Below are 288358 nucleotides of genomic sequence, written 5' to 3'. Positions count from 1 at the left end.
AACCATTGTGATACTATGACAGCTTTGAATGATGTATTTGGTATGGGATGATGACTTTTTAAAGTACGTTTGAGGTAGATGACACTACTGAAATGAGCAGAGAATTTTTTTAGGTTTTGAAATTATTGCAGAAAGCTACGACATTTTTTAGATTTGGCTGAGGTTTTATGATGTTATTATTACGATGACAATGTGTATTATGCTGTTGAGGTATGTTTATGATCAATAAGCTGATGCTATATGAGGAATTTGATTATGCTATGAATTTATTATGATGAAATATTGAAGTGTCGACGAATATGTATATAGGTAATAAGGTAAAGAATAATGAGTAGTGGTTAGGCACTCTGATTTGAGAAAAAGGATGTTGGAAACCAAAAATCGTACTTTAAGAGTTATGAAATATGTGTAAATGCACGAATGACACTGTTATATTTATAGGATTTTATTTCTACACATTTCTACTGTAATTTCTCGACTTGTGAAATTTTATTTGTATCAAACTGTCACTGTAGCGGAAACTTCTGTTGTAAATTTCGGTAAGAAAGTTAAGTGACCTCGACGTAATGCGTCGTTGACGCGCAGCTGTGCGTCGCCTGGAGAAAAAGCCATTAGGCGGAGAAAAAAGAGGCCATTAACCTCGATATTCACAGTTCTTTTTAGAAAGCATCGCAAATACGACACGCTCAAACTTGGAAACATGATTACACTGTAGAGTTATGATATTTACTGAAATGAAATGATGAGAAACATTTCACGTTTTTGTCTTGCTAGTTGAAAGATTGTTTACTGCATTATGAAATGCCATATGGCTACTGAATGACGTTTCACACCTTGCTTTGCCTATTTTGTTTAATATCCAGATTCTAGCTGCACTGCACCATTGGTTAAAATAAAATTTTATAGATGTACTAATATAAATATTTTACGCCTACAGATTCAGTAAATAAGAACTTTATGATGTACTTAAAAAAAAGACCAAGGAGCACAAAAAGACATTTCCCTTCACAGGAATTGCATTCATGATTTTCTTTTCAAGTACTTGGTAATATCTTTTGTAGAATTAGTTGTGGTGCACCACTTTAATTACATAGACATTAAGATGTGAATAGACATTTCCCTTATCTGCATTGTTGTCTTTAGTGTAATATTTTTTCTGCTTGAACTTTGTCATGTTTAGGTATAAGCTATAGCATTTGCTGCTGCTGTTTGCCAAGCATAATGCTACTGAATTTCACTTTGTATTACTCTGTTAAGCCAGTTTTACTACTGATTTATTTTTCGTGTTGCTCCACATTGTCTCATATTAGTTGTAATATTGCAAGTGCTTTGCTAATTTATATATACTGCTGCTTGCTTTGTCAATTTGCATTTTTTTCATTGCTGTTTGTATTACTTGTTTTGTGCTGCTGCATTGCCTCATCCCTAAGTTTATGCATTTGAGCTCAGTAGATTTAAGTTAGCTTAGGAGGGGGTAGGCTATATAAGAGAATGGGGTATGATGAATTGCAAGAAATGCATTGGGAAGTTATACGAAAAAAGTTTGTAAAAGAAAAGGTACTGTACAATGAAGAATAATTATTTTAAAAGAGGATGAATAGAATACAGAAAGCAGGCTTAGATAGGACTTTTTGGGAATAATGATGAACGAAGGGAGATCTCCATGCAAAATACTGCAGTAAAACAAACCCTGTCCTTTCCTTTTGTGTTATCCCTCTACGTGTTTGTGTACCCTTGTGTATTTGTGTTATCCCTGTCTTTATGTGTTTCGTTAATAAGATTTATGTTGTATAATATTTCTAGTACTAAGCTACATTCACTATGATTAGGAATACTGTTATCCTCAAATACAATTTGCATTTATGATATGTTATTTTCTTTGTAAAGATGTTTAGACATTATTTATTCTGTTCTGTTTTAATGCTCATGTGTGAAATTAATGTTTTGAAAACTATTCTCATTATTTTATATATTTACTTATGTCATAATTCCTGTAACACTGATGTATATGTCGATTTCTATTCTTTTGTAAAGCCTGTATTAGTACAAATGTTACCTGTATTATTATGCTTTCATGATGTTTTCTGTATCTCTGTAATTGTATTCTCATGTTATAAAATTGTAATGGACACCAGTTCATCAAATTAAGTAACTTGTAAGCATACATTTCACTGCACACATTTCTGTTGGTCATAGTATATGCACAATATGTGAATAAAAAGAGGACTGTTAGTGCTTGCACGTGTGTTGATAATTCAGCAAGGGACTGGTTAACAGCATTGCTGGTTCTAAGGACATTCCAAAAAGTTTTGTGAGTACACAAGTGGTGGTTTATGGACTTGCTATATTGTCTGCAAGACTCTTCAATGGTGATTGTGCACCTGCACAGTCACAGCAGATGGCTGCTGGCCATCTCTACAAGGACTACAGTGGGTCTACATCTTTGATGACTCACCATTACCATTATTTCTACATGGACTGCAGTGGGTCTGCACCTCTGGTGGCCCACCAATACCGTATTCTCTAACAAGACTACAGTGGTCTGCTCTGTGATGACCTTCCTACCAATATTCTTCAAAACTTCGACTGACTCTGCTGTGGGTTTGCTCTATTGTGGCCCATTACCTGTCTGCATGTCAAGAGTCAGCACTGTCTTTCCGTTGGAAGGAAAACACTACTTCTTCAAGACTGCATGGAAATCCACTACTTCCATGTGCATTTTCTTTTACTGCTCAGACCTCGAGGAAAAAAAAAAACAAACTCTGCAATTTTACTGTGATGAATGATCAGGATTGTCTTTATGGACTGTGAGAAAATTTTAGCTTTTGACCAACATTATATCGATAAGTCTGTACATTTGATTTTTTGTTATTGAAATTATGAAAATTTTTTTCAAATCTGTATTGGCCGCTGCCCAAAACAATTTGTAAAATTTTTTGTGGGGAGCATGAGGGCTATGTAAGTAGGTTGTTTAGGTTTTTATATTGGTAACGCCACATAGCGCTCTGTATGAAAATCACTGGCTGTGCTGTGTGCAGTCTGTGGCTGGGTGGCATTGTTGTAATATTCGCTACTGTAGTGTTGGGCTGTTGGCTGTTAACAGCGCATAGCGTTGCGCAGTGGGAGGTGAGCCGCCAGCAGTGGTGGATGTGGGGAAGCGAGATGTCGGATTTTTGAGAGCGGATGATCTGGACGTGTGTCCATCAGAAACAGTACATTTGTAAGACTCGATGTCATGAACTGCGATATATATTATGACTTTTGAACACCATTAAGGTAAATACATTGTTTGTTCTCTATCAAAATCTTTCATTTGCTAACTATGCCTATCAGTAGTTAGTGCATTCAGTAGTTAGAATCTTTTATTTAACTGGCAGAAGTGGCACTCGCTGTATTGCAGTGGTTCGAGTAACGAAGATTTTTGTAAGGTAAGTGATTTGTGAAAGGTATAGGTTAATGTAAGTTAGGGTCATTGTTTTTTAGGGATTTTTGAAAGTCAGACTGCGTTGCGCTAAAAATATTGTGTGTCAGTTTAGTGTTGATAAGAACAGGTAAAGAGCGACATGTCTGAGTATGTTCAGTTTTGCTCAGCTGTTTGAGAATCAAATAATGTAAGAGGTTTATCTGCATAGTAATTCATAAATTTTTCTAAGGGGACGTTTTACTTTACCCATTCGAATCCCCTTCCTATGGCGATATGATCGTAACGCTGAACTAGCACATTCCCCATTATGATAATACAGCTTCACTGAAAGCTCCTTTTCAGGTAACGTCAACATGCTGCGACTGCTGGCGCATCTAATTGTCTCTCTCATTACAGCTCTTTTTATACACGACTGCCATGCGCAGTCACTGACGTTTTGCTGTCCAGCGCTATCTGTCGGACGTTTTGTGAACTTTGTTTTTTTTTTTTTTGGTTCTAATAAATCCCCATGTCATTCAAAGCCTGTGTGTCTATTTTTACCTCTCTATGTACATTACTCCGTGGTTTATTAAGTTTTCAAATTTGAACTGACTTTTTCATCACGCGGTATATTCGTGATGTCCTAAAACGTGTAAATAACTTACAAATAACGACTTCTGTCGAATAATTGAATCAGTGATTCACTATCTTCATAAGCAAAAAAAGTGAACTGGTGCAAGAGAGTTGCAGTGATGACATAAGACTTTATACGCGCCTCTATAGCCGAGGTCGAGAAGTCACGCCTTGGTGCTGGCGCGCGAATGGTAGGTAAGCCAGCGCGGATCCTGGTGGTGGATGAGATTTTCACTGCAAGGTGACGGGAAGTGGTGTCCTAGAGTTTCTGATCACTAGCCGTTGCACCAGTGTCCTGGATTACTTCCCATGCCTCTCCCGGTGTCTCATTACGTGTGGGAATGTGATTGTGATGCGTCCGTTGGACACTAAACAGGTGTCCTCTGCAGTTACTTACACTCTATAAGTGTACACACGACACTACTCTCAGTTAGGTGCGAGGAAAGGGGCCAATGTGCGCGGGGGAAGCTCCGACAGGAGCTGCACACATTCCACGGAATATCGCGGCCAACGTCGCTGTACGATATTGAAGTTTACTTGAGTTTATAAAACATCCACACAAAGTTTAGCTTATCTTTATCTCCTTTCCGTATGATTTAATTTGCACGGTGGCTCTTCCACGCTGTTGTGGGTTTAGAACGCGCGAGTCAAAATGCAGGATATTTCAAAATGAATGTACACGTTTTCATGCACCTTAGCATTTATTATATTCAACTTACAGTTATAAATAATACATCAAATGAAAGATCAACTCAATTTTCGACGGTGTTGAGCCACAATCATGCAACATGTTTTGAAAGAGCAATGAACCGTTTGACTTTGTATACAGGGTCAAATGACGGTTTACTGTTTCAAAAAAAAAAATCAGTTTTGTTTGTAGATCTGTGGGCAAAGGGAAGAGCATGGGACGACTAACAGCGACTGAAGAACGTGTTCAACAAGTGAGAGTCTTTCACGCGAGCCCCAAGAAATCAGTTCCGAAGAATAACAGTGAATTAGCAATTCCAGTGACGTCCGTGCGAAGACTTAAGGAGACGCTTATAGCTTCGCCCCTATCGTCTGCGGTTGTTACAAGCTCTAAAGCCGGCAGACTGCGGTCACGTTCCAACTTTGTAAACGAAATGTTGCTGCACGACGCTAAAGAATTTGTGGATCGTGTCGCCTTCAGTGAAGAATCAACATTTCATCTAAGTGGAAGTGTGAATGCACATAATGTCCGCATCTGGAGGTTGGTAAATCTCCACGAGATGGTATAATTGCAACAAGACTCCCCTAAATGGAATGTTTTTTTCGGGCCATATCCGGGTGGAATGCTTAGGGTCCGTTCTTTTCCAGTAAAACAACTGGAACTAGCGTCTCTTATCTCAGAAAAAATGTGCGTTAGAACTTTGATTCTTTCCTCAGCTTGTGGGGCGGCGGGTGGAATTATGTCAATTTTATGTTGTTTATATAAATGTTAGGTTTGTAGAATGTAAAACCATTTCCTATTATTTAGAATGTTATTTGTGCTGTCTTTCGCCGTTCTCAACACTGGCTCTCTAACTACAATATTGGCAACCAGAAAGTGATTAGCAAAACGTGAAGCCTGTAATTAGAATTCCTAGTGCCCACTTCATCTGAGAATACACTTATGGTTACAGCTTATAGCTCTGATGAATTAGGAGATTGTCTGGGATTTATAATCAAAAACGGTCGTGAAAAAACGTTCTGTATTCTGAAAGTCCCAGATGAAAACAAAAGAATCCACACAATCTAACTAACAGAGCAGTTCAGAGTCTAATGCGCTAATGCAACTATAAACGTCCAAATTCAATGTTTAAATGAATGCTCACCATAATTTGATGATTAGGTTCATCAAACGCCACGCTAAATAATGGTAGAATGTTTGTCCCGCGGCGGCACGTGAAAATACGACAATACGCAAACTGATGATCGATAGTTAAAGTCATCCCAGAATTAACACTTCACTCGAAAATTATTTCATGGTTACGCGTATCCCGAGTAACTTAATACGGCATCCGAGGCTGTTTGTAGCAATGATACCGACGCGACGCGACTCCCGACACAGATGGCGTGCTATTCAGAGTCTGGAGAGAACTGGGGCCTTGCTTCCTCGCGCAGCGTTCTTATATATAAAGCCGCGGTGCGGACGGCTGAGGGAACGCCTGATCAAATCGGCTCTCCCGACTAGCCGCTGGGCTAGTAATGCACCACATTAAGTTACCGAATAAGTCATAGCTTCTTTTGCTGATGGCCGATGAAGCTCTTAATTTAAATGTGCATTCAGCACACAGGTAAGTAATCATAATAAAAGTCTGACGTGGCTAAGTTAAATATTTTGGGCGAGAGAATTAATTTAATTAAACTGCACGCAGTAGACGAGCTCTGAACTTGCCCTTTTTAGATATGCAATCGCTATAGTTTTATAGTTATTTAAATGAAACTTCTCACATTTTTATGATTATAGCGGATCTCTATTCTACTTAAATATAAACAACCTAGCCTTATTTATTAGCCTACTTAATCTATCTTGCTTCCTTAATTTTTAAGACAAAAACCAGAAAATTATGAATTTCAGCTAAAATCTTAATTTGTGAGATCCAAAGTATTGTTTCTATTAAATTATTATTGAAAAGGAATCTAAGTATAAATTTTTAAATCTCTAGCTCTTTTCTGTTGCGCCAATGATTTTTACAGAAAAATGTCCAAATTTCGAAAATGGTTAAAGTTATTAAACTGCTATTCAACACATATTAATTTAGTATTACTCCTGACATGCTAGAAACATTGTAGGTTATTTACTTGACTTTTAATGTATTGCGCAACATTTATGAAGTCAGAGCTAGTTACTGCAGACTGGCTGGCACACAATGGAAAGACTGATGTGCATTTATTACGGCGTGATTAGGCTGCTTCCCTACATCACTCTCTACTTAAATTTTTTGTTTTTGAATGTTAATGAACGAAAAAAAATTTAATTACGAAAAGGGAAGCAAGAGTACAGCTTAAATCCCTATGAAAATTTAAAATTGAAATGTAAACTGATTACCTACCTCAATTATTTAAATTACAGGCATGTTGACTGCCTCTTACACAATATTATCCCTCAAAATCTAAGCAAAATCAATGAAACACTTTGGCATACATATTGCCTTAGACAAACAAACACATAGAATATGTAAAATTATGAAAGTCTTAAATCCATTAAATACATTTTTACATACACAAATTCAAAGAAAATAACAGTTATTCAAGATACATAAACAGATGATTATATCTTTGCAGTCTTTTCTAAACCTGAAAGAAAATTTCACAAATAATTTTTACACACATGGTTATAACCGCTTTGGCTGGCGTTCTACACTTCCATTCACAAGGGTAGAGGAGGGGAAGTTGCTATGGTGTGCGTCCTTCACGTTCATTCTAAATTACATGGGGAAAGGGGAGGGTTCACTGTGAGTTGTATCCAAGCCACTCCACATTTTCACGCAGCTACCATGCTGCCATTATCTGGTTTGTCCTGTAGAACAAACAAAAGGAGTGCCTCAGACTCTGTTCACTTAACATCTAAGGGTGGGTCACAATGAAATGGGGATATACATTTTATCTTCCAATATGTTACTGGAACAAAGTTAACAGAACCTTTTTAATTTTACTCTCACGGATACTTGATTGTCATAAAATCAGTAAACAAATGGCTCAAAACGCCGTTAGTCACGTACTAGAGAAAATTTTATGCTCAAGGCATACAATCATAAATCCTATTTAATTTGAATTTATTATTTCTGGGCCGGAACACTGAACCAATGCTCGGTACATTCCTGACAAATCTGTATTTTATTCACTTAGCTGACTCATCTCTGATTACCTTATTCTTAGAGATAATATGAGTATATTTGATTAGTGGTTGTTTTCTCAGCTTCTTTGTACATGAGAGTAACTTTTGGTAATAGTACAGTTCTGAGTGTTCAAAACACACTACGTTTAGTTGACTACTAAATCTACTTATTGGTCCTCTGCTGCCGTGTCAGTTCCACATCTGCAATTATGTACTTACATACTCGAAGTGTATTTGTGCTGAGCTATAAATAGTGTTTCACGTCTGTCATTATGTTACTCAATTATGTTGCTAGTTTATGTTCTTATTTAACACTCTATTAACATTTAAAGCATAGGATAGCACATTTATTTCATATCCATAGTGTATTGCAGCTGATCAGTTTGCTCACGTGGCAATCCATTTCCACTCGATCGGACGCTGAAACCACAGGTAGTCTCTCTCGACCTACCACTAAAGTGCATCAAGTAATTATGGACGAGCGTAATGCTAAATTCCTAAAACCTATAGGACACCATGAGCTGCTTTGTCTCATCTAACATAAGGGTACCTATGGTCGCATTCACGCCTCCAACTCATAACCTCAATACGTGTAGGTGTGTCCTGTCACACACTACACCAAATAACGGCCAGCTCCAACCTTATAAATACTTCAGGGACGTGTCCTTCACGTCTCAACCACAAACACTACTCAATTCTATTATACTGCCATTCCTTGCTACACAAGGTGAGTCCATTCTTACAACTTATCTGCATAATTTTCCATAACACTAAGCAATCTCTTTTGCTATTAATTATTTAGCTCTACAGCATATAATATGTTTCACTGTCACTTCAGATCCTGCTTGAACACGAATTCATACATCTTTTTAAATTACTGTTGGTGGACCATTTCCAATAAAACAACACTTTGTAGTTATTATATTACCAGGGTTTTATACATAATTGTTACTCAAATACATTTATATCTTAATTACATCATACTTCTCTGTTTTTTTGTTCACAGTTAGGTTTGTCACAGTAGGTATTTTATTTTCACTAATCGGTGGATAGAATGGTTACAGAACTCATGGCTTGTTAGCCATGACAGAAAATTTTCATATTGGAAAGAAGGGGTCAAAATTTTTGTAGATAGGGAAGATGAGGAGTGAGTGAGATCTGAAATGGGAAAGAAGATCTCACACAGCAAGGACTGCACAGCTGCCACACTGTGTAGAGGTTACAGAACAACCTCCTCGCTATAGAATTCATTAGTTTCAGAAAATTTTCGTGTTGGAAAGAAGGGGTCGAAATTTTTGTGGATAGGAAAGATGAAGAATGAGTGAGATCTGAAAAGGAAAGAAGATCTCACACAGCTGTGACTGCACAGCTGCCATACTGTGTAGAGGTTACAGAACAACCTCCTCCCTACAGCATTCATTCCTAACCCTTGACCACGCCACTAGGATCTGAAAATACTTTATGATGCCTTTTTAGAACCTGTCTCAGTTCTTCCTTCTGATTAGCTGCAATTTTATCGATTTCCTGCAATTTAGTTTCTATTTTGTCCAAAATATTTGCTTCTTCTTCTTCTGTGTTTAGCTTACTTGTACTAAGATTAACACCTTCGTCCCAATATCTCCTATTTTTCAGAACTCGGAGAGGCAGCTCCCAAGTTTCATCATTAGTTACTACATGTTTCTCAATAAAAGGTACCATAATTACTCTGGTTATTGGCAAGACCATTTTTAACTGGCTTCTTTCAAAGTCAACAACACTCTGATATTTTGACAAGAAATCTATGCCAATTAAAACCTCAATATTGAGACTGTTTACAATTAAGCAAGGATGATCAATTAAACTACCATTAACGTTAAAGGGCAGCAAAGCTTCTTGCTTTACCGTTTTTGACACCTTGCCAGTAGCACCAATTATTCTTAGTCCTGACACCCTCATTACTGTAAGCTTGTCTTTACCAGGTAATGCATCAAAGAAGGACTGAGATATCGCACTCACCTCACTTCCACTGTCTAAGAGACAACATACATTGATACCCAACATATTCACTATTATTATAGGGTGGCTTATTCTAGGTTGTACAGGTGGTTTCTCAAACTCATCCAATAGTTCCTTTTGGATTTGTCTCCAACTAAAGTGATCGACATCTGTCTTCATAACATTTAGGTCAAAGTGTGTAGGGGTTCCCTGAATTACATTTTCAGCTGCCTTTTCCAGTCGGTGTATTAATTTCAAATCGAAACACCGCACGACTTCATTACATTTAGTTTGCTGAACATGACCCAAATTACTGTAGTCTGAGCGATTCTGCGCCTCCAGACCGGGCATAACACTAGTTACAGCTAAACCACTTTCACCATTATCGCTGGGTTCCTTCTCAAGTGACAACTGGTCACAGCTACTGGGTTCATCGACCCCGACAGGCTACCCTCTACATTCTCACTTATCTCCTGTCCTAAATCTATTAGTACATTATCAACATCCTGCAGAGGCACTTTAGATAAGAGCACATCATCCTCATCGTAAATATAAGCATGAATTTCTTCTGCTTCTTCACCTGACAATTCAGTATTTTGTAGCTCCTCCCTATCGCTACACTGCTGCGCCCTCTCTTTCTATTCCCACTTAGAAAGCGTCTCTAACACGGTATCTATCAAATACTGTGAGTGATCTAATATTTCTGCTGTATTCTTAGACGCTACCGACTCTTCATCCACATGTTCAGTCTGAGTAGTCTGATCTGTCTTACCAATTCCCGTAACTACTGGCTTAGGAAAAGTAACCGCCTGGTGAGCGCCAGTGTCCTCATAGACGGGAACTAGTTTTCCTGCCCCGGCCTACTACTTTTTCCTTTATTTTCATTACAGTTAACTGGCATAGCATCGCTTTCCGTACTGTTGTTTACATGCATAATTTTGTTTGGAACAAAATTATTATCATTTGGATGCCATTGTTGGTTCTGATAATTATTTCTCCAATGCCTACCTCTCTTAGGATGGCGAACACCAACTGTTCTGATGTTTACGTTGCCATTCTGCTCGTTCTTAAAATTACTACTATTGTTATTAGCATTTCTCTTATTACGTGCTTGCTCCTCATTGGCAGCAACACGTTCTACACGTTCCAGATACTCAATGAAATGATCCAGATTGTCTCTAAGGGCAGATATAATTCTTGTTTGCCAATACCATGGCAGTTTGGCTTCAAGACCTAATATTCTCATTTCAGGTTTTAGCTTTTCGCCCAAATGTGACAAACATGAGATCCGTGACCTAGCAAACTCTTTAATAGATTCCTTGCCTGCATTGAAGCGTTTTTCACTCCAACATTCTCTCAAAACTTCATTTTGCTTATTGCTAGACCAATACCCATTAATGGAAGCTGTTTTAAACTCCGCTAATGTTTTACACTTCAACATAACATCAGCTGACCAACGCATGGCGTCACCTGCTAAATGGCTTCTAATAAATGAGATTTTCTCTCGTTCGGAATAATTTGGTGGAATCACATCTTCAAAATCGTTCCAGAAATCAAGCGGGTGGATATTTTTATCTGGATCGAACCGCAGGAACTGCCGACACCCGATAAAAGCGGCGTTTGCAGCTACAACTTGTTGTATACTACCATTACCAGAAGTTACTGAAGCTACTTTACTCTCAATGTTAGCAATGTTAGTACTGATATTTTCTACACTCATTTCAATATTATCTACTCTTTGCACAATATGAGTAGTATCAGTTTTGATTGCATCTACTTCTGCTTGACATATGTTTACTTTTATATTAACATCTTTAAACCTATCTGAGCACAGTTCAGATTCCGCCTAGATCTTTTCTGTTAACTTGTGCTCCAGCTTGGCATCTTCCATTTGGAAGTCTCAGCAACTTCGGATTTTACTGTTTTATACATTTCAGAAAATTGGTGAGCAACCTTTTTCTTAATATCCTCATGATTGTAATCAATTTTATAATTCAAATTGTCCAGATCCTCCTTCAACTTATTGCAACCAGCCTTGAAGGTATCGTCCATTACCTCCAATCGTTTATTAAAATTTTTTTGGCTGGCCAGAATCTCAGACTTTAATTCAGCATTACTGTTTTTTACCTGTTCACTTATTTCAGACTTTAAATCAGCTGTCATTCTAGCATTACTGGCTGACATTTTTGCATTACTGGCAGCTATTGCTTGTAATATAACATTTAAATCAATAGCCCCAGCATCTTTGGGTTGCTCACTAGCTGGCTTTTTATCACACTCAGGTGACGAAAAACTAGCTCTAACACCAGAATCATCAAAACTAAACGAAACTTCTGATTGATTAGTCATATCTAACTTTTCCTTCTTCAACTCTACCATCTCTGTTGACTGATTCATTTTTAATTCAACAGAGAAACTATCACCCAATAAATTAACAATTTCTGCTTTCTGCTTTACTACAGGGGTCTCTATTATTGAATCATTGCTCCTTCCCACACTACTGTCAGAAGACAATACTTCACATTTCACTTTAACATTACTGTTTTCATGCATATTTACACTTGAACCGTTGTCTGGATTTACAGTTCCTTCAACAGACATAGGTTCTGATTTAAGTTTAACCTCAGTTTCTTTTGGCGGTTCCATCGCCGACAGTCTTTAGTGTAGGTTAGTAAAATTTTTAACAGCTTTTCACTTAACTTAGTTCCTTCTGCACGACGTATGGCGTTGCCGGCGTGGTGTAACAGCTCGTTGAATTGCAGACGGCACTCTGACGGCTGTTGTGTGTTTGCGCGGCCCGCAACTGCAGGCGCGGCTCCGGCTGCTCCGGTGGACGACTGCGGTGAGGCGAAACTGGCTTCTCGCGATGCCGGCAGCGCCGCTAGACTCAGTGCCAGCTCCGTCAATCCAGATACGTCGTTAATCCAATTGCGTCGTCCACATACACACGTAACACTTTCACTGTTCTATTACTCAGTTGCGTGTCGCATTTCACTCGCGAATCCCAATATTTAAAAATCACTTTCACTTTTACTCAGTTTTTCCCGGCCGATGCACCATATGTGGGGCGGCGGGTGGAATTATGTCAATTTTATGTTGTTTATATAAATGTTAGGTTTGTAGAATGTTAAACCGTTTCGTATTATTTAGAACGTTATTTATGCTGTCTTTCGCCGTCCTCAACACTGGCTCTCTAACTACAATATTAGCAACCAGAAAGTGATTAGCAAAACGTGAAGCCTGTAGTTAGAATTCCTAGTGCCCACTTCATCTGAGAATACACTTATGGTTACAGCTTATAGCTCTGATGAATTAGGAGATTGTCTGGGATTTATAATCAAAAACGGTCGTGAAAAAACGTTCTGTATTCTGAAAGTCCCAGGTGAAAACAAAAGAATCCACACAATCTAACTAACAGAGCAGTTCAGAGTCTAATGCGCTAATGAAACTATAAATGTCCAAATTCAATGTTTAAATGAATGCTCACCATAATTTGATGATTAGGTTCATCAAACGCCACGCTAAATAATGGTAGAATGTTTGTCCCGCGGTGGCACGTGAAAATACGACAATACGCAAACTGAAGATCGATAATTAAAGTCATCCCAGAATTAACACTTCACTCGAAAATGATTTCATGGTTACGCGTATCCCGAGTAACTTAATACGGCATCGGAGGCTGTTTGTAGCAATGATACCAACCCGACGCGACTCCCGACACAGATGGCGTGCTATTCAGAGTCTGGAGAGAACTGGGGCCTTGCTTCCGCGCGCAGCGTTCTTATATATAAAGCTGCGGTGCGGACGGCTAAGAGAACGCCTGATCAAATCGGCTCTCCCGACTAGCCGCTGGGCTAGTAATGCACCACATTAAGTTACCGAATAAGTCTTAGCTTCTTTTGCTGATGGCCGACGAAGCTCTTAATTTAAATGTGAATTCAGCACACAGGTAAGCAATCATAATAAAAGTTTGACGTGGCTAAGTTAAATATTTTGGGCGAGAGAATTAATTTAATTAAACTACACGCAGTAGACGAGCTCTGAACTTGCCCTTTTTAGATACGCAATCGCTATAGTTTTATAGTTATTTAAATGAAACTTCTCACATTTTTATGATTATAGCGGATCTCCATTCTACTTAAATATAAACATCCTAGCCTTATTTATTAGCCTACTTAATCTATCTTGCTTCCTTAATTTTTAAGACAAAAACCAGAAAATTATGAATTTCAACTAAAATCTTAATTTGTGAGATCCAAAGTACTGTTTCTATCAAATTATTGTTGAAAAGGAATCTAAGTATAAATTTTTAAATTTCTAGCTCTTTTCTGTTGCGCCAATGATTTTTACAGAAAAACGTCCAAATTTCGAAAATGGTTAAAGTTATTAATCTGCTATTCAACACATATTAATTTAGTATTACTCCTGACATGCTAGAAACATTTTACGTTATTTACTTGATTTTTAAAGTATTGCGCAACATTTATGACGTCAGAGCTAGTTACTGCAGACTGGCTGGCACACAATGGAAAGACTGATGTGCATTTATTACGGCGTGAGTAGGCTACTTCCCCACAAGCTGGAAGAAGCTTAACCACAGACCTTTATTCATCAGGATTGTGGTGCGCCACCTCAGTGGCATACTCAGTACGCGATTGTTTATAAATAATGTTTTACCTGACAGCTGGATTGGCCGCCAAGAGCCAAGTGACAGAATTTGTTTTGGTTGGCCGGCCACCACGTTCACACACGATCTGTGCCATGCCACTTTACCTCTGTGGGTTTATGCAGTATCAAGTGTATGTGCCTCCGCTACTAGCTAATCTACCCCAACATTGTTGCAACAGTTACTCCAAAGACACTGACCAAGGTTTGGGAAGAACTCGCCTGTCGACTTGATGCGTGACGAATGGTGTTCGTACTGAACGTTACTGACAAAAACTGTTTGAGTTGATCTTTGATTTGATGCATCATTTATAAGTGTATTTTGAATGTAATAAATGTTACAAAGAATTAATATCCATACATTTATTTTGAAATACCATATATCTGACAGTGAGATTTCCCATAGTATCGGGTCAATTACGAAACAAATTTAGATTAAGTGGGTTACTCTCCAGATTTAAAATTTAAATTAGCTGCCTAGCAAGAAGTGTGTATTATCTTGAAGGGGAAGAGGAAACGATATGAGACTTTATAGGTTTAGAGAGCACTTGACGTTATATCGGTGTTCATAATATCAAGTCAAATTTCCAACAAAATTGGCAGTGTGACCACACCTTTCAGTATGACGTTGCATCCCTCCCGGCCTCACTCGGCTGGAAGTGTGTCATGAAGATGTTGAGTCCTCTCGTGAGGGAAGCTGACCCACAACAGGTGTAAACGGTCTTGTGCTGGATACTGGCATTACGATTGAGTTGACAGCCAACCTGACAGCACAAATGTCTTATGGGGGCAGATTTGGGGCTCTTGCTGGCCACGGCAGTACCTCAACAACGCACAGACATCTCCTGCAGACACGTGCCACGTGTGGACGGATATTGCCCTTTTAAAAAAATGGACTACGATACTGCCAACTGTCATGTGAGATTTGAGGTTTGGGCCAAACCTATCGAAGTCGGAAAGTGCGAGATGAAGTGTCGCGGCTTGGAGCACTTTCAAAATGAGTCAGTTGGCTACACTCATAAATCAGTTTATTGACACAATCAGTTCATATTCACAAATGTATGTTCTGCGATCCGTTAGCGATTCAAATAAAATAAGAAAAGTCTTACTTGAAAATGAAGGAATGACTTCTTTGACAAATCTCTGCCTGAGACCGCCTACTTAACATCTATCTTGCAAACGAAATAGACTATCATATTAGACATCAACAGTACGCAGAAAACCAAAGTCGCATCTCACGAGCAGTACAAGGAGTTCGAGCCTCACTGTCCAAGGCCAGAGCATCGGGTCGCGATGGGCGGTGGTCCCGGGGCGGCAGGGTGGTGCTGGCGACCTTCTACGATGGTTGGAACTTAAATAGTGGTGACTATTTATTCACAACCGATACAAAGGAGTTACATGTATGCACCTATTACCGTCCTTCAAAGTAGTCACCAGCGTTGTGTAGAACCCGGTGCCAACGATGTGAAAGGCGTAGTATACCGGTAGCAGAACCTGTTCTGTTGGGGTACGAATGGAACGGTCTACTGCCTGTCGAATGTCTGGAACAATTCAGAAGTGAATGCCACGAAGCGGTTCCTTCATATTAAAATTAAAAAAAAAAAGAAAAAACATAAAAAAGAGAGAGAGGTTCAAATGGCTCTAAGCACTATGGAACTTAACATCTGAGGTCATCAATCCCCTAGACTTAGAACTACTTAAACTTAACCAATCTAAGGACATTCATGCCCGAGGCAGGATTCGAACCTGCACCGTAGCAGCAGCGCGGTTCGGGACTGAAGTGCCTAGAACCACTCGGCCATATCGGCCGGCACTTCATCTTCGGAATCAAATCAAAGTCACAAGGACTGAAGTCCGAGGAGTACGGTGGATGGTACACTACTTCCCAGTCCCATCGACCGAACAGAGCATCCACAGCTTGGGCTGTATGCGCCCGCTCATTGTCGTGCAAAATGACGGGTGGGCTGCATGGAAAGTGTCGTCGCTTCTTTCGCAAAGCTGGTCGCAGGTGATGCTACAAAAACGAACAGTAATACTGTGCATTGGCGGCCTGACGTGGAGGAATGTAATGCGTTAGGATAACACCATCACAGTCGTACACGAAAATCACCATAACTTTAGACCGCTCCATTCACACCATCAACAGAATAGGCTCTGCTAACGGTATACTACGCCTTCCACATCGCTGGCAACGGGTTCTACGAAACGCTGGTGACTACTTTGAATGACAGTAATAGGTGCAAACAGGTAACATTTTGTATCGGTTGTGAATAAATAGTAGCCACTATCTAAATTCCACCATTCGTATATCTGCTGGCGGAGACGGAACTGCCTGCTACTCGCCGAGCAAGGGCAGCTACATCCGTGTGGCAGATGACTACCAGGTAGCCATTGGTCTAGCGATGTGGCCTGGGACTGGCTAAGGATGCAGAAAAAGGTCCGTATATGTGACGACCTATACTGCTCTTCCGAGCGCCCTCGGAACTAGTCTGTTTCCTGCAGGTCAGGCGAAGTTATGCTTACTCGGCCGGTGCGCCTGCAGAGCTAGAGCGATAACTCGCTTAGCGGTGTTGCGTTGCGGGTTAGCAGTGCTGCAAGAGACAGCGGGAACACGTCACGTGATCCTGGTTGTCGGGTGGACGAGGAAGAACAGGGCTGAGTGGTTGGTTTAAAGAGGGGAGAAGGGGCCAATGAAGAACAGGGCTTAGGACTGTCATGGAAGAGAAGAAGTTAGTTTGCATTTCTGTGGGGACGAACACACTGAAGTCGTTTCTTCAATTTTCTGAGGATCGCATAATACACTTCATTGTTGATCGTTGGACCGTGAGGGAGAACTTCAAACAGAATAACCCCTTCAGAGTCCCAGAAGACGGTCGCCGGTTCGAAACCGCTAACGGCGCTATTTGCACAAACAAATAACACTGAAAAAAGTGGCTGGTTGCTGTTTTCTCTGTAAGAGTAAATCTATATTTTGTACACAGCCACGGGCTCAGAATATCAGTTTACGACAAAACGCCGCTGTCACCATTATTTTACCGGCTCAGAGTGAGGCTTTGAACTTTTTGGTAGGAGGAGAGGTCGTGTGGCTCCACTACATGGATTGCCGCATTGTGTCCGGTTCGAAGAGACTAGCCAATGTCTCATCGTCTGTGACGATGGTCGAGAAAAAGGGTATGTACAGCACTGTCACCTGTTGGAACTTCATTAAACTGTAGGGGCTGAAGCAGGAATATTCCACGATATTACACAACAAATTCTGCGGCTTTCAACCGAAACTGCCCGAGAAAAGAAATGTCTGGCATTACGTACCGAAAGCCCCTCGTACGTGGCATCTCCAATGATTACGACGCTGTTCATGCTACTTATGTACGACGGTTGGAACATTAATAGCGGCAACTATTTATTTACAGCTCGTACAAAATAGATATGTGTTTCAAAGTCTTACTGACCTTCAAAGTAGTCACCAGCATTGTGTATAATCCGTTGCCAGCGACGTGGAAGTCGTAGGACACTCTTAGCAGTGCTAGTTGTGTTGACAGTTCGAGCGGCGCGGTCTATTGCCCGACGAATTTGTAGCAGTTCTGAAGCGAATGCCGCGAAGTGTCTCCTTCAGTTCAGAAACCGAGTTGAACTTACGAGAGATTAAGTCATGGGAGAGCAATAGGTGGCGTAGCACTTAGCAGTCCCATCTGTCAAACAACTCAGTAACAGCTTGGACTGTACGTGCTTTAGCAATGTCCTGCAAAATGAAGGTCAGGTCTTACAGAAAGTGTCTTCACTTCTGTCTCTAAGCTGGTCGTAGGTTGTGTTCCAAAAATGAACAGCGTAGAGACAGAAGTGGTGACACTTTCTGTAGGACCTGACCATCATTTTGTAGGACAATGCTCAAGCACGCACAGTGCAAGCTTTTATTGATTTGTTCGACAGATGGGGCTGCGCCGGCCGAAGTGGCCGTGCGGTTAAAGGCGCTGCAGTCTGGAACCGCAAGACCGCTACGGTCGCAGGTTCGAATCCTGCCTCGGGCATGGATGTTTGTGATGTCCTTAGGTTAGTTAGGTTTAACTAGTTCTAAGTTCTAGGGGACTAATGACCTCAGCAGTTGAGTCCCATAGAGCTCAGAGCCATTTTTTAGATGGGGCTGCTAAGTGTTGTACTACCTACTTCAATCCCCTGACTTAAGCCCTCATGAGTTCAACTCGATTTCTAAACTGAAGGAAACACTTCATTGCAATCGCTTCAGAACTGCTACAAATTCGTCGGGCAATAGACCACGCCGCTCGAACTGTCAACACAACTAGCACTGCTAAGAGTGTCCTACGACTTCCAGGTCACTGGCAACGGGTTATACACAATGCTGGTGAGTATTTTGAAGATCAGTAAAACATTGAAACACGTGTCTATTTTGTACGAGCTGTAAATATATATTTTCCCCCTATTAAAGCACCAACCCTCGTAGCCTACGAGAGCTGGTAACAACACTAAACACGAAAAACGCTACTGCACTCTGGTGTCCGCTATACCTGCTGCCGAGAATTCAAGCGGGGATCGTTTACTTAACTGCCGATAGTGTGTAGCTGTACGAAGTTACTTTGACACCGGACAGTGTCTTCTCGGTGCTTTACTTTCTCCGTCAAGTAATGTAAATCGAAACTGCGAATCCAAACACTTGACTTTGGAAGGTAATGATATTTCAATTGATCTCTCTCTCTCTCTCTCTCTCTCTCTCTCTCTCTCTCTCTCTCTGCCGGCCGTTGTGGCCAAGGACAAGCGGTTCTAGGCGCTTCAGTCCGGAACCGCGCTGCTGCTACGGTCGCCGGTTCGAAACCTGCCTCGGACATGGATGTGTGTGATCTCCTTAGGTTAGTTAGGTTTAAGTAGTTCTAAGTCTATGGGATTGATGACCTCAGATGTTAAGTCCCATACTGCTCAGAACCATTTGAACCATCTCTCTCTCTCTCTCTCTCTCTCTCTCTCTCTCACCGTACCTAAACGTCTAATCCAATCTCGTGAGAGAAACGGGGAAAAGCTGGTAGTAAGTTCAAGTAATTACTGCAATGTCTGCATGGTGGCACAGTTTAAACTCCGTAACTTGCAAAAAGAGACCTACGTGGTTCCAAATTCCTAAGCCATAGATAATTTTAAATTTACAAACATGATGTTTTACATTGAATATCATTGTGTGACCCGAAAATCACTCCGACAATAAACCAAGCAGTAATCACATGTCGCACTTACTTACTCTCACACCTGTCTTCCTGAATTCCCTCTCACCATTCGCTGAGACCCCCATCAAGTTACTAAGACAATAAAAAATTTTAGACTAACTCTGGACGACAGCAAACTAACTTGGCGAGCCCACTCTTTTGTTACCCCATAAAGATATCGAAATAGATGAACTTCTAAAATCACAAACAACTGCGACATGATGATTAAATCCACCGTGCGTCACTTCTACACAAGACTTATTCGACTCCCCTTACCTAGTACAGATTGGTTCTCGTAACCCACGAAATTTCATCACTACTTACGGGTCCTCGTATGCAAAATACTCCGCCTCGACTTTCTTTACCGATCTGACATCTCGCAAACCCATTCTCTGCTGGATGATTAAATTACCATTACTTTTCCATTCTTATAACACCTCTGTAAATATTACACATCTTCTAGATCAGTTGGAAACTTGATATTGAAAATTCCGAGCCTAGTGGTGTACGTGTAAAAAAACATTTTGAGGATTAAGCTTGTCTCCATTGCTTAATATATCTGTTTATTCAAACGTCATTTCGGCTACTGCCATTATCACATCTCCAATTAAGATAAAAGCAACGTGGGAATGACAGGTGTTTCTTATATCAGGAGTGAGCCGTGCCGGCTGGTATCGATTGATCGATCGGGTCGGCATGGTGTGATCTCTGGGCTCGGCCGTTTGACGTGGTTTTTGGCGGCGACGGGCGTGGGGCGCTAGAGACGGACTGCCGGAGAGCCACGGGGCGCTGGGAAATCTGGTGGTGCGTGGTTGAGCAGACCGGAGCGCGACGCAGAGGTTGTGGTGTGTTTGACACGTTTGCAAGACCGAACCCGGCTTGTAGTGTGGGAACTGGACTCGTCCACATTACCCGAATCGAGTCGTGCGGCCCTGATTTGGATCTGTAAAGGATCCCTCTTCTGCTACTTGAATTAGCCCAGGTCTATGTGACGTCACCTGTTTTGAAAATCTGTCATGCAGGGGTGTATCTGTTTGTACTGTATTTTAAAAAATATTGTAATATCCATGATTGGTTAAACTTTATCTCATTATTGTAGTCTCCTTTTGCGGGTTTTACTGTGTACAGAATTTAATTAACTTGCGAATCACTTAATGCCTGTTTAAAGATTAATGTTGTTGTCTGAATGGGGCGCTTTCCTGGGCTTGTAAGGATTCTTTGCTAACTTACCTTATCACAAAAATTTTAAAGATAAAATTTTATTTGGCTCTGAGCACTATGGGACTTAACATCTATGGTCCTCAGTCGCCTATAACTTAGAGCTACCTAAACCTAACTAACCTAAGGACAGCACACAACACCCAGTCATCACGAGGCAGAGAAAATCCCTGACCCCGTCGGGAACCCGGGCGTGGGAAGCGAGAACGCTACCGCACGACCACGAGCTGCGGACAAAAATTTTATTTCCTAAAGAAAAGTTTAATAAAAGTTGAAACGTCCCCTTAGAAAATCTATGTAAGTAGGCTGTTTAGGTTTTTATATTGGTAAGGCCAATATAAAAACCTAAACAGCCTACTTACAAAACGTTGTTGTTATGAACTGTGAATGTTGCTTATGTGGCTCGGCCCTCCCGCTGAACAGCAATTGCCTGATTAGGGTGGATTGACCACCACAAGGGGCATTACAAGTAATGTAACAATTTCTTTCCTCGGAAAACTTCGGTTGAAAAAATGCAGAATTTGTTCTGGGGTATCGTGGAATATTACCGTTTCCTCCTCTACAGTTTTACGAAGTACCGATATGTGGCGGCGCTATACAAATGCCTCAAAATGGCGTCTGTAACGGAGGTACGTTAGAAGCAGAGTGCTGTCATTCAGTTTCTTTTCGGTGAAAACCAGAGCAACGCAGATATTCATTCGCTCTTGAAGAATGTCTACGGAGACCTTGCCAGTGAACAAGAGCACGGTGCGTCGTTGGGCGAGGCACCTGTCACCATCACAAAAAAGTCACGCAGACCTGTCCGATCATCCGCGTTCCGGTTGCCCGTACACACCTGTGACTCCTGCAATATTGGAACATGAGGACACTCATTAGAGGTGATCGACGGATCACAATCAAACGCCTAGCTGCACAAATTGACATCTGTGTAGGTAGTGCTGACGCATTCGTCCACCTGCTGGGGTATTCAAACGTGTGTGCCTGGTGGGTTCCTTTCCGCCTAACAGAAAATCATAGAGAGCAACGAGGGACGATCTGTGCGGAATTCCTAGCGCGTTACGAGGCTGCTAATGAAAATTTTTTGTCAAGCATAGTCACAAACGATGAAACATTTGGTCATCACTCTGAACCGGGAACAAAACGCCTCATATGTGGCTGCACCCGGCGGAGGTTCGAGTCCTACCTCGGGCATGGGTGAGTGTGTTTGTCCTTAGGATGATTTAGGTAAACTTAGGGACTGAGGACCTTACCAGTTAAGTCCCATAAGATTACACACACATTTTGAACAAAACGCCTCCATGGAGTGTCGCACATGACCTCCTTCCGAAGAAAATGTGTAAAGCCGCACACACAGTTTCTAAAGTCGTACCGACGGTGTTTGAAGTTCTCCCTCATGGTGCAACGATAAATCCTGCAGGAAATTGAAAACTGACTTCAGCTTGGTCGTTGCCACAAAGACGCCAGCGAACTTCACCTTCTCCAAAACAACGCAAGGCTTCACACGAGTCTCCGCATCCATAGAGGAACTCATAAAACTTCATTGGACTCTTCTTCCTCATCCACCCTAGACCCCCGATGTCACACCTTCCGACTTCCATCTGTTTGACGCAATTATATATGCGTTCCGTTGGTTACAGTACGTGGATCATGGGGAGGTTATTGCAGCAAGATGCTGGCTCCGACGTTGATCAGTAGAGTGGTACCATGCGGGCATATGTGCCTTTCCAGTATGATCACGTAAGGCAGTGGCACTGAACGGAGACAATGTTGAAAAATTGGATTTTTTAGCGAAAGGAGTGGCTAATAATGTGGTGTATTTGAATCTTGAATAAAACCAACTTGCTTTCAGAAAAAAAATGCATTACCTCCTGAACGAAAAGCCAAACAGATAAATGTTTAATATGTTTGTCAAACCTGCTAGCACTAAATTGCTTTTCTAGAGATTAGTTACCACACAACATAAATGTATTGCACATTATCGAATGAAAATAACGAAAGTAGGCAAATTTGTTGGTTCGCTCCCGTCTATGACCTGCAAAAGAACCTGAACTCTTTCACATCCTACGAACTTCCTGGAATTTGTATAAAACGGAACAAAAACCAGCCGCAGAGTAAATAGTGGCTGAATATGGTCCACAACAATTGAGTGCAGTGTGCAGTCCTCATAATTTCTTGAATTCTGCAACACTTCGGCGTGTTGACTATTTTGACGTTAGTGCTGATTACTGACTCTTACGAAATTATTCTGAGAGGGAAAGTTATCAAGCTACTGGATTTGTCAAGGGAGATGTAACAAGTGTTCAGAATTGACAGCTATTCCTTCTTGATTCGCATTCAGTGAGTAAGTCTCATCGTTTTTGCAAATGTCGCTCTTGGAATATATGTGCTCCTGTCATCGCAAAAAAGGTCAAGCTCCAGCATTAAGCTTTATTCATTACAAATCCTTGTTCGTTAGTAATAATCGAAACACAGTTATTCCCTAAAAGCATTCTGAATTCGACCAGCGTATTAGGCAGACACATGCGTTGCCCGTGTGAACAAAAAGCGGTAACGGAAGGCAGGTGAGTCGCTAGCTAGCTGTCACAGCCGTGTGATGAGGCGGACGGGGGCGGCGACTTCGTGAGGGGCGGAGCTTGTCAGGTATGGGGGCGGGTAGGGTGGCGGGGAGACAAAGGAACGTCAAGGGGCGCGCGTCCTCCCCTCGCGGAGTCAGTCCTCCCTAATGAAGATGAGTGGCACAATTACGGCAGCGCGAGGGAACCGCCCGTCCTCGGAAGAATGCTAACTGCAGTACACTGCGGACGCAAGGACTTTGTTACTGGCGCAAGTGAGCGGCGCGGGCAGGATGTCGTCATCCTGTCTAAGTTCAGCGCTTATTCCTTACTTTATTTACTAAGGTGAAAGTACCATCGTAGGTCTGCAAATGAGGCTGTTTCTCTTCATGAAGCGTAATTTGTCATACTTGTGAATTTTTATTGTGTCAGTACGACTGTATAACTCTAGCTCCAAACTAAAGGGAACTTAACTTACTTCGTGACGACGTTCGAGCTGATTAGCAAAATATGAGCTGTCAGGTGGCGAAAACAGTTCTCTGGAATTTACCTTGAGAACGTTACAGTTGCAGGTTTATCCGTATAAAAATGGTTCAAATGGCTCTGTGCACTATGCGACTTAACTTCTGAGGTCCTCAGTCGCCTAGAACTTAGAACTAATTAAACCTAACTAAGGACATCACACACATCCATGCCCGAGGCAGGATTCGAACCTGCGACCGTAGCATTATGCGTATATATATCAGACATACGCTACTGGCAATTAAAATTGCTACACCAAGAAGAAATGTAGATGATAAACGGGTATTCATTGGACAAATATATTATACTAGAACTGACATGTGATTACGTTTTCACGCAATTTGGGTGCATAGATCCTGAGAACTCAGTACCCTGAGCAACCAACTCTGGCCGTAATAACGGCCTTGATACGCCTGGGCATTGAGTCAGAGCTTGGATGGCGAGTACAGGTACAGCTGCCCATGCATCTTCAACACGATACCACAGTTTATCAGGAGTAGTGACTGGCGTATTGTGACGAGCCATTTTCTCGGCCACCATTGACCAGACGTTTTCAGTTGGTGAGAGATCTGGAGAATGTGCTGGCCAGGGCAGCAGTCGAACATTTTCTGTATCCAGAAAGGCCCGTACAGGACCTGCAACATGCGGTTGTGCATTATCCTGCTGAAATGTAGGGTTTCGCAGGGATCGAATGAAGGGTAGAGCTACGGATCATAACACATCTGAAATGTAACGTCCACTGTTCAAAGTGCCGTCAATGAGAACAAGAGGTTACCGAGACGTGAGTGATACGCCAGTATGGCGATGACGAATATACGCTTCCAATGTGCGTTCACCGCGATGTGGCTAAACACGGATGCGACCATCATGATGCTGTAAATAGAACCTGAATTCATCCGAAAAAATGATGTTTTGCCATTCGTGCACCCAGGTCCGTCGTTGAGTACACCATCGCAGGCGCTCCTGTCTCCGAGCTGATAGTCCATGCTGCTGCAAACGTCGTAGAACTGTTCGTGCAGATGGTTGTTCTCTTGCAAACGTCCCCATCTGTTGCCTCAGGGATCGAGACATGGTTGCACGATCCGTAACAGCCATGCGGATAAGATGCCTGTCATCTCGACTGCTAGTGATTCGAGGCCGTTGGGATCCAACACCGCGTTCCATATTACCCTCCTGAACCCACCGATTCCATGTTCTGCTAACAGTCATTGGAATGTCGACCAACGCGAGCAGCAGTGTCGCAATACGATAAACCGCAATCGCGTTAGGCTACAATCCGACCTTTATCAAAGTCGGAAACGTGATGGTACGCATTTCTTCTCCTCACACGAGGCATCACAACAACGTTTCACCAGGCAACGCCGGTGAACTCCTGTTTTTGTATGAGAAATCGGTTGGAAACATTCCTCATGTCAGCACGTTGTAGGTGTCGCCACCGGCGCCAAGCTTGTGTGAATGCTCTGAAAAGCTAATCATTTGCATATCACAGCATCTTCTTTCTGTCGGTTAAATTTCGCGTATGTAGCAAATCATCTTCGTGGTGTAATAATTTTAATGGCCAGTAGTGTACATGGTATGTCTAAAAAGTTTCGTGAATGGTGTCATATCTGAACAGCAGTCGGTGCATTTGTCCGTGCATGCGCGGCGGTCTTCAGAGACTTGAGTAGAATCGATACACGCATGCATTGCATGTGACTTTCTGTGTAAATAGACTGCGGCCATTTGGAAATAGCGTGAGACGAAGTGTCACAGCGCAATGGAGCAACGTGTAAACGTCAAGTGCTGCTACAAATTGTGGAAGACTGAAACATGGAATGTGTACAGGAGGAAAATCGTAAACTTAAAATGTGTTTACGAATTGTTTAAACGCTTTCGTAAAGGGAAGGAAGCAACTGAGGATGAGCCATGTTCAAGTCGGCCACCGTCAAGCAGAGACGCAGAAAAGAACGAGTAAGTGCGACAAATGCTGGCACAAGGTCAGCGATGGTTCAAAAAGGTTGAAATGGCTCTGAGCACTATTGGACCTAACTTCTGAGGTCATCATTCCCCTAGAACGTAGAACTACTTAAACCTAACTAACCTAAGGACGTCACACACATAATTCCCGAGGCAGGATTCGAACCTGCGATCGTAGCGGTCACGCAAATCCAGACTGTAGCGCCTAGAACCGCTCGGCCACTCTGGAAGGCATCAGCGAGGGGCGTGATTGATTTCGGAGAAACTGCGGATTGGCAACAACACTGTGCACACCATCGTACGCGATGGTTTGGGTAGGAGGAAGATCTGCTCCCGATTGGTATCGCATAAGCTCACAGTCGAGTCGAAAGCAAAACGGTCGTAAACTTCTGGTGATTTCATTTCCATGTGTGACCAGGATCCATTGCTCCTGAATACCATCAGCACGGGAGATGAGACCTGGTGCTACAGTTTGGATCCGGAATCAAAACGGCAATCGATGTCATGGTGTTCACCGTTTTACCTGCGACCAAAACATGCCGTCGGCAAAAATCCAAGGTGCAAACACTGTTGATCGCCTTCTTCGACAACAACGGCGTCATCCGCAAGGAATTTGTTCCTGCAGGTCAAACCATTAATGCTGCATTTTAACAGTCCGTTTTGAACGGTTTGCTACAACGTATCCGGCGGGTTCGGCCAGAGTTGCGTAGGACTGGAAAATGGATGCTGCTCCATGACGACGCCCCTGCACATTGCGCGATCCATGCCTAAGGTGTACATTCGACACTAAACAAACTGTACTCCTCATTGTGCATTGGTGCACAGGTGTGACACTGCTAGTTATGTAAGCCCATCCACCATGACAAGGTCATATCACATCAGATGGGAAAAATCGGTTTTCAGTTGCCCTGACGCCAAAAAACGCATAAAAAGCATAAATCACATCGTTTTTTAATTTTCTGAGGCCAAAAACCGAATAAAAAGCACGAATCAAAATAAAATAGGATTATTAATTTCCGTGTGACTGGGCGAAATATATTCAATATGCTGTCCACCGTTTTCTGCAACAAGATGAAATCGAGAAACAGCATGCTCCACAACCGATCGAAGTATTCCCGGGGTCACGTTCAGAATGTGTTGTGCAATGCGTGCCTTCAATGCAGCTAAGTTTTGCAATCGGAACTCTGAACACAACATTTTTCAGATAGCCCCCCAGCCAGAAGTCACACGGATTAAGATCAGGTGATCGGGATGGCCAGGCTGCAGGGAAACGTTGGCTGATAATTCTAGCCTTTCCGAAATGGCGCTTCAGCAGCTGCTTAACTGGATCTGCAGTGAGCGTAAGTGCACCATCTTGGATAAGAATGGTCCCATCCACACATCCACGCTGTTGGACACATAGAATGACGCGGTTGCGCAAAAGACACTCATAGCGCTTACCAGTGACGGCACAGTTAACAGGACCGGAAGCACCTGTCTCTTCGAAAAAATGTGGCCCAATGATAAATGACACCCCCACCACATAGTGACCTTTTCAGGATGAAGTGGTACTGGGTGATTTGCGTGTGGATTTTCCGCTGGCCATATTCGACAAGTCTGTGTATCGACATATCCTGTCACACGGAAGTGGGCTTCATCTGTCCACAAAATCTTCCACCGCCAAACATTGTCCACTTCCATGCGAGCAAGAAATTCTGAAGCAAAGGTCTCTTTTGTTGACAGGTCAACAACAAGCAACTCGTGCACGTGGGTAATTTCGGATGGATACAAAGAAGGGTGTTTCGTAGGATTTTACGCACCGTGCTCACAGGTATGCCCAGTGTTTGGGCAATTCTCCATGCACTACACGTTTGCACACCAGCACTCGTCTCCTCCTGCATTTATGTGGTCATTGCTTCCACTGACGTTGAGGCAATTCGTTTCCTCCCTCTACCTGGTTGCACACCAAAAGAACCCGCCTTTTCGAAATTCAAAATCATTTTCTCCAGATCCACAGCAGTCATCTGACCAACGCCTGTTTTCAAACACTTCAGCGTCCGGAACTTCTGCAGAGCGATGTGTGGTCAGTCATTATTCTTGTAATACGCCCTTACAAGCAGAGCGCGATCCTGCATTGAGACGGTCATGGCGAACATCGCAGACGCGAAAGGAGGAGAAGCCTTTTTTTTTCTTTATTGAATATGGGGTGGGCTGACAGCACCATTGGCGCGGGTCTTCAGCCAAGAGGCTGTACATAACAGGGAGACATTCAAAACAACATAAAGGCAGATATATAAAAGGGGAAACATAACAGAAGATAGCATAAAAATGTGGTGACTGTAAAAATCGTGATAAAAATCTAAAAGGAGTACACAAAAAGCCATACACTGTGACAATTACAAGAAACACAAGGCAAAGTACGGCCAGAGAATAAAATTTGCGATGGGCGATGTAGCACGTAAGAATCACAGACAGCAACACTATGTACAGTCCAGCACATGATGAAAATCACAGCTCTTGACATCACTGGAGAACAGCACCAAACCAACACTGATGTAGCTCATCCACGAACAAACTGAGAGGATTTTCCTGGGGTACGGAAACGAGGAAGAAGGGAAGAAAGGGTTACGGGCGGTGCTAGAGGCACGGAGAGTCGGGGTGTGGGCGGGAAGCACCCCAAAGGGGGCCAGGCAGGAAAGAATGAGGGAGCTAAACAGCTGAGCGGGGGTGCAGAGACTCAAGGGGGGAAGCAGGGAAACCGCTCTGGAGGAAAGAAGGGAGAGGGAAAGGGGTTTCCTGGAGAGTTGGCGGGGGAAACAAGGGCAGGCTATAGTTGGTAGGAAGGGTAGATGTCATTTCAGACTTCCTCATCCAGGAGAGGGATTTGACACAAATTGCCCTGATGAATGAGATGGAGGGTGTGCAGGTAGGGAGAGGGATGGATACAGCATTACAGGTTTGGCATTTGGCAGGAGGTGGAAAGGAAGGATGGCAGGTGGTGTGGGGAAACAAGCCTGTAGACAGAGTGGATATATTGGAAGAAAAGGAGGAGGTGGGGGAGGGGATGACATACAGGAGTTGTGTGGGGACCGAAGGCAGATACAGAAGGCAAGGTGGAGCACATGGCATTACAGAGGATGGGACGGATGAGGGATTTGTAGGTGCGGAGGATGGTGGAAGGATGCAATCCCCGTGTCTGGCCAGACAGGAGTTTCAGGAGGCAAGGGCAAGAATGGGCTTTCTGCTAGATGGTCAGGAGATGAAGGGTTCAGGTGAGGTGACGGTCGAGGGTGAGGCCAAGGTATCACAGGATGGGGTAAGCTGGATGGGACAACTATAAATGGTTAGGTAGAAATCCTGGAGATGGAAGGAGTGGGTGGTGCGACCTATGATGATTGCCTGGGGTTTGGAGGGGTTGATACGAAGGAACCACTTGCTGCATGAAGTAGTGAACTGGTCAAAGTGGGTCTAGAGGGTGCATTGGGACCATTGAATGGTAGGATAGAGAGACAAGAAGGCGGTGTCATCAGCATATTGGAGTAGGTGGTCAGGTGAGGGTGGCTTGGACAAATCTGCAGTGTATAGGAGATAGAGGAGAGGGAAGATGATGGCGCCCTGGGAGACGCTAGCAGTGGGATAAAAGATACAGCAGTTGGTATTGTGGAGGGTGATATAGAAAAGATGGCGTGAGAGGAAGGAAGCGACCAGACGGACAAAACTGATCGGCAATGCGTAAGTTTGGGGTTTAAAGAGGAGTCTGGGATGCCATACATACTTGTAGGCCTTTTTGGAGGTCGAGGGAAACAAAAATGGCAGAGCGACAGAAGTTAAGTTGGAGGGAGAGAAGGTGGATGAGGTTAAGGAGTTGGTTTTCAATGCAGAAGGAAGGTCGGAAGCCATATTAGGTAAGAGGGTGGAGGTGGTGTTCAATAAGATGGTGATGGATAAGATAGAAGAGGTTGGATTCAAAGACCTTACAGAAGATAGAGGTGAGGCAGATGGGACGACAGGAAGAGGCAACAGAAGGGGGTTTGTTAGGTTTGACAATAAAGGGACATGATAAGTCTTCCACAGGTCAGAGTAGAAGCTGGTGTAGGATGACGTTGTATAAATTGGCATGAAGAATCAGGAAGGAGAAGGGGCATCCACTGGTGACACTGTCATGACCAGGGGCCATGTTGCATTTTGACCAGAGGATAAGTTTAATGTCTTGTGCTGATTGGAGTGTTTGGCAGAGGGGGGAAATTGCCCCAAGTACTGGAGACTGGGAGCAAATGGAGTGACCAAGGCATCGGTGTGTTCGATGATGGTGTGGAAAAGGGAATATTCAAAGTGAGGGTCATCAGGTATGGAGAAAACTTCAGAAAGGTGGGAAGCAAAGTAGTTGGCCTTACTGAGGTTGCTGCGAAGGGGGCAGTCGTTACGGAGAAGGTGGTAATGGGAACTAGTAGGGCTATGGAAGGCTGTCTCGTACTTGGAGGAGTTTATAGGTAGGGAGACGTTGAGTCATGTACAGGTCTGGCGCCAGTGAAACCGTTTCTTTGCTGTAATGTGGTTCCAAATGTGTCGCTGTATTTGCTGGTGGCATTGGAGTGTATCCCTGTCGTTAGTGTGCAGGAAGGAATGATAGAGGCGTTGGGATTCGTGGAGGAGGAGGACAGCCTGCAGAGGGAGAGTGGGATGATGGAGTGGATGGTTTTAGTAGAAACATGGGCCTCCACATGGGCCAAGAAAGGATGAGGTGTGGATGATGTCATCATGTTGGTGATGGGTAAGAGGGTGGCTTTCGACCTGGGTGACGATGGATTCCTGGTAGGCATCCCAGTTGGCGTAATGGTAGTCAAGGACTACCTTGGGAGGAGGTGTCGGGCAGGTAGCTGGAAGTGGGTGGTGAGGAAACGTTATGGTGAGAAGAACAGGGAGGTGCTCGCCACCTGTGGAGTCAATGATGTCGACAGGAATATGCACAAGGAGGTTGGCAGAGGCAATGAAATATCAGGTGTGGTGTTGCTTTTGGGACAGATGTTCTGGGGAAGGGGAACAAGATCACCACCAAAGGGCGGCAGGTGAGCAGCAATGGATGTTGATGTCGGCAGCAACCACATAGATGGAGAAGGTGTGCTCAACATGGGATATGAAGTCATAGGGAATAGGAGCAGTGGAGTGGACATAGATGGTGCCACAGGTGACAGTGAGGGAAAGGAAGGAGTCACTGAGGATGAGGTGTTCAGTGGGCTCACTGAGGAAGTTTTCTGGCCAGACAGGGATGTGCATAAGGTGGCATATGGCAACTCCATCGGTTCAGTGGAGGATATAGGGAGAGGTGTGGATAGTATGGTGTGGCTGGAGAAAGGTTTCTTTCACAAGAAGGTGCTGACCCAGTATTGGGAGAGAGTGTGCCTAAGGAGGTATTTGTTAGTCCAGGTGTGGATGTTTCGGAAGATAATGCTACATGCATGCCACACCATGACAAGAAGAGAGGAGCAGTGGAAGGAGAGGAGAAGAAGGCTTACACGAGGGTGTCAAGGTGGGTGAGGATGAAGTGGACCTGGTTGTGGGAGTAAGTGGCAAAGGTGTTGATGTGAAAGATGGAGCAGGTGGCGATGGATATCTGTTGTAGGATGTTGGGGTGCTGCAAAGGGTGAATGTTTTGGAGGACTATGGTTAGGAAATGGATGATGTCTTCAGCTGTGGGTGGCAGATGGAGATAATTGTTCATGGGGGAGGTCGATGGGACAGTTGGGGACAGTAAGCTTGCGCGTCGCAGGAGAGGTTCTAGCCTCACACTTGTGGGAGTAGGTAGGATTTGGTCCACTGCAGGTGTTACAGGAAGGAGGTGTGGCGAGGTTGGGGCATTTTTGAGAAAATGGGAAGCCTTGCTGTTGGGACAGGTGAGGAGGGGTGGGTCATTACAGTTGAAGGTCAGGTGATCATTATACATGAGGCAGCACTGGCAGTGATAGGATTGGGGAGGGGATCTGGAGGATTCAACAGGGTGGTGGTAGTGAAAAGTCATGGTACCTTGGGTGAGGAGGTGGTCAAAGGAGGGGACAGACTCTGAGAAGACCCACATGACATATGTGGGACCAGATGCATTATGGATACCGTGGGCAGAGCAGATTTCAAGGTCAGGTTGTGAGTTCAGTTCAGCCAGCACCTCATCCTCGGTGATCATCAGGCTGACTTTGGTGATCACAGCTGTGTAGGTTGGGGGCGATGGGGAGGCTGGGGCTGGCGAGGAGAGGAAGAGGAGAGGACACATGGGGGTCAAACATGATGTGCAGAAGTTTGCGGAGGAGGTCCACATGGAAGGATTGAGAGAGGGAGACTTGATGAGGTATGAGTCCCTGTGGGGAATCAGTTGGGAGATGAGAGGACCTGGAAGATACATCTGCATCTCTAAGATGAGGATACAGGTATCAAGGAACTTAAGATCTGCAGTTGGCAGGACAAAGGTGTGGAGAGTTGGGGCTGCGGTGCGGGTGACAGGAGGTGAGGTGGTGTCCATGGAGATGGCAGTGGGATGGGAGGGGTCAGTGACTTTTTGTGGGAAGAGGTGGGAGCTGAGTCAGAATTGATGTGCTTCTGGGATTTTTTGGAGAGAGGAGGCCGGGATTAGGGGAGAGGGATGGGGAGAAGAGGTAGGTGGTGGGCGGAAGATCCTGTAGGCTTGGTGGAGGTGCTGGGAAGTGCAGTCATTTCTGTAGTGGCAATTGTGGCTCTGTGTGACATGATGCAGGTCGGAGAGGCAGATGATGAAGTGATGGGGTGTGAGAGGGGGGAAGCTGACCATCTGAGGGCTTGCAGTAGAGGTGCCAGTAGAGGCATATGACAGTGAAGGTGGGAAGGCTCATGAAGGACGGACGGCGACAGACGGGCACCAGGCGGCGGCGGAAAGCACCAGGCGGCGGCGAGCTCTGGGCAGCAGCTGACAGACAGGCAGGCAGGCAGGCAGGAAAGCAGGCAGCGGGCTCTTCCAAAGCGTAGATTGCACTCTGAGTGTGACTTACAATTGAGGGGATCCAACCCTCAAGATTTCCGAAGAAAAGCCGTGTACCCTGCATGATTGTACAAAACTCAATGGGTCGTGAGCATGAGAGCTATTTTCATTTACGTATTCTGACACATATAGCGCCATCTATTGATCAATTTTCACACTGTTTTTGTTTTTCTTCTACCATACGTTTTCCCCCTTCTCCGATAATATTCAGTTGCAATTTTACGTCATTCTGACCAGTGATGCTATTTCTACTGCATTTTCAATGGTCAAATTTAATTATAATCGTCCTGTATCTCTTTATTTACAACGTCCTTTCGGCAGCTGTCGTCATCCGATGACAATGTAGAGCTGGTAAAGCAAGTTTCAGTGGTAGTATCAACAAAAGCCTGCGTCTAATCGGTACATCAGATTTTATTGACAGTGTCACAGAACTTTGTTTTACAAGTTCTACGTTTTGAGCTGATGAATTCAGTAGCCGAAACTGCATCATACAGTAAATAAAGACATGTATTAGACGGTTTTATTCACAAAGTATTGTCATTTAAGGTATGTACATACTTACGTTCAGACTGCTGCAGGAATGTCAGTCTTTTCAAAGTATTTCCATTTCAATTCATTGATAATGGAATTTTCCTTTCACTGAGTGTAAATATTTCAGTTATAACGGAAAACAAAATTTGTATGTAACTTCACAGTTTTAAAGCTACTCTTCATCCGAAATGAAATCTCGTAAGAAGTCATGCTGTTCTTATTGCAGCTATCACTACCATGACAGTTTCTGTACAATGCTACAAAGTTTGGATGCAAAATTGAGTGCAGGAAAAAATTACATTTACGTCATATGTAACTTTTCAGAACTCAGACGAACAGAAGGAATGAAAAACAAAGCAGAAACTTTTGACACAAGCACCTTACATTCCGATAAACTGTGATGTAATTCTACTGAACTCTCTCCTTTTTTCCAGTAGTGAGATATCAACTGCCACGATTCGATTTACTCTTAATGCGTTCTTTTAGAAGGAAACTCTTTTGTAAAGTGTAAGATGCTGTTTTACGTAAAAAAAGATTTTCTCACTTCAAACATTATGAATCACCTCGAAGGGAACGATCTATTGATACGTAATCAACATGGTTTCAGAAAATATCGTTCTTGTGCAACGCAGCTAGCTCTTTATTCGCACGAAGTAATGGCCGCTATCGACAGGGGATCTCAAGTTGATTCCGTATTTCTAGATTTCCGGAAAGCTTTTAACACCGTTCCTCACAAGTGACTTCTAATCAAGCTGCGGGCCTGTGGGGTATCGTCTCAGTTGTGCTACTGGATTCGTGATATCCTGTCAGGAAGGTCGCAGTTCCTAGTAATAGACGGCAAATCATCGAGTAAAACTGAAGTGATATCAGGTATTCCCCAGGGAAGCGTCCTGGGACCTCTGCTGTTCCTGATCTATATAAATGACCTGGGTGACAATCTAAGCAGTTCTCTTAGGTTGTTCGCAGATGATGCTTTACCGTCCAGTAAGGTCATCCGAAGACTAGTATCAGTTGCAAAGCGATTTATAAAAGATTGCTGTATGTTGTGGCAGGTGGCAGTTGACGCTAAATAACGAAAAGTGTGAGGTGATCCACATGAGTTCCAAAAGAAATCCGTTGGAATTCGATTACTCGATAAATAGTACAATTCTCAAGGCTGTCAATTCGACTAAGTACCTGGGTGTTAAAAGTACGAACAACTTCACTTGGAAAGACCACATAGATAATATTGTGGGGAAGGCGACCCAAAGGTTTTGTTTCATTGGCAGCACACTTAGAAGATGCAACAAGTCCACTAAAGAGACAGCTTACACTACACTCCTTCGTCCTCTGTTAGAATATTGCTGCGCGGTGTGGGATCCTTACCAGGTGGGATTGACGGAGAGCATCGAAAGGGTGCAAAAAAGGGCAGCTCGTTTTGTATTATCACGTAATAGGGGAGAGAGTGTGGCAGATATGATACGCGAGTTGGAATGGAAGTCATTAAAGCCAAGACGTTTTTGGTCGCGGCGAGATCTATTTACGAAATTTCAGTCACCAACTTTTTCTTCCGAATGCGGAAAATATTTTGTTGAGCATAACCTACATAGGTAGGAATGATCATCAAAATAAAATAATAGAAATCCAGCACGCTGTTCGGGAGTGGAATGGTAGAGAGATAGTATGATTGTGGTTCGATGAACCCTCTGCCAAGCACTTAAATACGAATTGCGGAGTATTCATGTAGATGTAGATGTAGATAGAAGGTAGCATACACTTTTGGCCGCTGCACGAAGTTGCTTGAAATTATCAACCCCTTTCCACAGCGATTTTTTGCATGTATTTATTTCAATAGTTTTTTTGCGTGTGGTGGGCAACGACCTTGCCGCAATGGATACACCGGTTCCCATGAGATCACCATAGTTAATCGCTGTTGGGCGTGGCCGGCACATGGATGGGTGACCATCCAGCCGCCATGGGTTGTTGCCATTTTAGGGGGTGCACTCAGCCTCGTGATGCCAATTGAGGAGCTACTCGACTGACTAGTAGCGGCTTCGGTCAAGAATACCATCATGACAACCGGGAGAGCGGTGTGCTGACCCCACGCCCCTCCTATCCGCATCCTCCTCTGACGATCACACGGCGGTCGGATGGTCCCGGTAGGCCATTCGTAGCCTGAAGATGGAGTGCTTTCTGCGTGTGGTTCAAATTTTCTTTGTTAGTGTCTCTTTTAAAAAATTATTGTCAGTTTTCCTAACATCCATTTTAAGTCCGAACGACCTCCAATTCGCAGTGACATGATGGGTTTTGTGAGCATAGTTTCCTTGAACTAATCCTGCTAAGCTTGATGTGAGAAAAATACTTATCTTAATTCTGATACTACTTCACAAAAGCAATTGATGTATTTCAGTCGGAGAACGTGGTCAAAACGCCTAACTAGTTATACCTAATATATCTGTTTTAATAATTATTAATTAATTGAAACATTAATAAAGATACATCGATAAATCTCGTAACACTTTGTCCAGACAAAACCAAATTTTGGTACCGTAACCCTCTGATGGACCGGAATCGTTTAATATACATCACAATACCTTTGCTTGATTTTAGTTCCTTTTTTTTTTAGTGAAATATGTCATATACCTATAATATATTTTTGGTTTTGTAATGTTTGTGAATATAACCAACCTCTCTAGAAAGAAGTGTGCCATTTTTTCTTTAGGTTTGCATGTTCGAAAAATACTAATCTGAGTCAGCGCTACTGACTCCTTTCCTAATCCAACTAACATGAAAACCTAATCTGACAACTGATGTCAAATACGTAGGTTACTAAAAGGAGCATGAGAAGATGCTGGCGTCTGTGTGACTACTTATACTTGCCTGAGACGTTCCCCACCTGTCATTAGAAGTGATTTCCAGCAGTAATTCCATTGTGAACGTAAGCAGAGTAGAGACGAATACAGTCACGCTCGCAATTAACCCCTTTTGATAGACTTTGGGTAGATAACTTGATACTACTATGAAGAGATTAAGGAACAAGCGAGTCAGTTCTTGTTGAATTTACAGTTTTTCATTCATATGAGGTAATGCTCGAATGGCCAAGTTTCGCACTCTAGCCGCACACCTCTTCCGGCGATAAGGTCCATGTGCCTCGTGGGAATAACAGAGCTCTCCTGACGTACAGAGCAGAGCCTGTTCAAAAGGGCGGTGAATTTACAAGCACATTAGGGATTTATCACGGTTTGTTCCCCGGGGTATGCACCGGGGAATACATTTCACTCATTAACGGTCTCTTACAAATACTATCGCACCAGTCCAGAAGAGACAACTCAGAAATTTGCAATCGTTTCCGCCCCCAAGTGACATACTGGCGCTAGCCGAGAGTTAATAGCCTGCTGACTAAGGAAGGAGGTACGACCCCTACACACTTAACGACGCCATGTGTGTTACTAAAACAATGGCAAGAGTAAGACATTTCTGAGAAATAAAAGGGATGGTAAGGGGAGAAAGGAGCATTTGGTGAGAACTCACAGGCTAAAGCCAAAAATAAAAGTTTCACAGTCCGCTAGTACACTCCAAGACAAAAAGCAACTCACCATGAAGGAATTATCCGAATATGATGGATATCGTTGCATGTGGTGCACATGTACAAACAAACAAATGATTACAATTTCAGGAAAAACAGGATGATATGTTCAAGAGAAAGAGTATCACAAATTGAACCAGTCAGTAACGCGTTGGTGCAGTTCTCGCACTTATGCAAGCAATTATTGATATACAAGAGAGTGATGGTCTGGGGTGACATTTCCTTTCGAAGCAGGACCCCTTTTCTTGTCATCCGCGGTACCCTTACAGCACAGCGGTGCGTCTTATACTTTTTACACTATGTTTTGTTGCCCTTCATAGCAAGCCATCTTGCGCTTACATTTCGGCAAGATAACGCCCGCCCATACATGGTGTAAGTTCCTGCTTCAAGTCTTCGAGCTTACCATACCCTACTTTTGCCAGCGAAGTCGACGGATCTGTCGTCAATTGAAAACGTTTGGAGCATGACGGGATGAGTCCTCAACCAATTCTGGACTTTGACGACCTAATGCGCCAATTGGAGAGAATTTTGCACGATATCTCTCAGGAGATATCAAGCAACTCTATCAATCAATGCCAAGCCGAATAACTGCTTGCATAAAGGCCAAATGCGGACCAGTGCTTTACTGACTTCCTGAGTTTGTGAAGGCATTTCTCTTGAAGAAATCATCCAATTTTTCTGAAATTGTGATTTTATATTTGTCTGTATATGCGTATCAGATCAGCAGATTTCCGTCCCATTCGGATAACTTCTTTCCCATCCGTCGTCGTATTTAAGGTATATGTGGGATAGGTCTTTCTGAGACACATAAGACGAGAATAGGCATACCTTGTGTAATTTTTTTTTTCTCTTGTGATAGGTCTACAATAAGCACGAGTCCTGGTTACCTGACACTTGTTTCCGCCGGAACTGTTTTTGGTGAGATGTCAGAGTTGGAGAAAAAAAAGTAGAGAGGACATTCTGTTCCAGAGAGCGGTGGGGAACAGCAACTTTCTTGTTCTGAGATCAATGGAGAGAACCTGGTGTACGGTCGAGATCTGAGGCGGCACCAAGAATGGTGAGTATTCTGGCTGCAGTGTTAGGACTTAACTGAGATCGGCGCTGTGTGAAGTTTAAGTACCATGCGACCAAATGAGAATCGTTTCACAACCGTAGTCATGATTATTCATTTTTTCATTTCAGTTCTTTCACAACGTTTATTACAGCGAATCTTGAATTACCATAACATGCTCGTTACTTTCCCGGTGCATATATTACATCTGATGGACGTCTTAACTTTCTTTTATAGCATGGGTAACACAGTTGTTTCTGAAAATCAACTCAGTCACGGTCTGGAAGTAACGCTCTTTTTACACTGTTTCCCAGTAACTTCGGGACCCACCAAATCTCTCAGGAGATATCAAGCAACTCTATCAATCAATGCCAAGCCGAATAACTGCTTGCATAAAGGCCAAATGCGGACCAGTGCTTTACTGACTTCCTGAGTTTGTGAAGGCATTTCTCTTGAAGAAATCATCCAATTTTTCTGAAATTGTGATTTTATATTTGTCTGTATATGCGTATCAGATCAGCAGATTTCCGTCCCATTTGGATAACTTCTTTCCCATCCGTCGTCGTATTTAAGGTATATGTGGGATAGGTCTTTCTGAGACACATAAGACGAGAATAGGCATACCTTGTGTAATTTTTTTTTTCTCTTGTGATAGGTCTACAATAAGCACGAGTCCTGGTTAACTGACACTTGTTTCCGCCGGAACTGTTTTTGGTGAGATGTCAGAGTTGGAGAAAAAAAAGTAGAGAGGACATTCTGTTCCAGTGAGTGGTGGGGAACAGCAACTTTCTTGTTCTGAGATCAATGGAGAGAACCTGGTGTACGGTCGAGATCTGAGGCGGCACCAAGAATGGTGAGTATTCTGGCTGCAGTGTTAGGACTTAACTGAGATCGGCGCTGTGTGAAGTTTAAGTACCATGCGACCAAATGAGAATCGTTTCACAACCGTAGTCATGATTATTCATTTTTTCATTTCAGTTTTTTCACAACGTTTATTACAGCGAATCTTGAATTACCATAACATGCTCGTTACTTTCCCGGTGCATATATTACATCTGATGGACGTCTTAACTTTCCTTTATAGCATGGGTAACACAGTTGTTTCTGAAAATCAACTCAGTCACGGTCTGGAAGTAACGCTCTTTTTACACTGTTTCCCAGTAACTTCGGGACCCACCAAATTTATATTACTTCGAACTGAGGCTGTTTAATGTTTCATGTATTTCTTTTTATTATCGAACGAAGACGTTCTCTATGCTTACCTTTTATCATGTGTGTAGGGGACGGATGACCTAGCTGTTTGCCGGCCGCGGTGGTCTTGCGGTTCTACGAGCTGCAGTCTGGAACCGCGGGACTGCTACGGTCGCAGGTTCGAATCCTGCCTCGGGCATGGATGTGTGTGATGTCCTTAGGTTAGTTAGGTTTAAGTAGTTCTGAGTTCTAGGGGACTGATGACCTAAGATGTTAAGTCCCATAGTGCTCAGAGCCATTTGAACCATTTTGAACCTAGCTGTTTGGTACTCTCTCTCCAATCAACCAACCATGTGAGTAGATCTTTGTAAAAAAAAGTGTAGTAATCGAATTTTCCTCATATTATTTCCCTCGACAGTTACTCCCATGTTACTTGTGTACAGATTATACAAGTCCGTCAGCCGTACTTACATGTAAGGGACATTTTTCTGATGACATTTCCGTAATGCAATTCATCGTTTAAGTAACAGATAGTTTACGATCATCTTACAGGCCATAAGATATATTCGTTTGTTTTGCATTAATCATTGATGCACAAGCGCCTGTCGACCCTTGTCTTGAATCATTAGTAGTTTCTAACAGCAACAGCTTAGATCCTGGCCATGCAGTAATAGATAACGTTTCATTCAGATCACCCCGCCGAAGTGTTATCACTTACACAGTCCTCCCACAATACGAGAAGACCTCTTTCGTTTGGCTCACCCTGCTACGATGCTTAGTTTCTCCCCACATATTCGTTATTAATAGTAGACTTCATTCAATTTTTGTAGATAAACCACTGATGATTCTGGAAATTTAGCATGTCGTACCTAGCTAAAAAGAAGATAAAATTGTGTTTGTCTAAGACGGAACCTGTCTAAAACAGATTTTTTTAATTGTCTGTTTGTAGCCCTTCCATCCTCATCAGTATCTCCAGTCATTTCAGGGAATATAATCATTATAAACAGAGGTGTACGCGAACATAACCAGCAGTTTTTGAGGGATTCCAAATGTGGACAAAATCCAATGAATTTTCAAAATAATGTGTCTGGAGCATAGCTTCAGCACAGGCTGGTATTTCTGTTCTGTTGGCTGATGACACATGAGTGGTGGGATGATCTAGAAGCATGGACTGCCGATGAATGCCATCGCATTGTGAGGAGCGATGAACTACGGTCTTCACTACCCCCGATGAACATCTTCGATGAGTACGGTGGTGCCCTGAGAAGAGGTCCCGTACTTCCAGTGTTATTCCCAGCGTCATAGTGTGAGGAGCTGTCAGGTTTCACTTCACATCACGAGTCAGAGAATTCTAATGTCACAGCCGTACATCACAGACGTCCTGCACCTTCATGTGTTACTTCTCATGCAACAGTATCAGGGTGCCACTTTTCAGTAGGACACTGCTCGTCCACTGATTTCCACAGCGTTAAAGTAGTCCCACATATGAATTACGACGTATTTTATGAGTCAAATTAAGTTTCATAAAACTTTGAGCTATTCTGATAGCTAATATGTGCAAAATTAATTGCATCTAAATGGCATTCAGAGTCCCTCACTCCCATTTTTGACTGCATGCACATATTTATGATAATTTTTTTGACTTAACTGGGTTGAAAATGTGAGAAGGGGCCGGAAGGGAAAGAGTCTTTATAAACTGTGTAATTGAGGTTTTCTCGTAGCCAACAAGATCATCATATCCGTATGCTATAAAACATACACTGATAAGCAAAAAAATTATGACCACGGCAGACCGCGACGTTGGATACCGCCTCATGGAGCTGCGATCACGTGATGTGGTAACAAAAGTATGTAAGCGGAGCAGACAAGGACAGCGGATCACGCTAGAAAAGATATGGGCTGCAAATGGGGAGATCGACTGAGATAAGCGACTTTAATAAGAGGTAGATTATTATTACGCAAAGGATGTGAACGAATATCTCGAAAACTGCGAAGCTGGTCGAATGTTCACGTGCTATAGTCGTGAGTATTTACGGAGTCGCAGAACTACCTCTAGGCGGTAAATGGGTGGACGCCCGCGACTCTTCACAGAATGTCAAATTCGGAAGCTTGTCTACTCTGTAAAATAGGATAAATGGTGATCTGCGGCATGTCTGCCGAAAGAGCACTGTGCTGGTGCTCGCACAAGTGTTTCGGAGTGCACATTGTTGAACATGGACATTCGCAGCAGCCCACCCGTACGTGTTCATAAGTGGACCCAGTGACATTATCACTTACGATTGCAGTGGGCACAGTACCATCGGGATTCGAACGTCGATCAAAGGAAACGTGTCGGCTCTGCGGGTGAATCACGTTTTTTCTACTCTAGGACGATGGTCGTCTCCGTCATCGAGGTGAACGGCGGCTCGAAACGTGCGACGCACCACGGACGCAGACTGGTGGGAGCAGTATCCTGCTATGGAAGACATTCTCCTGAGCTTGCATGGTACCTGTCGTAGTAATCAAAGACACGCTGACAGCTGCAGACCACCTGCGTCCCTTCGTGCTTGATGCCTTCCCCGACGGCGATATCATCTATTACCAGTATAATTGTCCGTGCCTCGGTACCAGAAACGTGCTATTGTGGTTTTAGGAGCATCATAGCGACCAAATTCGCCTGACTAAATTCCTGGGTCGCTATCGGGTTCCATCACTGTTTACACAATTCCGTGGCCCGTTATTTACTCTAATTCTATGACCTGTTCGTAGACATACCTCCACGAACCTACCAACAAACTGTCGGATCCTTGATACGCAGAACAAGTGATGTATTTCGTTCCAGAGACGGACAAACATGCTATTAAAAAGGTGGTCATAATATTTTGGTTCATCAATGTATGTAGGACCAGCGCAGATGAGAATTCCATCCGAGTAACAGCATCCAGGATATCAGAAAGCAATTACAGAAGTTGTGGGCAGGCTTGCGTCAGGAAACGTCTTTACGACGACATTGCCAACAGAATTAGTGCATGCATGATGAGATGCATGTCGTAGCGTCAACTGGGCTCATTTTTCCCAGTTGTTTGTAAATTTTACTCGACTTTGTAATCACTGAAATAACGTCACATACTTTCTCAACCCATTAGCTTCGTTCATGCTCATCTTGTGGGTGCTTCAGTCTTTTATCTGTGTGTATCGCCAAATCAGTTTAAATTCCCTAAAAGACAAAGGCTGGTTCTGGATGTAAATCTCCTTGTTTTTAGACCATTATTTCCCGTTCTTCTAGTATCTTCCATCAGTCAACAACCATATAATATGCATATTAAGTTAATACTTTAGCTGGGGGAGTTGATTAAAGAATTACGTAAACAGACTGTTACTGATGGCTCTCGATCTTCCACCACAATCGAGTACATCAACAAGAGGTGGCAAATATGAAGTAGGCAAGGAGGTGAAAACGTGGGTTCTACTATGCCAAGACTACTTGGTAGCTACAACAGTAAAGCACAATTAATTAGCAGGAGTACAAATGAGAAAGTATTTATTACTTAACTTTGCTGTAGTCCATGATCAGTTGGTTTGCAATTGTACAAGACTTGACTAGACTAAGCTTCTGTAGAATGACATAATTTATAAGTCACAAATCTTGCAGTGAAGAATTAATCTCTCGTATTCTTGAATATAGAATCGAGTGCATTTGAAGACTAATTTAGAATGGAGCTACAAAGACGTGATGGCAGCAATGACTGAGCTGCAGACGATGACTAACATCGGCGCTGGCTGACCACTGAGCGCGGCTAAGAAATGTAGAGTGGTAAAACTGCACTAGTCTCCTGCTACACATGAAGTGGCCTAGCGGCGCCTCGCGGCGAGCATAAGTACTGCGACTGGTTTTATACTCTTTGGCTAACACAGCCGTTCTTCTGCTCTGTTTATCGAGAGAATCACACCCGGCGGATCGATTTCCCAGGCGGCGGTGTAAACGTATGGCTGACGACATCAGAGGTACAACTTTAAAAACAGAACTACCTCGATTAAGATCATGAGACATTGGAGAGTAATGCGCAGAGGATACTGATATCCTGGGGTAGGAGGCTCAGTCTAAGGGGACGTATGGTAAGTAGCTTACGGAGAGCGTTCTGCAGGTAGGGATTGCCACAAGTGCGCTACAGTGGACCTCGGAGTGCAGCGCAGGGGGACGTGCCTCAGCACAGACTGCAGACCTCTGGTGCGGACAGATTGGGTGAGGGCGTCTGCCGAAGCGTGGTTAAGGGCTGACGGCCGGCGCGGCTACGCCCTGCTAGTACGTCAGCAGGCAGCAGGCAGCAGCTGGGGGCGCAATCCGCCGCAGAAACTCGCCTCGCGCAGTGGCGGAGCGCGCCGCGGTGCGTCGTGTTTCGAGTGCGCTGCCTGTTTGCGCTGAAGGCCGGCGAATACCTGCCGCCGCCCTGCCCTGCCCACCGCCCAAATTAATTAGCGGTCGGCAGGCGCGGCTCTATCGGAGCGGTGATCCAGCGGCCACTGCCGCTCGCCGCAACCTCTCCCATGGACGGCCGCCGATGTAATATGCGCCCAGGCCTGCATTCCCCGAGGGCTGAAGTTCTGCTGAGTACCCTTGTCGAAAACCTGTTATCCGTAAACGAGACTTCATACAGACCATCCAAAAGCATGTTCAACCCGCAGTACCTACGTGTACGTACGCACTATGGAAACCACTGTGAAGAGGCGCGTGATACTTAGTAAGTTGCGACGTGTCTGCATCTTTTCCCATTAAGAGTATTGAGTGCGTAAAGAATTATCCCTCAAATGTTTCTGTGCGCTCTGTAAGTAGTCTATTGTTGTCTTCACAGTACCCACGCAAGTGATACCTAGGGGACTGTAAGATATCTCCAGATACTTTACTTAATACTGGTTCCTCAAACATCATAATTGGGGCTTCGCGGGATACTTGTATCTGTCTTCAAGTTTTTCAACATTTCTTCTGCGCACGTCCTTGAGTGTAACAATGCTGTGACCACTTTCGCCGTCCCTTTCCATATGCATCCAGTATCCCCTGTTAAGCCTATTGAGGAATATACTATGAAGATTCGCACACGTGATTTTTAAGCAACCTATTTTCTAGATTGGCTCGGCGGGAGGGGACCAAACAGTGAGGTCGTCGGTCCCACCGGATTAGAAAAGGATGAGGAAGGAAATCGGCCGTGCCCTTTCAAAGGGACCATCCGGGTATTTGCCACAAGCGATTTAGGGAAATCACGGGAACCCTAAATCAGGACGGCCGATGCGAGTTTGAGCCATCGTTCCCTCGAATTCGAGTCCAGCGTGTTAACCACTGCGCCACCTCGCTCGGTCTACATTTTAGACTGAGTGCAATTTTCCTGTATTTTGCTAATGAAAGAAGTCTTCCACCTGTGTCACCAAGACTGAGCCTGTCTGCTCGTTCCATTTATCATCCCTATAAATCCCTACACCCAGGTATTAGTGTGTGTTGGCTCATTACAGTTCTGACTCGCTGATATTGCAGTAATAGGTTTCATTTTTCTTTGTTCTGAGAAGTGCACAATAGTGTAGTTCTGAACACTTTAAATCAATTTCCCTTCTTCGCACCGTTTTAAATACCGGGTGATCAAAAAGTCAGTATAAATTTGAAAACTTAATAAATCACGGAATAATGTAGATAGAGAGGTAAAAATTGACACGTATGCTCGGAATGACATGGGGTTTTATAAGAACAAAAAAAAAAACACCCCATATTGCTAGACGCGTGAAAGATCTCTTGCGCGCGTCGTTTGGTGATGATCGTGTGCTCAGCTGCAACTTTCGTCATGCTTGGCCTCCCAGGTCCCCAGACCTCAGTCCGTGCGATTATTGGCTTCAGGGTTACCTGAAGTCGCAAGTGTATCGTGATCGACCGACATCTCCAGGGATGCTCAAAGACAACATCCGACGCCAATGCCTCACCATAACTTCGGACATGCTTTATAGTGCAGTTCACAACATTATTCCTCGACTACAGCTATTGTTGAGGAATGATGGTGGACATATTGAGCATTTCCTGTAAAGAACATCATATTTGCTCTGTCTTACTTTATTATGCTAATTATTGCTATTCTGATCAGATGAAGCGCCATATGTCGGACACTTTTTTAACGTTTGTATTTTTTTGGTTCTAATAAAACCCCATGTCATTCCAAGTATGTGTGTCAATTTTTACCTCTCTATCTACGTTATTCCGTGATTTATTCAGTTTTCAAATTTATACTGACTATTTGATCACCCGGTATTATCAAGAACTATCTGGAGATTTCTACAGTTTTGTAGGTGGTAGTGCAATTAAGATAACTCCATAATAGGCAAGAACTATTAGATTACTACTAATATTGACTGTCACATTCTTAACGTACATCATGAACAACGAAGATACCAACACACTTCCCTGTGGCATGCATGAGAACCAGGGGTTGTCTGGTTTTCCACCTGACTGATTTGACCGATACGGGTTCAGGAGCCAGTGGCAATAAACTGTAACGCAACGTAATTTAATAAATTGTGATCATTTATGGGGCTCTGAGCACCGTATCCTGATTCGGTTTCAATTAACCTTCTATTACTTCTACACATAGGCAAGGGATTCAATAACTATGAAATAAAAGTCATTGAGGAAAATATGTATAAAATGTATTCCACACTCGACATATTATGCTTTGAACGGATTAAACAGACACTGGTAACAGTTTGTGTTGAACTAGTACGTAGATGATCAAGTTTATAACAGCAACTAGTGCTTGACAAGGTTATTAGATGAGGGGGATAGGAGTTTGATTACGACGATTCACTACCACTGTTATTAAATCACGAAGTAAAATGGCAGGTGTACGGCCCTTGCAAGGCCTGATGATAATAGCAAGTTCAGATAAGCTTGTTACTGGGACAGAGCGACCGATAGAGGGTCCGCCGCTTCCATAGTAATTAATATCTTATTGCACCTATCCGTCCCTCTCGTAATACCGCCGCAATGTGTTTCTTACCATAAACAGCGGTGGTCAGCGTTAAACCATAGCAACGTGCTCCAGGTAGGCGTGAATTTCTACAACACACGAGATCCGTTAGCCTAGAGACAGCAATGGAGCCTTTCAGAGCGAAAATCTTCCAAATACGGACGTTCAGCATAGAAATAATCGGACCACATCTTACAGAAAAAAAAAAAACACTAGAAAGGGTGAAGGCGAACTATATAAAGAAAGCAATACGAGTTTCGAAAAGAACACGATCCAGACTTGTGTACTTGCTGGTGAGGGAAACCTTCCTCATTGAAGACCTACGGACAAACCTGACGCTACCCAATAGCAGCACTTTGGAAAGTCTACTTGAAACTTTGAAGGAAAAAAGGGAAGACATACCTCCAGAATATTACAGCACAGGCGTCATGATCCACCGAACATGTTCGAAGGAAAACTTCGAAATGAGACACAAAGTCGCCAGAATGGCAGTCAGTGGTTCCAAATGTGTGTGTGTGTGAATTCCTAAGGGACCAAACTGCTTAAACTAACTTATGCTAAGAACAACACACACACCCATGCCATGGGGAGGACTCGAACCTCCGGCGGAAGGGGCCGCGTCAGTGGTTTCCACCACCTTATTTGCAACAACACGACATATTATGAACCAAACTAAATGTGTGAGTGTAGGCTGTGTCATCAAATATGCAAGCGTTACCATATAGAGCTCTTTACACGGTCAACAAGTGACCGTGCAAATCAAAATATGTAAAATTTCTAATTTCTTTTATTAGAATCATAGTGTTTTGGATTGGTACGGCTATTTGGTTCAAATGGCTCTGAGCACTATGCGACTTAACTTCTGAGGTCATCAGTCGCCTAGAACTTAGAACTAATTAAACCTAACTAACCTAAGGAGATCAGACACATCCATCCCCGAGGCAGGATTCGAACCTGCGACCGTAGCGGTCACGCGGTTCCAGACTGAAGCGCCTAGAACCGCTCGACCACACCGGCCGGCTGGCTGCAGTAAACTTATTATTAAGTCTCTGTCAGTTGCCTGTGCAGCCCTCTGTGTCTATTTGCGTCTGAGTCCGAAACTTTGTAGGCGAAAGTGTCTTAATCCCTGAACGACAATGTCTAAGCCAGAATGTATATACTGAATATCTGGCCAACGGTACAGTCTTATGATCTTTCTCAGGTGACAGTGGGGGATGCGTCTTAGTTACTGTGACTAGATCCCTGCGTATTGTCCTCGGCCGTGGTTGTTTGCGGCCTGGCGTCATCTTGGCGACTGTTCAACCGCCGGCACAAACCCTTGTTCCTCAGCTTTCCCTTGGCCATTGGTTCACCGTCCAGCCTGTAAAGGACACTGCCTCCTACGTCGCAAGAGAATGACTACCATTGCAGACCTCACTCTCCGTAGCTCTCGCTCAGCCCTGAAGGCACCTTGCCTTACTCTAAACATCGTAATAGTGCTTGTATAAACTCCGGTGACAATAAAAAAGAAAACGCACAGAGTTTTAGTTCTGTCACTGCAACCACTGTTATTTCCCTCAATAAAATTCCAAGTGCAGCTGGTGCATTTAATTGTCATTTTCATTCATATTTCTTCCATCACTGCTTACATGGATGAGATGTGGCTACTTCTGTCAATGACTGTCTGTTGAAAATAACACCCGCAGCTTTCAGGGTGCCAAGGATCAGAAGAAAATGTTGTGTCTCTCACGATCGATATCTTCAAGACCATTATGTTGGAGTTTAGAGGTAGTGGTAAGTTTCTATGGGACCAAATTTCTGAGATCATCGGTCCCTAGGTTTACACACTACTTAATCTAACTTAAACTAACTCACACTAAAGACAATACACATACCCAATGTCCGAGGGAGGACTTGAATCCCCGACGGGGAGTGCAAGGTGCCTAGACCGAGCGGCTGACCTGCGCTGCTCGAGTTTAGAACATTTTCTAGTATTCTACAACAAATAGATGTCCGCGAGAAGGAATAGCTGTTTCTTTTGGACCAATACTGCTGTTCTTTTCCTAGACAGTTGTGACCAGTGCGTTTTTCCCGTTACTGGGAAAATGATATACGGTGTCTTACGGTTAAAGAATGAGCTTACACAACTCCAAAATCTGTATAGGATTTAAGAGGAATTTCACCGCGCGCTTTTTAAATTATGGCGATATTAATTGCTTCTCAAAATTTAAACGTCATCGCTCGTGATAACCTGAAAGCAACGGGTAGTGGACCTCTTGTTCATAGTTACTTACAGAGTACCATCGATACAGTTCCTCAGTGTCACCTTATGCACGACATGCTTGCATACGGAATATCCGAAAGTATTTGCAACTCAACTACAGTTTATTTTCTGGAGAATAGAACTCAGAATGGGTAGTCATTGTTAAATGCGGAGATTGCGTCTGGCATGTCTCAAGGTAATAAGACAACGATTGGTGTTAATGACCTGGATGGTAGCATCTGTACTAAGCGAAGCTGTACGCAGACGACGCTATTCTCCATGTACATCTACATCAACATTCCACAAACCACCTTACGGTGTGTGGTGAAGGGTTACTTCGTATACCAGTACCACTCTCTACATTTCCTGTTCCGGTCACGAATGGTTTGCGGGAAGAGCGACTGCTGGCAAGCTTTCATGTGGGCTCGAAAATTTTTAATGTAATCTCCATGGTCTTTACGCGACATGTATTTTTAAAACTAATCTCCTCCCGAACAGGCCATGAAGGCCTAGCGGTACCTACCGGCCGCCGTGTCATCCTCAGCCCATAGGCGTCACTTTATGCACATATGGAGGGGCATGTGGTCAGCAGACCGCTCTCCCAGCCGTATGTCAGTTTCCGAGACAGGAGCCGCTACTTCTCAATCAAGTATTTCCCCAGTTTGCCTAGCAATGGCTGAGGACACCCCGCTTGCCAGCAGCGCTAGGTAGACCGGATGGTCCAAGTGCTAGACCAGACCGACAGCTCTTAACTTCGGTGATCTAACGGGAAACGGTGTTACAACTGCGTCAAGGCCGTTGGCGAGATATATTTTTGGCACAAAATAATTTATGGAATGCTTATTTTAAATGATGAGAAGTCTTTTGGTGCAAATGAAATCTTGTTGGACATTCTCTTGACAGTTTGAAATATGCCTTTGTCAAAACTGACAAGTTGCTACTGCCTTCTCAGCGCAAACTAACTGTCATTTTACGTTTCGCTTTAATACAGATTGCAGCTGTTCCTACTTCGTCGAACGCGTAAATATTTTATAGTCGATGTCCCCAACACATCTTTATGTTCCAGAAACACATTAATTAAAATTGTTACTTCTTAATTAGATCTCGTTCTGCATCGTGACCAACGACAAAGCAGTCCTCATGGGAGCGAAATAACTATTCCAGCGTTTCTTCTACTTTTGAGATGCATCCTAGAGATCTTTCTTTGTTAGGGTGTTTAATACTCTCCTCGATTCCTCTTGAACCCTCTCCACTGTCTCAAATCTGCAGCCTCTCAGCTCTTTTTTTTTAATCTCAGAGAAGGTTAAGAAATCACTTCAGGCGAGTGAGGTGGCTGGGTGACAACTCCCATCTTGCGTTCTCAGCGAGGTAGGCAGTATACGGTCATGCATGGTCATAATGGAGTACCCAATCATTCTCACGCTACCACTGTAGACATTCCAAAAGCATATCAACAGGAATTTGCTGCTACTATTGTCGCGAAAAGCTGAAGGACTTTTCCACTGCAACGATCGCTGAGTAGTTTCAGCCTCATAGCCACGATCCCTACTATCATCTCCAGTGATAACCTTAGAAAAAAGGATTGCATTAATGCCGCTAGCTATAACGCCTACGTGTTGCTCTTATAGGCATCCCTAGCATAAGATTAGAGTAACTACAGCACGTTTAAACATTCCGTCTTGTGGCGCTCCATATGTGAATGGTACGGGAGGGATCTCTAACAACTGGTACAACGGGAACTACTCTCCACCATGTACTTCGCAGTAATTTGCGATGTGGCTGCAGACAAATGTCAAGATGTTACTTCTGACCGTTTTGGAGCATTAGTAGCATCTATTTCGTTCCATTCCTTCTCTTGTTTGGTTCTTCAGAAAGAGTACGTTCACGCATATCATAACGTATTGCCAAGGTGTCCGTCTATAGTCTTACAGAATCTGATCCCTCTCGCATTTTTCATGCTTTGGTGCCAGTTCTTGACCGATCGTTTCTGCGGCGATTTTCCCAAGTTTAAATCAAAACTTTATACAGACACACTGCTCGTTCAGGTCACCGATGGCAAAACTCTTGAACACATTTACCCGTAACGATATAAGTTCAAAATTCAAAGTACAGAAACTTTTGTATATCAACTCGTATCTCTAAATTATTTACTCTCCATAAGGCAACGCCACCATCCTGACGTGTTGTCTTGCGACCACTTTCGATAGCGTGCCACCGTTAGTAACGTATTACGATATGCGGAGACCCTTGTATATGATCAGAGCCTATTGCATAGAAAGACAATAGACTTCAAACATTAATAAATTTAAACTATTTTTGTAGATAGATGACAATTCCGATACTGTGTGACTACGCGATCGGCCACAAGTCACAGTATTTAGTGACCCCTTTCAAGTATGTGGAGCTTACTGTCTGGAGTGATTTCTCATGGAACGACCACATGAACCCAGCCATAGGGGAAGCAGATGCTTGACTCATACGTTTCTTTCTTGAGCCATCAGTTTTGAGAGTGGTTTCATTTAGCCCGCAACATATTCTTTTCCTGTGCCAACCCCTTCATCTCAGAGTACCAATTGCAAACTACGTTCTCATTTATTTGTTGGCTGTATTCCAATCTTGGTCTTTCTCTGCATTTTTACCCTCTACAACTTCCTGTAGAACCATGGACTGTTAATCCGTGATGTCTTAACAGGTGTCCTATCATCCTGTCCATTCTCCTTGTCAGTGTTTCCCAAATATACCTTTCCCCGCCGACTTTGCGAATAACTTCCTCGTTACTTAATCAGTCCACCTAATTTCCGACGTTATTCTGTAGCAGTACATCTGAAATTTAACGATATTCTTCTGCTTTGGTTTTCCGGTAGTTCACGTTTCAGTACCATACGACGCCGTGCTGCAAACGTACGTTTTCAGAAATTTCTCCCTCAGATTAAGGCCTATGTTTGATTTCTCTCGGCCAGGAATGCCCTTATTCTCAGTGCTAGACAGCTTTTATGCCCTCCTTGCTCCTCCAATCATGGGTTATCTTACTGCCTAAACAGAATGATTCACGAACCTCATCTTTTATCCAACAATATTGCTGTTAAGTTTCTTACTGTTCTCATTCCTCCTACTTTTTATTACTTTCGCCTTTCTTCCACATTCTGTACTCATTAGACTGTTCATTCCATTCAGCAGATCATGTAACTGTTCTTCACTCTCCCTGACGGTAGTAACGTCATCAGCGAATCTTGCTATTGAGATTGTTTTACCTTGCATTTCGGTTCCATTTTTGAAACTTTCTTTTATCTCCGTCATTGCTTCTCCAACGTATAGACTGAACAGTAGGGGCAAAAGACTACATCACTGTCTCACACCCTTTTTATTCCAAACTATTCGATCTTGGTCTTCCCTTCCTATTGTTTGCTCTTGGTTCTTGTACATAACGTATATTACCCGTCTTTCCTTATAGTTTAACCCCGTTGTTCTGATAATTTCGAACATCTTGCAATATTCGAGACTGTCGAACGGATTTTGAGGGTCGACAAATTCTATGAACGTTTCTTGATTTTTCTTCGGTGTTGCTTCCATAATCAACCACAACGTGAGAATTGCCTCTCTGGCGCCTTTCATCTTTCCTAAAACTAAGCCCATCGTCATCTAAAACATCATCAGTGTTCTTTTCCATTTTCATGTATAGTCTTAGACAGTAAAACTGACCGCCGGCCGGCCGCCACAGAGACTAAGTCCGAGTCATTCACTTAAGGTGGCCAATAAAACTGACCGCCCCTGACAACTCTAAGTCCGGCCATATGCACAATCTGGCAACACTGTAAGATGCGGAAGTGTTAGGAGGAAGTGTTGCCTACTTCCGACACGTTGTCGAAGGATGTGAGCCCATGGTCTAGTGGCAACCGTCGTGCGTTCTACACTTATAGTCGCCTTTTCGCGTCCAACTGTTTTTTTTTTTTGTTTTTTTTTTTTTTTAACCACAGTCGGTCTAAAGTTATGAGTCTGACTGAACATCGAAGATAATTGGCTTAACATTCTACCCACCAGCAATAACAAGTATTCCAGAAACAATTCCGCAGGACAGCTCGTGGCTGCGCCGCGATCATAACAGCTTACGCTCGAGCGTTTCCTCGCGCTGCAGCGGCTACCGGCCACCGACCAGACGCCACCCGCCGCCGCTGTCAGTGTGTGTGTCAACTGTCATTTTAGAATTTGAAGTTCTAGTTATCATCTTGCAGTTAAGCACTGGATTTTGCATACTTGAAAATCATGACCAACAGTTAAGCATTGTAAAATTGAGTCGCAAGTGGAAATAGGTGTAACATCTGCAACAAAACGTTTACTTTGGGTATAACAGAGGAGTGAATGCAGAGGAGGCAGCTAGAAAGATTTGAATTGTGTGTGGAGCGAGTGCTTTTGGGAAAAATGACCTTGTTACCTCTGCCCACATATTCTCTATCTGGTTGATGTTCGGTGATCGTGGAACAAACGGCAACAGCTTTATCCTCTCTTGGCCCTGAAACCAATCTCGCATTGCTCTACTATGATGGATGGGTCTCTGCTCCTGTAAATACATTGTTATCTCGTTAGTTCATATATTTATATTTAAATAACGTATTTGTAATAATCAAATTGGATTATTATTTTCCACAGTGTTTAAGCATTCAATCCCTGTCATAGATAATTGATCTGGATTCAACAGACCGATTAAGAATGTGGTTCACCCAGTCTATCATATGATGAGAGTCGTAGTCGGATATCCAAATTAAGACTGACTGGCTGAATCCGATTAGGACGATCTTGTATCGAAATGAAATTACAGAAATCGGATAATTTGAACGTCTGTATTGCAACAATGCTGCGCACATAAATTCCTATGATGGAGTAACAGCTAGCAACTGTCTAAGAAAAAGTGAGAAATATGTCTACTAGCAGCAATGTGACGTAATTATAACCCATATTTATGTGATGGAAATACTGTATCGAACAATACACATCTATTTCAGTGGAGGGAAGGTACACCATATCGGATTTGCTGATGACATTATGACAATAACAATAATAATAAAAATCCCGTGTGGCCGATAGGGAAAACCCTCCCCCATGTGGGTGGTACCGAGGAAATCAAATACCTGGGATGAACCAAATACTAACACAATCCTGGACGGCTACTCAATCTGTTGAACCCAAAATCCAGACACATCTGAGTGAAAATCATCGCTACTCTGGTCACCGTCTGTTAGGTCAATGAGCTTGGCTGAAAATATTTGCTTCCAAAGGCTTCAACACCCTCTGGTCCTGTCTGGTCCCGGTATCACCCAGGCCAAACCAATGAAACACAGGAAAACATGAATTATGCAAGCAAAGATAACTTTACCCCAGGTGGTACACAACCTGGCCACCGATAGGCGGCAGTTGGATTTTCGCACTCTGGGGAGTCCAGGTTAGCACGGCAGAGAATATCGAAGATCTCTGGTAAATTTCCCTACGAGCAGAAAACATTCATTTAAAAACTAAACATCGATACATTGATCCAAACAAGAAACCTCAATAATCTCACAAAAGAAAACGACCGCCAAGAAATTCTCATCCTTGCTCTTCAAGAACCACGATTAATTGACAATTAAAACTTGCATTACAGAAACCATGGCATCTTCAAGAGCAAACTACAACAAAAGGTAGCGAAAGGCGTACCAATCTTCGGCACTGCATTTCTCGAACACAGATCTATCATCAACTCTGTCAAAGAAATCGCATCCATCAACAATCGACTTATGACTATGCTCATTCAGAGCCCCTATAAAAGATATACACTCGAAAATACTATGAGCAAAATTCACCAAGATGACGTGAAAATACTGATGGGAGACTTCAACTCTCTATTTGGGACAGAAAAAACCTGTAGAAAAATCATTGGTACAAATTCAACACACCGAAACGCTTAGAGTAACGGCACACATCTGACTGACATTTGCCAACAATTCAACCACAAAATAATGGCTTCCCACTTTAGGAAGTAGTCTGTTCCCAAGAAACATGTTTGGCTACCAGTTTATATGTTCAGACGTGCTAACAAAACTAACGGGGTTCCATTTAAAAAAAACGTAGGTTTGTGTTAAAAAACATACTTCCCTGCATTTTTTTCTGGTTCGTATTAACCAATTACACTAGCCCCTCTCCTCACGTTCGGTCTGTGGAATCAGTTCGTCAGTATTTGATGTGGTTTACGAAATATATCCAGCGGTAATGTTAGGTGACTCACCTTGTATACGTGAACCCGACTGACGTCGGGTGCTGAAGCTCCCACACATCCTTAAGGTGTAGATCACTTACTAACTTTTTAAACTGTGGCGAGTAGTTGAAATTGGGTTGTTGATCTTTCTGGTTTAAAACACAGTTAAAATCTCCACCTAGTATAAGAGAACACGGATTTTTCCTCAATAAATAAATCAGTTCATCTTGAGAAAACTTCGTACGATCCAATTTGTGGGAATTTCCTGATGGGGCGTAAAAGTTAAGCACTGTCACATCGAAAATTTTTATGCCTATGGCTCTTACTGATTCTAGTCGTTCGATTTCAGTCACCGGAATTCCTTCCCTTATAAGAATGGCTGTACCGATATTGGCTTCCGTAGAAACATTAACAATTTCAAAAAAGCCTGGGATCCGAAATTTCGTTATCTCAACTTCTTGTAGCAACGTGATATCTGTTCCAGACTGGTACAAGAATTCTTTTAGTGCTACCAATTTCAAGGGTGACTGTATTTTATTAATGTTAATAGTAGTGATGCTATAAGCTTGCATCACAGACATAGCAGAAGAAGCTATTTGGGATGAGGATCGGTATGATTATAGCAGCAACGTGCATCTCTACAAGTCACAATCTTTACAAGCTGTGTGCCCATTACATGTACTAACTTCCTAGAAAAATTTTCACTGCTTTGAAACAAAGAGCTTGAGAAGAAAAGTATCCTGAAATCCTGACAATGCATTGCTATAAGCCACTGTGGCCCTTCTCCTTCTCCTCTTCAGTGTTTGCCCTGATGACTTCATATTTAATATTCTTTTTCTTGATGTTTTTCAATACCTCTTCAGTTTTATTAAACCTACTATACAGATTACAATGTTTCTTCTGCCTCTGTAGAAAATATTGATGAAAGGTAATTTTTGGGGGGCTGAGAGAACGGCAGAGCAGCATCGGTAGTTCTGCCAGAGGTACAGAATCACATCTGTATGGCTCTGGCTGTGGGCTCATGCTGGCCGGCTCAGAGCATTGTGTAGACATGCGGACAGGTGGGCAAGGTTGGGAGTGAGCCGACAGTATTCACATGGGCACGGGTAAAGGGAAGGAGCTGGTCCATCCAGTGGGCTCGCCCGACGTCGCCCTACGCTGCGCAATGGTCATTGGCAAGATAGAGAAAGGAGAACAGCTTGGCACAGTCGCCATGACTGCAGTTTTCGTCCCTTGCGATGTGGAGGGAGTACAGGCACCTGTCACTGGGCCTCAGCGTTGTAAAACATGTTCGTCACTTTGGAAGAATACACTGACTGGAGGGAGGGAGAAGGGAGGGTTTGTAGTCTAGACTGGCTAATGACAGCTCAGAATAACATAATTTCTCTGCACCAGAGCAGTGGAAACTGGGCATGATTACATGTGGCATTTGTGATTTGTACTACACCAAAATCACGTCACACTCAATCAGCTTGATATAATATTGAAAAAATACACAGAATAAAATTTTAACTCAATATTTCTATTGGGGCTAGGCCCCTCTGACCTTTAAGAACGAACCTCCCCTGTAAACACGTACACACACACACACACACACACACACACACACACACTCACACACACACACGTACACGTACAAAAAGAGAGCCGTAAAGTAGGCTTACCATCGGTGTAAAAATTTTCTATAAGAAGGTAAAGTCGAATGGTGCCATCAGTTGTGGTATGGAGGAGCATGTGCTAAGCACGCTGCTCTCCAAGTCGTTTCAGATATCTCGATCTTCAAACTGCTGATAATAAATTTAGTAGCTTCTCAGTTGGCGTCATGAGAGTGAGTCCTCCGATCAAAGAAAAATATCTGGCAATACCAGGAATCGAACCTGAGTCCCCCACAAGGTAGTCAGCCGCGCTGACCACACAGTTACGGTGGACGAAATTTTATACAAGAAAGACACACTTGATCGGTCACTGTACTAATAAGGCATGTGGCAGACACTCTGCAAGAAGTCAAAATGGAGATCTGCTCCAAATATAGTCTGAAACATTGAAAAGCCCCATTCACCACTAAACAGCAATGTGCTAAGACCCCACAAGCCTTGTTGCTCTAGGTTGATTGCTGAAAACTCGTTCTTATGGCAGAAGAGTATACTTGAGCGTCCAGGTGACCTTTCGTGGCGGGATGGTACACAGAACATTCTGAGCAGGTGCATGCCTTCACCAGATTTCACAAACAGGTCCTTGATCATTGAATGGGCCTTCATATTTCTTTTCGGGGACACACTGTCGGAAAAATAAATCAAAAACAGCCCCAATTACACTGTTCAACAAAGTTTTTGCTCTTGGTTCAAAGACAAACGCCGAAACTGGAAATCTCCTGTCAAATATTCGCAATCGGTATCCCTTCTATCACGCTACAGTACACCTGGTACGTGCATGATAACAACTAGGATGCAGACTGGGGTTTCATCACAAACAGACTCTTCTACCCTTCAGGGAAGAGTATAAAAGTCTCAAAATAAGTTTGGTATGCAGGTGGAGCGTATATAGTCTTATACGACTGACGCACCATAAGCAGTCGTCGTCTGATGTAAAATGACGACTCAGTGGCCTCAGAACCGAGGCCAAGTACATGGCTTGTCCTTTGGGCCCCAGTAGTTAGTCTGTTCCCATCACAGTGTTCCAAGTACAAAATGTTTAGTAACAGGACCCTTACACCCAGTGTGCTTAATCCCGCCAAGACTGCAAAACGTCTCTACAAAAGGGGCAAGAACGTTGTTCACCACGAAATATGTCTGGTCCATTTAAATATATTTAGTGCTTTTGAACACTTTACCTTCAGGTCCTTAAGGTGGGACAACCAAGAAAGCTTACAACCAGTTACCACTAAGAATGTATATGGTTAGAAGGTCACACACAGACTTGTCAGCTCCAAAATTACAGCCTTTGTTCTCTGCCCATTCCGCTTGCTATGATTGGCGACTGCTTTAGCAAGGCTTTAGCTGGAACAAAAGACGGAGATAGATTGACAAATAATGTACATTCGACAGGATTTCTTAATGTAAAACGTGATACAGTGAACAACTATGACTAAAACATTCACATATAATGTTATAACTTCAGGGACACCTTTCTCATTTTGCAAAAATCCTGAGAGGGTGTTACGGATTCTATGTTTAAGAGAAAGGATGAATACTATAAAGATGGTAATATGTCCTCAGAAGTCCCTCTCGTGTTGTTGTGGAACTGTCCTAGGGTATTATCCTCCAAGTTTTATCATGTCTGCCCACTAAGGTCGAGGTCGTCCTATGTGTGGAGACTATAACCAAATACCCTTGGGGCGTCAGAGAGTGTAAAGCGATTGAGACCTCCAAACACGTCTCTTGTCTTTGCTAAAAGTCATAGATTCTCCAAATGGATCCAAAAGCTATTGATATTCCGCTGTAGCAGGAGAATGATCTTAGTTGTGAGTCTTTCTTCTTTCTCTGTCATTTGTCTGAGGTAGGAGTTCGTAACGGCTGGAGTTGGAGCGGCGTGTGCCCTCAATGTGTTACTGGCGTCGATATCATTATACAAATAATCGTCATATTTGTCACACAGGACCAAGATCGAGTACTCTTTCTGTACCAGATCATGTTAGCCTGTGGTTCTTAGTCCTGTGCATGTGTTTTGGGACACTGGTAAGTTTATTCCAGTAGAATCATTATTTTACCTCTCTTTTTCTGTCTGCTATGCAGCTGCATTTTCTTCTCTACAACATATTCAGCTGCCTTTGTTGATTCGGTTCTATACGCACCAACGTGTTTAGCCAGTGACTCAGATTTGCATGTGTGTGTGTGTGTGTGTGTGTGTGTGTGTGTGTGTGCAAGCGTATGTTGTGCTTTCATCCGCTATTTGGGTGGCTACATTTGTTTCCCATACATACTGCTTCATCGCTGAAGCCTGTTTCACAGAGCTGTACAGTTGGCTTACCTTAAATGATATTTCTGTCTGGGATTACTATATCCATTGCGTCAACTCACTTTACATAGTGTTTTATTTACTATGTAACAGCATGTTGCATAGTTCTTTGGGATATTTTAGACGATATGATGATGGTCGAAGTGCATAATGGGAAATGTTTAATACCAAGATGAAGCTGTTAGTGGATTAATCACATTTTAAGATAAAAATCATCTGCTCAAACCAGTAATGTCAACATTGTAATTATTAAGCGTTTTCCATATAATAAATTACAGCACATTTTTATCATGAACGAATATTGACCAATTTCTGGACCAAATTGTGTGATATAGGGATCAATTCACACACATGACTGGAGCAGTAGACGGAGTATTTCCTTTGTGGGCAGCCAGATTGGATCTACCACTTGACTCTTACTCCTTTTCAACCTATGGTAGCCTGTCCAAAATTTTGGCATTTATAACACCTCATTGGGTTATGTGCATACAGAGTCTGACAAAAGAAGTGACGCTTCCAGAAGGGAAGAAGGAAATTAAATGAAACTTCACTGGTTGAGATGACGTATGAGGTTATTTCGGTGATAAAAATTAGCAAAGAACTTGGCAACATGAGCTCACTTACCAGTATAAGGCTGCACGGCGTGTGGCCTGGATTCACGCACTGAATCATTAGGGAAGGGCGTCATAAGGAATTTTTATCTTTTCTTGGGTCAACCTGGCTCAAACCAATTCAATTGGTCCTTGATATCACTGTTACCAGCCCAGCACCCGACTAAATATGGTTTATAAAACGGATCTGTTGGTGGAACGGCTGATACATTCACATTACAAAAGATAAGGAGATGAAATATTAAATATGACACTGGAAGGTTAATCTGCGAATTTCTTCAAATGCATTGACAATATGGTATATACTTAAATAACAATAGTGACACAAAGAAGAAAGACCTATTGTAAATATACAGACATTGAGGACAGATTTCTTACCTCCAACACAGAAAAAAGTCCAGTAAATATGGGATCTAAAATACTGTGCATACCTTAAGAACTATGAGCACTTATTCATCTTCAATACTGCGAAACACATTGAAACGTCCCCTTAGAAAAATTATAAATGACTGTGCTGGTAAACAACTTAAGTTATTTGATTTTCAAACAGCTGAGCAGAACTGAACGTACTCAGACATTACTTTCTTTACTTATTATGATCATCACTAAACTGACACACAATATTTTTAGCGCAACGCAATCTGACTTTCAATAATCCCTACACAAGAATGGCCCTGACTGACATTAAACTATACCATTCACAAATCACTTACCTCACAAAAATCTTCGTTACTCGAACTACTGCAATACAGCGAGCGCCACTACTGCCAGCTAAATAAAAGATTCAAACTACTGAAGGCACTGACTACTGATAGGCATAGTTAGCAAATGAAAGATTTTGATAGAGATCAAACAATGTATTTACCTTAACAGTGTTCAAAAGTCATAATATATATATGTAGCAGTTCATGACATCCAGTCTTACAATTTTACTGTCTCTGATGGACACACGTCCAGATTGTCCGCTCTCAAAATTCCGCCATCTCTCTCCCCACATCCACCACTGCTGGCGGCTCCCCTCCAACTGCGCAACGCTATGCGCTGTTAACATTCAGCTACCCAACACTACAATAGCAAATTCCAACAATGCCACCCAGCCACAGACTGCACACAGCACAGCCAGTGATTTTCATACAGAGCGCTAGGTGGTGGTGGCGTTACCAATATAAGAAGCTAGACAGCCTTCTTACATAGCCCCCTTTGCTCCCCACAAAAAAATTTATTAATTGTTTTGGGCACTGGCCAATCCATATTTGTAAGAATTTTTTCACAATTACAATAACAAAGAAATCTAATGCACACATCTATTGATACAATGTTGTTCAAAAGCTAAAATTTTCTCACAGTCCATAAAGACAGTCCTGATCATTCATCACAGTAAAATTTCAGTGTTTTTCTCAAAGTCTGAGCAGTAAAAGAAAATGCACACAGAAGTAGTGGATTTCCATGCAGTCTTGAAGAAGTAGTGTTGTCCTTCCAACGGAAAGACAGTGCTGACTCTTGACACGCAGACAGGTAATGGGCCACAACAGAGCAAACCCACAGCAGAGTCAGTCGAAGTTTTGAAGAATACTGACTGGGAGGTAGGTCATCACAGAGCAGACCCACTGTAGTCCTGGTAGAGATTATGGTATTGTTGGGCCACCAGAGGTGCAGACCCACTGCAATCCTTGTAGAAATAATGGTACTGGTGAGTAAGCAAAGGTGTAGACCCACTGTAGTCCTTGTAGAAATAATGGTACTGGTGGGTCATCAAAGATGCAGACCCACTGTAGTCCTTGTAGAGATGGCCAGCAGCCATCTGTTGTCACTTTTTGGGTGCACAATCACCATTGAAGAGTCTTGCGGATAATATAGCGAGTCCATAACCACCACTTGTGCACTCACAAAGTTTTTGGAATTGTCCTTAGAACCAGCAATGCTGGTAACGAGTCCCTTGCTGAATTATTAACACACATGCAAGCACTAACAGTCGCAACTTCTCGCATACTGTGCATATATTATGACCAACAGAAACGTGTGCACTGAAATGAAACTTAATTTGAAGAATTGGTGTCTATACAATTATAAATTTACAACATAAGAATACAATTACATAGGTACAAAATACATCATTAAGGAACATAATAGTGCAGATAACATTTGTAGTAACACAGGTTTTACAAAAGATTAGAAATAAACATATACATCAGTGTTACAGGAATTAAGATACAAGTAAATAAGTAAAATAATGAGAATAGTTTTCGAAACATTAATTTCACGTATGAACATTGAAACAGAACAGAATTAATAATGTCTAAACATCTTTACAAAGTAAATAACATATTATTAATGCAAATTATATTTGAGGATAACAGTATTCCTCATCATAGTGAATGTAGCTCAGTATTAGAAAAATTCTACAACGTAAATCGTATCAGATATACACATAAAGACAGGAAGAACACAAATACACAAGGGTACACAAACATATAGCGGAATAATACAAAAGGAAAGGACATATGAAACATCCCCTTAGAAAAATTATAAATGACTGTGCTGGTAAACCCCTTACGTTATTTGATTTTCAAACAGCTGAGCAGAACTGAACGTACTCCGACATTACACTCTTTACTTATTATGATCATCACTAAATTGACACACAATATTTTTAGCGCAACGCAATCTGACTTTCAATAATCCCTACACAAGAATGGCCCTGACTAACATTAACCTATAGCTTTCACAAATCACTTACCTCACAAAAATCTTCGTTACTCGAACTACTGCAATACAGCGAGCGCCACTACTGCCAGGTAAATAAAAGATTCAAACTACTGAAGGCACTAACTACTGATAGGCATAGTTAGCAAATGAAAGATTTTGATAGAGAACAAACAATGTATTTACCTTAATAGTGTTCAAAAGTCATAATATATATATGTAGCAGTTCATGACATCCAGTCTTACAATTGTACTGTCTCTGATGGACACACGTCCAGATCGTCCGCTCTCAAAATTCCGCTATCTCTCTCCCCACATCCACCACTGCTGGCGGCTCACTTCCAACTGCGCAACGCTACGCGCTGTTAACATCCAGCTGCCCAACACTACAATAGCAAATTCCAACAATGCCACCCAGCCACACACTGCACACAGCACAGCCAGTGATTTTCATACAGAGCACTAGGTGGCGCTGGCGTTACCAATATAAGAACCTAAACAGCCTACTTACAACATCTCCTCTGCTGTAAGCTCTTTGCTTCCCAGTTTTGGGATGAGGTAGTCAGGATAAAAAAAAAAAAAAGGCAAATAAACTCCTCCCAAAATACGGAAAGCGAATAGCTTGCATAGTAGACATGTATTTCAAAGTATCGAAGATGAACAAGTACGCATAGCTCTTAGGGTAGCCACTTCACAGCTCATGTTATTTCGGTGTAAGGAACCTGTCCTCAAAGTCTCTAAACAGAATTTAGTTACATCCTGTACACAGAGTGGTGACAATCAGTTAAAGTTTGTAAGAATATTGCAGGGTATGTTGTGTTGAGAAATAATTGTTAAGAAAAAAATTCGATAATTTGGGCCGTTTCTGAGTTATTTAGCCTCGAAGATAGAAAGTCAGGCCGTTCTGCACGCAAACTCAAGCGACCCGCAGAAGACGGTGGCTCCAAATGTGCATAAAAATTGGACGTGGGACGGTAGTAAGGATCTAACCCGAGGCAGATGCTGAGCAAACTCTTGTCGTGTACGCTATGAGAACAACTGACGCTAATTGTATCTTACGGGCGACTTGAATTTGTGTGCACAACGGACTGAGAGCCTAACCAGACTGCTGATTAAGCTGGAAACGGCGCAACGTATCGGATTTTTTATTAACAACTATTTCTCAGCACAACCAGCCGTGTAGCACCATTGCAATCATTCAGACTGTTTCTGACTTCCTTGTATAAGCAAATAATAATACACGTTACTAAGATAAATAGCAGTTGTTCGAAGGTATATGTATTCGTGGGCGTCGTAGAGCGTTACTTGCACTGGCTGCACGTAAAGACATATTTGCAACTGTCTGTTTATGTGCGTTCTCTATTTATCTTGCGTTTTGTACACAGAAAATTGTGTGTGTTATTTAATACGTGTGAGTTTCTTCACAAGCAGACGACAAGAAAACCGAAAGTGTAAGTTATTTCCAGATTTAGCCAATAACTCTATATGAAGATATATCATTAACTAAAACTGGCACACGTTTTTAGAAATTTGAGTAAAGACAATAGAAAAATACAATACCTAACACATCGAAAACAACACTAATAAATAGCACAGCGCATGAAATTGGGAAACATTTCCGGAAGCACCAGTAAAAAAGATACCGTGGCTGGTATAGAAAAGTTGTTCCACAAACAAAACCATTGTTTTTACAGTGGGCGCTTTTGACAAACCGTTTCTGATGTATCAGATCATGTCTTTCGGTTGCTTAGCAGATTTGAAGATAGACGACATCCAAAATTAAGTTAGAATGGGGTAATAAAAACAACAATCGACAGACAGAAATTCTGCCTATTTTCTAGAAATAAGGATCGCTGATGCTTGTCTGCCGAGAGATATTTCCACATTTCAGAAACTTTTATATTACTATTGAAATCTGAAGGTATTTCGCCTGTGTCATACCTTACAAACTAGCTGGAAGATTTTTTTCATGGTTGGCTTTCGCAAGTACTTTTACAATTCAGGGGGAATATACTCTGCTTCTTGGGAATGTTTCAACTGTAAAATTCTCAGCTCCCAACTTATCTGCGTTCATTTCCTCTTCTCCTTCTGTGATACTGTCATCAAGTTTATTTCACTTGTGTAGATCATTTATATATTCCTTCTATACTTCAGCCTTCACTTCTTTTCATTATAGTGGCTTGCCACTTGATATCTAAGCTTTAATTTAGAGGCTGTGTATGGCTGTATACTTATAGCATACCATCTCAACGAACTGATGTTTAACAGATTGCATCTTTGGGTAGATGGTGTAGTTCCTGTTACCAGTGGGAGTTTCTCGAGCTCTCAAATGATTTTAGCCAGCTTTGAAGTCACGCTAACACTTTATGCATGGATGATGAAAAGTTGTAGAAAGAATCTTGTACATGTTTAACTGCAATAAATACGTTATTTATAGCACGTCATGGTCTATTCCCTGTAAAATTTTCTCTACAGTGATACACTTCTCCGGCAGAGAAACCAGCCGAGGTGTTGCGATATTAATGTGCCCAGTGAGCCAGTGGAATAGCTGGTAATGTCCGTAAGTGACGTGGGATCCATTGACGTCATATAAGCAACTAGGGTAGACCTCCTACGTTCCCGCTATAGCTTCCCTGCTATGACGAGTCTGGTAAATGTGGCACTGCAGTCACTTCCTACTAGTGGGCTCATTCTGTCTTACTAAAGTGTGTAGAAGTGTGAGTCTAGTCGTGACTTATTGTTAGCGCGGAAGAGTGGGACGTGATCTCCCTGCCGTAAAATAGCACTGACAAGGCGACATGATCGGCTGTCAGGATCAGAGAGCCCTTAACGAACCTCTTTTTTGTGAGACAGTCGAGGGTGTAAGACGAAAATTAAATGATGTGAAGTGAACGATGGCAAAAGTGTTCCATTTGAGGAGAAGTGATACGTCGAACAATTTTCTCGCTAAAATCCACGGTTCAGGCGGAAAACGTACATACTTTGTCCAGTTCAAACGAAATGCTTGTATTCTTATTTCTTCCACCTCCATCCTGAAAAAATACACGCTCTACGTCAAAAGAAAATCGGCTACAGAGCAACGTTATTATTATATTTCTTCGTCAAGAACAACGTACTAGTTCTGCATCCATTTGGTCATGGCAATTTGCGTTTATTGGCTGACAATGTTTTGTGTAGCTTATCACTGATTTCTGTAATTTATTTTAGTAATGAAGCACCATTTGGGGATTGCACTTTACCCTTACCTCATGTTTTATAGCACTAACGTTACAGACTTTGTAACACCTAGAATGTACGTATATATCAACGTAATTCTTAGATATTCCCAGAAAACGTACTGAATTTTAAAAACAATTTACAGCAGCCTTAGAAAACGTTTTATCTTTATAAATGTATGTATAAACGGTGACGACTGGACAGGGGCGAAGACTCACAAGTCGAGGCTACGGGCACACGGAGACGCCGAGTTTGGAGGTCCATCACAAAACTCACTGGCGAGTTTAAGGCGAGTATACGGGTATCATTTCTGATCTCTAGCGTCCATCTACAAAAAGTTTCGCTTGCCTGCTTGAGCCTTATTCTAGCAGTGTGTAGTCCGCAGCTCGTGGTCGTGCGGTAGCGTTCTCGCTCCCGCGCCTAGGTTCCCGGGTTCGATTCCCGGCGGGGTCAGGGATTTTCTCTGCCTCGTGATGATTGGGTGTTGTGTGCTGTCCTTAGGTTAGTTAGGTTTAAGTAGTTCTAAGATCTAGAAGATCTAGGGGACTGATGACCATAGATGTTAAGTCCCATAATGCTCAGAGCCTAGCGGGGTGTAGTACGTTCCCAAAAAATTCGGCTTACCCGTCCTTCGTCCTATCTGTGCTTGCCGTAACAAGAAGTTGAAGTGTCATTTACAGATGCTTGCACCATACAGGTATCCTGGCGTTTCGACCTAAATGACATTGTCTCTTGTTTGCTTTGAGCAGACAATTCCGGCTGTGTGTTTTCTATTGGGGGGGGGGGGGGGGCGTGGCTCTCTGTGACCAGAAAGAACTGCGTCCGTATACCGGCATCTTCCAGCAACATTACAAATTACAATGCAGTAAGTTTGCTTAGTTGAGCAGACGTTATTGATGTTGTGAAGGGTGGTCAGAAACAGTTTGAAAGATTGTAACGTTGTTGCAGAATAGGTTGCACTGAGAAATAATTGTTAAGAAAAAAAAATTGGATGCGTTGCGCCCTTTACGAGTTAATTAGCATTGCAATCAGGCAATTGCGTGCAAACACGAGCGGCCCGCCAGATACAATTAGTGTCGGTTTTGTCACTCCGTAGATGACAGCACACGAGACTGCTCAGATTTTGGCTCGAGTTCAATCCTTTCTACCAACCCATGTCGAATTTTTGTGTCACTCTCTTGTTCGGTTACAGGAAACCAAATGAAAAACACACTTGACGATACCATTTTGCACCTTGAATTTGCGCACGCCAAGCCCAATTAGATAAACTGAGCGCTAATTAACTCGGAAACTGCGCAACGTATTGAATTTTTTTCTTAACGATTATTTCCCACCAAAAACTACCTGGAAATCCCTTACAAGTTTTTCATACTGTTTCTGACCACCCTGTATGTTTACCTGGTTTAGTAGTGTTTGTCACTGCGTGTAGAAAGTGACAGAAGTAGGACGCAGGTAAATGTGTATGTAGTAGGGTAGCCTTATCACGGAATTTTTGAATGTTGTGTGTACTACATGGGGGACAGCACGTCCCGATGTACTTAAAAGTAATAAATATCTTACTGTGCCTCACAGTACGACTTTACCATTTTAACTTTTCACCAAGTTCAACGAACTTTCCGCCGTTGTTAATACGTTGTGATCGGAAAGTTGATTCGTTGCTCTGATAGACACGAAGATCAGCAGCCCATAAATCTTTATTTTCTAGGTAATAAAGACTAGTCAATGAACTATTCAATTTTTTGTACTATGATCAAGAGCTACTGGTTCATTTTCGATAGGGCCTTATTTTATCCATGCTAATTTAACAACCTCTAGGATAGTGAGGAAATAGAGGTCCTAAGCAAAAGAAATAGCTGGTGCCGAGCATGCTAATACATCACAAAACCTCCAATATTCACTTAACCTCACGGTGCCCACTCTGCGTCTTACGGTAGTCGGTGAAACAAATGTTCATCTTATGGTTACAGAGGACTGATAACGCTGAAGAGCCCCAGCTTAGGAATCTCATCCAGACCTGTATCCATCCAACGAGGGCTGAGGCGCTTCATCTGCCCGGCACGTGGCACGACCCACGAGGCTCGTGCAACTTATCCAGTGCTGCGGATGCGGTTAACTTTAGGCTTGTAATTTCCAAATATACAAATTGGTGTGCAGAGTGAATCTTTTCAACTGACAGCATCCCAAATGGAAGACGTTTTCGCAGCGGATCATTACGAGTGGGTCAAGCTACAAAGTTCAAGACATGGTTGTCGAGAAATAAATGTTTGCGGAGTAGAATTTGAGAACGTGTTGGATCGCAGTGGAGTAGATTCAGCAACAAGCACCTGTTAACTACTCGATGAAACATCGCCTTCGAAGAATGCGATATAAATAATACCAGTGGACCAGCAATTACAGCACTATAAACATGACGCGTCATGGCGTCAGCGTTTAGCTCTCTCACTGTTTTATAGAGTAACGGTCCACAGCTCGTGGTCGTGCGGTAGCGTTCTCGCTTCCCGCGCCCGGGTTCCCGGGTTCGATTCCCGGCGGGGTCAGGAATTTTCTCTGCCTCGTGATGAGTGGGTGTTGTGTGATGTACTTAGGTTAGTTAGGTTCAAGTAGTTCTAAGTTCTAGAGGACTGATGACCATAGCTGTTAAGTCCCATAGTGCTCAGAGCCATTTAAAGCATAGTGTAACGCATGGACGTAGACCAGCGGCCGTCACTATGTCCATTTGCTGTCAGCGTACGTTGTTGATATTAAGTACAATCTGTAAATAAAAACTAAGAATTCCTGCCTTTGGTTTGTTATATTCCAAAGTTGTCTACCACCTATGTAGTTCCGGTTCCAACACTTCAGTACTCGCTGGCGGTTATCGAACCAGCCGGAAGCGACCACAAATTAGGTGCCTCTGGTATTGTCAGAAAGGTGTTTCGTATACTTAAATCGATGATGCTTCATGACAAGGTTTCATACCGATAGTATCGCAGGTTAGTATCAGTTAGTTGGTTCTCACTTTCATGGTGTACTACTTTCCGCTCCCCATGTCTTTGTTCTGCCCTACGTTTCTCTTCAGCTACGAAGGGACATCAAGTACAAAGTTAGACACGTCGTCCCGCACTAAGACCATTACAGATCACGTGTGGTGCGTTGTCATGAGAGAGCAAGTGCTCCCGGTGCCCTGTAGGCGCCCTTTTGCTGCTGCACGGACAGAACGTGCATCACAATGTGTGAGGGAAATGGTGCAACAACTGGAAACGGAATTCCTAAACTTAAATATGTGGGGCAGTGCACTCCTTGTGGGAAAAACGTCTCTAAACGCCACACAGATTCACCTGTAAATACTGGCTGTAGGTGGACTGAATAAACAAAATGTGATGCCCCGACACAGTGAAACGACACCGGCAATTTGCCCAAGATGTGGGTGACGCCGATCCATTACACAGTCCAGATCTTGTGCTGTGCAATATCTATCTCTTCGAGAAGATTAAAGAATATGAGGGGGGGGGGGGGGAGGGGAGGGAGCGAGGAGACGGAGGGGCAAAGAGATTTTCCGACGATGAGGACGTTCGAACGGCAATTCTCAAATGGCTCCGCGTCCGAGGAGTGGACCTCTGTCGTCTAGGAATTCAATGACAGGTAGAACGTCCCGACTATTGTTTACAGGGACTGGGTATGTATGTTGAATAAGTGTCACGTCTCTTTGACACTACGAAGTGCAGTGCAGCATTCAGTACAAGGTATCTGGCCTGTAACAAGCTTTTTGAAATCGCCTCTCAAATGACTTCCGAATGTGAGAATTTAAACTACCATCAGAAATTTGTATAATCTACGTAACGTACACAGGTTGGTTTTTGGAAATTCCCGTTACAGACGTTACAATTCGTACCTTTCACTCATGCACTTCTGCTTGAAGAACGGAATTAGGCGCGAAGCAAAAAATGGTTCAAATGGCTCTGAGCACTATGGGACTTAACTTCTGTGGTCATCAGTCCCCTAGAACTTAGAACTACTTAAACCTAACTAACCTAAGGACACCACACACATCCATGCCCGAGGCAGGATTCGAACCTGCGACCGTAGCGGTCACGCGGCTCCAGACTGTAGCGCCTAGAACCACACGGCCACTCCGGCCGGCCGGCGCGAAGCAGTACAGTTATCTAGTAACAATTTAAAGAAAACACAATGAAAGATCCATTTACCTCTAAAACCCATTTTTTTGTATTAACAGTTCAACATTACATGTTTACATTGTTAGAAAACGAAAAAGATCCCAGCATACTGTACGTACAGAACAGTACTGATGCACGACAACAGTGGCTCCATGTGTGTACCACAAAAGTTGTTACGGACATTGGACCAACGAAGCATGTTCTGGTACACACTCTCTGTCCCACCTGGTCTCTTTCTAACATTTAGCGAAGCGGCCAGAACTCCAGACAGCACATCTTCCTCTGTCTCTACAGGAGTCTCGTAGATTAAACTTAGCATGCGACCCCACACGAAGTGCTACATAGGAGTTAATTCCGACGATCGTGACGGAAACGCCATTGCACCACGTAGGCGTGTCCATCTTTCACCATATCGTGCGGTGAGATGTCTCCGAACCGCTCGTGGGAAGAGGGGAGGTGCACCATGTCGCTGAAACCACATTTCCAGACGAAAATCCAGTGGCATAGCTTCCAAGAAGTACGTTTTGTAGGACGATCAAGTGTGCAGGACCAGTTAGCTTTAGTGGATCCAGTTATGGCCGTATCACATGACCGTCCAGAATACCTGCCAACACGTTAATACCAAACCAGTGTTGCAATCCATAAACATATGTGGCACAGCGGTTTTCGTCTGCCCAGACACGGCTATTTCGCGCATTCAGAGCACCGTCCCTAGTGGACTTTCACTCATCTGTGAACAGAACTCGACTGGGAAACAACGCAGGGCTGCAGGAACCACGTGTAGTAGGCAACGTGCTGTGGAAAATCGGCTGCACCCACTTCGTAAGTGGTACGGATGCAATTGTTGCTCACGCAGAATGTCGCAGACGATTCGGCGACTAACACCCATGGCACGTGCAATTCTTCGAGTACTCGTTGACGGCTTACTTTCAACGCATTGCAGTGCATCTTCTACAAATTTGGCGTGCAGCGTTGCCATGGAGCACCACAGTCCTGCCTCCTCACGGTCAAAGTACCTGTCTCTCGGAGTCGCTAGGTGAAACTTGTGTGTGATATCTTGCTATGTTGTGGAAAACATTCGAGATACAGCCTACTAGCAGCTCTCTCGTTACCTCGAGCTTCGCTGTGTACAAGGAGGATTTCTGCGTATTCCGAAAACGTGCACCGAACCATGTTTACTGTATCACAGACGCACAGACGTTGAATAGGTATCGAAGCAAGGCAGACGTTAAGAGACATGAGGTGACCGTCTGACGTAGCACACGTTATCCTGTGCACCATATTGTATACGAGGACAGTAAACTCTGAAACTTTAATCTTTCTCTCAGTAGACGTGGACGCGTTACACATTTGAACTGAAGCCGTCGTAGAACGGAAATATGTTTCTGGACGAGGGTTCCTATTCAAAATGTCATGTGCTCACTCCCCTATACAAGTCCTAGAAGTTTGTAATGGGAATTTCCCAACACCTTGCACAGCAGCTGCAGTCAACACTAGCACGCACAGTAGGAGCCCGGTGACATCTCACCAGCAGTTTACAACACTTGCGAGACGATATTTCCAGAGCCAAAACTTAGTTGGGCAGCGATGAAAATTCGCAGACGCCCGGCTCGCAAACACAAAAGGCTCGCAAGGCAACTTGGAGCGGAGCGGCGCGGCTCGGCGCGAAGCGCGAAGTCGTCAGTAGTTGGTTGCGGCTTTGGCCACCGCTACGGCGCCTCTCCCCGCAGCACTCGTTTGGTTGCTCGGTTAGCCGCTCGTCGATTATTAACGCGAACAGAGGCGGCGGCGAGGGCGCGCAATTTCGCCTCGAATCGGCGCCGGCGAAGGAGAACTTCCTTACCGGCTTTGAGGATGAGGCGGGCCACCGCAGTCAGGTGCCTGCGATGGAACACCTCTGCGCGAATCTACACTACTGTCCATTAAAATTGCTACACCACTAAGATGACGTGCTGTGATATACAAACGATTAGGTTTTCAGAGCATCCACACAAGGTTGGCGCCGGTGGCGACACCTACAACGTGCTGACATGTGAATAGTTTCCAACCGATTTCTCATACACAAACAGAAGTTGACCGGCGTTGCCAGGTGAAACGTTGTTGTGGTGCCTCGTGCAAGGAGGAGAAATGCGTACCATCACGTTTCCGACTTTGATAAAGATCGGATTGTAGCCTCTCGCGATTGCGGTTTATCGTATCGCGACATTGCTGCTCGCGTTGGTCGAGATCCAATGACTGTTAGCAGAATATGGAATCGGTGGGTTCAGGTGGGTAATACGGAACGCTCTGCTGCATCCCAACGGCCTTGTATCACTAGCAGTCGAGATGACAGGCATGGCTGTAACGGATCGTGCAGCCACGTCTCTATCCCTGAGTCAACAGATGGGTACGTTTGCAAGACAACAACCATCTGCACGAACAGTTCGACGACCTTTGCAGCAGCATGGACCATCAGCTCGCAGACCATGGCTGCGACTATCCTTGACACTGCATCACAGACAGGAGCGCCTGCGATGGTGTACTCAATGACGAACCTGGGTGCACGAATGGCAAAACGTCATTTTTCGGATGAATGCAGGTTCTGTTTACAGCATCATGATGGTCGCATTCGTGTTTGGCGACATCGCGGTGAACGCAGATTGGAAGCGTGTATTCGTCATCGCCATACTGGCGTATCACCTGGCATGATGGTATGGGGTGCCATTGGCTACACGTCTCGGTAACCTCTTGTTCACATTGACGCAATTTGAAGAGTAGACGTTACATTTCAGATGTGTTACGACCCGTGGCTCTACCATTTATTCGATCTCTGCAAAACCCTACATTTCAGCAGGATAATGCACGACCGCATGTTGCAGGCCCCGTACGGGCCTTTCTGGATACAGGAAATGTTCGACCGCTGTCCTGGCCAGCACATTCTCCAGATCTCTCACCAATTGAGAACGTCTGGTCAATGGTGACCGAGCAACTGGCTCGTCACAATACGCCAGTCACTACTCTTGATGAACTGTGGTATCGTTTTGTAGCTGCATGGGTATCTGTAAAACACCATCCAAGCTCTGTTTAACTCTATGCTCTGGCGTATCAAGGCCGTTATTAAGGCCAGATTTGATTGTTCTGGGTACTGATTTCTCAGGATCTATGCACCCAAATTGCGTGAAAATGTAATCACATGTCAGTTCAAGTATATGAATACCGGTTCATCATGTGCATTTCTTCTTGGTGTTGCAATTTCAATGGCCAGTAGTGTAGTATAGGTTATGAAGCACTTTCATTCCCGCCTCTCACCACTTTTTGGGGACACTGCTCCATTTAGCTGACACCCAATTGTAAATTCGTACTTATTTATTCCTTGAGGCGTCTCACACCAGTCACCGACTGACTTGGTAGGATGGCTTTCAGAAAAAATACGGATAGCAACACCAACGATGACTCAGCTGCGTGTCCGAAAACTGATCTAAGTCATATGCCAAACTTGTCTACACCTACAGTCCTCAAGCCAGCATACGGTATGTAGCAGAGGCTGCTACGTGTAAGTCGAGAAGGGATACAACAACTGCTGGAAATGTTCTAATTTTTCCTTCCTGCTCTTCCCACGAGTTACATCAACGAGGACAAGGTGTTTCAAAAGTGGTGATCAATATTACACTCGTGGAAAGGCAGCTTATAAAACCCACCTCGGAGCAATACTATAGTTTTCCTCTTGAGTCCGTGACTGTTACCAGGTAGGATTCTTAGGAGAACTGGAGAAGATACCAAAATAAGGCAGCGCATGGCATCAGGGTTTTGCTTAGAAGGAATGTAAGCGTCTCTGAGATACTGATTCATAGCCAGTGGCAGACCCTACAAAAGAGACTGTGAGCGACGTCTGGGCGCTATTCTGTCATTCTGCGCAACGGATTAATCTGAGATGTACCCTTTACTCTGTGGCTACTGCAAGATGCAATTTCCATCCCCACACTACTACAGAAGTCAGACAGACGCTCCTAACATTCTAAAGAGAAATGCCTGAAAAACTTCCAGCAATAAATATCTTCTAGAGTCGTCCGCTGTAAGGAAATGACACAAAAATTCACAAAATTTCTTACCTAACTAGTGGGTTACTTGGGTACTGGAGTAGTGCTAGTTAGTGTAAGAAAAACGTGAAACAAAAGAACATTATTATTATTTTTGCAAAAATTCTGAGAAATCACAATGGCACTTTTATTTATGAACTGAACAAGTTATTTCCGCGTTCTTTTCGGAATGTGAAGTTACCTCTTAAGGATAGGTTCCCGCTAATGAAATTTCTATACAAAGTTTAGGATAGTTATAGACTTGGCAGAATGGCTGAGAGCCACACCCACTGAACTTGAATAATTATCCGTTAGAATGTTGCTAGGTACGGTCGAGGCTGTCACGTTTGAAATGCAGTGAAGTGTACTGTTGTGGATGAAATATGGGGCTCACAAGAGCTGTAGCGCACAATACTGTAAGCTGCGATGACTGCTGTCTGCGCCGCTCGCTGCTGACAAATAAGATAACTCTCGTTCTATCTGGATTGACCTTCGCCAATCTAACTCTCACTACCCCTTGATGAATTCATGGGGTCCTATTCGCCCCTTGTCTAACTATTGGTGTGGTACACAGGTCAGGTAACCAGTCCACCATGATGTCACTCAAATATTCGCTCACAGGCGTTTAACTATAACTCTGTCTGTCCACACCGCACAATAAGTGTGGCGGCCAACACAGTGAACTATGCTTAATCTCAAGGACTCAATATAGAGTCGCACTCTGATTCGCTCTCGACAGAGGTACTCTCCCAGTGAAGTACTGAGGAGAGACTTGTACCTCGCTCTTTAAGTACACGCCGGCCGAAGTGGCCGTGCGGTTAAAGGCGCTGCAGTCTGGAACCGCAAGACCGCTATGGTCGCAGGTTCGAATCCTGCCTCGGGCATGGATGTTTGTGATGTTCTTAGGTTAGTTAGGTTTAACTAGTTCTAAGTTCTAGGGGACTAATGACCTCAGCAGTTGAGTCCCATAGTGCTCGGAGCCATTTGAATCATTTAAGTACACGTACGAGCGCACACACTCTCGTCATGTGTTCTCACTCCAAGAGCGACAACGGAACGGCCAATCTCCATGCCAGACGTGAAGAGGTATATCATTCGGTCTCTTCCATTACTCCTTCAGCTCAAGGCGTCAGGAATATCGTATGCCAATCAGCATTGCTCTTCTAAAACGGGAGAATGACGTTTCGTTTAAGGCGACCAATCCGTAAATCTGTAGCATCGGCGTTTGGCGTTTGCTCTCTCCCTGTAAAAACCTCTGAAACTGTGTGCTATGTTTGTAAAGAATGCGTAGGCTGGGCGCTCCCACACAATGTAGCCGAGTTTGTTTTTAAGCCGAACACGGGGTCGTCCTCCCTTTCACTCGGGCAAACGCTGTCTGCTCTATGGGCGGTCGCCGCCTGACGTAGATAGGTTGACTCGTCCTTCAAAGGGGCTGGCCTCCTGGCGTGCAGTTTGCCTCTCTCGAACTAAAAGCTTTTGTTACTGTCGTGTTTTGAATGTGTGTGTCTATGCCAGCCTCGAGTATTTCAATCTCGGTGCGCATTTGCGATTTACTTGTTATTTGCATATCGTTTACATAAATTCATACAACACTGACTTTATCTCATCGAGTTTGGGTTCGAATGAAGCGTCTTGATGTGCGGAATATGATTGTGACGGCGGAATATGTAAGCAATGAAGGTCACAAGACCACGACTTCTTACAAGGCTTTCAGCATAATGGAGAAGTTTAATGTCGAAAGTGAGAGGTCGTACATTCCTTGAAGAGCCAGTCGGTATACAGGGTGTTTCAGAAGTGATGGTCAATAATTCACACATGAAAAGTACAGGCCAAAAGTAGCTGAAAAGCTCCAATAAAAATTGGTCCACAAACCAACCCTTGTCGAAATAAAACACATTTCCTGTTGCAGTTCTCAGTCTCTAGGGACACATGCATCTCCAAACGTTAAAGTAGGTCTTAGAAATCTTGCCCATACGTCTGAATGCAACATTGCACTCGCTTCCGAAATGCAAATCCTCTCAGGCAGTCCTGGGGAATTCTATAAATTCTGGAAGCCTGCTTCAATTTGCAAGCGTAATTTCTCAAGGGAGTAAACCCTGTTAGCGTAGACCAGGCTTTTGACATGACTCCACACAGAAAAATTCATGGGATTTAAATTCTGAGACCTTAAAGGTCATGGCAACGACCTCCTCTACCTATCCAGCGTTGACCAAACGCCTGAGTGAAAAGCCGGCGCACTCGTACATGAAAATTTGCTGGGGCACCGTCATCCATGAACCAAATGTTCAGGCGTTGGTTCAGTGGAACACCGTCAAGCACATCTGGAAGTATAGTTCTTACAAACGGCATCTGCTGCTGTCCGGTTAGTCTTTGTTGTAGGAAGGTGTAATCCCTGACACAGTACTCGTTAGAGCCTGTGCTATGGTAAGTGAGCGGGATTCACCTTATGGGAAACGATTTTCGTATAGATATTGACCGCGTGTACCTAAATGGTGGCAAATCAGACTTACATCCACTCTCTAATAACAATGATCCGTCAAGTAAGTTCGAAATGCAATCACACGTCAGGATGGATCAAAAGCAAACCAGAAGATGCTACCAATGTGACAATAATATGGTCGGCAGCCTAATTAGGCATTAACTGAGTTTCTTCCCTGTACAAGTTGGTATGTATTCATACAAAACAAGTTGTAACACTACATAATATAGTAGAATTTTAGAACCAGAATATCTATTAAACTGATAGTTTCATGTTCTGTACTGATATGGAAAATCATGAATACATAACACTACACTATAAGGTTTACTACAAAACTTTATACTGTCTATTAATCTGATTAAAATCGGGCATAGGTTATCCTAGAAATTGTACTTTCATGCCACACACAAAATGTCAGTTTTGATAAAGATAAAACACTGATAAATTTTGACTTTTATATTGACTTTAACTTTTGTTGATCAAACAAATTTAGAACACTTCAGAATTCAAATGAATGCCAGGCGGGGACCCTGAAACTGTTATGATCGCTGTATTTAGAAGAATGATTACTGAATTTATTATTCATTCAAGATTTCCAGTATATAAGTTAATACTCTTTTCATCTTATTTACCGCTCATTTACATGCCTTTAAATCTGTCTCGGAACAATAAACTTCATTACAATATCAATACTAAAGTTATCTTTCGACTTCGTTAGACCTTCGCTATTCATTTACTGGATCATTAACAAAACATTTCCTTAAACACCATTCTAATATAGCTAGTTCTGCAAATAATTATTATTAACACAATTTTTAATTTTCATTTCGGGACACTCGGATTGCACAACGTTTGGAAAGGACCCTGTCTAGGTTAGTTGTGAGGATAATTAAAGGATGGAAAAGTTCTGGTAAAATTTAGGTTATTATTGCACCAAACAAACACAGTTCACTCTCTGATCCATACGAATACAGTACTAAAAGTTTCAACCTGCTAGTATCGATGTGGCGGTTGGCGGGCGGCAAGATGGCGAGGCACAGACCACACATACAACCACAGCTATGGCTCTTCACGTATCGGCACTTTAATTCTTCTTAGCGTAGCAATACTTTTCCGTTTAGTGCCTATGGAATTTTACCATGCTGTGTGGGCCTTGGAGCGGCATACCCGAGGCTCAGTGAAGCTATGTCTTCCAGGATAGCCTCCTCGCTCCAGAAGGTGTTGCTCAAACCAGTGCCAAACTCCAAGTACACCTGTGCCCGTTGTGCCGTGCAGTGCCCGCGCGCATTTTCCCGCGCTCGCTTGCCATTCACCTTTTACCCCTCCCTGACAGACCGGGTATTCATCCGAGGTTTGCATCCTACATATTCTAACACATCGCATACGTATGGACCAGACGCACAGTTACAATTTTAAACATCTTACAACAGTTTCAACATTTGTTACATTTCAATTCTATTAATGGATGTTCTGATTTCATTTCTTTTTGTTTCATGCCATTAACATAATGGCATGAAACAAAAAGAAATGAAATCAGAACATCAATTACATAAGTTTATCGTAAAATCAGATGAAAAGAATTACTTATATGTACAATAGCACACAGTCGTTGTTATTACAAAGTATAGTCCAATAACATATTCTCCGATCAGTCCTGCCCAAACATTCAACGAAAAACGCTGCTGGCGTCGCGATACGTGCGTTGTATTAGGATTGACATCTGCTCAAATGTGACAGTAATTTTAGTTAACAATACAGTCCCGGGTAAATGCAGCCTCATCCGGAACAGATCACTTCTTACAAACAGGGGATTCGGGCATAAATTCTCTGTAGGAGCGAAGTCTCCATTGTTGAGTGTTTGCACTCGCTGGAGACGCTATGAATAGAGTATTTGCCCATGTAAAATCCGCCACACACTGCTATGACTCAGGACACGCAGTTACGCAGCAGTCCCCCTTGTTGATGTACTCGGACGTTCGTGTACAATGCGTAACATCCATTCGTCATCATCGGGTGTTACGGATCTGGGTCGACCTTCTCGTGTGTGGTGTGCGAAACTCCGGGTTTCTCTAAGGCCCTGATGTAACCGGCTAAATGTACGCCTGTTGGGCTGCCTGCAGAGAGGAAAAGTTTCTTCATACAATCGAGCAGCCTCAAGATCACTGTCATTCGCTTTGCCATTGGAGGAGGAGGATATTAGTGTTTAACGTCCCGTCGACAACGAGGTCATTAGAGACGGAGCTCAAGCTCGGATGAGGGAAGGATGGGGAAGGAAATCGGCCGTGCCCTTTCAAAGGAACCATCCCGGCATTTGCCTGAAGCGATTTAGGGAAATCACGGAAAACCTAAATCAGGATGGCCGGAGACGGGATTGAACCGTCGTCCTCCCGAATGCGAGTCCAGTGTGCTAACCACTGCGCCACCTCGCTCGGTGCTTTGCCATGCATGAAGCTCATGTCAGTGTACTCTTCATTGGTGTGATCTCTGTCCGTGGTGGCTTCACGTTCGTAACTGACTATGGGACCGGTACAGCACAGTACACGGAGGCGGAAAGGAAAGTAGTCTATCCAAAATCTTGACTGTCGACGTAAGTACCGCGGTATCCGAGGGCGTTCACTGTTGGTCCCCAATTAATGCGATACGGCTGATTTGCTGACCCATGCTTTTTGGACATTCTTATCTGCTTTTGGCCTGTACTTTGCATGTGTGAATTATTGACCATCACTCGTAAAACTGACTCTTCATGGAACGTACGACCTCTGATTTTCGTCATTAAACTTCTCCGTTATGCTGAAAGCCTCTTTCGTAGTGTCTGCCAATGGCGATGAATCAGCATCTCCGAGACCCTTTTACTCTTTCTAAACAAACCAATGACTCTACGTGATGCCTTTCTTTGTATGTTCCGTAGTTCTCTTTTTGAACCTTACCTGGTAACAGTCGGAGAAAGAGGACGAATGTTAAAGTATTGCTCAGGTGATTTTGTAAGCTGCCTCCTTCCTGGGTGGGCTTCGCTAGCTCAGAATTCTTCAAAATGGTTCAAATTACTCTGAGCACTATGGGACTTAACATCTAAGGTCATTAGTCCCCTAGAACTTAGATCTACTTAAACCTAACGAGCCTAAGGACATCACACACATCCATGCCCGAGGCAGGATTTGAACATGCGACCGTAGCAGTCGCGCGGTTCCAAACTGAAGCGCCTAGAACCGCTCGGCCACAGCGGCAGGCCGAAATTCTTCCAATTATCTTACGACCAGTTTTATATTCCACTTTCAATGGGCCGGTACAAATACTCCTACATATTTTTCAGCAATCGTGTAGTAACTGAAGGCGTCTATGTGTCTAGGTATACGCAACACATTAAACATGCTGACGCTGAGACTGAAACTGCTGGTTCCGGCATCGAGCATAGATACTGTGCAGGCCTCCCTGCGTTTCATAGTATATTTCTGTAATTTGATTTAGAGTTTCTAGCATTTACCAGACAAAGGGTTAGACTACTTTCGCTCTCAGCACAATAATTAGACCTTGGAACTGTTGGCTCCCACTGTATCACTATTTCAGCAGTTCGAATAATTGTGCCCATGAATTCTCGGAGATTTGTTGGAGTAGCAGGCTTGTATTACATTACTTTCGCATACGTTACGATGTACAATGAAATTTGTCGGAAGAGGAACAAATAAGAGGGATACCATATACAGGGGATGGAGAGAAATATGGGAACACCATAAACACAACACATTATCATGCATAATACGATGTATGAGAAGCCTTTGCTTCCAGACCTCTCGAAATAGATCAATACAGGTGCTGTATGGCTTTCAGAGGAATGTTCTTCTTGCCAAATGTTTACAAGTTCGTAACTTTTTAGCCTTCTCATTAACTAGTATAACTTTTCAGCATTTTATAACCTTTCCTATAATTTGTGAGCATGCAACTTGCAACTTAGTGCAAACACACTACCCCGACTTACACTATTAGACTATATGGACCCATTCACAACGAATGCTGCATAACGCAACATCATTATTAATGCACAGTTTGTTACATTTCAGCAAAAACCTGGTGCAGAGGCTTTATGTTTCAGAGCTTCAACCGTTCTACAAGTTATTTGTTTTAAAATATAACTGTGTTGGTCTTTTATCTTTTACAGTCATGGTCTCCGTTAGAGATGCGCAATGTTCCCCGCCATGTTGATATGCAGCGCTTCATCTAGGTCTACTTAGTTTTACGTGAGCTCCCGAGGCCCACCGCACGGCGTCATGAAGACGAGGACCTCGCCGGAGCTTAAGTCTTGATGGTGCCTTAGTACCTACGTACCGCATTTTTAAAATGTGACTACGCCTATTCAGGCTGTTTTAGTTTTATTTCTGGACCATGCCCTCGTAGACATATTATAGAATCAGGTTTACCTTCTGAAGAAAGCTCAATTATTTGGGCTTAAATCTAGGTAAAGGTTGGTTTCACTACCGCAGTCGAGGCTGATAGTTTCTTATATATTAGATTATCGCGATTGCTGACTGGACTGCAATATTTGAAACTTCCCCTTTGAACAATTATACATGACTGTGCTTAAACTGACACACAATATTTTTAGCGCAACGCAATCTGACTTTCAAAAATCCCTACAAAAGAATGGCCCTGACTAACATTAAACTATACCTTTCACAAATCACTAAATCACTTACCTCACAATAATCTTCGTTTCTCCCACTACTGCAATACAGCAAGCGCCACTACAGCCAGCTAAATAAAAGATTCAAACTATGGAAGGCACTAACTACTGATAGGGATAGTTAGCAAATGAAAGATATTAATAGAGAACAAACAATGTATTTACCTTGATATCATCATATATAAATATAGCAATTCATGACAAATTTCAAAACTCCGCCATCTCTCTCCCCACATCCACCACTGCTGGCGGCTCACCTCCAACTGCGCAACGCTACGCGCGGTTCACAGCCAGCTGCCTAACACTACAATGGCGAGTATTACAACAATGCAAAGCAGCCACAGACTGCACACAGCACAGCCAGTGATTTTCATACAGAGGTGGCGTTACCAATAAAAAAACCAAAACAGCCTACTTACATATTGAAAGTCCTAACAATGTTTTACGCCTCCCCTGGGACTGCCAACATCGACATTGGATTTTTGATGACTGGAAACATATTGCCCAGTCGGACGAGAGTCATTCAAATTGTATCGAGCGGATGGACGTGTACGAGCATGGAGATAACCTCATGAATCCATGGACCCTGCATGTCAGCAGGGGACTGTTCAAGCTAGTGGAGGCTCTGTGATGGTGTGGTGCGAGTGCAGTTACAGTGATATGGGACCCCTGATACGTCTATATTCACCAAGACTGCGTTTTATTGGCTGAACACGAATAAAATGTAACAGATCTACTAAAGAGACTGCCTAGACTGTGGTTGTCCGTTCTCTTTTGGAGTACTGCTGTACGATCTGGGATGCTTACCAAATAGGATTGACAGAATACATCAATAAAGTTCAAAGAAGAGAAGCATGTGTTGGAATATCACGAAATAGGGAAGAGAGCGTCACTGACATGATACAGTGTTTGGGGTGGACATCATTAAAAGGAAGCCGTTTTTCGTTACGGCATATTCTTCTCACGAAGTTTCAGTACCAACTTCCTTCTCCGAAAGGGGAAAATATTTTATTGACGTCGACTTACATAGGGAGAAACGATCTCCATAGTAAAATAAGGGAAGTCAGAGCTCACACGGAAACATATAGCTCTTGGCTTTTTCCGCTCGCTGTTCGAGACTGGAATAATAAAGAATTACTTTGAAGGTAGTTCGATGAACCCTCTGGCGGGCCCTTAAGTGTTATTTGCAGAGTATCGATGTAGATTTATATGTAGATAGAAGCCGAGCAGGGTTGACTGGGTCATGGCTTGTCGTTCACATCCTTCTCATGGCCACTGAAATGCACTACTCACCGACTCATATCTCACTCATACTGTATTGACTCGATACATCTTTAGCGTCGATGGAATTCAGTTGGCAAAATCTGTTCCCCAGTGACAAATTCAGTGGCACAAATCTGATTTATACACACCTACATGTCAGAAATAGTATTGTTTTAATATACCTATTCATCAACTGTCAGAGTCTAACAGAAAGGAGAAGGTTCTGCTTCTAGGTAGTTCTTACGGTAGAGGTGTTGGCCAGCAGTTTCAGAAAGTGCTGAGGAGTGAGTACCAGGTCACCAGCATTGTGAAGTCTAGTGCAGGGTTGGCTCAGGTGACTGACAGCATATGGGAGTTATGTAGGAATTCTACGAAGGAGGATCAGCTAGTGATAGTGAATGAAGCAAGGAACAGTGTTGATAGGGACGAGGAATATGATGTAGGTGGTGACCTGGTGAAGGTAGCTACTCAAACTCGTGGCATTAATGTGCATTTCGTGCAACTGTTTCAGGGTCATGATCGGCCTCCTTTAAAGCGGCTGTTAGGTGCGTCAACATGGGGCAGGAGAGTGCAGTGATGGCAGAAGGCAAGGAGTTAGCATATTTCATCAAAATATAAGAAGCATTAGAGATAAAGTTAGCGAACTGCTTATAGATGTTGACTCTGAAATTATTGGTATGTCGGAGCACCACTTAAATAATTTGACAGTTCAGAGGCTTTCTTTAAAAGGATGCTGATTAGCTGGCTGTTTTTTAAGGAGTTCCTTGCAGCGTGGAGGAGTGGCTATGTATGTAGAAAACAGTATTCCATTTGAGTCCATGGACGTAACAGGGCACTGCACTGATCAGATATTTGTATGTTGTGCAGGGGCAGTTGAATTTAGTGGAACTAAACTTCTAATTGTTGTTGTTTATATGTCCCCTAACTCTGACTTCAGATCATTTCTCTTCAAGCTAGAGAGGGTTCTAGATTCACTTGGTTGGAAGTACCAGAAATTAGTTATATGTGGTGACTACAAAATAAATTTTGTGTATGATGGTGCAAGAAAAAGGGTGTTGGTAGATATCCTAAATTCATTTGATCTGATGCACACTTTTTTTTTTCAACTATGGAGCAGGGAAACAGTAGCACAACTGAAGACAATATTTTTATTCATTCTTCGTTACTAGATGGGTATTCTGTTAGTAAAAGGGTGAATGGCCTCTCAGACCATGATGCACAAATTTTAACAGTAAAAGGCTGTTGTACTAAGAAAAAATGTCACATGTATTCACAAACTATGTCGGAAAGTTAATCCAACAGCAATACAGAATTATTAAGCCTTGTCAAGGAACAAGGGCGGCAGGATGTTTATAGTGCCAATAACAAAGATGATAATTATAATGCTTTCCTTAACACATTTCTCATGATCTTTGAAAGTTGCTTTCCATTAGAACTTTCTAAACGGAGTACTGGCAGTAATTGGCAGCCTGGGTGGCTGACTAGTGGGATAAGGATATCATGTAGAACAAAGTGGGAATTACATCAAAATGTTAGAAGTAATCACAGTTGGTCTTCAGAAGCCTATTACAAACAGTATTGTATTTTATTATTATTTTGAGCTTTTCCTCATTACAGAGGCTTATCTCCAACATAATAATTTACTTGGAAATTACAATACAAACAATAAACGGTCTTAAACTATATTCTCAAAATATTTCTCCAGGTATTTCGATCTTGTGTGTCCTCTTCCTCTGCGCCCATTCTCCCCATTGTGTGCTATACATTTTGGAGCCAGGTGGTCATAGGTCGTCTTCTTCTTCTTCTTCTTCTTCTCCCCTCCGGTTCCCACTCCAGTATCAATTTTGGTATCTGGTTTTCTCCATTCGTCGTACATGCCCGTACCACTGTAATTTCTTCCTATCCATTACGTCATATATTCTTTCTTTTATTTCCATTCTCCTTATTACTTCGGTGTTCCTTATCTTATATTTCCTGAAGATTCTTGCCGATCTTCTCCAAAAGTCCATCTCTAGAGCTTGAAATTTTTTAATGTGCTTCATGTTAGTTGTCCAGGTCTCCGTTCCATACAGAACCACACGCTCTCATACGGATTTGTATATTAATTTTTTAGTTCTGCTCATTACATTCCTGCTCCATAAGACTGAATTAAGCATCCCAATGACCCTCCGTCCGCTACTAATTCTTTTATTGATTTCTGGCTCTGATTTTCCCTCGATTTCTAAAATGGATCCCAAATAACAGAAATGTTTATCTTTTTGATTTTCTTTCCTTCAATGTATAGCTCATCTGAATCATTAGTCAAGTACTCTGTTTTTTGGTAATTAATCTTCAAACCCCAAGTTTTGTATGCTACTGCTAGTTGATTGCACATATAGTTAGCATCCTCCCCATCTTTTGCTACAACTACTTGATCATCCGCAAATAATAAATGATGTAGGTAAACTCCATCTGTTATTTCTAATCCCATACTATTACATCTACGAGACCATGTTCTAAGGCTAATATCTACATAGATTTTAAATAATGATGGTGACATGGGACAGCCCTGTAAAAGGCCTTTGCTTGTTCTAAACTTTTGTGAACGTTTATTACCAACTTTCACTTGGCAAATGTTATCTTTATACATCTGTTGAATTATTTTAATCAAGGAAGGGTTTATGTTTGCCATATGTAGTGCTCTCCAAAGTAATTTTCTTGGAACAGTATCATACGCTTTTTCTAGATCTATGAAAATTAATCCTATATTTTTTTATTTTTCCCTATGTTTCTCCAAAATCTGTCGTAATGTGAAAATATGGTCTACACATGATCTCCCAGCCGTGAATCCACATTGTTCTCCTTGGGTTCTAAAATTTTTTTCCAGCTTGTTTACACTGGACTCGCATTCGGAAGGACGACGGTTCAATCCCGCGTCCGGCCATCCTGATTTAGGTTTTCTGTGATTTCCCTAAATCACTCCAGGCAAATGCCGGGATGGTTCCTCTGAAAGGGCACGGCCGACTTCCTTCCCCATCCTTCCCTAATCCGATGAGACCGATGACCACGCTGTCTGGTCTTCCCCAAACAAACCAACCAACCAGCTTGTTTTTAATTACTTTCGCAAAAATTCTCATTAATGTGTTTGTAACACAAATTCCTCGATAGTTTGAACAGATTTTGCGATCCCCTTTATTAAATATTGTATTAATGTAACCTAGCTTCGTCTCGTTGGGTATTGAATCTCCATCTATCATTTTGTTGAAGAGCTGTGTTATCAGTTTCACAATTTTGTCACCAACATATTTCAGACACTCCAGATTGATATTGTCTGGTCCCGGTGATTTACCGTTCTTTCCTGTTCTCAACGCCTGAAGTACTTCACTTTCTAAAATCTGGATCTCATCATCTTCATGTCCTTTATCTTCCCCTGTTCCTTCTCCTAGATATTCTTCTCTGTCCTCATTTAATAATTTTTGGAAATACTCTTCCCATTTCTTTTGTGTTATCAGTTGGAGATTAGTTTTGCGTTTTGTATCCTGTCGAAGCCCTTTCAATACTGACCATGCTTCTTTTGCTCTCCCAAATTCCAATTTGCTATTACCTTGACACATGTTCTTTCCCATGCTTCATTTTTTGCCATCCTTATTGTTTTTCATCACTTCATTCTTCTTTTCCTTGCATATTGATCTTGTTTCTTCTGATTTATCATTCAACCACTGAAGGAACGCATTTCGTTTTTCTCTGACGAGGACCTCTAGTTCCTCTGACCACCACTCTGCTGCACGGTTGTGGTTGCTATCTTTTTTACCCACCACCTCTGTTGCTGTGATTTTCACATTAGCTTTTATATAGTCATATATTTCCTCTGTACTTCCTTCAAATGATTCAATCAGTTTCCTTTCCATCCTGGCCGCAATGAGTGTTCTGATACTTTCGTCTTGTAGGCTGTCAATATTAAAATGTATTCGTTTTATTTAAGTTACTTGTATCACTCCTTGCATTCTTCCATGGCCAGAAAGACTTCATTTTAACTAGATAGTGGTCTGATCCACAATGGGCTCCTCTATAAGATCTGACGTCTACTGCTTTGAAACTACTTGTTTGCCTAATGATAATATATCTATTATAGAACGAAGTTCTTTGGTGTTCTGTTGCCAAGTATATTTACGAGTGTCCTTATGTTTGAAAAATGTGTTGGTAATTTTTAGATCAAATTGTTCACAAATTGCAATCAATCGTTCCCCATTGTCATTATATTCGTCCTCTCCATGTTTTCCTACTATTCTACAAGATTCTCTAATTCCTATCCCTCCATTCAAATCTCCCATGATAATCGGTTTCTTTCTTCTTGGGATTTTTTCAATAGTCTCCCTGAGGGTGTCCCAAAATGTATCTTTCTCCTTATCTTTTGTGTCGTTCGTGTGTGCATATACGCCAATAATCAACTTCCCTAGCAAATAATGTCATTTCAACAGTTATAATACGTTGATTGATGAATGTCCAATTTGTGATTGTTTCTTTCCATGATTTCTTTATCATAATGGAGACTCCTGCTTTGGCTCTTACTGCTTTTGATATCCTACTCCAGATATGTACATAATTATCCAGTTTTTCTTCTCCTTGGCCTTTCTTCTTTGTTTCAGAGAGTACGACAACATCCATGTTGAACATGTCAAGTTCTGCAGGTAGTAAATTTATTTTAGTGGAAATACCTTGCACATTCCAGCATCCAAACATAATTTTCCGTTTCTCATCGCCAGTTCGTCGTCCAAAGTTCCAATTTTTCCGAGGCATATTATTAGTTTTTTTAGCATTTTTATGTTTTTATGTGAGTGAGGAGCTGGCCCACTGCACAACCCCCAACCCGGAGGACCAGGAAATTTTTACTCAAGGTTTTCTTCCTTTAGCCTTTGATAAGTCAATATCACACTACAAGGAAGCAGTTGCTAGTTTTGGTCCTCCCCGGGTATTTTATTTCCCCGGTACCCAACATATCTGGTGAGCATTCCCCTATCCACCACCTGGGGATGCGCCCGATGGGAGACCAGCAAACTCCCACAGTATTGTGAAGTGCTTAAAAATGTTATTAGGAAGGCAAAGAGTATGTGGTATGCCAATAGAATAGCTAAACCACAGGATAAAATTAAAACCATATGGTCAACTGTAGGAAGTGTATGGTCAGCAGCACAAGGTCGATGATATAAAGACAGTCCGTAGTAAAAAAACTTCTGTTACTGATGAATCAAATATATGTACAGTATTTTACAATCATTTTCTAGCATTACTGGTGAATTAAATAATAATTTAATTTCTACAGGGAATCAATAACTTTCTTGGCAATGCCTTTCCAAGAGCGATATCTGAAATACTCCTCTGTGATAACAGAGAAGGGGGAGACTGAGTCAATAATTAAATTGCTGAAGACTAAGGACTCTCATGGTTATGATGGAGTGCGTAGCAGAATATTAAACTACAGTGCTGCACATGTTAGCCCTGTATTTAACTATATTTGTAATTTTACCTTTGGTAACGGTCAGTTTCCTGAACGATTAAAGCACTCAGTAGAAAAGCCTATTTATTAAAAGGGAGAAAGGGATAATGTAGATAATTTTAGACCTATTTCTATGCCATTAGTGTTTGCTAAATTTGTTGAAACGGCTGTGTAAGTAAGGATAATTGATCATTTAATATCACACGATTTGCTATGAAATGTACAGTTCGGCTTTAGAAGTCGTTTAACAACTGAAAATGCTATATTCTCTTTTCTCTGTTAGGTACTGGATGTGTTAAACAAAAGGTTTCGAACGCTAGGCATATTTTTTGATTTAACTAAGGCGTTTGATTGTGTTGATCACAAAGTCATGCTCCAAAAGTTGGACTACTATCGTATACAGGCAGCAGCTGACAATTGGTTCACCTCTTACTTCAGCAACAGAACAGCAAAAGGTCATTATTCACAATGTTGAGAATGGCTGTGATTTGGGATCTGGATTGGGTATGGTCTAGTGGGGGTGTGCCTCAGGGATCAGTGCTGTGGCCAATCCTGTTCCTTATTTATATAAATGATATGCTCTTTAGTACTGCGGGTAAAATATTTCTGTGTGCTGATGACACTAGCTTGGTAGTAAAGGTTGCTGTGTGCTCAGTTTGAAATGGTGCAGTTCATGACCTAAGTTCATGGCTTGTAGAAAATAAACTAACATTAAATCATAGTAATACTCAGTTTTTATAGTCTCTAACACAATTCAACAAAACCTGACGTTTTAATTTCACAGAATGGGCATATTTTCAATGAAACTGAACAGTTCAAATTTCTAAGTGTTCAGATAGATAGTAAAGTGTCGTGGAAAACCAAAGTTCAGGATCTTGTTCAAAGACTTAATGCTGCCATTTTAACTTTTTGAATGGTATCCCAAGTAAGTGATCGTTCGACACGAAAATTAGTCTGATTTTCTTATTTTCATTCGCTTATGTCGTATGGTATTATATTTTGGGTAACTCTTCCCATTCTAGAAGGATATTTTTAGCTCAGAAACAGGCGGTTCAGGCAATAAGTGGTGTAAGTTCACAAACCTCTTGTCGACCCCTGTCACGAGTCTGGGTATTTTGACACTGCCCTCGCAGTACATATATCGTTTACTGTCATTTCTTGTTAACAAGAATAAACAGCTTTCACTCAGTTAATACTCGGCAGAAATCAAACCTGCGTTTGGATCAAACTTCCTTAAATCTCATGCAGAAAGGCGTGCAGTATACTGCTGCATCCATTATCAATAACCTACCATTCCAATTCAAAAATTTTTGCAGTAATCCACGCGCTTTCAAATCGAAACTGAAGAAATTCCGCGTGGTTCACTCCTATTCTGTCGAGGAGTTCCTTGAAAAATTAAGCTGTTTCTGGTTTTAGTGTTGACTGTGTTTACTTGAACTTATGTAATGACTTTTCGGGTTCATAAATATTTTATTTTTGTCTGTTATTACTTTTATGTTGTAATTTCATGTACTGACACGTTCCATTATCTTGGAGATTTGCTCCTCAATTTGGTCCTACTGAATTTGACTTGTAAATAAAAAAATCAAGTACAGTCAGCTAATATATGGCATATTGCTCCACAACAGAATAATTTTAATGGGCATGATTAATATTTTGTTATTATTTGGAGCAAGATAAGTCAGCGCTGGACTGGTGTGTCAATCACTACAATATAGCGCACCACAATGCAACAGACCTCAGAACAGGGCAGACACAAAGGCGAGCACTGATGCGCTATCTAACAAGGTACTGTGGGGTAACACTAACTCCGCCGACAGAGCGCCGCTACAAAATCGGACATAGAGACAATGCGGCTCAGTGACCCACAAGCATTGTTGAAATTACCACGGCATCGCAAGGAGCACTGACGGTCCGTTAAACGGGGGCTCTTAATGCACTTGAAATAAAACTGTTTATAGTGCAATCACTACTGTTATCACTTGCGAAGTCGGAACAGACAGCATCGTTTCTACTATATGTGTATACTAGTGTGACTGTAACAACCCCGGGGGTACAAATGGCGGGAGGCCCTTAAACTGTTTTTTCACTTCTGGACCGTGCGCCCTGACCACGCCACGTACCTGATACTCCCGCGCCGGTCGTATTGATCTACTCCACATTGCTGCTGGCTTGCCTGAAATTATCTATCGAAATATGCAAGCGGGTTTAGCGGAGCCACTCAACGTCAAACACAACGCTGTCCTACGTCTGGAATGAACATCTATATTCTGAGACGATATGAAAATCACAGGTTGCACTGTTTACACTCTATAAGTGATAAGTGACTATGCCAATTAACTTATTGATTATTATCTGTGCACAATATCACTTGGACGAGCGTACGCATAACCGAACACGGCGCGGATGATTGTTAACGATGCGGAAGCCGAATGATCGAACGAAAGTTCTTACTCTCACCACGCATACACAGATTTCTTCTGGTACCAGTCCTCCTTCACACTAGTAATGATATAACACTGCTCATAAAGTTAAATTACAGATCACAGTTGACAGTCGTACGGGCGTGCGCGTAACCGTCGCGTCGCGGCTGATTGTTGATGCGGAAACGCAATGACCGAACGCACATTCTCACGCTCGCTATAACACACTGGCACTTGATTCCACTGTTTTATGGTAACTAATGTTTACTGATTCACATTAGTTAATTCTGAGAGACCGAACACGGCGCGGATGACTGATGCTGTGCGACACGCAACGAGAGGATACACAAATACGTTATCGGCGGCACTGCACATTTTTAATTACATCATTACGCACTTTACTCTGAATCACTTCATATTTCATCATCTTACTGTAATAGCGCTTGTAGCAACACTTGAACTTCCATAATAACAATGCGTCTCACAAGCAGAGCTACCCACAACACAACACTTCTATGTCCCATTCTCGACTCTGCACACGCGGCTGCCCGCAAAGATACTACGCAACCAAGCCAGCGATATGACAGTACGCTTACAACTAGTGACAGCTTATTTCTTTCTTTAGAGATAGCAGAGGTTAAAAATACCACTTCAGTTGTAAATTGCTTCATTTTGCACACGACCGGTTTCGGACTGTTATAAGCCCATCTTCAGGTGTCATAGCTGTGCTGTGGTCCCCGAGCGCCGCGTCTAACAGGGGCGGTGTGCTGCCTATTAGCGCAGCGACTCCCTGTTCTGCGCTCATAGGCAGCACACCGCCCCTGTTAGATGCGGCGCTCGGGGACCACAGCACAGCTACGACATCTGAAGATGGGATTATAATAGTCCGAAACCGGTAGTGTGAAAAATAAAGAAATTTACGACTGAAGCGGTCTTTTCAACCTCTGGTAAAATGCTTGGTTGCGGATGCTTTTCCAACAAGATTGATTGTCTTTCAAGACAGGTGAAATTTGTAGGATAGTTTCCATATTACAGTAACGCAACACGCTGTTTTTAATTTGTTTCATACATAATGGGAACAGATTACGTCTTACAGAAGAGCAGCGGGAAATATAGTTACCACCATAGCTTTTGGTTCTAAATTACGAAAAATAAAATTATAAAAAATCAAATGCACTCTGTCGATTGCAGTTCTAATACGATACCAAGAAAAACTAACACGGGTGCGTTGCTCGAAAATATGTACCTGTGGAAGGGTTAACAGACAAACAGACAAACGAATAAAAAAATAACAAAAACATTTGTTCGTGTTATATAATTACAAATAAACAATTTTCAGACTTTTCTCTTAACCTGCACTGTGAAATCTTGCTTCCTGTGAAATTTCATGATTCCTGCTCAAAGGGAAATACGCTGTAGGTTTTGATGAGTGGGATTGCGACTTTCAAAATGTGGCGTAAATGGCAGACTCTTTTGGCTCAAATGACTTGGGAGCTTAAATGTTGTACACCGAAAAAGGATCATGTACGTCAGTATGTGTACTTGATATGCCAACCTGTTGCAGAGAAAATGGGATCTTAACAGACGAACAGACAGGTAACAGACAGACAGATTGACAGAAAATTAAACTGGCCAGCTGCGAGTATGACTCGCGCACTGAGGCAAGAATGTAGGATGCTGGCACATCGTTAATCAGCGTGTTGTCGTTACACAGACTGTCCATCCATTCCGGGAATCGTGAATCTCTACTATTTTTGCCTGTTATCGACATTAATACTAGCAAGATATCGATCCCATGAATTCCAAGATTTTCGGGAACGTTTTTATGTCAATAACAGAGATATGACATAAAATTATGCGTGAGGCATGCTACCATTATCATAATAGTAATAAGCAGTTCTGTATTCAGGCTGACAGAATCGCATTAGTAAACCCCAAGCATCACACAAGGAATGACGTTATTACTCATATGACGCGTTTCGGAATTTATTCATCAGTAGATATCCAGTAGCGATTACTGCAGATATAAACGACGTTTCAGGTTGTATGTGAAATAAACATTCGCAGGTATTCTGCGAACTCTCGTTTTACTTGCAACTTGAAACGAAGTAATTACTCCACGTGGATTTGGCGTTTCACATATATCTTGACACGCCATATCTGCGTGCAGTAATCGCACCTGGATATCTCATAATGCTGCTACATATCAGAAGTAAAATCATTCCTTACCTGATGCTAGGATTTTGTCATTGCGTCCCAGTCATCCTGAAAGTAAACTACTGATTATCTCAATTTAAAGTTTGACAGCTGATAACAAGTGACAAAAGATGTTTTTTCGATTATCATAGCTACAGATTAACAGTTTTCGGACTGTTTTCTCTTGCTTGTACTCTGTAACCTTGCTTCTTGCTAAATTTCATGATTGCAGGCCAAAGGAAGTACGCTACAGTTTTTGATGAGTGAGGCTGAAAGTACTAACACATGTAACAAATGGCAGTGTCCTTTAATTGCATTGGCTTAGAGGAGTAGAATTTTTGCACCGCCAAGCGACCGAAGAGCGTAGCATGTGACATATGGGACATGAATTTGAACTTAATCGTGAGAAAAAAGTGTTCTGAAGAGTCGCACAAACAGACGGATAACAAGCTGTCCCATAAAGGTTCCGTTTTTGCAGATTAAAGTAGGTAATCCTAAAACGTATGAATGGCAAATAACAACAGAAGTCTCCTGACTAGGTTATGACACGTCGTCACGATATTATACTGAGCCTTCAAAGCAAATGTTTTTACCCCCTGAAAACAATCCACGTCATTACAAAGTGACGCAAGCACACATGGTGCTTGTTTTGCTTATCAAACTACGCCCCACATCACGTAATCTCCCTGCACGACAACCAATGACCCCGTCCTCTTTTCTCGGAGACGAAGAGGTGATTTTAAAAGGTAGGGCATTTCCTAAACAGGCAGAATGACGACTTTTAAAACCAAGGTCTCCACTAAGTCATTTGCTCTTGGCAAAAATGTGTGCAATTGGAAGATGAATATGTTGAGGAGAAACAACACCACCACCAAGTTTCACGCTCGTAGGTTGATTGTTTAGAGCTGATAATTAAAAGTGTATGTATATGCGGTTCCCTGACACGAGGCACCAACAACCGGGTATTACTGGAATTACATCAAAAGATGTGGATGTAGGACCCTTAGATTCCCGTGCTAATCGACCAGCCGTGGTTTAGAGTGGTGATGGTTTCTGAGAACCTACTGTGTGCGACCCGGGGTCTAGAGGCAGTTTGCAGAAAATGAGGCTATAGTGTCAGCGGGACGGCCGACAGCAGGTAGCCTGATGAAATTGACGCCGCGGGCGGCGCTGGTGTCGGCATCCTGCCCATAGCACTCTCGGCGCTCTCTCTCGTACAGGTAGCTCTAGCTGGCCTTGGCTCCACACCTGCAACAGGGTTGCGTACCAGATTACAGTCGAGGCTGCTGCCGTATACTGAAGTTTCTGCCAGGCCCATATCATTATAATCGATATGCGGTAGGATTCTGGAACATATATTGCTTTTGAACTTTATGAATTACCTCGAAAAGGACGATCTACTCACAGATAGTCAAAACGGATTTAGAAAACATCGTTCTTGTGAAAAACAACTAGTTCTTTACTCATGAGAAGTATTGACTGCTATTGACAAGGAATTTCAAATTGATTCCGTATTTCTAGATTTACGAAAGGCTTTTGACAATATACCACACAAACGGCTTGTAGTGAAATTGCATGATTATGTAATTTCGTCTCAGTTAACTGACTGGATTCGTGATTTCTTGTAAGTTTGGTCACAGCTCGTATTAATTGACGGAACGCATCGAGTAAAAAGAGAAGTGATTATCTGAGTTCCCCGAGGCAGTGTTATAGGTCCTCTGCTGTTTCTTGTCTATTTAAACGATTATGAGACAATCTGACCAGCCGTCTTAGACTGTTTGCAGATGATGCTGTAGTTTATCGTCTAGTAAAATTATCAGAAGATCAAAACAAATTGCGAAACGATTTAAAAAAGATTTGTATCCTACGAAAATTGGCAATGGACTTTAAATAATGAAAAGTGTGAGGTCATCCACATGAGTGCTAAAAGGAATACGTTAATCTTAGACTACACGATAAATCAGTCAAATCTAAAGGCCGTAAGTACAACTAAATACCTAATAATTACAATTACGTACATCTTAAATTGGAAAAAACACATTGAAATCTCATGGCGAAGGCAAACCAAAGACTCCGTTTTATTGGTAGAACGAATAGAAAATGTAACTGATCTTCTAAAGAGACTGCCTACACTAAGCTTGTCCGTCCTCTTAAGGTGTACTGCTGTGCTGTCTGGGATCCTTACCAGATAGGATTAACGGAGTACATCAAGAAAGTTCCAAAAAGAGCAGCACGCTTTGTATTATCGTGAAACAGGGCAGAGAGTGTCAGTGATATGATACAGGGTTTGGGGTGAACATCATTAAAGCAAAGGTGGTTTTCGTTGCTGCGGATTCTTGTCACGAAATTTCAGTCAGAAAATTTCTCTTCCGAATGCGAAAATATATTGTTGGCGCCGGTATGCTTGGGAAGAAACTATCATTATAATAAAATAAGGGGAAATAGAGATCGCACGGAAAGATACAGGTGTTCGTCTTTTTTTCCGCGCGCTCTTCGAGACTGGCTAACAGAATTATTGTGAAGGTGGTTCCTCGTGAACCGTCTGCCAGACACGTAAGTGTCATTTGCAGAGTACCCATACAGATGTAAATGTAGATATAGATTAGTTTTACATAGAAGTCAGTGCTGGCCATAGAAATAATGTCAACGCCAAGAATTAAAGACCGTTTCCAATCACGTAGTTGCCAGCGAGCGGTAACTCATCTCCTCAAACGTTGCTCATCGATAAACAAAATTGCAACTTACAATTGAGTAGGTCGACTAAATAACTATGTTGTCCAACGTTGCCTCATACAAATTAAAACTGTAGTGACCTAACTGTTAATTACACTCCCGAGGTTTATTAACGTCAATTGAATTTATCGCTTATAAAAAGTGCACTTCGTTGCGCCATTTACGGTCAGTACCAAATAGACAAATCTGTTGTGACAACTGCAGCGATCTGTGGTTGCATGCCGTTATCAATTACAGAATTTATTGTGAAACAGTGGATCACTTTGCATTGCATTCGAAGTTTAAATACGAAGCAACAATATATGTGTTGTTTCATAATTAGTTCAGCATAGCTTTTTTCAGTGTAAGTTATAACTTTTAGACCGATGGAACATTGAGAGGCAGGCTTTTAAGGAGGTTTGTTGTGAGTTTCTTTCCCAATGAGTCAGTGCTATGAGACTGGCCCTGCTGGACGCACCAGACGGCCCATCTGTTAGGTGGACGTTCCTTCCAGGAATATGGCAGCCAGACAGCCAAACGACCACAACTGTCTGTCACTGCCCACACTCACCACCAAAGTCCGTAAATCAGGCAAAGCAGCAAGAGGTTTCACAGTAGGGGCGTGTTTCTCCGTCCTCTGATCCTTCACGTCCTACTACAGTCACCATGGGGGTTTCTTTACGTTTCGTTGGCACCTCAGATTCTCTTTATCTTGCGTGTTGGTATTCCGGTTCAAAAATGGTTCAAATAGCTCTGAGCACTGTGGGACTTGACATCTGAGGTCGTCAGTCCCCTAGAACTTAGAACTACTTAAACCTAACCAACCTAAGGACATCACACACATCCATGCAGAACTACCTAAACCTAACTAACCTAAGGACATCACATGCACGAGGCAGGAATCGAACCTGCGACCGTAACGTCGCGCGGTTCCAGACTGAAGCGCCTAGAACCGCTCCGCCACACCGGCCGGAGGTATTCCGGATGTTAGGGTTTATTTATTGATTTTCACTTTTGACTTGTAGATCATTGTACTTATTTCGGTTTTCATATTGTCATTTTGTCGTTTGGAGATAGTGAGTAAAGCTGTGGACTTGAGAAAATGGACTGTCAAGTGGAGAAATCTGAACACTGCCGATATATTCTTCTGTTTGAGTTCAGCAGAAGGGTGACAGCAGCGGAGGCAGCCAGAAACGTTTGTGCTGTGCATGAGAAAAACGCCATTGGACATGAACGGCAAGAAAATGGTTTTCTCGTTTTAAGGAGAACTTTTTTGACATTAGTGAATCTCCACGTTACACTGACCTGCAGGGTCTGGCTAAATGGTTCAAATGGCTCTGAGCACTATGGGACTTAGCATCTGAGGTCATCAGTCCCCTAGAACTTAGAACTACTTAAAGCTAACTAACCTAAGGACATCACACAGAACCGTGCCCGAGGCAGGATTGAACCTGCGACCGTAGCGGTCGATCGGCTCCAGACTAGCGCCTAGAACCGTTCGGCCACTCCGGGCGGCCATGCAGGGTCTGATGGAGGCCGTTTAAACGCATTAATGCACAATGATTCATGTCAGTGTACTCGAGAACTGACAAATGTGATGAACTGTGATCATTCCACCATTGTGCGACAATTGCACGCAGTGGGGAATTTCAAAAACCGGGTTTTCCAGTCCCGCATGCCTAGGTCAAAATCAACCAAACCAGCGGGTCGACAAATGAGCATTTCTGTTTGCTCGTCATCAATGAACTCGTGAACAACACCGACTATAAGTTATCGAAAACAGCCACAAGTCGCACTTAGTAGTACTTATTTCCCGATTGCGCTCCTCGACTGAAGAATAAATCAAAAGTACGAAGAGCGACTAGTGTCTGTATTCAAATACTTATTTTGAACGATACCTTCCCCCGCAGGTAATGCCTGCTCTTGCTAACACCGACCATTCCTATCCTGTATCGTTATTGGTGACGAGAAATGGTGTCTTAGGGAAAAGAAAGAAATGGTTGAGTCCTGACAAAACAGAAATTCCCCATGCAGATACTTCCACGCGTCCACAAAAGAGATGCGTCTAGTGGAACAGTGACGCTGTAGTGTGCTATGAATTGCTTCCCCCAAGGTTTCACCATCACTGCTGACATTCATTGTCTGCAACTGAAACGTCTTGCAGACGCAATCCTAGAACAACGTCCAAGGTGAGTACATGAAGTGATGCTCCTCAGTAACGTCTGCCAGCTTTTTACTAGACTGACAAAAACACTACACGGAAACTGAGATGGAATTCATCCCACACCCACTTTAGTCACGTGATCCTGTACCAACATATTTTCATCTTTTCCCCTCTCTATAGAACAACTTCCTTTGCTAGCGAAAATGCGCTCAGAAAATGGAGTTCTTCTCCTGAAAACCATGTGATTTATACATCCGCGAAATCGAGAAGTTTCCCCAGCGGTGGCAGACTGTTGCAAATAGTGAAGTAGAATATACACTCCTGGAAATTGAAATAAGAACACCGTGAATTCATTGTCCCAGGAGGGGGAAACTTTATTGACACATTCCTGGGGTCAGATACATCACATGATCACACTGACAGAACCACAGGCACATAGACACAGGCAACAGAGCATGCACAATGTCGGCACTAGTACAGTGTATATCCACCTTTCGCAGCAATGCAGGCTGCTATTCTCCCATGGAGACGATCGTAGAGATGCTGGATGTAGTCCTGTGGAACGGCTTGCCATGCCATTTCCACCTGGCGCCTCAGTTGGACCAGCGTTCGTGCTGGACGTGCAGACCGCGTGAGACGACGCTTCATCCAGTCCCAAACATGCTCAATGGGGACAGATCCGGAGATCTTGCTGGCCAGGGTAGTTGACTTACACCTTCTAGAGCACGTTGGGTGGCACGGGATACATGCGGACGTGCATTGTCCTGTTGGAACAGCAAGTTCCCTTGCCGGTCTAGGAATGGTAGAACGATGGGTTCGATGACGGTTTGGATGTACCGTGCACTATTCAGTGTCCCCTCGACGATCACCAGTGGTGTACGGCCAGTGTAGGAGATCGCTCCCCACACCATGATGCCGGGTGTTGGCCCTGTGTGCCTCGGTCGTATGCAGTCCTGATTGTGGCGCTCACCTGCACGGCGCCAAACACGCATACGACCATCATTGGCACCAAGGCAGAAGCGACTCTCATCGCTGAAGACGACACGTCTCCATTCGTCCCTCCATTCACGCCTGTCGCGACACCACTGGAGGCGGGCTGCACGATGTTGGGGCGTGAGCGGAAGACGACCTAACGGTGTGCGGGACCGTAGCCCAGCTTCATGGAGACGGTTGCGAATGGTCCTCGCCGATACCCCAGGAGCAACAGTGTCCCTAATTTGCTGGGAAGTGGCGGTGCGGTCCCTACGGCACTGCGTAGGATCCTACGGTCTTGGCGTGCATCCGTGCGTCGCTGCGGTCCGGTCCCAGGTCGACGGGCACGTGCACCTTCCGCCGACCACTGGCGACAACATCGATGTACTGTTGAGACCTCACGCCCCACGTGTTGAGCAATTCGGCGGTACGTCCACCCGGCCTCCCGCATGCCCACTATACGCCCTCGCTCAAAGTCCGTCAACTGCACATACGGTTCACGTCCACGCTGTCGCGGCATGCTACCAGTGTTAAAGACTGCGATGGAGCTCCGTATGCCACGGCAAACTGGCTGACACTGACGGCGGCGGTGCACAAATGCTGCGCAGCTAGCGCCATTCGACGGCCAACACCGCGGTTCCTGGTGTGTCCGCTGTACCGTGCGTGTGATCATTGCTTGTACAGCCCTCTCGCAGTGTCCGGAGCAAGTATGGTGGGTCTGACACACCGGTGTCAATGTGTTCTTTTTTCCATTTCCAGGAGTGTATTATTCATGACTAAAGTCTTTGTTAGTGTATTTGTTGTGTTTATTAAACGTATCGAAGGACGCTGCGTACTTAGGCACCAACGTAACACTTCTTAGAAACTTCCGTTGTTCTTGTGTAAAGATCTCGTTTCCCAAGCTAATAGCAACACACACTTGTAAAAACTTGTCAGTTCTAAAACCATTCCCAACAAATGTTTACTTTGCCAACACCTTTCGAAATCTACAAATACCTTGTCCCGTTCATTTGCACATCTCCTCAGGCACATTCACGGTGTATTGGCTCCAGGAATTAAGGCGAAGCTGTAAAGAGACCCTGTGACTGAGGAAGTCGGGATGAGGGGTACACTTAGCATGGAAGGTCAAGGCCCCTATAATGTCACTCCTTAAACACAAAAACTACGAAATCAATAAATTAACAGTTTCTTAAGCAAGGCAGCAAATTACAGTTATGAAAAGTGACTTAACGAGGTGAGCCGCAGAGATTTCAATACTTAAAGGAACAATAAATTACAATCTAAAAGTGATTTTAAGAAATGTATCACAGATAATTTATTTTAAAAAAGGCAATAATTTGCAATATGAAAGTGATTTATGAAACGCACACCAGTTCGTTAAGAACCCAAGTAACACAAGCAACGCAAAGTCACAATTTAATACAATTCATTCCCAAGCAGTAAAAAAACCTTATTTAAAAAAAAATATACATGAAGCACGTTAAACGTTTGCCAAATGGGCAGTGATGCCAGGCTGCCCTGGGATAAAGGTGACTTAAAATGCCGGAAACAGCAAACCAGCCGTCCAAAGCAACACCTACACCCTGGGGCCCAACCGGGAGTCACTTCCCATTAAACGGCACGTCACAGCTTCTGTGCACCGAAGCGGAACGTGGAGCCCCTCCCACACACCCCAGCTCGCAGAAAACTGGAACACAAACAGACCGCAGAAAACACGGCAAACACCAAGCAAACATCAATTAACCTAAGTTAAGAGATCCATAAACAACAACATAAATGAAGAACCAATTGCTGTTTTACTAACATTGAGTAAGTGCACTCAAATAAATGCGCACGTATAAAACTATGTACAAATGTTTGCCTTTTACAGAATACGAGCCTTCGCTAACAACAGATTGAGTGCTTTCAAATTAAGCACGTATATAAAGGAACTAAGTACAAATGACTAGCTTTACAGAATACGAGTCTTTACTAATAACTGAGTACGTGCCTTCAATAGAAGTGACCCAAATTTTACAGCAATATACAAGGGACGTCGATTTGATGGCAATCAAAATACACTGCAAATCTCACACAGACAACACATAACTTCTGGATACTGTTCCAAAAACCCAAAATATAACACACACACCTTCGTGCTAATCAGCTTTCTAATAGCAATCGAACCAGCGCATTTTTAAAATAAATAGTAACTGCTGGTCTCTATGCGGTCACACACTCTGCCGGCTGCTCTTACTTCAAGAACACGTACAGTAGGGCAACCAAGCAACAAGTACACTCGCCGCAACGCAAATCGTTCAACGAAACGAAGGCACTAAAATCACTTACACCTTTGATGGAGAGCGTTGTTCGAGATGGTCTCCAGGGATGGGTCTCTCCGAGAAAACAGGCACCAAGGCAATGCAGCGAACAGTGCCTGGAGCTGACATCAGGCAGGTCTACCACAGACTCGCGATCGGCTTACGAGGTAGACCGCCGTGCCGCTGCTGCCCAAACACGCGTGTTTTCCTCTTTCGTCCACGCAAGCACGTCCTCTCGCCCAGTAGCAAGTCCAGCACAAACTGCCCCGAGAGCGAAACACGCGCGAGATCACAACAGGGGCAAAGATCCTAGTACAGCCAGGTAATCGATAGTGTTGCGCCAATGAGCTGGTGCGCCAGAAAAGGCGCACCATGGCTCAAACCCTTCAGCACATGCGGTGCCCTTGGGATGCTCACTCATAAAGTAGTTGCCCGGTGAGATGCTTCCTCCTGTCTTCCGCCTAGTTCATGCTGAAATACAATGTCTGCGGCCAACATTAAAATAATGCAACAATTCGAGATGAGAAACATGTACAATAATAAGTTCCACGAATTTGAAATTTGGTGGATCTTCGACCTTCTCATGATGGATTACTTACACACCAAGCGTTAAGCTATTCTGTTTTCCTTCCATTTACAAAAAAATTTACGATTTTAGGAACATCTCGCTTATTCATATTTATCGACGTTGGCTAAATAAATAAAGATAGATCTTTCGGACAGAAAGGGTTTTTCAGAATAATTTTTTTTTTTCTGCAGCGGAGTGTGCGCTGATTTGCATCTTCCTGTGGCATTAAAACTGTGTGCCACATCGGAACTCGAACTCAGGACCTATGCTTTTTGCGTGCAAGTGTTCTGCCGACAGAGCTATGCAAGCGCCACTCACGGCCCGCTGACACAGCTGTGCTTTCACCAGTTCCTCTTCTCTTGTCCTCCAAAATTCACAGACGTTCTCCTGCTCACCCTAACTGCCCAGCACTCCTTGGAGTGTTCACAGACTCTTTAGTCACGCAGAGGGCAACCAACAAAGGTACAGAACCGGAACTCAAACGAGAGTCTCAGAAATATCTTAAATGGCAGGCCCAATGTCTGACTACTTAGGCGTAGACTTATAATTCACATTAAGGAAACAAACAATGCTCAAAATCTTTAGAGTGAAAGGAAAATGTGGATGGCTGATAAACAACTGCCAGCTAGATTCCACATCTGATCATATCATGATCATTGTCTACATTCACGGATTAGGTTCGAAGTACCTTTTTGAACTTCAGCTACTTCACCGTTTACTGGCCCAACCTGCGTCCGTTATCCCTCTGGATACATAGTATAAATCTATTTTTTTTAGGATATTGGTCTTATTGCGTTCTGTTTACGTGTTCATTCCTTTTCTACACTCCTGGAAATGGAAAAAAGAACACATTGACACCGGTGTGTCAGACCCACCATACTTGCTCCGGACACTGCGAGAGGACTGTACAAGCAATGATCACACGCACGGCACAGCGGACACACCAGGAACCGCGGTGTTGGCCGTCGAATGGCGCTAGCTGCGCAGCATTTGTGCACCGCCGCCGTCAGTGTCAGCCAGTTTGCAGTGGCATATGGAGCTCCATCGCAGTCTTTAACACTGGTAGCATACCGCGACAGCGTGGACGTGAACCGTATGTGCAGTTGACGGACTTTGAGCGAGGGCGTATAGTGGGCATGCGGGAGGCCGGGTGGACGTACCGCCGAATTGCTCAACACGTGGGGCGTGAGGTCTCCACAGTACATCGATGTTGTCGCCAGTGGTCGGCGGAAGGTGCACGTGCCCGTCGACCTGGGACCGGACCGCAGCGACGCACGGATGCACGCCAAGACCGTAGGATCCTACGCAGTGCCGTAGGGGACCGCACCGCCACTTCCCAGCAAATTAGGGACACTGTTGCTCCTGGGGTATCGGCGAGGACCATTCGCAACCGTCTCCATGAAGCTGGGCTACGGTCCCGCACACCGTTAGGCCGTCTTCCGCTCACGCCCCAACATCGTGCAGCCCGCCTCCAGTGGTGTCGCGACAGGCGTGAATGGAGGGACGAATGGAGACGTGTCGTCTTCAGCGATGAGATTCGCTTCTGCCTTGGTGCCAATGATGGTAGTATGCGTGTTTGGCGCCGTGCAGGTGAGCGCCACAATCAGGACTGCATACGACCGACGCACACAGGGCCAACACCCGGCATCATGGTGTGGGGAGCGATCTCCTACACTGGCCGTACACCTCTGGTGATCGTCGAGGGGACACTGAATAGTGCACGGTACATCCAAACCGTCATCGAACCCATCGTTCTACCATTCCTAGACCGGCAAGGGAACTTGCTGTTCGAACAGGACAATGCACCTCCGCATGTATCCCGTGCCACCCAACGTGCTCTAGAAGGTGTAAGTCAACTACCCTGGCCAGCAAGATCTCCGGATCTGTCCCCCATTGAGCATGTTTGGGACTGGATGAAGCGTCGTCTCACGCGGTCTGCACGTCCAGCACGAACGCTGGTCCAACCGAGGCGCCAGGTGGAAATGGCGTGGCAAGCCGTTCCACAGGACTACATCCAGCATCTCTACGATCGTCTCCATGGGAGAATAGCAGCCTGCATTGCTGCGAAAGGTGGATATACACTGTACTAGTGCCGACATTGTGCATGCTCTGTTGCCTGTGTCTATGTGCCTGTGGTTCTGTCAGTGTGATCATGTGATGTATCTGACCCCAGGAATGTGTCAATAAAGTTTCCCCTTCCTGGGACAATGAATTCACGGTGTTCGTATTTCAATTTCCAGGAGTGTATTTATATGTGCCGATTTTTTCTGCTAGTACAGATATTTTCAGCTCATTGTAATATCTTCGTTTCTTAGTCTATCTTCTAGCTCATCTCCATCAATTCCTCTGAAAAATTGCATTTCTGACGTCGGTATGCGATTTATATCTTCCTTGATTCATATCCAAGGCATAGATTCGTAAAGTAGAAATGGAACCGCTCGTGTTTTATAAAATCTCAGTTGCGATTCTGTTTGTTCAATGTTCTTTTATTGTTGCACAGGCACACTGAAATTTTACTGTCTGTATTATTTGCATATTTATCATAATAATAAGAGATGTTGCAGCTGAGGTAGTTAAAATAACTTACTTGCTCTATTATTTAATTTCCTACGATTAATTTTGATCGCATCTGTTGTTTTCAAGGGAATGCCATTCCATTTGTCCTTTCTAGATGTATTTTGAAATTATAATTTTGAAAAGTCGTTTTCTGTTTTTCTTAAAAATTCAGTTTCATTGTGTAAGCTTTTTGTGGCCCATATCAAATATCGCGGAATTCCATTTTCTTGTAATACTGACTAGAGTTCTGTCAGTTTAATCTATCAAACGCAGTGGAATAGTCGATGAAAGCTAACTGGGCTTCACTGTTAAATCTCTTCTTTGATTTACCACTGTCTGCAACATGCATATATTATCCATTGCTGCTCAGCCTAATCTAAATCAACTGTGGTCTTCAATTAGAATTTTTTCGGCTGTTGATCTTAACCTTAGTGTTGAAATTTTTGCATATTCTTTCTACCCATCTTTCACAACATTTATTTCCCTATAATTATTACATTCTTCTCGATTACTTTTCTTAAAATTGAGTACACCTTAGATGTTGACCAGATTTCCGGTATTCAGCTACCGTTCGGTTTTCGGCGTTTTTAAAGTTCCTACTAATTCTGCTAATGTCTGTACACCTACCTTTTTCCCACCTTCATATATTTCTGCTAGTTCCTTAAAGTTTTGGCTTTACAGCGTCTTATAATGTTCTCCTTTTGTTTTTTGTTGATTGTGTCTATGTTTAACGTTTCTTTTCTTGTCGGTTTGAATGTTTGATTGCTTTATAGTAAACTGCTTCTTGTATATGAATGTCATTTCTAGATTACTTAGCTGCCAATCCCAAATTACTCAGTATGCTTCTTTACATTCTCGTATAGCAGTTGCTCTTTTTCTGTTACGGTCTGCTCTTAATTTTTGTGGTATTTTTGTAAATATTTTAGACGCGCATCTTTTTGCTCTCCCATTACTTTCTGTTATTCTTCGTTCCACATTCTTAATCCCCTCTTTTTATAACTTTAAAATGCTTTTTTTTTCTAAAGCTGCTTTCTGAACCGTATGACTTGCGCTATCCTGTTCTTCATTCATAACATCAGTGGTGGGTTTTATTAGCTACTTTTTATTTAGTCTATTTTATTGTAGGAACTGTATTCTTTTATCTTGTAATAAATATACTTTCAATTTTGTTTCTTTACTTCTGTAAGCATTATTAAGTTTTTTCCATCTTGTTAAAACATTTATTTTAGAAGTTACTATGTTATGTCTGGCATAGATTGATATACTCTTGTATCTGTTTGGAGCGATGACACATTTTTGTTTATTATTATGTAATCACTTAATGATCTTTGGCCTCGAGCTTGTAAACTTTACTTATCCAAAAATGGGTGTGTACTTTTCAGATTTCTAAATTTTACGATTTCTCTTAATTCTTGTTCATATTTGTTCAAAATTCGTCCCCCTTGCGTTTGAATTACATTAATTATATGTTGATTTCGTACTAGTGCGTTGAAATCTACAAGCAATTTCAGTAAGCTCTTTTTCGTTTTCATTGTTATTTTATTTTGCATTGCAGAACAAAATCCTTTCGTTTTTAGTTTCGTTCGTTCTTCTGCTGCATGGATTGGCACCAACAGCTTTTCTTCTCTAATGTAACACTTATTATATGTTCAGTAAAGGAAACGTGTGAGTCTATTGTAGATGCTCATTTTCTTCCACAAGTGTTGCTATCCTGCATGAGCTCTGGCATCTTGTGGTACACCACTGTAAAACACAATGACACCATTAATTATCTTTGATCCGTTCAGCTTTGTCTCCATCTCTGTTGCAGCTAGCATATTTATTTCCAGCCTTTGATTTTTTTTATGAAAAAGTGTTTCCAAAGTGGTGTCATAGCCATATTCATAAATCAATATTCAGATTAGGATCCCTAAGCCATTTAAATTTTTAATGCAGCCAGAAAGAATCGACACAGTTATTACTTATATCAGTGACTGTAGATGCAGATGCAAGTGGTACAGTTTTCTTTAACTTTTTACAGTGATTGGTCTTTGTAGCTTTTTTCCGAAGTTTTTGATGGCCAGCTGGATGTGAGAATAGACAAGAATGCTTACGGGGAGTGCGGCTGCCCCTGTTTCATTCTCATAGTCAGTTAGTTCCCTATTGTGTGATTTGCTTCTTCATATTAGATGATCTCATTGGGAGTGATCGATTCACTGTTTAGGACATTGGCTTCTGATCTCGTAGAATTTAAAAGGTACGCTAAATGCCTAACTGACACCTCACATAGAAAATAGCAAAGTGCATTTCAAAAGGATAGACGATAATTTCCCGGAGTTGAGACATAACTTCAAGGAGCAGGCGAATGAGATAAAGGCATGTTTCAAATACAATAAAGAAAATTAAGCGAAGATAGAACAGAAACTAGCGCGCATGTGAATTGATGCGATGAGAACGGCATTAAGATTGAGAAGAAAATCAAGAGAGAGTTAAAAGAATCCGAAGCGAAAACGAAAGGGATCTTGGACGAACTGTTTAAGGATGCAGATGTGATCAAAGAGTTGAAAGGTGAAGTTACAGACGAGGTAGAGAAGATTAAGGAACAAGTCAATGGGTTGTTGTTGCAAAGTGATGCAGAATCTGACAGGACTGTGCTAGTTAACTTGGAAGGTAAAGAAAGAATAAAAGTGTTATTTCAGTTCAAGGCAATTCAAGTGGACATTAACTGCAGTAATCGTGAGACATTGGTCGAAGAGTTTAAGGAAAAGGAATGAAGCATTGGTTCAGGAAACAGCAGTAGGATTAGTGATTCCGTCATGAGCGAAATGGAAAGGAAGAAGAAGAATTACGCCAGGGTGAGCCAGAACACTAATCTGCGTGTGTACACCCAGCAATACCAGTAGGTGTGAGGAACCGAGACTCCATGAAGACGAGATAAGCAATTACACTCCTGGAAATGGAAAAAAGAACACATTGACACCGGTGTGTCAGACCCACCATACTTGCTCCGGACACTGCGAGAGGGCTGTACAAGCAATGATCACACGCACGGCACAGCGGACACACCAGGAACCGCGGTGTTGGCCGTCGAATGGCGCTAGCTGCGCAGCATTTGTGCACCGCCGCCGTCAGTGTCAGCCAGTTTGCCGTGGCATACGGAGCTCCATCGCAGTCTTTAACACTGGTAGCATGCCGCGACAGCGTGGACGTGAACCGTATGTGCAGTTGACGGACTTTGAGCGAGGGCGTATAGTGGGCATGCGGGAGGCCGGGTGGACGTACCGCCGAATTGCTCAACACGTGGGGCGTGAGGTCTCCACAGTACATCGATGTTGTCGCCAGTGGTCGGCGGAAGGTGCACGTGCCCGTCGACCTGGGACCGGACCGCAGCGACGCACGGATGCACGCCAAGACCGTAGGATCCTACGCAGTGCCGTAGGGGACCGCACCGCCACTTCCCAGCAAATTAGGGACACTGTTGCTCCTGGGGTATAGGCGAGGACCATTCGCAACCGTCTCCATGAAGCTGGGCTACGGTCCCGCACACCGTTAGGCCGTCTTCCGCTCACGCCCCAACATCGTGCAGCCCGCCTCCAGTGGTGTCGCGACAGGCGTGAATGGAGGGACGAATGGAGACGTGTCGTCTTCAGCGATGAGAGTCGTTTCTGCCTTGGTGCCAATGATGGTCGTATGCGTGTTTGGCGCCGTGCAGGTGAGCGCCACAATCAGGACTGCATACGACCGAGGCACACAGGGCCAACACCCGGCATCATGGTGTGGGGAGCGATCTCCTACACTGGCCGTACACCACTGGTGATCATCGAGGGGACACTGAATAGTGCACCGTACATCCAAACCGTCATCGAACCCATCGTTCTACCATTCCTAGACCGGCAAGGGAACTTGCTGTTCCAACAGGACAATGCACGTCCGCACGTATCCCGTGCCACCCAACGTGCTCTAGAAGGTGTAAGTCAACTACCCTGGCCAACAAGATCTCCGGATCTGTCCCCCATTGAGCATGTTTGGGACTGGATGAAGCGTCGTCTCACGCGGTCTGCACGTCCAGCACGAACGCTGGTCCAACTGAGGCGCCAGGTGGAAATGGCATGGCAAGCCGTTCCACAGGACTACATCCAGCATCTCTACGATCGTCTCCATGATAGAATAGCAGCCTGCATTGCTGCGAAAGGTGGATATACACTGTACTAGTGCCGACATTGTGCATGCTCTGTTGCCTGTGTCTATGTGCCTGTGGTTTTGTCAGTGTGATCATGTGATGTATCTGACCCCAGGAATGTGTCAATAAAGTTTCCCCTTCCTGGGACAATGAATTCAGGGTGTTCTTATTTCAATTTCCAGGAGTGTACTTCATCTCAGTACAAAAATATGCGCTATTCCCGAACAGTTCGAACGGTCTTCATCCAAAAATTTGGATTGGGCATTTCCGATAGAACCTATCGAGTTCATGGTCTGCAGGTTCCAAGATAAATCTAGAACGCATACATTTCTCATATGGAGCAGCAGCCATGGTGCGAGTAGTCACGGTCAAATGCTAAACATGTAAATAATCAAGAGGGAATTTTTACATGGATACTGAAGCCGAAAAAGAGAAGAATGTTTAAAGATAAGAATCTTAATGATGGAGCCATATGCTGGATCGCAGTATCAAGACCCAATTCAATATTTAAGCGAAATGGTGAGGAGTAGATGCACATTATGAGCAGAACGAACTAAATAAAAATCTGCCAAAGAAAATCACCCAGCGAGATCCAAAGGGAAATCACACTTGCAACATGGACGATGTCGGTGCATTCTAACATTTGTTACATAAAGCTGGATACAATCATGAAGCCAAAGTTAGAGAGCATGTACATTTTGTGCAAACCTACTTCAGACCTGGAGCATCACCCCCCTCACAATTCAGACTAGCCAGTGAGACATCCACTCCACAAGAACAGATGTATGTGGCGTAGAAATAATCGTCATGTACTGTGGGTGCCACCACACCAACCACATAATTAATAGAATTATGGAGAAGGAATTGATGAGTGGAAATAAGGTATGGAAATTAATGAAATACGTAGTCCTGATACATGAAGGAATCAAGACAACAACGATATGGATAGGAATACACAGTACAGTTAGCTAGCTGAGTCTTCAACCTCATCATTAGAAGTCATACAAGAGATTTACTGGTCATTTGCGACAAATTAAAAAGTAAATTGACAGAAGGTGTTAAAAGTTTGACTGACAAATGGAGAACATCCCGTAACCGGTGTAAAGATGAGTGATGTAATAGTGCCATCCATTCTGAACTCAGGTAGTCAAGTTTTGATCGCAGACAAATAAGTTCATGAGAAGTGTCATAAGAAAAAACTCTGGCTGATATTCATAAAGCAAGGGATGAAAGTGCACAGTGCAGTAAAGGGGAAACATGTGGAAGTCAGGGAACAGATCAGGGTCGATTTAGATTGTCAATTATGCACACTCAGTGCAAACTTCTTAATTATACAGAACCTGATTTTGAAGGCAATTCTGGGACTCGAATTTTTGAAGTTTTGCAGAGTAGCACTGTCTCTGAATCAAGGATATGCTGTGGTGCTCTGTAGGAAAAAGAAATTGACAGAAGATTGAGTGCGGTCTAAATGGGTGAAGCAAGCAGGTAACCATGTCACAGAGACGCACTCATGCTTCCTACAGCTAACAGAGCAACCGAACGAGCTTGAAAGGGGTCAAATTGTGGCCTCCGTGTGGCGTGATGGCCCTTTCGGAGAATTTCCACTCAAGCTGAACGTGGGAAGTTGGATGTGGTGTGTTAGTTGTGCAATGGTCCTGGTATCAGTGCACACGTGAACATTCTCACAGCAATAGACGAGTTTCTGGACGTCGACGCAGCACAGATGCCAGCCAGGATCGTCATAATGAGAGGGCAGCACTGGGAAGTAGTACAGCTGCCACAGCACAGATAACAGGGTTTGTGAGCACAGATGTGTCGACACAGACTGTTGCAAACGAGTTATTAGCTGTGGGATTAGGGGCATACGCCCCTCTTGTACGTCTTCTACTCATGCCACAGCATCGACATTCGCGGCTCAGCTGGTGCCATCAGTTCACTTGGAAGATGGAATGATGGGCCATGGCCTTCAGCGATGAAATCGGATTCAACCTGCAAGCAAGTGATGGTCGTTTGCATGTATGACATAGAACTAGCTGGTGAATGCTGTCTCGTAGAGTGCATTCATCCAGGACATGCTGGACCCACCCTAGGTCCTATGGTTTGGCCTGCAATAAGCTACAACTACGCTTCTCCTATGGTGTGTTTGCAGAGGGGATGCTAACTTTTGTGGTTCTCGCAACAAGAAGGTGATGTGTTGTTCCAACAGGATGACACTCACTCACGTGCTGTTGTGCTGTTGTGAAACTCAACTTGTTATGCAACAGGTGTAGCAAATTCCATGGCTAGCAAGATATCTGGACTTGGCTGCAATGAAGCCCGTGCAGTGTATGATGAGACAAGAAGCGAGTGATGCGACTAGTCACCCAACTGCTCTTACAGAACTATGTGAACAGGTTGAGCAGGCGTGGAATATTGTACCCCAGAACAGTATTCGTCATCTGTACTATCAACTAAAGCCATAGCCACTGCCTGCATTTCCGCCCGTGGAGGCTACACCCGGTAAAAGTATGGATGTTTGAGAGTGAGTCGATACTTGGTGCCTCTGAATTGTTTCTGCTGTTTACCCGTAAATGTAATTATTTCATGTATTCCATATGCACTGTTGCAACAATAAACATGTAGTGAATTGGGAACCTATAAAAGGGTGTACTATTTTTCTCCAGCAATGTGTATGTTATAAGCTAATTTAGTGACAGAAATTTCGATGTGGGCCTGTGTGTGAGTTAAATGTGTTTTATAATTAATGAGAAAAGGCGCAACAAAGGAAGGTTCATGTTCTGTAGTGTAGTATTTCCTGATTCATTTATTCTTTCGTGAACTGTTGTGCTGTGGAAACAGGTAACCAACTTCTGTTGCCATGCCGGTGATTACTGCTTAAATTTCTTTGCCATTATCTTTCTTAAGATTCTGAAGATTCGTTGCCCTAGCGGGTTGGCAACCGTTTAGTTATCCCCTTTTTAGCTAATCAATGTTTTTTTTTATTAATTACTATGTGGTACCCTTTTCCCCCCTGTATGCTTAGCGAACGATTGCACCATGTTCCACCCATTTCAAAATTATCATCAATATTTGGATTAGGTTTAGAACAGATTCTTCCTTCAGAAGGGTCTGCTGTGCAAAGACACACCTGAAGAGCAGCAAAGGCAATCTAATCCTTTTTTCAGATGAAGAGAAATTTTTGTAGTTTCATCTTTGAGTGACTTCCCATGAGAGCTGGAATCGTTGTAGCAATGTGAAAGACGACAAGTATGAAACTATTGGACACACTATAGCACGTATTTGTCCAATCGGAATGGTTTGTATGTAGGTGTAATTTTTTATTTATATACTTATTTTTGAGGAAACCAGTAGTGGGAAGCACTGGACCATTAAGATGGATAGTTATGGCACCGACAAACTACTTCATGCGCAGCTACGTGAGTTTGATGAAGGAGCAGGATTTGTTTTGTATGTTCTTATTGTGCTTTTCGCAGGCAGTACAACTGTCGTCTGGGGAAAATCCATATTTGTAATTATAAATATAACCGCAAATGGAGAAATACAGTCCATGGAAGAAACGAATAACTGAGCAACAATGCAATGTGAAGAGAATCAGAAGTAATGCTGCATCTTCGCAGGTACGAACATAGATTTTTGACATATATAACTTTTGAGCTGAGCATCATGATAGAGTGTTTTCTATTCTTTTGTCTTATTTATCACATTTTACGTTTGTCATTCTTGTATATTTTGGAGTAACGGCCAATCATTTACGGTAATCATTATACACTCTGAATTCCGGGAACAAAAGGGACGAAAGTAATTACAAAAATGGAGAGGTTATATCATTAACGAAGGGAGTATGCAAACGCCTACACCGCAAGCGCTGAGGTTAGTCTGACAACGTGCTGATAAGCATGTTAATTATGCGCGACCAAGCAATAGAGGAGGTTCCATTAGGCGTCATTGGAAATCTCGGGGGTTGATGGATTTGCATGAGGTAAACATTAACAGTATACTGCTACTTTATACACATGTATACACCATGTATATCAACCATTTCCAGCATCAGAATATGAATCTAGTCATTAGTATGCAACCCTCTGCTCGTGGCAGTCAAAATGAGGTTGTTCAGTTTTTTCATTTGTCACAGAACCGGATTTTATATAGTAAGTTAAACGCTTAAAATAGCAGTTAGCTTTATTAAAAAAATTTCTTAATAGATGAATCAAGTTAAATGTCATGGATATTAGGTAAAGTTATTCCTTGTATTTGTAACATGAAACTACAATAAGTAAATATTTTTCTTGATCGATAAATCATGTTAAATGTCATAGGTATTGGTGATGTGCAACTTTGTGCCACTGTTTTAGGACAAGCATGACATAGGTAACGGAGCGAGAATGAGATGAAGAAGGTGACGTTATTTCACTGTCATGGCGAGCACAGGAAGCAGGGATCTGGTTGTGCTTTACTTGGGGTCCCGCTGCTAATCGCCAGCAGATGAGGCACCATTCTCAAAGATACCCACCCTCACTCTCAGGGACAACCACCCTCAGTGGTGTATGATAGGCTGCTAGTCTATGGCTGGCCACACACAACCATTTCCAGTTACCACAGCTGCACAGTGAGGACTGGGACCTACCATACCTGACCAGCAGTCAACTGACTGTATTTCGATGGCAACAGATCACTATCTACCAATCCTCCTTGGAACATCCAAACTGGCGGCTGAAGACAGGGTCAAGAGGTAACGCTTGAGATGTCAAATTATTCGCAGATACAGCAGTAAAACCAGAGAGGCTTTGAATGGGTACAGGACGTTGTGCCCTAGTGTGAGGTCTGCACTAACCTATAGTGGAATTCATCAATGAGTTGCCTGTGGAAGGATGTGGCATCAGTTTACAATACATTCAATCACTTTCCTTGAGCTTTTACATTCCTGTACATATAATACAAGGTACAGGTCACACAGGAGTGATTATATCCATGTAGAAGACCCTAAAAATTTTACTACCTTTCCTTGCGTACGTGAATGAAAATTGTTAGGCAACTCAAAGTGGCATCAGTTCTTGTGAACCAATCACAAGGACTATTCACGTTGGCTCACTAAGCAGTTAGTACACTGGTCATCTCCGACATCCAGCATTAATGAAAGACACAGTGACAGACATTGGGACGAGTGGAGATAAAAGTAATGCAAGTGTGTATTACAAACAGGCTATTGAGAAGAACAACATTACTAAAACAGAGATGTGCAACCAATCGGTCAAAGGAAACAGTACAAACCTACAAACTTTGATGTGCTTCTGGGAAATGAAGTGGAAAAATCTGTCAACATTAAACGTGCCACAATCATATAGTTTTTCTTGCATCTTGAGGCATACTATCAGCAGTGTTCCATGTTTTACAGTTCTGTAATCTCGTAATATTCTATTGTGTGATTGTTTTATGTGAAAATAACATTGATCTATGTTGAACATATCACTGTTATATTCTGTGTAGTTAAGAGGTCACACCAACAACAGTACGTAAGTATCCTCATATAGCAATACAAATGATATTATAGACGAATTTTCTAATGTTCTGACGATCAACGTTGTATTCTATGTGCATATACTTGTATATTGAAATGATACTTTTTTAGTGTTTTTATGTGTGTTTTATATGATACATCATTGTATTCATATGTGTTTTACATACTATACCAATGTACATATATGTGTTTAAATACAGTGTTTTTATCATGAATAATGTAGATGGTTACATAGTATACAAGTATGAATGATTTGCAATTATAATTTCGTAAGTGTGAATGGTTAATAAATAACTGCTCAATTGACTCTGAGTGTGTGTGAATTTCAACAAGTATCCTATGTGTGTATGAGATTATAATGCCATGTCTAGACTCTAGACTACTGCAAAAATAAATACTAAGTCTGAGTGGAACTTTGTGAGTTGGTGCTCCTCTATTCACGTATAATCTAAATAAAAGCTAACCTTCATGTCGGCAAGTATGAGTGCTTGTTTTGATGCCTGTGGTATTCATATGTGCGACCTTAAAGTTGTGGCATGGAAATAGGATTCCCAAACCATACCATAATCCATGCCAAGAAGCATGTTAACCCATTGCCCACATGAAAAAATACAACTCCATCAGTTTCAAAAACTGAGGGAGTGGTAATGTTATGGGACAGTGTCTCCAAATCTCATCAACTGCTCCATAACTGTATTAATGAATCTTCATCCAGATGACAGTACCCAGTCCATTTAAATTTTTAACATTGCATGAGAGTATGCACAGAGTTATATCTTATGCCAATGACTGCAGACGTAAGGAGCATACTTTTCTTAAACTGTGTCTGGTGATGGGTCCTTGTTGTGCTTCTCTGCAACTTGAGATGTCTAGCTGGGTATAATAACAGATAAAAACGAAGAAGGGTAGTGCGACAGGCGTACAATAAAAATAATTCTGCTGAAAGCCAGAAATCAGGCAGGTACGAGATGCAGAGAGAGCGCTGCTTTTATGGCAGACACGAAAACTCCATGTGGTTGCCGTGGGTTTAACAGGCCAAGGGAAAGTCTTCAACACTTTATAAACCTTCAAAGTGAGGAACATAATCAAACCGTTTTAGAAAGGTAACATCTACGATGACAGGAGGAAACATCATGCACTCAGATTGAGACATGGCTGTTGGGGGCTGAAGTAGCTCACCGGTGCATATCTTTAAATTCTGTAAGGAATCGAATGACTGGTTCATAGTAGTTATTTTGGTAGGAGGCATGAGAACTCATGGGTGTGTACATGTAGTTCCGTCCATTGGAGGAGATGCAAAGCACACATACAGTGGGAGAGAATTTAAGTATTCTGCCCCTATCTAAGAGACCATTGCTTAGGAATAGTTAACCACGGCAGCTTCATTAAGAGTAGGGAAACTGTGGCGAGCGTTATAATCTTTTCATGGCTGAGAACTCAGAATTTATACTGTGATTGGCTACTGAGGTCCCAGCGCTGGCAAAACCAGCGGAGCACTTTGTCTTAGGGCACGAAAGAGAACAGTTCTCCATCGCAGGGTGTTAGAGACAGAACAGTGATGTCTTCTCTTCATGGCTGAACTTATAATTCAAAGCCATTGTTACAATCGTCCTCTGCACCTATGTACCATCAGACTGTTAATAATGAACTGCATTTGCTTACCTCATCACGTGAGGACTGCATAGCTATTTGGTACAAGTCACAGTGTTGTTCTTCTGAACTAATTAGTATCTGGCTGCATGCACTCAAAATGTCCTTAGGCAGTAGAACTGGTGCTTTTACTTACTTTTCTGGATCTTTCCTTTTGATTCTGAACTTATGCAGCAGTCACTGGCTGTATTCGTGGACTCAGGTTTTGTATCATTCTATCTCAAATCTTCCCAAATGTAGAAAGGCCTTGCTTACTTATCTTTATATCTTTCTGCTATTTTTGCAATTATTTGTACAGTTCATTCATTGATTAGATTCATACAAACGCATCTAGCAATAAATCGGTTTGTTACAGTGACCTTAAGTTCCATTTAGTAGCTTCATGGAAACCCTTATCAATATTTCTAAGCTCAGGTTCTGTGGCGAGACAGGGGATAGCCACGTATTTTACCACCCTTGGCAGTGTATAACACAGGATGTCCGCTGCCTGCTTGTGTCGTCTGCATACTCAAATAGGACGATGCTCGGTGTCGCGTTAAATGGGCAGTTCAGAGCACAGGCTACCGCTGACTGGTCGACAGAACTCGCTGAGAGAACACAGCACGCGCTCGGCGCCACAGAGTCGCAGTGGCTGCTGACGTGTGTGTGTATGTGTGTGTGTGTGTGTGATGCTGACCCTGTGAGCAGCTGCAGCTGCACAGGTGACAACGGGCCCGCAGACCCTGCGACATCTGCTGCTGCGGTGCCATGTACAGCTGGCGGGGACGGTCCTCATTCTGCTTGTGCGGGCTCTCTCAACCAGTAGCTTCTCTGACCAGTCTGGCACTCATCTCACTTTCAACAGAGGGCCTTGCACGCTACATCCCCTGCCCGCCGCAGATAGGAACGAACTTAAACAACACAAGACAACATAGTCTCTATCTTCTTTGTGCGTTTCCAAGATCTGTTGAGTAGCGTAATTGATTGCTGTCCACCGAACTGGCTGTAAAATTTTATGAGCGTTTATTTGTACGGCAATAGCAATACGAGCTAGATAGATATAGGTGAGGTTTGTCGGCAGACTATCTCTCTTGTAGAATTAAAGCGTTTAATGGTAATCAGTGCGCCTTAAAGACTCTATCATTGCCATAAAATACATTTTGGTGTTGCGACGGCTATACACTAAAATATTTTGCCTGTTACATTTGTAAGCATTAAAAGTGGAATAAACACAAGTTATCTGGCGTCATACCATAAATGACTTTTTCCCTTGATGTGTTGATGATTGAAAACAACTAAAAGTAGTCACATACCCAAAACCAAGTTCAACTTCTACTTTCTCCTTTGTAATTTCAATTTCCTTGAGTGAAGTGAGGGAAGGCAATAGTAGCAGTACAATCCAAAGTATTTCAAAATCAAAACAAAAATAGTTACATGATTTTAATTATTACAGCTGAAATATGTCTTTCAAAATACTCCGTCCGAACATGCTTCGCAAGGCCCAACATTACCGACCTTCTAGTCGTCCTATCGGCAAAGACAGACATCACCGGATACAGATGTGGGGCGCATTTGGTCAGCACACTGCCCCACCAACCGTTGTAAGTTTTGAGTACCAGAGTAGCTACCTCTCAATCAAGCAGCTCCTCAATTTGCTTTGTAAGGGCTGAGTGCATCCCACTTGCCACCAGCGTTCAGTAGAACTGGATGGTGACCCATCCGAAAGCTAGCCAAACCCAGCAACGCTACCTTCGGTGATCTAATGGGTACCGTCCTTACCACTGTAGCAAGGACGTTAGCATCTTTTAAAATACATTGTTTTTCACCATTTAATGTTGAGTAATCCACTCAACGTTTTAAGTAATAATGTTTAATCATGTCCTTTCCTAGGCTGGTTTCCTTTTTGAAAGCTGGTCGTTGATCCACTGTTCGCTAGCTAAACGTATCACAGCTTTACCAGAGCCCCAGTAGCCACCACTTTTCAGAGTTTCTACAGGGCATTCAAAGCGACCGTTTCGTTCCTGGGACACTCGAAGTCCCCACTGTCCTTCACTCCTACTTTGCAGTAGTAGCCGCCTCCCATGGCTTGGACGACTATAAAACTAGGAAGACAACTAGCGAGACAGATAGTCCAACTGTCGGATTAAGGATTGGAGTTGAACAATTGAAGAAGGTGGAAAGTTTACAGTATTTGGGAAATTTGGTAGAGGAAAATGGGAGAAATGAAAAAGACAGTTAGAAGCAGTCCTGCGAAGTGTTAGGAGCCTGGTTTGGAAAAAAGACGTCGCACAAAACAGGAAGGAAGTCTCATGTAGAAGTTATTACATCTCAGTATTGACCTATGCATCTGAAACGTGGGTAGAGAAGAAAAAAGACGTAAGAAGATTACAGACATGCAAAATGAAGTTCTCCAGAAGTAGAATTGGAGTTAGAAGGAGAGACAAGATGAGGAATGACATGGTAAGGCAAACAGTGAGCCGCGCGGATTAACCGAGGGGTCTGGGGCACTGCAGTCATGGACTGTGCGGCTGATCCCGACGAACGTTCGAGTCCTCCCGCGGGCATGGGTGTGTGTGTTTGTCCTTAGGATAATTTAGATTAAGTAGTGTGTGAGCTTAGGGAGTGATGACCTTAGCTGTTAAGTCCCACAAGATTTCACACATTTGCAGACAGTGAAAGGGGAACCCTTGCAGAGCAGATGGTGTCAGAACAGGACTACATGACGAGGCTAATGTTCCAAACTGGCTCTTAAACTGATCAAGATGATGATGATGATGATGTTTATTCAAGTTTCTCGTTAAATATTAAGCCCATAGTTGTTCCAAACATGGTTGGGATTTCTGCGGCTATAGCGACTTGACTCACAGAAAAATACCCATCCTGTAACGTACAAGGAACTGTTGTCGTTATTGTGGTCTTCAGTCCTGAGACTGGTTTTATGCAGCTCTCCATGCTACCCTATCCTGTGCAACCGTCTTCATTTCCGAGTAACTACTGCAACCTGCGTCCTTCCAAATCTGTTTAGTGTAATCATCTCGTGGTCTCCCTCTACGATTTTGACTTGTCAAAAGCTTTCTCTAAATCTACAAATGCTAGAAACGTAGGTTTGCCTTTCCTTAATCTAGCTTCTAAGATAAGTTGTAGACTCAGTATTGCCTCTCGTGTTCCAGTATTTCTACGGAATCCAAACTGGTCTTCCCCGAGGTCGGCTTCTACCAGTTTTTCCATTCGTCTGTAAAGAATTCGCGTTAGTATTTTGCAGCCATGGCTTATTAAACTGATAGTTCGGTAATTTTCACATCTGTCAACACCTGCTTTCTTTGGGATTGGAATTATTATATTCTTCTTGAAGTCTGAGGGTATATTTCCTGTCTCATACATCTTGCTCACCAGATGGTAGAGTTTTGTCAGGGCTGGCTCTCCCAAGGCCGTCAGTAGTTCTAATGGAATGTTGTTACTCCTGGAGGTTGTTACGACTTAGATCTTTCAGTACTCTATGAACTTCTTCACGTGGTATCATATGTCCCATTTCATTTTCGTCCTCTTTCATTTCCATAAAATTGCCCTCAAGTACTTCGCCCTTGTATGGACTCTCCATATGCTCCTTCCACCTTTCTGCTTTCCCTGCTTTGCTTCGGACTGATTTTCCATCTGAGCTCTTGATATTCATACAGGTGGCTCTCTTTTCTCCCAAAGTCTCTTTAATTTCCCTGTAGGCGGCATCAGTCTTACCCCTAGTGATATATGCTTTTACATCTTTACATTTGTGCTCTAGCCATACGTTTGTAGTCTTTTTCACCTACTTTATTTACTGCGCTTTTCTATTTTCTCCTTGCATCAATAAAATTCAGTATCTCTTTTGTTACCCAGCCCTCGTCTTTTTATCTACTTAATCCTCTGCTGCCTTCACTATTTCATCTCTCAAAGCTGCCCGTTCTCCTTCTACTATATTTCTTTCCTCTGTTTTTGGCAATCGTTCCGTAATTCTCGGTCTGAAACTCTCTACAACCTCTGGTTCTTCAAGTTTATTTTGCAGTTTCTTCAGTTTTATTATATAGCTCACAACCAATAAATTGTGGTCAGAGTCCACATCTGCCCCTGGAAGTGTCTTACAATTTAAAACCAGGTTCCTAAACATCTGTCTTATCATTATAAAGTCTTTCTGAAACCTTCTGCTGTCTCCAGGCCTCTTCCACGTATACATCCTTCTTTCATGATTCTTAAACCAAGTGTTAGCTATGATTAAGTTCTGCTCTGATCAAAATTCTACCAGGCGGCTTGCTCTTTCGTTCTTTACCACCTGTCCATATTCACCTACTACTTCTCCTTCTCTTCCTTTTCCTACTATCGGTTTAGAGTCCCTTATGACTATTAAATATTCGTCTGCCTTAACTGTCTGAATAATTTATTTTATCGCATCATAGATTTCTTCAATCTCTTCATCACCTACGGAGCTAGTTGGCCTATTTTCTTAGTTGGTCTGATAACCTCTCTACCCTTCATCAAAAAAAGTAAGGTTCGAATAGGCAAGATTTTAAGGAAACATAACGCTCGACCGATTTTCAGACCAACTAAGAAAATAGGCCAAGCAGTTCGTTCCTTAAGGATAAACGGCCCACTCTGTCTGCAAGCCGTGTATACAAGATTCCGTGTACATGTGGTAGTGTCTACATTGGAACTACAAAGAGAAGTGTGAATACACGGTTGAAGAGGAATAAGAGTCTTTGCTGACTAGGGAAAACAGACAAGTCAGTCGTGGCGGAACATGCTGTTCAGTCGGGTAATCACGTAGTGATATTTTCACAAACTGAAGTTTTATGTACTATGACGAACTATTATCCACGGCTATATAGAGAAGCCATCGAAATATATAAACATGGGGATAATTTTAACAGAAAAGAAGAAGCTATGAAATTCAGCAATATATGGACAATGGCGCTACAGAATCTATAAGGATCTATGATCGATTGTTATATTTTATCCTTGACAAGGTTAATCTCTGCTAACACGTGAAATCCAGACCACATCCATCTTCCACAGTATTTAGGCCGTTATTCGGCGTCCAACTCGTCAGTCTGCATGACTCAGCACAACCAAGAGCACCTCCGAAGATGACCAAGTAGGTTTGGACGAAATGTCAGGGATAGAAGAATTCCATTGACTTGACAGCTGAAACATCTGGTCGTGAAAGCCTTCATTGTATGATATAAAGCTGTACTACTGTGGCAGTAAGACTAGAGTTAGAACGTCCATAATGACGCGACACGTACGAAAATACGTTCTGCAGGAATGATTAGTATTTGAACCATGTCAGCCCCCAGGTTCACGTTCAAGAGCGATATCGTTGCGCAACACCACCTACTGATAAAATGTGCCTGCATTTCTCATTGTCACTATAAACTGAAAGTAATGGATCAGCGTGACTTGAGCAGACATGCAGGATCCCTCGCAGACGTTTGCGCGAAGCATACCGTGAAATCAGTGAGTTTGAAAGCGGGCGCATTATTGGCATGAGAGAATGTGATGCATCCATCCGGGAAATTGTTGCTCATACGGGAGAAAGTACTTCGACAGTGCAATGGATGTGTGCTGAAGGGTTCACGGAAGGCAGTAGAACACGACGAAATGGATCAGGTCAGACCAACCAGATGACCCCGGCGGAAAGATCGACTCCTCGCCCGAATGGCATAGCAGGATAGAACAGCGCCCTTGTCGGCTGTGGTGCAACAGTTAAATAGTGTAACACATCGTACGCTATGAGAGATGACAGTCTGTAGTCGTTTATTGCGGAATGAGTTGCGTTCGCGTCATCCAATACTCCGCCTACCTTTGACGAATGTGTAGAAACATGCCGGACGGCAGTGGTGTATGGAACGACTTCACTGGGACAGGAATAGCATCAGATAGCGTTTTCTGTCGAATCCAGGTTCTGTTTATGTGAAAATTGATGGCCGAATTTCGGTTCTCCGCAGCCAGGGGGAGGATTTCATTCGCCAAAGACATAAAGCATCAACACAACGCCTTATTTTGTGGGGTGCTATTGGTTACAACTACAAATCACACGTGGTGCATGTCCGGGGTACTGTGACAAGAGTGACCTAAGTAAACGACATTCTGCGGGCCGTAGCCATACCCTTTCTGTAAAACACCCCTGACGCCATTTCCCAGCAAGCCAGTGCACCACCACACGTGCCTTCATGGCATCACAGGTTGTCAGCCTTTCTCGAGAAAAAAATTTCGTGTGAATTTGAAATTATGTGCAAAGTGTGTTACACAAAACTGAATACTGTTATTCTGAAATACTGGATTAATAAAGTTTGAGAATTTGTGCTTCAAAGGCAACTTTTTTTTTCACACACACCCATTTGATAGGTGGACAGATCTTACCCCACAGCGATTGTTGGCTGACGTAAGTTATATGTATACATAGTTTGGTTAAAATCGGTCCAGTTGTTTAGGAGGAGATGTGAAACATAGACACACACACACACACTCACACACACACACACACACACACACACACACACACATTCACACACACATTTCTTATAATACCTAAGGATGTTGCTATGTGCCATGGGGGACATGCGTAGCAGATTAGCACTTATCTATGAATGCGAATCGGATCTATAAATTTTTTGTAGCGGTTTTAGAACCTTACGCCGTAGTCCAACGCGCAGCTTCCATAAATCTCTACTTATCCATTGATTTGCTCTTCGTGGCGTAAATGTAGTCAGGCGGAGAACACAATTAAAACTCGGCTCGTAGCCTACTGATACTCAGTGAACCAACGGAATTTGACCACCCTTTTTCGAGACTCATTTAATCTTGCGTAAGATCGGTTAGAGCGTCTTAAACTCTTTTGTCGCATGGAGGCTATCAATATCTTCAACGTGGACTTCCATGTACCCGAAATAAACTTTTCTGGGCAAGTATCTAAAACATGCAACATCTTGATGAAATAACTATAATTTATTAATTTCTATTTCTTCCCACTATAAGGCTATTAGACAGCTCTTTTAAATAGCTAATTTGCCGGTCGCACCTATACACTGTGACTATAGAGATATAAATAGAGATACGGATAGTGAGTAGGTAGTTCACAGTAAAGCTTTTGGTACCCTCTGTAGGAGCTGCTGCTCGAAATTTTGAAATACTGTGGGAGCCGTCGCAACACCAAAATGTATTTTATGGCAATGATAGAGTCTTTAAGGCGTACTGATTACCATTAAATGCTTTAATTCTACAAGAGAGAGAATCTGCCGGCAAACCTCACCTATATCTATCTAGCACAGAATCGATTACCTGACTTCGCCAGAACGTCTTCTAGGAGAGGAACTGAACAAACATCCGCATTACATTAAACATTAATATATGTTTCAAAACCATCACAAATTAGCTTTGAGTCGTTATGCTTTTGATTTACCACCATCGGTGTCGCCTTTCATTTGAGATTCGATTGGTGTTACACATTCGATCTCCAGATTACTTACGTACCTCGTAGGAAAAGGCACAAGTGTCCCCCCCCCCCCCCCCCAACCCATTCCACCGGGCCACCTACCCGAGAAAAGTTCTCATGATATGTGCTCTTCAAAGTTTTGTTCATATCGCAGATTAGGTTAGAATAAGTCACAGTATTACTTACTAAAAGCGTCAAAGTCACCCAGCACAAAAGTCTCTGACGTTAACTGAATGTTGTACTCGACACATCCGCGCCACGACACGTACCATCAAGTGTCACACTCTGTGTAGAAACCTCTCAGTAGGGAAATGGTAATCGTGTCAACCCATGTGCTCTACCTGAGAATGCAAGTTCCTTTGACACGATACAACACTCACACACGAATGTTTCCTTCCAACTTTGTCTTTAGAAATACTTTCACAGAAATCAGGCCGGCCGCTGTGGCCGAGCAATTCTAGGTCCTGCTACGGTCGCAGGTTCGTTAGGTTTAACTAGTTCTAAGTCTAGGGGACTGATGACCTCAGATGTTAAATCCCGTTGCGCTTTGAGCCATTTGAACCATTTGAACAGAAATCAGAAGTGACAGACCTTGATTCTACGTAAACATAGGCACAGAAGGGAAAGAAAAATACGTGTAAGGCCTTTGTGACTGCACTGTTTATGTTACGATGTGTAAGACACTTTTTAATGTTTTTTAAACAAAAAATTCAATTTTCGGTCGTTGTGGTAGTTCAAAATGCATAATGTACATTATTTCTTTCCCCACTCTTATTCACATAATACACAACTCAGCATGACCACGTTACAATTTATCGACGTACCCTGTATTAGGAACCTACACTGATATGCCAAAACATTGTGACCACTGCCCACAGCACGAGTGTATAGCACCTGGTGGGTTTGCGTACACGTGGACGCACTAAGAAACGTATTTAAACCGAGTAGTGACGAATAGGGGATTGCCCCAGTGAAATGGAAGTGGAAAAACTCACTGAGATAAACTTTGCCAAAGGGCTGATTATTTCGCAGAGCCTGTAAACGAGCATCTCGAAAACGTTGAAGCTGGTTAAATGTTCACGCGCTCCTGCCGTAAACATCTGCGGAAAGAGGCAGAACGGCAGTGAAGCTACCACTAGGAGCTAAATGGTGGGACGTCCAAGACTCTTCAAATAACGTCGGGTTCGGTGGCTTGTATGGTCTATTATGTAGGATAGATGGTGATCTGTGGCATATATGGCGAAAGAGCGGAAATGTTTCGGAGCGAACAGTTCATCGTGCATTGTCCAACATGGAGCTCCGTAGCGGACTACCCCCAAGTGTTCCCATGTTGACCCACGACATACTCATTTACGATTGTCGAGGGCTCGGTATAATCGAGATTGGACCGCCGATCAATAGAAAGGTGTCGGCTAGTCGGATGAATCACGTTTTTGCTACACCATGTCGATGGTCTTGTCCACAAACGCCGTCATCAAGGCGAACGACTGCTCGAGACGCGCATCGTGCCGCGGACGCGGGCTGGTGGGAGCTGTATTATGCTATGGGAGACCTTGTACTGCGCTTGCATCGAACCTGTGGTAGTAAAGCCAACCCTTCATGCTTCATGTACTCCCCGACGGTGACGTCATCTTTCAGCAGTATAACTGTCCGCGTTTCAAAGACAGAATCGTTCTGCAGTGGTACGAGGAGCATGGTAGTGAAATCACGTTAATGTCTTGGTCACCAAATTCATCTGATGTGCATCCAGTGGTTCCCATCTGCATCGCTATTGAAAGCCACCCGCGCGTACACAAATCTGCGGCCAGTTATTTACGGGAATTACGTGACTTGTGCGTAGACACCTAGTTCCACACTGTCGCAGAGATATATGAACCAACTTTAGAATCTATGATACGGAGACCCGGTGACGTACTGCGTTACAAAGATGGTCCAACAATCTATTAAACATGTAGTCACGATGCTTTGTCTCGTATGTGTATGTGCCCAGCACGTTTTCTCACTTCCACTTCAAAACTGTTTCGATAATTACGAATGGAAATTTAGTAGTGCAATAGGAATTCTGTTTTACGACATTGATTTTCATCATTCGTAGTGAAATTTCTCGTCCAATGTTCTAAATATGCAACCTGTAATGCTGTTATCATTATTTTTCTTAGTAATAAGGGATATGCCTGAATGATAAAGAACAATGTCCTCAGTTTCTTTCCGATTATAGTTATGAGGCGTCTATTCCTCTGTTGTTGTTACCTGGTTTATCTACGGAAGCTTTAGTCGACAGTTTAACTACCGGGCGAGGTAGCGTAGTGGTCAGCACACTGGACTCACGTTCGGGACGATGACAGTTCAGTCCTGCGTCCGGCCATCCTCGTTTAGGTTTTCCGTGATTTCCATAAATCGCTTAATGAAAATGCCGAGATGGTCCCTTCGAAAGGGCACGGCCGCATTCCCTCTCCATTCTTCCCTAGTCCGAGCTTGTGCTCCGTCTGTAATGACATTGTTGCCGAAGGGGCTTTGAACCCTAATCTCCTCCTCCACCTCAGTATATTTGACTGTATAAGCTTTGCAAGAAGTATTTTAAAACTGCATAGCTTCCGTAAAATGAGAGATGAGATCTGGTAAAATGTACAACAACCAGATTTATATGTCTGTTTTACTATTATCAGGACTAGCGTTTGCATCCCGAAATGAGTGAACAAGATAAAAAAAGTCGTATATGTAGCTAGTAGAAAATGATAACAAAGCTGAGCATTAGTATCAGAAATGGTCATATGGTACTGAAGGCCGGAAGCCCCACCTGGGGAAGTTCGGGCACCGAGTTGCAAATCTTTTTCAGTTAACACCACACTGGGCGGTTTCTTCCCTTATAGCCCAGCCATGCTCTCACTCAGTATGCCTTCGCTGGCTAACTTCTTAGCTTTCGTTTCTGTCTTTGCTATGGATATCATTGCTTAAATTAGAGAAGATTTGTCATTTAATTGTATTCTAGCTCACCGACTGCTCCAGAGTTCGCTTTCGCAGTGTTTCCACAACCTTTCCATGATTGTATTGTCCTTGCCGTTATCTGTTTGTGTTTCACACGCGCGGCTTCTCACAGCTCTCAAAGCAGCAGCTGCTAGAACAGGGCAGAGCCCTTGTTTATTTATTTATTTGTTTATTTAGTACTTCTCTGTCTCTTGTGTAACGATGTACCCACCGTTCTCGAAATTTCTACGAACTAAATAATTATCTTCTCAAAAAAGAAATATACAAAAGAATTAAACAGAAACTTCATCTTCTTCTCTCGGAAGTCTCTGACGGAGCGAAATGATTAAAATAAACCCAGGCGTCTTCTCGCTCTTAAAATATAGAAATAAATGCAATAAATGAACTTCAAACGTACAATAAGGGAAAATACTAATAAAACCTTGTTCTCTGGGAAAGTGAAAAGGGAAAATAATTAGATTCGGATTTCATTTCTTCCTTTAAAATCATCTTAATTCTACATTCAGACGTATTCCTTTTATCTGAGAGTTACTCTTAGAAATTGGCATAGCTTTTCGTACAAGTTCTTGCTTTTGAAAGTATATGGAATTGTGATGCAATATAGATACAGAACTCGTCTAACATTAAATAATGGACTGTCTGCCCCTTCAGACAGTTAATGAAATTCCATTTCGTGTTAGAGTACAAAAAGTCATCAGGAGAACTGGAATTCGGGAAAGTCCATGGGATAGTTGCCATCTTGTGTCGAATGAAGGTCCAGACATGTTTAACACTGGTGCACACAAAACGATGTTCCTTCTTCATCATCGGTTAATTTGCAGGTTGTGTACAGTCCGCCAAGTGTTTGCCATGAAGCTTGGAGTTGGTGTGCATTTTTCGGCTGACTGCTCGGTACCAAGACGCTTTCGCCATCGTTGCAAATCACGTGAGTACATATTCTTCCAGATTACTGCGCATTTGTGGTTTGGGTACTTTTGGCCAATAATGTTCCTCTTCTTGTTTGCCATCAGCTTCCTATAAACTGACTTCAAGGGCGTGAGCTACTCTTCTGGGGTGTTTGACCTGGTATAACGTAGCTCAGTTAAAAAGATTTTGAGGTGAAACAGTTCATTCGGAATATGGTGCGCAGTTACGGGAGGTTGTAGACTGGTCGGTGCTATTTCATTTAACAAGTGTCCTGTTAACTGTTTGGTTGAGTCCTACACTGTTTGTATGTGTTACACACATACAGCGCCTGTGACTTGTTTTTGTCATGTGATCGGATTAAACCTCCGTCTCCTGTGGGCAGTCTTAGCGTATCGTACTTGATTTTAAATACACTGAAGAGCCAAAGAAACTGGTACACTAGACTAATATCGTGTAGGTCCCCCGCGAACACGCATCGCAACACGATTTGACATGGACACGACTTAAGTCTGAAGCAGTGCTGGAGGTAATTGACAACACGAATCCTACAGGGTTGACCGTAAATCCGTAAGAGCATGAGGGGGTGAAGAGCTCTTCTGAAAAGCACGTTGCAAGGCAACCCAGATATGCTCAATAATATTTACGTCGGGGGAGTTTGGTGGAGCGCGTAAGAGTTTTTAAACTCAGAAGAGTGTTCCTGGAGCCACTTTCTAGCAATTCTGGGCACATCGGGTGTCACACTGTCCTGCTGGAATTGCACAAGTCCGTCGGAATGCAAAATGGACATGAATGGATGCAGGTGATCAGACAGGATGCTTACGCACGTTTCACCTCTAACGTTTGACAAATAGGTTGTTTTTCAATTTTTGTTTATTTCGTGCTCATTTTTAGCATCTTCCGGACGCGCAATGCTGGATTGTTATGGTCTTGTAGTGTCAAAGCCCTTTTTGATGCACATTTCTTGTATCATACTTCAGAATCTTGCACAGATTTGTAGACGAAGTTTACACGATTAGGTTGTTTTAAATCACACGACATTTAGCATTCGAGTTGTAATAGTTTTCACGGTAATATAATAAAGCTAAAGACGGTCTGACATTGAAACTAGTTACAATAAGATATTCAGATTTACAACTGGGTGTCTTGAATTTTTAAGGGTTTTTAAGGTAGCATAGTCGAAATGTTACATTTGAGTGTCTGCCTTACTGGAAAGCAGGAATGATCAGCCATAGTGAACAGAGTTTTAATAGTTTTAATCAGTGTCAGAAGGTGAACAGGCCTCCTTCTTCCTATATAGCACCACTCCAGCGATAACCATGTGAAGTCTGTGGCGCCTGCCGTGCATCCTCGGCATTAATAGGGGGAGAAGGGGGTGGTTAGCCCGTCATCCGGGCATGTTTTATCGCCAGGGGGGGGGGGGGTCCCCAGTATTAAACTGATAGCAAGCCGAGTCAACCTGGGCCCGTCCTGCAGGGACTCATACGAGGAAAAATCCCTTCTCCTCGTCCGGATTAAAGCCGGGACCTCCTTTGCGGGTGTCCTGTTGCCTACACACTGGAAAAACATGACCACACAACAGCGATATGGGGACAGCAGCAAAGAGTCTATACAGTGCACAGTTCAATTATCGGATGCCAGAAACCCAGGGCCCGATGTACAACTGGTATCTCGTAACTGAAGCCTTAGTCACATCAGTCCTCTTATGGAGTTGGTTATCTCGCATTTATGGATATGATCTGTCATTTGTCACTCTGTTTATTTTCTTGTTGTGTTAGACTGTAACCTCCCCCTTCCTAACCGGCCTACTGGATTGCGGTGTAACTGACCGTGATCGCATATGTCTAATAAAATTTTACAGTGAATAAGGTTAACGTTGTCGAAGGAGAATAACGCCGGTTAGTTGGAGATAAGTGTACAACAGACTCTTCTGCAGGAAGAATCTATTCTAAATTTAAGCTAAATATTGATGATAATTTTGAAATGGGTGGAGTATAGTGCAATCGCTCACAACAGCACAGGGGGAAAAAAGGGCACCACGTAACAATTACTTCAAAAATCACTGATAAAGGGAAGAAAACAGTGGTTAGCTAAAAAAGGGATAATTAGACTATCGCTGCCAACTAGGGCAATGTATGTACAGAATCTTTGGAAAGGCAATGGCAAAGAAATTGTAGCAAATAATCACTTGCGTGGCAACAGAAGGTTGTCACGCTTTTCCACAGCACAACAGAAAGCACTGAGTCTGCACTCACTTATTCTGAAGTACTAAATTTTGTATTTAATGTTAAATGAAATTAGTCGTTAAACTAATTAACGTAATGCAAAGTTACCAAAAGGGCAAGCAATTTACTTCTTGTTACTGAAAGAAAATGATAAATTGGTTTTACTTTTAAAATAACAACAATAAAATACATATCAGGCCAGCATAAGTCACTCGCTAAGATAAATACAGAATAAATGAAATTGCGCACTTTTAATTTGTGTAGTATCTTTAGTTATTAGTCTTGCCAGTGAAATTTTACTTTAGTTTAATTAGCCTCTGTTATGCAATACAAGAGTGAACAGTTACTGAGGCAGAAAATTTAGACTGCAACCGGCAGCAAATATTTAATCTCTTTTTATATTGACATCTTGGGTTGTCGGGTGTTCTGCCGGATATCAGCGTCGTACTTGCACGATAATTCGGTCACGTAGCTCGTGACCTTCATCAGGTGCGACCTGAGACTATTCATATTCTTACGACACTCAATGATTACATGGAAAGGAAAGCCACCCTGCTTGGTAATAATGTGTGAGGACAATGACACCACATGTTGTACCCTACAAGTTTCAACTACCGCAAGTTATTATTCAAGTTATTCATACTTTGTGAATGAAATGTTTTCTGGGCAAAGCCTCTACATTAATATATTTGTCAGTTAACAGTCTTTCTATGTTGTAGCTGACGACAACGCTGAGCTGCCGTTGTGTTGTTGTTGCTGCTGCTCCTGCTGTTCGATGAGAAGAACCCCGAGTCATCTCCAGAGGCACGGATAATTATGGGACAAGCGATAGTTGGAACTGCAGATTCTACGGCCTGTCCATTCCTACCGTGCTCTCAATACCTGCGGGTTAACAAATCGGGGGCGTCTACATCGGCGAGAGCATAGCTGCACCCCGTGGCGGCGAGAGCGCCCAACAAACACCCCCGCACTCACCATTCAAGCTGTTCTGCTTCATGCCTGCTGGCAACGCAAAAATAAACAACGCCACAGCTACTGCCATTTTGTCGTTGCTATCGATACATTTCATTATTGGCTATTACCCAGCAATATACAATATTTTCATTATAATTACAATCAAAAATATACAGTCAAAATTAAATACTCTAGTACACCGATAACGTAATAAATATAGTTTCTGTAATACAGCTTACAGCATTAGAATCAAAAGCACAATGCACGGTATCAACGAATAATAAACGGCAAAACTTTTCGTTGGTGCATAAGGTATTTTATCTACATTTTCTGTGTTACAAGACTATTACGCCTTTGTTTATCAGTACGGAACTGGGTTCGGGTTTCTTGCAGTTGCAAGGTTAGCCCTTATGGCATTGCAGCCATCGACTTAACGTGGGCTTTATGTTACACACATAATGTGGTCCACGAAAATGACGTGCCTAGTCAGGCTACAACACAAAAGTGGTGGGAAGCAACTCAAACCCTTGCATCAGTTCGATATTCTACAAAAATCGCATAGAAACTAGCTCAGGCGCGTGGCAGCGTGAGACCGTGATTCGCTAACAGCGACAACAACACAGATAACTACGATGACGTTGACAGCACTTACGTCGTCAGCGTTCAGTGATTCGTTAGAAACAGGGAACACAAGTCTCAAACACTATATGCTGTTTCAAGAGACTAGTAACATTTTTTTTTTCCCGTCCTTGGCTGAGTGGCATTACGAATACAGGGCACAACACATCACGGTCACCTGACACCACTCTTCAGAAAATGAAATGCTCAGGCACTGAATACAAAATCAATATAAGGTACACGATCGCGGTTAACTACAGGAATCTTCTTGAGAGTATGCGTGCCTCTATATAGGCCTATTCTGTCAGGAAGCCTGATGACATACAGAAAGTAACATAAGCCAACGTCTACATAACGTCAAAGATCAACTCTGTTGCTCAAGTGCTGCCGATTTCAAAAGAATCCTGTCATCTTCAGACCTCTCTGTTGCACGATGGTATATACACTGAAGCGCCAAAGAAAGAGGTACATGCATGCTTATTCAAATACAAAGATATGTAAATAGGCACAATACTGCGCTGCGGTCGGCAACGCCTATATAAGACATATAAGACAAAAAGTGTTTGGCGCAGTTGTTAGGTCAGTTACTGTTGCTACAATGGCTGGATATCAAGATTTAAGTGAGTTTGAACGTGGTGTCATAATCGGCGCAGGAAGGATGCGACGCAGTGTCTCCGAGGTAGCGATATAGTGGAGACCATTTCGCGAGTGTACCCTGAATATCCGGAATCTGGTAAAACATCTAATCTCCGACACCGCAGCGGCCGGGAAGAGATCCTACAAGAACGGGACCGACGACGAATGAAGAGATACGTTCAAAGTGACAGAAATGTAGCCCTTCCGCAAATTGATGAATATTTCTATTCCGGGCCACCAACAAGTGTCAGCGTGCGAAACATTCAACGAAACATCATTGATATGGGCTTTCGGAGCCGAAGGCCCTCTCGTGTACTCATGATGACTGCACGACACAAAGCTTTACGCCTCTCCTGGGCCCGTCAACACCAATATTGGACTGTTGGTGACTGGATTCATGTTGCCTGGTCGGATGAGTCTCGTTTGAAATTGTATCGAGCGGATGGATGCGTACGGGTATGGAGACGACCTCATGAATCCATTGACCCTGGATGCCAGCAGGAGACTGTTCAGGCTGGTGGAGGCTCTGTAATGGTGTGGGGAGTGTGCAGTTGGACTGATATGGGACCACTGATATGTCTAGATAAGAGTCTGGCAGGTGATTCGTACGTAAGCATCCTGTCTCATCACCTGCATCCATTCATGTCCATTGTGCATTACGACGCACTTAGGCAATTCCAGCAGGACAATGCATCAGGCCACACGTCCACAATTGCTACAGAGTGACTCCAGGAACACTCTTCTAAGTTTAAACACTTCCGCTGGCACCAAACTCCTCAGACATGCACATTATTGAGCATTACTTAGATGCCTTGCAGCGTGGTATTCAGAAGAGATTATACCCCCGGGTGCACTTACGGATTTATGGACAGCCCTGCAGGATTCATGGTGTCAGTTCTCTCCAGCACTATTTCAGACATTAGTCGAGTCCATGCGAGGTCGTGTTGCTGCACTTCTGCGTGCCCGCAGGGGCCCTACACGATATTTGGCAAATGGACCAATTTCTTTGGCTCTTCAGTGTTTATGAGTGTAACACATGATATTGTACCATAATCTCTAACGAGTTAGTATGACTAAGCATCGTGAAGTATAAGCGAAAAATATAAATAAAATATATCCTTAAAATAACATAACTAATTTTAAAGAAAGCTTCATACTGTTATTTGGCTGTCTTCATTCGGAATCCCGAAGGCAAGTGCTACTCATCTAATGTGCTACACTGGTACGTCACAAATTTCTTAACGTGGTGGCCGAAGACTTTCGTCATAAGAAGTCATCATCTTTCTGCAAGCGGCCCTGTCAAAGAGGGCGGAGAAGCGGACAGAGGTTCAGGGTACTCTTTGGCCCTTGAGGTTGGGAAACTGCCCAGTAAAGGCAGATGAGTCAGCAATGTTCAACAGTATGAGAATGCAGAAGTGGACGGAAACCGCTGCATTAAAGACAAATAATTCGTATAAACAGGACATGAAGCCTGTAATTGAAAAATTGTCATTATGGGCTCTCCATTGCCGAAAATCTCTGAAAGCGTCGCCTATTCGGATCTCCATGTAGGGACTGCCAAGCGGGAAGTAACGTTAAGAGAAGATGGATCACACGACGAAGGGATGACATTCTACGAATCGTCGAGTGAAATTTCAGAAATTTTAATGTAATAGGGAATTTACAAAATCTCAAAACATAAATTCAAAGGGTCAATCTAGATATAGTGGGGGTATTATCATGGGGGACTGAACACTGTTGTAGGAAGGGAACAGAAAGAAAGAGTTGCTAGTGAACATGTTCTAGGCATTATAATTGAGAAAGAATATTGACTAATTGAGTTCTGTAACAAATATGAGGTTGTAATAGCGATTACTCCGTTCAAGAACCAATAAAAAAAATAGGTATACTGGGAAAAGTCCTGGAGACAAGGAAATACTCCAGCTGGATTATATAATGCTCAGATAGAGATTCCAACATCAGATATCGGATTGTAAGATGTACCCAGGAGCAGGTATAGACTCAAATTATAAAAATGGTTCAAATGGCTCTAAGCACTATGGGACTTAACATCTGAGGTCAGCAGTCCCAAAGACTTAGAACTACTTAAACCTATCTAACCTAAGTACATCGTACACATCCATGCCCGAGGCAGGATTCGAACCTGCGACCGTAGCGGTAGCGCGGCTCCAGACTGAAGCGCCTAGAGCCGCTCGGTCACAGCGGCCGGCTCTCAAATTATAATTTTCTAATGACGACGAGTAGGCTGAATTTCGAGAGAATCATCCGGGAGAATCAGTGTGGAAGGAAGCGGGATACTGAAGTACTGAGGAATGGTGAGACGCGTCTGAAGTTCGCTAAGCATGTGGTTTCTGCAGTAATAAATACCAGAATAGGCAGTTGCGTTAAAGAAATTAATATCTCTAAAAACGACACAGTCACAGATTTCTGTGAATGGGACATCCGCAACTGTTATTCAAATTGTTCGTAACTGAAGCTTCCGCTGCTATCGTAAAAAATATGTTTCACTGAATCTTACACAACTCAGTTTCGTGGTCGCAGCCGCATATTCAGGTACAACTGGAAATTAAAAATGAAACCGTATATTTGAACAGCAAGACCCATGAGAGGCAAAAAAAATATATAAACTGCTACATACGTACCTAAAATGAGCACAAGTGCACGTGTCAAAGTTAAGTTAAAAGGCATGGATGCTGCAGTAGATGACTCATCAGAAGGAGGACGGAATATACCTGACTTCAGTCAACAATATGTTGCAAGCGCCGCCGAGCGCCTAGAATCTAAATAAACTCAAATAGAGCCGATTAGAGGCTATGAGATAGGCTAGTAGTTACAAAGTAATTACACCTACGGAAAGCCAACCGATACCGAATTTGCACAGCGTTGTCACTAATAGGCAGCATGTAAATTTACATAACTACAAAAAACGTAAACATTATTCAAGTACAGGTTGGCACGTGGAACACGCTGCCGCTTTCTATGACTGATTGGTATGTGGTAGATGTTTCGGTCCAGTCGTTTTTCAGAAGTTTAGTTATTTAGCTACAGATACGTCAATAATATTTTCGTTTCTTGTAGTTACGTCAATTTACACGCTCCTTCGGAAGTCGCCCTAACAGAAATTTATGTTACTTGATGCCTATCAAGGACAGTGGAACGTATTTTACCTACTTAATTTGCGACGTAAATTAGTAAAATGTAGGGCAAGTATAAAAGTTAATAAGACGTGTTTGGGACATAAGCTTATCTCAAAGTATGGAATCGCTGCGTTTAGATCTATGAAATAACAATAAGGGGTCTACATTAATAATCTAAAACTGTGGTAGAGGAATGGTTTTTATATGAACTTTTCTTTTGTAAACGAGAAGATCGGTACCCACTGCTACCATAGGATTCCAGATGTGTTTTGGGCTTGATTACATGAAAAATCGAATAAAAAATTAGACCTTGATCTCTCGAGAAAGCTTGTGAAGCGCAGCATACTAGAGCAGTGGCTGTGACGTATAAGAATATATTGGAATCGTGTACAATCTGTGATCAATTGTGTGTGTGTGTGTGTGCCTTCCTTGGGAGCTTGACGACCTGTGTGACAGCGGGAACGTCTGTGAAGAGAAAGCCTTGCGTGTGGTCGTTACATGACTAATAGGACAGTGAAGCAGCTAATGAGAGGGAGTGCGGATAAGCCTTTCGCCATCGATGAAACATCCTGAACGTAAAGAGAGTGATGAGCAGGCTCTTTAGTCCCTTTAAAATATACAGTCGTCAGTAAGTTTATACAAAGGGCGATCAATAAGTAATGCAATACACTTTTTTTTCAGAAAGCATTTTCGTTCTATACAGGATTCAAGCTCACCATGTTATTACCCACGATATTGACTACAAAACCCTATCTTTAAATTTGATCTCCATCCAATGCAACGGCCTTTCGCCAATTTGCTGCGAGGTCCCTTATGCCTGCATGCCACCATTCGACAGCTCGACGTTGGATCCAAAGTCTCGGTGCATCAGTAGCCTCCCCATCATCCATATGCTGCTTCGCGCAGTGTGCCTCCTGCACTGGGCCAAACAGATAGATGTCGGAGGGTGCGAGATGCGGGCTGTAGGGTGGATGACAAAGAACAGTCCAGTGAAGTTTTGGAAGCTCCTGTCGAGTGCACAGACTTGCGTCGTCATGGAAAGGAAGAAGTTTGTTTACATTTTTGTGGCGACGAATATGCTGATGTCGTCCCTTCAGCTTCCTGAGGGTAATACAGTGCACTTCGGAGCTCATCGTTGCTCCATGAGAGAGGATATCAAACAGAATAATTTCTTCAGAGTCCGGGAGACCGTGGTTATGACTTCACGGGCTGAGATTGCTGCCCTATACTTTTCCTTTGGAAGAGAGGTGGTGTGGCGGCATTCCATTTTGTTTCCGATTCGAAGTGATGAAACCTTGTATCATCGACTGCGAGGATATTTTAAAAAAATTGTCGCAATATCTCGTAACACACAAGGAATTCCTCAATTCGTTGCTCTTTATGGTCTTATGTTAGGCGGCGGCGGCCGGAGTGGCCGAGCGGTTCTAGGCGCTACAATCTCGAACTGCGCGACCGCTACGGTCGCAGGTTCGAATCCTGCCTCGGGCATGGATGTGTGTGATGTCCTTAGGTTAGTTAGGTTTAAGTTCTAGGGGGCTGATGACCTCAGAAGTTAAGTCCCATAGTACTCAGAGCCATTTCCTTGTTAGGCGGCGAAGAACCCAGTGGGCACACTCCTTTAGGTAATAATGTGTCTACAGTACCAACAAAGTCGTCCAGTTGAGCAGCAAGGTGCCTCATTGTGATCCTTCAGTCACCTCGAATGAGAGTGTCTGCACGTTCCAGCACTGCATGAGTCATAGCTGCGTGCGGCCGGCCTGCAAGCGGGAGACTGGACAGGATTGCAATGATGACAGATGTCCTGCCACACAACTATGCTGTTTTTCAATGCCAGGTACCCGTAGATATTCTGCAAGCGCTTATCAATATCTCCGATGCTCTGGTTTTCCGTGAAAATAAACTCAGTGAGAGCTCTCTGCTTGTAACGCACCTCCGCTCCACACGCCATTTTGAAAGCTACGTATAGCGCCGTTAGTTATCGCTACTTCTTGAAATTGTAGGGGCTGCAGCGAGAATATCCCACAGCAAAATACGCATTTTTCCAACCGAAATTGGCCAAGAAAAAGTGTGTTGAATTACTTGCTGAAGGCCCCTGGCACTTCCTTCCGATTTATATTATCTATTTAAAGATGTTACATCATGGAGTCAACACCTATGAACAAATGGGAATGCATCAACATCTTTGTGTCCCAGGATGGGGCCTCCAGTCGCAGCCCCTACTGGCTATTGCCGTAATGCAGTTGCCCCCTCGCACATCTAGAACGGACTTGCATCTGTTGCGCCTCACCCCGCGTCTCTCGGGAGCCCACAGATCATTGCGGCCCGTGTTATTTCATTCCCGCCGTAATGGCCGGCCGCTACGCCAGGTGTCATTCCCTGGAGAGCGGGGCAGCGGTGGGGCGCCGCGAAATGGGATGTCCCGCACGTCTGGAGCGCCGGCAGGGGCGGCCGCGCCGTCTTCGTTAATGGAATTGTTGCCAAAACGCCCCGGGGGCGGTGCCGACCCCTAATGCGATTTATGCCACGCACTCGCAGTTTGTGGGGAAGCCGGAGGGAGCAGGGGGGACGCCTCTGGCGCTGATGACGCTCACGCTGGCGTAGACTGAAAGTTTGCGCCGCTGTTGTGGGGTTAACAGCCAAGACAAGCGGCTCTGGACCAGCTAAGTACAACAAGCCGTCAAGAGGTTAAGCAAGTGTACACCTAAACACATTTTGTAGTCCGCTAGCGACGAAGAGTAACCTCAGATTTTCGTGGATGATGTAGGTAGCTTACTCTGTCTCTAAAGGGTCTGCGGGAATATTCACTAAGCTGGCTAAACGAACGTATGAGTGCGATTTATTTTTACAACTACGACGTCTTTTCCACTATGGATAAAATCAAATATTGAGTCAGATGTTGTTTGGATTTCAAAGTAGTTTTAATATTTTTTGTGTGATCTGAAATTTAAAAAACCTCTCTCACACCGGCCTGATTTAGCTTCACTGATCAGGATAGCAAAAAAACGTGTGTATATTAAGGGAATTTTCATTCACAAAACAGGCTTATAACATTCACACAGTTCAATACTGTTCTATCCTGATTAAATAGAGCTTAACTTAAATTCCAAAGGCAGTGAAGTAATTTCGAAGTCTCGGTGCGACGAAAATTGTCAGTCGATCTCCTGAAAACATTTGTAATAATTATTAACTTTCGGTGATCACATGGGGAAGACCGGAGATCTGCTGGTAAGACCGTGTTAGCCCATTTATTGAAAGTAATAAACTGGATATCTTGAGCGTACAAAACGCAGGCTCGTCCAGTGTAAATCAGACGTTCCCCACTGATCCCGTGCAACACAGCGTAGTAAGCAGACACTGTCAATAATAATCAGTTAAAAAATATGCGAACACACTTACTTTAGTTTAGTTCATGTATTAAATTCCTTCTCGTACAGAATCTCATCATGATGGCGACTAGTTCAACAATACATACATATACATCTTCGTTCTTTCACGGCTAATCGGCAAGATCTGAATCATTCTTTTCATAAGAGAAAACATAGATAGCAGAGAACCTATTCCATGGAGTAAATGCACGCTCCTAGGAATAATAGGGCTTGAAACTACTTTGCAATGATAATCATCGTATATTAAAGTTTAGGAATTGGTAAGATAAGAAGAGATATTTCGAGATATGTACTGAGTTATATAATTTATAAAATTTCTGAAAATATCGCGGAGAGACCGCTGCGAGAGACATTACATACGGACTTCTTGTATAAAAAATTCAGAGTTTACTTGCAACGTCAGATTCGTAAAACAATTCCGAGCTTTCCTATGGTTACCTCCATCATCGTCGTCAGGGGCTAAGTCTGTCATGAATCTTAGGAGGCTGCCAGTTTTGGACAAGGAGGACGGCATCTGCCTGGTTGGATTACGTCGTGATAACATCGCGGGAATTGCACGTACTGAGATGGAGCACTCTACGTCCATAGATAATGTTTGCACCCTCTCTGCAGTGTAACTTGCAGCACCATCCATCGCGTCGGACGGTAAACTAAAACAAGTATTCGTTTGTGGATTTTCTCTGTCGGGTACACGCTTCCATGCATTGATAAGTTCATATAGCCGTTTATTAACGGTGTTTTCATATAGACTAATTTCAACTCTTACTTGATCACAGAGTCACAAGAGCTCTATACATACACTTCTTGTTTCTGCAAACAAACTTTTGTATTTAACAGGCTCTGCCCTGCCACCACTGACTGTTCGAAATTTTTGTATTTAATGTGATGTGGAGAGTCAAATTAAGCTCAAACCCAACAAACCCCTTCAGTCGCCTCTTTCTATCGTCCCATCTGTCTCACCTCTGTCTTCAGTAAGGTCTTCGAATCCATCCTCTCCCGTCGTATCCATCACCAACACCACCTCCTCCCCCTTACTCAGTGTGGCTTCCTACGCTCCTTGTCTGCCGAAGACCACTTCCTTAAACTAGTCCACCTTCTCTGCCTACAGATTAACTCCCGTCGCTCCGCCATTTTTGTTTCCCTCGACCTCTAAAATGCCTACGACGGCGTATGGCACCCCTGTCTCCTCCTTAAACTCAAACCTACGCCCTGCGTACGAGTTATGTCCATCTGGTCGTTTCCGTTCTCGCACTCAATCCTTCCTATGTGATCCTCCATGACATTAATTCCCGTACCTTTTATCCCACTGCTGATGTCCCCCAGGGCTCCGTCCCCTCCCCTCTCCTGGACACCGCCAATACACCCGAGCCACCTCCTCCTGTCCACCTCGTCCTGTATGCTGAAGACACCACCTTCCTGGCTCTCTGTCCTCCCTTCAACGGTCCCAACGCACCCTCCAAACCCATCTTAACCATTTCACCATGTGACTCCTTCATATCAACCCCTCCAAAACCCAGGCAATCATCATACACCGCATCACACGCTCGTTACGTCTCCACGATTTCTGTCTCACCATTTATGGTCGTCCCATCCAGCTCACCCCCACCCTGAGATACCTTGGCCTCACCCTCGACCATTACCTCACCTGGACCTCTCATCTCCTGACCATCCAGCACGAAGCCCATTCTGCCTCCTGCAGCTCCAGTCTGATTGGAGATGTGGATTGCATCATTCCACCATCCTCCACACCAACAAATCCCTCATCCATCCGATGCCAGAGTTGCCTGGATCTCCGCAACACCTCCCCCCCCCATTGTTACAAGGCCCCCAAATCCTAGAACGCCACTCGCTCCAACTTGCCTTCCAAGTCTGCCTTCCTTCCCCCACATGAGTACTGTATGAACTCATTCCCACCGCCCACCTCCTCCTTTTACTCCAATATCTCTGCATCCTTTACACTGCCTGCAGGCTTGATCCCCCCACTCCTGGTTTCCTCCTTCCTCTCCAATCCCCATCCATTGCCACGCCTGTATCGCCGTATCCATCCCTCTCTCCACCTCCACACCCACCATCTCCTTCATTAGTGCAATATCCAGCACCTCCCCCTCTCGGATGTTGAACTTTGCCCAGACATCTACCCTTCCTTCCAACTGTAACCAGGCCTTGTTCCCTCCTCCCCAGGGCCCCCCTATTCCTTACCCTTCTTCTCCCAGAGTGGATTTCCCTCCTTAGCCCCATGAGTCCCTGCACCGCCTCCTCGACTGGTTTCCTCCCACGTCCATCCCTCCCCAGCCATCTTCGGGGCGCCCTCATCCTTCTCCCGCCCTCTCCTCCCCTCCCTCTCTCCCTTCTTCCCTTCTCCCTCGCCTCCATGCTCCTGACAGATCCTCTCAGTTTGCTCATCGTCATCAGTGTGCCATATCAGTGCTCTGTTTGCTGCTGTTCTCCCATGCACCAATAGCTGTGCTTTTAATTGTGTACTGGACTTGTACATAGTGTTTCTGTCAGTGATTGTTATGTGCTACACCGTCCATCGATATTTTTATGCTCCGGTCATCCTTTGCCTTGTGTTCTTTAATTGCCCCAGTGTGTGGATTTTTTGTGTGTGCCACATTTTTACGGTGTTCATCTCCATTTTACAGTCACCCCGACTTTTTGTCTGTTCTCTTCCCTACAGTTCCCCCTTTTTATATATATGTAGGCCATATTTTCTCCTTTCTGTAAATTTAAATGTCTTCTATTGTATAATTACTGTCTGTCGGCTGAAGAGCAGCACATATGCTGCTGCCAGCCTGCCCCAGACGGGGCATTGAAATGCAATAAAGGAAAACAAAGTCAACATAGGGACTGGCAACAGTCCAATCCGTATGAACTGGTCCTCATATTTTTGCACATTTACAACTAATGTTATAAATACTTGGCACTCAAAGACCGAGATAATGTGTAACAGGTGACAACATTTCTTTAATTTTCTTGGATAGCCGGAGGACTTGTCTGATTCCTTGTCTGTTTAAGACTCTACCTATCTAAATAACTGTTTTATCACAGAATGGCAGCTGCACTGTATGTTGGTTCTCCTGGCTTGACTAAACAGCGTCGTATCTTGGTTTCCTCAACAGAGTTGACCTAATATCACGAACAGAATAGCAGCATCAGACGGTTAATCTCAGAGCCGAGTGATCCTTGTACGAAAGAGTCCTCGGTCTGTGCATTAGCTAGTGCAGCATAGCTCTCTTTTCAGTTGCATGGTGAAATCCACGCCATTGAGGTGCAGATGTGTATGCGGCGGTTTTCTATACTCAGAATGGCCGAGTCATCCATCTGATTTTTCTTCAGCCAACACATGTAAGAAATTCAGCTTCCCATCCTCCTCCACCTCCGTTGTACACCTCATTTTTGGACCTCACAAGTGATCGGTATACCTGAGGAAGCATGACTGAAGTAAGGGAGCACTTTTCAACACTCGTTTTTTCAAAATCCTCCATGAAAAAATTATCTGCGTTTAGTGTAATTTTGTTAAGCATGTGGGGACGTAGAACCACTGACTCCAATAATATCGCTGTCCTACCGCAGCGAGAACAACTGTATCTTTGCCAGATAAGTTCTCTGTTGTACGCGCTCTTTGCTACACACATTGTGTATGCGCTGCGAGAATAAAAGTATTCATAGCAAGTGACGGAAGTGCGAGTGACTATTCGCCGTCGTAATTACAACGCCCGTTCAGCACTACCTACAAGCACTTAGCCAGCCAGTATATAGGAGTGCCGATAGCCCTAACAATCGGTGTCAATAGTGCGCCTGCTTTATGTATTTTAGGCAGAACATACAACCTGGGAGGCCCAGGTACTTTTGACCTTAACTTCTTCAGAGGTTCGCCAGAGAGGACAGAGTTATTTAGTAGCTTCTCTATCATCCCGCCAAGTGATTACGTGGGAACCCGTCTGAGAATCCGGTACGTGCCTTCTTCCAATAACTGACCCACTTTCATATGATTATTCCTAGCACTGAGAATTGCTTTGATTGTGTCGAAAACATTAGTGTGGCCCATCCTAGGATAATGTGTTACCCGTTTCAGACAGGACTTTCAGGGGAAATTCAACATACACAAGTGAGAGCAGTACGACTGTTCAGAGGTTTTTCCGACCAAGTAGAGAGCATGACGCAGATACTGAAAAATCAGAACTGGCAGGCGCTCGAGGACGGACGCCACTGTCCCGAGAATGCCGAGTTAAGAGGTTTCAAAAACCAGCATTAAGTAAATAGCCAAGGAGTATAGTCCAATACAAAATTAGACAAATTAAAGTACGTACGGAGAACTTTAAGCAATCATTCTTCGCAAGCTCCAAACGCAAATGCAAAGGCAAGAAGCTCTAATATGTGGTATCTTAGGGAGTATCCTCCTCCATGGACATATCTCCCTCTGTGGACATCATAGTGCCTCACAGAGTATACAATGTGTCCCAAGAGGAATGGTTAATATTCAGAGATATGGCAGGAACGGTTATTCGAAGCACGAAAGTCTGGTAAACACTAAAAAGTATATCCGAGCTATGAGGCCCTTCCTCTATACCGTGAAAAAAAAAATCTCTTCTACTGCTAGGCTGTTTGCTTCCCATATTTTGAGAGGAGGTAGTATGCACTATAAGCAAAAAGAAAGACACGTTTATAATGGGTTCTGAAATGCATGCTTCAGGAACTATTGTCTTTGTTCGTCTTCATTACTGAACAAAGGAATGCTCAAATTTCTATTAATGTATACATTTTCGAGCGCACCTTTACAGGACTTTTTCCTTTGAGTGATTGTTCCTGTCATATCACTGAAAATTGGCAATTCCTCCTGGGTAGATGTAGAAGCAGAATATACACGCTGGGAGATATAGCCAGATGTCAACCATCATCGGGATAAATGTATGTGTCAGGTCAGTAGTGGATGTTATTCGAGGTCACACAGAAGAAGTGTGTCACAAATTAACACAGCGAACAGTCTCCCAAATCTACCAATGAATCTACTTGAAATGCTCTTGGTCCTCAGATATGGAACACACCAGGACACCAATTCAAATGGTCACAACAAAACAGACGCACAGACGCAAAACACTTTCATTCCAACAGGGGCAGGGCATTATATTGTCCACGATCAGCCTGTCTGCGTTATTACCTGTGAATAAACGTTTACACTTACACCTCTTTCTTAGAACTCTTCCCAGTTGACTACTCTTTTACCCAACATACCTGAATTCACTGATATCACTGTCCTACCTCTTCCTCGTAGCTTCCAGCATCTAGCCTACGTACAATAAACGTAAAGTAGAAAACTTACCACACTGCAGGAGAGTCAGTACTTGATGGAAAAGCACGTCACTGTTCCCTACCACAACTGCTTCACCTACAGACACTTAAGGTCCTTGTCAAGCTCTACAGTCCCATGCGCTCTACTATCCTCATCTCAGCAAAACCCGGCAATCTTACTTTTCCTTAAACCCAACAGATGTTCACATCAGTGTTCAACGAGACCCTTGAATCCATCCATCTCTCATACTACTCAGAAACACCTAAACCTGCACTTTCTTTTTCCTGTCACACATTTTCTTAAGGGGTTGATTGCGCTTGTAACTGCTCCTCCCAGTATTTAGCTGATCGACAAAAAACAACTACAAACAACAAGATGTTAGCCTTGGACGTTTCTGTTGGCCACGTCTACCAATCACGCAAAAATCGTTTGAGAAATGCGTGTTGATGAGGCGAAAGAGGAGGCGAGGGGGCAGAAGAAGGGAGAGAGTCATGGTTGGAGTGGTGTAGGGATTGGATCATTCCGCGTGACTTAAAGTTTTACAATGCCGTTCCTCTGAAACGCAACCTGATACAACGTATCTTCTTGTACAGTCTTCAGACGTCTTTCACCTTCAACTGATGTGCAGAAAAGGAAAGGACTGAGAACACAAGAGGCCGGCCGAAGTGACCATGCGGTTCTAGGCGCTGCAGTGTGGAACCGCGAGACCGCTACGGTCGCAGGTTCGAATCCTGCCTCGGGCATGGATGTGTGTGATGTCCTTAGGTTAGTTAGGTTTAAGTAGTTCTAAGTTCTAGGGGACTGATGACCATAGATGTTAAGTCCCATAGTGCTCAGAGCCATTTTTTTTTTTTTTTTTTTTTTTTTGTAGAACAAATGGATAACCTCAGGTTCATAGAATGCAAAGTAACCAGTAACACGTAATGTAATCACAAAACAGGGATAAGACTTGTTATTGTAAACGAAATATTTTACGGAAGGAGTATTTTCGGCAGTCCATTTAAGAAGCAACTAAGGAAGAGATAAATTTAAAGTTTTCTGTGGTTTCTTGCTCTGCGTTGTGCCCAAGCTGGGACACTAAATCGGAACGAGGTGAATTGTAACGCTTCGGGGATGTGACTTTGGAAAAGAATGGGAGGCGCAAAATAGACACATGAGAAAAAAATGTTTGTGCTACACAAGCTGAATGAGAAAAGACAAATACTGAAAACAAACAAACGAAGGCTGGCTGTATGTGTTATGCCCAAGATCCATTAATAAGTTAAAAATTACTGAAAAAATCCCCACATTTGTGTTTAGGGGACGTCTATTACGTTTCAACTAGTTGTGACATAATACACGTACCTTGAATGTAACACTAATGATTTATCCTGACATTGTGAGGCTGGAGATAAGCACGCTATGAATGTTAAAAGTTATTGGATTTTTACAAATAATACTTTACTAGTCAAGATCTCAAAAATTATTTACAGTCGTTGCTATCTAGTCTCGGCTAACATTGCTAACAATCTTCAGAACAAATATAACAAACTTATGTGTTTGTTCACCAATTCAGTATAAGACACAGTGTCATCAATGAAATACCTATCTGTGGATAACAGCATTCGTAGCTCATAGTTTTTGTACATGTACAGCTCTGAAACGAGCATATTATCTCTGTTGCTCACTGCTGTTACATGCCAGGGGTAGATTTGTACACCAGTTTGTGATACTCGTAAGTGCTCTTCATATTTGGATACTACGAGTAGTTCACACAATGCTATAGTACAATGTTTGCGACGATCGTCCATGTTCATCGGGCTGTATACAGGGTGAGTCTGGAGCAAAGGTACATGGTTTGAGGGATGAGAGTATTAGTGATTCTGAACATAGACTTCATGTGGACGTATGCCCTATTCCGAATGGTTTCCGAGATAGAACACATTTAATATCACTTTTGTACGTTTTTCTTGAATAACTCGAAAGCCGCTTCCTACAGCGATAACGTGTCTCAGTACAAAATTAAACTATATTAAATTTCCTACAATGAAGGTCCTATTCATTTTTTTCTCTGGAACTAATGGTTTGTCGAAGAGAGGGCGAAAATGTTGAAAAACTCGCTCGATGCGCATGTGCTGTAGCTTACGTAGATTTTGTAGGTCAATTTGAGGTAGCGTATTGAGGTAGCAAGTTAAAAAATATCGTGTGGCTAGGGTCTCCCGTCGGGTAGACCGTTCGCCCGGTGCAAGTCTTTCGATTCGATGCCACTTCGGCGACTTGCGTGTCGATGGGGATGAAATGATGATGAATAGGACAACACCCTGTCTCAGAGCGGAGAAAATCTCCAACCCTGCCGGGCATGGAATCCGGGCCTTTAGGATTGACATTCTGTCACGCTGACCACTCAGCCACCGGGAGCAAACAGGTAGCAAGTTGAGACAAACAGTTTGATGCGGGCACTCGTGGTCTATCAAGTCGGGAAACTACCTCAAATTGGCCTACAAAAACTGTGTAATCTACAGAGTAGTGCGCGTCGAGCGAGGTTTTCAACATTCTCGAACTGTCTTCGCACAAACCATTAGTTCTAGAGAAAAAAAATGAATAGTATCTTTTTTGTAGGAAATTTAATATAGTTTAATTTTGTACTGCGACACGTTTTCGCTGGAGGGTGCGGTTATCGAGTTATTCAAGAAAAACTTACAAAAGTGGTATTAAATGTATTCTACCTCGGAAAGCATTCGTAATTACTATCACCCCTCAAAGCATGTACCTTTCCTCTTGAATCACCCTGTATGTGCGACGAGATTGGACTACGAATGCTACTTCGCACAAGTATGTATTTTAGTGATGACAGTGTGTCTTCTATCGGCCTGGTTGTTAGAGCAATCTTTCTCTTATTTGGTCTGAAGTTGTTTTAACCAAAAGTATTTGTTTGTGATTTTTGACTAATGAAGGATTATTTCTAAGTATGAAGCAACTTTTAACAATTATGGTGGTTCTTATTAATCTTAGCGTTAATGTGCTGTGGAGCACAAAATAATTCTGATTTTTTAATAGGAGGCGAAGAAATTGGTTAAAATACGGGATAAGAAGGGACTGCGTAATAATTGATGGAAAGGAAGGAATGTAGACTGGAAAGAGGACCAGAAGGAACAATACACCAGCCAATGCGTACGGTCTCTCTCTAAACATTTTAGTTTGAGCGCACGGATAGCAGCCCTGTGAGACGATGATATAGGTGATGAAACAGATAAGGTCGCGCTTGTTTTGGTTACACGGGTCTTGTTACGGCCCGCTAATGAACTCGTGTTCAAGGTGATACACAATGGTGGCACCAACTACGTAGTGACAAATGCCTCTAAGTGATTACTCTGCAATTCATACTTAAGTGCTTCGTAGACGGTTCATCGAACCACCTTCGGACTACTCTCTACTGTTCCACTCTAGGACACTTAAACCCTTGCGTGTGATTTCCGTTTTCTCTTATTTTATTACGATGGTAATTTCTCCCTCTGTAGTTCGGCTTTAAGAATGTATTTTCGCCCTCGAAGCAGAACATTAGTGACTCAACTTTCGTGGAGAGATCTCCACTCAAAGAGAAACATCTTTTTTTAAATGATTCCGCCCCAACTTGAGTATCATACGCGTCACACTCTTTTTCGTCGCTCAGAAGACCAGAGACCAGATAATGTTCCTAGTCTCCATGACATTTCTGAAGCTACTTCCCATCGCGTTTCATCCTTTAAATGAAAGAGCGGTAGCTAAAGGCATCCATATAACACTGATACGGAAAGTGACTGCGCGCACTCGTTTTTTTTTTTTTTTTTACTGTCTCCCAGAGTAATGGGCAGTTAATACACACAAAGTGACCGTAGTTTATATTGTAATGTATTGATATTCAGCCACTGCAGAGGAAGTTAAGCGTGACCAAGAAATGAGGGTGTGTTTCCTTAACAAGACATCACGGTGTGGAAGGGGGGGGGGAGGGGGGGGGGGAACGAGGTTTTATTTGGTTGCTGCATAAGTATGTAGCGTTTTTCCACAAGTTTCACGGGAACACAACAGGAGCCTTGTCACGGTTCGCGCGGCTCCCCCGTCGGAGGTTCGAGTCCTCCCTCTTGCATGGGTGTGTGTGTTGTCCTTAACGTAAGTTAGTTTAAGTTAGATTAAGTTGTGTGTAAGCATGGGGACCAATGACCTCAGCAGTGTTTTTTTGTCACTCTAGCAGAATACAGGCTGGTGTTATCGAGCAGTAGGATCACTTCACGAAATTTCCTGGTCGTTGTTCTCGGATTCCGTCTCCAACACGTCTCTGTCGTTGACAATAAATGTCAGTGGTGATGGTTACACTTCGGGGAATTGATCACAATTCATCGCAAATCGTAGTACACCCCATCGTCGCTGTTCCAGCAGACGCACAAAATCATTTTTTGTGGATGCACTCAGATATTTGTACAGGGAGTTGGTGCTTTGTTTATGTTAGCATAAAAACACCATTTCTCTTCGCCATTAGCGATACAGTATAGAAATGGTCGGTGTTGTTCACGAGCCGGTTGGTGAAGCGCAAGCAGAGATGCACATGATGCCGCAACCCGCTGATTTTTGCAGTTTTGGCTTACAACACGCTCCACCGATACACCCTAATTTTAAACCTTCCCATTACATGCAAATGTCACACGATAGTGGAATGATCACAATTCATCGCATTTACCATTTCTCGAGTACAATGACGTGTGTGTGTTGGTTGGTTGGTTGGTTTTGGGGAAGGAGACCAGACAGCGTGGTCACTGGTCTCATCGGATTAGGGAAGGAAGTCGGCCGTGCCCTTTCAGAGGAACCATCCCGGCATTTGCCTGGAGTGATTTAGGGAAATCACGGAAAACCTAAATCAGGATGGCCGGACGCGGGATTGAACCGTCGTCCTTCCGAATGCGAGTCCAGTGTCGTGTGTGTGTTCATGTGTGTATTAAATCTTATGGGACTTAACTGCTAAGGTCATCACTCCCTAAGCTTACACACTACTTAACCTAAATCATCCTAAGGACAAACACACACAGCCATGCCCGAGGTAGGACTCGAACCTCCGCCGGGACCAGCCGCACAGACCATGACTGCAGCGCCTAGACCGCTCGGCTAATCCCACGCGGCTGTATCGTTGTGGATTAATGCTTTTAAACGGTCTCCATAAAAAGTCCGAAGGTCTTCCTCAACGTGGAGAGTCACCAATATCAAAGCGATCCTCCTTAAAACGAGAAACACATTGTCTTGCCGTGCTGTGTCTAGTGGCATTTCTCCACACTCGGCGCAAATAATTCTGACTGCCATCGCTGCTATCACCCCTCTACCGAACTGAAACAGAACGATATGTCGGTAATGTTCCAGTTTGTCCACTCGGCACTCCATTTTCTAGCGTCCACAGTTGCACTCACTATCTCCGAATGACAAAATGAAAATGTGTAAACTTAAATACCAACCGTGACCTACAAATAAAAATGGCGATTGATAAATGAAGCCATAGCAACCGGAATACCAACACGCAAAACAAAAACGCTACTAACTTATGGATCAATCTGTTATATTAGACGCAAGTATCCGAAACATATGACAAAAATGGCTCAAATGGCTCTGAGCACTATGGGACTTAACTTCTGAGGACATCAGTCTCCTAGAACTTAGAATTACTTAAATCTAACTAACCTAAGGACAACACACACATCCATCCCCGAGGCAGGATTCGAACCTGCAACCGTAGCGGTGGCGTGGCTCCAAACTGTAGCGCCTAGAACTGCTCAGCCACTCCGGCCGGCAAACATATGACTGTAAGAGTCCTGAAACTGAAGGTAGACACTCGTGGGAATTAAAACTGTTACAACAAGAAGGGTAGAGAACAAAGAAGTTTTTATTATTGTCTGTTCTGTATACGGTAAGCCAAAGGCTCCATCATACCACTGAAGTTAAGCGCTGTCGAGCTAGGCTGGTACTTGGATGGGTGACCGTCCGGGTCTGTCGAGCGCTGTTGGGAAGTTGGTGCAGTCTAATAAAATGACAATAGCAGGGAGAGCATCGTGCTGACAGCATGCCCCTGTCTGCACATTCGCATCCAGTGACGCCTATGACCTATGGATGACATGGCGAACGGTCGGTACCGTTCGATCTTCAAGGCCTGTTCCGTAGAGTTTAATTTTAGGTAACATAGTAAAGTAGTAAAACTACGTTATTGATTTTACAGTTGTTTTAGGCGTTTGCACAAAGCACAATTTTATTGGGTCAGGTCCCACATCTAACAATAACAATGGCTTCCACCCAGCCGGCCATTGGGTCAAACTGAGCTTGGATGACAGATATGAGCACGCCATTTTGTGCTGCTTCAGCTCGGTACCAGACTTCATCAATTGTTGTGGCTCTCAAATGGTGGCGTAACAGGGTTTCGACCAAATACACTACTGGCAATTAAAATTGCTACACCACAAAGATGATTTGCTACAGACGCGAAATTGAACCGACAGGAAGAAGATGCTTTGATATGCAAATGATTAGCTTTTCAGAGCATTCACACAAAGTTGGCGCCGGCGGCGACACCTACAACGTGCTGACATGAGGAAAGTTTCCAACCGATTTCTCATACACAAACAGCAGTTGACCGTCGTTGCCTGGTGAAACGTTGTTGTTATGCTTCGTGTAAGGAGGAGAAATGCGTACCATCACGTTTCCGACTTTGATAAAGGTCGGATTGTAGCCTATCGCGATTGCGGTTTGTCGTATCGCGACATTGCTGCTCGCGTTGGTCGAGATCCAATGGTTTTTACCAGAATATGGAATCGGTGGGTTCGGGAGGGTAATACGGAACGCCGTGCTGCATCCCAACGGCCTCGTATCACTAGCAGTCGAGATGACAGGCATCTTATCTGCATGGCTGTAACGGATCATGCAACCACGTCTCGATCCCTGAGTCAACAGATGGGGACGTTTGCAAGACAACATCCATCTGCACGAACAGTTCGACGACGTTTGCAGCAGCATGGACTATCAGCTCGGAGACCATGGCTGTGGTTATCCTTGACGCTGCATAACATACACGAGCGCCTGCGATGGTGTACTCAACGACGAACCTGGGTGCATGAATGGCAAAACGTCATTTTTTCGGATGAATTCAGGTTCTGTTTACGCGATCATGATGGTCGCATCCGTGTTTGGCGACATCACAGTGAACGCACATTGGAAGCGTGTAATCGTCATCGCCATACTGGCGTATCACCCGGTGTGATAGTATGGGGTGAAATTGGTTACACGTCTCGGTCACCTCTTGTTCGCATTGACGGCACTTTGAACAGTGGACGCTACATTTCAGATGTGTTACGACCCGTGGCTCTAGCATCATTCGATGCCTGCGAAACCCTACATTTCACAAGGATAATGCACGATCGCATGTTGCAGGTTCTGTACGGGCCTTTCAGGATACAGAAAATATTCGACTGCTGCCCTGGCCACCACATTCTCCAGATCCCTCTCCAACTGAAAACGACTGGTCGATGGTGGCCGAGCAACTGGCCAGTCACTACTCTTGATGAACTGTGGTATCGTGTTGAAGCTGCATGGGCAGCTGTACCTGTTCACGCCATCCAAGCTCTGTTTGACTCAATGACCAGGCGTATCAAGGCCGTTATTACGACCAGAGGTGGTTGTTCTGGATACTGATTTCTCAGGATCTATGCACCCAAATTGCGTGAAAATGTAATCACGTGTCTGTTCTAGTATAATATATTTGTCCAATGAATACCCGTTTATCATATGCATTTTTTCTTGGTGTAGTAATTTTAATGGCCAGTAGTGTATTTTCAGATATCTGGAGAACGTGCTGGCCGGGAAACCGTGGAACAAGGTCAGTAGGGACGGTCGCGTTATCTGGTTGAGAGGTAACGCTGTGGAGACCTTGAAGATAGGGCAGCAGCCTTACCATCTCAGAAACCTAACAGCTGTCGTGCAATTTACCGGCTATTCGAGACAGAAGTGAATGTGTATTTCCAAAGGCATCCCATGGTATCGTGCTGGGTTCTGGGCCCCTATGATGATAAAACAAATCTCGAAAGTTACTTTTCCGCGAAGCCTCCACACGTGGATAAGTCCATACTGACACTGTACAATGGACTGATATCGGTCAGAAAAGACGTGGTCCTGCTCCTCCACTGTGTAGTGCAGTCGTCGCGTGCACCCCTTGCTGCAACAATCCCCACTGTTTCGACAGTTGGTTGTGCTCCACAGATCGTTCGTCCTCTCGGAGACTAGTCGCTTGGGGCAGTTGGCATCCTGCGTCGTACTGAAAATGGCCCTCCTGAACCTGCAGATTCCGTAGCTGCATGACACTCTTACAATCCCGACCAACTTGGGCAGCAATACCGCAGGATAATAAACCACAGTCCGATAGACCACGATCCTGCTGCTGTCGATATTCCAAGATCTGCTGGCAAACGTTCCTTGTTTCTGCACGATGCATAAAACGGTCTTGTTACAAACAATCAGCTTTAAAATTCGTTTTTTAAATGAAAAACCCTCTATGTATTCCTTTGTTATATACAGAATGTAGATGGTCTCACATGTACCTACTCTGTGAAGTTTCGCTGAAATGCTTACGGTTTGCATATCCATGCATGTGGTACATTTCATGCCAGTTGGACGTTTGTTGCACGGGATCGCCGTTCTATTGTACTTTTAATGGCCAGCAGTGTGTATTAAAACAAAAAGCCTCCATCACGCGTGTACCCTGAGTGGTGTACACGTTGTTGGAAGTTTTGACGCCCTTGACCGCTCCCAACAATTATCTGGAAGCACGTCGGAAATTGACTGCTATCGCTAGTTGGAAGTTGTCACACACTTGACCACTTACAGCACCTTTCTAGAGATATGTCTAAATTTAACTGCTAACGCTACGGTGAACAATTTGGACGGTAGTTCGACTACGTTAATTCAAAGGACCACAGTTAATGTAAAACGTGGTTATTTGTTGAAAGATACCAAGCAAATCAAACTAATAAGAAGCCAAGTTAATGTGTTACTAAGTTAAAATAGACAATAGTATTATATAGCAGACAGTGATACCAGATCTGATCAAAAGTATCGGGAAACCTGGCTGAAAATAACTTACAAGTTTGTGGCGCCCTCCATCTGTAATACTGGAATTTAATGTGGTGTTGTCCCACCCTTAGCCATGATGACAGCTTCCTCTCTCGCAGGTATACGATCAATTAGGTGCTGGGAGGTTTCTTGGGGAATGGCGGCCCATTCTTCACGGAGTGCTGCACTGAGGAGAGGTATCGATCTCGGTCGGTGAGGCCTGGCACGAAGTAGGCTTTCCAAAACATGTCCTATAGGTTTCAGGTCAGGATTCTGTGCAGGCCAGTCCATTACAGGGATGTTATTGTCGTGCAACCACTCTGCCACAGGCCGTGCATTATGGACAGGTGAACGACAGTGTTGAAAGATGCAATCGCCATCCTCGGAAAGCTCTTCAACAGTTGGAAGCAGGAAGGTGCTTGAAACATCAGTGTAGGCCAGTGTTGTAATAGTGCAACGCAAAACAACAAGGTGTACAAGCCCCTATATGGAAACCACGACCACACCATAACACCACCGCCTCCAAATTTTACTGCTGGCACTACACGCGCTGGCAGATGACGTTCACCGGACATTCGCCGTACCCACACCCTGCCATCGGATCGCCACATTGTGTACAGTGATTCGTCACTCATCACAATGTTTTTCCACTGTTCAGTCGTCCAATGTTTACTCTCCTTACACCAAGCGAGGCGTCGTTTGGCATTTACCGGCGCAATGTGTGACTTATGAGCAGTCGCGCGACAGTAAAAGTCAAGTTTTCTCACCTCCCGCCTAACTGTCATAGTACTTGCAGTGGATCCTGATGCTTTGGAATTCCTGTGTGATGATCTTGATAGGTGTCCGCGAATTATACATTACAACCTTCTTCAACCATCGGCGGTCTCTGTCAGTCAACAGACGAGGTCGGCCTCTACGCTTTTGTGCTGTACACGTCCCTACAGGTTTTCACTTCACTATCACATCGGAAACAGTGGACCTAGTGATGTTTAGCAGTGTGGAACTCTCGCACACGGACGTACGACACAAGTGACACCCAATCACCTGAACACGTTCGAAGTCCGTGAGTTTCGCGGAGCGCCCCATTCTGCTCTCTCACGATGTCTAATGACTACTGAGGTCGCTGAAATGAAATACATGGCAGTAGGTGGCAGCACAATGCAACTCATAACAAAAACGTATGTTTTTCTGGGTGTCCTGATACTTTTGATCACATCGTGTATCTACGTAATTACTCATGAGTCAAAAGGGAATTTAAGCAACATTATTGTTGGTGGAAAATCAGATTCAGACGTAAGTAAATGGAATACAGTTTTAAATAGCTTCCCCCACAGAATGAGTGTTTCCTGTAACTATTTACAATCACAATACTGTACCTGGTTTGCTACAAGGAGATAATATCGGTGACATTTAGATATAAAAATCAGGACCTCTCCCTTAAAAATTATGCACTGAAATATAATTTGCTGACCGATGTCATTCAAGGGATATTACAAGTAAGGGCGTTACTGAAATGGCTGTCTTGTGATACTACACGTGACCTTGCCGCAGCAAATATTGTACAAAGAAAATAGCTCTACATAAGTGGGAAAAATATTTTATTCTGTCGATGCACCCAAACGTACAAAATTTTACATACAATGATACTGCAAACGTTTAAACTAAACCGACGTTATAGATAAAATTAGCTTATAGAGATTTCACTTTATATTCTGCCTTTCTAGACATATGCACGTAGATAATGGCGTAGACCTGTGTCACCTGCAATTTATTTTAAAACCTCCAACAGCTTGAACCGTCCCCTGTTGACATGCAGGATCCATGGAATGATGAGGTTTTCTCCATACCCGTAAACGACCATCTGCTCGATAGAATCTGAAACGAGACTCGTCCGACTAGGCAACATGTTTCCAGTCATCAACAGTCCAATGTCGGTGCTGACGGGTCCAGGAGAGGAGTAAAGCTTTGTGTCGTCATATAGGGTAAACGAGTGGGCCTTCGGCTCCGAAAGCCCATATCGATGATGTTTCGTTGAATGGTTCGCACGCTGACACTTGCTGATGTCCCGGCAATGAAACCTGCATCAATTTGCGGAAGGGGTGCACTTCTGTCACGTTGAACGATTGTCTTTAGTCGTCGTTGGTCCCGTTCTTTCAGGAGCTTTGTCCGGCCTCAGCGATGTCGGAGATCTGATGTTTTGCCGGATTCCTGATATTCTGGGTACACTCGTGAAATGGTCATACTTGAAAATCCCCACTTCACCGCCACTGAAATCTGGATTCATAGGACAGAGCGCATCAGGTTGTGGAAAGGGGCTAGACCAGTTACTGTTAGTTACACAAGAACACACAACTTTATTCCTCGAAAACCAATGCACAGTTTTTTCTTCAAAACAACAATGATCAATTCACGGCTGAGGGCCCAAGTAACTTCTTAATAATAAAGTTTAAATAATTCCTTTTAAAGCACAAGGATTTAGAGAAACGGCTGAAGGCCTTACTTAAATCAAATTTGAAATAAATCCTCGGCTGAAGGTCCAATAATATTTCAAAATAATAAAAGGCAATCTTTAAAGACAAGCATTTACACAGTACAACAGAAAGCCGTCCTAAGAGAACTTGAAATATCTTCAAGGCTGAAGGCCCAAACAATTATTCAAAATATATAAAGACGAACCTTAAGATAAGCATTTACACATTACGACTGAATGCCACAAATTTTAAGACCAACTCGGCTGAAGGCCTAAATACAGTGCAAACAAAACACGGCTGAAGGCATAATCTTAAAATACTTCACATAAGATTCGACTGAAGGCCATATACTCAACATAGAACAGACCAAATTAATACGCGGCTGAAGGCCTGGCACAGTACTTGCGACCAAGGAAAATCACAATCACAAACAACAAAACAGTTGAGCTCAGAGGTGTTCCAAGGGTCGGCTTGACGTGGTAGCTCAAACGCAAGGTGAGGGGAGATAGTCAGACAAGCGTAACACTAAATAATCGGACGGCAACAGGACCTAGGGTCGGCTAAAAGACCAACCAACAAACTACTCAGTTCCCTTTACTCGACCACCGGCCCGACAACCGAAAATATCAGCGAGTACGAAGATACAAGCAGCATTACGTCTTCAAATATTGGCGTCTAAATACAACCAAGGCACAATAACCACTGAAAAATATGAACAAACACAAAGACTGTCGAACTATACGCCGTCCCGGACAGCACCAACACAGCGAGGAAACACACACTCGCTGCTCTGTCCCAACCGACAGAGTGGCTACTCCAGAACGCAGACAGCATTCATCTGCTCATTCTAAAACCAATTACCGTGGAACAAAGGGAGAAATGACAAGTCGACACACACAGAGTTTCCATTATCGGTCGGCGACCAAATACACGTCGTGCGTTGAGACGAACAATCGAACGACCAACCAAGGTCGTCCCCACTCAGATTACGTGTGTCGGCAACGGTCGGGCGAACCTTGGCTGTCCGGAGCACTTTACAGCTCCAACCCGACTCAACTCGATGTCCGTTGGGAACTCGGGGACACGGCGACCCGGGCGCACTGGCTCGGACCCAACCATGCAAAAGAAACACCGGCCCATTGGGCATCCGACATCTCTGCACAAGGAAGGAACCGACCCAAGTCCCGCAAGATGACCAACTGAAGGGGCCCAGAAGCAGCAGAAGACTAAATACACGGCGCTAGATGAAGCGACCGACCGAACGACCAACCAACGGTCGTCCCCGCTCAAGTCTCCTTCCGCCGGACAGCGCATGTGTGCCGCCAGCGGTCGGCGAGTACTGGCTGTGCAGACCTTACTGGAGCTACATGCAGACTGAACTCATGACACACGACGACAAGGAAATACTAGCAGCCGCTCTAAAGATGGTACGGCAGTGCTCTTCTCGATGAGCGCTTCTACTGCCACTCAAGGACAAGCAAGCCAGCAACTTAGTGACGCCAGTAAATCGAATAAGAAACGGCACGGCAGAACCGCAAAGACAAGATGTCAAGCAATAAATGGCAGAAACACGAGCCACGCACGGCTCAGCTACCTCGGAGATTCTGTGTCCCATCGCTCGATCGCCGACTATGACATCACGCTCAAACTCACTTAAATCTTAATAACCTGGCATTGTAGCAGCAGTAACCGATCTAACAACTGCGCCAGACATTTGTTGAATCATACAGGCGTTGCCGACCGCAGCGCCGTATTCTGACGGTTTACATAACTCTGTATTTGAATACGCATGCCTATACCAGTTTTTTTTTTTTCTTTTTTGGCGCTTCAGTGTATATCAGTCCATGTGCAACATTTGGTCTGTGTAGAGGTCCCAAACCTTGCGGGTTGTTTACGGTACGAATAATTCCAGGATGGCTGTTGCTAATCCCAGAAAAACTCTGCTAATTAACTGCATTGAATACAGGGGACTGTTCACTGAAGACTGAGGCTGCTTGCCGGAGACTGAAGTCCGACATGTCCTCGCCGAAGCCTGACTTCTACATCTACATCTACTTGTTCTCTGCTATTGACAATTAAGTGCCTGGCAGAGGGTTCAATGAACCACATCCAAGCTGTCTCTCCACCGTTCTACTCCCGAACGGCACGCGGGAAAAACGAGCACTTAAATTTTTCTGTGCGAGCCCAGATTTCTCTCAATTTATCGTGATGATCATTTCTCCCTATGTACGTGGGTCCCAACAGAATGTTTTCGCAATCGGAGGAGAAAACTGGTGATTGAAATTTCATGGGAAGATACCGTCGCAATGAAAAACGGCTTTGTTTTAATGATTGCCACTCCATTTCACGTATCATGTCTGTGGCAGTATCTCCCCTATTTCGCGATAATACAAAACGAATTGCCCTTCTTTGAACTTTTTCAATATCCTCCGTCAGTTACACCTGATACGGATCCCACAACGCACAGCAGTACTCCAGTAGAGGGCGGACAAGTCTAATGTAAGCAGTCTCTTTAGTAGATCTGTTGCACCTTCTAAGTGTTCTGCCAATGAACCGCAGTCTCTGGTTTGCTCTATCCACAACATTATCTGTGTGATCGTTCCGATTTAGATTATTCGTAGTTGTAATCCCTAAGTATTTAGTTGAATTTACAGCCTTCAGATTTGTGTGACTTATCGCGTAATCGAAATTTAGCGGATTTCTGTTAGTACTCATGTGAATAACTTCACATTTTTCTTTATTCAGCGTTAATGGCCACTTTCCGCACAACAAAGATATCTTATCTAAATCATTTTGCAATTCGTTTTGGTCATATGATGACTTTACAAGACGGTAAATGACAGCATCATCTGCAAATAAACTAAGACGGCTACTTAGATTGTATCCTATGTCGTTAATATAGATCATGAACAATAGAGGGTCCATAACACTTCCTTGGGGAACGCCGGATATTACTTCTGTTTTACACGATGACTTTCCGTCTATTACTACGAAATGTGACCTTTCTGACAGGATATCACGAATCCAGTCGCACAACTGAGGCGGTATTCCATAGGCACACAGTTGTAGATTGCCGGGCCGTGGATTTTGTCATCGAGCGGATTGTTACACCGAATCTGAACAGTTGGTTGCCACTGCTGGAGATACGTGCTGCCTGCCCGTTGGCCCTTCAAGCAAGATGATGCGTCTGGTTGGCGCCCGTAATACGCATGGCAAAGTGGTCAGGCAGCTGTGGTCAATCAGTGAAGCTCGCGTTGCTCCTGGCTACGTCGCGATATATATTACAACGAACGGCGCTACGACGGCTGGGAGGCCTGTCCGTCAGGAGATGCGGCGTCAGATGCTACGACCCTCGCGCTCCTTTGCCACTTCGGCTGATACTGTTGTTGGTGAACAAAGTCCAGTTCAATTCCATCCTCTGTGTTGATGCTGTTGGGCTCTGATCCCATCGGCTCAGCTGACGACGGGGCGCCATTGTTGGCATGTTACTGCAGTGTTGAAGCTCCCCCTTCCACTTCCAGTGAAGATTCGATGGTGGCAGCCATATCTGAAAGAGGGCAATAACTCCTGGAAGGAGTATTGACGCCTGCTCGGAGTTGACTGACGTTTTTTCAGAATCTGTCTCTGTCTGCTTTCAATAGGACGAACATGTCATTGCCAAGATGACAAACCACTGTTCCCGAAATCCATTCATTTTTCCTTACCACACCTCTGCATAGGAGACCTTGGTATCGACTGCGAACTACCGTCTTCTGTTCCCGAATCGGGTGGTGACATTGTAATCACGATGGCAGGGTACTGCGAAGACAAGTCGGTGCTCATCTTTCAGCACAACTGAAGAACATTCGCTATTTCCAGTGCAATGTCGTTCACACTTGATGATAGGAGAAGACTGGGAATCAGGCATATTCTCTAATTTTCCTGTAAGATTGCACATAAATATTTTATAATTATGAGAAATATACGCTCCTCCACCAAAGCGCTCAAAAAATACGTGGTAGCGACCTACAGTGATTAGATTCGACTGTGGTTTTCTTCACAGAACGATCTGAGATACTGAATTAGGGTTTTTGAACTCTGATAGCTGGATACAGAACCAAGTTGCGCCATACGCCTTCATACAATAGTTCATTATGATAATCCCCAAGTGTTGTTTGCGCATATTATTGATATGTCAGTCTATTATACTCCACTCTGCTGTGACTGAGAGGCTCTGGGCGCTTCATTCCGGCACCGCGCTGCTGCTACGGTCACAGGTTCGAATCCTGCCTCTGGCATGGATGTGTGTGACGTCCTTAGGTTATTTAGGTTTAAGTAGTTCTAGGGGACTGATGACTTCTTATGTTAAGTCCCATAGTGCTTAGAGCCATTTGAACCATTTGAAGCATAGATACACTAAGTAAACAACCCTACAAATACTATTTATTGAAGTTGCAAGCTCACTAATCTATCAAGCGCATGGTGTCGATGATAGAAACACGCAATGGGTATCCTAATTAGTCATCTGCTGAACTTGAGATTTGGACGATAAAAGCAACACGAGACATATTTTATCTCTTGCTTGATTCGAAGTATTGCAAGTACTGCCGATCTTCCTCACTATAGCGGGTCTGTTAACATCAAACAAATATCTCTCTTAAAATTACTGAAAATTTGATCTTTTACAAGAACGTTAAGAACTCCACGGCTGATTATGTGTACCCTGTGTACACTCTGTACATAATGACCACCTGTTGATAGAGTGTTGGTCCACCTGCAGAACGCAGTACAGTGGCAATTCTGTGTGGTATGGATTTGACAGTTCGTAGTGGGTTTCTGAAGGCATGTGGCACTGTCCAGCACAATCCTGGTCTTGTGACACAGGCAATTATCTTGCTGGAACATACCATCGCCGTCGCGGCAGGCAAAGCACGAAGGTATGGTCTGCAATAATGTTCACGTTGATCACAGCAGTAATCAAGCCTTACAATAGGGACACAGATCGCGTGAAAGTCCAGAAGAATGTCTCTCAAAGCACAGTACTTCAGCACCAGCGTGCTTACGAACAGCGTTGCGGGCTTCGAGCAGTCGTTTACTTGGATGACGGCGTAACCGGACACGACCGTCGACCTGGTGTAACAGCAAACGTACTCCATCCGACTAGACGACGCCTTGGCCATTGATACAAAACTGAGTCTCGTTGATTCGATGCAACGGCAATCGTAATTGTTGATGTCATTGGGTCAAAGTGGGAACACGTTATGGTCGTACGGTGCGGAGCCCCATGTTCAACATTGTGCATTGAACGACGTGCCCTGTAAAATGTGTCTTGATCGGCATTTTGCCATGTATCAGATCCGCCTAGCCTGCTTTACAGAACCAGTAAGCCGCCGAACTCCGATTTATGTGATAACTCCAATTTATGTAATGAGACGTGGTCGTCCAACAACTTGTCAACTACTCGTGGATCCTCACGACATTAACTCTAGAATAAGCGTTGCAGGAGCTATTTGTCAAAGGCACTCATGTCAATGAATTTCCCCGCATGCTCCTCTTATCGTTGCTAGAATGACTTTGCATTCACCTGTACTATACTTTTAGAATTTGCTTAGTGAGTGACGCGACTGCAACGGCATCAGGTTCCACTGCGTCTCGCGATGATGAATGATTGTTGCAACACACGAATCATTTTTACACGCTTGATACACAATCGGTTTTTGGTGATGCAGATGCTTACGAGGTACATATTTTACGATTACTTTTTCAATCAGTAAATGTGCGACTGTTGCTGCTTCAAACATAGACATCCCAAGTACAATAAAATTCATTATACGGAAATTCTGAATCGTCATCTTTTAACTAGTACCCACCCCTATCCCACCTTACTACGTAATTGGCTACGCGAGCACACACACACACACACACACACACACACACATATATATATATATATATATATATATATATATATATATATATATATATATGTGTGTGTGTGTGTGTGTGTGTGTGTATACATACATACATATATATGTATGAATGTGTATTCCTCCTAAACTGAGATGCAATTTATGGACAGAACTACAGTTTCGCATTTGTAATTTTACCAGTACCACAATTATATTGAAAAGTTAAACAAATTCAACGCAATAATTTTTTATGTTAAGAAAACAACTTGCAGCAAGATATCATGGGAATACGTTCATTCAAATACAAAATAGTGGAATCCACTGTCGTCTCAACATTCTGATGTGTATAACAGGTTAGTTCAAATGGCTCTGAGCACTATGGGACTTAACATCTTAGGTCATCAGTCCCCTAGAACTTAGAACTACTTAAACCTAACTAACCTAAGGACATCACACACATCCATGCCCGAGGCAGGATTCGAACCTGCGACCGTAGCAGTCCCGCGGTTCCCGACTGAAGCGCCTAGAACCGCACGGCCACCGGGGCCGGCATAACAGGTTAGTGTGTGAGGGGTTTTGTTTTAAGTTGTTGTGCTGGTATGTACGTGTTATTGTTAAACGTATCAAAATGCAGCAGCAATAATAACGGTATTATTTAAAAGAAATATATAATTTCTGATAATTCTTATTTATGTGCTGTTGAGCCTGACTATAATGAATTATTTTGTCATACCTTATCGATACAAATAAATATTGAAATGCTGTTTCACTAATTCAGTAAGTGACATTAAAATGTACGCACCAGATAATTAATGTATCACACCTCAACCTCTTTCCATAACAACAGTGGAGTCGTATATATTTTGTTTTAGTCACTGATAAATTACTCTGAGAAAAATGAATATTACGCACCAGACACAAAAATTATATCATTTTCGTAAAGTCTAAGATTGTTCTACTGAATGTTATTTTCACTGTCAGAATAGAAAAATAATAAATTCCTGTGGGTTCTTGTCCTAGGAGTTCAAAAATTGTAATATCTTGCGAAAGAATTAATGTCTGATTATTTCTGCAGTTTGAAATTGCCGCTTCATACGCTCACGTAATGGCGTTAGACAAAACACAGTCATGACTGGGTATTCCTACCAGCCTAATCTTTCGTAGAAAATAAATAACATCAACCTTTCCCTTTAGGTTGGATTAAATGTCAGTCCTACACCGTTCTGACTGTTCACAATATCAATATTATTGACCAGTTACCAATAATTCAGTATCGCTGTGCCAGGCGCCAATGGCCGCTTTCTTGTTTACTGCGGAGATTCATAGTAGGTTATCTAGTTACAAATAAAAGCCCGTATACTAGAATTCCGTTTAGTAAATTGTACGTTATATTTTAGATTACTTGTACCTCACACAAAAAGATTATTTTTCACAATATTTAAAAGAACAGGCCTGAGCTTAATCTTTGATCTCATCCGCTTCATACATCATAGAGAACAGCAGAAAGAAAAAATTTCACAGACAACAAAATGCCAATACATTCTTTTAGTGGTATTATCTTTTGTTATATGATTGTTCTTTGTAGGAAACAGTTTATAAAAATAATGAAACATGTTGATGTTGGAAATTATTTACATTTCAGAATGTAATAACAAGTCTTATCTTTATCAGTTTTCACGTGCAGGCTTTAAAGTCATTTCTGGAGAAACATTCATCACTTCAAAAGTCTCGAGTACCGTCGCATGCACTGGTGATACAAAGTATTGGGGTTGACATTACAAATGCTAGTGCCCACAAGCTGTAGTAAGGATTACCTGCAGTCAGGCATATCCAAAAATAGAGAACGTTTATATCTATAGGCAGCAGAAGCTAAACGTTAGAAAATGTGCATCTGAGAGGCGAGAGCTTCGACGTGTACATTCTATAACAGTTCTCGTTCTGGTCTGGAATAGTGCCGACACGAAGAGCTGAGAGAGAGGAACCGTGAGATGTTATTCTCGGTTGTGGTGTTCGAAACTCGACAACGGTTCTAGAGAACTACGGTTAACGACCCTGGAGACACCCATTACCAACTCGTAACGTTTCAAGTAACAATATACACTGCTTGATAACAAATTAGTATACCGCAAATACGACGATGGTTTTGATCTAAAGGTATATGCTACCTGGGGGATAGTAGATGTGCTGTTAATGGTTTCAACATCGTCCAACAACAGATAGCTTATTGGCATAACTAAGCGTCACCTGTGTTTAATCTTTGGTAGGGAATGCTCATAGCCAGAAGGCTTAGTGTGGCGCAAACTTGTGAAGCAAGCAGGCAACCTTGGACTCCTACAGCCTAGTCATCGAGATAGAATGGGCCAAATTGTGGCCTTCCGAGTGGCGGAATATAAGGGCAGCAGTGGCAGAGCGTACAGCTACTAGAGCACAGATAAGAGGGCTCGTGAGCCCAGACGTGTCAACAAGAACTGTTGCGTACCGTTTATTAGCAGTGGGACTACGGGCAAGCACACTTATTGCCAGACTTCCACTCAAATCACAGCACCGAAGTGCACAGCTTGACTGGTGCCGTCAGAGCATCGCTTGGAAGATGAAATGACGCGCTGTGATCGTTAGCGATGAAAGCAGATTGTGCCTGCATGCAAGTAACGGTCGTTTGCGTGTATAGCCTAGACCTGGTGAGGGCTTCCTCGTAGAATGCATTCATCCAGACACACTGGCCCCACCCTGGGCGTTTTGGTCTCGGGAGCGCTCATTTACGTGTGTCATGGAACGTTGGTGTTTCTGAAGGGGCCGATGGCCAGCATCTACATCTTTATCTACATCTACATCCATACTCCGCAAGCCACCTGACGGTGTGTGGCGGAGGTTACTCTGAGTATCTCTATCGGTTCTCCCTTCTATTCCAGTCTCGTATTGTTCGTGGAAAGAAAGATTGTCGGTATGCTTCTGTGTTGGCTCTAATCTCTCTGATTTTATCCTCATGGTCTCTTCGCGAGATATACGTAGGAGGGAGCAATACACTGCTTGACTCCTCGGTGAAGGTATGTTCTCGAAACTTCAACAAAAGCCCGTACTAAGCTACTGAGCGTCTCTCCTGCAGAGTCTTCCACTGGAGTTTACCTATCATCTCCGTAACGCTTTCGCGAATACTGAATGATCCTGTAACGAAGCGCGCTGCTCCCCATTGGATCTTATCTCTTCTATCAACCCTTTCTGGTACGGATCCCACACTGGTGAGCAATATTCAAGCAGTGGGCGAACAAGTGTACTGTAACCTACTTCCTTTGTTATCGGATTGCATTTCCTTAGGACTCTTCCAATGAATCTCAGTCTGGCATCTGCTTTACCGACGATGAACTTTATACGATCATTCCATTTTAAATCACTCCTAATGGGTATTCCCAGATAATTTATGGAATTAACTGCTTCCACTTGCTGATCTGCTATATTGTAGCTAAATGATAAAGGATCTTTCTTTCTATGTATTCGCAGCACATTACACTTGTCTACATTGAGATTCAATTGTCATTCCCTGCACCATGCGTCAATTCGTTGTAGATCCTTCTGCATTTCAGTACAATTTTCCATTGTTACAAACTCTCGATATACCACAGCATCATCCGCAAAAAGCCTCAGTGAACTTCCGATGTTATCCACAAGGTCATTTATATATAATGCGAATAGCAATGGTCCCACGACACTCCCCTGCGGCACACTCGATATCACTCTTACTTCGGAAGACTTCTCTCCATTGAGAATGACATGATGCGTTCTGTTATCTAGGAACTCTTCAATCCAATCACACAATTGGTCTGATAGTCCTTACGCTCTTACTTTGTTCGTTAAACGAATGTGGGGAACTGTATCGAACGCCTTGCGGAAGTCAAGAAGCACGGCATCTACCTGGAAACCCGTGTCTATGGCCCTCCGAGTCTCTTGGACGAATAGCGTGAGCTGGGTTTCACACGATCGTCTTTTTCGAAACCCATTCTGAATCCTACAGATTAGATTTCTAGTCTCCAGAAACGTCGCTATACTCGAACATAATACGTGTTCCAAAATTCTATAACTGATAGACGTTAAAGATATAGGTCTATAGTGGTGCACATCTGTTCGACGTCCCTTCTTAAAAACGGGGATGACCTGTGCCCTTTTCCAATCCTTTGGAACGCTACGCTCTTCTAGAGACCTACGGTACACCGCTGCAAGAAGAAGGGCAAGTTACTTCGTGTACTCTGTGTAAAATCGAACTGGTATCCCATCAAGTCCAGCGGCCTTTCCTCTTTTGAGCGATTTTAATTGTTTCTCTATCCCTCTGTCGTCTATTTCGATATCTACCATTTTGTCATCTGTGCGACAATCAGCACTCGCTGCTATGTAGAATATTATTAGACCCGTTCGTTTGTCGTTCTTCCAACAGGAATCTGAGCTGTTGTTGCACCAGGATAATGCTCGCCCAGACACTGCTCGTGAAACTCAGTGTGCTTTTCAGGACGTATAGCAACTTCCGTGGCCAGCACGATCTCCAGACGTGTCTACAGTCGAGAACATGTGGGATATGATGGGACGAGAAGTGATTAGTGCGGCTCGTCAAATAACAATTCTTACAGAAATCGTTGTGTAGGTTAATCGCCATCTTTTGCAACTGAAACAAAAGTATTATTAAGACCAGACGCGTTTCGCTTTATTTTAAAACATCTGCAAGTGGTCCCCGCAACGATAAAGTCTTTTCCTCATATAATTATGTTTGTTATGATCATTAACAGCAATCATTCTTTCCTTATTACTATTAACAGTTTTTATTCTTTTCTTTACTCACGTTTCGTTATTTATTGCATTCTTCTTCGTCTTCCACGTGTAGACGTTAAGTTTTTGCACAGAGGTATATTACTGCACTTACCACATTTACATTTTCTTGTTGGGAAGTGCGACTACCCTGTCGCCATTTTATGTTTTTTGTTTCGCAATTGCGAGATGCGTTCGTCTTGTGTTTGTTTTTATTGTCGTCGTAGCTCCAGTTATAGCTATTTGAGTGTTTACGTATTCCGATTAGTATTCCTGGAAATGGAAAAAAGAACACATTGACACCGGTGTGTCAGACCCACCATACTTGCTCCGGACACTGCGAGAGGGCTGTACAAGCAATGATCACACGCACGGCACAGAGGACACACCAGGAACCGCGATGTTGGCCGTCGAATGGCGCTAGCTGCGCAGCATTTGTGCACCGCCGCCGTCAGTGTCAGCCAGTTTGCCGTGGCATACGGAGCTCCATCGCAGTCTTTAACACTGGTAGCATGTCGCGACAGCGTGGACGTGAACCGTATGTGCAGTTTACGGACTTTGAGCGAGGGCGTATAGTGGGCATGCGGGAGGCCGGGTGGACGTACCGCCGAATTGCTCAACACGTGGGGCGTGAGGTCCCCACAGTACATCGATGTTGTCGCCAGTGGTCGGCGGAAGGTGCACGTGCCCGTCGACCTGGGACCGGACCGCAGCGACGCACGGATGCACGCCAAGACCGTAGGATCCTACGCAGTGCCGTAGGGGACCGCACCGCCACTTCCCAGCAAATTAGGGACACTGTTGCTCCTGGGGTATCGGCGAGGACCATTCGCAACCGTCTCCATGAAGCTGGGCTACGGTCCCGCACACCGTTAGGCCGTCTTCCGCTCACGCCCCAACATCGTGCAGCCCGCCTCCAGTGGTGTCGCGACAGGCGTGAATGGAGGGACGAATGGAGACGTGTCGTCTTCAGCGATGAGAGTCGCTTCTGCCTTGGTGCCAATGATGGTCGTATGTGTGTTTGGCGCCGTGCAGGTGAGCGCCACAATCAGGACTGCATACGACCGAGGCACACAGGGCCAACACCCGGCATCATGGTGTGGGGAGCGATCTCCTACACTGGCCGGACACCACTGGTGATCGTCGAGGGGACACTGAATAGTGCACGGTACATCCAAACCGTCATCGAACCCATCGTTCTACCATTCCTAGACCGGCAAGGGAACTTGCTGTTTCAACAGGACAATGCACGTCCGCATGTATCCCGTGCCACCCAACATGCTCTAGAAGGTGTAAGTCAACTACCCTGGCCAGCAAGATCTGCGGATCTGTCCCCCATTGAGCATGTTTGGGACTGGATGAAGCGTCGTCTCACGCGGTCTGCACGTCCAGCACGACCGCTGGTCCAACTGAGGCGCCAGGTGGAAATGGCATGGCAAGCCGTTCCACAGGACTACATCCAGCATCTCTACGATCGTCTCCATGGGAGAATAGCAGCCTGCATTGCTGCGAAAGGTGGATATACACTGTACTAGTGCCGACATTGTGCATGCCCTGTTGCCTGTGTCTATGTGCCTGTGGTTCTGTCAGTGTGATCATGTGATGTATCTGACCCCAGGAATGTGTCAATAAAGTTTCTCCTTCCTGGGACAATGAATTCACGGTGTTCTTATTTCAATTGCCAGGAGTGTAATACCAAACAAAATTGTAAGAGAAAGAACCACTTGAGATACTTTAAAATAAATCGAAAAGCATATGATCTTAATAAGACATTTATTACGAAGCTAAACCCAACAGATAGCCTACGCAACTTGTATTACGCACAACTGCGGAAAATAGAGACCGAGAAACAATGAGTACAACATATCTAAGAGAACTGCCCGAACTTCCTTTCGATCAATTGTATGGGTCGATATGTACTAATTCAGAACCGTTTATTCTACTGATCTTTAAATGCAAACATTTCATGTACTGCGTATGCATTGTCGTCACAATAAATCTTAAGTGAATTGGAAACCTCTAGAAGAGTGTACCATCTTTTATTTACGGAAGTGTATAGGACATGTCTGTGTGCTCCTATATGACAGTTGTCTACAAGTCGCTATGAACGGTACCGTTATTCAGATTCCCAACTCCCTTAGATCGACGTCACGACAAGAGCATCGAAAAGAGCCAGTACAAAGTGGCAAGACTCGTGGACTGTAAGTAGTAAACAAAAAAGTCGGCAATTTCCAAGAATGATTGCCTATCGAAGTCGCGAACGATGCATATCGAACGTGCGATTGTAAATCGATCATGCGACTCTGGTGGCGGGCGTTATGAGTATGTCTACGGTGGTCACTACAGCAACGTGTGCACGCTGGGGTTATCCGAAGACACGAACTCCTCAGAGTGGTTGACGAACTCGTGGTCGAATCCTTCTGCTTTGAGTGTCTTGCAGGACTGAAACCAGTATGTAATGGCTTTACTACTAGGCAGTATGAAGTGCTTTATGAGGCGCACCAAAGTGACCTTGTCTGTGGACAATACTGTGATAACGAAACACTTCCAGGACTCTCTTTCTTTTCCACCGAATACCCAAATGTGATCGATTTCACTCTTTGAAGGTCGTCCTCTCTGCTTATCCCTTCTTGCTATGTGAGATTCGTCCACTTCAACAACTTTACTCGGTCCACCAACAGGAACACTTCAAATGGTTCAAATGGCTCTGAGCGCTATGGGACTTAACATCTGTGGTCATCAGTCCCCTAGAACTTAGAACTACTTAAACCTAACTAACCTAAGGACATCACATACATCCATGCCCGAAGCAGGATTCGAACCTGCGACCGTAGCAGTCGCGCGGTTCCGGACTGAGCGCCTAGAACCGCTAGACCACCGCGGCCGGCTACAGGAACACTGTCGTTCGTCACTACCCCATAACACACTTTTCTGCAAAGCCCGAAACAGTCGCACACGGTATTAGCAAGTAAGTCAATTTCCGATGCTGTTACTTGCAAGGTGCAGTCTCGAATCCAGCAAGAAAGAAGAATTACGCTGGTCTGGATGTATAATTTGGAAAAGTCGACCCAAGTATTCTTCCTGATACTCGTTCGTTTTCCACACTGTCAGCAATGAAATTGTAACGGTATTTCAGGATCGAAACTCTTCTTACAAAGTTTTACACACTTCGCACCAGCACAGTCTACGCGGTCCGTCCTTTCCTCGTCCTGTTGTACTGCATGTTTGCGACAAAAAGTGAAACTATTTTCTACGCTGGATAAGCATGGAATCAGATTTTTCCATGTGAGAGAATCCGCCGAAGAAACGTCAAGAACACCAGACATCCCACTCACTACCGATATAAATCGTCTGGGTTTTACAAGGGACTCACAAATAATTCGTGGAGGTACGTAACTTAGAGCAACTAAGGCAACGACGGAAAACAAATAAAAATGACGATCATAAATAATTGATTATAACGCCAGCCAAAAGTAGCATGATAGATATACAATTGCACGTTCGATATGTATTGTCTAGACCCCGCGACTTCGATAGGCAATCATTCTTGGAAATTATCAAAAAGTCAGTTCTATCGAACCATTCAACGAGATATTGCAAGTACCCACGGTTCCGTAACTTGAAATGTGGTATCACCATTTTAACGTAAATAATCACGATTTGATTGAATTTTGGTGCTTCCACAGTTCATATTCATTACATGAAAAAAAATTCCAAATTCTGTGTCAGTGACATCAATTTATTGGTAAATTTAAATAACATGTTTTGTGTTAAGAATAAACATCGTATAAAACTATTGCTTCGCGAATGTAAGTCCCAAAGAGATCATGCCAGCAAAGTGGGAGCTCCACTTTAAATGGTTGAAAATTCTTATTTAATAAGCTACAACAATGGTTATATAGTCGGTCCGCTGCTGGGCTAGCGGAGTGCAGAAAACATACACCCATCAAAAAAAGTTTTCCGTCATCCTGACTCCCAGGACTCATGAAGATACACGTAGACTGTGGATATTCTATCACAGACACAGTCCCTTTGGCTGTTCAGATATGTCAATAAACCCACCCAAAGATGTAAACAACAATGCATGAGCAACGCCTATTAGACGGAGGGGGTCCAACAGCCCATCAGTTCCAGTCATTTCACCAGAAAGTAGGTACACGACTCGTGTTGTTAGTAGTTCAACCATGCCTAGACGGTCAACACCGCGGTTCGATCACGTCGGCATTGTTACTTTGTGCCATGAAGGGCTGTCAACGAGGGAGCGTCCAGGCGTCTCGGAATGAACCAAAGCGATATTGTTCGGACAAGGAGGAGATACAGAAAGACAGGAACTGTCGATGACATGCCTCACTCAGGCCGCCAAGGGCTACTACTGCAGTGGACGACCGCTACCTCAGGATTATGGCTCTGTGGAACCCTGACAGCAACGGCACCATTTTGAATAATGCTTTTCGTGGAACCACACGACGTCGTGTTACGACTCAAACTGTGAGCAAAAGGCTGCATGATGCGTAACTTCACTCCCGACGTGCATGGCGAGGTCCATCTTTGCAACCTCGACACCATGCACCGCGGTAGAGATGGGCCCTAAAACATGCCGAATGGACCGAACAGGATTGGCATCACGTTTTCGTCACCGATGAGAGTCGCACATGCCTTCAACCAGACTATCGTCGGGGACTTGTTTGGAGGCAACCCGGTCAGGCTGAACGCCTTAGACACAGTGTCCAGCGAGTGCAGCAAGGTGGAGGTTCCCTGCTGTTTACGGGTGGCATTATTTGGGGCCGACATACGCCGCTGGTGGTCATGGAGAGCGCCGTAACGGCTCTACGATATGTGAATGCCATCCTCCGACCGATAGTGCAACAATATCGGCAGCATACTGGCGAGGCATACGTCTTCGTGGACAAAAATTCATGCCCCCAACGTGCACATCTTGTGAATGACTTCCTTCAGGATAACGACATCGCTCGATTAGAGTGATCAGCATGTTCTCCAGACATGAACACTATCGAACATGCCTGGGACGGATTGAAAAGGACTGTTTGTGGACGACGTGACTCACCAACTACTCTGAGGGATCTACGCCGAATCGCTGTTGAGGAGTGGAACAATCTGGACCAACAGTGCCTTGATGAACTTGTGGACGTGCTACTGGGTATTAGAGGTACCGGTGTGTACAGCAATCTGGACCACCACCTCTGAAGGTCTCGGTGTATGGTGGTACAACATGCAACGTGTGGTTTTCATGAGCAATAAGAAGGGCGGAAATGATATTTATAGCGATCTCTACTCCAATTTTCTGTACAGGTTCCGGAACTCTCGGAACCGAGGTGATGCAGACGTTTTTTTTAATATGTGTACAATATCCACAGTCAATGTCTATCTTCAGGAGTTCTGGGAATCGGTGTGATGCAAAACGTTTCTTGATGTGTGTATATACAACGCAATTTATGGTCTTCAAATGCTAATACCCAACAAGGGCGAAAATACTATTTAACAACCAAATAAATACGGAAGATTCACATTTTAAGTAATTGGGAACTACAGAAAGTAAGTTAGACATTTCGTTCTCCGTTATGATCATTAAGCAACAATGCAGCGCGTTGTCAGAAAAGACTCCTTATTCCTGGAGTCTTACAGACGCAACGCTGCTGCAGTACGGATAGCAGGTGCATCACAGTGAGCGAGTGGAATCACGTGGCAGCGAGAAACCTACTCCAAACGTGAAGTACGCCGGAAAGAACGATTCTTGACAGCAAAACATCCAAATGTCGCAAAATTGGCCGTGACGCGTCGGCGGTATTGTGGCCAAATTTAAGGTCGCGTCCAGCATTAGTGAGACGATAGCAACAATTCGCCAGTGGTCGCACGGAACTGGGAAGTGCTGATCCGCCATACAGTCCAGATTTTGTGCTCCACCTCTTCAGCCAGCTTAAAGACCGAATTTTCATAGTCAGAGCGGAGAATATATCCTTGAGGACGGTAAAAGGCGCACATGAAGAGATATAATAAAGAACGAAGATATTTAAATGCGTTAAATGTACATGCTACTAGTAAATAAATTATTTCATACACACAGGTGGAAACTACATGTGATGGAATTAATGATAAATGACTATCCAAGAAAATCCTGAACTAGGAATCAAAAGAAGGGAGAGACATAGGTCAACCAAGACAACGATGGATTTAAACATAGACCTACTGATAAGAAGTTGAATTACATGAAATTGATAACTTTACACACAACGGGTTTGAATCACTATTAACGGACCGAATGCTAAAAGCTGTGCTGAAAATTTTAGACAATGTTGGCTGAGTGCAAAATTTTAGTGGCTGGGAAAAAAAAAATCACAAATGGAAGCCCACAGGGTTCAATTTTGTGTCCTCTCCTATTCCTGTAAATAACCATCCACTCAACATCTCAACATTCAACAAGCAGAACTGGCACTTTTTGTGGGCGATGCTAGTGGTATAATAAATCCTGTTGGAGAGAAAGCCACAGAATATATTGTTAATGATGTTTTTTTTCAAATAATTATTAACTGGTTCTCTGAAAATGGACTCATCCTAAATTTTGGAAAATGCCCTATATTCAGTTTCGTACAACAAATAGAGAGATCCCATAACTGATGTTGCACACGTACAGCATTCAGTAAATAGTGGAGAGAATTTCGAATGTTTGGGTGTGCATATAGACGAAAACGTGGACTGGAAGAAGCATATTACCGAGCTTCTGAAACAATTAACTTCAGCTACTTTTGCTCTTCATATAACAGCTAGTCTTGGAGCCAAGCGAATAAATCTCCTGATTATTTTGCACATATCCAGGCAACAGAGAGTTATTATGGTGGTGGTTTTAGATAATTGTTGTTATTTTGTTTTGAAAATATTATTTGTTTTTATGGTATACTGGTTTTTAAAATGATTGAACTCAAATGCAAAATCAAATGAAAATTATCTGTGGCTAAATGAGTCGCCAATTAAATCAGGAAAATTATATACTTGCAAAAATCATATAAAAATATTTTTAAATATTGGAAATGGAATGCAATTACCACCATCATATGTAATGATTGATATTTTTTAGCTACGCTCCTCTACCGGGATTGTCTGTTCGCGAGTAAAATTTTGGGACGTGATTTACACCTAAAAGCTATCGGACTTCGTTTTGAAAAAGGTGAAATTCTAGATGCAGGTTCTATTTTGAAAGCAAACCAATCGTATTACACTGATTGGTGCCTTTAATAAGCGGTCATTCACCAACAGACATCCCCACACAAAGTAAGCCACATTTACTTATCAAATTCATGAAAAAGCTGAAGAAAACAGGTATGATTTGTCGTAATGATAAACAAAACGTAATTAAGTAATTATTATTACGCGAAACGAGTACAAAAAAACAGAATCTCTGCGTAACACAGATTATTGCGACCGTACCGCACAATGGCTGAACAGGAAAAGAGCGAACAAAAGGTTGCCGCTCCGGTTCATTTAAAACTACATAGATAATGAAATTAGAGAGAGGTTTTATTGTAATCGCAGTGTCTATTTTTCAGCGATAAAATTGTCTCAGCGTTACTCCGTGAAAACACACATTCACGAAATCCGCTAACACTTGCGGAACATTACATTACTGAATAATTTTCTGGGGTAACTCATCGCTTAGAAAGCAAGCATTGGTTTCACAAAAGCAAACTGTAAGAATATTACGATGCACTCACCTTCGGTCGTCATGTTGTTACCTCTTTAAGGAGGTATATATCTTAATTGCACCATTACAACACATATATTTTCTAATGAAGTTCATCACGAATAAACCACGACAGTTTGAGAGGAACACTGATGTCCACGCCTATAAAATTAGTGGGGAAGTCAGTCACTGGCTCAGGCAAAAAAAAAAAAAAAAAAAAAAAAAAAAAAGTGTTTCCGAATGAAATTGCACGAGTAGGACTAAACCTTAACACACTGCCGGAAAAAAGCAAGACCTTCACGGGCTGGGAAATTTTAGTGACACGCTGGGCGACCGGTAGTCCAACACTGTAAGAATATATAATAACAATTTCAAATGAAACACACATCTCAAAGTATAGGGTACGTTAACAATATGCATTCCTACCTCCTTCGCTCCCTCCTCAGGCCCGCCACCCTCGCGGCAACGCAAGCGTGTATTCTCGGATGCAAACAATAGTAAAATCGCTGCACGGACATCCTGCGATAGATATTCCCAAGCATCTTTCGCCTTTTTTTGCATTTTGGCAATGATTTGTGCGTGCTCTGGAGAAGAGTAAGTGCGTTCTTCATCATATCTCATATGTATTCAATTGGCAAGAGACTTTGTGAACCAGCCGGTCAGGGCAGTTGTATATCACGAGGAGCAAATTCCATGAGATCAGCTGTATGTGTACGCGTTTTTCCCCGCTGTAATGGCAGTCTACGTGGTAAGAGTCTGTGGATCGTAGCAGGCACTGGTTACTTTACCCTGCAGAAACGCCAGATGTGACCGCGAGTTATTACTGATGTCTCCTCACCATGAAGCCTGAGATGGGAACTGTGTGTCGTGCGCTGATGCACTCTAGAATACTCAACTCACCTCACCTACGCCATGCCATACACATGTACGTCCATCACTCGCCTACATATAAATTAAAATTGAAACAAATGAGCCTTCGGTCACCATTTTTTAGTCTTATTAACCAGGTTTCAACACTTCTAAGAGTGTTTAGACATTTAAAGTGGTCTATAACATAATTACAAATTTATGGGAAGGAAAAAAATTGTATATAAAAAAGTGTAAGTACTGTCTAACAATACAAGACACAGACAGTACTTACATGTTACGTATAAAATAAATAACTGGCCAGAAAAGCTTTACCCACAAAATATTTAAAAGTAATGTGTGAAGGCGAGTACCTAAGGGCTGCTCATACCTGTACAGCCACAGGTTCCAACGGAAGTGTTGAAACCTGGTTAATAAGACTAAAAAATTGTGACCGAGGACTCATTTGTTTCAATTTTAATTTATAAACGGTCACTGAACCAAGCAGCAATGTTCAAAACTTTGCATACATATAAAGTGTCCTCTCATCAGTGAGGACAACACTGTGGCATTTCACTTTCCAGTGGACTCTTCCAAGACAGCTGAATTGTCATGCTTGGCGGTGTCATGTTGTCAGTGGTAACCTGGCCATTGGTAGACGTAACCGTGGTCTTGCTGTAAGCAGGACGATTCATGTTGGTCCCTGGCAATAGAACAGGTGCGACATGTGCCGTAATTTCTTCGCTGCAAGATCTTCGGCCGGCCACTGCTGTTCTCATAACGCTCGATCTTGACGTCCGTCTGTACCAAGGATGTTGATAAAATATAGATATATCGATTTTTTCAAAAAAATATTCATATATATCGGCGATACTTTTTCTCCCGATATATAGCTATCAAACTGTCAATGTCGAGTGCCGATATTTTCTCTCAATTTTCGATAAATATTTGAAGTTGTTCTTTTCAAATTGTAGTAGAAAATTATTTTACTTTCACTGTGTGAAGGAGTCTTACTCCTTGTTGAGCTTTCATCACGTCCAATTTTTCTCTCTGAATGTGTGAAGCATGTGGAGATACCACAAAATAAGAGGTCCGATTGTATTGGAGGACGAAGGTGTGAACGAAATAACAAGATTTCCGATTTGAAAGAAATATCACACGAGCTGCGTAAAAAAAAAAAAAAAAAAAAAAAAAAAAAGAAAAAAAAAACCTCAAATAGTGTGCCTATCATTCACAAACAGTTGCAGAAAATGAGCGACAAAACTGTGGATGACAAGATTGGTCTCTGTGGTGGGCGGCGACGTGTGAGAAGAAATGCTGACATAATCGGTTCTCGGCGTTATCAACTGAAACTGCGACGTTTAGCTTCACCACCCAATTTTGACACTACAGCTGCTAGATATCTGGCGTTGGCAGAAATGAGTAGAAAAAACGGGAAAGGGGTAACATGAAGTATTCCACACAAATCCGATATGTAACGAAACCGAATGACGGATCCATCAGACACCCTTCAGTGTGACACTTACACGGAGTTACCACTGTTAGCAAAGTGGTCATCGCCAAGCTTGTGGATGCATCGTTTTCCTTTCAGTTCTTGTTCAAATGTTCAGATGTTTGTGAGTTCTTAACGGACCAAACTGCTGAGGTCAACGGTCCCTAGACTTACACACTACTTAAACTAACTTATGCTAAGAACAACACACACACCCATGTCCGAGGGAGGACTGGAACCTCCGACGTGAGGGGCGCACTTCAATTCTTGTTCTAAGGGGGATAAGCAGGGTGCCAGCTTGTTGATGTACGGAATATCTAATAATAAATCAATACTTAAATATACATCTCTAAAACCGGCGGTATATTTACAATGTGCAGGTGATATTTTGATAGGTTGGTACGTCGATATTTTTTCCGTCCATATACGGATACATTTTTTCGATATATCGAGGACCGATTACGATACATTTTTAAATACTGATGTACAGGACTCCCGGTATATTTAAAAATGTCAACAGTTCCCGTGTGCACCACCCGGACTTCTGAACCTGGTCTACAGGCGTGAGAATGTTACGTAGACCCCGTTGAAAGCAGCGACACACCATCAATATAATGTACCCAAAGTGTACAGTAGTCCGTCGATACATCCATCCCTGGTCTCGTAGGGCCACCTTGCGACTGAATTCAGATGGCTACTGCTGTTCAACGAAAGTACATACTCGTCAGTGGGACATGGTTGGGCCATAGAATGAATGTTACACACACTATTCATCTCTAAATTCTGCACAGGCACTGCCTGTAGTGTCAACACAGGTGCGCAGACAGGTCTCCTGACCACCATCTGATCGCCGATCACCGAGACAAATGAGTCACGAGTACTACAATTTTTTCAGTCTGCACGTATACACACTAGTGGCCCTGAACACTGTCCCTGAGCCCCGCAGTGTATATGCATTATTGTTGACACTATTCACGTATATATGTCCCGTGAACTGGCTCGTCTAACATCATTTCGATAAAGGAATCGTTCAAACGATCTATGGAACACGTAACTAACTAGCTAGATTACTTGTATGTAAAACGACGACGACGACGACGACGACGATGACAGTCTAGAGAAACTACGGCCAGCTCGATTTCAATGGCCCGATGGAAGCTTCAACCCCGCTCCCACCCGAACACAAGACCACTACATCACCTTGTCCTGATGGGTGCCTATTTACGGATGTATCTCAGCGTGCTGCATTTCTGAACAGGGGTTTATCGCACAAAATTTGCTCTACTCGGCGGCTCCTCTGACCTAAATGTCGAAGTAAAATTAAAACAATTACTGCCCTCGGTGGTGAAAATAAAGTCTTTTTGACCTAGGTTTCGGCCACTTCTACGAGTGTATCCATCAGAAATAAAACAGTTAAAACTGGCATGTCACGTATAAAATCAATATGAAGCCATAACGCTTTAGTCACAAAATATTAAAATACGAACCACAGAAGGAAGACCACTAAGGGCTGCACCACATGTCTAGCTGCGTTGAAATTTTTGCTTCGTGTGTTAGGTTCTACATTTTAACACCAGATGCCTCAGATATCTCATTTGCCGTAAACTGGTCAGTTTTGGCTGAGTATGTTATCCTAATAGTGGAAATACACATAGTGAAAAATAAATCCAGGGTAACAAGTATTGAAATATATGAAATAAAATCGTCATAACTTCTGAACTGTTTGCTAAAGGGCCTTCAACTGCACGGTTGGACACGGAGTGTGATGGGAATTACTCGTAGTACGCGCTGTATAGTCTGCTTTAGCGACGAGGCCCACTTTCGTTTGGATGGGATCGTCGATAAGCAAAATTGGCGCATTTGGGGGACTGAGAATCCGCGTTTCTGGATCGAGAAGTCTCTCAACTCTCAACGGGTGACTGAATGGTGTGCACTGTCCAGTCACGAAACAATCGGTGCCACATTCCTTGATGGCACGGTGACTACCGAACGGTAAGTGAAGGTTTTGGAATACGATTTCATCCTCATCATCCAAAGTGACCCTGATTTTGACAAGATGTGGTTCATGCAATACGGAACTGGACCCAATCGAAACATGAGAGTGTTTGATGCCCTGAAGGAGAACTTTAGGGACCGCATTGCGGCTCTGGGGTACCCAGAGGCCATGTCATGGGCCTCGATTGGCCGCCATATTCTCCGGATCTGAACACATACGACTCCTCCTTGTGGGGCTGTAATAAAGACAAGGTGCACAGCAATAGCCCCAAAACCATTGCTGAGCTGAAAACAGCCGTTCAGGCGGTCATCGACACTATCAACGTTCCGGCACTTCAGCGGGTCAAGCAGAATTTCGCTATTAGTCTGCGCCACATCATCGCAAATGATGACAGCCAGATCGAACACGTCATAACCTAAATCCGAATATATGCGAAGTGTACATGTTGAATAATGTATGTACACGCCATAGTTTGTAACTAATTTCCTTTTTTTTCATACAGTTCAATAAATGTCACCATTTATATTCTTCTAGTGGAAATATATGTACCATAGAATAAATTATCGCCTCTGCTATCAAATACTCACGTTCTCACATTTATGGAAGTGGATATTTTATGAATTCGAGCGCAATGAGTTTTTCATTTAAAATACAAATATAAAATTCCGTCAAGTGGGTATATGTTATTCAGTTGGCAAGCAATTTTCGATTTGAGTGAAGCACTACACTTGCCCCGAGACTCGAAGTGGACATTCTCGTGGGCGTAAATCAGGCAATGTGCCGAGTGGCTATTCATACGAGAGCAGCCCTCGCCATCAATATTTCAGCCGTGTCCGATTGCCCCCTGTTGTTTTAATATTAATTGCGACAGTCTGTTGGCGGGATCTGGAAACGAACAAAATGAGGACGTCGAGGGTAAAGACTCCGGCGCTTTCCCCCCTCGAGTGCGGCAATTAAAACACAATGGCGGTCTCGCCTTTCATTTATCGCGCTGCAGCAGCGGCAAAAGGCGTACAAACAGCTTTAATTAACAGCGTGCTCCGGTGTGACGCCTCGCCAGAGCAGTGGCTGTTCAGCGCGAGCTGGTACCTGAGATGATCGTGACTATCTCACAAAAATCGTAAGACTTTTTCTTTGGAATATAATAGACTTGGTGTGTGTGTAACTGAAATACAGGGTACCATACAGCAAAATATTAGTTACGGTTACCGAGAACATAATATGCCTGAAAGACACCGAAGAACCATCGTTAGATTCTATACAATTTCCTAGCCTATAGTTTGTATGAGGACTGAGAATGACAGTCAGCATCGTGAGAGCTACAGAAGGGCCACGTGAAAGAGGAGCAATACATGCGGTTTGACGGGGCCTACATTGCAGACAGGAAGATCAGTGTGCTAGCCGTCATATCTAAGTCTAATTACACCTTTGTCACAGAGTAATGTAGGGATTTGCAGAAAGGAGGGGACAAGGGGAGATGGTGGCAATACTATATTGATTCCTCTGACAAATGGAAGCCAAGGACAGACACTCCTTTTCATGTAGCTTAGGAACTATCCGAGTCGATCCTACGTACAGATGAGATTCAAGCAGACTTTTGGTACACTGGTTAATTGAAGTAACAGCGTTACAGGTAAATAGCAAAGATCATAGCACTATCTTCATACCGCCAAGATCTCAATAATTGAAATACATTTTGCACCATTGTTTTATGTTTAGCTTTTGTGTGCTGAGCATTGTTATTTGATGTTTATTTTCTGATTAGATTAGATTAGATTACTTTTTCGTTCCATAGATCCGTGTTGAGGAGATCCTCGTGGATGTGGAACATGCCATTTTGTTTTTAAGCTGAAGTGCAAATACTAATAGTATGAATATATAAATTCATCATTTGTTTCTATTAAAAAATTCGTCAATGGAGTAGAAGGAGTAAGTCTTTCAGGCTCCTTTTAAACTGATCTTTATTTGTAACTAAATTTTTTATGTTTGCTAGCAAATTATTGAAGATGAGTGTTCCTGAGTAATGGACTCCTTTTTGAACTAAAGTAAGTGCTTTTAAGTCCTTGTGCGGATCATTTTCGTTCCTAGTATTGTATGTATGAACTGAGCTGTTTGTTGGAAAAAGAGATATATTATTTAGGATAAATTTCATTAAGGAGTAAATATACTGAGAGGCAATAGTTAGTATACCCAGTTCTTTGAAGAGGTTTCTACAAGACGTCCGTGAATTTACTCCACAAATAATACGTATTACACGCTTTTGGACTCTGAAAACTTTTGCTTGAATTGAAGAGTTACCCAAAAATATTATACCATATGACATTATGGAATGAAAGTAGGCAAAGTATGCAAGCATTTTCATTTTCATGTCGCCTATGTCTGCTAACACTCGAATTGCAAATACAGATTTGTTAAGGCGTTTCTGCAGTTCTGTGGTGTGCTCCTCCCAACTGAATTTATTATGAAGTTGAATTTAAGACTGTCAACCTCTTCTATCTGCTCTTCTTCATACTTTATGCATATGCTGGGTGGAAACCTCTTACAGGTTCCGAATTGCATTTAGTGAGTCTTTTCGAAGTTTAATGTCAGTGAGTTGGCTTTAAACATTTCATTAGCAGATCTTTATAGAACTACACTCGACATACTATTTATTGCAATACTTGTGTCATCTGCAAAGAAAACGAACTCTGCTTCTGGCAGTGTAACTGATGAGAGATTTTAATGAACACAAGAGAAAGCAATGGCCCTAAGATGGATCCTTCGTCGTGTAGTAGGTGACAACTGAGCAACGTACCCAAGCAAAAAATTATTTCAAAAACCGTGAAAAACCCATGACAACCGTTCGAGAATTGAGTGTAACACCCGGACGTAATGCTGCTCCTACCGAATCACCAGTTCGAGAGTTGATACGGAAGTTATGGGGTTCTGTTTCAAACGATAAGAAAATAGGACGACCTCGTTCTGTTCGAACGTAAGAAAACATCATTGTCGTGCGCGACTGTGTGACCGAAAGCCCCAGAAAATCGGTTTTCCAGCGAGTTCAACAATTGAATATATCACTAAGGCCACTGCATGAAATTCTTTCAAAAGATCTGAAAATCCGTGCGTACAAGATTCAATCTACACGTGAGCTGAAGCCTGCAGATGGTGGAAAGAGGCATCGACATGCTCAGCGGGTCTTGGCTCGACAAGCGGAGAACGAGAACTTAACAAAAACAATAATTTTCTCAGAGGAGGCGCACCTCCACCTCACTGGCTACGGGAATAAGAAGAACTGCAGACTTCGGGGTAACGGAAATCCCATGAATGACTGCGGAAGGTGAGATGCATCCACAACGCACGACTTTGTGGTGTGGGTTCTGGGTAGGAGTGATCAGTCCGTACTTTTTTGAAAATGATGACGGAGCTACCGTCACTGTGTCGCCGAACGTTACCGATACATGCTTTGTGATTATTTTTTCACTCTTACTGATGAAAATGATGACGTTTGGTTTCAACAAGATGGCGCAACATGTCACACATCCCATGAAACGATTGCTCTGCTAAATGAAAAGTTTTCTCAAAACATTCTCTCTTTGCGTGGCAACCACGAATGACCTGCCAGATCATGCAATACTACGCCCTGTGACCTTTTTTGTGGAGATATGTGAAATCAAAAGAGTATGTGCTCAAACCACAAACAGTACAACAATTGAAAGATGAAATTAAAAGGGTTATTAACGGCATCACAACAGAAGTTTGCGAACGCGTCATCGAGAACTTCATTGAATGCATTGCTCATAGCCGCGCGGCCTTGGATGGTCATAAGGAGAATATAATTTTTCATACATGAATGGGAGAAGTTGCTTTTGTGTCTGTAAAAAAAAAATTAAAAAATAAATAAATTATGTTCTATAGCACTTCAATATTCGTCTCTACTTCCCGGACATCCACTATTTTGCACTTTTCATTCGTATCAGATGCATACCTCCAAGCAGACACAAAATACAGAATACATGGAACAAGTAACTTCACGTAAATATGTCTGGTTGTAAGTACGTGGAAGATTACACCATGGATGCCCATGAGCGGCCGATCTCAAGGGCATGTGGAGCTGGTTCAAGTAGGTTTTCGTAGACTCAGGACGCGGTTCGGGTCGGCAAAAGGGCAAGCGGTTCGAAGTTTGCGCTTCCGACTCAGGACGTAGTTCGGGCCGGCAAAAGAGAAAGCGGTTCGCAGTTTGCGCTTCTTCACATCGCAGTTGGCAGTGACGATTAGAAATCGCCATTTATGCAGATTACGTCTGCATCTTACGACTATGTAGCGTAGGCGATCGAGAGAGCGCCAAGCTGTAGCCCACTTCTCGTGGTGAACTGGAAGGAGTTGGCCGAGAGCGATGTCTACATTACATCTACATGGATACTCCGCAAATCACATTTAAGTGCTTGGCAGAGGTTTCATCGAACCAACTTCACAATTCTCTATCATTTCAATCTTGTTTAGCGGGGAGAAGAAAACGAACACCTATATCTTTCCGTACGAGCTGCGATTTCCCTTATTTTATCCTGGTGGTCGTTTCTCCCTGTGTCGGTCAGTGTCAACAAAATATTTTCGCATTCGTTGGAGAAAGTTGGTGATTGAAATTTCGTGAGAAGATTCAGTCGCAACGAAAAACGCCTTTCTTTTAATGATGTCCGGATCAAATCCCGTGTTACTTCAGTGACAATTTTCCCACATTTCGCGATAATACAAAACGTGCTGCCCTTCTTTGAACTTTTTCGATGTACTCCGTCAGTCCTATTTGATAAGGATAACACACCTTGCAGCAGTATTTTAAAAGAGGACGGACAAGCGTAGTGTAGGCAGTCTCCTTAGTAGATCTGTTGCATTTTCAAAGTGCCCTGCCAATAAAACGCAGTCTTTGGTTAGCCTTTCCCACAACACTTTCTATGTGTTCCTTCCAATTAAAGTTGTTCGTAATTGTAATTCCTAGGTATTTAGTTGAATTTACGGTCTTTAGATTAGACTGATTTATCGTGAAACCTAAGTTTAACGAATTCCTTTCAGCGCTCATGTGGATTGCCTCACACATTTCGTTTTTAGGGTCAGCTGCCAATTTTCTCACCATTTAGATATCTTTACTAAATCCTTTTGCAAATCGTTTTGATCTCCTGATAACTTTATTAGTCGATAAACAACAGCGTCATTTGAAAACAACATAAGACGGCTGTTCAGATTGCCTCCCAGGTCGTTTATACAGATAAGGAACAGCAAAGGGCCTATAACACTACCATGGGGAACGCCAGAAATCACTTCTGTTTTACTCGATGACTTTCCGTCATTACTACGAACTGTGACCTCTCTGACACGAAATCACAAATCCAGTGACATAACTGAGACGATATTCCATAAGCACGCAATTTCACTACAATCCGCTTTTGGGGTACAGTGTCAAAATCCTTCCGGAAATCCAGAAATACGGAATCGATCTGAAATCCCTTGTCATTAGCACTCAACGTTACGTGCAAATAAAGAGCTAGTTGTGTTTTACAAGAACGATGTTTTATAAATCTATGATGACTGTGTGTGAATAGAGCGTTTTCTTCGAGGTAATTCATAATGCTCGAACACAATATATGTTCAAAAATCCTGCGGCATATCGACTTTAACGATGTGGGCCTATAATTAAGTGGATTACTCATACTACCTTTCTTGTATATTGGTGTGACCTGAGCAACTTTCCAGCCTTTAGGTACGGATCTTTAGTAGAGCGAACGGTTGTGTATGATTGTTAAGTATTTAGCTAATGCATCACCATACTCAGAAAGGAACGTAATTGGTGTACAGCCTGGAACAGAAGACTCCATTTTATTAAGTCACTTCAGTTGCTTCACTGCTCCGGGGATATTTACTCCAACGTTACCCATGTTGGCAGCTGTTCTCGATTCTAATTCTGGAATATTTACTTCGTCTTCTTTTGTGAAAGCATTTTGGAAGGCTATGTTTAGAAACTCTGCTTTGGCAGCACTGTCTTCGATAGTATCTCCAATACTATAGCGCAGAGAAGGCATTTATTGTTTCTTGCCGCTAACATACTTCACATACTACCAGAATCTCTTAGGATTTTCTGCCACGGTTCGAGACAAATTTTCGTTGTGGAAACTGTTATAAGCATCTAACATTGAAGTCTGCACTAATTTTCGAGCTTCTGTAAAAGATTGCCAATCTTGGGAATTTTGCGTCTGTTTAAATTTGGCATGTATGTTTCGTTGTTTCTGCAAATGTGTTCTGACCCGTTTTGTGTACCAAGGAGGATCAGCTCCGTCGTTTGTTAGTTACTATGGTATAAATCTTTCAATTTCTGCCGATACTATTTCTTTGAATTCAAGCCACATCTGGTCTACACTCATATTATTAATTTGGAAGGAGTGGAGATTGTCTCTCAGAAATGCGTCGAATTTTTATCTGCTTTTTTCAACAGATATATTTTTCGTTTCTTTTTGGAGGATTTGGAGGTTACAATATTCAGTCTCGCTACGACAACCATGCGTTCACTAATCCATGTCTGTATCGGTGTTGATGCTCGTTATGAACTCAGGATTATTTGTTGCTAAGAGGTCTAGTGTGTTTTCACAACTGTTTACTATTCACGTGGGCTCATGAACTAACTGCTTGAAATAATTTCCCGACAATGCGTTTAGCACAATTTCGGATGATGTTTTATGCGTACCTCCTGAGTTAAACATGTATTTTCGCCAACATATTGAGGGTACATTAAAGTCACCACCAACTACAATCATACGATACGGGTACGTGTTTGAAATCAAACTCAAGGTTTCTTTGAACCTTTCAGCAACTGTATCATCTGAATTGGGAGGTCGGTATAAGGATGCAATTATTATTTTATTGCGGTTGCCAAAAATGATCTCTGCCCATACTAACTCACAGGGAGTATCTACTTCAATTTCGCGACAAGATAAACTGCTTCTAACAGCAACAAACAAGCCACCGCCAACTGCGTTTAGCCTATCCTTTGGGAACCCCGTTAGGTTTCTCGCAAAAATTTCAGCTGAGCTTATCTCCGGCTTTAGCCAGCTTTCAAAGCCTATAACAACTTTAGCGTTATTGTTTTCTATTAGCGCTTGGAGCTGTGGTACTTTCCCAACACAGCTACGACTATTTTCAACTTTTAAAGCGATGTTTCCCGTATCTACGTTCTTCTTGTGTTCGGCCTGCATCCTTTGCCACTGAAGTCCTTTTTGTGTTTTCCCGAGACCCTCTAAGCTAACAAAACGCACAGTCCACGCCACACAGCTCCTGCTACCAGAGAAGCTGCCTCTTACCTATTCAGCAGAACCCGAAACCTAACCACACCTTGGCGCAAGTCTAGGAATCTACAGCCTACACGGTTGCAGAAACGTCTGAGCCTCTGATTCAGGCGCTCCACTCGGCTCTGTGTCAGAGGTGCGCTATCGCTCCGGCTGTGCTGCAAATGGTCAGCTCTGCTTTCATCTCGCATGCAAGACTAGCAGTTTTCACCACATCGCTCGGAACCAGAGAGAATCTCTTCTGATCCAGAGAGACACACATCACTGGTACCGATGTGAGCCACCACCTGCAGTTGGCTGCCCCCTGTGCTCTTCATTGCATCTGGGAGGACCCATTCCACGTCTGTAATGACTTCACCTGATATGCACGCGAAGTGCACATTGGCTATCTTATCCTTCTTGGCAGCCACGTCCCTGAGGGGCCCCATAACGCGCTAACGCTGGAGCTCCCAACTATTAATAATCGCGCCCTCAGTGATTGTCCAAATCTTGCAGGCTGAGAGGTCTCCTCTGAAACAGACAGGTAACTGCATCTGGCTCAGTGACAGTGCCAGACACAGACAGCACCATGAGCCTGGTTGTCAGACCAACCGGGGAGACCTTATGTGCAGCCCCTTGGGAAGTCTTTCGCTACCTGTTACGTCCAGGGGCGACCTCCCACTCGACCACAGGTGAGGGGTCAGCCTCAATGGGAGCAGTAACTGGGTTGGTCACCGGTGAGGACCAATCAGAGGACTCTGACGTGCTGGACGTCCGTTGGATCCCCACAGCCGGCCCACAGCAGTGTACCCATCCACTGCAGCTTCAAGCTGTGTAACCGAAGCCATCACAACCTGGAGCTGAGAGCAAAGTGTCACCAACTCGGCTCACATCTGCACACAACAATGACAGTCCCTACCCACACTAAAGACCTTGGAAAACTAAACTACCCAGATAAACGAACTATTGACATGTGCTGCAGAACACTATCGTAGACACTGACAAAAACGCAGGAATTGTGTCTAATAAATTAGATTAATGATCGAAGATTGTAGGTAACAAAATTTAAAAAGGGAAATGGATAGGTTAAAGTTAGATATAGTGGGAATTAGCGAAGTTCGGTGGCAGGAGGAACAAGACATCTGGTCAGGTGAATACAGGGTTATAAATACAAAATCAAATAGGGGTAACGCAGGAGTAGGTTTAATAATGAATAAAAAAATAGGAGTGTGGGTAAGCTACTACAAACAGTATAGTGAACGCATTATTGTGGCCAAGATAGACACGAAGCCCATGCCTACTACAGTGGTACAAGTTTATACGCCAACTAGCTCTGCAGATGACTAAGAAATTGAAGAAATGTATGATGAGATAAAAGAAAGTATTCAGGTAGTGAAGGGAGACGAAAATTTAATAGTCATGGGTGACTGCAATTCGAGAGTAGGAAAACGGAGAGAAGGAAACGTAGTAGGTGAATATGGATTGGGGCTAAGAAATGAAAGAGGAAGCTGCCTGGTAGAATTTTGCACAGAGCATAACTTAATCATAGCTAACACTTGGTTCAAGAATCATAAAAGAAGATTGTATACGTGGAAGAAGCCTGGAGATACTGACAGGTTTCAGATAGATTATATAATGGTAAGACAGAGATTTAGGAACCAGGTTTTAAATCGTAAGACATTTCCAGGGGCAGATGTGGACTCTGACCACTGCAGATTAAAACTGAAGAAACTGCAAAAACGTGGGAATTTAAATAGATGGGACCTGGATAAACTGAAAGAACCAGAGGTTGTAGAGTGTTTCAGGGAAAGTAGACATAAACGGCGTTTATGGCGTCCGACGTCGCAGAAAGAACCAAAACGTCGTCACCATCGGTGTGAAATTTAATAATTATGAACTGAAAGGAATCGCAAGGAATTGATAAAGGCTCAACAACACTTACGTATCTTAAATTAATTTCCTTATTTCAAGTCTGTGATCTGTAGGCCGTCAGACTATCTGTTTCAGTCAGTAATGACCACTGTCAGATCTGTTTCTTCCGTATATAAGGAACAATGTTCGATAATATTCATCGGTTTCCAGAAGAACATGGCAATCGTTACGAAAATTTGTAACTTACCAGTGAATAGCTTGTTTACTAAACATACTATTTAACTCAGTGTGCCTCTATTTGAGCCATACAGATACTCTGCAAGCCGCTACAACTCAAACATCACGAAGACCTAACGTAAGGAACGTCAAATAGGACCAATACTTACTACGTGTTTCGATACAAAAACGATACCGCAACCGTAAAAAGTACCTGGAAGTGACGCAAACACATTCTCTATATAGGGAAAGATTTTATACAGCAAACGTAAAATACCGAAAAATTAGGTATCCAATACACTCAGGAGCCAAAGGAACTGGTATACCTGCCTAACATCGTGCAAGCCCCCGCGAGCACGCAGAAGTGCCGCAGTACGACGTGGCGTGTATAGACTAATGTCTAAAGTAGTGCTGAAGTGAATTTACACCACGAATCCTGCAGGGCTGTCCAGAAATCCTCAAGAGTACGAGGGGGTTGAGATCTCTTCTCAACAGCACGTTGCAAGGCATCCCAGATATGCTCAATAATGTTCATGACGGGGGAGTTCGGTGGCGAGCGGACGTGTTTAAACTCAGAAGCGTGTTCCTGGAGCCACTCTGTAGCAATTATGGACGTGTGGTGTGTTGTATTGTCCTGCTGGAATTGCGCAAGTTCGTTGGAATGTACAATGGACATGAATGGATCCATGTGATCAAACAGCATGCTTACGTACGTGTCACCTCTGAGAGTCGAATCTTGACGTATCAAGAGTCACATATCACTCCAACTGCACACGCCCCACACCATTACAGAGCCTCCACCAGCTTGAACAGTCCCCTGCCGACACGCAGGGTCCATGGATTAATGCGGTTGTCTCCATACCCGTACACGTCCATCCGCTCAGTATGGTTTGAAACGAGGCAACATGTTTCCAGTCATCAACAGTCCAATGCCGGTGTTGGCGGGCGCCGACCGTCGTGCCCGAGCGGTTCTAGGCGCTTCAGTCTGGAACCGCGCCACCGCTCCGGTCGCAGGTTCGACTCCTGCCTAGGGAATGGATGTGTCTGATGTCCTTAGGTTAGTTAGGTTATTTAACCTGTTCTTGAAGGATCTATCTCCGCCCGCAGCGAAGTCGGAGATTTGATGTTTGATCGGTTTCCTGTTATTTACGGTGCACTCGTGAAATGGTCGTATAGGAAAATCCCCACTTCATCGCTGCCTCGGATATGCTGTGTCCCATCGTTCGTGCACCGACTATAACCCCACTTCAAACTCACTTAATTCTAGACAACTCGCCATTGTAGCAGCAGTAGCCTATCTAACCACTGCGCCAACCTTTGTTGTCTCATATAGGCGTTGCCGACCGTAGCACCGTATTCTGGCTGTTTACATATCTCTGCATTTGAATACGCATGCCTTGACCAGTTTCTTTAGCGCTTCGTGTATAATATGAAATAAAAATGGTATGAATTCTCTAACGTGCGTCTGGGTTTTGATTAAACTAATATATGCATACACAGCCGTAGTCTCTTTCTAATTAATCGTAATTTTATAACTCAATAGTCTCGAGAACCAGAAAGCGCTGTTCTAATCCTTAATTTGGTTCAGATGGCTCTAAGCACTATGGGACTTAACATCTGAGGTCATCAGTCCCCTAGACTTAGAACTACTTAAACCTAACTAACCTAATGACATCACACACATCCATGCCACAGGCAGGATTCGAACCTGCGACCGCGGCAGCAGCGCGGTTCCGGACTGAAGCGCCTAGAACCGCTCGGTCACAACGGCCGGCTAATCCTTAATTTGGTTAGCCTACGTAGTCGATCGTTTAAATGAAAAGTAATGTTCTTTCGAGTAACGATCACCTCCACAGGTGTATCTTGGCAAACTTTTCAGGAAATAAATTCTCATTTGGACATTTCATAAAATACTCGGTATTTAGTTTCTAGAAGTTGGCAGCGTTAGGTTTTCCGTGGATCTGTATTGCGTCACTACCAATATTGTCCATCATCCACCGGAGGCAGCAGTTGTTAAGAAAATTGTTTAACTTTTTTAGCATGCAATCTCTAATTCTAGGAACATAATCCTCAGCAATGTGGTATAGGGCGTCAAGCTCCCATCATCTTGCTGTCCAAGTGATGCCTAAATAAACACGCACTTCAAAAGCTCACAAGGTTAAAATATAAAGAGCAATAAAATTATTTGGACATGAAATTCTGATATTACTTTAAAAAATTCAAATCCAGACCCTCTGCTCCCCTTATTAACAATCCACTGAAGCGTTTCTTTCGTAGAGCGGTAAACATGGGTCTCATCTGCAGCCTATCCGGGCACTGCTAGTGTGTAAATATGTGTATGATTCTGTAAACTGCACTGATTCATAAAACTGGAGAGACTGGTAATCCTTTCTTCAGCGGTCTTTTGGATCTTTATAGGGTTGGCTTTAGCACGATAAATGTGAACGATAACTATTGGTATAGTGTCTCTCCACGTCCCTTGTATGATCTTCGGAAGGTTGTGGAACAACTTCCAACATTTATTTCGATAAGAAGTAGCTTTATATTACGTAACTGTGTATCTGCAATTTATGAAGAGTCTATTCAGTGTTATTTAAGTTCCTTGATCTATGGCAAGAAAATAAGAGTGTTGTAATGTATACATGAAAAAAGCAAACGAATATGTTGAAATGGTAAATTATTATAATATGAATATGTTTACAAAAAATGTTTGTTAAAAACTGGTTCATGTTTACGGCATTTGTCTTTGTAACATGTAAACGCTGAAGGGAAGTCCCTCCGCGACGGAAGTGGCATGGCGAGATGTAAAAGGTGGATTTGGCGGTCGAACTGAGCGGCTCCTTTGTGTGAACTACACGGAGTATGTGGTTAGCCTTAGCACGGTACACCTTGTCGGTCCTAAGATAGGCAATTGGAAGCTGTATTATAAGTGATTTGACTCGGATGTGGATCTGGCTATTATTTGGTATTCACGGCGTAATGGAATGTCTCTAATATGTTGAAAATCCGACGCCAAGAAGAGATTTTATATATCATTCGCACATCAAGAGCCATGAGTACAGTTAGCCGCCACGTCACCTCCCACCAATTTTCGTCATTGTTTCACGAACTTCATACACACAGTTAAGTAATGTATATGGGCATGGACCAGATAATTTGTGTGTTGTTTCAATAACAACCACATTAAACATAAATTCGTGCCCGGAACCATACTTTCAATTCTGATCACAAACCGACGCAGGGTCCTCGCGTAAGTGCTACAATCACCAGGTATCATGATATAAATGGAGAATTCTAGTATTCATGTGTTTAAAAGTGATTATTTGCCCAAAGTAAAAGGACTTGTGAAAGTTAAAGTAAGAGTAACATTTGGATACTCTGTTAATGAACTACTCCAAGTAACATTGTTATGGTAGGAAGTTTAAGTACAAAAGTTCAAAGATCAAGCTAAAACCACTAAAGTAAAGTTGATACTTTTGCTAAAGTATCCTTAGTTAATTATAAAATATAGTTTTGCAGATTTACTTTGCTAGAATGTGTAAATATTATTACAAAGAATACCTGCTTGACAGTTGATTACAGTTCAAGTACATATAAATCTTTAATGAACAGATTTGCGGTAGTGCTTTTAGAAGTAAAATTATGCGGAGTTTCAAAGAATGGTGTAGTTTTGGTATCCATTATGAAGGTTCCTTTTTTTAGTTAATTGTCTTTTTATTGTCTTTAAAGTAATTTAAGTGAATGATTAGCATTTGGAGTTAGTCATTACTATTGTAATAATCAACGACCTTTGACTAGTGAAACTGTACTAAGTTTATGGGTCTCCATCATATTCTCCACCTATTAAGAAAAAACTGAACTATTACTAAGGGAAACTGCTATGTGTAGAGGAGCTTAAACAGTGTATTTACGATGTTACTCATCTTTATTTGTGTTTTTCGTGTCACTCAAGATAGAAGCCCCTCATGTCCAAATTTATTTCTGCACTTCTTGCAGTGGCATTTCAGTATTTGATTAAGTAATGCTCTTGAGTGTGGCTGTCATTAGTATGAGCTCGGTGCAAATTTGCTACCCTCAGTTTATTGGTGTGTGTGTTATTGGCAACTACAGCTACACACAGTACAGAGTGCACTATGTCAGTTTGTATCCTATTTGCTATTCAAAGGGAAATCTCAACAGAAGTAACTTCATTAACTAATACGCAAATTTCTCAAATATATATTTCCAAATTAATGTGCCTAATTGGGCTGTCGACCGTTCATTTTTTCATTCATTGATGATTTTACTACTTTCATTAACTCCCAAGGTTAAATCCCGTTTGGTTTTCCTGTTAATTTTACCAAATTTGAAATTATAGTCCGATACCCTTGTCCATTAGACACACGCGCGGTCGAACATCGAAATCCTCTCAGAGGGTAACATTAGCGTGTTTCACTGCACATTAGTGTTGTATGTGGCTTTTCCCGTGACAGTATTAAAGTTTCGGTCATTAGGGATTAGTTTTATAAACTGATGACTCAGTTCAGTTCGTCAGAGCCGCACACATGTTCACAGGCTAGCGGTGCACTGAGGGGCAGTTGAGTGACCGTTGTTTAGCGCGTTACGGAAGCAACTCTTTGGTGGAACACGATTAAGTGGACCAGAGAAACTGACGTAGTACTTTTATTTGTTCCCATATTTCGACCTTGTGTGCTTTTGATGTGAATGCTTATGTAGGATTCACTTAACCAGATGACTGGAGCTTGACTCTAGAAACGCATTACAGAAAAGTATATTCGTAATATTAGGGGTTGTATCCTAAAATATTAATAACCATGAGAACTACTTATATTAACAGTAACATAATGGTCTATTTCCTAATGTATAACCTCTGACCTGCGCTGTTATTCGAGTTTAAGAAAAATGAGAATGGTTTAAGTGTGGTTGACATTAAGACGTTGTAGAACTAGAGGAAGATCAGTTTGGATCCCGTAGAAACGTTGGAACACTCGAGGCAATACTGACCCTACGACTTATCTTAGAAGATAGGTTAAGGAAAGGCAAACCTACTTTTCTTGCATTTGTAGACTTAGATTGACAATGTTGACTGGAATACTCTTTCAAATTCTGAAGCTGGCAGGAATAAAATAAAAGGAGCGAAAGTCTATTTACAATTTGTACAGACACCAGATGAAAGTTATGAGTCGAGGGTCATGAAAGGGAAGCAGTGGTTGAGACGGGAGTGAGACAGAGTTGTAGCCGGTCCCCAATGTTATTTTATCTGTGTATTGAGCAAGCAGTAAAGAAAACAAAGGAAAAATCTGGACTCGGAATTACAATCCGTGGAGAATAAATAAAAACTTTGAGGTTTGCCAATGACACTATAGTTCTATCAGAGACAGCAAAGGACCTGGAAGAGCAGCTGAACGGAATGGACAGTGTCTTGAAAGCAGGATATAAGATGAACATCAACAAAAGCAAAGTGAGGATAATGGAATGTAGTCGAATCAGCTCAGGTGATGACGATGGTATTAGATTAGGAAATGAGAAACTTAAAACAGTAAATAGGTTTTCTATGTGGGGAGAAAAATAGCCGATGATGGTCGAAGTAAAGAGGATACAAAATGTAGTCTTGCTACGACAAGGAAAGCATTTTTGAAGAAGAGAAATTTGCCTCAGGAAGTCTTTTCTGAAAGTATTTGTATGGAGTGTAGGCATGTATGGAGGTGAAACATGGACAATAAACAGTTTAGACAAGAAGAGAATAGAAGCTTTCGAAATGTGGTGCTACAGAAGAATGCTCAGGGTTAAATGAGTAGATCACGTAACTAATAAGGAGGTACTGAACATAATTGGGGAGAAGAGGAAATTGTGGCAAAACTTGAAAAAAAGAAGAGATCGGCTGGTAGGACACATTCTGGGATACCAAGGGATCACCACATTCGTACTGGAGAGAAGCATGGAAGGTAAAAATCGTAGTGGGTGGCCAAGAGATGGATGCAGTTAACAAATTCAGAAGGATGTAGGTTACAGTAGTTATTGGGAGATGAAGGGGGTTGCACACGATATGGGAGTATGGAAAGCCGCATCAAACCTGGAGACCACAACAACAACAGAACTAGAGTGGAACATATTAAGTTGTATGAAGTCAATGTCCACTACGTTGATGTCGTGAGTGCGTCCATGATGTAGAGAAACTTGCGTGTGTCAAACGTTGATTCTGAAGGTGAATTATTATTTTGCCTTTAGCGTTACATGTGTGGAAACAAGAATTATGGCAATAAATAATGTAAGTAGAAAGCGAACATTAAAGTTGTTCCCCATAAACGAAAGTTGGAAGGTGTGTTTCTACATCTGGAAAATGATTTCTGTTCATATTTCACGCCAGTCACGTAAGATTGGTGGTAGTAGCACCAGTTTGTATTTTAAAATCAGGTCTGCTTTAAATACATGTTGTAACGGTCGTGAACGTTAGTTGCCTTTTAGATTGGACATTATATGTTGATGTTAGTCAAGGATGCCTTTAAGGCGACAAGGACGCCTTTATCAGCAGTTCATCGAGTTTGAGGTCGTGTAATAGCGCCACGTGAAGTCGAATATTCCTTCTGCGATATAACAGAAAGACTTGGCAGGAATGTAGCCACTGTACATGACTAATGGCATCGGTGGTTACGAGAATGTACAGTAACAAGAGGACCGGGCTCCGGGCAGCCGCTTCGCACTACCGAGAGAGAAGACTATCGCGTTCGGCGTTTGTCTCTCGTGCATCGTTCTGCATCTGCTGCAGCAATTTGAGCAGCATTTGGCACCACAGTGACACAACGAGCGGTTACAAATCGGTTACTTCAAGGACAGCTCGGAGCCAAACGTCCTATAGCGCGCATTCCACTACCCAAAATCGGCCGGCCGAAGTGGCCATGCGGTTAAAGGCGCTGCAGTCTGGAACCGCAAGACCGCTGCGGTCGCAGGTTCGAATCCTGCCTCGGGCATGGATGTTTGTGATGTCCTTAGGTTAGTTAGGTTTAACTAGTTCTAAGTTCTAGGGGACTAATGACCTCAGCAGTTGAGTCCCATAGTGCTCAGAGCCATTTGAACTACCCAAAATCACCGCCATGTGTGTCTTCAGTGGTGTCAAGGAGAACTCTCTGGAAGCCAGAGTGGAGGTCTGATGTATTTTCTGTTGAAATCATCGGTCTCAGTGATGGCCAAGTGTTGGTTAGAAGGAGGACAGATGAGGACCTGCAACAGACCTGTCTGCGTGCTGGATATACCGGACATATGCCTTGAATTACGGTCTGGGGTGCGATTTCGTATGACAGCAGGAGCACTCCAGTGGTTATCCCATACAAAAGACTGAAAATTTGTACGTGAGTCTCGTAATTCGATCTGTTCCACTGCCATTCATGAACAGTATTCCATGGGGTGTTTTCCAACAGGATAACGCTCGCCCACATACCACCATTGTAACCCAACATGCTCTACGGAGATTACCAGATCTGCCTCCAGTCGTACACATATGGGACATCATCCGGAAGTTCGAGCCCTCCCTCGGGCATGGGTGTGTGTGCTGTTCTTAGCATAAGTTAGTTTACAGGACCGATGACCCCAGCAGTTTGGTCCCTTAGGAATTTACACACATTTTTTTTTTTTTTTGTTTTTTTTTTTGTTTTGACATCATCGGACGAAAACTCCAGTGTCATCCCCAAACAGCACTAACAGTCCGTGTATTCACCGACCAAGTGCAGCAGGCATGGTACTCCGTCCCACAAATTAACATCCCGCTCCTGTACAGCACACTGCATCCACGCTTCTGGCGGTTACAACGGTTGTTAAAGTTCCAGCACTTCACATTTGCTATAGTTTATGAAGCGTTTATATTAATTTCGGATCTTGCAATGTTAATCAGTTAAAGACGTTACGTTGACAAATGTATTCCAGAAATTTCGTTACTCTGCGCTAATTATTTGTTGGTACTGCGATTTTTTTCGTAGTTGTATTTCGTAATGGTCCGCATCACTGGAAGTGATACACCTGGCAGTCGACGTGGCCACGGCGATCGGAATTCAGAAGAAATAACTAATTTAGTTAAACTTCTTTATTTAAAATATGGGGCAGCTCTAATTCTACAAGAAGCGATGTAATTAGAAGGATTACCGATGTGCAGTGAGGTGCAACAAGTGTGGATATATTTCGGTATAGGACAACTACACTGAGCTAATGCATGCAACGAAACAAATATTCAGTAGTTTGCTGTGTAGGTCGTCATCAAGATACAAAATTCTGTGTGCTGATAACGCAGACCAGGTTTCTTGCTGCACAGAAGTGTTGGTATCTCTGTTATACGGCACGAAAAGAATCCACGGCAATGAGGTAGGTGTAAGAATGGAAAAACACAGAAGCATATTCCCAACTTTTGTAGAATTCTGTATTAACATATACAGGGTGGCGCACAAAATGTGTTACCAATTGTTTCTTTCACAATTTACGACGCACATTAGATATCCCGCTGGGATCTCTATAGCAGTACCAGCAGAGCTTGGAAAAACAAATGAGTTCCGAAATGACGTGTGATTCACGATACTGCCGCTAGGAGACTAGTAAGCAGCAATGGCTGACAATGGAAGGCTGACGACACAGCAACGATCGGCAATTGTGTTACTTTTTCATGAAACGAAAAGCCTTGTTGTGACTCAGAGGCGTTTTCGACAATAGTTTAACACACGATGGGTCCCTTGCAAGAAGACCATCCACTGATTGTACGATAAATTTGTACATGAAGGAACAGTATTGGAAGCGAAGTGACCCAGGTCTAAGCCTGTTTGTTCGCCGGAGAAAATTGAAGCGGTACGAGTTGCTGTACAGAGAAGTCCCGGGAAATCGTGTAGAAAGGCAGCAGTGTAACTGGGAGTATCGAGACGCTCCGTTCAACGCATTCTTAAGAGTGACCTCCATATGTACCCACACAAAATTACCTGTGCACGGAAGTTCACTGAAGAACACAAGCAGCAGAGACTACTGTTTGCTCAGTGGGTGGAGGATAGGGAAGAAACTCTCAACAACGTTTGGTTTTCAGACGTGGCGCATTTTCATTTAGACGGTGTGGTTAACAAACAAAATGTACGCTTTTGGGCCACTGAAAACCCACAATCGCTTCATGAACGATAACATTATGCCCCGAGGATTACAGCGTGGGCACAAATTTCCTGTCGCGGACTTATTGGACCCTTCTTCTTTGAATAAACTGTGAAGAGCGAGCGTTATTTGAGCATGCTTTGCAATAGCTTCATTCCACAGCTTCTTGCTACTGCCTTGCCCTTCAACATGCAGTGCTTAATGCAACAAGGAGCAAGGCCACATACTGCAAACACTGTGTTGGAGTTTTTACACGAGCATTTCGACATGCGGATCATTTCACTCAGGTTTCCAGGTCGCTTCAGTGACGGACAAAATTGGCCCCCCAATAGTCCAGAACTCAATCCATGTGACTTTTTTCTTTGGGGGTACCTAAAGGAAAAGATTTTCCCGAAATGTCCACGTGATTAAATTGAGCTCAGAAGACTTATTCTTCAAGCTTGCAGTGAAATTACGGAAGACATGTTCCGTAGGGTAATCACTCAATTCAGTGTCCATTTGAAGGAAGTTAGGAAACGAAATGGTGGACATATTGAGCATGTGCTGAGTTAGAAAAAATCTCCATGGACGGCTCTGCATTGTAGTTCTAACATTCTGCGTGGTGTCTGTTTATTCTATATCGTGTCTCCCTACCACGTTCGCGCAACGACGCTCTGAGCGTGTTTTATAGGGAATTGACTAGTTTGAACCTGGGACCTGTTGCTGGTAAAGAGACGCCAGACCACACATGACATGTAGAGTTCAGAAGAGTTCAGTGAGACTAGCGATGATATAACCAAATACTTAATGATTTCAGCGTCAGCTCCACTGCACTCCCTGTAAAAGAATCTTAATACTAACTAAATTTAGTGGAAGGGGTTCAAGGCTTTCCTATTTTTAGTTAGCTGGTAAAATAACGTCGAAAAAGCAGTTAAGTTTACCATTGGAAATTTTATTCTACTCACAAAACATTGTTTACAAATTGCGCTATTGATAAAATGAAATGTTTTAATACAAGATGGTAAAAACCAACTGCGTTCAACAAAAATGTGAAGGAATATTCCCTGAATGGGTTTCCAAGTTCTACAATGGATCGAAGGATGATCTATGCCATATCACATCTATAATCTGGGTTTAAATTAAGTTTCACAAAAGAGAAAACTATCAAAATGGTCTACAGTGACCCTCAATTATCTTTAATTACTTATCTAACTTGTCGTACATTACTGTAGCTGATGTGGCTTCTCAATAACTATATAACAGAAAAATCATCGCGTTTCAGATTTTTACTTCAAGTGGCAAATGTGAACACCATGAGCTTTAATTGACGATCGACACTAGTATTACGCAAAAAGGGGGTGTAACAGATGAGACTTTTGCAGTTCTGAGTGAAACTTTATGCGCTGTTATGAGGCATCGCGTGCGTTCATTACCTTGTCGGTGTTCGTCAGGGGGCGCCGGGCAGCACAGCTCCGCTCACCTCGCCGTCTCGGAAGCAACTCTCTCCTAACTTCTCCTTACTACCATTTGCCGAAGTTGGTTTAAAAGAACTATTTGGCTGTGTTTTCATCTGACCAATCAGGGTCTCAATGTTAACTTTAAGCTCCGCCTACAAAAATTCTGTCTATCCAATGAGAAACGTTATACTTTTCGTGGTGGGGCAATGTTTTTTAAAGTTTGCAACGTAACAGAGACGCGAAAAAGTCTCACGCTAAAACATGCGGCTGGGGTGGCCCTTTTTGTGTTATCATAAGATCTATACTGTTCTTCTGGAGGGCCCTAGCTTTTAACATTGGCTGGGGGGTGGTCCTGACGTAACAAAGACGCGAAAAAGTCTCACGCTAAAAACTTGCGGGTGGTGTGGTCCTAGCGGTTAGCTGGCGACGTGGGTGTCCGACCCTTATCGTAGGGCCTTCTCGCTTAACACGGTTCTGCTCTCGGCTTCTGTTCTCGTTTCTCCCCTCGGAACTGCGTCTGTCTCACGGTGGGAAGGTATGACATGCATTTAGGCATTCCTGTGTTAGTCTGTGGTATTCCATTTGCTCACTCGTTACTCGTATTACTTTGGTTAATTTAATGTCACGATTTATTCGGAGCTGTGTGACATACTACTGGATTAGCTTATCATGTCAGGGTTTTCATGGAAGGTGTTGGATTTGCCTGACACCTTACATAGTATATGTTCCTTTCGGATTGTATTGACAATAAAGTTTGTATTCAAAAACAAAATGCTAACACATTTCGTGCGCCACCCTGTATAAGTTAAGATTGTCATCTCACAATTTGCCCTAATAGTGATAGGCGTTACATAATTACAACTGATCGACATTCTGGGTCGGTATATTTGCAGATAAACTCTATAAGTGGGTGACTCGGCAAAACGAATACATGTTCTTTGTTCCGACCTCCTCCTCCTCCTCCTCCTGCTTGACAAGTGACTGGAGAGTCCAGTACTCAGCCCGGCTCGGCAGACCGTCTCCCAGACACCGCCTGCTGGAGCCTTCAACTCGTGGGCGGCAGACAGAGCCGGCGCCGCTGGGCCTGCTGGCCCTCCAGAGCTCCGTGCCCTCCTCCTGTTCTCCGATGGCAAGTCGCAGCTTCCCTTCCTACTGGTATTGATCGCCGTCCGCTCTCGCTCCGAATGGTTCGGACAGAAAAAACGGCGCCATCTCTCACACATCGCAGACGCAGCCTAGTGGCCATAGAGGCTCAGTTCTCCTCGTCATGTGCTTTCACTCGGGCAAGAATTCATAGAGACCTGTTAATTATCAGAGCTGTACAGAAGCCCATAGGTTCAATCCATGGGTGAATAATCTGCGTCAGAACTCTCTTTTCTGTCATCATATAAAGGCACATTTGCATGCCGTGCGTGAGTTTCCTCGGAAACGCGAAATGTTAATTAAATAATTAATCTCTGACAAATAAATAAAGCCTATGGCACAGAACTGCAGCGCTATGTCGCTGATAAAACAAAAAAACACAATTACGATACTCTTATGTTTCATTAAGAAGGGAGAGGTCTTGGATAAGTGGTGCGGGAAGCACGTATATTTCATTGACTGGCACACCGCCATATTTGATGTTATATAAGAACACTGCGAGTTGCAATCTTACTAGGCACTCGATTCTGTAAAGAATTTATATTTATGAAAGTAAGTAGAATTATTTAACTGTAGGCTTATTCGTTGAATATATCTGATTTAACTAACTGTGTAAACTTTTTATGTTTAGTAGACAGTCACCTCTGTACGACGTATTGACATGGCTGGCAAAATTACTCTAATATTGAGAATTTAGATTTGAGTCCGCACCTACCGCAGCAGTCTTTGGAAACGATTTAGATACGAAGTCCGATTATTTGAATCACATTTCACGGTCAACTACGAATAACATTGCATTTACGAAAAAGCCATTGTCAAGCGTCTGATACCAAATAGTTAAACGTCCACGTTCCAGATAAGCTAATATTAATTACAACCAATCACTATCATACAGATAGAAAAATTAATATTTTATTTTATTTTATTTATTTTATAATCAGCAGCAACAATATTGAAAGTTATCTAAATAAATAAAAATAAGACTGAAGTACTGATTTTGATTGTAAGATCTGAGCTGTAATAACAAATGAACTCTCGTAATGAAACTTGTATTGTCGTAATGTGAAGGCATAGCTGCACTGTAATTATAATTAATTGTTGTAACGCAAAGGGAAGTCTTTCATACTGTAAAAGTTAACAATCTCTGTGCAACAATTTCCTACAGTATAAACTGCCTGAATAATGAACTTTGACATAAAACCTACGGTAACTGATTTTGTAAAACTCATCACGGGTCCCAGAACTAAAACTGATACACAACACAGAAAAATCTAACTGTCTCTGAATGACGTAAGTTGGCCATGACTGAAGAAAAAAACATCAAACTATTTATTATGCTTATCCATCACGGATATTTTAGAACCGTGACTGTATATTGAATGTAAAAAAGATACACAAAACTGCGGTCAGTCACTTTTTTGAATAATTATGTTTTATTCCATGAACCGATTTTCGAACCTCTTCAGGTTCATCTTCCGATGGTTTCAGGAAGTTACATCATTATTTGCTAGCATAATGCTGGAGGCTGGTTCTATGACAAAGAGATGGAACGAACTTTAATGTATCGTCATGACTGTAGCTTATCTGCCGATATGGATGTAAATTTAGTTTTTTACTTACTGCGACAGTATAGGCGGCGCTTTTTTCGGTTAGTGTCCATCTGTCTGCCTCGATTTTCATGTCTAGTTGTTGTATCACTACACACACTTCCACACAAACTATATTAATTTACATTCTGACAGCGAGACTTTTCTAGCATCCAGCAAGCGCTTTACAACTGTTGCTTGTAACAAAGGTCTTGACAGAAAGATATGGCATAGGCCTACTTTGCACAGAGATGTAATTCGTTCTTCTTTACATGTGTTAAAGTCGATATAAGAGCAAATATGTTTTTTTTAAAAAAAAAGCCGCCTATACTGTCGCAGTATGTAAAAAACTAAATTTACATCCATATCGGCAGATAAGCTATAGTCATGGCGATACATTAAAGTGCGTTCCATCTTTTTGTCATAGAACCAGCACCCAGCATTATGCTAGCAATAATGATGTAACTTCCTGAAATCATCTGAAGATGAACCTGAAAGAGTTAAAAAACCGGTTCATGGAATAAAACATAATTATTCAAAAAAGTGACTGGTCGAAGTTTTGCATATCTTATTTACAATCAAACTATTTACTCCTTACCTCTATTCTGGGCAAATCTGAATAACGCGTTGCAGTACTGCTCTGTCTTACGCGTCGCTCTGCTAAAGCTGCAGGTTACTAATTCTACACAGACACATTCGTGGGGTGCAATGAGTTTACTGTTAGTTGCAAATCTAAGTATTTGCGGAACGCATCCAGTCCCCCCCCCCCCCCCCCCGCCCCACCACATACACACACTCTTGAAAAAACCATGATAAATTAAATATTGTGAGAGAAAGGTAGGTGAAAAATGGTGGCGCTACGATAATAAAAGAGTGGCTTCAAAAATATTACCTTATAGTTCCTCTTCATGTAAATTAAAGATTCCATTACACTTCCTCCTTCACAGATCAGTTACCATTACGTAATCATCTTATTAAACACATCGATAAATTGAGACTTTACATTTGAAACGTAACATTACAACGGTTCCTCACTTTAACAAAGCTAACCACTATCTGCTACTGCGCCTACGCGCACACCAAAGATAATAACCTAACCCTGCGAGGCAGCTTACAACATCGCTGCTTGCTCAAATAGATTCAGATACCAAAACTATAAATGACACCTATCAATCTCCTGTTCGAACCTCGTGTGCCATGCTCTGTCATACTGCAAAGAAGTTGGTGCAGTTTAGTTATTTCCGTAATCTACTCCATTAGAATGTACTGATCCCCTGGTTCTGCTACCGGAATTTTATTGTTTTGTTTAGGTAGACGTGTAGAGTCGGAAGAGATGATAGGGAGTAAATAAAAAGGGCTTCAGCAAGTACACGATTAGCAACACCGGTAAAAGAATAGTACGAGAGGATAGTACGATACGCAAAATCACAGTTTGTAATCTTGCTTTATTCAATCAAAGTATTTGCAACTAAGTACAGTCTTCTGTTTATTAGGTTCTAGACAGATTGCGCTCCCAGGCATATTAGCTCCTGTACTAACGTAAGTTACTTGAACCAGTAAAGGTTGTCTATGACACATGCTACGTCTTCGTGTGTTGTATACAGACAGAGACAGCACAGTCACTGGCTTTCTCTTCTAACTTTAAATGCATCTGTTAATACCTGATAGCCGGCCGAAGTGGCCGTGCGGTTCTAGGCGCTGCAGTCTGGAACCGCGAGACCACTACGGTCGCAGGTTCGAATCCTGCCTCGGGCATGGATGTGTGTGATGTCCTTAGGTTAGTTAGGTTTAACTAGTTCTAAGTTCTAGGGGACTAATGACCTCAGACGTTGAGCTCCATAGTGCTCAGAGCCATTAATAACTGGTTCTGCCGAATGTTTACCGAAGTATTTCAATGGAATCGAAAAGTTATAACTTTTCTTCTTCACATTGAAATTCTACAGTATTTTAGTTCCGTTCATAACATAGATCTGGATCGCTTAGTAATCGAACAGTGTACAAAAATGACCTATACCAAATTGTTTACAAAAAAAAAAAAAAACGCCATTTCTCAGGAAGTCATATCTTGGGTTCTATTGGATCAATTGTTTCGCATAGCCCTTGGCCTAGTAATCAGTTTTACACCTATCGGAAGAAAGGGCATACTGTATCCATCATACAGTACAGGGCCAAGTATTAAACATTACGCACTTTCTCGAGCACCGGCAAATTGAGAAAATCGATTGATTCTTTTGCATTACATGTTCTCTATGGTACACCGTGGGGGGCTTATAAGACTTTTATCTGTCAATGGGCGTTTCCTGAGAAAACATCAAAAAACTTCAAGGTTTTCGGGTACGACAAGTACCGGTTGTAGGGATGGCCACTTCTATAATTTCTATTCATGGCAGAGCGTCAAAAGGTTCGCCATATTTTCTGAACCTGGTGTTCTCGGGGTATCATTGAACTGTTTTTCGACATCATTATCCGTTAGCGAGATCCAGTGATTGAAAGTTAATACACTCATGCACGTAAAATGAGCACTTAATATCCGCTCTGAGGCGTAAATGTAGTTTTAAGTGACTTATTGAGCACTTGGCAGGAGTTCTGAGGTCATCGCAAGGGTTACGGGGTCACCAAACTACATTTTAGTCGTCATTTTTCCACCAATAAAACTTTATGGCGCGCTGTTTCTATATAATCTCCACTTCACGCCCATACAGGCTGTCTTGACCCGAAATTTATACGATGGTGATGAGACGTGGTGGCGTAAACACCTTGCAAAAAATAATTTGGTCGTACGAAATTTTTCGTACTTGGAAATGAAAGATCGCATTTTTCGGTATACTATATGCATAGCATAAGAACGTTGTAAATTTTGACGTAAAATAGGAATGACTGAAAATTCAGTAAAATATTTCTAATAACTTTTTTCCCCTTTTAAGATGCAAATCGTCAGCAGAATGTTTTCGGTGGAGTGCGACCGATGACAAACGTATCCAGAAAATAATCTAAAGCACACGATTTTGCTTTAACGTTACATTATACGTATTTATTTGTTGTTTGTACGTGTCAAAGCATTATGTTGGTGCATAACTTCACAGGTTCCTTTTTTTCATGTTGGTATTCCACTTGCTATGGATTTATTTATCGATTGCCATTTTATATTTGTACTTCACTGTTGCTATTTGATTTTACGTATTGTCATTTTGTGGTGTGGAGGTAGTGAGTAAAGCTGTGGATGCTAGAAAATGTCTTGCTAAGTGGAGAAATCTGAACGTTTCCGACATACTCTTCTGTTTGAGTTCAGTAGAGGGGTGAGAACAGCGAAGGCACTCATAAATATTTGCGCCACTGGTCAGAGCACGGCGTCATAGCGGTTTTCTCATTTTAAAGAGAATCGTTTTGATATTAGTTACCCTCCACGTTCAGGAAGATCTTCGGACTTTGATGAAGCCCGTTTAAATGCATTAATTCACAATGTTACACGTCATTGTTCTCAAAAACTGGCAAATGTGATGAACTGTGATCATTCTATCACCGAGCGAGATTTGCATGCAGTGGAGAAGGTTCAGAAATCTGCTGTGCGGCTGCTCATCCCTAAGCTCAACTTGTTTTCGGAGTGTTAAAATTAACAGTTTCTTAGATCGAGTACTGCGTTACATGTTTCGCCTTCGCTCTCTCCACCATTGTCGTCGCACGTCACTGAACCGCTAGCAAAATGTTTCTCGCAGCGTGCTGGAACTCATTCCGCTCCAAAGAACCACACCTCTCGCCTAGGGACACCATAGCATCCAGGAAACTAATTCAGACCTTTCCGAAACTGGTTCTCGCTTTGACACCGCCCCCCCCCCCCCCCCCACACACACACACTCACAAAATCTAAAGTGAAAAATTTGTCGCTTATCTTACTAAATTTCGGTATTGGTTTCGTAAAAGATCCGCGTCACACGAGAGATTTTGGTTTGTTATTTCACTGTTACTGACACTGTTGGCCAGAAAGTTTGCCGACGTAATCTACGTGTACTACTGAGAGCAACTATAAGATATTGTTGTAGTATCATTCACAGTTTAGGAAATAAGGTATGACAAATATTGGGCAGCGCAAAAATCTGCTTTCTTTTCTTTGAAGCTTATGTGTTTCTCTACTTCAGTAGCAACAATTTTTCAATGAATTAAGAAAAGGTGCCACAACGTATTTCTCGTATCACTCTGTCATGTGCAGCTACCAAATTATGAGAATCACCACTTTCATCTTCAACGTTCTGATGCGTATCGCACCGTGCCTAGGAAAACCTTTTAGGAAGCGTGCTGCGGCCTGCATCAAACAGTGAAACACGCAAGTCTATTCTGCAACGCGCTGTGATGTCACATCCGCACGTTCCTTCTGTTGTCGATACACCAAAGCAGAGAATTCGCGCGCACTGAGTTTGGTCGTGTTTATATCGCGCTGAGCAGAACTATGGATTCAAGGAGTTCTGCCGTTCACCACTAGATGGCAATGGCAGCGACGGTTGACAGTCAACATTGTTCAGCCAATTTGCTCGAAATATTGATAAATTATGCACACAAACATTTCTTATATATCAGTCCACTTAACTGTAAAAACCGTATCAAAACCCCTATAATAATTCCTGAGATTAGTCCTAATAAACAGAAAGAAGAGAACGAAGGACTTGAATTTATATATCTAGTAGATTTTTTAATCTTCGTTTTTCGTTGTGGTGAAATCTTTCAAGAAAGTTAAATCGCCAACTCTCTCCTCCGAATGCGAAAATATTTTGTTGACTCGCACCTACATAGGGACAGAAGACCATCATGACGAAATTACAGAAATCAGAGGTCACACGGAAATATTTAGGTGCTCATTTGTGTCACGTGGTATTCGGGAGTGGGACAGTCGAGAAATAGATTCAAATTAAAATTTGCAGAGTAGTCACGCAGGTCACGTCTAATTTCTTTGACCTTACTGCTGTTGTTGTTGTGGTCTTCAGTCCTGAGACTGATTTGATGCAGCTCTCCATGCTACTCTATCCCGTGCAAGCTTCTTCATCTCCCAGTACCTACCGCAACCTACATCCTTCTGAATATGCTTAGTGTATTCATCTCTTGGTCTCCCTCTACGATTTTTACCCTCCACGCTGCCCTCCAATACTAAATTGGCGATCCATTGATGCCTCAGAACATGTCCTACCAACCGATCCCTTCTTCTAGCCAAGTTGTGCCACAAACTTCTCTTCTCCCAAATCCTATTCAATACTTCCTCATTACTTATGTGATCTACCAATCTAACCTTCAGCATTCTTTTGTAGCACCACATTTCAAAAGCTTCTATTCTCTTCTTGTCCAAACTATTTATCACCCATGTTTCACTTCCATACATGGCTACACTCCATACAAATACTTTCAAAAATGGCTGCCTGACACTTAAATCTATACTCGATGTTAACAAATTTCTCTTCTTCAGAAACACTTTCCTTACCATTGCCAGTCTACATTTTATATCCTCTCTACTTCGACCATCATCAGTTATTTTGCTCCCCAAATAGCAAAACTCCTTTACTACTTTAAGTGTCTCATTTCCTAATCTAATTCCCTCAGCATCACCCGACTTAATTCGACTACATTCCATTATCCTCGTTTTGCTTTTGTTGATGTTCATCTTATACCCTCCTTTCAAGACACTATCCATTCCGTTCTACTGCTCTTCCAAGTCCTTTGCTGTCTCTGACAGAATTACAATGTCATCGGCGAACCTCAAAGTTTTTATTTCTTCTCCATGGATTTTAATACCTACTCCGAACTTTTCTTTTGTTTCCTTTACTGCTTGCTCAATATACAGATTGAATAACATCGGGGAGAGGCCACAACCCTGTCTCACTCCCTTCCCAACCACTGCTTCCCTTTCATGTCCGTCGATTCTTATAACTGCCATCTGGTTTCTGTACAAATTGTAAATAGCCTTTCGCTCTCTGTATTTGACCCCTGCCACCTTCAGAATTTGAAAGAGAGTATTCCAGTCAACATTGTCAAAAGCTTTCTCTAAGTCTACAAATGCTAGAAACGTAGGTTTGCCCTTCCTTAATCTACCTTCTAAGATAAGTCGTAGGGGCAGTATTGCCTCAGGTGTTCCAACATTTCTACGGAATCCAAACTGATCTTCCCCGAGGTCGGCTTCTACTAGTTTTTCCATTCGTCAGTAAAGAATTCGCGTTAGTATTTTGCAGCTGTGACTTATTAAACTCATAGTTCGGTAATTTTCACATCTGTCAACACCTGCTTTCTTTGGGATTGGAATTATTATGTTCTTCTTGAAGTCTGAGGGTATTTCGCCTGTCTCATTCATCTTGCTCACCAGATGATATAGTTTTGTCAGGACTGGCTCTCCCAAGGCCATCAGTAGTTGTTATAGTTTAAAAACATGAGGTGTTAATACAGTTATCGAAACGTATCTATAAGAAGTTAAATTAAAGCGATAATTGATGTATAATAAGTGGTCACAGATAATCAAACGCAGCTGGCGTCACTTCTCACTGCTTGATGATGCTAAGCACTTCAACTGTGCTGGTCGATAGGTGGAGTGGGATGTGGGAACTGAACATTCAGTTACACCTGCGCGCCGGCCGGTGTGAACGAGCGGTTCTAGGCGCTTCAGGCTGGAACCGCGCGACCCTTACGGTCCCAGTTTCGCTTCCTGCCTCGGGCATGGATGTGTGTGGTGTCCTTAGGTTAGTTAGGTTTAAGTAGTTCTAAGTCTAGGGGACTGATGATCTCAGATATTTAGTCCCATAGTGCTCAGAGCTATTTGAACCATAACTGCTACGTGAAGTACTCTCAGTGCGATTTGTTGTGCAATTCAGCTATGAAAATTCAAGAAATAAAACTAAGAGTAGCTAAAATTTTTGTAGATAGGGACATGACTAGAGAATGTTTCAGAACTACAGTATATTCCATGAACTTTGTGTGTGAACCCTCACATCTAGTATGAAAGTTTATCAATGGTACCTAACTGTCACATTCAGACCGTCGTGTCGATGTTACTGCTGTTATTGCTGTCTTCATTCCGAACACTCTACTTGAACTTACTTGCAGGTATCAAAGCTTCATCTGCCGCTACAGCTGTGTCATAAATTTCCTTTCTCCATAATAAGTTTGAAATGCTCTCATCAGTTAGTTGCTCTCCCCACTTAATCTTCAGAAGTCTTCTGTAGCACCACATGTCAAAAACCTCTTTTCTCTTCTTATCTGAACTGTTTATTGTCCACATTCTCTCCTTTGCTACACTACAAACAAATAGTTTCAGAAAAGACGTCCTAACACTTAAATTTATATTCAATATTTCTGTTTTCAGAATAGCTCTTCTTTCTGTTGCTAGTATGAAATTTATATCCTCTGTGCTTTGGCTATCGTGTCACTCTGCAGTCCAAATGGCAAAAATTACTTTTAAAGAGTCTATGTAATTACCTCAGCACTACCTGGAATATTTCGACCACACTCCATTACCATTGAATTGTTTTTTATCGATATTAATCTTACAACCACTTTTTAAGACTCTATCCACTCCATTCGACTGATATTCCAAGTGATTGGCCGTCTCTGACGCAACTGTAATGTCATCAGCAAACTTAAAAAATTTTATTTCTTTCTCTTCTACTTTAGAGCCTTGGTTATTGGGTCGTGTGGCCAGTGATAGGTCGGTATCCCAAGGCTGTCTGGGATGTCTGCGGACACATTCTTTATATAAAATGCATTTTAGCCATCGACTTTTTATTGTCCCATTAGTCATCTACCGGTTTCGGTTGTTTGCCATCATCCAGAACGTAGGGTACAACAGATTAGTTAGTTCAAGACACCCAATATTCTTGTACGGCGACGGGATTTCGGACACCTTACAAGTCGGGTGCCTCAGTTTTATGTGTCGTTTATAGTATTGCAAGACACGTTTTTGCTGCATGGAACAGATTTTTGTGTGTACATTTCACTTGTTTGAGATTTAAAACACATGGAATTGAGAGTGACGAGAATAAATCCCTTACGCAAATTTGCATGTTTGAGTCAGGTAGAAACAGGGTGGAAGCATCACTGGAGGGGACGCCATTTAAAATTAGCCACGCTGTCACACAATAGCTACAGAGCTGGAGCCTAGTCAAGGTCAAGGGCAGGTGATGGGCATGGAAGAGATGGAGTGTTAATAAGGCGGGGGGGGGGGGGGGGTAGGGGGGGACACATTAAAGCCAGCCAGTTATACGACACTACTTATTAAGCCATTTGCTGATCGGGCAGCCATGGTTACTAGAAATGAAAGAGCAACTGCCATTGGCTGTTCCATCCAGTGGCCAACCCAACTGTAAAGGGAAGGGAAGCCAGGCTGAGGAGACGCGCAACTGCCCACCGCGACAGGCACTTTCCCTTGAGACGTCGGCGAGTGTGGTTGGAGGGATTCCCTCTCTGACGAGACGACATGGAAAGGAGATATATTGGTGCGAACATTCGTCCAACCGGCTCCAAAAGTCACTCAAGAGCTGGCTGAATACTTTTAGTAAATCTCCTTATCGGAGAACGAAGAGCGCCAACATAGTTAAGTTCTAGCGAGAACAGCGAGGGCAGAGAAACACACGGCGCGCCAGCATTGCGCGTGTGCTTAGCCATTAAAGGCAGACTAGGGTGAAGTTAACGTTTTTCGTTTCCCTAAAACGTAGGGCAAGTTTGCAGATATAGAATCAGCCAGGTTCAGCATAGGATTTTGGTAGATTTACAGATCCGACGACACACGGCGGCAGCAAAGTAGACGGCGCTGTGCAACACAAGGTAAAGAACGCAGCACGCCACTGAAGGTAAATGTCGTATCACGAGGCAGTTATTACTCTAGTGATACGAAGCTCAAAGTAGGAAGACCTGTCTTCCTTGTAGTATTTACCGAAATTAACGTATTTTCTTCCTGCGCTCGATGGCCATGTTTGGTTAACATTTGTGGGGAAAGAATATAATTTGTTAGAGTAGTTTTCCACAAGAGAGTCTTTCTCACAGTTAAAATACTTAAGATTCCTGAATTTCTGATATTATTGACTATTCTGAATTTTTTTATATTATTGACCTTTTATATATTATGTTATTTTAGAAATTTAATACCAGGTTCCGTCTGAACAGGCGATGCCTGAGATCGTTTCTTAGCTTTGGTTACTGATAATAACTTGATACCACTGCCTAAGAGTTTAATTTGTGCACCACAGCACTGGAGATGATCACTATGTGATTGAAAATCGATTTTGCTATCAATAAACCATCAATATTACGGCCGACGCTGACCTTCCTTCTAATTACAAATGTAAAGGTTTTCGATTCAACTAAATACCTAGGAATTACATTTACGAACATTTTAAACTGGAACAGCACAAAGAAAATAAGGGAACGCAAACCAAGGACTGCGTTTTATTAGCAGAACACTTGGAAGGCGCAACAATCTACTAAAGAGACTGCATACACTACGCTTTTCCGTCTTCTTCTGGAGTACTACAGCACGAATGGGATCCTTCCTTACGAAAGGGTAACACCAACTGAGCCAACACAGTACACGAACCTAGTCAGACCCGCTGAGTCAAAAGATAAAAGAAGACTCAACGGTAAGTATCGATTCATCATAAAAAAAAAAATTTCGTATGGATCATTTGCACAACGGTAAGTGGGCATGCAGCACGTATGGACTTGATATTCATCTTGAACTTTTATTGTAAGCTTCACTTCTTTTTGTTTTTAAACTGGGATTCACGGAATCCAGTTTTGTGCCGCTATACAATAAGCTCGTTGATTCGAAAAAAGCGTATGGTGAGTAATTTATACTCTGTAGTAGCCATTGATATGACGAAATGGATAATGGGATTGTAGTAGCATTGCAGCAATGTAGCCTCACTGGAGTGGTATGGTTAGGTTGAGGTATTGTATTTACGTTATTAGTGTACACGTCTTGATACAGATAAGATTCCTTTATGATAAGTCACTTGATACAGCTTTTTGTAGAATGTTTACTGTGGTTCTACCGTTTCAGTTACCTACCGAATACGCTGGGTATATGTATGACGTAGTATTTACATTACGATCGTTCACACTCTTCTCATAGAAATCAGTCTATCTAGATGGAACACGTGTTAACATTGCTACTTCAACTCTTGGTAAATGGTGTAGAATGACAGCTGAAGAGTTATTGTTAGGTTTGACTGATCTTCCGTTTTGTTTTACAGTAGTTTTAGCGGATTTTAATGTTTATATATTTTCCTGGATCGACTTAAGTAATAGTGACTCATTTTTGTGTTTTTATTGCATATAATGGACCAATACATTTGGGTTCAGTTAGAGCTACCGTCTTCCTGTATTGAAGTAGTCTTAACTCAAGGTATAACAGGTCTTTGTTAAGCATTTTAGATTTCATTGGTTAGCATATGACGTTCCTTTTAGTACACATTGTCTTTGTTAATGGCACTCCTATCAGTAGTCCAGTGGAACTGTTTTACATAAGTGCTTGTCATATGAGAGATCGATTTGACTGATAACAGGGCGCGGTGCGGTCATCATTTTGGTTGTGGATATCTACATAGCTGTCACTGTTTACGCTTCCATCACTTCTTTGACGATACATGTTCACCGAGGCTAGGTTTTTGAGAAGTTTCACCGTGATATTGGCGGTTCGTTGAGTGAGACATGTAGTTTGGTAGCGACTCACTGAATTCCAGTGGGACGATCTCTGTCGTAACTACAGTATCGTTTCAGCTAGAACGACCCCTACTGATTTTGGCACGCCTCGATCTGCCCACACGTAATCTTTGGGGCTTATAGTAGTAAATTTCATATTTTTATTTTTGGGAACTTTCCTTTGGATGATAGATGGAATTTTTGCTTAGCAATATTTATATGCCTCTACATTATTTAAGCCATTATATGTTTCACCATTATATTTCCGACAATATACGGTTTTCCTCCTACATATTTAGCTGACTAAGATTCTTAGTATGAACGTAATTTTTCAACCTTACTATAACGCACTGATTACCTGAAGCTTACTATCTCACTTTCATATGAACTCATAGATCTTGTTTTCTGCAATTCTTTGTACCCGCTTTATAGCAATCTACTCCCATGGTAGGCAGCATATGTTATTAGTGGCCGTGTTTTTAGTTTATTGGTATCTTTTACGCTACTTTTACACTTACGACAAAGAAGCATTTAATGCTTCCTTATAATGACAGTAGCTTTTTAGACCCAAACTGACACATTCCCCAATTCACTTCTGGGAATTCGGTATATGTTGCCCATACCTGATGAGTATGATAGGACCCAATTAGTTTATCAGCGTGTCAGCGTCTTCCGCACTTCTCCATACAGTTTAGGGAGTGTGTTGTGATGTTCTTACTAGAGATGGGTTTTGGTATTCATGGGGATAGATGATGGTACTCGCTTTATGGGCTTCAGCTTCGGCAACATAGTGGTCTTCGCATACTCATTTACCTTTTATCTTTTTACTTACCCACGTTCCCTATCACGACACAATCTGTTATGTCTTAGTATTTAGATGGTTTCGCATCTGTAAATAGGTCATGTAAGGATTGCCTTATAATCCCAGTGACATTGTATGAAGCGGTCTGCTGCGAACTTAGAGAACTCGCCTTGCTTCAGTAGGATTCGACTTTGTGTTTATTTGTTTCACTGAGGTAATGCCGACGTGTTAAGTGATATAAAGGAAACCAATCATATCCTTTATTCGTATTTACTGTACAACCTAGGCCGCAAGTTAGTTGTGAATATTCTTAGTGTTCGCTACGCAAGCTACTTTCTTGTAACACGTCTACTGCCGAACGGTTGTGAGTCAAGTTATTTTTGATGCTGTGACAACTACTTGTCTTACCATCCGTGATATTGCCTAGGCTGTAAATATGAATACTATTGTATTTCATACCTTACTGTGTGACATTTTACTTTAAATGAAGATTGGTACTCATATACACTAAACGGTTCCTCATGTAAAAGAAATTTATAGGATTTTATTATTTAAAAAATAAAACATAAATAAAAAGAATAAAAGAAAGTAGGACGAACTTTGTTTCGATAGAGCTCTTGGTTGTATGCTGTCTAGTGCTGATCTTTGTAATGAGTTTACTTCTTCCCTAGTAAATCTGTGATGTAAAACAGTTTTATGACTAACAAATGTGTGCACATGTTTTAGTCTATTTTGCTGGATGTGCACATAGATTTGATTTAACGCTAATACTTCCATCATTTTTAAATTTAAGCGGCATTATGATTACGTGCCACTTATAAACTTTATTTGTACACCCTTATATTACTACATGTATACTCCTTTATTATGCAGGGTCATGAAGATGGCTAAATGAATTGCCAAAACTGGTTGCGTTCGAAATAAAATATAGCCTAAAGTATACGGCTGTTGGTAAAGATTATTGACTTCAGAAGTACGACGTTTCCGCTGAATAGTTCAATAACTGATCGGAAGATTTAGCTTCACTGTTGCTACCCCTGCAAGCGAGAGAAATACTGCAGCTGCCGCCAATTAGTTCGTTGGTCCTCGGTTCGACTCCACTCACTACTCCGACCAAGCAAATCGCTATGACGTGCCGTACACACTCTTCCCGAAGCACACAAGCGCTTCCCGCAGGCATAATAGAGCTCGCAGCGGCTCTGCACATTTGGTAAACGGTCTGGTATGTTTGCATTGTGTGTGTGTGTGTGTGTGTGTGACCTCAGAAGTTAAGTCCCATAGTGCTCAGAGCCATTTGAACCATTTTGTGTGTGTGTATGTGTGTGTGTGTGTGTGTGTGTGTGTGTGTGTGTGCGGGCGGGGGGGGGGGGGCGTTCTCGCAAGCGTTTTCTGAGCTCGTTGCAGGAAACTTCCACGAACGTATTCAGCTGTTATTTGTCTGGATGCTTTGAAATTAAGTTACATTTCGTGTGGATCACTCAGTGACTTAAAGTGCACCATCTTCCTGACACAATAAACACAGACTGGAATGGCATTGGCTCAATGGCTCTGAGCACTATGGGACTTAACATCTGTGGTCATCAGTCCCCTAGAACTTAAAACTAATTAAACCTAACTAACCTAAGGACATCGCATACATCCATGCCCGAGGCAGGATTCGAACCTGCGACCGTAGCAGTCGCGCGTTGGAATGGCATTCAGAAGCTGCTAGTGGTTGACTAGAGAAAATTTCGAATAGTTTCTCTAGATGCTTGGGGGACGCATTTCGTAAACAGACGATTGTTTCAGACTGTCAATTTCTGCTTCCCTCACATTTGCCGTAGCAATTCACAGTCAATTCACTGCACATTCTTCGAACAACGGACAGAGACTTACTGAAGCAATCAGTTGAGTACAACGGAATAGCGAAAAAAAATGCCACTCCTAAACTTGTATTTTTTAATTTTTTATGCAAAAATGAAAACATTTTATGAAAAATTATTTCAGCGAAGTTTTTACAACAGAGAAGCAGATGATTCAGCTTTCAGCGTCCTCTTTCCTTTCAGTAAGACAGCTATGGACACTGTTCTTTGCGTGGCGTGACAAAGTCTGCCATAAAATGTCTGCTACAGACGATGCGGCAATGAGTCTCAACAAACAATAAGTCAGTACTCAGGTTTACAAAGGGAGTGCAGTCGCCGGCTAGGCATCTACACCAATGAAGTTTCTTTCTGTTTCACTCTCTTTCACTTGTGACCTTCAGACATGATCCAGTCAGTCAGCCGCCGACATAAACAGAAGCGCCGAAGAAGCTGGTATAGGCATGCGTATTCAAATACAGAGAGATGTAAACAGGCAGAATACGGCGGTACGGTCAGGCACGCCTATATAAGATAAGAAACGTCTGCGGTCGGCTACTCCTATATAAGACAAATGTCTGGCACATTTGTTAGATCGGTTATTACTGCAACAATGGCAAGTTATCAAGATTTAAGTAACTTTGACCGTGGTATTATAGTCGACGCACGAGCGATGGACACAACATTTCCGAGGAGTGTACGTGAATATCAGGAATCCGCTAAAACGTCAAATCTCCGATATCGCTGCGGGGGGGGTAAAAGATCCCGCAAGAATGGGACCAACGACTGAAGGGAATCGTTCATCGTGACAGAAGTGTAACCCTTCAGCAAATTGATGCATATTTCAGTGCTGCGCCATCAACAAGTTCCAGCGTGCGAACCGTTCAGCGAAACATGATAGATATGGGTTTTCGGAGCCGAAGGCCCAATCGTGTACCCTTGATGACTGCACGACACAAAGCTTTACGCCTCGCCTGGGCCGGTCAACATCGAAATTAGACCCCTGATCACTGGAAACATGTTGCGCATGTTGCGTGGCTGGACGAATCTGGTTTCAAATTGTATGGAGCGGATGCACGTGTACAGATATGGAGACAAGCTCAAGAATCCATGGATCCTGCAAGTCACCAGGGAACTGTTCAAGCTGGTGGAGGCTATGTAATGGTCCGGGGCGTGTGCAGTTGGAGTGATATGTGACCTGTCAGAAGTGTAGACCCAACTCTGACTGGTGTGTGACACGTACGTATGCATCCTGTCTGATCACCTTGCAGGCTTTCAAATGTATATCATGAAATGAAATGAGGTGGCCCTCAACTACGCACCCATAGACTCAACGTTGAAATACTAAACGTTTTGGCTGGTTTCGTTGTCTACGGGCATGTATACGTAGTTGCTGCATTACAGGCCAAATACTGCTGAGCCTACAGTGTACAATATACACACGAATCGAATGGTCAAAGGTTCCTATCACTCGGCAATTGTAAATATAGTACTTAACTAAGACGTATATATATGGTAGATTGCAATTAAATAAAATCTGCAGGTACTTTCTTAACGACTTCAAATGATGAGTACGATAGTATAATTACTTTTGAGAATGCGGTAATTTCTGGAAAACACTTATTGGTATCGATGGTTCAGCAATTAAATTAAATAAAAGTTGAATTACAGGGAAACAATAGATTTCCACTGCGCGCAATTAGTTATGAACGACAACATAGCTCGCGAGATATTCACTTCTAAACGCATACTACGTCTTCACTGCAGAAACCTCGGAAATCTCACAAGTTCACAAGTCCGCACTCTGAAGTATTTCCCTCTGCCGCGACCACGCGCCAACTGCTGCACACTCTCCAAGTCCCTGTCGCGACTGTGCGTACGCCGCGCCGTCGCGTCCAGCACCTCCCGTGTCCTCTGCCGTACTCCCGAGCACTGCCGCACTGCCAGAACTACCCCTCCATCCACTTCGGTAGTTGCCTCCCTTAGTAACGAGCGCTGTGATTGGGTAGAACCGACTCTTGGAGATAACATCTTGGAGCTACTAATAACAAACAGATGCGAACTTTTCGACTCTGTAAGCGCAGAACAGGGAATCAGTGATCAAAGGGCTGTTGCACCATACCTGAATATGGAAGTGAAGAGGAATATAAAAAAAGGGAGGAACGTTTATCTGTTTAGCAAGAGTAATAGGAGGCAGATTTCAGACTACCTAACAGATCAAAACGAAAATTTCTGTTCCGACACTGACAATGTTGAGGGTTTATGGAAAAAGTTCAAGGCAATCATAAAATGCGTTTTAGACAGGTAGGTGATGAGTACAACTGTGAGGGACGGGAAAAACCCACCGTGGTTCAACAACAAAGTTAGGAAACTACTGCGAAAGCAAAGAGAGCTTCACTGCAAATTTAAACGCAGCCAAAACCTCTCAAACAAACAGAAGCTAAACGACGTCAAAGTCAGCGTAAGGAGGGCTATGCGTGAAGCGTTCAGTGAATTCGAAAGTAAAATTCTATGTACCGACTTGACAGAAAATCCTAGGAAGTTCTCGTCTTACGTTAAATCTGTAGGCGGATCGAAACAGCATATCCACACACTCTGGGATGATAATGGCATTGAAACAGAGCATGAAGGGTCGTCGAGCAGATGCGCTAAACTATAGGCCTATATCTGACATCGATCTGTTGTAGAATTTTAGAACATGTTTTTTGCTCGCGTATTATGTCATTTCTGGAAACCCGGAAACTACTCTGTAGGAATCAACATGGTTTCCGGAAACAGCGATCGTATGAGACCCAACTCACTTTATTTGTTCATGAGACCCAGAAAATATTAGATACAGGCTCCCAGATAGTTGCTATTTTCCTTGACTTCCGGAAGGCGTTCGATACAGTTCCACACTGTCGCCTGATAAACAAAGTAAGAGCGTACGGAATATCAGACTAGCTGTGTGGCTGGATTGAAGAGTTTTTAGCAAACGGAACACAGCATGTTGTTCTCAATGGTGAGACGTCTACAGGCGTTAAAGTAACCTCTGGCGTGCCACAGGGGAGTGTTATGGGACCATTGCTTTTCACAGAGTAATAGGAGGCAGATTTCAGACTACCTAACAGATCAAAACGAAAATTTCTGTTCCGACACTGACAATGTTGAGGGTTTATGGAAAAAGTTCAAGGCAATCATAAAATGCGTTTTAGACAGGTATGTGATGAGTACAACTGTGAGGAACGGGAAAAACCCACCGTGGTTCAACAACAAAGTTGTAGTGTCGAAAGTTCCATGCGGCTCTCCGCGGATGATGCTGTAGTATACAGAGAAGTTGCAGCATTAGAAAATTGTAGCGAAATGCAAGAAGGTCTGCAGCGTATAGGCACTTGGTGCAGGGAGTGGCAACTGACCCTAAACACAGACAAATGTAATGTATTGCGAATGCATAGAAAAAAGGATCCTTTATTGTATGATTACATGATAGCGGAACAAACACTGGTAGCAGTTACTTCTGTAAAATATCTGGGAGTATGCGTACGGAACGATTTGAAGTGGAATGATCATACAAAATTAATTGTTGGTAAGGCAGGTGCCAGGTTGAGATTCATTGGGAGAGTCCTTAGAAAAAGTAATCCATCAACAAAGGAGGTGGCTTACAAAACACTCGTTCGACCTATACTTGAGTATTGCTCATCAGTGTCGGATTCGTACCAGATCGGGTTGACAGAGGAGATGGAGAAGATCCAAAGAAGAGCGGCGCTTTTCGTCACAGGGTTATTTGGTAAGCTTTACGTAGATGTTTAGCAAACTCAAGTGGGCTCTGCAAGAGAGGCGCTCTGTATCGCGGTGTAGCTTGCTGTCCAGGTTTCGAGAGGGTGCGTTTCTGGATAAGGCATCGAATATATTGCTTCCCCCTACTTATACCTCCCGAGGAGATCACGAATGTAAAATTGCAGAGATTCGAGCGCGCACGGAGGCTTTCCGGCAGTCGTTCTTCCCGCGAACCATACGCGACTGGAACAGGAAAGGGAGATAATGACAGTGGCACATAAAGTGTCCTCCGCCACACACCGTTGGGTGGATTGCAGAGTACAAATGTAGATGTAGATGTAAACCGCTCCCTCCCTGTCTCAAAGCCAATGAACACTCACAAACGTATTGAAACACACAAAATACTGGAGTTACCTTTAAATAACTTGAAACTAAATAAATATTCCTACGATTGGACCATAAACACGCTCTAACACACATTATTAGATACATAAACAAATTAAATAAACATATATCAAAGGAATAGAACAAAAGGTAGGCCAGTAGCCTAATGTCTCTGTGCTTTCTAAAACACAGTAAATATTTAACCAATTTCTTCATGAACAGTATATATGGACACAACCAAAGACATAGATGAATAAATATATTTATAAGGATGCTGCTACCGTTTTTTCGTGTCAGGGTGGAGTACTTATGGTCTGTCACGATTAGTAGTAAATCGGCCACTTCGACCACCAATAACTCATGTATTATTGAAGTTACATGCCTGTAATTCATACCAATTTATGTTTACAGTAATAGCTTTCTAAAGACACGTGGATCGACGAAATCGGATGAACCATTTAGATTTTGGAAATTCGTTGCTGGGTGTTACATGTATAATTTACCGTCAGATACTAAACTTTAAACTAATAAAGACATTGAAAATCTGATTTCACCGTCAGAATCGTCATGCAAATAATAGTAACGTACAGTCGTGGACAAAACGAGCGAGACCCCTCGCCTTTTCGTTATGCTGATCCGCACAGCTTTAAAGTCTGCTACAGAGCATAACAGGCAAGGCGATCAAGTGCTACCAACATACTAAGTACACGCGTGAAATTGAAAAACTATCCGAAATTTGTCAGAGTGTTTTCAATCATGTGTAAGACTATATCAATGCTGATTAGTGTGTTAAACACAAGACGTAAATATAAGATATAAATGAAAGAAGAAATGCTAATTAGCATGAACTGTACTAATAAAAATGAATTTCAGCTTATCGAGATAACACAAGTGTAAGACAAAGTACTCCAGATCGTTGCGAATTAGCAAAATATTGTGCGCATTCGGCCGCGAAACGGTTTGTGTCAACTTTCAGACCAGTCATAGTGGATTACCGTTGCTGACCTACCATGGAAGTGTGCAAATTTAGCAATGCGTGAGGATTCATAACAAAATTCAGTTAAAAATCATTCAGTGCCACAGGTAAGTCAATTCAATTATTGACAGAAGCGGAAAAAGGAAGGCAGTAACAACTATGAAATTCTACAAGAGTTTCATATTGACATCCACAGGGAGCCAGTACAGAATAATTGTAGTAATAAAAAGTATTGGGGACGCGAGAATTTCTTAAAATTGCTTTACTGATAGTCTATCTGCCTCCATCGAGATTAGAACCGAAAACAAACCAGACCTTCCTTGCAGTAGCAAACACCTTTCACTACGCTAGCACACAACCCAGGCAAAGAGCCCTCTATTATTACCCCAGACATGAATAAGACGGCAATTTCGCAATGAAAATGGCAAAATTATCTGCAGTTTCTGTTGCATAGAGCTTTCTGGACTCTAAAACACTAAATTTCTACCTTTAGGTCATAGCTTATATGACAATTATTCGGGATATTTATCGAAATAACAAAATATTGTTATTAGCGAGTAACGGAAATGGGTTCTACACAATGCTGGTGACTACTTTGAAGGACAGTAACAGGTGCAAACATGTAACTCAATTGTATCGGTTGTGAATAAATAGTTGCCTCTATTTAAGTTCCAACCCTCTTACAGTCTTACATATGATTGAAAACAGTCTGACAAAGTTTGAATAGTTCGTCAATTTCATGCCTGTGCATAGTATGTTGGTAGCACTTCGTCGCCTTGCCTGTTATACTGCGTAGCAGACTTTAAAGCTGTGCGGATCGGCATAACGAAAAGGCGAGGGGTCTCGCTCGTTTTGTCCACGGCTGTACATGTTTCTTTTTGAGGTATCATGATTCATTTGGCTACTATTAATTTCTATACGAACTTTGAAATGTCTGCCATTAAGGTATCACAAAGTCCGCCATCCTTGGCACTGCCAGCCTGTCTCCTTCATCAACACAGCGTCACCGTGAAATTCCCAGCCACCCAGCGGGACCCGTCTTTGATTCGGCCAGCGTCTGGCAACTCGTGGTCGGCCTGCCGAGCGGTCACTGCTTCCTCGGAGCTTAGAACATTTTCAGCGCGCGACGACTCGCCCGTTACCTCACAGCCTGCATCCGTTCAGGCCCATTGTGCATTCAGACGGACTTGGGAAATTCCAGCAGAACGATGCGACGCCCCACTCGTCCAAAATTGCTGCAGAGTAGCTCCAGGAAGAATCAATACGCAAAGAAGTGGGATACGGAAGTACTAAGGAATGACGAGATACGTTTGAAGTTCTCTAACGCTGTAGATACAGCAATAAGGAATAGCGCAGTAGGCAGTACAGTTGAAGAGGAATGAACATCTCTAAAAAGGGCCATCACAGAAGTTGGGAAGGAAAACATAGGTACAAAGAAGGTAGCTGCGAAGAAACCATGGGTAACAGAAGAAATAATTCAGTTGATTGATGAGAGGAGGAAGTACAAACATGTTCCGGGAAAATCAGGAATACAGAAATACAAGTCGCTGAGGAATGAAATAAATAGGAAGTGCAGGGAAGCTAAGACGAAATGGCTGCAGGAAAAATGTGAAGACATCGAAAAAGATATGATTGTCGGAAGGACAGACTCAGCATACAGGAAAGTGGAAACAACCTTTGGTGACATTAAAAGCAACGGTGGTAACATTAAGAGTGCAACGGGAATTCCACTGTTAAATGCAGAGGAGAGAGCAGATAGGTGGAAAGAATACATTGAAAGCCTCTATGAGGGTGAAGATTTGTCTGGTGTGATAGAAGAAGAAACAGGAGTCGATTTAGAAGAGATAGGGGATCCAGTATTAGGACCGGAATTGAAAAGAGCTTTGGAGGACTTACGGTCAAATAAGGCAGAAGGGATAGATAACATTCCATCAGAATTTCTAAAATCATTGGGGGAAGTGGCAACAAAATGACTATTCACGTTGGTGTGTAGAATATATGAGTCTGGCGATATACCATCCGACTTTCGGAAAAGCATCATCCACACAATTCCGAAGACGGCAAGAGCTGACAAGTGCGAGAATTATCGCACAATCAGCTTAGCAGCTCATGCATCGAAGCTGCTTACAAGAATAATATACAGAAGAATGGAAAAGAAAATTGAGAATGCGCTAGGTGACGATCAGTTTGGCTTTAGGAAAAGTAAAGGGACGAGAGAGGCAATTCTGACGTTACGGCTAATAATGGAAGCAAGGCTAAAGAAAAATCGAGACACTTTCATAGGATTTGTCGACCTGGAAAAAGCGTTCGACAATATAAAATGGTGCAAGCTGTTCGAGATTCTGAAAAAAGTAGGGGTAAGCTATAGGGAGAGACGGGTCATATACAATATGTACAACAACCAAGAGGGAATAATAAGAGTGGACGATCAAGAACGAAGTGCTCGTATTAAGAAGGGTGTAAGACAAGGCTGTAGCCTTTCGCCCCTACTCTTCAATCTGTACATCGAGGAAGCAATGATGGAAAAAAAGAAAGGTTCAGGAGTGGAATTAAAATACCAGGTGAAAGGATATCAATCATACGATTCGCTGATGACATTGCTATCCTGAGTGAAAATGAAGAAGAATTAAATGATCCGCTGAACGGAATGGAGTCTAATGAGTACACAGTATGGTTTGAGAGTAAATCGGAGAAAGACGAAGGTAATGAGAAGTAGTAGAAATGAGAACAGCGAGAAACTTAACATCGGGATTGATGGTCACAAAGTCAATAAAGTTAAGGAATTCTGCTACCTGTAGTAAAATAACGAATGACGGACGGAGCAAGGAGGACATCAAAAGCAGACTCGCTATGGCAAAAAAGGCAAAATAGAAGTCTACTAATATCAAATACCGGCCTTAATTTGAGGAAGAAATTTCTGAGGATGTACGTCTGGAGTACAGTATTGTATGGTAGTGAAACATGGACTGTGGGAAAACCGGAACAGAAGAGAATCGAAGCATTTGAGATGTGGTGCTATAGACGAATGTTAAAAATTAGGTGGACTGATAAGGTAAGGAATGAGGAGGTTGTACGCAGAATCGGAGAGGAAAGGAATATGTGGAAAACACTGATAAGGAGAAGGGACAGGATGATAGGACATCTGCTAAGACATCATGAGGGAATGACTTCCATGGTACTACAGGGAGCGGTAGAGGGCAAAAACTGTAGAGGAAGACAGAGATTGGAATACGTCAAGCAAATAATTGAGGACGTAGGTTGCAAGTGCTACTGTGAGATGAAGAGGTTAGCACAGGAGAGGAATTCGTGGCGTGCCGCATCAAATCAGTCAGTAGACTGATGACCAAAAAAAAAAAGCTCCAGGAACACTCTTCTCAGTTTAAACACTTCCGCTGGTCACCAAACTCTCCAGACATGAACATTATGGAGCGAGCATATCTGGGACTCCTTGCAACGTGGTGTTCAGAAGAAGTCTTGAGGCCTTCGCACTCTTATGGATCTATGAACTGCCCTGCAGGATTCATTACGGCAGTTTCGTCCAGCATTACTGCAGACATTAGTCGAGTCCACACCAAGTCGTTCTGCGGCACTTTTGCGTGCTCGCGTGGGTCCTACACGATATTAAGCAGGGGTACTATTTTCTTTGGCTCTTCATGACATACTACAAAGACATATCCAAACACACATACCTTATTTCATTTTTGTTCTTCTTGAGATACTACGTTTTAAACATAACTGATTGGTGACAATAGAAAAAAACGGTAATTCTTCTGCAACAAGCAATGGACTGCAATCATTTCAGGTATCTGAGTTAGCGAATTGACATCACTCTAGCATGCTGATGCCTCCGTATCTCGAAATGAATAAAACTGGAGGTGAACCACCATGGAAATAAGGTCTTCTCATATACCCATGATTCGTACAGAATGTTTAGAGTACTGTGCGTATACACCTATTAATGAAGACATGATGAGCTCCCATCACTGATAAACGCCAATCACATATGGAACACGTAACATTCATGCCCGCTGAGAAGTTTTCTGTCGCGCTCTCCTTAAATCTTTTCAGTTATATGAAACTGATAATAGTCAATTATCTAAAATTGGTCTCAAAATTTTGTGCATCATTCTACGCAGTAGTCCGTAAACAAATTTACCGCTACATCAGACAAGTCGTCCCCACGTAGATACTTATTGTTACACACGCGAAGCCGCGACGGGTCACTAGCAATACATAACACTGATTCACTTCGATTCACACGCTCGAATTCTCACGTTCTGTAATCTTTTCAAAACGAATTACGGATTATTAATTGCAAAAGTATCAGCTGAAACAAGTGTTGATAAAATGTGGAGAATTACACAATGTGGCAGCTACGAATAATTGTTATTATGCTATTGCACTGTAGTTCATACAATTTTGTTTGTACCACAGGTTGTTAGTTTCAAAGAAAAGGTGTAATACATAATTACTGAGTAATTAAACAACGAAAAGAAGGAAGTGTCAATGATTTTCGGTAACACAAGTGTATGCCCTAGTACGCAGACACCGTCCCTCTGAACGCTTGCAGTAATAACAAGAACGAATGGTAATTACAGTCGCGGTCCGACATTACCTGCACTCTGCGCACATGACAACTGCAGCGTAATTAAAAGCCCGTCTACTCTGTGCTTACAGTTCCGCTCTGTAATGCAATGGCTTCTCTTTGCTTTCAGAGTTTCTGTGCCATTAATTATCACCGACGCAACCGCATTTACTGGCGGTTTTCTGCTCCAAATACGCAGCATTGCCCTCGTTACGTCCCTGTTCAATCTCCACGGTGGTGACCTAAATGCAGACTGTCTCCACCGTACGTCACACTATATCCAAATCCTGTCTCATTAAGTCTGCATTGCAAGCCGAAGTAAACTTCTGTGGAGTCTTCTAGTCCTTTGTGTGGCTCGTTTGATAGTCTGCTTTGAGAAAATGTACCACAAGACTGTCGATGTTTCGATTGGTGTAGTGAGGGCTGTTAGATAAGTCAATGAAATTCGTAATAGAGAGGGGGAAATTTTATTAAACCCCTTTCGACGTTAGAATGGAACATCCTGGTAACATTTTTGTTGAATTTCTTCTATCGATTTGACGTATGATAGTTCACGTTAGCTGAGGTCAGGTTGGCATGGAACATTTGATACACGAATTCCATTATGTTATCGAACAGTGTTCCCATGGTTTACGATTTGGCATTTTACAACAGTGTCTTTAAATACATGGATCAGATCCTACCCATTGCTGTAATTTGAATGACGATGACGGATGACAACTAGTCACACATATTTTAGAAATGGATGATATTTCAGTACATGCTCTTGATTGTCAGTTGTGAAACGTTTTGTACAGGCGGAAGAGTTAACTATGATTGCCAGCGTCGGGATACAAAAGGCAGTATGAACCACTATATTAAATATACAAAACTTATATCCGTACTACAAGCACTTTTTAAGAAAAAGATCAGAATAACCACTTCATTGACTTAAAAAACCGAGAGACATAGTACAAAGTGTTTCAAGAAGGACTTTACAACTTTGAAAATTCATATAAATTAATTTATAGTACCTACAGAGATGATAGTAGTGCCAATTTGTAGGAACAAAATCATATCATAAAACCTCTTATAAATGGACTATCTGATCATGACATGCAGCTCCTTGTTTTAGGTGTAAATTCTAAACAGATTATCAAGACTGCTAAATCTAAGTAGAGGAGAGTAGACAATCAACCAAAAATTGAGTGTTTGAGAAAACTGCTCAAAGATATGAACTGGAAGGATGTTTATAGTGCTCATGACATGAATGAAAAATATAACACGTTCATGAACAATGTCAGTACCATGTTTAAAACTGTTTTCCTCTAAAAGTTATTCAAATTAAACAGAAGTCTATAATAAAACCATGGATTACACAAGGAATAAAGATTTCCTGTAAGACAAAAAGGAAAATGTATCTGTCGACCAAGAACAGCTCCAACGCTGATGATTTAGCTAAATACAAGGAAAACTGTAAAATATTAAAAAAAGTAATTCAGACATCTAAACAAATGCACTACGAGAAGAAGATAGCAATGTCACGGAACCAACTACAAACAATATGTGATATAGTGAAAGAGGAGACTGGTAGAACCAGAAAGGAACAGGAGCAAATAGCACTAAGGGTAGGTGACACATTAGTAACCGATGGGCATAGTGTGGCAAATCTATTTAACAAGTACTTTATATCCGTTACTGAAAGAATGGGATTGTCAGGGTCAGTAAATAATGCCCTTGAATATCTGAAATTAGCCTTTACAATTAGCTTCAGGTACATAAATATGTCACTCACTTCACCAAAAGAAATAACTTCCATAATAAAATCTTTAAAAACAAAGCATTTTAGTGGTTATGATGAAATATCAACATAATTAATTAAGGCATGTTCTTCTGAGTTTAGTACAATTCTGAGTTACTTGTGTAACCAGTCAATTATAACTGGGACATTTCCTGACTGGCTAAAATATGCAGATGTTAAGTCTCTATTCAAGAAAGGGGATAAAGAGATACCATCAAACTACAGACCGATTTCACTTTTGCCAGCATTCTCAAAAATTTTAGAAAAAGTTATCTACAGGCAGCTTCTCAACCATCTGACCACAAATAACATATTATCAAGAACACAGTTTGGATTTCTGAAGGGTTCTGATATCGAGAAGGCTATTTACACCTACAGTAAAAATGTACTTAATTCATTAAATAACAAGTTACAAGCAACAGATATTTTCTGTGATTTTTCAAAGGCATTCGACTGTGTGAACCACAACATCCTTTTAAATAAATTAAAATTCTATGGTGTCACGGGCAGTGCTGCAAAATGGTTCAAGTCATACCTCGCTAACAAGAAACAAAGGGTGTCAGTGCAAGGGACTAGTGAATTAAGTCATCAGTCATCATCATAATGGGAAGAAATTACATGTGGCGTCCTACAAGGATCCATCGTAGGGCCATTGCTTTTTTTCTGTGCATTAATGATCTCTCATCAGTTACACTGCCAGAAGCAGAGTTCGTTTTGATTGCAGATGACACAAGTATTGCAATAAATAGTATGTCGAGTGTAGTTCTAGAAAGATCTGTTAATGATATTTTCATGGATATTAATAAACGGTTTAAAGCCAACTCACTGATATTAAACTTCGAAAAGACTCACTATATACAATTCAGAACCTGCAAGAGGTTTACACCCAGAATATGCATAACGTATGAAGAAGAACAGATAGAAGATGTTGACAGTCTTAAATTCCTGGGATTACAACTTGATAATAAATTCAGTTGGGAGGAGCACACCACAGAACTGCAGAAACGCCTTAAAAATCTGTGTTTGCAATTCGAGTGTTAGCAGACATAGGCGACATGAAAATGAAAATGCTTGCATACTTTGCCTACTTTCATTCCATAATGTCATATGGTATAATATTTTTGGGTAACTCTTCAAGTCAAGCAAAAGTTTTCAGAGTCCAAAAGCGTGTAATACGTATTATTTGTGGAGTAAATTTACGGACGTCCTATAGAAACCTCTTCAAAGAACTGGGTATACTAACTACTGCCTCTCAGTATATTTGCTCCTTAATGAAATTTATCCTAAATAATATATCTCTTTTTCCAACAAACAGCTCAGTTCATACATAATTACTCAGTAATGAAAAAAATTGTTCAAATGACTCTGAGCACTATGGGACTTAACAGCTATGGTCGTCAGTCCCCTAGAACTTAGAACTACTTAAACCTAACTAACCTAAGGACATCACACAACACCCAGGCATCACGAGGCAGAGAAAATCCATGACCCCACTGGGAATCGAACCCGGGAACCTGGGCGCGGGAAGCGAGAACGCTACCGCACGACCACGAGCAGTGGCCACTCCTTAATAAAATTTGTCCTAAATAACAATCTCTTTTTCCAACAAACAGCTCAGTTCATACATATAATACCAGGAACAAAAATGATCTGCACGAGGACTTAAAAACACTTACTTTAGTTCAAAAAGGGGTCCACTACTCAAGAACACTCATCTTCAATAATTTGCCAGCAAACATAAAAAATTCAGTTACAAATAAAGATCAGTTTAAAAGGAGCCTGAAAGACTTACTATTGGGCAACTCCTACTCCATTGACGAATTTTTTAATAGAAACAAATGATGTACTGTATATATTCATACTATTAGTATTGTTATTTCAGCTTTAAAAAAATTGACATGTACCACATCCATGAGGATCTCCTCAGCACGGATCTATGGAACGAAAAACTAATATAATCTAATATAATCTACAATATGTAGTTCGCTAGTGCCGAATCGCACCGTAAGGAGCGCTAGCGGCAGTTGCGTTAAAGATGGCTGCCTTCACTGGATCCGAATGTGCTAGCTGTGCGTTTTGGTTTAAGGAATCGAAGTCGGCGATAACAATTCAGCGTAATTTCCATACCAAGTACGCTAAAGATCGTCGATTTATGGATCGCATAAATGTTTTTTAGAAACAGAGCGCTAGGTAAGACATGGAAAATCATTCCGTCGTGTAAGCACATCTGACGACGTCTTTGAGCGAGTGAGACAACGTTTTGTCAACAGCCCTACGGAATCGATCCGGCGTGCATCTCGCGAACTGCAAATCCCACTTACGACTTTTTGGAGTGTGTTGAGAAACCGTTTGCATTTGAAACCGTACAGATTGACGATCGTGCAATCAATAAAAGACACTGATAAAATTGTTCGCAAGAACTTCCGTAAGTTACAAATAAAGATCAGTTTAAAAGGAGCCTGAAAGACTTACTATTGGGCAACTCCTACTCCATTGACGAATTTTTTAATAGAAACAAATGATGTACTGTATATAATCGATTACATGAGGATGAACATTTCTTGGACAAAATCATCTATTCTGACGAGTTGAATTTTCATTTAAGTGGCAAGGTTAACACACATAACTGTGAGATTTGGGGCAGTGAAAATCAACATCAAACATTGCAAAATTGTCGTGATAGCCCTAAACTGAACGTTTTTTGCGCATTGGGTGTATGACCCCTATTTTGTGTGAGAGAACCATCAAAGGAATAGTGTGCCTGGATACGTTACTACAATTTTTGATACTACAGACCGATGAGAATGACCAAGAAAGAAATGTTTACTTCATGGAAGATGGTGCAGGACCCCACTACCTGGCTGACGTCCGGGATTTTCTCAGTGACCGCTTTCCAGGTGACGGGATTGGCCATGATGCGCCAATTGCATGGCCCCCACGTTTCCCAGACCTGACACCACACGATTTTTTATGGGAATTCATCAAGGATATCGTATTCGTACCTGCTGTGCCGACTTCTCTGCCTGAACTTACAGCGAGAATTTACGCCGCCACTGAGCAAGTTACAACTGCAATGCTACAGCGAGTTTGGGAAGAAATTGACTTCCAGTGGGATGTGTGCAACCTACGGAAGCCACATACAACATCCTCAGTTTAAGGTAAAAAAAAAGGTGATGTGTTTCCTTACAAAATAACTCTAAACCCAGCTCTATATCTTCCTTTAATAAATTTTTATGAACTTTTAAAGTTGTAAAATCCTTTTTGAAACACCTGCAGTATCTGACTCTACGAATGGGGATGGCCAAGTGGGATAAATAGTGGTGACATTACAAGAATTGGATTAATGATGACCAAGTTTTTGAAGGTAACTTTTGAGTTACTTGATTTGACCAGAGTGCGTCGTAGGCAGTATCCATTTCAAGTTCTAATGTTTGTTGTTTCTAATGACTTACAATTATTATGGGCAGTGATAACCTCGGTTTTGAGTGTCCATAATTTACAAACACGAACGCACACACAGACAGACACACTCACTCATACACACACACACACACACACACACACACACACACACACACACACACACACACACACACCTACACATGCACAAACACCATTTTCTCTTACTTGTAAAATAACAAGTTGTAAGTTCATAAAAATTTATAAAAAATTTTTTTGTATGCTGGTGGTCCTTTTTTATGTTTAAACCCATGAATGATAAATCATGCTGTACACCCTCTCTATTTTTGATCAGTATATTACACTTAAAGTACTACTGCTGCAGTACCCCCCTCCCAACCCCCACCCTCCCCCATATTCCAAAAACTGCATGGCGTATGACCCCAGTCCAATGAAGTGGCGAGTCGAATTTTCTCATTTTGTGGCACAACTCTGCACTGCCTCGGTCACTTAGTGACCGAAGGTGGGGTCCTGTCACAACAAAGCCGGGCAGAGCCACTATGACTGCTCGCCACTGAAATCCTAACCCCAACAGTATCTTGTCATCAACTGCTGCCGACACTGAGACATACTCCAGGCCAGCCATCAGTCCCACCTAGGCCAATCATTTTCGTCTACGTCCAGCCACGTTTCCTATTAGCTGCTGGGCTACAAGCCATTGCTATCCAAGAGGGTGCCACCCCCAGGGAGACCATCCAGTCTCTTGGTGACTGCATGGAGTCCCAGATTCAGAGCCTGTGCAGCAGGGAGCCAAACACCTGACAGAATGGCGTGGCGGCCACTGACCATCCCATGTGCCTGCCACATGCCAACTACTGATGTCAGTGGCTGGGCCACCAGCTAACTACTTCTATGACACAGCTCTCACGCCACAGGGACTCAGTGTTTGTGTTGTTCTCATCATCATTCGGGAAATGGCGAGATTGGAACTTAAAAAATTTGGAACTTGTACAGGCGCTAATGACCTCGATGTTGAGTGCCACACAAACCATCATCATCGTCATCATCATCATCATCTTCTCTTGCCCAGCGTTCTCACACATCCATGACCGAGCATGTTGTTGCTTGCTGTGTTGAGCTAGCAGCTGCTGCCTGGGGGCTTCGCATGCCACCGAAATTTTGGATGTGGAAAGTTCCTATGGGACCACACTGAGGTCATCGGTTCCTAGGCTTACACACTACCTAATCTAACTTCAGCTAACTTACGCTAAGGACAACACACACACCCATACCCAGAGGAGGACTTGAACCTCCGACAGGGGGACCAGATTGAACCATGGCAGGGCGCTTCACACCCCCTGGCTACCTGCGTGGCAACATGCCAACGGGTCGTCACCACCAGCCTATGTATTAGCGTCTTACTGAAAAAAGATCGTCATTCCTAACCGAGCTCTTCCGATTTCGTGGTGCATGGACTGCGACGTCCTCCTCTCTCGGTATCGAGGTGTAACGCCAGAAATGCAAATCCTCCCATTTCCATCTATTGAACTATAAATTTTTTTCCTTATTTTTTTACCTGAAGATATGACGTTTCTGAGACTTTATATATTGTAATTGTTTTACTATTTGCATATATATATATATATATATATATATATATATATATATATATATATATATACTCCTGGAAATTGAAATAAGAACACCGTGAATTCTTTGTCCCAGGAAGGGGAAACTTTATTGACACATTCCTGGGGTCAGATACATCACATGATCACACTGACAGAACCACAGGCACATAGACACAGGCAACAGAGCATGCACAATGTCGGCACTAGTACAGTGTATATCCACCTTTCGCAGCAATGCAGGCTGCTATTCTCCCATGGAGACGATCGTAGAGATGCTGGATGTAGTCCTGTGGAACGACTTGCCATGCCATTTCCACCTGGCGCCTCAGTTGGACCAGCGTTCGAGCTGGACGTGCAGACCGCGTGAGACGACGCTTCATCCAGTCCCAAACATGCTCAATGGGGGACAGATCCGGAGATCTTGCTGGCCAGGGTAGTTGACTTACACCTTCTAGAGCACGTTGGGTGGCACGGGATATATGCGGACGTGCATTATCCTGTTAGAACAGCAAGTTCCCCTGCCGGTCTAGGAATGGTAGAACGATGGGTTCGATGACGGTTTGGATGTACCGTGCACTATTCAGTGTCCCCGCGACGATCACCAGTGGTGTACGGCCAGTGTAGGAGATCGCTCCCCACACCATGATGCGGGGTGTTGGCCCTGTGTGCCTCGGTCGTATGCAGTCCTGATTGTGGCGCTCACCTGCACGGCGCCAAACACGCATACGACCATCATTGGCACCAAGGCAGAAGCGACTCTCATCGCTGAAGACGAAACGTCTCCATTCGTCCCTCCATTCACGCCTGTCGCGACACCACTGGAGGCGGGCTGTACGATGTTGGGGCGTGAGCAGAAGACGGCCTAACGGTGTGCGGGACCGTAGCCCAGCTTCATGGAGACGGTTGCGAATGGTCCTCGCCGATACCCCAGGAGCAACAGTGTCCCTAATTTGCTGGGAAGTGGCGGTGCGGTCCCCTACGGCACTGCGTAGGATCCTACGGTCTTGGCGTGCATCCGTGCGTCGCTGCGGTGCGGTCCCAGGTCGACGGGCACGTGCACCTTCCGCCGACCACTGGCGACAACATCGATGTACTGTGGAGACCTCACGCCCCACGTGTTGAGCAATTCGGCGGTACGTCCACCCGGCCTCCCGCATGCCCACTATACGCCCTCGCTCAAAGTCCGTCAACTGCACATACGGTTCACGTCCACGCTGTCGCGGCATGCTACCAGTGTTAAAGACTGCGATGGAGCTCCGTATGCCACGGCAAACTGGCTGACACTGACGGCGGCGGTGCACAAATGCTGCGCAGCTAGCGCCATTCGACGGCCAACACCGCGGTTCCTGGTGTGTCCGCTGTGCCGTACGTGTGATCATTGCTTGTACAGCCCTCTCGCAGTGTCCGGAGCAAGTATGGTGGGTCTGACACACCGGTGTCAATGTGTTCTTTTTTCCATTTCCAGGAGTATATATATATATATATATATATATATATATATATATATATTTATATTTATATGTGTGTGTGTGTGTGTGAATTTATGTCGATGTATAATTGGTTTGTTTTGTAAATATTATTTGTATTTTTGCGCTGGGTCTGGCCTAGGGAAAACTATGCTATCGAACGATTACATCGATAGGTCGTGTGGAGAACCAAAGTGTTTAGGATCTTTGATAGGGTTAACTCTGCCGCGTGGGGCGCGGGCAGAGCAGAGTCTTGCGTGAGTAGGGCAGTGGAGCAGGTGTGTTGTGTGACGCTCCTGCGAGTTGCCGCGCTTTCAGGGTTTGGCAGCATGTAATTGCGCTCGACTTGCTATGATAGTTTCTGACATGCTGTCGCGGACGGGAAGCATTGGCTGGCGCACATCAAGAGCTCGTTTCGCCTGGTGACCATGTCGAGAAGACGGCGCGCCAACATCCACCTTCTGCAACAGCGACGGCCGACAATGAGTGACTGTCGCCACCTCCTCGATCGACGACTTCAATCAACCAACATGGAAGACTGTAAGCATGTAAAGTTTTAGAACTGTATGGCAGACCTCAGCTTTTCAAACTGTTTCAAAATTACAGCAACGTAGCATGAACCTTTGTTGCCTATTGTCCCAATTGCATTACCAAGCAGGGTCCCTTCCTTTTCTGAAATGAACTCGAGTGTCGTTGAAATTGAAACGTCAGCATTGAAGTAATATCATTCGATTTCACTGCTTTAATGTCAAAGTTCAGTTAAAGTATTCATAGCTGGCTACAATATTTAGATTACACAAGCACAAATTAAGAGTGTGAGTTTTGTTACCATATTTTAGCTTACCTGTGACTGCAGCTCAGCTTGTTATGTACTAAATTTTACTATTGTTAATTGTTCAGAATCATTTAATTCAAATTCAAAATTAAATCTCTTATTTGTAAATTGAGTAGATTCAAGTAGCTTTTGAAATGATTGTTGAAGTAGCCCAAGACTAACTTTATTTAATTGAATTTGCAGTGCTTCAGAAACAAAGTTCACTATTAATTTCAGTCACTAAATTAACTTACAATTTTTCGGTGTTATTAATTGTTTTTCTAAATTAAGTCAGAGTGTAGCGAAATTTATTACTTCTGACAAACATTCAGTTTTCACACATCACGTGTCAACCTTCAGTTGCCACACTTTTAGTGCTACATATATGTGCACTAATCTTTCATTTCCAGTTATTATAGTAGTTGCTCATAGGACTGGCGACCATACTTTTCCCCAAATCTCAAATATTTAATTAAAGCCAATTAATTGTTAACGTAACGACCGCACATTTACTTTCTTTATTAACTTTACATCTTTTCAAAATTAATTTCCATCAATTTCATTTGCATCTTTCCATTCATTTAGATGTAACCCTTTCCTCCCTCTTTACCGACACATTAACTTCGGTGACGATTGCTTTTCCCAAATTTCCATTAGGTACATGTGGTTTAATTTTTCACTGTCATTGAGGTCGATAAGTGAGGGGGAGGTTACAAAGGGATAAAGTGATTCGAATTTGTGGCGAGGCATATGGACTTTGGGCATTGGGAAGTTCGTGTGGGTACAATGGCTTTCTGGGGTCAGGCCCTTTCTTAGTATAGAGCCCACTCAAGTCTTACTGAACTGATTACTCTGCCATGTGATAATCTAGTTGCCCACGATAGCTGATTCGTGGATGCGAAATTAAACCCAGCTTTTGATTGTTCACCTGGTTGAATTTTGGCTGCGAGAAACCCACTTCTTGTCTGAATGCGTAGATCGAACTTTTGCAAGTGAGCGTAATTGTTGCGGCCATATGAAAGTCTCACTGCCCACATGTCTCGTTGCCAGTGCCCTTGTAAATCGGAGAGGAGCCAGGTTGCAAATGTCTGACTGATTAGGTTTCTTAGTCAATGCTCGGCAGTACTTCTGCAATTATTTTTCTATTCTACTGTCTTGGTTTGTGATACGCACAGTGTGTATGTAGCATAATACGTTTACTCAGCCTTAGCCATCTCGCTGAGCGGTGTGAATGCGATAGTGTTGAGAGTGCTGTTGTGGACGCGCCTGTAATCTGTTCCATCGTCACGGACAGTGTGCTATGCCACCTTAAAGGTCCTTTGGACTGTAGTGGCTTTTCAACTACACACCACGCCGGCCTGCGCCATCTTCGCTGAGGAGGCCGGCCGTTCCCGTGTTATGTAATTGAAATCTCTTAAATCTTTCATGTAACTGCTGTTTCCCTCATTATAAAGGTCTAAATGGTCAGTGGAGGTCACCGCTCACTAACATAGGTAATTGTGATCAAGTAACTCTTTTACGTAGCTGCTGTTCGTCTCACTCAAAGGACCTAAGTGGCCAGTTATTCTATGCCGGCTTGGTACCCCTTGTTTTAACTGTGGGACTGTGGGACTGCCAACTACTAAACCAAAACAATGAGCACTTTGCAACAGTAGTAGCTTACTATAATTCCTTGAAAACTTGGCCAAGACTTTTTTAAAGTTAGTATAGTTGTATTGTATTGTATTGCATTGAACTGGGCACCTAGAAACGACGGAGAGACTTTGTCCCCGCCATAGCCCTCAGTGGTTCAGAACCCCACAACAGGCTACAGCAGTCCATTCACCCCACCGCCACCCTACACCGAACCCACGGTTACTGAGCGATTCGGCCCCCAGTGGACCCTCCCGGGAACGTTTCACACCAGACGAGTGTAGCCCCAAATTTTTAGCCGGCCGAAGTGGCCGAGCGGTTCTAGGCGCTACAGTCTGGAACTGCACGACCGCTCCGGTCGCAGGTTCGAATCCTGCCTCGGGCATGGATGTGTGTGATGTCCTTAGGTTAGTTAGGTTTAAGTAGTTCTAAGTTGTAGGGGACTGATGACCTCAGAATTTGAGTTCCATAGTGCTCAGAGCCATTTGAACTATTTGAACCCCAAATGTTTGTGTGGTAGAGTAATAGTGGTTTGTGTGTACGTGGAGAAAGTGTTTGCGCGGCAATTACCGACGTAGTGTAACTGAGGCGGAATAAGGGGAACCAGCCCACATTGGCCAAGGCAGATGGAAAACCGCCTTGAAAGCCATCCACAGACTGGTCGGCACACCGGACCTCGACACTGATGCTCGGGGCGGATACGTGGCGGGGACCGGCACGCCTTCCCGCCCGGAAAGCAGTGCGTTTAGACCGCACGGTTAATCAGACGGTGTAACGGCACTGGTTTTGGGCGCCTCGCGCTCGGTTTGGCCAAAGTTGACTGTATGTCGTAGGCTCGATGCCTAGATGTAAATATATTTTTAAGTTACTTCTTATATTGACAGGTCAAGGCCCTGTTCGGTTATGTTTATCGTGTTTGGTACTACCAGTCAAATCATGTTGGAGAAAAAGCATATAATCTACATTTCGTGGCTTAAACGTTGTGCTTAAGGGATTTATCTCGGTCGAACATTCTGACCGCGTTGTGAACGATGACCGCTCTTGCGCGGGGCAGAGTTCGTTGAGACTGAAGTTTATTGCTAAAAAAAGAGGAAGTAAAGAGAAAGCCGCTTCGCCGCACATTAAATTTTTTATTCCACTCACTGAATTCGAAGGTTAGCTACGGCGCCACAATTTGTTTCTCGCTGGAGATACAGAGGCAGCACCTAGTTCTGGCGTTTCATATTTGTTACTTCTTTGGTTCTAATATTCAGGTCTTTGCGCCTTAGTTTCATGGTTGTTTAAATGATGAGACAGCCTACTGCAGCAAATTTGTAACGTTCTTGTCGAAATATAAACCTTGGCTTCCGCGGCCATTGTCACATTCAACAAAGTTTTTCTGGGTTTGTGACCGCATTGTCAATATACATTAAACTACCGACGTTTCGGTCCCTGTTGCAAGCGACCTTCTTCAGGGTGTTTTTATGTCTTCCCCACCAACCCACGTGCATATTTAAAACTGTTCCATTCACAAATATTGTATTCTTCATATACACTGCCTGATAACAAAAGCGAAGCATCCTGAAAGTGAGGAGGGGACGAAATGGGACTTCACGCGTTGAGAGATTGAATATAACTCCTTCCCCCCCGAGGTGAGATGGCCCAAAACTTTTGTAGCTTTCCTTTATGTCCTGGACACTGGCGCTGGAACTGGAGAGTCGACGTCCGATCTGGTACCACAAATTTTCCCTCGGGGACAGATCTGGCAATGAAAGTACCTCAAAATCACTTCGTGTGTGGAGGGGCATTGTCCTGTTGGAAATAATGCCACGAGTCGATCGCGTGGGAGGTAGTACATGGGAATACAGGAAGTAACTTGACGTGATACAAAGTTTTGCAGTCAGTGTACCTTAATTATTGCCACACATAACCTGAAGTCGTACCCGATGGCTCGCCACATCCAGACATCACGGATAATACTGCCATGTCTCTTCAAAACAGTGGAAGAATGGGACATCTCTTCCGCTCGATGTCATACTTGCCGACAGTACTCATCAGGGGTACTGCCGAATTGTGATTCATCGTTTAAGACAATGCGACGCCAATGCTGGTCACAGCACCACTCTAAACATAGCCGTTTGTGTTGCAGTTTTAATGGCAAACTACGTATGGGAGGGCAGTGGCGGGTAGAGATGTAAAGAGGTTACGATCTCTTTGGTGCATAATATGACAATCCCCTACACCTACATCTACAACTACATCCGTACTCCGCAAGCAACCGTATGGTGCGTGGCGGTGAATACCTTGATTTCCTTTCCCCACACACCTCCGTACCAGCCCTAATTTTTTTTATCTTATCTTCATGGTCCTTATGCCAAATGTACGTTGACAGAAGGAGCATCGTTCTGCAGGTAGCTTCAGATGTCTGTTCTCTAAATTTCCTCAATAGTATTCCGTGAAAAGAACGTCATCTTTTCTCCAAGGATTCCCTTATAGTAGCCAGACGGAATCGCCTGGTACCTGGACGTGAATATTCCGGTCCTCATGACCCCATCCACTTCAATGTCAGGCCACAGCCACATCCGAATGCCCCACAAACATAGATACGGAACGATTCGACAAGCCGGCCAAATGGGGACCCACAATTAGGCCGTATGAAACTCTGTTAGGTGCTAATAACACTATCTCAAACGAGTATGTGGGGACGCCATGTCCTTCACAGTGATTACTCAGTATCTGAATCTGTTTACGCCCCTTGTCTACCATATCAAACCTGGTAACAGAGAAGTGCGGGTGTAATCATCTAAATACGCGCCAATGGTGTGTACGTTTATGAAGTTATACTGACACCCGACCATGTCTCCCGCGTGCTCATTCTTTTTGTCAGGCCGTCTATAACTACGCAGCCCTCTTGCTCTTTATCTTCTGTAAGATTTTTCAGATCGTTAGGTGAGTCTACCTAATGTTGTGCTACGAGATATGCGACTGCAGTGACGACGTTACCGGATATCATTTTCTACACCAATTAGCTCATCGAATAATAAGTTTTTACTCAGTAAATCTCATAAATGCAAAGCCCATTTCTTCTGAACTAGTCCAGTTTATAAGGCACGGCTTCATACACTATAAAGGCTCATTGTTCATTGTTGGTAATTAGGGTTCAATTATTCCGAATTAATTCAGACCAACCTCCTTCGTTACGCTTCAGCGACTTTCTGCCACATCTGAATATTCAGTAATATTGTGCTCTCAAGGATGTTATTCAAGTAAGCTTGAGGGGAAAGCCGTGTTCATAACTTGTCATGAACATCCATGTTTAAATTTACGAGGGACGGTGGCTTTAAGTTTTAATTGTGGTAAATGTCTGTTGATGTGATCAGTTTAACTACTTCGTTTTTCAGATGCTGGTTACCTCACATATTTCGCCTTCTATTACCGGCGCCTCAATGACTATTGTTAGTGGATATGACGTTTGTTTTTCTTCTTGTTCACATTTGATCACAACTATAATGTAATTCATCATATCTGCATAGCAACATTCTTCTATTCTGCTACGCATTTCGTTAATTCCCATTTACAAAAAAGGAAGATATTAACAAATGAGTGAAACATGGCAGCATTAAAAATCTATGCGCGACGCAATTTTATCGGAAATAAAAAGAAATACATCACCACACAGTTCATATGTGCACAAAATCTACAGATAGATCACAAGCACTGAAGTGTCTAAACAACACGTTCTACAAGTTTACTGTTTCCGACTGCTATCAAGATTGCAACCGATGTCGGAAGATAAACCTCTGCCTTAAAATTCTTCGTATGAAAGATTTTTATCGCATCTCACACAGGTAATTAATACACTCCTGGAAATTGAAATAAGAACACCGTGAATTCATTGTCCGAGGAAGGGGAAACTTTATTGACACATTCCTGGGGTCAGATACATCACATGATCACACTGACAGAACCACAGGCACATAGACACAGGCAACAGAGCATGCACAATGTCGGCACTAGCACAGTGTATATCCACCTTTCGCAGCAAGCAGGCTGCTATTCTCCCATGGAGACGATCGTAGAGATGCTGGATGTAGTCCTGTGGAACGGCTTGCCATGCCATTTCCACCTGGAGCCTCAGTTGGACCGGCGTTCGTGCTGGACGTGCAGACCGCGTGAGACGACGCTTCATCCTGTCCCAAACATGCTCAATGGGGGACAGATCCGGAGATCTTGCTGGCCAGGGTAGTTGACTTACACCTTCTAGAGCACGTTGGGTGGCACGGGATACATGCGGACGTGCATTGTCCTGTTGGAACAGCAAGTTCCCTTGCCGGTCTAGGAATGGTAGAACGATGGGTTCGATGACGGTTTGGATGTACCGTGCACTATTCAGTGTCCCCTCGACGATCACCAGTGGTGTACGGTCAGTGTAGGAGATCGCTCCCCACACCATGATGCCGGGTGTTGGCCCTGTGTGCCTCGGTCGTATGCAGTCCTGATTGTGGCGCTCACCTGCACGGCGCCAAACACGCATACGACCATCGTTGGCACCAAGGCAGAAGCGACTCTCATCGCTGAAGACGACACGTCTCCATTCGTCCCTCCATTCACGCCTGTCGCGACACCACTGGGGCGGGCTGCACGATGTTGGGGCGTGAGCGGAAGACGGCCTAACGGTGTGCGGGACCGTAGCCCAGCTTCATGGAGACGGTTGCGAATGGTCCTCGCCGATACCCCAGGAGCAACAGTGTCCCTAATTTGCTGGGAAGTGGCGGTGCGGTCCCCTACGGCACTGCGTAGGATCCTACGGTCTTGGCGTGCATCCGTGCGTCGCTGCGGTCCGGTCCCAGGTCGACGGGCACGTGCACCTTCCGCCGACCACTAGCGAAAACATCGATGTACTATGGAGACCTCACGCCCCACGCGCTGAGCAATTCGGCGGTACGTCCACCAGGCCTCCCGCATGCCCACTATACGCCCTCGCTCAAAGTCCGTCAACTGCACATACGGTTCACGTCCACGCTGTCGCGGCATGCTACCAGTGTTAAAGACTGCGATGGAGCTCCGTATGCCACTGCAAACTGGCTGACACTGACGGCGGCGGTGCACAAATGCTGCGCAGCTAGCGCCATTCGACGGCCAACACCGCGGTTCCTGGTGTGTCCGCTGTGCCGTGCGTGTGATCATTGCTTGTACAGCCCTCTCGCAGTGTCCGGAGCAAGTATGGTGGGTCTGACACACCGGTGTCAATGTGTTCTTTTTTCCATTTCCAGGAGTGTAGATGTAAATGATGGTTCACGGCTCCTTCATTGCATAAAACGCGCAGCGGAGAACATTCACTGCAACTCGGAACAGGTAGACTGGAAATTTTCCATGATTTAAGCACATACGCATAATCGTTTTTATGATTAGTTAGCTTTTATAGTTTGCAGCCCGCTATAATTCACGTTTTTCGACATCTTGGTATAATTTCATTGCATTTACCAGTCGCTTCTCTCCCTATCGTCGACTAAGCTCGCTCAGGCTTTGGATTAAGCCAGTCTGTTGACAGTCTTGTGAAAGATGTCACTGCGTCTGCGAGTCCACAATAATTACGTCACTACTCCACCTTGCTTGTTAGAAGCGACTTCACTAATAACTCCTATATTTATAGGTGAGACGTTTCCGTTTCTTATTCTCTTTGTACTCCTATCAAATAAATTACTAACTCCACATTGCATCTTGTGAAATGTTTTCCACATTTCGTTACTTCCCTAATTGCGAACGTTTGCACACAGTAGACTGTTCCCTTACTACAAACAGAGGGAGCGTAAGTCGTTAACGTAAGTATATTTGGCATCCTACTTCATTGCTGTCGCCATATTTCTATCCATCAGTGTAAATCTCTGTTAAATAATGAAAAATGGTGTTGAATAAATCATTGATTTGAACATTTCACGTTCCGAGAAATCTTTTACTGTGCTTCACAATGGAAGTTCACGAGGGGCCTTTGTGTACCGTCATTTTCTAGGATTCCGTGGATCGGTCGGTAAAAACAGAACTCTTATAGGCTCGCGTTATCCTAGCCAAGAAGTCAAATATAAGAAAATTTATCGAAGGAAGCAAAGTAATTTTTTTTAACTAAAATACAAAAAGCGAAATCAGTGAATCCATTACACTCAGCAAGTAGCTTCAATGTTTGTTTGTATTCGTAAAGAAAAGATTTCGGTGCTTCATTCTGCCACTGCCCTCAGCGATAATTATATGACTGGGGTGAAATAGAAAGCCCGAAAATACTAACAGCGCCATCTATTGGTTCTGTGGTGTACCATGAAACTAACGGTTGCATCTAATGGTTCTTTGATGTATTACGCCATTACGATAAACATCCGAACTATAAAACTGCACAGCCTCCTAAGATTTTAAATTACGGTTCAGTTTTTCCGTGATCCAATTTTTATGAGATGAAGTCTATTTCTTGCCCCAAGCGACGTTCATGTATTGTGAAAACTCCATGAAAATTCGGGCAGTGATTTTCGAGATTAGTGTGTTGAATCAGACACAAAACGTCTGGAGGCAAAATAAATTACCATATGTTTTTGGTGATACGATTTTGATGCAGTAAAGTCTACATGTTTCACAAAGCCACGCTCAGTTTACCTGTCAGTACCCCATGAAAATTCGTCTAAATGCTTAGGAGATTCGAGCGCTCAAACAGACAGACATACTACGGTTTTAGACAAAACTATTCAGAATAGATGGCGTGGGAGTATTAAGGGACTTGAAAGGGTAGAGTTCAATAAGCTGAGCTTTGGTTACATCCTAGGTACTCGGGATACACAAGGGGTCGTCTGTGTTGGACTGTGTGTGTGTGAAATGGTTTAAATGGCTCTGAGCACTACGGGACTTAACATCTGAGGTCATCAGTCCCCTAGACTTAGAACTACTTAAACCTAACTAGCCTAAGAACATCACACACATCCATGCTCGAGGCAGGATTCGAACCTGCGACCGTAGCAGCAGCGCAGTTCCGGACTGAAGCGCCTAAAACCGCTCGGCCACAACGGCCGGCTACTGTATGGGTGTCCACCCATCTAGGAGATAGCAGAATGAGCAAATATCAGGAGAGAGAGAGAGAGAGAGAGAGAGAGAGAGAAGGTAATTTACGTGTGACAACCTGTAGCCGGTCGTGATGAGGAGAGTCAGAGACAGACGGTTTAAGCCATCTGCTCTGTAGGAAGGCTGGAACACAAGACAGACCAGCCTGGCCCTGCACCCAGAGGAGCGGTCAGCAACCACCACATGACTCTATTCTGGTGCCGCATGTAACTGGTTTGATCGGAAAAGTATCGGAATCGGAGGCACCTTCGGATGCCGCAGTTTTGCTTGTCATCTAGACCACGATGAAGTTATCCTGGACAAGTGTTTGTAAAAGTCGGCTGTGATGTAATTTTTGTATTTCTTGCTTTTATGTTTTCGTTTTCTTCAAAGGCAAAAAGAAAAGGTGAAGCGGTAGCCCAGCGAGGAGCCTGCACCTACCGTCATGTATTTTTGACTTGCAAGTGTTAAAAAACACAAGATGTATTTCCTGTACCTCGGTAAGAGGAAGGACTCGTTATCTGTTAATGAACGAAGGTAGGCACACGACATTTTAGAGCGTAATCAGCCATTTTCGTTGTGAGAGTAAGTAAAAAGTCTGTATTTTTTATGTGAATCGAAGGACGGATATAATATTATTTTACTAACTGAAATATTATATCAGTTATTATTCCAAGTGATACTGTAATATATAAAAATCCAAGAAGCCCATCTCTGTACTTCGGAGTTATAACGAAGATCCGATTACAATATCATGGGCATGGTCAAGATTTTGCAGGCGGATACAGCGATCGGAGGTAGTATTATTAATTGGTAAGCATAAATCTACAATAAGGGAGAGACTGTTTCGCCCATGCACAACTAATATGATTCTTTACCCATTTACAGGCATAGCCCAGCTCATTGCGCTTGTCCGAGCGCCGAAAAATTAATCTAATTATTTCCATAGACCTACACATTTATTATATTTTTTATTATATTATACAGCGGAAGGAATTTGTAATAAATATTGTATCAGGAACTTAAAATAAACTCAGGCTGACACATGTCTTGTACTATTAGTACCTTTTAATCTCAATAGCTGAAATGGACTAGGAATTCTGGTAAGTTTTCGTCTTGCTATGTTTAATAATTTAATACGGCACTGTAGGCAACAGGAGTGGGCTGGAGGAAAGATGGATGGTCGTTCTAGTTATTTCGCATATGCAGAGGATACAGTACAACTGCTAAGTGAATCAAACCATGAGTTGAAAGAAATGTACCAGGAAATGCGCAAGTACGCATAGAAGTATGAGGTGAAGGTGAAACATGACAAAACGGAGTTCATGCAATTATAAAGAACACAAGAGCAGGGAGAATTTCTCGGAACACGTGACGTGAGGTTCAAGAGCCGGCCGCGGTGGTCTAGCGGTTCTAGGCGCTCAGTCCGGAACCGCGCGACTGCTACGGTCGCAGGTTCGAATCCTGCCTCGGGCATGGATGTGTGTGATGTCCTTAGGTTAGTTAGGCTTAATTAGTTCTAAGTTCTACGGGACTGATGACCACAGATGTTAAGTCCCATAGTGCTCAGAGCCATTTGAACCATTTTGAGGTTCAAGAGAGTTCACTCGTTCAAATACTTTGGATCTTGTAAGAAAATGAAACGCCTACAGACGTTTTTATGATCTTATTTGTTGTGTAGCTACTAGCTTCGACACTTCAGTACGCCATCGTCAGCTCGTTGTTGGTGCTGAAGGAGTTATCACGTTCCAAATATACACCGCAACTGAGTTATCAGTTGATGGTTGGAGTGCTGACACCGCAGTTACAGACATCTGCGTAAACCAGTTATATTGGCCACTGATGCAGTGCATGTATGGATCGTGATAACCCCTTCAGCATAGACTACGGCCTGAAGATGGCGCACTGAAGCCCCAAAACTTGCAGCTGCATCATAAACAAGATCATAATGACGGCTGTAGGCGATTCATTTTCTTAGAACAGTGAACGGCCGTGGTCCCCAAGGCCTCCAGTCAAAAGGATGGGCATACAACATTTTGGATCTTAGCTTACCACTGACAACTGCATAGAAATGGACATCAAGGGAAGAATAGCTATGGGAATGAAACGCATGCATCTCCTTTGGGAGATAATTCAGAATCAAAATCAACAATACTAAGATGAGAATATAAAACAAAGTAATATGCCCAGCAGCGATGTACGGTTAGGAAACATGGAGAATGACTAAACAAGAAAAGGACCAAAGGTTAATGTCTGAAAGAGGAGTATCTTCCTCATTACTCTTCTATCAAACATTAATAAAAAGACCGACCTTAGATAAAGGAGAATGGAGGAGAAACAAGAACTAGGAAGTCTGCCTCTTGATACAACAAACAACAAACCTACAAAAGATGTTCAAGTCACATCTCCAACATAACGTCACCTTCATACAATACTTCGGCGGTCCACCTGACAGCCATCTTCAGGTGAGTAAACTGTCAGCCTAACTCGCCGGAACTGAAATCAAGCACGCCACGGCGGTTCGTTTATCCACCGCGCGTGGACGAACGTAACTGCCCTCTAGCGCAAGGCACAACAGCGCACCGGTGGTGAAAACTCGCGAAAACGATAAATCGATATCAAAAACTTTTGACAGCTTTTGATGACCGAAACAAAGATCGTTGTTTTGTAATGGCAAACAAAGCAGGGTTCCAACTTTTACTTAAATGGTACAATTATCTTTGTTTATAATATTGTCAGATACCTGGATTTCAATGGCTCCTTTCACTACACATTCCCAATACCGCGACGCAGGGGCAACCACTTGTGGCTCGTTGTACAACATTTTATGTCCTTCAGTAAGACAATGTTCTGCCACTGCAAATTTTTGTGGCTGAAATAAACACGTGTGGCGATGGTGCTCTGCGCGTCGAGCCTGGACCGCACGAATCGTTTGGCCAATATAGTCTTTCGAGCGATTGCAGGGAATTTCGTAGACACCCAGTTTTCTCAAACCCAAATCTTCCTTCACTGAGCCCAGCACAATTCTGGTCTTAGCTGGCGTACGGAAAACATTTTTAATGTCGAGTCTCTTCCGTTTTTGAAGATATGCTTCCCGCGGAATGTAGGAATCCCACCGATTTTCTTGTACCTTCTGTTCGTTCCCGCGAAGGTCCAATCTGTAGAGCACGACGGATCTGATTGTCAGTATAACCATCCTGCTTGAACGTAGTTTTCAGATGATCCAGTTCGTGTGTCAAACTCTCTGCATCTGAGATGGAATAAGCTCTTTTTACTTAAGGATCACGCCATTACTTTGCTACGGCGGGTGAGAACTTGATGTATGAAGAAGATATATAAGAATGTGCTCCCTTACTAAGGCAAAACCAGAACATTTCTTAACGTTGTTGGCTATTTTTGTCCCAACGTAATGAACAATTCTGGCAAATTACCAATTACAGCTTCATTCCGGCATCTCGGCAGTCTCGGCAGAAAAGCGAGGACGCTCAGCAGTTTCCGCTGCATGTTTAATTTCAGTTCAGCTCTGAGTTATTGCGACGTCTTACTCACCTGAAAATGGCGATCATATGGACCACCGAATTTCTGTGTCAGGATGACGTTATGTTCCGGCCGGAGACTCGGCATTAATTACTACATTGTGAAAGTTTACGGACACAAACCTACCGGAGCTGATACAAACATACATACGTACTTTAATCCTTGTTACGTAGATGATGAATACGACATTTCCTATTTATGTGGAGCGTGTCACTTTAACATAAGTTTTCTTTCCACATGATAATTAATTAATAAATTTCTTACAGTATCTTCATATTTACAGTATCTTCATATCTAAGAATTCATCAATTGAGTAGAAGGAGCTGTCATTCAGAAATTCTTTTAATTTGCTTTTTAATGTTGGTTGGCTATCTGTCAGACTTTTAATGCTATTTGGCAAATGACCAAAGATTTTTGTGGCAGCATAATTCACCCCTTTCTGTGCCAAAGTGAGATTTAATTCAGAATAGTGAATATCATCCTTTCTTCTAGTGTTGTAGCTATGCACTTCGCTGTCATTTTTGCACTGGAATGTGTTATTAATGGCATATTTCATAAGATAATGTATGGATTGCGAAGGTACTGTGGATATCCCGAGTTCCTTAAATAAATGTCTGCAAAGTGACCTTGGGTGGAATCCAGCCATTATTCTGATTAAGCGATTTTGTGCAAAGAAAACTTTCTCTCTTAATGACGAATTGCTCCAAAATATGATGCCATATGAAAGCAGTCAACGAAAACAGGCATAGTAGGCTAATTTACTGATATGTTTATCACAAAAATTTACAATAACAATAATATCATATGTAGCTGAACCTAACTGTTTCAGCAGTTCATCGATGTATTTCTTCCAATTCAAATTCTCATCGATGCACACACCCAGATATTTTGAGTAATCTGCCTTTGCAACAGACTTCAGTTCGTAGTCTATATTTATCAGTGATGTTACGCCATTTACTGTACAGAATTGTATAAACTGTGTTTTCTCAGTATTTAGAGAGAGTCCATTTGCAGAGAACCTCTTAATAATTTTCTGAAAGACAGTATTTGCAATTTCCTGAGCTGATTCTTGCTTCGTGGTTGTGATTACTATACTTGTATCATCAGCAGAAAGAACTAGCTTTGCATCTTCATTAATACAGAGTTGTTCTTGTTGTGGTCTTCAGTCCTGAGGTTGGTTTGATGCAGCTCTCCATGCTACTCTACCCTGTGCAAGCTTCTTCATCTCCCAGTACCTACTGCAACCTACATCCTTCTGAATCTGCTTAGTGTATTCATCTCCTGGTCTCCCTCTACGATTTTTACCCTCCACGCTGCCCTCCAATACTAAATTGGTGATCCCTTGATGCCTCAGAACACGTCCTACCAACCGATTCCTTCTTCTAGTTAATTTGTGCCGCAAACTTCTTTCTCCCCAGTCCTATTCAATACTTCCTCGTTAGTTATGTGATCTACCCATATAATCTTCAGCATTCTTCTGTAGCACTACATTTCGAATGCTTCTATTCTCTTCTTGTCCAAACTATTTATCGTCCATGTTTCACTTCCATACATGGCTACACTCCATACAAATACTTTCAGAAATGACTTCCTGACACTTAAATCTATTCTCGATGTTAACAAATTTCTCTTCTTCAGAAACGCTTTCCTTGCCATTGCCAGTCTACATTTTATATCCTCTCTACTTCGACCATCATCAGTTATTTTGCTCCCCAAATAGCAAAACTCATTTACTTCTTTAAGTGTCTCATTTCCTAATCTAATTCCCTCAGCCTCACCCGACTTAATCCGACTACATTCCATTATCCTCGTTTTGCTTTTGTTGATGTTCATCTTGTATCCTCCTATCAAGACACTGTCTCTTCCAAGCCCTTTGCTGTCTCTGACAGAATTACAATGTCATCGGTGAACCTCAAAGTTTTACTTCTTCTCCATGGATTTTAATACCTAATCCAAATTTTTCTTTTGTTTCCTTTACTGCTTGCTCAATATACAGATTGAATAACATCGGGGAGAGGCTACAACCCTTTCTTACTCCCTTCCCAACCACTGCTTCCTTTTCATGTCCCTCGACTCTTATAACTGCCAACTGGTTTCTGTACAAATTGTAAATATCCTTTCGCTTCTTGTATTTTACCCCTAACACCTTTAGAATTTTAAAGAGAGTATTCCAGTCAACATTGTCAAAAGCTTTCTCTAAGTCTACAAATGCAAGAAACGTAGGTTTGCCTTTCCTTAACCTTTCTTCTAAGATAAGTCGTAAGGTCAATATTGATTCACGTGTTCCAGTATTTCTACGGAATCCAAACTGATCTTCCCCGAGGTCGCCTTCTACTAGTTTTTCCATTCGTCTGTAAAGAATTCGTGTTAGTATTCTCCAGCTGTGGCTTATTAAACTGATAGTTCGGTAATTTTCACATCTGTCAACACCTGCTTTCTTTGGGATTGGAATTATTATATTCTTCTTGAAGTCTGAGGGTATTTCGCCTGTTTCATACATCTTGCTCACCATATGGTAGGGTTTTGTCAGGACTGTTGCATACTCTGGGAGCCTTGTATCCACTCAGGTCTTTCAGTGCTCTGTCAAACTCTTCACGCAGTATCGTATCTCCCATTTCAATTTCATCTACATCCTCCTCCATTTCCATAATATTGTCCTCAAGTACATCGCCCTTGTATAGACTCTCTATAAACTTCTTCCACTTTTCTGCTTTCCCTTCTTTGCTTAGAACTGGGTTTCCATCTGAGCTCTTGATGTTCATACAAGTGGTTCTCTTGTCTCCAAAGGTCTCTTAAATTTTCCTGTAGGCAGTATCTATCTTACCCCTCGTGAGACAAGCCTCTACATCCTTACATTTGTCCTCTAGCCATCCCTGCTTACCCATTTTGCACTTCTTGTCGATCTCATTTTTGAGACGTTTGTATTCCTTTTTGCCTGCTTCATTTACTGCATTTTTATATTTTCTCCTTTCATCAATTAAATTCAATATTTATTCTGTTACCCAAGGATTTCTACTAGCCCTCGTCTTTTTACCCACTTGATCCTCTGCTGCCTTCACTACTTCATCCGTCAAAGCTACCCATTCTTCTTCTAATGTATTTCTTTCCCCCATTCCTGTCAATTGTTCCCTTATGCTCTCCCTGAAACTCTGTACAACCTCTGGTTCTTTCAGTTTATCCAGGTCCCATCTCCTTGAATTCCCACCTTTTTGCAGATTCTTCGGTTTTAATCTACAGGTCATAACCAATAGATTGTGGTCAGAGTCTACATCTGCCCCTGGAAATGTCTTACAATTTGAAACCTGGTTCCAAAATCTCTGTCTTACCATTATATAATCTATCTGATACCTTTTAATATCTCCAGGGTTCTATCATGTATACAACCTTCTTTCATGATTCTTAAACCAAGTGTTAGCTATGATTAAGTTGTGCTCTGTGCAAAATTCTACCAGGCGGCTCCTACTTTCATTTCTTAGCCCCAATCCATGTTCACCTACTACGTTTCCTTCTCTCCCTTTTCCTACTACCGGATTCCAGTCACCCATGACTATTAAATTTTCGTCGCCCTTCACTATCCGAATAGTTTCTTTTATTTCATCATACATTTCATCAATTTCTTCTTCATCTGCAGAGCTAGTTGGATATAAACTTGTACTACTGCAGTAGGTGTGGGCTTCGTATCTATCTTGGCCACAATAATGTGTTCACTATGCTGTTTGTAGTAGCTTACCCGCATTCCTATTTTCCTATTCATTATTAAACCTACTCCTGCATTACCGCTATTTGATTTTGTGTTTATAACCCTGTAGTCACTTGACCAGAAATCTTGTTCCTCCTGCCACCAAACTTCACTAGTTCACACTATGTCTATCTTTAACCTATCCATTTCCCTTTTTAAATTTTCTAACCTACCTGCCCGATTAAGTGATCTGACATTCCACGCTCCGATCCGTAGAATGCCAGTTTTCTTTCTCCTGATAACGACATCCTCTTGAGTAGTCCCCGCCCGGAGATCCGAATGGGGGACTATTTTACCTCCGGAATATTTTACCCAAGAGGACGCCATCATCATTTAATCATACAGTAAAGCTGCATTCCCTCGGGAAAAATTACGGCCGTAGTTTCCCCTCGCTTTCAGCTGTTCGCAGTACCAGCACAGTAAGGCCGTTTTGGTTATTGTTACAAGGCCAGATCAGTCAATCATCCAGACTGTTGCCCTTGCAACTACTGAAAAGGCTGCTGGCCCTCTTCAGGAACCACACGTTTGTCTGGCCTCTCAACAGATACCCCTCCGTTGTGGTTGCACCTATGGTATGACTATCTGTATCGCTGAGGCACACAAGCCTCCCCACCAACGGCAAGGTCCATGATTCATGGGGGAGGTAAAACATATATTTACGATTTAATACAGAGTGGTAAGTCGTAAATATATGTTAAGAACAATAAGGGACCGAGAGTGAACCCTGTGAGACACCATTCTTGATACCTCCCCAGCTAGAGGACTCTGCTGGTTTTTGCAGACTATCTGTACTGTTAATTTGAACTTCCTGCATTCTTTCAGTTAAGTATGAATTAAACAATTTGTGCAGTGCCCTACTCATAAAACAATATTTAAGCTTGTCTAGAAGATTTTCATGATTCACACAATCCAAAGCTTTTGAGAGATCACAAAATATCCCAATGGGCGATGTTTGGTTATTCAATGCATTTTATATTTGATCAGTGAAAACATGTATAGCATTTTCTGTTGAAAATCCATTATGAAACCCAAATTGACAGTTTGTTAGTACTTCATTTTTACAGATATGTGATGCTGCTCTTGAATACATTACTTTTTCAAGAATTTTGGATAAATCTGTAAGAAGTGAGATTGGGAGGTAGTTGTTAGCAGCAGATCTATCCCCTTTTTTATGCAATCGTTTAACAATATCGTATTTCATTCTATCTGGAAATATGCCCTGTTTCAGTGAGGTACTAAATATGAGGCTGAGAATCCTACTTATTTGCTGGGAACAAGTTTTTAGTATGCTGTTGGAAATGCCATCAATTTCATGTGAGCTTTTACTTTTGAGTTAATTTATTATTTTCCTAACTTCAGTTGGAGAGGTGGATTGAATTTCAGTTTTATCAAATTGCATAGGTACTGCCTCTTCCGTATACTGCCTTGCATTTTCTAATGGATAGCTGGATCCTATTTTATCTACAACACTTAAAAAATGATTGTTAACAAACTTTCCATTGTGTTTGATAAAAAATACAATCTTCCTGTGCTCTCTGTTTCCAGTTTCTCTTACCACCATATTCCAAATTGTTTTAATTTTATTATCAGATGTGCTACTCTCATACATAATGCACATACTTCTGGGCTTTTTAATAATTTTTCTTAATACAGTTCAGTAGTTTCTATAATGTTTCACTGTTTCAGGATCACTACTCCTCCTAGCTATAAGATACATCTCCCTTTTCTGTTTACAATATATTTTTATCGCTTTAGTAAACCATGGCTTTTTAAATGGTTTCTTACAATTATATTTCACTGTTTTCGTAGGGAAACTGTTTTCAAATATATTCACCAAGATATCATGAGAAAGGTCAAATTTTAAATTAGCATCATATCCCTGTAAACCTCATTCTAGTCTAACTGTTGCTGAAGAGCTAAAGCTGTACGGACAACCTGATGTAGGACCTGTCATCCCTGGGGACTGAAGGCATCTGGAGGAACTGAGCAGAAAACAGCAAGAAATGGCAGCATTTTGTGTAAGCTGCGTGTGGTCTGCAGGGCCTGTGATCGTTGGCTGCATGTATATTTGTATGAACTTTATTTCGATACGAAGTCCATCATTCATTTTATAAACATAGGACTTGTTCTAATTCCAGTTAAATAGTTACTTTTTTTGGAGTCTGACCTATAATATGTACATTAAAGTGTGTGTGTAACATTGGTTTGAACTTAAACAAATTCACAAATTTTATATACGGGTACTAAACTGCAGTCTTCCAGCCTTAAAGACAGGAGCGACAAAATGCATTTTTTCTTTCTGTCATCAGTGAAATGGGGCAACTGGCATTTGCAGCAACATAGGTTGTACTCTGGAAGTGGCTGAGTCTTGTGTAGGTGTGATGATAATTTAGCAGTGATATTATTTATCAACAAATTGCTATAGAAAACAATGATTGCAATATTAAGCAAATTTTTCCTATAACAATCATGTTAAAAGAGTACAATAACACAAGTAACATATTACTTATTGGAAATCAATAATAGTAATACATAGAACAGAAACAGAAAAAATGTCCAATGAGAAAAATTGCATCACTAATAGTTCACTAACAGTTAAACTATAACTCTGCAGTCATTCAACAAGAATCACAATTCATAACGACTTCTAAGTCACTGATACTTTAAATCATCAACTGAATCAGTGGTTTGAGGAAGTGAACGAATCCAATATCTCCTTTTGTGGGGAAATACAAAAAACTTTCTGCTATTCATATTTTTATTTTGTCTGAACCAAACATTTAAATGAGATTCTGAACATTAACTTCTTGTCTCAGTACCGTGAAAGATGAATTATATTGTCCTGAAGGACGCATCAGAACTTTGAAAATAGAGGATTTGATCCCTTCCTCAAACTGAATCTGAATTAGGCATTATAACTTGTTATTACACCTGAAACAGTTATATTTCTTCCAGACTTTCATAGTAGAACATATACAGGAAATGTCTACACTACTCACAGGTTTTGAAAGCATTATCTATGAAATTCGTCTTGAAACTCGTTACTGTTCTTCGTTTTTGTCGCCCTGTGCAGGAGTTGTTGTTTATCTCTTCAACAACTGCTTATAGAATGGACACTCATATTGAATGTATACAATCTTGTATACATCCTTGATTTTCTTGCCTTGTACTGGATTTTTCCATTGTACACCGTTTCTGTTGGAATGTAGAACAGTCTTATTCTTTTGCGGCACGAAAATCTTCACCACACCACTAATGACCTCAGACATGGGTGAATAACGTTTAGATAAGAAGTACTCTGACTGTATTTGTAAATCTAAAATGAAAACGTTTCCAACGACTTCATTGTTATCTTTGTTGCCAAAGTAACAAAAAACTTTTAAACTATTTGGAACAGTTACTGACTTTGCATTTTTTTTAGTGAAGTACATCTAAATTCAGAGTCAAACATTGAAGACGAAGCATTACCATGATGCACTGCAAACACGAGTTTGTGAGTAGCTGAACAGCAGATACTAGAACTGCAACAGGATCGAGGATGGCGAACTCTAAAATTGGATATGTTCCCTCGTTCAAACCAACAAGTGCTTCCAAGTCCGATTAAGCCGGCACATGCGTGCTTTTCGTTCTTCTTTTTATAGTTCGCAGTTTGTATCTAAATTCTGAAACACGTGAGGACTACCGATTCAATTAGAGAATACTCAAAAGTGAAACCCTAAATTAAGGTGCATAAACTTGCAATAAGCCAAAATATTACGTTAGTGCAAAACGCTACGTGCATACACTCATGTCTGTTGAGAATGTAGACAACATCAGGTCAAAGAGTATGGTAAGTCCTTAACATAACTTGCCCATAATCCTGAAAGGCATGCCGGCCGAAGTGGCCATGCGGTTAAAGGCGCTGCAGTCTGGAACCGCGAGACCGCTACGGTCGCAGGTTCGAATCCTGCCTCGGGCATGGATGTTTGTGATGTCCTTAGGTTAGTTAGGTTTAACTAGTTCTAAGTTCTAGGGGACTAATGACCTCAGCAGTTGAGTCCCATAGTGCTCAGAGCCATTTTGAACCTGAAAGGCATGACGTATCTAACTCGGAACCAGAGAACTGCATATCAGTGTTTTGTCGGTTCAAAAGCGGATCTCCCCTTACGGCTTCCCACAATTAGTAACAATGAGACTGAACAAGGTAGGCAAGGTCACTAAGATTACTGTGTCTGTAGTCCCTGGTAGAAAACAGTGAGCAATTAGCTGTACAGTTTAAAAAGCACACAACTAAACCAACCCGCCATTCTGTGAAACGAAATCCTTGGAAACTTCCTTAAGTATTCCTGTGTACACCGGAGTAATCAATTTGCACTGTAGGCAAATTCTTCCAGGGAACGAGGAAAACACCGTCCAGCCCACTCATCCTTCCTGTGCTGGACGCCACTCTCTCGGTGTCGACAGCTGCCAGCTGCCACCCAGGTCCACAGGCGTTTAGTTTCCAGACCAGGCTGCATCGACAGACTCCCTTCCAGTGGCCGAATCCAGTCGCTCTGGGACCACTACCACAGGCAACTAACCGGCACTCCTCTCCCAGTGCACGCCCGAGCACTCCACGCTTTTGCCTCGCCCGACATACTGCCGGTCAGCGAGACAAACACCTGCCGGCCCAAGGTACTTATATACGTGGAGGTTCATTTGTGTTGACGCTCGCCATCCGTCACTCGCCTCTGCACAAGTACACACCGAGCCTCTGTTGCTCTACTGTGTGCCAACCACTTAGGGAGCGGCGATTCCGGAAGTGTGAACAGTACTCTGCTGCCCACGTTGCAGACCGAGCGAGCTGGCGCAGTGGTTAGCACACTGGACACGGGAGGACGACGTTTCAATTCCGCGTCCGGCCATCCTGATTTAGGTTTTCCGTGATTTCCCTAAATCGTTTCAAGCAAATGTCTGGGCTCCTTTGAAACGGCACAGCGGACTTCCTTCGCCATCATTTCCTAATCAGATGGGAGCGATGACCTCACTGTTTGGTCCCTTCCCCCAAATCAACCAGCCAAACAACCAACCCACGATCCCAGTGCTGCCTTCAAATTCCGGCTGGTCTGCTGTCACACACAAGACTCTGGAACCGACTACTCTGGCGGACAACACGACCTACCCTCCAGGCGACCAACGGCGCTCTCAGTGTGTGGTCCATCATCTACAGTGGCTTCAAATCGTGATCGCTACGCTCTCACACCCACGCGTGGATCACTGTCCGTCGCTTATTTGCTGCTCCTCGTAGCCTCTGCTGGGCTGCGATCACACCACCATCGTTGGTGCCAACAACCTGGCCTGGCGAGACTTCAGCTGTGCCGCGTAATTGTGGCACATCAGTCATCTCATTGGTTCGATACGGCCCACCACGAATTCTTCACTCATGCCAATCCCTACTTCTAGAGTACCTATTCCACTTTAAATCCTCAATAACATGTTTTATGCATTCCAATCTCGCATTTTTCTGAAAGGCAGAGACACGGATTTAGTGGAGCGGACTGGTACTACACGGAAAGTCGAACACTCCTTATTACAAAGTTGTATTAGTTTCCAATAGCCCAACAACCTTTTTTGTACATTGGTTGAACAGTTAACACAGTGCCCTACCATTTCATTTATTTTGATAATTGCGAATGTATGTCTCTTCCTTTATATAATGTCCAACAATAATTACTTAATCAGTTCCATATTATATTGAAATCCTTTTTCTTTCGTTTTCTAACATTCACTTACAAAGGCTTAAGCAAAGATAATACCCAAAAAATTGTAAACAAACATATTAAAACATATTAACACAAATTCTTAAAACAACCTCCATTGAAAGATGTTGCATTTCAGTCCCTTAACTTGAAATTAAAAGTTAACTCATACAATACTAGGAGACAGTTCTTTTACGACAATCTATAAACTAACAATTCCAGAGGACACTTGCCATTAAATTTCCACAGTTTAAATCAGTCTTCCAATAGCATTACTAGAGCACTTAATAATAAGTAGTCTAACCAAAGCTCTCGCAGGAAACGATCAGCTTAAGTTCTCACGCAGTCATTTAAAGTTAGTTAACCAACGGAAATGCAATTTATAAAATTCACTTTACCAAGAACAGTTACCAACATGTTAACCCGAGAGCTCTCCGCAATTTCCGGTAATTATTACACTGTGCCCATACACCCAGTCCGCAAACAAGAAAAATTCCAGTATATTATATAACTGTACACAGCCAGATGATGTGATAGCAGGAACGACAAAGTTTTATCAAAAATGGCTCAAATGGCTCTGATCACTATGGGACTTAACATCTGAGATCATCGGTCCCCTAGAACTTAGAACTACTTAAACCTAACTAACCTAAGGACATCACACACATACATGCCCGAGGCAGGTTTCTTACCTGCGACCCTAACGGTCTACATCTACATCTACGTGGATACTCTGCAAATCACATTTAAGTGCCTGGCAGAGGGTTCATTGAACCACCTTCACAATTCTTCCAGTCTCGTATAGCGCGCGTAAAGAATGAACACCTATATCTTTCCGTCCGAGCTCTGATTTCTCTTATTTTATCGTGGTGATCGTTCCGCCCTATGTAGGTCGGTGTCAACAAAATATTTTCGGATTCGGAAGAGAAAGTTGGTGATTATAATTTCCTTTAATGATTTCCAGCCCAGATCCTCTATTTTTAATGATTTCCAGTCCAAATCCTGTATCATTTCTGTGACACTCCCTCCCATATTTCGCCATAGTACAGAACGTGCTGCCTTTCTTTGAACTTTTCCAATGTACTCCGCCAGTCCTATCTGGTAAGGATGCCACACCGTGCAGCAGTATTCTAAAAGAGGACGGACAAGTGTAGTGTAGGCAGTCTCCTTAGTAGGTCTGTTACATTTTCTAAGTGTCCTGCCAATAAAACGCAGCCTTTGGTTAGCATTCCCCACAACAACGGTTCCGGACTGAAGCGCCTAGAACCGATCGGCCAAGTCGGCCGGCAACCTTTTATCAAAGTCCCATACACAGACTAACGTTACTTAAAATTACGTAACATCTACCCGCGACTTGGATCGGTCGTGCCTTTGTACTACTCGTACTACACTTGGCTGGCCTGACTACCAGAACAACAGGTCCTTCTCGAGCAATACAGCAGGTTACAGTTCGCGCCTTATGTCCAACAAACCAAATCAACTTATTCGTTAACGGCGCTGTCCGTAAATCTCCCTTTCTTAGAAGATCAGCTTCACAACACAGTTCTACGAGATTCCAAAACAAGATCACTTCATCGGTTGAAACTGAAATCTGTCCCATCTTTTTCAATCACGAAAAGTTTCAAAAGTTCCAAAAGCGACATACCATCAGTCTACACAATATGGTTACCATAGCGCGACGTCTTCTTCTTCCGAACTAGCGTAAGTCTGAACAAATGCCTTCTTTCACACATGCACCCTCCTCTGCTCACAGCAGCATCTCCACTTCCCATGCTTGCCCGCGCGGCCCTTCTCTAGCTGGCCTCGCACGCCTTATCCCTACCACCAAAGACATTCTATGAAAATAAACCACTCAATCCATCCCAGCGGAAATCTCGAGCCATCTAACATGGTTCAGTTTTTAACCTCTACAACGACCTCTAGTACCTCGGAGATTTGTCCCCGATGTCATAAAGCATGCTCTGCCTCTGTCTTCCTGTTCCTTCTTCTCGTCGTGATTTAAATATGTTCTTTTCTTCATCGTTTCTGCGGAGAACCTCCTCAATTCATGTGTTACCATCTCATGTAATTTTCAGAACCTTCCTGTAGGGTGTATCATAGTTATTGGTGTAAACGCATACAGTTGAAAGTAGACGATACTATAAGCAAAAAAGTTTCAGTAAAGATAAGTTCGCAAAGAAACTGTTGCCGAGATGATTACGACTTTGTGATTACCAGCTACCACTAACTTGATTCCGTGTAAATGTCATTCCAGTTATAAAAAGGTAACGATACTGTATAACATTAACAAAACTTGTTACAGATACTTTGGTGAAAAGGCAGGAGTTTTGAATGAACAGACTAACAGTTCTTCACCTTACTTGTAGTTAAACGAGGTGTTCAAAGCGTCCTTCTTCTACTGGATCCAGGACCGTACACGTCGCCACAGTTTCTGAGCCGTGGCTGTCTCGAGTTATGCCTTGCATTAAACTTTGGATGCTATTCTCTGATTAGTCTCCCGTGGTTATCGTGATTATGCAGTTATCCTCTCCCTCCGCGAGTGGCAGCAGCAGCGTGTATCGATATTCGCACCCTTGTGCTATCTTTGGCCTCGCGCTTACAGTTTCCGGCTGTGCCGTGTGCGGCCAGTTGGTCGGTTTGCGTGGAGCAGCGAGGAAGTCTCCATGGCGCGTGTTTGGCCAGTGCCGCTGGCGGCGTCTACGCGCGGTCCGAGTGTGAGGGGCTGTTACCATTGCTACGGTGTCCGTGGCTCACCGATACCGGACACGAAAGTTGAGTCTTTACTTAATCTACCAGCCAGACCCAACTGTTCACATTGTGTCGTTTGAATTTCGTTGTGGGCTGTTGGGACATTTCCGCGAACAACAACGTGTGTCATAATTTTTTCATAATGTGGGGCCGTAGTCGTAATGTTTCCTTAAAGTCAGTACCGCCACTAGACTGCCTAAGAAGGCACACACATTTTGTCTAATAGTGTATTTTAAATACGACAGTATGCCATCTTAGGCACTGTATAACATTAAAACACTTGATAATGGCACTTTGGAACCGAAATCATGATCGTGTAAATGTAACACTGCAAATAAAAAACAGTCTAATGGCGATACTGACTATAAAAAAAACAACATGTGTTTTCAGGTTGGCGAAATTCTAGCCGCCCTCCTGTGGAGTTTAACTTGATTATTTTGAATTGAAGTGCAACAGCGGAATCTTCTGCCTTGTGGCCGTTAACGTTCCGGTTACCTGCCCTGGCCGTTGACGTAAATTATGGTAGTGCATTTTCCTCGTCATGTTGTGGCTGTCCAGTACAGCGTGTAGTTTGACAGCTGAATTTGTAATTCGTTGTGTTCGCCGATACCTTCTGCGTTATTCCATTGAACTCCCTGGTGTGTGCTGGTCGGGTGGAGCGGGAGTTATCCTGTCACTTGGTCCGTTGACTGACTGTCGGTTGAGTTGCCGTCGGATTGAGAATTGTTGGGCCGACTGCCTGTCTCACCTAAGCGATAGTTAGTGTTTGAATTCCAGGCCGACCCTTGGAAACTTCTGAGCGCCGTTTGATGTGCTGCCTTTTCTTATTTGTCCTTGTTTGTTTATATATGGCTTCTAGCCGATTTTAGATTAAAGTTGTTTTGCTCTTAAGCCGTGATATTGTTTGCGCCTTCAGCCTAATTTAGAGAAATGGTTTAAGATAAGCCCTTCTGCGTTTTAACTTGAAATTCCTGTTTTTGAGTCTTAAGTGATTCGCCTTCAGCCGGTTTGAATGGCTCAAATGGTTCAAATGGCTCTGAGCACCATGGGACTTAACAGCTGTGGTCATCAGTCCCCTAGAACTTAGAACTACTTAAATCTAACTAACCTAAGGACATCACACACATCCATGCCCGAGGCAGGATTCGAACCTGCGACCGTAGCAGTCGCACGGTTCCGGACTGCGCGCCTAGAACCGCGAGACCACCGCGGCCGGCTACCGGTTTGAAATTAAAGTTGTTTTGACGTTGGGGCGTGAGATTGGATGGTGAATTTAGCCAGGATGTAAGTTCTAAAATTAATGTTTGTCTTGCTGTGTTTTTAATGTTTTCTTTTCCCTTGTAATGTTTATCAAATGAATAAAGTAGAATGTTCGAGTGCAACTGACAGCCACTCATTTTGGTCCCTTTCCACAAATTAAACTATCCGCCCTGTCCTGCAGGTACAATAGGGGATCTCACTGGTAACAGAGCGTGGTTTGTGCTTGGCATTCCAGTTCCTGTCAACTGTTTCAGGTGCTTACCGTAATGGCAATCAGTGTCCGGGGATCGGCCCGCTCAGAAAGGACCACCTTGTTTACGAGTTGGCATTAAGGCTCCAGCCGAATGAGGGCAGTGTTCTGGAAATAATAGCCCGCTTGTGCGCTGACGTTCTTCATCCGGTTGACTTCATGTCGTCGGTGGTGGGTGAGACATGAGCAGCAAATGAAATTTTGTTTGCGGCTGTTAGAGGCCTTGAGCACACTATTTGCGTTTTGGAGGGAATACAACCTAGTCACAGTCAGCTGGATAGGGTGCGGGCACAGTTAATGCATTTAACTAATCGAATAGCGGATTTAGACACGTAAGCTTTGGAAGATTATCACAGAAAATTAACCGTTGTGTTGGGAACTTTGGTGAGTGCATTACAGTTTAAGCTTACATGTTTGGAGTTGGATAGAAGGAGGATTGAAGATCGGGACTTGCGCCGTTAGGGAGAGGGTGAGAGCCAGCCCGGGGATGGTACTGTTACATCCTCTGTCAAGTTAGATGCTACATTTGCCAAGCTGCCTAATCCTCTGCCCTATTATTTCCGAGATATTACTGAATTGGTTGTGGAGCGACTTAATCAGGTAGAAAAGTTGTTATGGTTATTGGCTCGCTTAGAACAATACGTGGCTGCCTTTCGCGTTCCGCACCAAGTAATTTTTTCATTGTTGTACTCGTTAGCTAGCGGTGACTTGCAGAACCCCCTCTCGCGAGCCGTGTCGGAAGGGTTTTCCTTGCAGCAATTAAGGGAGCTTGTAATCAGGCAAAGGTTGACCACCGGAGTTAATAAACAACTTGAGTGCAGTGACATTTGGGAAGTACAGCGGGGTGAGGAGCAGTTGCGTCAGTTTGTCGACAGAGTTCAGACAGCCTATTTGGCCTTGTTAATTGATTTACCTGAACAGGAATTGCTCTTAATCAGTCTTATGGGAATTCGTGAGGGGGATAAGTAGCATTTTGTCTTCCGTAAACAGCCTTCAGCCTGGGAAGAGCTCCTTGACGGGGTCGTAGCAGCATCAGCATTACCACTTAAGAACAATGTACGTCACGAGGTTAAGGGACAGGTCGTCAGCGGTGATTCCAGAGTATCTGCATCCGCTGAACCTATGATAAGGTAACCCTGGCGTTGTTTCAGTTGAGGCAGTACGGCTCATTTGACGCACTCTTGTGTTCAGTCTCGTGAACCCAGACCAAGTCTGGGCCGCGAACTCTCGATCGAGCATTCAGACCTTGGCGTACTCGTGTGGTCGCTCCCTGATCACCGCCTTTGCCCTACGTTTGTTCTCGGGTAGGTGGCGAGCCGATTGGTGCTCTTTTGAATTCTGGTAGCTCCTTTTTATTATTGAGCTTCGAGTGGTTTTTGAAATTTGGGCATCTTACGAAACTTCGGCCGGTCCCTTCGCTGGTGCAGAGATGTTTGGTGGCCAATGACGAAGTGTTGCCTCTACTTGGTTTGGTCCTGGGAGAGTTTATCGGTCGGTGACTTTTCCTGGGCTATGTGTTTAGCCTTGGTTAAGTAACTGCCGGTTGGTCTAATTTTGGGGTGTGATATCATCAATGAAACCGGGTTAGTCTTGGATTATTCCTGGCACACCTCTTCCTTTAAGTTCGCTCCTGAGGAGAAGTTTGGCCTTCGCGAATGCGCTAAACCTATTGTGCATCGAACTGTCGGGGCGTTGGCCGTTGAGGCCATAGCTTACATGTCTGATCTGGCCCATCTATTGCCCCATCGGGTTTCTCAGTTACGCGATTTGTTGCACAGTTTTTCCCCAGCTCTTGAGTGATAACTTTGGTGTTACTAACGTTCTTGATTATCATATCCGTCTGTCCGACAATATTCCGGTTACGCTTTCCCCATATCGCCTCTGACCCCCTTAGGTGAAGATACTCAAGGCTAAAATATCTCAGATGCTCCAACAATGAGTGATTACGCCTTGTACATCTGCTTATGCTTCCCAATTTTTCTTCTACCTAAAGATCAGGGGTGCCATTTCAGACATCTGGTTGACTACCGCCGTTTAAACGCTAAGGCTGTCCTTGAATCGGTACCCCTACCTGATTTACATAATTCTTTTACTTTGTTTGCCGGCGCTAACTGGTTTACAGTCCTTTATTTAAATCAATCCTATTATCAGATTCCCTTGCCTGAGGAATGTAAGCGGGCCGCTGGTGGCCGAGCTGTTCTAGGCACTTCAGTCCGGAACCGCGCGACTGCTACGGTCGCAAGTTCGAATCCTGCCTCGGGCATGGATGTGTGTGATTTCCTTAGGTTAGTTAGGTTTAAACAGTTCCAAGTTCTAGGGGACTAATGACCTCAGATGTTAAGTCCGATAGTGCTCAGAGCCATCTTTTGAAGAATGTAAACATGTTACCGCATTTTGTACTGACTGCAACTTGTTTGAGTTTAACAGAGTTCCTTTTGGGCTAGCGACTGGTGCGGCTGTGCTTACTAGTTTGATAGATACCACCGATAATGAGACGCACCTGAAGTGACGTAGGGTAAGTTAGATTGTAGGACTTAGTTTTGAGGGAACTATGCTAGGAACTGCAGCGAATTAACATCGTGGCCTTCCCAGTGCCAGGGGCACGCTCTTCGGGATTAGCTCGAAGAGCAAGGCAATTTAAAAATAGGTTTATATCTTTTACTGGCACACATGTGACGCTGAAGACGATAGGAATTAGTTATAAGAATTAGATATAAGCTGTAGATATTAGAAATTAGATGCCCATTGTATGATAAAATAAACTGTAGCTCACTCAAAAACTGTAACTAGCTGCAAACTAAGTATAAAATGTATGAGTATTATGACCCACTAATGAAATAAGGAAGTGGGTTAACTTTGTATAATTGTAATGGTTTTGATAATAAAGAATTTTTTAAAAAAAAAAAGTTCTAGAAGACTGATGACCTCAGATGTTAAGTCCGATAGTGCTCAGAGCCATCTTTTGAAGAATGTGAACATGTTACCGCATTTTGTACTGACTGGAACTTGAGTTTAACGGAGTTCCTTTTGGGCTAGCGACTGGTGCGGTTGTGCTTACTAGTATGCTAGGTAATACCCTTGGTGACTTGAAGTTAGTCTGTGTGTGTAATTATTTGGACGACTTAGTTATCTATAGCCGTTCGTTTCAGGACCATCTGGAGCATATCCAGCAAGTTCTTTTAAGATTACAGGGAGCCGGGCTGACCGTTAAGCCTACTAAGTTGACGCTAGCCAAGCAACAGGTATCTTTCTTAGGTCATATAGTGTCGGGCCAAAGTATTCGCATTGAAAGAGCGAACTAATGCCTTACGGGGTTTGCCTCCGCGTACTGATAAGCGGGGAATTGCTAAATTCATAGGCATGGCCAACTACTTTAGGCGTTTCGTTACCAATTTAGCTCAATTGGCGGCACCCTTAAGTCAGTTACGCCAGAAAGGCGCGCGTTTAGAATGGGGACCCGCCCAGGAGGCTGCCTTTGAGAACATTAAGGCAGAAATAGCCAGTCCTTCGGTTCTTAGAGTACCCCATTTTAATAAAAATGTTTGTTGTACAAACTGACGCCTCTAATGCTAGTACTTCAGCTGTTCTCCTCCAGGAGTTTGAAGGGCAGAAACATCCATTAGCCTACGCGTCTCGTCGGTTAATTGATGCCGAACTTAAGTACTCTGTCTACGAGTGCGAGGCTTTGACCGTTTTATTTGCATCAGAGAAGTACTGTTTCTATCTTGAACATCGGGTTTTCCAGTCAGGCTTTGAGCTGAGTGTTGGCTAGGTCGCGTAAAACTGACCGTATTTCGGCATTTCAGTTTGAAGCTAAACATATGAGAGGCTCTGAAAATATCCTTGCGGATGTCCTCAGCCGGATGTTAGCCGAAACTACACCTTGTAAGGGAAACCAACAGGTAGAGGGAGACAGTCTTAACTGTATGGTGTTGAATGAAGTTCCCCTCTAGTTTGAGGATGTTGCTCGGTATCAGGATCAGGACGCTGTTTGGGCCGCTATTAAGCAACTTTTCTTCGCAGGAGAGCTGTCAGATGAGTATGTTGTTAAGAGTGGCATTCTCTGTAAGAGTGTGGGAGATGCTAAGCAGTGCAAGATCTGTTTGCCTGTAGCCTTAGTGCACCGGGCTTTTCGTTATTTTCATGATTCGTTGGTGGGTGGCCACTCAGGTGCTTACAAGACCCTCAAAAAATCAAGGAGAATTCAACTTGGCCTTCCATGGACCGGGATGTGAGAGAGATGATATCCCAATGTAGCCAAACCCAAGAATGCTCTTCAGCTGGGTTTGTAGAGTTCTGAATGAGAGTCCTGTCCTACGCACAAGCTCTACATTGCTTATTTAGGACCTTTACCTCGTACTATGATGGGTCATCGATATGTGCTATTTATTATCGATGCGTTCTCCACATTTGCTTGGCTCCTCCCGAGCCGTAACATTACTGCTGCCACCACTATTTCTCATTTAACTAATGTCTTTAGTGTTTTTGGCCCGCCTAAGCAGCGTGTTAGCGACAATGCTCCTGCTTTTCTTCCGGCTCCTTTCACGGCCTTCTGTTTTCAGAACGGTGTCAAGCATATCACGACCACCCCGTATTATCCACACGGGTCCTTTGCGGAGAGAGTTAACCGAAATCTTAAGTCCGCGTTGATTATTTATCATCAGAAAACGCCTAGTAAATGGGACTCCAGTCGTCCTTGGCTTAGTTTTGCCTTTAATACCGCCAGTCATGAACATTTGCGAGCTACGTCCGCCTCCTTGATCCTTTCCTATCCCGTTAATCCCCTCTTTCGAACTTGTGGGGAATTCTAGATTTTATTCCTGTGTATATTAGTCCTAAACTTATCAAGGAAAACTGGAACTGGGCCAGACGTAATATACTCAGAGCCCATAATAAGAAAACTGAGTGTTATAATCGTAATCGAGAAATCTTTAAGGGGAGGCCAGGGGAACGAGTATAAGTGCGCAATTTCCCGAGGAGGCAGGTGCGTGGCGGGAATCTTAGTAAATTTACTCCCCGTTTCTGGGGCCTTCCACCACTGTGCGTATTTTAGGCCCAGTAAATCTGTTGGTCAAGGATAGCTGATCTGCTAAGCAGTATCGGGTTCACCTTAGCCAAGTTAAGTTCAGGTAGCTCAGGGGTTGAGTCACCCCCTCCCTGTGTTGAGTTTAAGGGGGCTGGGGGGGGGGGAGGAGGTTGAGCCGTGGCAGCCTCGTGTTAGGTCTTTCATTAAACCTTGGTTGCTATTCTGTGATTAGTCTCCTGCGATTATCGTGATTATGCTGTTATCCTCTCTCTCCGCGAACGGCAGCAGCAGCGTGTATCGATAATCGCACCTTTGTACTATCTTTGGCCTCGCGCTTATGGTTTCCGGCTGTGCCGTGTGCGGGCAGTTGGTCGGTTTGCGTGGAGCAACGAGGAAGTCTCTGTGGCGCGCGTCTGCTTGGGGCGTCTGACGCGTCCACTCGCGGTCGGAGTGTGAGGGGCTGTTCTCATTGCTACGAGGTCCGTGGCTTGCCGATCCCGAACACGAAAGTTGAGTCTCTACTTAATCTACCAGCCAGCCCCAACTGTTCACATTGTATCATTTGCATTTCGTTGTGGGCTGTTGGGACATTCCCGTGAGCAACAGCGTGTGTTTCCAAGTTGTCGAAATTCTTAACTTGATTATTTTTCAATTGAAGTGCACCAGCCTTGTGGCCGTTAACGTTCCAGTCACCTGCCCTGGCCGTTATAAGTTCAGGCAGTGTCAGCAAAGTCTGTAGTTTGACAGCTGAATGTGTAATTCATTGTGGGTCCCTATACCTTCTGCGTTGTTCCACTGAACTCCCTGTTGCGTGCTGGTCGGATGGAGCGGAAGTTATCCTGTCACTTGGTCCGTTCACTGTGTGTCGGTTGGGTTGCCGTAGGATTGAGAATTGTTGGCCCGACTGCATGTCTCTCCTAAGCGAACGTTAGTGTTTGAATTCCAGGCCGACCCTTGGAAACTTTTGAGCGCCATTTGATGTGCTGCCTTTCTTACTTGTCCTTTTTTATGTATGGCTTCTAGCCGATTTTAGATTAAAGTTGTTTTGCCCTTAAGGCTTCTCATTGTTTAGGCCTTCAGCCAAATTTAGATAAATGTTTTAAGATAAGGCCTTCTGCGTTTCAACTTGAAATTCCTTTTTTTCAGTATTAAGTGATTCACCTTCAGCCGATTTTAAATTAAAGTTGTTTTGCCCTTAAGCTGTGAGATTGTTTGGGCCTTCAGTCTAGTTTACAAAAAATGGCTCTGAGCACTATGGGACTTAACTGCTGAGGTCATCAGTCCCCTAGAACTTAGAACTACTTAAATCTAACTAGCCTAAGGACATCACACACATCCATGCCCGTGGCAGGATTCGAACCTGCGACCATAGTGGTCGCGCGGTTCCAGACTGTAGCGCCTAGAGCCGCACGGCCTCCCCGGCCGGCATTAATTTACAGAAATGTTTTAATATGAGGCCTTCTGCCATTTAAAATTCAAATCCTTGTTTCTGAGTCGAAGCGATTGACCTTAAGTACTCCGTCTTCAGGCCACAAATGGCCCATCGGAACCATCCGACCGTCGTGTCATCCGCAATGAGGATGTGGATAGGAGGGGCGTGTGGTTGGCACACCGCTCTCCCGGTCGTTATGATGGTGTTCTATGACCGGTGCCGCTATTATTTGGTCGAGTAGCTCCTCAATTGACATCACGAGGCTGAGTGCATCCCGAAAAGTGGCAACAGCACGTGGCGGCCTGAATGGTCACCTATCCAGGTGCCGACCACGCCGGAGATCCCTTAACTTCGGTGATCTCGCGGGAAACGGTGTATCCACTGCGGCAAGGCCGTTGCCGATTGGCCCTATGCCGGCTTCAAATTAAAGTTGTTTTTCCCTTGAAGCTTGAGATTGAATGGCCGGGAATTAAGTTCTAATTTTAATGTTTGGCTTGCTCTGTTTTTAATGTCTTCTTTACTCTGTTATGTTTGTCAAATGAATAAAGTAGAATGTTCGAGTGCAACTGACAGCCACTCATTGTGGCACCTTTCCACAAATTAAACTGTTTGTCCTGTCCTGCGGGTATAGCAGAGGATCTCAGTTTCGAGTCCTTTCAAACGTACCTCGATCATTTCTAAATTCTTGATGAACACTGACAATGCCCCATTTTCTTCAACCGTGTTAACCGGAGTGGTGTACCACCTTTAAGGTGGCCTCGAACACTGATAATGATGGAGGCCACGCTCTATGCCCTCGTCGGTCAGCCCATCTTCGGCGCTATCAGAGCTTTAGATGTCATCTCACTATAGCAGCAAACTGTGTCGCTGCTCCTTTATGCACATACCACATTCTCTGGCTTTGCTTTAAGGGAACATCTTCAAGCAATCCTGCAAGATGATACCACAGGAATCACAGGTAATTCCATCCATCGAGTTCGTTTGATAACATATACCGCCGAATAAGACGACCACGTAATCCGCCTAACCACGCATTCGGTGAGATACGTTGCTTATGTGAAGACTAGCGTATAGCATATGGATTGGAGCTTATATGAGTCAAAACATGAGAATAGTGATAATTGAACACGCCATCACGAGCGAACCCTGTAAATAAAAAGTTATTGCCAAACGTAGGGTTGCGAACAGCTTTTTGTAGCATCCACTGACACGGCGATACTCTAGGAACAAAGTCCGCCTCAGTACGACGCTAACCTCGTTAGAGGTGCTACGGGTACATGGCACTGCGATGCATTATTCTACAAGCATTACTGTGCTTCATTCTAGGAATTTCTTTGGCAGCTGTTCTTGTCCAGATTTCTGGAGACTGTTCGACTTTTTCTAGCACCACATCGTTAAGCACAGATGTAATTCGTGTGGGCCTACCCCCACCCCAGCATATGCGGTGCCCCCAGGCTCTGATGTACCGATGTGAACGTTCCACTCTCGGAGTGCCTTTGGACTGGGTACGCTTCTTGGTACAAGCGTGCAGCTTCCCCTCCACCGCCGTTAACCCTACCGTGATTGAAATATCGTTTCGTCTACTCCTAGCTACTCTTACGTTCCATGTTTACCACCTAGACTTGTGCAACACAACCGGCTCTCCGCAAGCAACTGACATAAGTGGCATTCTGTGTACTGTACTGTTGTAAAGATTCTGTTTACATCTCCATGTCTGTAAAATGTAAACAAAGACCACATCACGGACCGGCATGTGGTGTTTACAAACAACCACGTCAGTAGTGCCTGATAACCACATGTCGCAATTATCCCGAAAACGGTTCGTTTGCGGACCTGTGATTTGGTTGACATTTTGTTTCTAGTATATTGTACGCCCTGTAACGCAGAAGATCTCTGTCGCATCGATTCTCTTCTGTTCCTATTTGCCCCCTGTCCACGATTCACTAAAGTACAATGCTTTACTCTAAAAGTACGTTCTCAGCAATTTCTTACTCAAATTAAGGCCCACGTTTGATAATAGTAGACTTCTTTCGTCCAGGGATTCTCCTTGTCATATTCCTTCCACGCTTTTTTTGTCATGTACTATTTTTCTTCTAGGGTATCAGAATTCCATAATATCGTCTAGTTTGTGATCACCTATTTGGAAGTTAAGCTACTCGCTATTCTCATTTCTGCTATTTCTCATTACGTTTGTCATTTTCCGGTTTACTAGCGATCTATTCTAGGTACCCAACAGACTGAACGTTCCGTTTAACACGTCCTGTAACACTCCTTCACTTTCAGTGAGGACAGTAATGTCATCGAATTAGTCATTAATGTCCTTTCACCAAGAATGTCATTCCCACTCTTGAACGTTTCCTTTATTTCCGTCACTGCTTCTTCGATATAGATGGAGCAATAGGGGAGAAAAACTGCATGTCTTACATACTCTTTTATCCAAGAACATTGTTATTGTTCCCTCTTTGTACTTCCACATAGTGTACGAGGCGTTTTCAAAAAGTAGCGGGAGTTCTCGTTTTCTGGAAATAATTTAATTTATTAGTCTCCATTAATCACCCGCAAAGTAGTCCCATTAGACATTATACAATCATGCCAGCGCGTTTCCCGTCCCCGAAACAGTTCTAGAAGTCGATCTTCGGCATAGTTCTGAGCTGTCCAAGGGATTCGCTTTTAATCTTATCTAAGTTTGTAAAATGACACACCGTGAAGGTTCTCTTTACTTTTGGAGCAATACCTGGTGAATAAGGAGAGTGGAGCATCATTATTGTGTTGTTTTCTTGCCCAAAAATTCACGAGCAGGTGCATTACCGTGATGAAAAAACCGTGAATAGTTTCGACACAAATCCGTGCATTTTTTGTTTTCAAGATTTCTTCCAGCAAACGGCGTATAATTTATAGGTAGTACTCCTTATGGATCGTTTCAGCTTTAGGGAAGAACTCAGGATGCACTATGTAGTTAAAATTGAAGAAAAATGTAAACAGAAGATTCGCAGTCGATCCACTTGCTGAGCTTTTCTCGAGCTTGGCGATACAGAATGCATCGGTCGTCGTACCGAAGCGTCTCCTGTTACGACACGTTTCAGTAGTTCTGCATCGTTGTTGACTTCATTGGAGCGAATCATGAGCAACTACCATTCGCCGCTGTTTTTCCTCGAAATTCAACACCTTTGACACAAATCTTGCTGACACACGTTTCCACACGAAAAACATTCGAAAAGATTTTATAGTATAATCCAACTGATATGCGAGCGTCATCAGAAAGTTCTCAGACTGTGATTCTGCGATCGTTCATGATCACTCCTTTCACTTTACTGACGTTTTCATCGGCTATTGATGTGCTGGGGCATCCAGAGCGTTCGTCATCTTCAAATTCTTCGCGGTCCTCTCGGAAACTCTTATACCACTCGTAAACCCTAGTTTCAGTCATGGTAGAGTCACCAAAAGCAAAAATTTGTTACGTTTTATTCTATCTCCTCTCTTACTAGCGAAATTTAATAGAAACTGTCCGACACATTTTTGAAACAAATTAACAGTCGCTACTCGTCAGCAACCACATGTAAACATCCTTAGCATTTACCTTTTTGTGAAGACACTCTCATACCGTAGCAACGGCTCCTACATACTTCACTGTTGCCACTGAATATTGTAGCAGGTAATGTTCTCCAGGTATTCGCCAAATCCAAATCCTTCCACAGCACTGCAAAAGGGTATAACGTGATTAATCACTCAGAATCACTTGTTTGCCGTCACGCCGCATCCAGTGGCGTCCCTCCAGCTGTATCTACGTAAAGGTGTGGTTTATGTGGGCTGTTCGACCATCATTGCAAGCATGCACACAGAAGCGGAAGAAATCGTAAACAGTGATGTTAAAAGTATCATTGATTGGTTTTCTGAGAATGGTGTCACCCTCAATTTTATAGAGGTACAACATGTACAGGTATTGCGCTTACAGGGGTACTACATCAGTGCTAAATAGAACAGCCGCGCGGAGTGGCCGAGCGGTCTTGGGCGCCAAGCACGGATTGCGCGGACCCACCCGCCCGAGGTTCAAGTCCTCCCTCGGGCATAGATGTGTGTGTTGTTCTTCGCATAAGTTTGTTTAAGTAATGCGCAAGACTAGGGACCGGTGACTTCAACAGTTTGGTCCCTTGGAAATTCACACACATAAATATAACACACGGTGAGGAAATAATAAAAGAGTAGAAACTTCTAAACTTGTAGGTGGCCATACTGACGAGATAAAGTACATTTTGGAGCTATTAAAGCAACTTCGTTCATCCACATTAGTACTTGAAAACACTGCAGGTCTTAATGAGAAACAAATCTGTATGTTGGCTTATTTTACATATTTTGATTCAATAAAGTCACATGCAATAATGTTCTTGGGTAGCTCATCTTTAAGAATAAAAAAATCTTTATCTCTCAAAAATCATCTCGCAGACGAATTGGGCATTCTGATTAATGCTTCACAGTATATCCCCCCATCAGAGTTGTTGTAAATAATCCACTACAGATCAGAACTTGAAAAGACATTTGCCGAAATTTGATATCACTACATAGTAGATTGTACACAGGTAAAAAAACCTTTTGTATCACCTTGGTTTCAAGAGTTCTGGAACCTGTACAGAAAATTGGAATAGAGATCAACATAAACATCATATCTGCCCTTTTTATTGCACATGAAAACCACACATTACATATTGTACCGCAATGCAGCGAAACCTTCAGAGCTGGTGGTCCAGATTGCTGTACACACTGGTACCTCTAATACCCAGTGGCACGTCCTCTTGCACTGATGCATGCCTGTATTTGTGGTGCATACTATCCACAAGTTCATCAAGCCACTGTTGGTCCAGACTGTCCCACTCCTCAACGGCGATTCGGCGTAGATCCCTCAGAGTGGTTTGTGGGTCATGTCGTCCGTAAACAGCCCTTTTCAATCTATCCCAGGCATATTCGATAGGGTTCATGTCTGGAGAACATGCTGGCCGCTCTTGTCGAGCGATGTCGTTATCCTGAAGGAAGTCATTCACAAAATGTGCACTACGGCGGCGCAAATTGTCGTCCACGAAGACGAATGTCTCGCCAATATACTGCCGACGTGGTTGCACTATCGGTCGGAGGACGGCATTCACGTATCGTTCGGCGCCTTCCAAGACGACTAGCGCCGTATGTCGGCACAGCATAATGCCACCCCAAAACATCAGCGAACCTCCACCTTGCTGCACTCGCTGGACAGTGTGTCTAAGGCGTTCAGCTTGACCAGGTTGCCTCGAAACACGTCTCCGACTATTGTGTGGTTGAAGGCGTGTGCGACACTCATCGCTGAAGAGAACGTGATGCCAATCCTGAGCGGTCCATTCGACATATTGTTGGGCCCATCTGTACCGCGCTGCATGGTGTAGTGGTTGCAAAGATAGACCTCGCCATGGACGCCGGGAGGAAAGTTGCGCGTCGTGCAGCCTACTGTGCACTGATTGAATTGTGACACGACGTCCTGTGGCTGCACGAAAAGCATTATTGAACATGGTGGTGGTGTCAGCGTTCCTCCGAGCCATAATACGTAGGCAGCGGTCATCCACTGCAGTAGTAGCCCTTGGGTGACCTGAGCGAGGCATGTCATCGACAGTTCCTGTCTCTCTGTCTTCCCTCCATGTCCGAACGTCACCATTCTGGCTCACTCCGAGACACCTGGACACTTCCCTTGCTGAGAGCCCTTCCTGGCACAAAGTAACAATGCGGACGCAATCGAACCGCGGTACTAACCGTTTATGCATGGTTGAACTACAGACAACACGAGCCGTGTACCTCCTTGCTGGTGGAATGACTGAAACTAATAGGCTAATAGGCGCTGCTCATGAATGGTTGTTTACATCTTCGTGGGGGTTTACTGACATCTTCGAACTGTCAAAGGGACTGTCTGTGATACAATATCCACAGTCAACGTCTATCTTCAGAAGTTCTGGGAACTTTGGTGATGCAAAACTTTTTCAGTTGTATATATGATACATATAGACCATTCCGTAGACTGACACTTACAAGCTCTTCGGTATGAGGAAAACATCATACAACTGAAAATATGTATAGTAATATACATTCCCATAGATGACATCGATAGTCTAGGAGTTCTCGTTGCCTTTAATTTGAACCCTGCAGGTGAATCACGAGATGTGCGAGTGTGTGTAAACGAGTTAATAATCTATGAGAAGATTTAGACACGTGCGTGAAATGTCGAAATTTGAGTCGCCCTGGGAAGCGTACTTGGATAGCCTCATTGGTAAAGGCACCGCCCGCGATAAGGAGGAAGTCCGGGTTCGAGTCCCGGCCCAGTACAAATTTTCATATGTCGCTTTATGTAGTACATATACATATATGAAACTTAAATTGTATTCCAGGAATAAATTCTCGAAATAGATGAGATACTAAAATTCGTTCCATGGGCCCTAAGGGAAAAGACATGTATATTTCATCTGCATAAAGTTCAGTTTAAGAGGAGTTCCAGATCAGTGTTTTCTGACAAGTCTGTTGCTTCCGTTTAAATTAAAATATCTTTAAGATTTTTTGACTTATTCCACATCCATGAGGACCGTTTCATCTAATTTCCTCCCATGTTCGACAACCTGAAGGATCACATCACTGCCGCACGGGATTTGCCGAGCTGTCTTTGGCGCTGCAGTCATGGACTGTGCTGCTGTTCCCGGCGGAGGTTCGAGTACTCCCTCGGGCATGGGTGTGTGTGTGTGTTTGTCCTTAGGATAATTTAGGTTAAGTAGTGTGTAAGCTTAGGGACTGATGACCTTAGCAGTTAAGTCCCATAAGATTTCACACACTTTTTTTAGTTTTTTATCACCTTACTAGTGATCTATTGAACCCAAAAGTACATCTAATCTAATCTAAACTTGCGATTTATTGTTGACAAAGAGCATAATGGTACAAGCTATTGTAGACAAGCACAGCTACAATGAAGAGTCAGCTAACAGGGGTTACATTACTACACTCCAGTTGAACCTAAGTTAGATAATATATAGCTGTCACGTTATTTGCAGTGGTTAATAATAAGTACGTCAGTTTGATCTCATGCAAAATTTCTCAGTGGTGTGAAGACATTGACGACCAAAAAATTCTAATTAAGTTTTTTGGAAGCAAAACTTTTCATGGTTTCCAGCAACCTATCGAAAATTTTTGTTTCTGAATGGTGGACACCTTTTGGCTCAAAGTAAGTGACTATAAGGTTAGAAAAAGTTTGATATTGTTTTTGGTACTGATTCTGAGAAAAGAGTTGTTGATTTTAAAGAGATTTACGTTACTAATGAGATCTTTCAAAAAAATGGCTCTGAGCACTATGGGACTTAACATCTGTGGTCATCAGTCCCCTAGAACTTACAACCACTTAAACCTAACTAACCTAAGGAAATCACACACATCCATGCCCCAGGCAGGATTCGAACCTGCGACCGTAGCAGTCGCGCGGTTCCAGACTGCGCGCCTAGAACCGCTAGACCACCGCGGCCGGCCTGAGATCTTTCATTAAGAAATAAATATATTGAGAACCAATAGGTACTATACCATGTTGTTAGAAGTTTCTGTAAGACTTTCTTGAATTCAGAAATAATTCATATGACAGGCTTTTGTATACGGAAAATTTTGTGTTATCTATTCCAGTCACCCGAAAATTTTATAAGATATGATATTATTTAATTAAAGTAAACAAAGATTTTTAAAGTTTTTCATTTTCACGCCACGTACATTTGCCACAATCCACACTGCAGTCAGAGAATTATTTCGACGCATCAGTTGTATGCGCTTGCTTAGTGAATTTAACATTGTCGGATAGTACATTACAAATAGAAATATCCCACGTTGATCAGGCATAATGATTTATTTGCTGACGAGAAGCTGCCACACAGACAACCAAAGAGGTCAGACAGCTTTATTTCGGGTTCGCGGTCAAAATTTCACGAACGAGCCCCTGTCGTGCATTGATTGTAGCAGCCCCAGACACGCCACGTCCTGCCGCTGGCTGGCGTCGACAGTTGCTGTACGACAGCCGACTGCAGTTCCCCCTCCCCCCCCCTCTCCGAGTCGTTTGTTTATTTATTGATCTACTTCACAGTGCCCCACTCCAGACGGATCGACAACAGTTTACGTCACTGGCTGAAAGGTTACCGCTCTAGGAGCGGGCACGCAAAGAGGTTTTCTAGTTGCAAGCTTACCAGTACCAAACTGTCCGTCGAATAGAAAACACAAATTTTGAGTGTACACATTCTCTTCGACACGCTACTTGGTGCAAAAGCGTGTCTTTGTTTGCTAACTGTCCAGAGAGCCTGTGGAATAGATGCAGCTTACAACATCTGCTTATAATTATCTAGTATAATCGCTCTTTCAATTGAGAACAATATTATCAGGCTTATTCTCATGTAGGGGAGAGGTGATCGATAATATCAGAAATAATTAATAGCACTGAAAAAGTTTTAATTAAAATTATCGATATATTATCTCTCATCAGAATAACGCCTGCAGCAAAATAGCGCCTCAGGGAAATCAAAGAAGGTTCAACGTGGCTACTTTTGTTTCTGAATTCTACTATACAAAACATGTGCGAGTATTGTTGCATCTCTTGTCTTGTTTCCTGCGCTCTGAGTCTATGTAGCTGCGGCATGCGATATACCCGGCATTTCCGTGTGATATGCTACGGAAGGGATCGGGGCAATTCTGTTGAACTGAAAGAAAAGTGACTACAGTCAATTTACACGGCACAGACCTACACTGAAACTTCTACTGAGGTCAAAGTAGATCTTTGCCGTAAGGTCACGGACCTAGAATAATTGACGAACTGTGTGCGCGAGAGAAAGTAGCCCTCAGTAATAAATTCTATTACATCCCGAATAACCGACAATAGGATCTGTGGTCTATACGAAGGGACATTAAATTGGCTATCAGAACGGAATTGGACACTTAGCTTTCTGAAAGTAAAAATGTACGAATTTTGAATGGAAATTTTGAAATTTGTGGTAAGTTGTATGGTAGCAAACTGCTGAGGTCATCGTTCCCTAGGCTTTCACACTACTTAATCTAACATTAACTTACATTAAGGACAACATACACACACCCATGTCCATACCCAAGGGAGGCCTCGAACCTCCGACGGGGGGAGCCGAGCGAACCGTGGCAAGGTGCGTTAGATCGCACGGCTAAACCGCACGGCGAAGTTTGAATAACTGTATCGAAGTATTGTAACGGCCCATAATCCTTTCTATAATATGTTTGAGTGACGGAATTTCTAGTTGCGTTGCCATAATTGCTGAGAGTAATTGTAGGATCAACCCTTCTTTTCTCTATATACAAAACGCAATCATTCATGATCATTTAATTATTATTAAATGTTGTGAATAAAAAAACTAAAGTGATTTCCACAGTAGCGTGTGTATTAGTCAACGATTATCATAGGCAAACTGCAAACTGTATCTCTGGATGACAGAAGGGTCAATTATGAAATATTACGAAACGTAAATTGTGACTTAAAAGCTGTTTAAGATTTCATTTCTGATCGGACAGAAGGAATACAAAATCAGAAACAGTGCGGATAAGTAGCAACGTCGGAAATAGGAAGTTGAACTAAAAACTAACATCCAAAGACGTACTAACTATCTTATCTTCGATAACGCAGCAATAAATGAAGGGTGCAAAAATTCAACATTAATTATTGCAAAGAAAACTCTAAATTTAATCACTGTTGCAGTGAAGATGCTTGTGGCTGCTCCATCTGATGTGTAGGTATAACGAAAAGTGGAGCACATACAGCAGATAACGACATCAATATCTTCAATATCTTACGTTGGAGTAGTCGACGACAGCAGATCGATGGAGGGCGGCTACACTAGGTAGGTTGCAGAAACTCGCAAATAGACCTTCATTCACAGAAACAATTTATCACCACTTCTACATCAGATCTGGATAAGAGTTGTGACTTCAAAGTAAATGGAGCAAACGAAACGACAGAACACATTTTAGTGTTTCATGATTTATTGCAACAATGATATTGACTGCACACAGCTCGACCACACGTGGCTGAAACATGTCTCTCCAGTTAGTGATCACAACGTCAGCTGCCAGCAGGCGTCATTCTGATGTGGTGCGGAGGGACATGGGATGAGCACACCATTCTCCCGGACCTTTCCCGCTTTTCACAAGTTAAGCCGCTAGTTCCCATTGAGTTAGCTCCTCCGTGGCCACTACGATACTACGTGGAGCCCGTTCCACTCCTCACACTAAGGACAAATCCCTCGCGGTAACTGGAACCGAACCCGGGTCCTCTGAAAGGTCGTCAGACGTGCTGACGTCTCAGCTATAGAGGCGAATGGACAGGGTGTTTCAAAAATGACCAGTATATTTGAAACGGCAATAAAAACTAAACGAGCAGCGATAGAAATACACCGTTTGTTGCAATATGCTAGGGACAACAGTACATTTTCAGGCGGACAAACTTTCGAAATTACAGTAGTTACAATTTTCAACAACAGATGGCGCTGTAAGTGATGTGAAAGATATAGAAGACAACGCAGTCTGTGGGTGCGCCATTCTGTACGTCGTCTTTCTGCTGTAAGCGTGTGCTGTTCACAACGTGCAAGTGTGCTGTAGACAACATGGTTCATTCCTTAGAACAGAGGATTTTTCTGGTGTTGGAATTCCACCGCCTAGAACACAGTGTTGTTGCAACAAGACCAAGTTTTCAACGGAGGTTTAATGTAACCAAAGGACCGAAAAGCGATACAATAAAGGATCTGTTTGAAAAATTTCAACGGACTGGGAACGCGACGGATGAACGTGCTGGAAAGGTAGGGCGACCGCGTACGGCAACCACAGAGGGCAACGCGCAGTTAGTGCAGCAGGTGATCCAACAGCGGCCTCGGGTTTCCGTTCGCCATGTTGCAGCTGCGGTCCAAATAACGCCAACGTCCACGTATCGTCTCATGCGCCAGAGTTTACACCTCTATCCATACAAAATTCAAAAGCGGCAACCCCTCAGCGCCGCTACCATTGCTGCACGAGAGACATTCGCTAACGATATAGTGCACAGGATTGATGACGGCGATATGCATGTGGGCAGCATTTGGTTTACTGACGAAGCTTATTTTTACCTGGACGGCTTCGTCAATAAACAGAACTGGCGCATATGGGGAACCGAAAAGCCCCATGTTGCAGTCCCATCGTCCCCGCATCCTCAAAAAGTACTGGTCTGGGCCGCCATTTCTTCCAAAGGAGTCATTGGCCCATTTTTCAGATCCGAAACGATTACTGCATCACGCTATCTGGACATTCTTCGTGAATTTGTGGCGGTACAAACTGCCTTAGACGACGACACTGCGAACACCTCGTGGTTTATGCAAGATGGTGCCCGGCCACATCGCACGGCCGACGTCTTTAATTTCCTGAATGAATATTTCGATGATCGTGTGATTGCTTTGGGCTATCCGAAACATACAGGAGGCGGCGTGGATTGGCCTCCCTATTCGCCAGACATGAACCCCTGTGACTTCTTTCTGTGGGGACACTTGAAAGACCAGGTGTACCGCCAGAATCCAGAAACAATTGAACTGCTGAAGCAGTACATCTCATCTGCATGTGAAGCCATTCCGCCAGACACGTTGTCAAAGGTTTCGGGTCATTTCATTCAGAGACTACGCCATATTATTGCTACGCATGGTGGATATGTGGAAAATATCGTACTATAGAGTTTCCCAGACCACAGCGCCATCTGTTGTTGAAAATTGTAACTACTGTAATTTCGAAAGTTTGTCTGCCTGAAAATGTACTGTTGTCCCAAGCATATTGCAACAAACGATGTATTTCTATCGCTGCTCGTTTAGTTTTTATTGCCGTTTCAAATATACCGGTCATTTTTGAAACACCCTGTATGAAGTTCATTTTATAACCTGCACAGACAGAAAGGTGAATGTCCATAGTGCCCAGTGAGGTTTCCTGGTAGCGTAGCCGATCGCGATTTAGCGACAGTAGGTACTGAGCGTTAGTGATAGAGGGGAGCAAAGGCCATTATTTCGTCAGGGATGGCGGAAGGGAATTCGTGGGCGGTGGAATGGTTTCTTTATTTGATTCAGTCAGTGAGGTATGGGAGAAGCAGTGGTGGTTCAACTAACTATCATTTATTGGGACAGACGATCCCAAACTGAGTAATACAAGCCGGCCGCGGTGGTCTAGCGGTTCTAGGCGCGCAGTCCGGAACCTCGCGGCTGCTACGGTCGCAGGTTCGAATCCTGCATCGGGCATGGCTGTGTGTGATGTCCTTAGGTTAGTTAGGTTTAAGTAGTTCTAAGTTCTAGGGGACTGATGACCACAGATGTTAAGTCCCATAGTGCTCAGAGCCATTTGAACCATTTGAGTAATACAATGTGTTTCAACTCGCTCAATTCCTGGCGGCTGCGGAGCGGCGGAGTCGTAGCGTGCAAATTCCAGTGACAGCTGATACGGCGACTGCTCGTTTTGCAGCAGCGCGCCAGCGGCACGTTCTTCCGTTCAGTACCGTACCCGTGAGCATTCGGGAGGACGAGGGTTCAATCCCGTCTCCGGCCATCCTGATTTAGGTTTTCCGTGATTTCCCTAAATCGCTTCAGGCAAATGCCGGGATGGTTCCTTTGAAAGGGCACGGCCGATTTCCTTCCCCATCCTTCCCTCACCCGAGCTTGCGCTCCGTCTCTAATGACCTCGTTGTCGTCGGGACGTTAAACACTAATCTCCCCCCCCCCCCCCATCCCCCACCGTACCCGTGACTCAGTTCGGCGTCGGGACGGCATTTTCCTTGTGAAATCGCTCGTTGCATTGTTAACAAGCGACTACGGCGTCGTGCGAAGTGCTCCGTCCCGGAATCGAACCAATGACCCTCAGGTTCGGCGTCTTCTGTCGGAGTTCATCAACATCTAGGTTCACAGTGACCCATTTGGAGAAGCCGCAGTCCCTTCGTCCGCATCAGCCACCTGGGTAAGTACCACATTTTGTGGTAACATCTGGGATGGCATCTTCTGCTTTTGACCTACTGGCGCGGTACCGACATCTTCTTCTGTCGAGCAGCGTAGGGGTAAGTCGGTGTAGCGAAGTACGACCGAGCGAGGTGGCGCAGTGGTTAGCACACTGGACTCGCATTCGGGAGGACGACGGTTCAATCCCGCGTCCGGCCATCCTGATTTAGGTTTTCCGTGATTTCCCTAAATCGCTCCAGGCAAATGCCGGGATGGTTCCTTTGCAAGGGCACGGCCGACTTCCTTCCCCGTCCTTCCCTAAACCGATGCGACCGATGACCTCGCAGTTTGGTCTCTTCCCTCAAAACAGCCCAGCCCAGCGAAGTACGACGTGCGCTGACTAACCATCGGTCCGTCCGTTCAGGTGACGTTTCTTCATGTCTTCTTTCTCCCCTTGAAGCACAGCTTCATGCGCGTTTCTCGAACAGACTTATTCGGTGTTTTCGCCAATGACGCGAAATTTCTAGGGCGTTGATCTATGCTTCTCACGTTGGGCAGAAACGTGACCAATGTCAACATACGTGCTGGCTTTCCATTGTTTTACCTCTATGGGTCGGCCATTCCCCTGTCGTCCTCTGTTGCACCGCTAGCTATGTCACGCACGCGAATTCAATATGCTGACAGTTCCTGGAGCATTGACCGCTGATGTGCGGACTGCGCTTGTTTCTGTTCTCCTTGGAAGCCTTGTCCATCTGGTCGGGCATTGATCTGTAGAAGTACAGACTGCTGCTGCCCAAACTCCACTGGGCATCAACCTCCATGTTAAACTCCTGCCGCTTCCGAATATTGTGGCTTAACGTGTCAAAGTCTCTAAAATGTTCACTTAACCTGTAAGAAGTCTTCATGTATTTTTCTGCTTTGAGCAACCATAAATAACCCATTGTTATTATACATAATTACTATACACCTTGCAGTAGGAAAAACACAGCGTGTAGTCATCGGTAGACGTTTGTTGGGAACTGAAGTCATCCAGACATTTATATATCTGATTAATAATATTCTTTGTAAGACATGACATCTTGTAAACTCTTGGTTATATGTGCTGTCTGTTATGTGATTTGTAAATAAAGTGTTGTGTCAGATTGCTGATCGCTGCTTACTACTTTGATCCACGACAGTGTAGAACTAAATTCAGATGTCCCCCCGCAATGTAGTTTAGGGCCCCTCGCCTTCGTTTTGTGTATCAATAACCTCGCAGCGAATATGATACCTCCTCCAGACCTTTTTGCAAATGATGCAGTTATCCATAATGTAGTACTGCCTGTATAAAGCTGCATAAACGGCCAGGCAGGTCATGGTAGTGTTTCAATGGTAAGAAATAAAAGATTATACCCTTCACAAAACGAAAAATCGTTGTTTCCTATGCCTATAATAGTTCCACTACATGAATGGCCAACTCACACATGTTGTTGTGGTAACAATTCCTGTTTATATAAAAATTAATTAACTCGAAGACTCAATAGTAGATGAAGGAAGCTCCAGACAGTGATTAACCAACAAGTTCCTGGGTAAAGGCAGTCAGTCTGAAAGGGACACTGCTTAAAATATCATTATAGCTTGTCATCTTAGATTAGTTATGAGAAGCGTAGGACCCACCACAAATAAGAGTAACATGGGATATCGAATAATGTACATAACGAAGGACAACCCGAATGCGCACAGCAGTGTGTCACGGAAATGCTGAGAAACCTTAATTAGTGACACATCTGTACAGACCATAAAGACAAGATTAGATTAATTACTGCACGCAGAGAGGCATTGGAGCATTTATCATCCCGCTTTGCACACACGACTGAAACGAGACATACTCTCTGTTACCATTTCACAGTAGTTTGCATAGCACGGAGGTAGGTGCAGATGTCAAACCACGCATTCGAAACCACCAGAAAATGGCGAGTAAAGCGGCACTGTGGGTTCTGAGCAGAAAATCTCTGACATCAGTATCAGCATTCCTAGAATTGATTACATTGGCTTCAGCTCTTTTCTTGGCGCTTGGGGAATTGCATTAGCCGGCCGGGGTGGCCGAGCGGTTCTAGGCGCTACATTCTGGAACCGCGCGACCGCTACGGTTGCAGGTTCGAATCCTGCCTCGGGCATGGATTTGTGTGATGTGCTTAGCTTTGTTAGGTTTAAGTAGTTTTACGTCCTTGGGGACTGATGACCTTAGAAGTTAAGTCCCATAGTGCTCAGAGCCATTTGAACCATTTTTTTTAATTACATTATTCCCAGAATTACCACCCCTTCCTCCTCCACCTTGTAGTCATGGGTGTTACACATTTTGTGAACACGTAGAGCGGCCAATAGTGTGCAAACTCGGCAATTTTAATTTTAAAAGTTAGATTTCACAAGTACCGTCATTTACCCGTCTGTATTTCCGCCCCGTACAACAATATAGTTATTTTTCATGCTTGCATCTTAGCACTCCTACATTATGCTGACACCACACTACTTCCATCTATGTCCATTTCACAGACGCTTCGACGTGTTGTGACAAATTAATAACGTTTATGCTTAGGTTTTTATTGTTTTTACCAGTAAGTAAATGCAGAAGTTCCTCCCTCAACCACAGCAGCAGCAGCAGTCACACGGTGTGTATGGACCTGATGCCATTCGACTGTGTTGTTGAACAGACACAGCTACCGGAAATTGAGTCTCAGCTCAGTTCTACCCTTTTTTTTTTTTTTTTTTTTTTAATCAGTCTACTGACTGGTTTGATGCGGTCCGCCACGAATTCCTTTCCTGTGCTAACCTCTTCATCTCAGAGTAGCACTTGCAACCTACGTCCTCAATTATTTGCTTGACGTATTACAATCTCTGTCTTCCTCTACAGGTTTTGCCCTCTACAGCTCCCTCTAGTACCATGGAAGTCATTCCCTCATGTCTTAGCACATGCCCAATCATCCTGTCCCTTCTCCTTATCAGTGTTTTCCACATATTCCTTTCCTCTCCGATTCTGCGTAGAACCTCCTCATTCCTTACCTTATCAGTCCACCTAATTTTCAACATTCGTCTATACCACCACATCTGAAATGCTTCGCTTCTCTTCTGTTCCGGTTTTCCCGCAGTCCATGTTTCACTACCATACGATGCTGTACACCAGACGTACATCCTCAGAAATTTCTTCCTCAAATTAAGGCCGGTATTTGATATTAGTAGACTTCTCTTCGCCAGAAATGCCTTTTTTGCCATAGCGAGTCTGCTTTTGATGTCCTCCTTGCTCCGTCCGTCATTGGTTATTTTACTGCCTAGGTAGCAGAATTCCTTAACTTCATTGACTTCGTGACCATCAATCCTGATGTTAAGTTTCTCGCTGTTCTCATTTCTACTACTTCTCATTACCTTCGTCTTTCTCCGATTTACTCTCAAACCATACTGCGTACTCATTAGACTGTTCATTCCGTTCAGAAGATCATTTAATTCTTCTTCACTGTCACTCAGGTTTGCAGTGTCATCAGCGAATCGTATCATTGATATCCTTTCCCCTTGTATTTTAATTCCACTCCTGAACCTTTTTTTTATTTCCATCATTGCTTCCTCGATGTACAGATTGAAGAGTAGGGGCGAAAGGCTACAGCCTTGTCTAACACCGTTCTTAATATGAGCACTTCTTTCTTGATCGTCCACTCTTATTATTCCCTCTTGGTTGTTGTACATGTTGTATATGACGCGTCTCTCCCTATAGCTTACCCCTACTTTTTTCAGAATCTCGAACAGCTTGCACCATTTTATATTGTCGAACGCTTTTTCCAGGTCGACAAATCCTATGAAAGTGTCTTGATTTTTCTTTAGCCTTGCTTCCATTATTAGCCGTAACGTCAGAATTGCCTCTCTCGTCCCTTTACTTTTCCTAAAGCCAAACTGATCGTCACCTAGCGCATTCTCAATTTTCTTTTCCATTCTTCTGTATATTATTCTTGTAAGCAGCTTCGATGCATGAGCTGTTAAGCTGATTGTGCGATAATTCTCGCACTTGTCAGCTCTTGCCGTCTTCGGAATTGTATAGATGATGCTTTTCCGAAAGCCAGATGGTATGTCGCCAGATTCATATATTCTACACACCAACGTGAATAGTCGTTTTGTTGCCACTTCCCCCAATGATTTTAGAAATTCTGATGGAATGTTATCTATCCATTCTGCCTTATTTGACCGTAAGTCCTCCAAAGCTCTTTTAAATTCCGATTCTAATACTGGATCCCCTATCTCTTCTAAATCGACTCCTGTTTCTTCTTCGATAACATCAGACAAATCTTCACCCTCATAGAGGCTTTCAATGTATTCTTTCCACCTATCTGCTCTCTCCTCTGCATTTAACAGTGGAATTCCCGTTGCACTCTTAATGTTACCACCGTTGCTTTTAATGTCACCAAAGGTTGTTTCGACTTTCCTGTATGCTGAGTCTGTCCTTCCGACAATCATATCTTTTTCGATGTCTTCACATTTTTCCCACAGCCATTTCGTCTTAGCTTCCCTGCACTTCCTATTTATTTCATTCCTCATCGACTTGTATTTCTGTATTCCTGATTTTCCTGGAACATGTTTGTACTTCCTCTTTTCATCAATCAACTGAAGTATTTCTTCTGTTACCCATGGTTTCTTCGCAGCTACCTTCTTTGTACCTATGTTTTCCTTCCCAACTTCTGCGATGGCCCTTTTTAGAGATGTCCATTCCTCTTCAACTGTACTGCCTACTGCGCTATTCCTTATTGCTGTATCTATAGCGTTAGAGAACTTCAAACGTATCTCGTCATTCCTTAGTACTTCCGTGTCCCACTTCTTTGCGTATTGATTCTTCCTGACTAATGTCTTGAACTTCAGCCTACTCTTCATCACTACTATATTGTGATCTGAGTCTATATCTGCTCCTGGGTACGCCTTACAATCCAGTATCTGATTTCGGAATCTCTGTCTGACCATGATGTAATCTAATTGAAATCTTCCCGTATCTCCCGGCCTTTTCCAAGTATACCTCCTCCTCTTGTGATTCTTGAACAGGGTATTCGCTATTACTAGCTGAAACTTGTTACAGAACTCCATTAGACTTTCTCCTCTTTCATTCCTTGTCCCAAGCCCATATCCTCCTGTAACCTTTTCTTCTACTCCTTCCCCTACAACTGCATTCCAGTCGCCCATTACTATTAGATTTTCGTCCCCCTTTACATACTGCATTACCCTTTCAATATCCTCATACACTTTCTCTATCTGTTCATCTTCAGCTTGCGACGTCGGCATGAATACCTGAACTATCGTTGTCGGTGTTGGTCTGCTGTCGATTCTGATTAGAACAACCCAGTCACTGAACTGTTCACAGTAACACACCCTCTGCCCTACCCTCCTATTCATAACGAATCCTACACCTGTTATACCATTTTCTGCTGCTGTTGATATTACCCGATACTCATCTGACCAGAAATCCTTCTCTTCCTTCCACTTCACTTCACTGACCCCTACTATATCTAGATTGAGCCTTTGCATTTCCCTTTTCAGATTTTCTAGTCTCCCTATCACGTTCAAGCTTCTGACATTCCACGCTCCGACTCGTAGAACGTTATCCTTTCGTAGATTATTCAATCTTTTTCTCATGGTAACCTCCCCCTTGGCAGTCCTCTCCCGGAGATCCGAATGGGGACTATTCCGGAATCTTTTGCCAATGGAGAGATCATCATGACACTTCTTCAATTACAGGTCACATGTCCTGTGGATACATGTTACGTGTCTTTAATGCAGAGGTTTCCATTGCCTTCTGCATCCTCATGTCGTTGATCATTGCTGATTCTTCCGCCTTTAGGGGCAATTTCCCACCCCTAGGACAAGAGAGTGCTCTGAACCTCTATTCGCTCCTCCGCCCTCTTTGACAAGGCTGTTGGCAGAATGTTCTACCACAACACTGTTATTCACCAGTATGTACAATTTCGACTGCAATTGGGTGTAAGTGTGTGAATGTTGCTTAGCACCTTGTAAAGGAACATCCCCCTCTAGCATTACTTTTCCGCAACAGTACCAGCCGATACCATAAATATTTCTCGAATTTAGTTTCAAATGGGTCTGAGCGCTATGGGACTTAACATCTGAGGTCATCAGTCCCCTAGAACTACTTAAACCTAAGGACATCACACACATCCATGCCCGAGGCAGGATTCGAACCTGCGACTGTAGCGGTTGCGCGGTTCCAGACTTAAGCTCCTAGAACCACTCGGTCACTCGGGCCGGCCAAATTTAGGAGAGTTCAGTATCATCTCAGCTGTTTTTCTGAAAAATTTCTTATTATTTTACACACAGTATGTTATATTTCAGTCTGAAATTTCTGAAAAGGAATTACTTTGTTTTCGTTGCTACAATCGATATGTACAACTTCTGAATGTACAGTTAAAATTGTTTTTAGGAACATTTGAAATTACAAAGTCTTTAGCACAATTAAAATTTCTGTTATTAATTATGCAATCTAATACTGCTTGTTATTTTTATTTCTGAGTTCATTCATCATCCTATAGTACCGAAGGACAACATTTTCCGTGCAATTTGCGTCGTTAGAAAACAACTGCAAACTGCTTCTCACCCTGTCCGTTAGATCGTTAGTATATTCGGGACAAGAGTGGTCGTATGACTCTTTCCTGGAGCACTCCTTACGATGCCTTTGTATCCAATGAACACTCGCCCCCCAAGAGAGGTATTCTGCGTTCAATTTGTAGGGAAGCAGCCTACTCACGCCTTATAAAATTCACAACAGTCTTTTCATTGTGTGCCAGCCTAGTTCGCTGTAACTAGCTCTGACGTCATAAATGTTGCGCAATACTTTAAAAATCAAGTAAATAAGCTGAAACGTTTCTAGGATGCCAGGAGTAATAATAAATCAATATGTGTTGAATATCAGTTCAATAACTTTAACCATTTTCGAAATTTGGATGTTTTTCTGTAAAAATCATTGGCGGAACAGAAAAGAGCTAGAAACTTAAAAATTTATATTTAGTTTCCTTTTGCATAATAATTTAGTAGAAACAGTATTCTGGATCTCACAAATTAAAATTTTAGTAGAAATTCATGATTTTCTGGTTTTTGTCTTAGAAATTAAGGAAGCAAGATAGATTAAGTAGGCGAATAAATAAAGCTAGAATGTTTAAAATTAAATAGAAGGGAGATCCGCTATAATCATTAAGATGTGAGAAGTTTCAACTGAATAATTATAAAACTATAGCGATAGCGTATCTCCAAAGGGCAAGTTCAGAGCTCGTCTACTGCGTGAAGTGTAATTAAACTAATTATCTCGCCCAAACTATCTGACTTAGCCACATCAGACCTTTATTATGATTTCTTACCTGTGTGCTGATTGCACATTTAAATTGAGAGCTTCATCGGCCATCAGCAAAGGAAGCAATGATTTATTGGATAACTTAAAGTGGTGCATTACTAGCCCAGCGGCTAGTCGGGAGAGCGGATTTGATCAGGCGTTCCCTTAGCCGTGCGCACCGCGGCTTTATATGTAAGAACGCTGAGCGAGAAAGCAGGCCCCAGTTCTCTCCAGATGCTGATTAGCGCACCACCTGTGCCGGGAGTCGAGTCGGATCGCGTCGGTATCGTTGATATAAACAGCCTCGGATGCTGTAATAAGTTACTCGGGATACGTGTAACCATGAAATCGTTTTCGAGTAAAGTGTTAATTTTGGTATGACGTTAATGATCTATCTTTAGTTTGCGTATGTCATATTTTCACGTGCCGCCGCAAGACAGACATTCTACTGTTATTAGCGTGGTGTTTGATGAACATTATCATCAAATTATGGCGAGCATTCACTTAAATATTTAATTTGAACAGTTATAGTTGCATCAGCGCATTAGACTCTGAACTGCTCTGGTAGTTGGATTGTGTGGATTCTTTTTGGTCTGTGACTTTCAGAATATAGTGAACATTTTAGAGAGAACGGTTTTTGATTATGAATCCCAGACAAATTCCTCCTAATTCCTCAGAGCTATAAGCTGTAGCTATAAATGTATTTCTCAGATGAAGTGGGCACTAGGAATTCTAATTACAGGCTTCACGTTTTGCTAATCACATTCTGGTTGCCAATATTGTAGTTAGAGAGCCGGTGTTGAGAACGGCAAACAGCATAAATACAAAACATTTATTCTATTATTCCATCCGCCGCCCCACAAATTATTTAAATGTTCTTTGCGCCACTCACATATCTGAGACGCTCGTCCGTTTGCTTTTTCCGTCAACAGTCGTCAATGGGGCACATTCTGTACATTTGGGAGTAAGGAACCTGTTTGTCGCTCTTCATCCTCGTTTCGCAGGATAACATGCAAACAAAGGGCAAGCTGACGTTCGCAAAACCCATTCTCTTTGCATCCGTGTCGATTTGTGGACAGGAGCTTCTCTGTCTCAAAGAAGTTGTTGTATTCCAATGTAGTATATTTCCAAAAATTGTGCGGCAAACCAACATTGAAGATATTAGTCTGTAATTTTGTTGATCCAATCTCTTACCCTTCTTATAAAGGGGAGTAACCTGCGTTTCTTTCCCATCGCTTTGGACCCTGCGCTGGGCGAGGAATGTATCACCGAAAACTTGCTTTGTATCTTTATCATTCAAAAATCATTAAAAATAAATGTTTTAAGTACAAAATTAATCACTCAAATACGTGTACTGCAGCGCTAAACTGTGCGTCTCGTTGTAAGATAATCTCTGTCATTGCTTAACGGTAAAAATGTGCAAAGTGTCGTAATGATCGTCGTCTGTAAGCGAAGTTCTGTAGAAGTCAATGTACTTTCCTCGTAATAAACAAAAGTGAATGCTTTGTGTATAGATATCGTAGTTATTACGTACATTACCGTGATCGAGAAAGTACTATACTGTACTGTATTGTTGTGCTACCTAAAAGGCTGTCTCATTGTAGCTATACCACAAAAATTACTACTAAAACATGTTTACTTTCCAGAATAATTCAGAAAAACTGTGCAGATATAAACAGATACAGTGCAAAAGCGATAATATAAATTGTGTCACTCATTAGTATCGTCGTGATATAATTGTGTAGCTGTCAAATAAACTAATCACTGTGTCATGTGGTACCTCTCAGAAAGTACTTTAAATCCAGAATGTATTTTCCAGTAGACCAAAATGTTGCATTAAAATCTCATTAGCAGTACCAGGATATGTTCTAAGTATGTGAGCCTTGTAGTCGTTATGTAACCGTGCAACTAACAAGCAAGAATGTACACACACAATAACACTGTGTTGTCTGTTCACTATAACAATGCATTCGTAATTACTGTCTAAATATGTTCCCTAGGTTCTAGACTGGATAGTTAACTTCAAAACATTGTTACATGTTGGCAGTTTCTAAGTGTGACAAAGTGTATTAGTAACGTGAAGTGAAAAATTTTATAGCAAAGACTAAGTTAAAAAGCAGATTATCTCTCAATAAACTGTTTTACATGTGAAATATGGTGCAATCCTGTACCCTTCCTAGTACGCAGTTACAACTTGAATGCAATTACCATGCGGTATACGCCGGTAAAGAATACTGGAATTTTTCTCAAGGTTAGCTTATGTTATTTTTCTCAAGCCCAGCCGGCGCACGTGGCTGCCTGCGGTGCGAACCATCTTCTGTTACCTTTGTTGTCGCGCATCGTTACTGGGATTTGGAGATCTAACTTCTACAAATTCACCTTGTCGAGAGGGCTCTGCCCTGTTTGAATCCCACCAGTTCTGATGAAATTCAGGTCAATCGTTACGATTATATCGTCTGTCGTCATGTCATTAGATTCCAAAGTTTCTTTCTTGTCGGTCACGTGGTGGAGAATTTCCCCCTGAGTCGTAGCTGCGCGGTGGACCATTGTGTCTGAAGTTAATCTGTCTCCTTTGATAATAATTGTTTTGGTTCCCATATTGTCTGTTTTTATGGTTGTCTCTGTCACATTCACTACTTTGGAAATGCGATATTTCTCTGTAATTATTTTTACTCTGCCAACGGTTGTCATACGGGTGGTGTCTGTTTTGGTCACGATTTGCGTGGTACGAATAGCCTTGTCGTGTCCAGGTATTATTTCTTTCATAGCGGAGTTGTGACGGATGTGACCTGTAATGATTGTTTTCCTTTTTTGACATCCTGCGACTCTCTGTGTCAATTTCTAATTTTTGTAAGAGTCCCTGAAAAGCTTCAATGTCGTCTTTGCAACGTCCTGCCAAAATAATATGTCGTAAATGTTCAAGCAATTTTATTAAGCAAATGCGGACGAGTTCTGAGGGGCTGTGTGGGTTTGAAAGGTACTGATTCTTGTGCAACATGTCTTCAAAATATTTGAGATGACTGGAAAATTCAGATTGTTCAAAGTGTTTCATCATCATGATGCTGTTTTACGCTATCTTGAGTAGCTTGAGACCAATATGCTGAGAGGAACGCATGATAAAATTCTCCTTCACTGTGAAAATCGTGAAGAGTGTCGCCTCAAGTCGTAGGGGACAGACTATTAGAAGCTGGTTCAGACCTAGAGTTGTTTTGCGTCGTGTACCGCTGACGCCACAGCACAGACACCAGAGACTTCCATGACGTATATCCAGAGTGAACTGGAATACTGAGAGCAGTTCAGTGTTTTTCAGCAAGCACTCTCGCTTCTGTTTATGGCTTTGGTACTTTAAATTGTCATTACATACGGTCTCTTCTGACTGAGGCCGCTACTTGCGCTCTTGTCCTTAAATTTAAATAAAATTCAGAACAGGAAGTATGGAATATATTACATTGTAGAATGGCAGGCTCAATAAAAATGTTCTGGTCAAGCAGTAAAAGAGTTGGAAATATTAATCTGTTGTGCGTTTGTACGTTTGTTAAATTCCAATCAATGTTTCAACTAAGATGTTTTAATGGGTTACTGTATTGGAAATAGCCCGTGGTCTTGGGGTGTTGTCTTCCGTCCTGTGTTCGAATCCCACTGCTGGTTGAATTTTGATTAAAAATCAGCATTGGCAGCCGTAAACTTCTGGCAGAAGAAGTCACCCAGATTCTGCCAAGGGCTTGTCGAAGAGGGTGGAGGTGCGGACAGAGGTTCAGAGGACTCTATTGTCCTAGGGGTGGAAAAATGCCCCTGAAGGCGGAAGAATCAACAAAAATCAAAGGCACGAGGATGCAGAAGGCAATGGGAGCCACTGTATTAAAGACACGTAGCGTGTATCCACAGGACATGTGGTTTGTAATTGAAGAAGTGTCATGATGATCTCTCCTTTAGCAAAAGATTCCGGAATAGTCCCCCATTCTTATCTCCGGGAGGTGACTGCCAAGGAGGAGGTTACCATGAGAAAAATACTCAATAATCAACGAAATAATAACATACTACGAGTCGGGGTGTGCAATGACAGAAGCTTGATCGTGGCAGGGAAACTAGAAAATGTGAAAAGGGAAATAAAAAGGCTTAATCTAGATATAGTAGCGGTCAGTGAAGTGAAGTGGAAAGAAGACGAGGATTTCTGGTCAGATGAGTATAGGGTAATATCAACAGCAGCAGAAAATTGTATAACGGGAGTAGGATTAGTTATGAATAGGAAGGTAGGGCACAGAGTGTGTTACTGTGAACAGTTCAGTGATAGAGTTATTCTTATCAGAATCAACAGCAAACCAACACTTACAACAATAGTTCAGGTATATATGCCAAGTCTCAAGCTGAAGATGAAGAGACAGAGAAAGTGTATGAGGATATTGAAAGGTAAACACAGAATGTAGAGACATGAAAATCTAATAGTCAAAGGGGATTGGAATGCACTTGTAGGGAAGGAGTAGAAGAAAAGGTTACATGAGAATATGGGCTTGGGAAAAGGAATGAGAGAGGAGAAAGATTAATTGAGTTCC

This window comes from Schistocerca serialis, chromosome 6 (assembly GCF_023864345.2).
Source record: "Schistocerca serialis cubense isolate TAMUIC-IGC-003099 chromosome 6, iqSchSeri2.2, whole genome shotgun sequence".
NCBI classification, from domain to species: Eukaryota; Metazoa; Arthropoda; class Insecta; order Orthoptera; family Acrididae; genus Schistocerca; species Schistocerca serialis.
Note: the sequence above shows the minus strand (reverse complement) of the source record.